Source organism: Polyodon spathula, chromosome 5 (assembly GCF_017654505.1).
Source record: "Polyodon spathula isolate WHYD16114869_AA chromosome 5, ASM1765450v1, whole genome shotgun sequence".
Classification (NCBI taxonomy): domain Eukaryota; kingdom Metazoa; phylum Chordata; class Actinopteri; order Acipenseriformes; family Polyodontidae; genus Polyodon; species Polyodon spathula.
Window position 1 is genome coordinate 44,970,855 of NC_054538.1, and position 288,358 is coordinate 45,259,212.

The window sequence follows — 288,358 nt, forward strand, 5'->3', positions numbered from 1 at the left end:
CTGCATTAAAATGCAGAAATTCTTTTGAAACATTTTTACTTGGGGTGGATTTTGTTTGTTTTCCATAGGGTTTTGGGAGTAAATACTCCTTTAAAAAAAAAAAAAAAACTTTTAAAATTAAACATTTCTAGATTAAAGTTTTTTTTTTTAAATCGCAATAGAAAATATTGAAATGTAAGCAATGGATTTTTGTGTAAAATGCCCTAAAATCTGATTAAAATAAAATGCTTGTGGTGAAACAAGACTCTGTGTGTGTAAGACCAGCTAAGCCAGTGATCCGCAAAACACTTTTGACCAGCGTTATACATTTAATAATCTGGAATACTGCAATACGAATGTATTGGTTGGGAAATTGCTGTAAAGTCATTAGTCTACTACTGTGTACTCTCAATCTCATCTTTTGTGCTATTTGTTTAATCTTTCATTTTTAAATTTTTTTTTCTTTTACATTTTGGAATAAGTAGTCGGTCCCAAGAAAAATGATCATACCCTCGACCTTACGGAAAGTACAAATGTGCCTGAGATACAAATGGCTAAACATTAGCATTTGACATGGTTTGTACTGTGCTTGGATCTTAATCGAAGTCCTAATAGCTAAAGATAACCTGATTTAAACAAATGACACAAAAACATGATACTTTTTCAACATTTATATATACACAAATGATTCAACATTCAATATCCATGTGAGAAAAAGTATGTGAACCTAGGTTGGCCAGGGTATCCTCGACTCACTGCGCACCAGCAATACCTGTAGACTGGCCGGGCGCCTGCGGGCTTGCCTGTAAGCTGCCCAGAGCTGCATTGTCCTCCAATGCTGTAGCTCTGGTTTGGCAGCATGGCGGGCCTGCAGAGTGAAAAGAAGCATTTGGCTGACGGCAGGCGTGTGTTCGTCTTGAGACTTAGTTGCGAATTTAAATGGGTTCTTGCATTGCTCCTTTTTTGCAGCGTTTCCCCAGGCACTCTGAACAATTTTGCAAGCTTGTCTTTATGACCCTTTTGTAATAGATTGAATGCATCATTCTGACTTTGTTCTGTTCTCCTCCATTGCTTCCTCAGCTGCCTCCTTTCTAGACGCGCTAGTCTCCTGCTGCTGTCGACCTTCACAGGAACAGTTTGTACTTTTTCATTTAACTCTAGCTTTGTGCCCGTTGAGGTTCTTTTCTCTTATGCTGGTTCATCTGACCAGGTTCACGAGGATCATTAGGTTCATCACTAGTTGTGTTTATGCAATGCTCCTCTCATCTATGACAGGGGTGCCAATATCCTGCAAACCTGTGGTTTGCTTGCTGTTGCTGGATTTCATTCGACTGACTTCTTAAAAGGAACCTATCAATGTGAAGCCCTTGTCCTTTCTCCCTTAAGCATTTCATTCTCCCTTGATGAATCTTCAAACCCCTGACCGTTGTCACTTTGCGCCAGCCACAGACACAAACCTGGAGTTCCAAGTCTTTGCTAACTGTAGATCTTGAGCTAGTCCGTTGCAAAGTACGCTTCGTTCTCATATCCGTTTCCTGTTCTTCACAGTGTTGTCAAACCTTGTAGTCTTCCGCCCCCGCTCTCGCAGACTCGGGGGGTATTTTTCTCTTGAATTTCTTAGAAGCCTTGGGCAGGTGTCTCCAGCATCCTGTTTTATTTGAAAACACAGAGCTGGATACTGCCAGCTAGGGTGGCTAACGCCTGCCAGCCCCAATGGGGTCTATTTCCTCCTGTCAGCTGTCTCTCCAGGATGTCACAAGGTATTTTCCTTGTCGCCAGCTGCAATATTCACAGCAGTCACTGGACGTATCCAGCCTATTTTGCCCCTCTAGTGCATCAACACACAATGGCTGCAATGTTGGCTCCAGGGGTCAACCACAGTGTGGCCGGTCCCTAGCACATCAGCATGACAACCATCTGGACTGAGCTGAGTAGGCTACTTCTCTTTTAATATAGCGGTTAAAAAGACTGCTCCGGTAGTTTACAGGTATGTATGTACATCCGGTAGTTCTACTGTTAAACAATAACAAGCCCACATGGAGGATGGCTTAGCCTTTAAAATGCAATTTCATTCTTGGTATTCGTTAACCTGTGACTATCGGTCTGCAAATCCCTGAATTGGAATTGACTTTCTTTTAAAAATGATCTTGAAAGGGTTAGCATCCTCCAATCATATACTCCTACCCACTCCCAGGAGCGAAACACATGCCCAACCAGATTGCCTAATATAGCCACCAAATATAGCCAGTTTTTTTTTTTTTTTTTAATCGATGTAGCTCTAGGGGATGGTATGGTAAGTTTTCTCAACAGCTAGCATTGTGAACCACCGATATTGGTCATCCATATGACTACTACTATAGAGAATAAGGTTATGAATTTAGCCAAGGTTCTCAATAGAGAAGTCCTCGACATTAACATTGATTTCTGTGGCTTTCTGGCACTGTTTATGGCTTCCATATTTCTTTGGAAAACATGTTTACTTTCTTCTCCTCTGGAGTTTCTTAATACAATTTATTTGTTAGTGGGTCAGAAGCAGAATTAGTTAAGTTTCCACTTCTGAGAAACAACAAGTCTACACCTCCTTTCCAAATTTTCACCCTTTGTTGCCTTTATAACCTAGAATTAAATTTTTTTTTTTTTTTTTTTTTTTCATTGACCTACACATCCTACCCCACAACTTCCAAGTGAAAAAAAATATTCTAGACATTTGTAGAAAATTTAAAATAAAAACTGAATTAGGTTGGTTAGTGAACTGCGCCCCCCCCCCCCCCTTGGAATAGCAATCCTAAATTAGCTCATGTTTAACCAATCGCCTTCAAAAATCACACACCAAGTGGCCTCTACCGGTGTTAAATTGTAATGTTTTACATGATTTCACGATAAATTCAGCAGTTCCTGTAGGTTCCCTCTGCTGGGTAGTGCATTTCAAATCAAAGACTCAACCATGAGCACCAAGGCGCTTTCAAAAGAACTCTGGGACAAAGTTGTTGAAAGGCACAGATCAGGGGAACTTTTTGTCCTAAATGTGAAGTGTTAGGTTTAGCGTAAACCCAACACCACGTATCACCCAAAGAATACCATCCCTACTATGATGCATGGTGGTGGCGGCATCATATTAGGGATGTTTCTCATCGGCAGGGACCGGGGCACTTGTCAGGCTAGAAGGGAAAATCAATGGAGCAAAGTACAGAGAAGTCCTTGAGGAAAACCTGCTGCCCTCTGCAAGAAAGCTGAAATTGGGACGAAAGTTCACCTTTCAGCATGACAACGACCCAAAGCTACAGTGGAGTTGCTAAGGAACAAAAAGGTAAATGTCCTTGAGTGGCGCAGTCAGAGCCCTGACCTAAATCCAATTGAAAATTTGTGGCATGACTTGACGATTGCTGTCCATCAACGCTCCCCAAGGAACTTGACAGAGCTTCAACAGTTTTGTGAAGAATGGTCAAATATTGCCAAATCTAGGTGTGCAAAGTTGGTAGAAACCTATCCCAACAGACTCACAGCTGTAATTACTGCCAAAGGTGCTTCCAAGAAGTATTAACTCAGGGGTGTGGAGACTTATCCAATTATGATCTTTCAGTTTTGTATTTTTAATATTTAATTTTTTTCCCCCCTTAAGTGTGGAGTATGGTGTGTAGCTAAGTGGCAAAAATCCTCATTTAAATGCATGAAACTCTGAGGCACTGACAACAAAATCGAAAAATGTTCAAGGGGGTGTAGACTTTCTGTAGGCACTGTATTAGAGTATCCTATGAGAAGGTAAACTGAAGATTTTTCAGACATTCCAGTAGTGGGCAGGTGAAGTTACTTTATATAAGATTTATTGTAATAAGAATGTTTTAAGTCTGGTGGTGGCTGTAACTTTGCATTCTGAACAGTGCTTTTTTAAAATCTATCAAACCCTCTCTATTTAATCAAAATACCTTTACATATCTTTCAATTCTATGAGTTTTTAAAGGGAAAACAGCAAGTCACTCCGGTTACCCTACTTTAATATTTTGTTTCTGAAGTTTAACACCTTGAGCTATAAATCAGTAAGTCACTGGTTGTCTGCATTTAAAGGCACATGTAAATTGAAACGTGTTCATGTCAGACCTTTGCAATAATGATTACAAAAAAGAACCACCATAACCAATCATGTAACAGTTCCCTGTTTTATTGAAATACATCAGTCAGGTTAATATTTTAATAATGTGTTATCAACACAAGAATGGCGATTAGTCTTAGTACATTTCTTGAATTACCCACCTTAAATATTTATGTGCAAAATAATCTACATAATTTGGTAGCAGGTTATTCACTGAAGTCCCCAACCTTTTATCAAGGTAAAAAAAAAAAGTTATTTTTTTCTTTTTTCACTTGTCAGCCTTTATAACACTAAAAACCAAAGTGATTGCATCTGACATGCAAAACTGTACAATATTACAAAAGAAAAAAAATCTAAAAAATAAACTCAATGATATGAAATGGCAAATAACATAAAAGGCAGGGAAAACCTCATACAACTGCAAATACTGATGCTATAGTATGACTGTAATCACCTCTCCCATACCAAACTTAATTCTGAACACAGCAATGCTTAAGCAACAATTCTATATTCTTATTTTGATACAATCAATAAAAAACGGTAGATTATTATACTGTGTGTTTATTTTATACCAACAACATTTTCCTCATTTTAATTTAACTAATTGGTTCTGACTTTCCTGAGGTTACATCCAACATTAGATGCTTCCTGTTCTAAAACAAAACACACATTGGTAAAATGAAAATTCTACTGGCCCCTTGGACCCTTCACCTTCAAAATAAAAATCTACCCCTACTTTCAGACTTTTTTTGTCTTTAAAAAAAGCACATTTGAGTCCTTTGGAACACAACTAAATAAATTAATAAACAATTTGGTTACTCATTTTATAAAGCTTTACTGAAATTAGGTTCTGACCTTTTAAAAATAGGGATTGATGGCAACTGTTACATGCAGGCTGCATTCCTTTGGAAGGATTTCTTTAAAATTTAAATCCTTCCCTACAATATAAACCAATGAAGGTCTATTTGTGCACATCCTCTCTAAGGCAAAGTTTGTGGTCTCTGGTTCAGACCTATGTTTCTCATTCATCAGTGATTTACAGTTTATTGTTGAATGTACTGTATTGTTTGGGGTCTCTCATATTTAACAAACTACATTTCTTTCCAGGCTGGTGGCTGGAGAAAATAAAGCTAAGACAGAGGTACATAGGTGATTAGTGTGTTTAGCTATTCTGCAAATATTAACTCAGTTACAGAAGATGCAAGGGTCTAAACACCCAGTGGTTAGATGAGTTAACCACACAAGACCTGAAAATCCTCATCTTAACCCTCTGACTCCCAGAATTGTTCCTGAACAGCTTTAAAATAATAATATTAAACAATTACATCTCTGTTTGCATTGCAACACTACTTACAAACCATAGTCATTTGTGAATCTAAAAGGAACAACATTGTTCCTGAACCATCATAAAAAGAATAACCCTAAATAAACATACACATTTTAGTTTTAATAGCAAAACTGAAGTACACACAAACCACCCATCACCCACTTAGGGTCACAACTGTTTTCGGTAGACAGAAAGATGACCATATGGGAACCGAGAGAGTAACTGTTTAGGTTTTTTTTTTTAATTTGCCATTTGTTACCCAGATTTTTTTCTGAAGGGCCTACTAAGTTGCCAAAACAATAGATTATACATTGGAATTCATTATGGCTAGATTTACAAGGACTAGTCAATACCCAATGTTTCTTTAATATTCTGAATGAGTCCTGTATATAAATTACAGACAAGAGTGAAACATTTTATAATTCATATTTATACATAGCACAAGTTTAAGTTAACATGATTTTCAAATAATTATGGAATTCAAAATCATTGGACCTGAATGAAAGAAAACATTCTTTGCAGCTAAATTTAAATAAAATAATTGCAGTGTCCCACAAGTAACTGATTTAATAAGAGCATACAGCTTGCATTCAAAAATACCATGCATGAAACACATAATTTGAAGTGACATTTAAGGCAGAACCTGGTTTATTTGCGACATCTTTATTGAAAAAAAAAACAAAAAACAAAGAAACCTCTTAATTGCTGGGGTTGAGTTTAAATGATGCTAACAGTGATGCAGGAACATAATGCACACCCAAAGATCACAAGATGCTCTTTTCTGTGTCCGTTGAGTTTCACGGATTCCAAAGCTTACCTATAGACTTCTCCCCCTCATCCCTGCTGAAAGGAGAGCCCAAATCAAGCACATTTATTTGTGTTGTGTTGCAAGTATGTAATTGCATTTGGCTACAAATATGATCTAACTGATGAATGCAAGTCTAAACATTCTTATAAGAAATGTATGGACAAAAGTCGGTTGAGTTATGAGAAGGAGCACCCAAATTTCAGTGGCCTTCAAGCTTTTTTTTTTTCTCTGAAAAATGAATATTGGAGTTCATTGGGTTTTAACCCCATCTATTCCCAGCTCTTCTACTACAATATCTGCACTTTTATGACTACTGTATTGCCCCACAGGTCATGCTTAAGGTAAATCATTTAAATAACACATTCTCTTCCCCCACAATGGTTACAGTATAGACTCTATATGTCAACCCCCTGTATCAAGTACTAAACAAAACAAAGTCTACCAGCTGGAACCGTGACGTCTGATACAAAGTACCACCCAGTGATTCTACAAGTCGCAACAGAAAATGAATTTTCTTTAGTAAAATAGCTCTTGGGGACTTGGTCTTCTAAACCACACATTCAACTTATGTACAAAAATGACAATGCGGCACTGAAAACAGAAGGTTGCTGGAAAATGGGTTCATGGCTTTGGGGTTATGTGGAGTGTTATTGCTGCAGCTACGCAAACCTGAACCAAAAACAGGGAAATAAAGGACAAACCCTACAGGTACGATGAGCTGTGAGTGATGTGGGATATGAGACCATCTGTGCAATTGGTGAAGTTACATAGCATAGCAGTAGTGGAAAATGGCACACAGTGCCATGTGGACTTCTATAACAGCTCCACCTATGGCTGTAGAGTAGAAATGCAATTAATAAAATACTGTTCCATCTTAGAGCCATAATACTTGATAAAATAATTTTTCCTATTGGCCATTACTTTTACAATGGGTTACAGTCTCCTGAATCTCCCAAAATGGAAGCTCTGTTTTCAACTGCAATGTCCAGCAATCTTAATTTAACAGCAGAAGATAAAGTTGGTACCTAATCACAGAAATCAAATACCATTGAATGCAACAACATAGTATAGGATTATCTCACTCACTTGAAACATCCCACAGAACGAACAGGAACAAATATACAAGCAGTCTTTTTTTATGCTCAATATACTCTACAGCAGGAGTGTCCAAAGTTGGTCCTTCCACTCCTGGTCTTTGTTCCAACCCTGTTCTATATAAATGGTTTAATTCAGTGGTTTTCAACCCTGGTCCTCGGGGACCCGTGTCTTCTGGATTTCATTCTAGCTGAGCTCTCAGTTACTTAACAAGACCCTTAATTGAACTAATAATTAGCTTTAGACCTTTTTAATTGTTCTCAGCTCCTACAAAGTTGCAGAATTCAAGTTATTTACAAACATTTTAGAGTTAAATTGAAATCTCAAACTGTTTAAGAGCTGAAAACAAGTAAAAAGGCCTAAATAAGCTAATTATTAGTTCAATTAAGGGCTTCGTTAAGTAACTGAGAGCTCAGTTGGAATGAAAACCAGATGACACAGAGGTACCCGAGGATTGGAGTTGAAAACCACTGGTTTAATTGAACCGATTAAACCTCCACCCAGACCACTGGTGCACAATTCAGGTTCTGGAGAGCCGGTGTCCCTCCTGGTTTTTGTTCTAACTATATCATAAATTGGTTAAGTGGACCAATTCAGCTTCTAATAAGGTCCAATAAAGTACTTTAGGATGCAGTTGGAATAAAAACCTTCGGGGACACTGAGTTGTGCACCACTGATCCAGACCCTGGAGGTAGGTCATTGCATCATTTTACCTGTTAAACCTGGCGTGGAATGTCCCTCCAGGACCGTGATTGGACACTCCTGCTCTACAGCAAACTGGCAATGTTTAGATACATTATTCTCTACGTGTATTTACAATATTAAAACAAAAACCTGTGATTGCTTATTGTGTTCAAGAGAACTTTAAACTGTTTCTATTTCAAACTGCTTTGATGGCTGTGGGCTACTGGAGTGTAGAGGTGTGCTACAAAATGGACAGCTGGTAAAGAACTTCCTTTACATTAACTATTTTACTAAATACATTATTTTCTGAATGAAGCTGCTAACCATTCATACCTTGAAGCACTGCTTGGTTTTTAACAAACATGTCAACACTTAACAGCAACCAAAACACTGAGAATGCCTTTGCCCCTGTGGCACGTTTACCTTATAGACACTGTGCCTCCTACCACCAATGTTAGTGTACACGATATAAAACCAAATCCACAAGACCATAAAGAGCAGCAAAAAAATAATAATAATCATCATCACCTCACCATAAACCACCAGCACAGCTAGCCCTCCATAAAGACTGCAGAGGTTTAGAGATTCCAGGACACTCCTCTTTTTTTTTTTTTTTTTTTTGAAGCTAAACATATTATACTATAAATATCAGAAGTTCTAGCTATAAACTTAATACACATGTTTATATACATTTGCAAATCACTCATGTTTCTTGTTTGTTTTTACACACACAAAATCCTGTCCAAATCTGGGACTGTGATAAATGGGAGTTGTTTGCAACAAATACATCCGCTCCAGTTCAGTAGTCTTTGCGTTTGCTCCCCACCCCCACCCCCATTAGAAACTTTGCATCAGCTGATTGACATCTTCAATCTTCAATGATGAAGTCTTGGTGATTTCAATTTTGCATCTCTTATGGCCAATGAGGTGAAAGGTGTGCCGCAGATGGGGGTTCCCAAGGAGTATGATTAGAATGAATGAGGTCTGAGGGACTGGAGAATGAGGGTGAGGAGAAACTTGATTGGATGTCAAGTTTAGACGACTTGTGAAGCTCATGTTTCCCACCCAACGTGGTCTGTGCTCCCTAAGGAGAGGCTCTTGGTTTTGTGAGGGGAAGCTGGGCTGGGCGGGCTGCTCAGGTTGGAGCTGTTGGAAGCTGTGGAGTGTCGAGGGGAATCGGAATCCTGTAACACACAAAACAAAAAAACAGATGGTTTAGACTACAAACATTAAGGGATCTATTTCAAACCAAGTACAAAGGCAAACTCCATGAGTAGAATCAGATAGTTCAAATGGTATAAATCTAAGAAACAAACTTACCCTAGGATTACATTTAAAATTGCACCGCACTCCTAGCAGCAACTTTTTTAAAGTAGCAGGTAAAAAAAAATGAAATGCTAACACTACACTAAATGTAAAAAAAAAAATTGTTGCTTTTTAAAAGCTGCTATAAGGATAGTGGCATCAAAATAAAACAAGTAAACCTAGGGTTAATTGTTGGAATAGTTTTTTGCTATAACGTACATTATTTCGTTCTCCTCTGTAAATTTGCTTTTTGCTTTGTACCTGGTTCAAAATAGAGCTCCTAAACGGGAAACTGCAAACATTTTCTTTCCGGCTCACATGCAAAGCATAATGCGAGCCTATGCTATTAATTATGCATGTCCTTTTGACTCTCCACTCATCTGTAAATCATTAATTAAATACAGGTATTTTGGGGTTAAGCTTGAACTTTATGGATACAGAGCATGCGGATGCTAGCTTGCCATTCCTTTTTCCTTATTTTTTTTTTTTAAATTGTGCCAGGGAAACAGGAATGCATCATTGCTGTGGACTTCAGAACTGATCATAACATTGCCTCCGTTTTGGGGGAGGGGGTTAACATTACCTTAACTTTACTAAGCAGGGTCCTTAATGCCCTTTTCAAATCAGGAGTCTTCTCTGCTGGGGAGACTGCCTGCCACTGGAGAGGAAAATAACTGAGTTTACACTCAGCTCCCACTCCCATCAGCTCCCATCAACACCTGATCAAATTTGGATGGGCCGTTGGAATAAGAGACAGTGGTACCACTGCAGTTAGGTTACGGATTTGAATCTCGCATTAGGATAACGGTAAAATCCACAAACGGAAAACAAGAGATGTTCCCATAGTAATGTATTATGGCTAAGCTCCTGCACTAGAAAGGCACTAATGAGATTAGATGTTTAAGCAAGGGATAGAAAAGGGATTGTTTGGTAACTCTGCGTCAGCTTTGTAGAATCATCCATCATCTAAAAACAGCTACTACTTATTTAAAGTCAGTTTATTATTTAGTTTAAATTTAACACAAGGGATAATCAATTTTCACCCCAAGCAAGGCAAACAGAACCACAGGAGTGAGCAAACATGCTCGGAGAGATCTGGGGAATACATATTTATTCAAACAAATAGACATAAACATATAAATATTAACCCTTTATTGCATGTGAGGACAGGTATGTCACATACTGGAAAGTTGAAGTTGGAATATGGTCTTGATATAGACACAGTTTCCATGACATCTTTGTAATTCATGCAGTATAGGATTAACATGCAAAGCAATAGGTTATTCTATAAAATGTGTGAATTCTATAAACTGTAAATTTTGGGAAAATATATCCATTTAAAATTATTCCCAATTGTTCCTAGAGTACCTTACCTCTCTTTCAAACTGCGATATTGGTGCATCAGCTCCACCATCCATCCCCCCAGAGGACAAAGAGCCATCAGAAGGCGATGCAATTGGTTGTCTCTTGGCCCCGTAGCTTCCTCCCGAGCACTCCCTCCTGACAGCATTTCCATTCTGTGCCGTGGATCCTGCAGCAGAAGTATAGTCAGCTTTAACATGGATGAACAGGACAACAAATCCTTCTAGCCCCTCCGTAAATTAGCGATTCCACCGTCGACCGCAGAAACTACAGTTACAGTTGAGAGTACAAGTGAAACGCTTTCCAGACTCGCACAAAGATCGTGACTTTTTAAAATTTTTTATACAGTGTTCTTTTGGTGGATTGCAATATTACTTTATTTTCTATTACTCTGCATCTAGTTGAAGTTAACACGCACATCCAATAAATTACGTTAGATTCTAAATATTAAGTTGAACAAAAGCTTATGAAAATCATATTCACATCTGCTAGTTTTAAATACAGTGAAACACTGATACAACGTACTGCCTTGGGACCGTAAAAACAGTATGTTATAAGGAGGTATGTAATAACCAGATACATTCACATACCCGCCAAATCAGCACAAAAACCAAAACCTAGTACAGTACTAATTGATTTATGTACATATACAATGTATGCAGTATAAAGGTTTATTACAGAAGAAACAATATAAAACAGTAACATGTAACTAGTACTGTTCATTACTATACAGTATGTAACATTCTGTGTTTTAATTATTTAATACAGTAATGCTATGGTGCCTTGGATAAAGATGGTCAGCTAAATGAACTATAAAAAATAAAAAGGATGTAATTAATGTACTGAACAATACTGTACAATACTTTAGTAAAATAAACAAATAAAAAATACAGTACAGTAATAAATAATAATAATATACATGTCAATAAACATTACCATACAGACTGTCAGTTCAGGCACAGTACAGTAATCATTGCCTTTACGCTATTTTAAGAAGTCTTTTAAGCTCTGGCCACATTAGCATTTTAGAACGAGTTAGGGGGTCAAAACCCATTTAAAAGTGCTTAAATCGATTTGCATCCACGCTAAACATGGGCCATAACTGAGTTCAGCAACCGAGTTTGAAACCTACTCGGGAGGTAGTCTCGAACTCGGTTGTCAGCATAACTAGGATAGATAAACTAGTTTAACTGTAATCTGGAAGTAAACCGTGTTCGAGTGTGGTTACACAGTATCCTCTGATATCCTCTAGTGCTTTATGGTAGTACGTTGCCATAATCCCCCTGGTTACATGAGACGAGAATAAAGAAGACAAGCCCAAATTAAAATACAGGAGGATTTATTCTTGTCATATTCCATTAGCAGTCAGTAGCAGACAGTAGTACACAAAACTTAAAATGTGTTCAAAACACTTTTTAAATGATCTTAGATCACATCACATATTAGCAAGTTAAAAGGTCTTTATTTCAACTTTTAATTAAATTAAAGAACGTCTTATTCGCCCAAGGTTCTCCATTTGTGCAAATGCCCATCTAATTCATTTACTACGGCATGGGCATTCCACCCCCCACCTTACAAATTATTGCCCTTGATTACTTTCTTGGAGCTCCTCCATTCTGCTCCTTTGTTCAATGAAAATAAACAATAACATTTATGAGGGGGAAAAAAAAGAAAGAACGTGTATACATTAAGTGGTTTCTGGGATACAGTCATCCAGAAGTGTTTTTTTCAACAGCTGGTTTAAACACGCTCTAACACTGTTGGGCTAGGGTACAGGTAAATCGGTTTTGAACTCTGTTGTCTATTTTTTTGCTCTGATGTGGACAAGGCCTTAGATGATGCTTCAGCGACTGCTGCTTTTTAAACTTGAGCTCTTAGACAACATCATTCTGACTGCTTTCGTCCCTTTAATTTTTCTCCAATAATGTAGTTTGTCCTTAAGTGAAATTGATGATCGTTAGCGCTGACAATGATAATACTGCATAAATTACAAAGAGCAAGGTCAAGTGCAAACAGCAAGAAGTAGGCCTACGAGTACGCAATATGCGCAGCACAGACCACTGCGTAATAACAGGAAGTGTGCACTATCACAGTACGTACTAAAAGGAGAATTTAAACAGGATTTAATATGATTTTATTCGATTCCATGATACTGGTTCTTCATATCAGTGTGTACGTTATATCCCAGGTACATTGTAAATGAGTCTGACTATGTATTTTGTTTATGTATAGAAAACATCCTCATCTCATACAGAATAAAATTAATGTATGCTTGTTCCCCGTATACACTAAATTCCACATTAGTAAGTGACTAATATTAATATTATACTAATATTGGAAATATCTGTAACCTCTTTCAGAAGTGGGAATCTGTCAGTAATCTTATAAAGAAGTATTTGTTTTTCAATCTGATAATTGCACTTCAACCTCTAGATCGCTTTCATTACAATTACTTCCGCTTTAGCTCTACAGGTTGGTTCTGAACTGAAACCAAGTAAATGGAGAACAAACACCAAGTAAGCTGGTCCTCTATTGAAAGTGGGAAGCATGTTTCCCCAGTTTGAAAATGGGTTATCACAATCCCTAATTAGGAAACACTCACTTGATCCCAGTCCGCTGCTTGCACTCATGGAGCGGCCTGGCTCTGCGCGGGACTTGGTGATGGAGGGGATGCTTACAGACCCGCTGAACACAGTGCGGCTCTCCTGGGGACGGAGGTTCTAGTGGTTACAACAAACAAAAAAAGGGCAAAAGAACAACCAATGTGTTAATTGTAATTCTCATACCAGAGCTTTGAAAGAAGAACCTATGGGCAGTCACAAAACCATTTGCATCAAAATCAATTATACAAGCTTTACTGTGCAAGTTGTATTTTCTACCAAGTAAAACTTTTATTCTAAACAGATGCAAAGAAAAATATATAAATGTTAAACTTTTGCTTCAGTAGATATGTTTTACTATAGTGACTAACAATTTCCAGTTAAGAGGTACCATAAGGTTTTGGGAAACGAGAGCATAAATACAATGTGCTAACATTAAGTGGAAATAAATGCAGTATTACATCAAACACCAAATCGCATACAAGAAAAAAAAAGATCCCCACTTTATCTGTGAAGCTCTGACAGAAGTTATTTCTGCAATTTGTAATTTTACATAATACTGTAGCCACAGCAGGTTTTATCTTTGTCTTTTCCTTTTGTACAGCGCTAGAACCTTTTCTAACAGCTCTTGTTAAGCAAAAACTGCAGTAGCTTAGTTATGGCCTTTTTTTCACAAGTGATAATCCTTGCCCATTCTGGGGTACAATTTAATCATACTTGTAACACACAAGGTTGTTGTAAAATGGACTGGGTACAGGAAAAAAAATGTACCCGCTAATCAACGAAGATATCTGAAATATGTAAATAACATTATCAGACATGACAGAACTGCAAACCATGGTAAAGAAGACAAAGTACAAACATGGTGCAAGCGGTATTGTAAGTGCAGTACAGTGCATGCCAAGCATTTGGGTTTTAATGGAACATTCCCCCCATTTCATCTATCAATAAAGATGGTAGTGAACACAGTCTTACATGCAGTCATGCAGTGTTCACCATAGTACAAATACAATTTAAAGTTGCTTCTTATACCTCATTTCCATGGACAGCCAATTCGAGTGTGCTCGAATTCCCCTGAATTCTCCCAGAACTTGAGTAGGTGAAAAAGGCGATTACATGCTTTTTTGAGTAACTTGAGTTAACTCGAGTTGGGCAGGAAATACTACCGACTTAAAAAGAGAGAGAGAAAATGGCTCTCTCTAACCTTACCTGTTTTTGGTGTTCACAAACCCGTGTGTATAATTACTGTATAACAAAACATTTTGGTGGAAAATTGCTTTTGACTTTATTAGTGTTTTTGATTGGATCGGCGATAATACTTCCAACAATCAGACGGTTGCTTACAGTGCTTGTATCGATCCAGCCCTCTGAGCTGATTTTACCAATGCTTGCTAGTCTATTAAGTCTTTTTAAATTATTTCAAAGCAAATTCAAGCATTTAGTTTTGGCTTTATACTGTTAATTTTCACATGTGGCAATACAATTACATGATACTGTGACCATTCCACTGTGTTACGTTGTGAACCATAGCTAAGTTTTAAAACAGAAATAGCAAATGCATATCATAAAAGTTTACTGGTACCTTAAAATTAAGGGCTATATAAGAACGATAAATACTGTAACTGATTAATTAGAAGGCCGCCTTTGTTGTTCTCTATTGCTGCAGTGACACTGTAGATGCTATAATGAGTTTCTGTAAATTAGATAATGTTTTAGCAGACAGATTTCAATAAGTTAACATTTATTTGAATGTTTTTGGAATTTAACGTATAAATGCAAAACTACATTACAATTTTTTTGTGACCGTACAAGTGAAAAACGCTAATTCAAAAACTGTCAAAATCACCCAAGTTAGCAGATCTGCAGAGTTTAATACAAGCGAAAATGTCCCATTATACACTATGTTCCCAACCCCTACAACATCACTGATTGACATTTAGCGATGTCATTTCCTCCCAGCCCGAATTCAGAATTCAGGCCAGTCCGAGGAGTGAAATTGGTCCACAAAATTCAGGCTCCCAACTTGAGTAATTTAAAAACATGGTGGTTCATGGAAACGTGGTACTGGTCAAATGGGCAAACATTTAGGTTTTCTGCTTTTGTTGTACATTGCATTAACTAAATAAGGCAGAAAGCTGAAATGTGTCAACTAGGCAGATGATTTAAAATAGTGTGTGTGTGTTATCTACACACCATACTCCGCACTGTTAAGGGGAAAAAAGTTTTTATTGATTTATATATATATATATATATATATATATATATATATATATATATATATATATATATATATATATATATATATACACACACACATATATATATACACACACATATACACACACACACACACACACATATATATATATATATATATATATATATATATACACACACACACACACATACATACATATATACACACAGTGCCTTGCAAAAGTATTCAGACCCCTGACTAATTCTCTCATATTACTGAATTACAAATGGTACATTGAAATTTGGTTCTGTTCGATATTTTATTTTAAAACACTGAAACTCAGAATCAATTATTGTAAGGTGACATTGGTTTTATGTTGGGAAATATTTTTAAGAAAAATAAAAAACTGAAATATCTTGCTTGAATAAGTATTCAACCCCCACACATTAATATTTGGTAGAGCCACCTTTCGCTGCAATAACAGCTTTAAGTCTTTTGGGGTAAGTATGTACCAGCTTTGCACACAGTGTTGGAGTGATTTTGGCCCATTCTTCTTGGCAGATTTGCTCCAGGTTGTTCAGGTTGGTTGGACGACGCTTGTGGACCGCAATTTTCAAATAGTGCCACAGATTCAGGACTTTGACTGGGCCACTGTAGGACATTCACCTTTTTGTTCTTGAGCCACTCCAATGTTGCTTTGGCCTTGTGCTTTGGATCATTGTCCTGCTGAAAGGTGAATTTCCTCCCAAGCTTCAGTTTTTTAGCGGACTGAAGCAGATTCTCTTGCAGTATTTTCCTGTATTTTGCTCCATCCATTCTTCCTTCAATTGTAACGAGATGCCCAGTCCCTGCTGATGAGAAGCATCCCCACGGCATGATGCTGCCACCACCATACTTCACTGTAGGGATGGTGTGTCTTGAGTGTTAGGTTTGCGCCACACATAGCGCTTTGAGTTTTGGCCAAAAAGCCCTCTTGGTCTCACCTGACCACAAAACCTTTTCCCACATCGCAGCTGGGTCACTCATGCTTTCTGGCAAACTCCAGACGTGCTTTCAGATGGTACTTTATGAGTAACGTCTTCTTTCTTGTCACCCTCCCATACAGGCCAATGTTATGCAGAGCTCTTGATATGGTTGACTGGTGCACCATTACTCCACTCCCAGCCACTGAACTCTGTAGCTCCTTCAAAGTGATTGTTGGCCTCTCAGTGGCTTCTCTCACAATCTCCTTCTTGTTTGAGCGCTGAGATTTGAGGGACAGCCTTTTCTTGGCAGTGCCTGGGTGGTGTGATGCAGCTTCCACTTCCTGATTATTGATCCAACTGTGCTCACTGGGATATCCAAACACTTATATATTATTTTGTACCCTTTTCCTAATCCATGCATTTGTATTACTAAAAAATACATAAAGATAATATCCATAATTGGATAAGTCTCCATCCCCCTGAGTTAATACTTGGTTCAAGCACCTTTGGCAGCAATTACAGCTGTGAGTCTGATGGTCTTTACCAACTTTGCACACCTAGATTTGGCAATATTTGACCATTCTTCTTTACAACAATGTTCAAGCTCTGTCAAGTTCCTTGGGGAGCGTTGATGGACAGCAATCTTCAAGTCATGCCACAAATGTTCGACTGGATTTGGGTCGGGGCTCTGACTGGGCCACTCAAGGACATTTACCTTTTTGTTCCTTAACCACTCCAGTGTAGCTTTGGCTGTGTGCTTTGGGTCGTTGTCATGCTGAAAGGTGAACTTCCATCCCAGTTTCAGCTTTCTTGCGAGGGCAGCAGGTTTTCCTCAAGGACTTCTCTGTACTTTGCTCCATTCATTTGCCCTTCTATCCTGACAAGTGCCCCAGTCCCTGCCGACGAGAAACATCCCAATAACATGATGCTACCACCACCATGCTTCTCAGCTTCATGGCTACAGAATCTCCTGAGTTTTATGTTGCATACTTCAAAATGGGATTCAAGGTCGGCTTTCTTGAGTAATGGCTTCCTTCTTACCACCCTACCATACAGGCCAGATTTATGGAGTGCTTGGGATATTGTTGTAACATGCACACTTTAACCAGTCTTGGCCATGCCTGTAGCTCTTGCAAAGTTGTCATTGGCCTCTTGGTAGCCTCTCTGGTCAGTCTCCTTCTTGATCGGTCATCCAGTTTGGCGGGACGGTCTGATCTAGGCAGGGTCTTTGTGCTGCCATACTCCTTCCACTTCTTAATAATCGTCTTGACTGTGCTCCAAGGGATGCTCAAGGCCTTTGATATTTTTTATACCCATCCCGTGACCTGTGCCTTTCAACTAATTTGTCCCAGAGTTTTTTTGAAAGTGCCTTGGTGCTCATGGTTAAGTCTTTGCTTTGAAATGCACTGCCCAGCAGAGGGAACCTACAGGAACTGCTGAATTTATCCTGAAATCATTGAATCAGTACAATTTAACACAGGTGGCAGCCACTTATCTTGGTGTGTGATTTTGAAGGTGATTGGTTCTGAGCTAATTTAGGATTGCTATTACAAAGGAGGTGGACACTTATCCAACCAAGCAATTTCAGTTTTTATTTCTAATTAATTTTCTGCAAATTTCTACAATATTTTTTTTCACTTGGAAGTGGTGGGGCAGGATGTGTAGATAAATGAAAAAAAAAAATTGAAAGGGGGTGTAGACTTTCAATACTATAAGTAAGGTAGATTAAAAGGACTCAAGTCCATTGAACAGATTTCTTATTAGTTTTGTAACACTACAAGTGTTTTCCCATCACACAAAATTGTGCAAACTGCAGCTGGAGTAAACAGCTTTGATGCATAGGGTACAAGTCTCCAATACACACACAAAAACATCACACATGGAGTCCGAAGCAGCAGTACCAGCAGGTCGTACCATTGGAGACATGGAATATGGAGTTCCAGGGAGAGAGCTCAGTGGAGGGGAGTATGAAGGGTTTATGGAATCAAAATAGAGGACATTTTCAGCAGAACGGACAGTCATGTGATAGACGTGTTCAAAGTTGGTCGGTGTGGAGATCAAGCGCAAGTGATGATTAAGGGATGGGTGAGGGGAACCTGGCTACCAGAGGAACCAAGAGAGGAAAAGTCAGCATGAAAATGGAAAACAGTGAAAGAAAGCCCTGTGCTGGACAACACAAAATGGAACTACAAATATGAACTATATTTGTTTGAAAAAAGTACAGCAAGAGAGTCTTAGCACATAACCTTGGTAGAATGTATTTTTTACTACTTTAGACTTCATGAACATGTTGAAGCTCAAGTGTTTTCCCATTGCAAGTAAACTATCATGCTGTTTAGCAAGAGATAGAGTTCAGCTACAGTATTATCAATTCAAACTGTTACGACACCTATTGCATTACTTTCTGCAGTCTATGAAAGTATACACATTCTGATCTTAACAAAGTGTGCTCCTTTCATTAACATGTTCTAACAAAAGGTACATTTGTTGATATGTATAAATGTTATGCCCAATGGAAACTTGCAAAAACACAAATACTCAGTAACAATTTTAAACAGAAAGTGACAAACATAAATTGTGTGGATGATGACAGATGGCAAGAGTTTGCTTCATTCTTATAAATGAAACAAGGGTTTGACTGATTCAGACTACCTTACCATGGGCAGATCTTTCAGTATCTGGATACCATCTCCAGGACCCATGTGAACTATGTGATTAAAATTTGTGGGGTTGGAAATGAGTTTATTTCTCATCTCTGGGTCCCTCAGCATTTCCCTACATGAGAAGACAAACAAAAAAGGAATGTTTAAAATCATTATTATATTAAGCAGTAAAATAAATACAGAATTCAGATTATTAAATGCCATATGCAGATCATTTCATCTTCATCTGAATGCTACTCAAAGACGATTTTCTGTGCCACTATATTTTCCTGTGGAGTAGCTCCATGTAGCTTCTCCTCCAGATGTTCTTTGATTACTGAACTACAAGTATAAGAGAAGTTAAACTCATACCTCCTCTGCTGCATTCTCTCCTCCTCTGGCACCCTGAAGGAATACCGTCTCTTATTGTTAATGTTTCGCACCATCTGCTTCCTGCTGTCATCAGATGTTTCGGGAACCACCAGCTCATCTCCCTCTGTACAGACGAGAGGTTTTCCGAAAAGCACAATTAGAGAAGGCTCAAGAAGCACAACATAAGTAATCAACTATAACGCCTTGTACATGTGTTTGGTTGTCAACACTGCAAATTGCTTGTTGAACTTTGAATTGGGTACTTTGTCTCAATAGTGAGTATGTTGAAGAAGCAAGTGAACCTTACCTGCCATCTTGTTCTTGAAATAAATTAACCTAATAGTTTCCAGGCCTAGAAGATTTAAAGATCCATCTGTATTTAAAGGACGCACCTTAAAATAAAATAAAACACAAGTTTTGAAACTTTGCTATTTATTACAAAAGATGATGTTTTCTGTATCCATACCGTAAATCCCTCTTTGCATACCTTCTTCAATGGAACTGTTTGGATCCACTCCATTGTGTTGATGTCAAACACATCTACAGCATTTTCACTGTACACTGACAGGTATGGAGCATTATAACCTAAAGAACATCATACCAAAACAATTACACATTTGTATGCATACTTCTAGTAATTATAACTTAAAGTAAGGAAAAGGGGCAGAGGAGTGGAATAAATCAACTTACAACAGGAAATTGGAAGTGCGGGCCACATGAGCTCCTGCTGCCTTGACCTCCGACCCTGACAGTCCACATACACTCCTATGCTGCTGAAACATAGTAAATACTCCTTGTTAGAGATCTCTACTGCGCAGATGGCATCCATGCCCTGGTGCGTGATGAAGGAAAGCGTGTGGTCGTCGTGGTGGAGTAAGCTAATGGGGTTCCCTTCCCCATGGAGACTGTACTTCATAAAGCCGGACTGGTAGCCCACGCAGAGCCGCTCACTGTACATAGCCATCCACTGGACATTGCCCGGCACCTGGATTTCTTTGATCCTTTTGTGGCGTGACTTGCTCTGGTTCAGTTCATAGCATATCACCTGCCTCTTCATGGCTACACACAGGCACGTTAGCGCCCCGTGTCGGACCTGCCCTGACACGATTGTCTGGCAACCCTTTGTTTCCACCAGTTTGTAGAAGTCTGTCTCTCGGCCATCCAGGGCTGACATAGGAAACAAGCGGACGTGTCGGTTCCTCCCAGAAATCACTGCCATCAGCTGCTCGCTAGGGATGAGCTCTATCTGGTGAACTTTCTTGTTATCACCAACACGGATAATCTCTGCAACAGACAAGGAGCCACAGTTTTAGTTACAAGGGGTAAGTCAGCAGAGCAGATAAGACTTTGACAGGAGAGCTAATTGTGATTTGGCAGGTGCTTTTGTATCCAATACTAAACATATTAGTGATGTTTCATGATAAATAATCTCAAAATAAGGGCCATTCAGGAGAACAAACTTTGATGCATACTTGCTCCCGACTATGAAATTAGATGAGCTAATCCCTGAGGACTGGTACTGTAACACTCAAAAAAAGAAACCCTAAACAGACACGTTGTTGAATCAGTCCTGAACATGGTGGCCTAAACCCTCCTGACAGTGTTACACCAGGTCCAAACACAGGGTAATTAGAATTTTATACATATAATATGTACTAAATGAATACAACGCTAAGGATTATATACCATAAATTGGTTGGTGTAGTATGTAATGTATGCATTGTGACTTAAACACCTAGTCATTTGATTATCATTTGTGATGTCATCTTTGTGTACTTTGTTTGTCTAGCTAACATATAGACTCACTATTTTTACCACAAATATTTGCAATGAACCATTTTTTGTATGCCCTTATATTTAGTGTTTGTTAAATGGCATAGAAATCAATCTTAATTTGAACACCAGGGAAGCTTGAGCTGAAGATTCAGATATAAATATGACAGATCAAAAGTGGACTGGGTCCTGGGTGGACTATATTAACACAGACTCTAATCTCTAATTGATACATTATGAACTGCTAAATGGGGACAATTACACAACAAGCAAGCTCCACAGGATCCTACTTCGTGTTTCTCCCACATGTGAAAAATGCCACATAGACGAAGACACACTGGTACATGCCTTCTGGTCCTGCAGAAACATAAATAAAATCTTCTGTGATACTTTTGATTATATCACAGGTTGACAGTCTCGTTTAAGCTCCTTTTAGGGAAATACTTCGCACAATAAACCTGTGTGGCAGTACCATTGCTCTGCACAGTGGTAAATAAGTGTTGGTGTGATTTATATGTGGGAATGGGTTTATTTTGTGTCATTTTGGGGACTTGATTTGTTTGATTGAATTATTGTTTACAGACGGGCACTCGATTGAGACTTGCTGCCTGCTATGCTTGGTTGAGGAAAGGGCAGCAAGTGATTGGCTGTGCTGGTTCAATCAGCAGGTGGGCGGGTCTCGACCGAGTGTCCGTCAGTTTAAAAACATCCGCGGGAGATAGCTCGGGGCTGCTGCAAGGCCTGCCATTTTCACGGCACCTTTTGATTTATAGTTTGTGGTAGTGTGTTTTATTTTGCACTTTTTGTACAGTTTGCTATATTAGTCCTCTATGCGTCACCATCGCTGGTAATGTCATATGACCACCTTTATTTTACTTTCGTTTTCTGTTTGTGTGTGTGAATAAAACCTGCGCGCCTGTGCCGGCGTTTCAGCACCATGTCTGTCTCTCTGTATGCTTGAACAGCGGCTACCCACACGCGTGACATGAGCAAGACCCTGTCACAACCTATAATTAGGGTACTTCTCAAATTTACACAGAAGCCCACATCACAGTTTTCATTGGTCCCTTTTGTGTTATGCAGCTGTATACAGCACTCATATTAAAATGGCCAGTCTGAGCAGTGCTGCCAGATACATACACAATGATGAAGCAGGCTTCAGGCTCTGACTCATTTTTTTAAATGCTTTTACTTACCATCTTTGGTGACATGCACTACAAATAATCCCTCCTCATTGCCCAGAGCTATTCGTTCATGATCTGTGACAGAAAAAAAAAATGCACATAAAAAATAGCAAAGCAAACTGAAAACATGTAGGGGTGCAACCAAATAAACAAGTAATAAATGTATAACATGTCTAAGTGTGATTTACAGACAGAGTTACTGTACATACATATATTTAATACGAATGTATGAGCAACGATTCAGGGAGTTTAGTAAAATTAGACAAGGATTTGGATTAATTTTCATTGTCAAGGTCTTCATAGTTATAATTAAGGCTACATTTTTGACATAGTGATTTTCTGTACATTTCATGGGCTAGTTGCGGAAAAAAAACAAACAAGAATTCATTGGAAAGGTCACAGAAAGGTCACCAAGTAATGTAGCTTTAGCTACATCAACAGACACAAGAGCTTTTAAATACTACACCAAAACCAATAATATAAAGACCACTGCTTTTGACTGCTGACAAGTTTGAATGTTACTTTAGAGTACAAAACTTAGTTTAAAGGTTTTTTTCACACTAGCCACATACAGAAACATAAGGTGCCCGAAATAAACAGTGTAAACAGTGTTCATATTTCTCTGTGCACGTCCGGCATAAATGTAAATATATATATACAAAATCAGCATGTCAAATAATAGTTTTTAATACCATGTTCCAAATGAAACTGTATATATTGTTTCTTCAATAATAAGAACGAGACATTTAAATTGGTTGTTTGTGTAGCCTACAGAGCTGCCCCATTAAAAATAAAAACAGACAAAAAAGAGAAAAGTCAAATCACACAGGCAGGCACCGTGTACAAGAAACAGGGAATCACAAAGATCAGAAAAAAAGACCAGAAAACAAATACATTGTTTTATTTAGTTTGCAGAGAATAAAAAAAAAAGATGTTTAACGGCAGTCTGAAGTATTTTGTTTAGCAATGTTCAGTTTTAAAGAAAGTGTATTTATTTTCAACAGAATACTTGTGTACACTACACTGGATTACTTACATGCAAGCCCATTTTTTCGTTTAAAAAAAAAAATGAACAAGCACTATATGTATGTGAAAATCAGAATCAACAGTAACATACTATCCGTGTTCATTTACATGCTCGCTCAGCTACAAAATACCTTCATAGCTACACGTAAATGCTGCATGCATATACAACCAAACAATTCAGACACTCTGAGATTTGTATTTTCAGTGCATGACATACTGCATTTTTAAAGGAAGTGCTGAACCAAATGTGTTTTCCATCCATTTCAAGATTGCACTGACTTTTGTTCAAATTCACAATTTTCACGATTTCCGTCACCTTCATAACAAAATTGTAGCCTTAGTTATAATATATAACCAATAACTCTTCTTGACAAGTTTGTATAATTTAAGTTTCTCAGTAATATACATTCACATTTTTTTGCACTGTTTATTGTAAAGTTCCATATGCTGTAGTCTTACCTATGATGGAAGCTGACTGTGTGGTTTTGATTAGTGGGAGGGTGCTGTCGTAAGCCTCTTTAGGAGCGTATACCGATCTGTCTTTGAGTTTATTTTTTTTTAAAATGCGGTGCAGTTCATTTAACACTCCAACCCACTTGTTCTTCTCATTCTCACTGTCAGCCAGGATTAGGACTGAACACTTGTTACTTGCCGTTGAGAGCTGGGAGGCTGTAATCTGGAATTATACATAACAAACAATGCACAATTCTGTTTTAAGCTTCAACCAAAGACTTTACGGTCGAAAGCGGTCATCTTGGTTGTCAAATGGCTTACAGAAGAACTAGGTAATAGGTATAGGAAATTCTTTCATCAGAGATGAGCAATCAGACACGACCACTTACCCTGAAGATACATGGAATGTCCTTCCTGTTGGCGTGAATGACATCTGAAGCTAAAACTGAACTGACTGAAAACTCTTCATCCCTGGAAGATACAGAGAATTAAAGTATTTTTACTGAAGAAACAAACACATTTTGAAGGCATGAATACCATTTTTTAAGAAATAAATTGAAACGTTCCCTGAAATAGAAATGCAACCAATACCTAATGGGACATAATCTCTTACAGCCTGAATTACCCGATCACTTATATCAAAGCTGCACCTTTAAGAGCCCTGTGTCAGACATTGTCTCCGACCCTAGGAGATAAATGCGAATGACGTGTAAGGCTCAGCGTCATTTTCTTTTCAGGCCTGCTGCACTGGAGTGAACTCAGCCATGGTTACATTTCTATTTCAGGGAAGCAGGGTTATGATAAAAACCTAACCTTCCCTTTCAACTACGAAATGTAACCATTACCTACCTAATGGGATACAATACCCAAGCAGTCGCAAGCGAAGGATTTGCAACACCGGCAGAGGACTGATAAGGGTCCATATAGTCCACAGTACAGTAAGGGAGAACCCTCATGCAATGTATATGCTGCAAGGTTACACAGAGTAACCTCAGCATTTAACACCAGAAGTCCAAAAATGGGTATATGGCTAACTACCCCAGGACTTAAAGTGTAACAATAATTTTAAAAATGTGTTAAGAAGCAGAATAACTGTCTGCTCTTAACACACTGGTCCCAAAATCAGGGTTCTGCTGATCTACGACATTCAGTCCGTAGAACCTGGTAAAAGTATGAAGCGTGGCCCATACTGCAGTGTTGCCAATGTCTGCGACAGATGCACCTTGGAATAATGCCCAGTAGGTTGCAAGGCCTTTTGTAGAGTGACCAGTGACCTTTTTTGGTGGGGGCAGATTGGCTAGATTGTATGCAATCATGACTATGTCTGCAATCCACATAGACATTCACTGTTTAGACAGGGCTTGTCCATGGAACCCAAAGCAAATAAACAATCGCTCAGATTGCCGCCAACATAATACGCCAGTGCCCTAAGTGGACAGAGCATATGGAACTTCCTCTCCCTGTCAGACTGGAAAGGAGGTGGTGGAAGGCCTCCAATTCCACTGGTTGATATGGAAAGCAGGATAATGCAGAGAGTAACCTTAGTTCTAGCTGCCACAAAAAACAAACAGGCTTTCGCTGTTGGGGATTCTGCATTTCACCAACCCGCTTAGTGGAGGTAATAGCAAAGCAGGAAAACTATCTTTACAGGAATTTCAGCTCTGCTGAATGCAGGGGCCCAGATGGTGGTTTTGTAAGTGCTTCCAGCACTACATTAAGTCACCAGCAAAAGAATAAGGTCCTTTCTAGTGAGTCTTAACCGCTGAGCACCCTTCAATAACTGGAATTGTGCTCCAAGGAAACAGAGTCAATTTTAACATGGCAAGTTGAGATAGCTGCCACGTAGACCTGAAGCGTTGAGGGAGATTTCCCTTCATCAAAAATGTCCAGCAAAAATTGCAGTATATCTGCCATGGGGCAAGTCACGGGGTCCAGTTTACGCGACTGACACCATGTCAGGAATATAATAATTATAATAACAATAATAATCTTTCCACTAAAAAATATGCTGCAAAGTGCTTCACATGAATAAAACTGAGTGGGCGTCTAGGAATATACGGTTTTAAAAGATCATTTTAATATGATGGCCATTTAATGCCTTATAAGTTAAAAGCAACACCTTAAAATCTATCCTGAATCACACCGAAAGCCAGTACGGAGATGCTATTACAGGAATAACATGATCTCATCTCTTAGTCCCAGTTAAAATTCTATCTGCAGCATTTCAAAATATAACATGGCTATGAATACCACAGACTAGGGCATTACAATAACCAATTCTAGAAGATAAAAAACATGCCTCAATCTCCCCATATCTGAGTGGGCCAGAATACTTCTCAATTTGGCAATATTTCTTAGATGACAAAAATAAATTTTAGTAATATTCCTGATGTGTGTCTCAAGAAATATTTGGGTCGAAGATCACACTCACATTTCTCAGTTCATATGTTCATAAGAAAAGCCAACAAGGATAAATCAGGCGTATTACTTTGTTGCTTCTGAGATCCCAGAATCATCACTTCTGTTTTATCTGAGTTTAGCATTAAAAAGTTTAAGCACCCATTTTTATTTATTTAATTTTTTTTGTCAGCAAGACAGGTGCTCAAAATATTTACAGTCAAGGTGTCGCCCTGTTTCTGGGAGAAATTAACCCCATAGCTGTGCATACTATTGCCCGTAGGCAGCACATACAAAGAAATCCAAGTTGAGCCAAGAACAAAGCCCCATGGGACCCCGCATGTAACCACTGACAGAAAAGAATTCTCCTCTTTTTTAACAAACTGCAACCTGTTCGAGACATATGATCGAAACCAAGACAAAACACAACCTGACAGTCCTACCAGATTTTCAAGGCAATCAGTTAAAACAGAATGATCAACAGTGTCAAACGTAGCACTTAAATCTAACAGTATAAGAACCGAAGGGGTGCCCGTGTCAGAGGATAACAGCACATCATTAACCTTTCTAATAAGTGCTGTCTTGTGCTGTGATAAGTCTGAAACCCAGACTGAAATTTCTCATATATGTTATGAAATGCAAGAAATTTGTTAAGTTGCTCGGTAAGAACACTGTGATCAAAGGTAGATTTCTTGAGCAGTGGTTTTACTATTGCAGTCTTAAAAGAGTTAGGAACAATACATGATACAAAGGGAGCTATTAATATTTAATGTCGTGGTACTTACTTTGGAGAATACTTATTTAAAAAGTGGAGTAGGGATAGGAGCTGACACACATGTATTGGATTTCATCTTAACTATATTAGCCAGATCCATTTGACTAATCAAAGAAAAAAGCACAAAAATGTGGATTGGTGTATTGCAAGTAGCATAGTTTGATGACACATCAAAATTTGATACGCTGCTGAATATCTGTTTCCTAATGTCAGTATCTGTTTTGTTAAAGTGATTCATGAAGTCATTACAACTTCCCAATCATAGGTGTTGTGTCGTTAAACCATGGGGAGAATCTTTTTATACCCACTTTCTTAATTTTATAAGATACAATAGTATCCAAGGTATTCTGTTAGAATACCATTATAATTCTCCTCCAGCTCTTCAACTGATCCTGACTGAGTAAAAGATGAAGCAGACAATGCTTCCAAGAACTTGTCAGTAGTTGATTAATTGATAGATCAAATTTTAATGCACAGAGCAGGGAGTTTTATAGAACTGGGTATTAATACTTAACACGTAAAAAAAAACGTAACATCAATGACGGCCAAGTTCTTGTTCAGGCCAAGAGAGATAACCAAAACTGTTGTGTTGTCTGTACATATCAACATATGTCTCCCTTGTATTTCTTGGAAAAATTGCTGCAGCGCCAGATGAACCTCCTGCAGCTCCAAAACATTTATGTGGAGACCCTCCTATGGGGATTCCCACACTCTGTTACCACCAAGCCGTTGCAGACAGAGCTCCAAACTAAGCTGGAAGCATCTGTAGTCACCACTAGCTTACATGAGCTTACTCGTGCAATGTTGTGATGTGTAGCTAGAAATCCAATAACACGTTTTACTATATATATATATATATATATATATATATATATATTATATATATATATACACACACACACACACACACACACACAGTACTGTGCTAAAGTTTTAGGCAGGTGTGAAAAAATGCTGTAAAGTAAGAATGCTTTCAAAAATAGACATGTTAATAGTTTATATTTATCAATTAACTAAATGCAAAGTGAGTGAACAGAAGAAAAATCTACATCAAACCCATATTTGGTGTGACCACCCTTTGCCATCAATTCTTCTAGGTACACTTGCACAAAGTCAGGGATTTTGTAGGCACATAGTCAGGTGTGTGATTAAACAATTATACCAAACAGGTTCTAATGATCATCAATTCAATATGTAGGTTGAAACAGAATCATTAACTGAAACAGAAACAGCTGTGTAGGAGGAATAAAACTGGGTGAGGAACAGCCAAACTCAGCTAACAAGGTGAGGTTGCTGAAGACAGTTTAATTTCAAGGTAGACAGGGGTTTCCAGATGTGCTGTCCAAGCTCTTTTGAAGAAGCACAAAGAAACGGGCAACGTTGAGGACCGTAGATGCAGTGGTTGGCCAAGGAAACTTACTGCAGCACATGAAAGACACATCATGCTTACTTCCCTTCGCAATCGGAAGATGTCCAGCAATGCCATCAGCTCAGAATTGGCAGAAAACAGTGGGACCCTGGTACACCCATCTACTGTCCGGAGAAGTCTGGTCAGAAGTGGCCTTCATGGAAGACTTGCGGCCAAAAAGCCATACCTCCGACGTGGAAACAAGGCCAAGCGACTCAACTATGCACGAAAACACAGGAACTGAGGTGCAGAAAAATGGCAGCAGGCGCTCTGGACTGATGAATCAAAATTTGAATATATTTGGCTGCAGCAGAAGGCAGTTTATTCGCCGAAGGGCTGGAGAGCGGTACACGAATGAGTGTCTTCAGGCAACAGTGAAGCATGGTGGAGGTTCCTTGCAAGTTTGAGGCTGCATTTCTGCAAATGGAGTTGGGGATTTGGTCAGAATTAATGGTCTCCTCAATGCTGAGAAGTACAGGCAGATACTTATCCATAATGCAATACCATCAGGGAGGCATCTGTTTGTCCCCAAATATATTCTGCAGCATGACAACGACCCCAAAAATACAGCGAAAGTCATTAAGAATTATCTTCAGCGTAAAGAAAAACAAGGAGTCCTGGAAGTGATGGTGTGGCCCCCACAGAGCCCTGATCTCAACATCATCGAGTCTGTCTGGGAGTACATGAAGAGAGAGAAGCAACTGAGGCTGCCTAAAACCACAGAAGAACTGTGGTTAGTTCTCCAAGATGTTTGGGCCAACCTACCTGCCGAGTTCCTTCAAAAACTGTATGCAAGTGTACCTAGAAGAATTGATGCTGTTTTGAAGGCAAAGGGTGGTCACACCAAATATTGATTTGATGAAGATTTTTCTTCTGTTCACTCACTTTGCATCGTGTTAATTGATAAATATAAACTATTAACATGTCTATTTTTGAAAGCATTCTTACTTTACAGCATTTTTTCACACCTGCCTAAAACTTTTGCACAGAACTGTAAATGTGTCCTTCATATATATATATATATATATATATATATATATATATATATATATATATATATATATATATATATATATATATTATATATTTTTTTTTTTATTTATCCAGTTGAAAAAATAAACAACTTATAATAATCTGTACGGGTACATGTTTGTGTTTTAAGCAAGACCGATCATTTCCCAATTCTATTTACCATCAGCTAAACAAAGTATTTATTTATTTATTTCATTTTGTACATTTAACGTTTTAAACTACAGCACCACGTCATTTTGATCAAATAATAGATCTTAATACTGTTGTAGTATAACATTGAGAGTGTACAACTTCAGTTTTTTTTTTTTTTTTTTTTTTAAATCCGTTTGTCTTTATAAAAAGAAACGCATAGTAAAACACTAAATACCACATGTTTAAATCATTCTATGAAAGGAAGTGTGATTTGTTGGTTTTATTTTTGTGAATTACAGAAATTTAAGTGATTTACATTAGTCTTTCTACTTAAGCCTTTATTTTATAACTTGCACGATTTACTGTATACCGTGATATTAAGGTTACCACTTTGCAAATTTTATACCGTCCAATCGCCTGACCTGACTGACTGCAACAGCTGCCGTGTTGTCAGCAGCTTGAACCTTCGCACTCTCAAGTTCAGATTGAGCTGTCTGAGGACAAGGATTGGCTGCCATCCCATTTTGGCACCAGGAAGCACCTGGAGTAAAACCCTTCTCTCTCGTGGAGAAGGTGAACAATTGAAATTGCCTGTTTCTGCACTAGGGCTGCCACCACCAGGTGTCTGTGGCGCAAGATCGCCAATAATCCAGGTGGGCCTGACAGAACGGGCCCTGTACCTGTGGCAGGAAATCCCTAGGGCTGTTGGTCTGACGCCTGGTCTGAGGTCTTCTGCTTGGGGAGGAGGCGTGACAACTCCTTGGAAGACACGTGCTTGAGTAAGAGCGTTTTAGCATCTCATCCACTGTCGGCCCAAACGCATGCCCTGGTATTACAGGTGCATCCAGTAATGACGCCTTGTCAGGTACTCGAGCCTGAGCAAGCCAGAGCTGCCTTCGTGCTGCCACCAATGCAGCCATGCTCCTGCTCAACACCTGACCATTGTACTTAGACAACTGGAGGGACGAGGGCCTAAGTCCAAGGTCAGTGATTGTAGCAGCATGAACTGGTAAATCACTAGTATGCTACTGTAGCTATCAAGACGTGTGCAAAATGCTGAGGCTGCATAAGCCTTTTTCAGCATAATTTCAGTGACACAGCATTGCTTATTAGGACATGAAACATCCTTTTGCAGTAATGCTAGATTAGGCATCTGCACCAGAGAGGAGATGGAAGACTCAACACGTGGAAACTGGGCAAGGCCCAGCTTATCTACATCATGTCAGAGATGCAGATCGGTCCCTGAAAGAGCAGGCCAGCCTACTTTCCAGTGTCCTCTTAGAAAAATTAGCACAAACCAAGCAAGAGCTCCGGTCTACAAAAAATGGTCTCGGTGTCAAACTGGACCAAACTGGTCACTGGTACCGAATATTTCATAAAAAAAAAATTATTTCAAAATATGAATGAAAGAGAAAAAAGTGAATTAATCAACTTATCTCCGTAGTTATGACAAAGTCAAAGCCCATCCCTTCCTCAGGCAAAGCTGAAACAGAAAATGCCGCAGAGCCTTATGCATCACTCGTATTTATCTCCTAGGGTAGGAGATGATGACTGAAGCATAAGAGGCTATTAAATGAGCAGCTTTGATATATGTGCTTTGGTAATATAGGACATAAAAGATTATATCCCATTAGGTAATGGTTACATTTTGTATTTAAAAAGGAACTTACATACGTTATTATATTTCATCAAAGCTTGAATCAAAGAGGTTCAAATATACATTTCTGATCCACAAACAGGAGAGTAAAAGAAGGATTTAAAAAAAAATCTCACAGCTTATCATTTAGTAAAAAATTAGTAGTCGCCAATTATTTTTTTATTATTTTCTCAGAATATCCAATTATTATTCAGGCTCAGCTCACCGCTGCGCTGATTCGCGAGCGGCGAAGACGAACACATGCTGTCCTCTGAAGTGTGTGTCGTCAGCCAACCAATTCTTTTCACACTGCACTCACCATGCAACCACCTCAGAGCTACAGCGTCGGAGGACAACACAGCTCTGGGCAGCTTACAGGCAAGCCCGCAGACGCCCAGCCAGACTACAGGGGGCACTGGTGTGCGGTGAACCAAGGACACCCTGGTTGACCTGAGCACCCCCCCCACCCCCTCACCGGCGCTCAGCCAATTACAGCAGGTAAATGTGAGCTTACCTCATGTCAATGACTTGGCTCACAACTACACTGGGCTGAGAGGCCTTCCCTTCTGCCAAGTCATACAGGAAGAGTTTGAAGTCACACACTATAGTGATGGCCCTCTGCCAGCCTTTCTTCACCCCAGCAGGTTTAGGCACCTAATGAAACACAGCAGAAGCAGCATCTTACACTAGCACAACAATCTGAACTTGCACTTTTTTATTGTCAGAGATACATTGTCTAAAGACAGATGCATATAAAACAGTGGGACTTATTCACAAGTCATAAAACCATATTAAAGATTAACAGCAGCAGACTAGAAAAGTTTAATTAATATCATACTGTATTTTACTCATATAAAAGGTTTTATGAGACATCTGCCTTGTTTCACTGAATTCCACAGAATAAAGGTTGAGTTTGTATTTCTTGCCATACCCTGACATGCCCCTCGTAGGCTGTCCCAATACCCTTCTGTGGATCTATTCCTAGTGGTCCCTTTGTTTGGTCAGGTGGAATAGGGCAAACAGCTGGTGCCTTATCTGCACATGTCACGTGACATGAGAATCCACAAACTAATTATACAAAAAACAGAAAAAAAAAAAAAGGTTTAGTATCAAACTTAAATGGCAACATAAAAAAAAGAACAGCAATGTCCTGCCATTGACAATAAAGGTAAACACATTTATAACTTTATTCAAAACATATTACATTATCAATATTTAAAGATTATAGTTAATGGCATGGCTATTAAAAGCACAAAACTGACAGAACAGTACTCTTAAAATGCATGAATGATTTATTGCCCTGACCTTGCAGTCTGTGCAGGATACTCTTGCAAATAAGACAATTCATCTCTATGAGCTTTTTTTTTTGGTACCACTCAGATAACAATTTAATAAAACACAAATAAAATAATTCAATCTGTCTGCTCCTATTACAGGCATTCTAGCAGAGCTATCAAAATACAATAGTTTAAAACAGTGCCCTAATACTCTTCTTGTGCTCCAGGATGGGATGAACTGTCAGTTATGGAATCAAACACTTTCAGCAACAGCATCTACTCTCCTCACCTTCACAGGTACAGCCCTGACGTATCAATCCAACCATGAGAGACGTGCACTGGTTGCATTTTGTGGGAGTACTGAAGGATTTCACTACAAACTGATGTGCTTTGGGCTGGTAAGCAAAAAAACATAACCACAATCAGACTATATTTCACTTAATGCAAAAACGGTGATGTTTAAAAGTTAGAAACAACATGTAGTACACAGGAAATCAACAGTCAGTAGTGAGAAAAAGTAACACTGAAGAATTTGTATTTTTATAAAATCAGGTCAGAAATTACCTTGGGCGTTAAAAGGCCTGATCCACTATATGCTGACCTCATTGATGGTGTTTGCACAGAGCGAGGTGGGTGATCCATTACCTAAAACAAGTAGAGGCAAGAAGTTATGAAACAGGAGCTGATGCACATAAGGCACCCAAAGTGTACCACACAACCCTTTTGATAACTAAAGTAATAACTAAAAAATAACTAAATAACTAAATAACTAAAAAGACAGACCTAACTGAGAATAAATTTGCTGAAGATTCTGAAATGTCTTCAAGCAAACCCCAATAATAAACATACAGAATAGCCAGGGTACCAGTGCATGTGATAATTAAAATTTGGATCATTTAATATATTACTGACGGTCTGCATATTGTGTATAATGTTCCAGGTCACTGTTTGATTGAATAATTTGGTGTGATTATGGAAATTACATAATATGACAAGGGCACTGATGCATGTGATTCTTGAAGTTCAGGTAATTTAATATATTATTAGCTGCCTGCATATTCCATATAATATTCCAAGTTGCTGGTTAGTTGAACGGTTTGGTTTGATCTCAAGGTAATAAAGTAATATTCCAGTAAACTGTTGAAATCTATTTAAAAGCCTCACCTCAATTGGTTCCACGTCGCTTGCAGTTGAGGGGGACCTGGATCTGGAATGAATTAGGGATTTGGCCTCTTCATCTCGTGATGGCGTATTGGACAAGTTAAAGTTCTCAATGGAGTCAATCTAGAGAGTTCAGAGAGGGTGTTACAAAAGGACAGGTAGTAGCATTCCTATCATCTAATGAATGTGTTTAGGGAAAAGGTTATTTGCACAAGCAACATCTGAACTATTTTATTTTAATTTTTTTAGCAGCCACTGTTAATTTCAAAATGCATGTTAATAAGAGGAAATGTATTGGATCTAAAATGTTAAATGTGTTTTATGTTTGACTATTTTAGTACATTAAGACATGTAATCTATTAAACTGACAAAAAACTACTGCTGTTCAATTAAAAATAAAAAGTATACTGTACTAAAAGCTTCAATCCTGTAAAAAGGTACATTTGTATGTACACTGTTGCATATAAATATCTAAACACTATCAACTTATTTAGAAAACTGTATTTAGACTAATTGAAACTGCACTCAATAACCTTTTACTAAATATAATTAATGGTTACGTCCTTGTATAACTCAAAAAGTTTTTCCAATCATTACCAATGGTAACATCAATAGGAGCAGTCGAGAATAAATATGATTTGAATGGCAAGTTTTTTTAAAATATTAACAATTTATACAAATGTTTTTGATGAGAAATCTTAATCAATGTCAATAAGCTTTATGTCAACATTCTCTTTGACATGCCTGTCTAATTGTTAGCACTGTTAAACGGTACATCAGCACAACATGAAAAATAAAACAAACTATCCCATCTTGCTGTTCCGAATGTATTTGGTCATTGTATAATATCCGTATGCGTCCAAAAATGTGCATAATGCTGCACTGCCAATGTCTTCCGTGTGTATTGTCAATGTACTGGCGCATGCCCAGTGAACCACTGTGTAAGCTATATTACCTGCACGCGGAAACACACTAGTCTTTGTGACAAACATGGTCCGTCTAATTTTCCATAAGGAATAAACCTGTACCTGCTTTTGTTTTGTGTAGTAGATATATTTCATACTGTACATGTTTCCTTTACATGTTGTATTTTGATGTATTATTATGAGTAATGTTGCATTCAATAAATTAAAAAAAAAAACCTCTGTGCTGTGTAAGTGGTTGCGGGGGGAATAAAACTAAGACGGAGTTGTTCTCATTTCCAACTAATGAAGGGACTTATCCACATTTATAGCAGCACTGTGTTATTACAATATACATCCCCAAAGTCTTATATATTGCTCCAGCTGATTCGGAATGTTTGCAGAATGGACTCGTATCAAATAAACTAGCAAATGAGATGCGGAAACTATGTATTTCCTTTCGGAATGAGGTGTTTGAGGATGATCCGACCTAAAAAAAAATAAATATTGCATTTTTTCATCCTTGGTATTTTGTTCTCATTTGCATTTCCTGACACAACACGTGTCACACAATCATCTACACACCGTTGAGTAGAAAAGTCTAATTCGGTCACAAATTCCATCTCCCTATCAGCTTCTCAACAATCTGATGAAATACTGTCTGGCATTATTTCGGATGTTCCCTATGCACATTCATACTGTGTTGCTGAGGGAAATTTGAACTGAAACTGTTAATGACACATGATGCATAATTTATTATACAGCGTAAGGTTCCACTATAATAACTTTCATGGTTCCAACTCAGCCTGTAAATCCCTCCACCTTTTGGCAGTGGAACGGTATGTTTTTCTTTCCGTTTGTAGATTTTTGCTTGCCATTGTAACTGTCTCTGTTTGCGTGTTTTTGTTATTTCTGTATAACCCAAGGTGTCTGATAACACAAACACCCAAACAGACACAGTTACAATGGCAAGCAAAAATCTACAAATGAAAAAGAAAAACATACCGTTCCACTGCCATATCGAAGTCGTGTTATTAACAGTTTAAATTCAAATTTTCCTCAGCAACACAGTGTGACTGTATGCAGGGAACGTCCAAAATAATGCCAGACAATATTTCAACATCAGATTGTTGATAAACTGATAGGGAGATGGAATTTGTGGCCAAATTCGACTTTCCTACTCAACGGTGTGAAGATGATTGTGCATGTGTTGTGTCAGGAAATGCAAATGAAAACCAAATATGAAAGCCTCAATATTTATTTTTTTAGGTTGGATCACCCTCAAAGACGTCATTCCGAAAGGAAATACATAGTTTCCGCATCTCATTTGCTAGTTTGTTGATAAGTGTCCATTCTGCAAACATTCTGAATCAGCTGGAGCTATATCTAAGACTTTGGGGATGTATATTGTAATAACACAGTGCTGCTATAAATGGAGGGTTTTTTTTTTTAATTTACTGAATGCAACATTAATCCTAATAATACATCAAAATACAACATGTGAAGGAAACATGTACAGTATGAAAGATGTCTACTACACAAAATGAAAGCAGGTACAAGTTTCTTCCTTATGGAAAATTAGACGGACCATGTTTGTCACACAGATTAATGTTTCCAGACGCAGGTAACATAGGTTATACAACGTTTCATTAGGCATGCGCTGGTACATTTCAGAGTACATATGAGGGTACATGCGGAAGTCATGTTTTCTGACTCAGAATAGATGATTGAGAATGATTTTGGACATTGTGGCATTATGCAGATGTTGGGGCACATATAGATTATTATACAATGACCAAATAGATTCAGAACAGCAAGGTGGGATAGTTTATGTTTTATTTTTCATGTAGTGCTGATGCGCCCTTTAAGTTTCCTTTTACTACTAAAATGTATCTTATGCTTGAGTGTTTAAGGTGTATGACAATTTAACACAGCAGCTGACTGAACCATGCTTTATAAAGCCTTTTCCTAAGCAATACAAAGAAAGCACTGCAGCCATTGCAGGTGACTGTTGTAAAGCCTGAGTGCTATATAAACACACAGCAAAAGCAACTAACTTATAGCGGCTACTTTATCTGTACATACCTGTACATTAGCAATTATTTTTAGGGGATTGGTTTACAACAACTATGTATGGGTAAAATACAGTACGTGCCATCTGTAAAAGTCCCACCAATCCTGGAAATTGTGGTAATTAAAAAAAACAATGCATATACAAAATATTAAATACTGCAGCCTCATTTGCAAGGAAGATATTTTACATGTCACTCAACTTTCACAACAAGCCACTAATGCAAAAAACAAGCATTGGCAACTAAACCTATTTTTAGAATCCAAGTGAACAAACAATATTGTGTCATATTAGTGATGAACAGTGTACTGGATTTGTTGAAATTGTAGAGATTATCTGACTATTAATATTATCCATTATACTTTGTAATTAGGAGCAATCCACAGTTTGATAAAAAGTGCTGATATGAAGTAGTCTTCATTTTTTCAGTGTATGTATGTATGTATGTATGTATGTATGTATGTATATATATATATATATATATATATATATATATATATATAATATATATATATATATATATATAGATAGCTAGCTAGAGAGAAATGCATTTTCCTGGTTCTTCAGCATCCAACAGGACTTTTGTACCATCTATAAGTATTACTGTACAGCAAACTTCACAGCCACACCAAGTAAAGCAGATAGCCACAGCAGGAAGAGCAACTTAGTTTTATTTCTCATATTAGCAAACTTGCAGTCCTATTATAAATATGAAACAAGGTCTGTCTTTGTTACTTGTTATACAAGTCAAATGACAAAGACACATTTGATGCCACTGCAATACTCTATATGGTACAGATGAGAGCAGGAAATTAAGCTGTTTTATACCGTATACATGCGCAAATACTGAACAAGCAACAATCTGGAAAGACAGTGAATAAGGAAAACAAGAGGCACAGATGAGACAAGCAAGAATGAAAAGAAACAGAAATACCAGAAGAAAAGAAATAAAGGAACACAAAAACAAAACAGCCTCTTACATGTCTGCCTTTGCTAGCTGGGATACAGGCAGGAGAACGCTTCAACAAAGAGAAAGAGAGGAGGGAAACATGTCAAAAACAAGACCGAAAACCTGAAAAAGGAACACCATGTTTACAACAGAAAAGGGGATAAATTCATCTAAAACATGAGGGTTGTAATAAACTGAATACATACACTAACAGCAGTAGGTGAGTGGGGGGGTTAGGAAAGGGGACAGGCTGCCGGTTTGTTTTTCCTAAGAATTATACTTTTCAGTCTCGTGGTAGATATTGATTTCATTAGGAGGCTGTCATGTAATGATGGCTATTTTATTTTGTCAATTAAATAGATACACAACCAAAAACTATGTGAAAGGGTAAAAACAATGCTGTGCACCTGTCAACACTTTTTTCACAATCACGTATCATTTTGCTAGATAGTTTAGTTTTCCAGCATATATTAACGTTGACTCTGAGCAAACCCATTTACAGTATCCCTCCAACACACACCATTGATAATATTCCTTTGCCTCAGCATTTGGACACTGTCCAAGCTATGCTTAGGGTGATACTCAATATCACCTACATTTCAATCTGTTACCTGTTTCAGACTTGTTTTGAATACAGTCAATTTCATTAAAATGGAGAAACTGAAGAAAGGATTGAATCTTTTTACATTACACGTACAATATCCTTAACTGATTAACATTTTAAAGAAAATGCTGCAGAAATCAAACCTCAACTGAATGAAACGTATTTGGTAATATTTAATTAAGTCCCTTCACCCTTACTCCTTACAAAAAGCTAGAACAAAAGGGTCTGCGTATAGTGCTAAAAACTGCCATAGATGCTGCATATTCAAGCTATTCTGTAAAACAGTCCAAAGGCACATTCAGGAGCATTGAGTAGTCTTGACAAAAGGCTCTATAATTAGACCTTATTTGTAAAATACAAATCTGTGATTGCAGAGGGGAAAACTGATTCGTCACCTATGCTCTGAAGCTGTGTAATTACAGTTGACAGTTTAATATATTATTTTGTTAAATGCATTCTTCACGTTACAAATTAAAGTCGTCACTGTAATACTGCTCTGATGACATTGGAAACTTGTTCTATACCTTTAGAAACTCAATGTCTTGCACTTATGAATCGTTTCTGCATCCACATTCTTTAATAAAATTCACCATACTGACTGTGGAATATTCAAGCCAATGCTTTTGTCCTGCTTACCAGTGATTTAAACACCAATTAAACTTACATCATCCCAAAACTCAATTAAAGAAGAAGATGAGGAGTAAAGAGAGTCCTGTTTGACTGACAAAAGCAGTGAAGACAAAACAGAATTGAGAAACCATAAACCTGAAAGCAGACATTGAGCCCACAGGAGAACATACTAATGAAAGAGACACTCAAGTCAAATGGAGGGAAAAAAAAAAGCACAAACAAACTGTTAAAGCAAATATTACATTTTCTTGTGCCTTTAGATCAGGGATGCCTTATTTTAAAAGGAAACAGATAAACATCACCATCACTTTATTTAATTTGTGTCATACTTTGATTTATGTAATAAATCCAACCTTAGAAATAGGTTTTAGATACTGGAGTTACTTATTAAATGTCAGACAGTGACTAATTTGTCCCTCTATCATTACTTTCAGATTTCCTCTTTTCTTAGGTCAATTATATATGTATATTTAGTTTTTATGACGTAAGAATAAAAATCACAAAATTCTAAGTATATAGAAGACATCAAACCTTATACTGTGAATTTGAATGTGAATGCTGCTTTGGTGTTTGAATACTTACATCAAATTGATCCAGAGCAGAGGTAGGCGCATTCAAAAATGCCAAGAAAGAATTCTGTGAGTCTTGGTTCTTTACACCTAAAAAAACAGCAGCAATTTTGAAATGATGAAATACTTTGTTCTAGTTGTAAGGGAGGACCTTTCTGCTTTAACTGGGCTAAACCCCATGATAAACATTCAATAGGTCCGATTTATACCCTGTTCTAAAGAGAAGGTAGTCCACCTCCTATCTCAATCCAATAAAAGGCTAGATTTTTTTTAGTACACACATAATATTAACAGTATCGGTAAATATACAAGTATATATTGTATGACAAAAGTAATACTAAATAAAGTCCATTTTAAAAATCAGAAATGAATTTTCCAAACAAAAAAGTAAAATCTAATCCTTTAGTTATGTAACTATTCAGAACAAATTGACCTCTTCATTTTTTAAATCAATTAGATACTAGAGAAAACAACTTCCATAAAGACCTCAAGAAAGAAAGATCTTATTCAGACCAGGGCTATGTAAGCATGCTTGTAAATTTACTAAGCTGAGAACAAAATACCTCAAATCTTCCACCTGAAAGATGCAACAAGTTAGTAATCTAAGCAGTCAACAGTCTGTCAATTACAAATTGAGACAGTAAGGCCAAGAAACAACTTTTTTTTTTTTTTTTTGCAACCGTTCAAACAATTAGTGCAGATTTCCCAAAGTTTCTCAAATCAAGACTGTTTTGATGTGGCTTTAACATTTATAAACACACCTACACTTAGCTGCTTTACAACCTGCTCTGTATTTCACAGCCATTTAGACATCTTCAGCTTTCAAGAAACATGCATCTGCTAAATGTCACTGAACTATATCACCACTCCTTTAATTAACACTATTTCAAACGGATAGCCTATTCATACCTAGTCATTCACAACCACATCAGTCAAAGGCAACTTCAGAACACAGAGGTCTAGCAAAGTGAGTTTGGGACCGAAGGAAAGTACTCTTGACAAGTAACCCAATACACATTATATGCATCTCTTCTCAATTCATACCCTTTTCCAATCTAAGTTCCTCCGTTTCCTTCTTCAGTTTTTCAATTTCTGACAAAAGTTCCATATTCTTCTTCTCTGACTCTTGCAGTTTGCTTGAAATATAATGGAACAAAAAAAGTGGAATTACAAACACAATATATTTATTACTCATTACTTGTGTTTTAAACCAGAAGACATCAAGTTCTCCTAGTGTAAGGCTCTCCTGTTTTAAACTCTATAATGCTGACTTTGAATACGGTAGAACCTTCAAAACGTATTTGTATTTCAACAAAATATTATACTTTCAGAAAAAACTTGTACAAGATTGTCAAGGAAACTTGTTAAATATGACATCACAAACTGCATATTGAGAAAATACAAGCTCATACTACCTCCATGTAAAGGCAGTGCCAAGCAATGGTCAAGGAAATGGGCATAAAAAAAGAAAATGCAATGAATTGTACTGACAAAGGGTTACTTCACTGTAGCTTATTTCGTAACTCTTACAAAGAAACAAAATGTTAAAGTTCCAATGCAGTTTGAAAGTGAAACCTGTTAATGACCCACAAATGCAAGCTCATGCAATATCCTTTTATCAAACACAATTAGCAAAGAAATCTGTATATGTTTTACACTCCTAAACATAATAACCAAAGTACTTGCATATGTTTTTTTTTTTTTTTTTTAAGAATAAAGGCTGCTGGCACAAAGTGATAAGGGGAAAGGAGAAGTACTGTACAATTTTTTTTTTCAAATAGCATGAAGTTAAACAGTGTTTCATATAAAATAAAGTTAAACACACCCCTTAAGACAAAGAAACAAACAAAAAATGCTTCTGAAAATGCAATAGCTATTTTCAGTTTAAAGGATATCAGATACCATATCGTGTGAACTTGAGGTCTCTGGGAATCGCAGTCTTTTTGAATCATGTTAATTTACTATGCAGGATTCCATACAATACTAATGAAACCCTAAATATTAAATGACCCATGCTGGCTAAAAGCAACACTTAGAATTAGGGTCACAAAATATACCAAGCCTTATTCATAATGTAATGTCCAATAGCAATGTGTTATATACAGTACGGGTGATACCACAGCCTCCAGCTGCCAATTAGTCTACTTGAAGAATTCACACATTTGTGGATTTAATAAAAATAGCACAAACTTCAAATTCTGATGGAAAACTACAACTCCACTACCAAAGACAAACGTTTTTGCCCATGCCTTCTGCATTACAGACCTGAGCTTTACAGCTTAACTTCAGAATAATGATTGAATGTTTGAAGTTATGGATCTCCAGGTCTAGTTACTTGTTGCTTTTTTTTTGTTTTGGATAGAATGGTGCAAGTCATCAGGGAACAAAGTAAATATAGGGTTTTATCTTTTTCCATGTATTGTAAATGGGCATTTCCATGCTAATGGAAACTTCACATGTGTAAATTTATGAGTAAATTTACAAGTTGCAGCTTGATTTCTTTGAGACTAAATATTAAAATGAGATAAAACACACACTGGAGATATAGTGTACATAACTTTGTCTGAAAAACTAAGTTTGCCATAACATGGCAAAACATGATGACTTACAGAATGTTGATAAAACGATATTGTCACATTTATGTCTGATTATTCTATTCTAGAAAACTTAAAACATTATCGTAAGTGTGTTTTTACAATTCTACATTCAGACACAATATCAGTGTCTGTCCACACTTATGAATGTGAAAGTTATTATTTCAGCTCTTAGGAAGGACTCATACTCAAAGTTTTCCTTTTTGGGAGCCAAAATACCTATACTTTTTATTAAAAGGTGTTTCTTGGAGATGCAGGATTTTGTTAATCACTAATAAAGGTTTTTTAATCTTGTGTCCTGAAGTCTGTCCATTCATTTCTGCATCCGTAACAACTACGAAGTCGGATGTAGTAAATCCAAAACAGTGGCATTCATTATCCGGGACTTTGACCCTGCCCTTTGACTTCTGACTCAAGAGAGTCGTCATTTTGCGTCAGTGTTATTGTTATTGAGCTGTTGGTGGTGTCGGTCTTTCATGTTGCGAACATGATTGTGGTTAGGAACTATCACTTACTTGCTGAAGTGTGCAATTATTTTATGGACTACATCTTCCATCTCTCTGGATTAATAAAGAAGGTAAATTTCATGATTTTACAGCAAATTTGACTGAGACTGATGAAGTGTGTGTTTCAGTATATCTTGCAAAAAAGCAGTGTGGACAGAAGCGTATGCCTTTCCATGTAACCATGGTAGTAATAATAATAATAATCCACTTGTAGGCAAAACTTATCTTCTGCCTTGATCTAGCCTATTTATTTATGTGATGCAGAGGTGTTTATATTACACATTTTATATCATTGTTTGATAAGCACTGTAAGTCTGTGATGGAGAGACATAATTCTCCAGCGGTGGCCAAACTTCCTGACTCTACGAGCCGCATACCAAGATTTCCATATGGCTGTGAGCTGCATGACACAGTAAAACATGAAATGTTTGCGAGCAAGACATTTTAGGTTGTTTGAGGTTGCTCGCCTTGTACAAACCACAGTGTGTACGATTTGTTGCAGATGAGTCACAGGTTTACCATTGTTTTCAGTGAAAGCAAACTCTTTCTCCCAGTCTGGTTTAAAGCCTCATATGTTAGTTAAGTATTCGTGGAGGGTTTGCTCAATGCCATTGTCTCCATGAAATGAACAAGCACTTCATTCAAAATTATGAAATTTACTTCGAACTGCACATCCGGCTTCGAAATAAGCATGCGCCAGCGAGCGGTGTCAAAAGTCAACAAGTGACGAAATATCCTTGAGTGAGCATGCAGGCTCAAAGAAACAGGCAAGAGAACGGGAGAGAAGAAAGAATAATTAGCACGAATAAATACAGAGCACACAAGTTCTCTCTTCGTTTATTATTCTTTCTTCAGTTCATTTCAGCTGCAAAGCATGCATCACCCAGCATTTCACCGGGAGCTGCACCTGAACTGCAAGAGAGCCGTGGTGTGGCCACCTCTGCTCTAGAGCATATGATAAGAGGGAGGTGAACATCCCATCATGAATTTTATTATTCAAACTGTGTAACACATGTGTACCCCATTAGCATGGAAATGCCCATATGAATTTTCTTATTAAAATGCTTGTGCAAAAAAAAAAAACAGCATAATTTGCAAAACATACTTGTTTTGGTGTTATTTTGAAGCTTAGCCCAACCTTTGAGTTGTGTAACTGGTTTCATTGGAAATTTCATCAGGGTGATCACAGTCAGAGGCACAAGACAGTGCCATTTCTTGTATACCTGGACGTAGGGTGGGCAGTAGTCAAGTTGCAGAGGCAAATCCTCATTAAAATCAGTATTTCTTGCAGGAAGTAATGGTAGACAATGGCCAAGGGAATACAGTACATATGCTGTAGAGATGTATGGGAAATATATTCTTACCATTCAGTGGACATGTTTGAAGCTTTGACTTTATTCAGCTCATCCTGTATAACCTGCTTGGCCCGAATCTCAGCATCCAGCGCTGACTGCAGCTCCAGCCGGGCCGACATGTCCAGCTTTGCAAAGCGCCGAATCTTCCAGGGCATGTCCTGGTAGGGAGCCAAGGAAGCATTAGTAGGTACTTAAACTAATAACTAATACTTTCAATAGCCTCTTGCTGTAAAACTGCTGTATAAAAGAGGGGCTAGGTGCACTGGCAATTCCTTGTGGATGCCTAATCCATCTTAATACAAATCTGCCGGCCTCAATTAAGCCCTATATAAACAGTACACAACAAAACCACCAAATAATCTGGTATTGGTCAATTTAAGAAGTATTACAAAGAAGAAATCAGGGACTCCCGAATAGCGCATCCGGTAAAGGCACTCCGCATGGATTGCAGGATGGGAGTTCCCAGGGGGGCACACAACTGGCCAAGCACCACCTGGGTGGGGGGGGCTTAGGTCGGCTAGGGTGTACTCGCCTCACTGCACACCAGAGACCCCTGTACACTGGCTGGGCTCCTGTGGGCCTGCCTCTAAGTTGCCCAGAGCTGCGTGGTCCTCCGACACTGTAGCTCTGAGATAGCTGCATGGCAGGGCTGCAGAACAAAAAGAAGCGGACAGCTGACGGCACACGTTTCAGAGGACACGTGTCTTCGTCTTCAGCTCTCCCGAGTCAGGCGGTGGTGGCAGTGGTGAGCCGGGTTGAAGTAAAAGTAATTGGGCTTTCCAAATTGGGGAGAACATGAGAAAACATATCTGGCGATTCCAAATTTAAAAAAATAAAAAACAAGAATAAAAAAGACTGGAAGGGCATGGTGAGTGAGCTGCACCCCAAGGAAGGTGGGATCACGTGCTTGTGGGGAAATGTGATTGTTCTGTTTTTTGCACTGGTTGACTGCTGATCAATCATCAAATACAAAAATCATCATTTTCCAATACAAACCAAAACAATAAATAAATAATGATCAACTTTTTTTTTTCTAGACCACCAAAGTAATAGATTCCAGTATGCAATCAGCTAAGTTTCCAAAATACATATTTTTTGCAAATCAGCTCTAATATAGCACTTTAAAACAGGATATCAATATGAAAAATAAACAATAAGCACATAGCAATATTACAAGACATCTTGCACAGAGATATTTGTGATTTTAAAAAGTAAACCGATTTTAAAATGTAATTTTAATTCAATTTTAAAAAGTAAATCATGTCTTACCGTAGCCCTTGCACCAAGACTGGAGTTTCTCAAGCCTTCCAATTCCTCTGTCATTTTTGTAGCTAAAGCCTGGAGATAGCCCCGTGCATCCTTCTCATCACTTACCCTGTGAAGAGAAAAATAATTTTATACCAATCATATGAGATTTTACACCAATAACATGACGTTCAACTGAAGTCTGATATTGGATTTCATGCCACATTTGATTTAATGACCTAGGGTACTTGAATATAGTAATAAATATCAAAGCAATCTTGACTATATTGAAAAATATTCAAGTACATACATACAGCACAGGAGACAGTTGTGTAGTGTGTTTGTTCTACATAGTATTCTGTAACGCTTTAACTGTGCTGGCATGAGATGAATGTCATGTGGTACATATTCCCTGAATATTATACAAATTACCTCAATATTATATTAATACATAAAAGTGTATTAATGTATTAAAGTGTATTAAAATTAGAAATGTAACTGGATTAATAAATGGAATCTCTGTTCTGTGTGTTGAAGCAAAAGGGCCCCTTTTCTGGCAGACATACTAAGCTGTATGATCACTGAACTAGGTAACCCGGGCTAGGTGGCATCTGCACTGGATTAGGCTGAAAGAACTGCTGAATTATGTCCAGATAATACACGACTGCAACAACAAGCTGTTTGACGCAAGCATCTATGTGCCAGGTGGAAAAGACATTAAACATCAAAGGACTGTGAGTCTTAAGGAGGCAAGATGCACAAATGATCTCATGCAGACATCTACTTGGCAGAGAGAAAGACTATAAATATTTAAGCAAAACTTAACATTTTGCGCCCCACATAGATTGCTAAACAAGGGGCTGTCACTTTGCCGATGAGGTAAATACACAATGGCAGGGTTGCAAAGGAAAGCTATATATTTTTTCTGAACAATTCTTTGCATTAATTTATCCAGTTTTTCTCCCAATTTTGGAATGCTCACCGCTCCAGCCCCCGAGAGAGAGACTCGCACTCGTGTCCTACGAAATGAGTGCCATCAGCCATCTGCTTTTTTTCGCTCAGCAAGCCCGCCGTGCAACCATATTAAGAACTTACAGCGTCTGATGACCACAGTTCTGAACTGCGTACAGGCTGACCTGCAGACACCCCGCCAGCCACAGGGGTTGCTGATGTGCAGTGAGCCAAGGACTCCCCAGCCGACCTAACCCCTACCTCACCCGGGCAGCGCTTGGCCAATTGTGGGTCACCCCCTGGGAACTCCTGTCCAAGGTTGGCAGTGGCATAGCTTGGATTCGAGCCGGAGATCTCCAAGCTATCCAAACGGAGTGCCTTTACCGGACGCACCACTCGGGGACCCAAGCATTTTTTTTTTTTTTTTTTTTTTTTTATTTAAACAAAAAAAAAAAAAAAAAAAAAAAAAATGATACAATTATTTAAATGGCTGGCCAAGACAAATCCATTCTATTCTGCAAATTTTCTGTAAATTTAAATCACAAAGAAAAAAAAAAGTTGCAGATCACTAATGCAGTAAACACTGTTGGGGAGGAGCAAAGAACAGTAGCAAAGTGAAATAAGAAAGAAATTGACAGAACTAGCGAGCAGAACAAAATTATAGAAGGAAAAAGAAGGAATATGAAAAAGCTTTAAAGTTGAATGAGGAAAACCAAAACAGCTCACTGTCGACAGAGATCTGGAGCTGTGTAGAAGTGACAGGCTGTATTTTGAAGTTATACATGCATACATGAGGAAAGACTTTCTTCAGCGGTGTAGTAAAAAAGTAAACGATGTGCAGCAAACACAGTTAAAGAAAGTGTACTGATCTGTGTTTACTTTTCTTTCTACACAACTGAAAACGTGCTTTTGGCCAAAACGTATGTAGCCAGCTAAGCACACTCGCTATCTTAACACTTTTATTAATCTTTACTAGGGGACATGCCTGATAATCAAGCTGCATTTTGCATCATTATTTAAATGTGTGAGGCAAGTAATAACATGGAGGTGGCTGCTGCAGCAAAGCTTTGTTATTACTGTGGTGAACTGTAGCTGAGAAGAACCGAGGAAAGTGCTTTTTGATTCTGTGATTTGGGGATCTGGCAGGTTTCTTTTAGATTTTATCTAGTGAGAAAGAGGTGCTTGTCACTATTTTTGTCACTTGAGTTTTTTCAATTTTATTTATTTTTATCACATTTGTGTGTTATAGAACTTATTTATTGTACTCATTTAATATTGTTTGTATTATTATTATTATTATTATTATTATTATTATTTAAAAGTCACATAATTGCTGCACGACATTGTCACCTGTTTAAAGCAAAGCAATCTGCCCAATAATACTTTTGGCATATGATTGTATTTAATAAATAAACCGTGTTTGTTTTTACAACTTGACCTCACCTCGGTTACTGATGTTTTTCACCCATATAACTTTGGGTTACACGTTATTAAATAAAATGTTTTCTAATTATTTCAACCTTTTTTACATACCAAAAAAAAATACAAAAAAAATGTTTGCATACTGCAGTTATATCTCCATTTCAGCTCTATATGTGCATGGGTGGTGTGGTTATAATATAAAGAGATAAGTTAATATTGTCAACAGAATGTTTTACCTAAGAAATCAGTTCAATAAAGTGAACAGTTCCACAGCGAGCCAGTAGTATGAGCGCCATGGCATGTCCTAAAAAAGGATCTGCGATAAAAATTGCTACTTACGGCTGCTGTCTGGCAGTCACAGGTTTCTGGTGAAAATTGGAGATGTCGCAGCCCTGTGCAAGTGTTATGCAACCCATTTTTTTTTTATATGCGAGGTGCTTGCGATTGAGAACATCGCAAATCACTTTTTGAAACGGGCCCCAGTACTGTAACTGTGCACTTAGCTATGGCCTTGTTTAAATCAGTGTGGCTTGTTGTGAAAAACAGCCCGTAGCTGCATGTACAGGGCATATACTTTAACTCTGCACGGGTTCCATCAGCTGATCCATTTACAAGTTAAACAGTGGCTATACCATCAAAATAATGCAGTGGCAGCAAGTGAAAAGCAAAGCGTTGTCTAAACAATCTAAAACTCATTTGTATATCACCAATAAGAAGTTTTTTTTTTTACAACGTTTTATTTAGTAACCATCTTGAAGAAAAAAGTATACAATTTATAAATGTTTAAATATATTGTATAGATTACATAAGGATTTAACCACAACTAAATGGAACCCTTCTCAAAAAATCAGATGCCTGAACACACTTCACTAATTATGAAATTAGAACTCCTATGCTAATGCATTTAACCTACCTACTTTTGTAACATTGAAATAAACAAAATATTATTCACAGTTCCATGTGTTCTCAACCACTTTTAGTGCTCCGTTTGATTGAAAAAAAAAGAATATATTTCTGTATTTGTACCTGTGATTATTGATCAGTTATTTAGAATTTAAAAAAAAACAAAAAAAAAAACGTTAATGTAGTTTGTTATTTTTTTGTATAATTCATTATAATTGTAATTACGGCAGCTTAATTGTAACTAAATATTATTGTAATTTCACCAAACAATCCTGCTGTAGTTGTAATTGTAATTCAGGTCTGGCTATAAAAAATGTGGGGACAAAACGTAAGTGGCAAACATTAGATGTATACTAATTAAGTGAGATCCTTGACGGCATTGCCAGGTTTATGCACAAAGGGTATTATTCAGTGGATGACTTGCTTAACAGCTTTTAAATTAGGTCAGCTGGTGAGATAAACTCACTCTATACTGTCACTGTCTGAATGCAAAAAAACAATGTAAATAGGAGGTACTTCGAATATGCTCTATATATATCAACAGTATTTTACATTTTTGTTTTAAAAAATAAATAAATAAAAATAAAGAGGCAGGCACTTAGGCAGAATGGGTTCAGGGCTAGCCAGCATGGGTTCAGAAGAGGGAGGTCATGCTTGAGTAACCTATTTGACTTTTCTGAGGATGTTACTGCTAATGTAGATGATGACAATGCTTATGATATAATTATATACACCTTTCACAAAGTCCCACATGAAAGACAATAAAATCTGCAGCAATATAGGGGAGGACATTTAATTGGATCCAGAACTGGTTAAAACTGAAAGCAGAGTGTAATTGTGAGAGGTGTAAAATTGGACTGCAGTCTTTAAAATCATAAATGGTATAAAGTTAACCCACGACACAACTTCAAATTTAGCACAGAGAGAACAACAAAAGGGCATAAGTGGAAGTAAGTTAGAACAGAAGGCAGGAAGCACTTTTTTACAGTTATAAATGCATGGAATAGCCTACCAAGTGAAGTAGTAGGATCTAAAGTACTGAAGACTAGATTCTGTGCTCTTAATTTAGTTGTCGTCTTCGCCCCCCCCCACACACACCTCACCCCTTGTGCTAACAAGAGTCGAGCCTTGATGGGTCGAATGGCCTTTTCTCGTTCTCAAACTTTTCTTATGCTCTTAAGAACGTTAGGCATGGATGTGCACATAAGGGTAAAAGGGTAAGAGAAAGAAAGTCTTGTGAAATACTTATTACTCACATACCTGTACTACACATACAATTCCCAATATTTTCAACACACTAAAACCCTCAGGATACCGTACAAAAAACATACAACAATTTAACAGATTACTTGTTTTATGTCAATTTAAACATCTAATCAAATGTTTATTCCATGCCAATGGGCTGGAAGCTTATCTGATTAGCAACCTGCAAAAAATAAAACAAATAAAATAAAAGACTACACAATGTCTATACCTGCCACTATTGAATTTTTCAGAAGTTTTAAATGCAATAAATGGTTTGAAACAGTCTCATTAGTAGTATCAACAGCAAAAACTAAGAGACAAAATATTGATTTAAAAGACCAAAACTGAGGTCTTAAATTTCACTTGGAGCACATTTTACACATGTATATTTTCCTACTAACTGGAACTCAAATCTTAGCTTTTAAAATTAAGTTTTGCATGGAGTAGAGAAATATTTGGCACAGTAACAAACGTCAAAATAATAAAATGTATCTGTATGCTCCAGGGTAGACTGTGCATGTTTTTTTTTTTCTTTTATTAAGAGAAAACATTTTTTAAAAGGTGGAGTGCCCCATATGTGGATCTCAAGCAGGTGCCAAATCCTACATATTGACATTTACAAGCTAAGCATGGCCACTATCCCTTGCAATCCTTTAAAGGGGAAGCGTTAAAGTGACTCCCCGTCTAAAAGTATTAAATAAAATCCTACAAAGATTATATGTTCATCAGAATAACATGTTTTGTCTTTATTGTTTTACTCCCAAGATCTACAGTGGAGCTTACAGATGCTACTGCAGGTAGTTGTAGAAACCTGTCTCTAGTTCAGAGTGTCAAAATGGCTTCAACAGAAGAAAGAAGCTTGTGTGCCTGCAAGTGAAAGTAGTGGCTATAAAGGTGATACGAACCATTGAATGATTTCAGTGATCTGAGCCTCCCAATGTGCTACTGACTCCTTCTTATCAGCTAGCTCCCTCATCTCCTCCTCCAGTTGTCTGTTACTGCAACTCAGCTTCTCAAACATGGCTGTTAGCTGTGAACAAAGGAAGAACATTCATATACACATCCAACTTCAGTTACACTGAAGCTTAGAATGATTGTCAGTGCAAGGCATACATCAAAATAACTAACAAGCATGTATGAGACATAGCCTTCTCAATTACGCAAAATATATTACTACTATGAGTGACTGTGATGCATTGAACATTAATAAAGGAAAGTGATGTCAAATCTGTAAGTATATTTATAATAAGTTAGCTCTGACTAACTTAAAAGGCAACAATGAAATCTGCAGCCACATACTTGAGCTATTACACCAATTACTGATGCAATGGGATTTTTTCAATTTATGTTGCCTTCCAAATATTTAAGCAAGTAGATTGATATGTACATGCTAATCTGTTCACTGAAATTTACAAGGTGCCTTGTTGCAATCCACTATAGGGAAAGCTCCAAAATTCAGTATTCAAAACTAAACCTTTGCCGCACTCATGCTGTAAACAAGCCTGCTTTGCAGACACTGCTTCAATCCACAGGAGGGGACGAACCAAACACAGGCACACTGTCGATGCACTTGCTATATATAGTGAATGTGGCAGGCTTGTTGTGTGGGGCCTAGTCAATATAGAAAGTAAACTGGGCAGTTCATGAAGTTTCCATTTAAGGCATGTGATAAAATACTGAAATAATGACTAAAACCCTGGAATGTATGCAATGCTCCCTGCAGTTATAATTGTTTTTAATTACTTTAACGAGAATTCAAAATATTTTTTTACTAATGGTGCAGATTAATAATTTCTATTTATTTTTGTATTCAACCCCCTGCCTCGTTCAAGCTGACTCTATTCTATCTTAAATAAACCAGAACTAATGTATGTGTGCAATGAATGAAGTGTTACCCATGACCCACAGATCTATTACATTCATTCAAACTACATACATTTCAGCTGAAGGGCAGCTTTCATTAAAAAGCTATAATTATGGAGATAAGAAATCAGAATGTGAATAAATCAGCATCTGAGGACTCATCTGTCATGGGGAAGACTAATGTACAATTGGTTTTCAACCCAAGGGATAATCTCAACTCGTAAATAGGGATGACTGTAGAGTATAATACGAGGATCAATTATTTGACTTTCTACGTGGGCAGATTTAAAATGGTCTGACCTTTCATTGGTTGAACAAAACATATTTTTGTAATGTTACAAATGGATGCCAAGTACACAGTTTCTTTCATAGTTTTCATTTACTAGGTGAGGACTTATAACATTCATACAGGCTCATTCCATGTCAAGTGGTACCATACAGCTGGCAGTCCCAGTTTGCTTAAAAGAATTAGGAGTAGTTGGGGTGAAAACCTTGGAATATGGCTGTTCTCCTCTTTAGTCTCTTGACTTTTTGGGACTATGGTTTACAATTAAAATGAATCCAGAATGCAAGAAGTAGTAAGCAGACTTATCCAAATCTAAAAATCGAAGCAGGATCCTATATCCAAGAGAGAAATATGCACCTCTACACATAAAACAGGACAACTAGTAAACAAATAATTAATTAACCATAACAAAAAAATGTATTGTACAGTATATACTTTAAATCATAAGATCAGTGGGTGCTTCGTTCAAAGCACTAGGGGCAGTGATCCCACATATACTGCACTTTACCAGCAAAATGATCAAAGTGTTTTATGAAGAGAGTATCTTTTGAAAGCATGTCACTTCACTGTATAAAGCACACTTTATTTGTAGTGCATGTTTTATTGTCTTTGATGTCAAACCTGTACTCTGCCTTGCAGACACCACACACTTGTTTCACTTTGATTTAGCACTGGAAGGCTATTGCTGTCTGAAGTGACTATTTCAATTTAACAATAACAACTTACAATCAGTACAAGGCTGGACTGAAATTAAGCAAAATGCTTCACAAATGAAAGCATACTGTATGTTTTAAATGACAAGTATCTTCTGTTATGTTTAGATGGCATCAAAATGAATGCAGAAAATAATTAACTTGTTCAGATAAAGACTGGCCCAGATTTCAATACACTGCGAAATACATACTGTAGTTACAATAACTGTTCATATGGAGGTATGGCAATGGCTTCTATTATTCAGCAGTATTCAGTGCACTTGCAGTCTGATTAAAGTGGAACACAAAAAGGGGATCTAAATACTGCCACTGTTTAGGGCCCTTTGTGTGTTAAGGTTATGACAATCAAACGCTAAACGCTAAATTAGGGTCTTAAGAACATAAGAACATAAGAACATAAGAAAGTTTACAAACGAGAGGAGGCCATTCGGCCCATCTTGCTCGTTTGGTTGTTAGTAGCTTATTGATCCCAAAATCTCATCAAGCAGTTTCTTGAAGGATCCCAGGGTGTCAGCTTCAACAACATTACTGGGGAGTTGATTCCAGACCCTCACAATTCTCTGTGTAAAAAAGTGTCTCCTATTTTCTGTTCTGAATGCCCCTTTTTCTAAACTCCATTTGTGACCCCTGGTCCTTGTTTCTTTTTTCAGGCTGAAAAAGTCCCTTGCGTCGACACTGTCAATACCTTTTAGAATTTTGAATGCTTGAATTAGGTCGCCACGTAGTCTTCTTTGTTCAAGACTGAACAGATTCAATTCTTTTAGCCTGTCTGCATATGACATGCCTTTTAAGCCCGGAATAATTCTGGTCGCTCTTCTTTGCACTCTTTCTAGAGCAGCAATATCTAGAATGAGATGCGGTCTCCCTTCTGTTTTTTTGTTCATTTCTCCCCCCTTCCTTTCTAGTTTAAATGCTTCCGAACCTGCTCGAGGATCTTTTCTCCAAGTAGACTAGTTCCCTTGTTATTTAAATGCAGTCCATCCCGTCTATACAGATAGTCCTCGTTGTAGAAAGTGGTCCAATGATCAAGATAGGTGAAGCCTTCCCGTGTGCACCACGTCTTCAACCATTCGTTTTGATTTATTATTTCCAGCTGTCCATATGGTCCTTTGCAAGGTGCGGGTAGTATACCAGAAAATACCACAGTTTTGGTTTTCTCTTTTAATTTCCTTCCTAGCTCTCTGAATTTGTTTTGCAGGGATTTTGGTCTGTCTCTTCCAATGTCTTACTTCATATCAACCAGTGTTTTCATCAATATAATAATTAGATTTACACATTTTCATCTGTATTGTGGGTTAATTAGATTTATACATTCTCATCAGTTTGTGTCTTATACTTTATACTTATTGTTCCACATTTCCAGTTTATTCCGAATTTCACATTAAAATTACAATTTTTTTTTTTTTTTAATTGAACGTCGATTTTTACTGATTTACACCCAATTTTTTTGTCTACTAATTCAATATTTTCCTGGTACTATTGTCTAGGAAATACACAATATGTTGATTAAAATTCTGTTTTATTTGGACTTTGACATTGTAATAAGCAGCCCTACATTGCATTCTAAAATTAGACGTCGACGTTCAAATGGCACACATTGGTTCTCTGATCACAAACACATTATTACCTGATTCTGTTGGCCAATCAAAATCTGATTATTGTGGCAATTGCTGGGTGTAGTAACTACTAGGTTGATCAAAAACTAAATATTTTTAGTGGATGAGAAATGGGGAGAAAATGTACATCAGTTTATGAATACTCAAAAGAAAACACAATACAAAAAGCAAAAACAGCAGAAGTGGGTCAGATGAAGCAGAGGATGCATCACATAGCACATACTGCTGCATTGAGCTACATGCTCGCGCTGACAAAAAAACATACTAAAAATAAGTGGCACATTAAACTAAAACAAGAAAGCGAACTGAGAGACAAGAAATTCACTTATGCGGCTTTTACACACGCTTTAAAAAGAAAGTGCAGAATGACTGTGTTAATGAGTTTGTCAGAGCGCTGTGCTCTTCTGGAAAGCCACTGTTTACTTTGTACGACAGTACTGTCCTTCAGTTAAAACACTGCCTACTGATTTCAAGACCAATAAACTTGGCTTCTATTGTGCGATGTTATGTTCGTTCATACCTTCTGCAGATACTATTTCTATCAGTGTCGGGTAAATAGTCTCCACTCTTTATTGGTGTTTAGAAAACTCCCCAACTTTACTGACTCACAACAATAACAGCATATATTAAGTCTAAGCTGTATGAATATATCTCTGCCAGTAGATGGCAGTACTAACACAAATTAACTCATTATCTTACTTAACTCCTTATCTCCCCCTTTTACTTAATAATGAAAGTCTCATTTGTTTAATTATCACTTGTCACTATAGGAGGTTTTTTTTTTAGTCTTTGAATCTAGCTGGCTTGCTGATAACACGTCCTTAGCATGTTGTAACCAATGGGGAGAAGGGAATTGTCTGAGGGTCTATCTCAACAGCTGGCTTTGCAGAAGTAGAATGGGACTGAAAGACTTCACTAGAACTTTCCACGGAATAAGCGGACGGTGTCTTCGATTCCGTCAGTAAATTTCCTCCCTGAAATTCCACAATGTACAATCGGGGAGTTGAATGATCCTCAGTTATGACTACTGGATTGCTCCACTCCTTGTGTATGTCCAGTTTCATCCTGACCATGTCTCCGGGCCGTAGCTAAGGCAGAGGTCTTGCTGAATGTTTTCTGTCAAAGATTTCTATAGGACATTTTAACACATTTATCTGCCTGCTTTACTCTTTGGAACCTTTGGAAGTGATGGAACAGCTACATGTACCTGTCACCCTATTAACAAATGAGCAGGGTTGTTCCCTGTCATAGCAGTCGGAGTTGCTCTATAGCTCAACAGTGCCAGGAACGGGTCGTCCTGTTTCAAAATCTTCTTAGCAGTCTGTCAAAGTGTTGTCTGTCAAAGCCTTTTGCACATGTTTGGGTCAGAGGCACACAACACACTCCATGTAATAAAGGAGTAATAAAGGTTCTCAGTTTTGTACTCGACTCAGTCAAAGGGATTTGCCAAAATCCACTTGAGGCATCTAAACTTGAAAAGACTGTAGCCCCAGCTAGTTTTGTAATAATTTCTACCACATCATTTTTTTTTTTTTTTTTTTTTTAAGATGTGCATTTTCCTTTTTCTCTTGCTGTATTATTTTTCCACCGTCCTCTCTGCTGACGCATTACGTGACGTGCCTCAAATTTCATCATTTTGTTTAACACCATGTCAGATAAACACAATCACCACTCTTTACTGGTGTTTCAAAAACTATCAAATCTATCAAATCTTATCTATTAAATCTAACCTGTATGAATGTATCTCTGCCAGTAGATGGCAGTATTAACACTAATTAACATCTTATCTTAGTCAGCACAACAAGTGCCCAAACATTCATAGTACCAACTAACTTGGGAAAATGTGGCCTCGACATGCATAGATTCTGCTTCATCGTACATGCCATGGACATTAAACTTAATCAGAAACCAGAGCTGCTATGCACTATGTTCCACATTCCACGTGTGTAAACTGAGATTTTTCAATTAAAAACCAATTTTGACTGATTTTATCCCTATTTTAATTTTTGTAAAATAAACTTTGAAAGATTCCCAGGGAATTTTTTTAAAGATAAAACTGAAAATGCGGAACACTATTTATACTGTAAAATTTTTCAGTATTCATAGCCTAAATAAATATTTACTTTGGAGTTGCATGAAAACCTCAATCCACTAGTAATGATTTTTGCTGAGGTTGGTAAAGCTTTAAGATGAAACTTCATTGAAACAGTTTGTGGTCTACCCTGGTTCATCTCATTTCCACCATGACCTAACCTCAGGATACAACAAGTGCTAAAGCAGTGAATCTCAGATTTAATAATCTCACCTTATCTACTTCACTGGAAAACTTCTTATTCTCTTCCATCAACAGAATCTTCTCCCTTTCATACTTCTGTTTGAATTCAACTTCAAACTCTTCTCGTTCGCTTTGGCTTTTGAAGAAGAATAAATAAACAAAAGAAATAAGCATTGAAATTAGAACAGGAACAAAAACATGACTTCAGAAGATCCTGAATACTTCTTTGAACTTAAAAAGAGCAAATATTATACTGGACTATAATGTCCCACTTCATTCCAAATTGAATGAAGATTTAAAAGATATTATATATACCTATTGTTGGAAATAACAATATTTCCATTTCTGAACTGATTAAAACGTAAACTAAAACAAAGTATTTTCTTCTCATATCAACTTGTGTTCATAGTACATTTTCTATCCTAATGTCTGTGGTCTGAAAAAGCTAAAAGCACTGTATGACAATCACTGCATCATTCAATATTGAATGTAGGTTCACGTAATCATTTACTAACAGTACACGCCTGGCACATATACAGGAACTAACCCATTTTCACAAAACAAAACAGAAGATTACTCAAGACTGCCTAAAGACATTATTGTATCTATAGAAGGCACATCTCTTTATAAATGTAATCTTTTTTTTGTTTTTTTCAAACAGCGTAGCAAATTAATAGGCAATGTTTGAAATAATTTCCACTCAATATTGAACAATACTGTATAATTGATGACAGTGCTAGAGGGGAGCCAAATAAATAAATAACTGTTAGCTCGTAATTGATTAACATTGTCCATTTAACTTCAATAAATCCTTTAACTCATTCATCATATGCTCTGGCTGACTTCAAACAATTTAAGAGAGATGAATTACAATTACAGCAATCTTACTGTTTAGTAATAAAACATAAGGTGTACGCATCAAATGTGTGTCCAAAAATCTCAAAACTTGTTGACAACACCCACAAACAAATCCTCTGAAATAATCTGATTCCTTCCCTTTTATGTTACTATGCCAAGAAAGAGAACATTTCTTACCAGACTTTCTATTGTTTGTTTTCATACTTGTTTCATACGTTTATTTACTGATCTGGGCTGAAGCAAATTAGTTTTATATATTGACATTACTTGTAATAGCCTCCCCCTTCTCACTAATGAAGAAAATAAAAACATTGCAAATTGGTCTGAGAGCAAGAAAACTGGAAACACTGCTTGTCTTAGCTTCAAATCCTTTGATTTCTCTTTTAGTTTACACTTGAGTTACAACAGTCAAGTTAGAATCAATCATTAGACCAAATCCTCCCTTCCTGTCTCTACCCTGTCTATTCCACACCCCCACAAACACTGTAAAAGGCCACTTAATAATTGGCCCGTAAGTTGAAAAAGCATTTTCCCAATCCCTACTTAAAAGAACAGGCTGCCAGCACCTTACCAGCCATGTACTTCAAATACAAAATTTAACTTTACACATGAGCCTATAATAATACTTTTACCATCTAAAAGACCATAACTAAATTATAAAGCATCCATGGAGGCTTTAAAAATCACAGGGATGCGTAACCAGACTTGGGTCTTGTCACCCTTCTTTCCTATTACCAGAATAACATTAATTTCATTAAACTTGCTCATACACATTTTTAGGGTCCTCATTAAAAGTAAAACTATGTCAAGTGGACGAAATGCTTTGATAAGTGACTTAGTCATTCAAAATGTGGACACCCCACTGATTGTGTCAATCTGTCTCCATTTTTTATTTCTAATAGCTACTGGCAAATGTGCTTTACCTGCTGGAGTGCATTAAGATATTATCACTTAGTAGTCCATGATTATCAAAATCTTGATTATTTTTAATTAAAATGACTGGCTGCCGATGCTGGTTGACTTCTTACGTAGTTAATGCAGACACCTCCGAGTTGCTTTCATAACTTGAATGCAAGGCCTGTGTATTTTGCTCAGGCACACCTAATATAATCTCAACATTTTTTCAGCTCATATCCATTCAGCCAATTTAATAAGTAATAATTGAATAATTCTAGTTAAACAGATTGCAATATGCCAGTAATATCGTACTCTAATCCTCTCTGGCAGTTTATTATATTTGGCTTATTTGAAACAAAGGAAACAAAGTAGCAGGGTTCCGAAAAATAGTGTTACACATCCCCACATGCTGCTACAACTGTGTAAATAGTTTACCTGTATTTTTTCTTTTCATTGTTAACATCCTGACAACTTTTTACACTTCTAACTTTAAAGGCTGTTTCAAAGCTCTTTTCAAAATGGCCACTCCAGTGCACTGATAGTCAGATCTCAAACCCCAGGGCACTAGAGCGGCCATTTTGAAAATAACTTTGAAACAGACTTTAAAGTTAGAAGTGTAAAAAGTTGTCAGGAGGTTAACAATGAAAAGAAAAATTACAGGCACGTTACTTAAACAGTTGTAGCAACACATGGGGACGTATACGCTTTTTAAAATGTACTGTCTGAGGAATGTCTAAAGCTGTCATTTTAATATTTACACTATGTCTGCATTGCTCTAGTATTATTTAGGATCTGCTTTCTAAAATCATTTCTGACTGCATGGCAGGGGTAGGTAAAGATGTTAGGACTGCCACACATGTTTTGGTTTTGGCAAGGTCTGCTTGCTTTTAAGGTTCTTGAATGATGAATAAATGGTAGCAATACATGGACCCTCTATTCTCATTAAAGTTGGGACTTTTAACAAATCATAAATGATCAATTCATCTAATTATACACAATATAAAGTAGCACATCAGGACCACCACGTGCATAAGTAAAATATAATATCTAGAGCTTCTGATTTTCTGTGTTTTACTCTAACTTTTACTCTAACTTTTATACCCTCCTTTAAGAATTCAATTAATACCTGTTAAATCTATCTATCTCATCAGGACTTTGCATTTCTGTCAGGTCAGAGTGCTCATAGTTTGTAAAACCACAATATTTGAATCATTTATTGTCCCTCACCTCTCTCTCCTGGTCTTCTCTAGCTTATCCTTGAGGATCATGATCTCCTTGTTAAGGGTGAGGTGGTGGCTCTCTGCGTCACGCAGCTCCTTCTTGAGGTTCTTGATCTCGCTAGTGTGCAGCAGCTCCCTCTTGGACAGCTCCTCCTCATAGAACACACACTTCTTCTCCAGTTCACATTTCAGCTTGGTGATCTCCTGCTGGTGCTCCATGCTGCTGATCCCTGGTGACCGGCCCATCTGCTTTTGCTGTTCAAAGTAAATCAACAAATAATCAAATTATTCAGATCGTTAGCCTAAACTCCAATATACAGTTACAAAATTCCCTCTAAATATGCAGCCATCTTTATTAAAGGGATGCTATATATCACTGTGGAAGGGGTGTGGGTAATTCACTGACCTGGAGATAGACAGGTGTAATTGAAAACTCCACACAGGTGCCCAGTTTTATTTCAGGGGCGCGTTGGGTTTCTTTAGCCCGTAGAGGGCGCTGTTGGTCCGTGGTCTGCTTACCAACTATGGTAAACAGAACCACGGGAATACCAAGCAAGTGTAAGCAGTTCAGGCGCACTCGCAGGTGCTTCAAAACAATACTGCAAAAATCAAAGGCACAAAGAAACAGGAAAAATAAAACAGTAACAAAACTACAAAGAAAAGGTGCTGCACTCTGCAGCAATATCCCGGTCGCCGCTGCCCGTGCAACCCGGATCACCGTCCTACGCTGCCGGCTACCTAGCCTGCTCAGCTATCCTTATTCAGGGATCTGCCCAAGGGTTCCCCTCCCTCACTGTCTGCTCTGAACCTCCGTTCCGTTCCGTTCAGTCGTGGACCAGCGTTTCCGCGCACTCTGCGCTTTTAAAAGGGCAGATCTGAGGAAACTACAGAGCGTTAATTTATAGGGCTAACAATCTCCCAAGACGCGCCTCTCAGCCATTCAGAGAGGGGGAAAGTCCACACACCCACTTTCCCACCTCCCCGTGTCACTGCCATGACTCGAGGCGGTTGTTGGAAGACTGCCGCCCTCTTCCTGCAGCCCGTGAACACGCCAGCAGAGTCAGCACAGATCTCTCCCTGTTACAATCACCTACAGTTTCCTACTATAGTAGACTCTCGCTAATCCGAATGTCGGTAGTCCAAACTGATCTATAATCCAAACCATGCTAGCATAATGAAATGCATGCTTATAGCAGCTGTAAAAACAAACTATTATCATAATTCTATGAACTGTGCATGAGCATACACAACCGTCTTCAATTAAACAGTGATTACTGATTTTTGATAGAATATAATTAAAAACAAACTTTAGATGAGTCAGTTTTAGCATGGTTAATAATTATGATTATTAAATGGGTAGGAACAATTGGCAAAAATACTAGATTCTGATTGGCTGAGACCTTGTCCTTAGCTATTAGCTATCTGGTGATAACACAACAGTGCAAAAGCAGCTTCATCACAGTAAACAATCAATACGCCCACTAACTGTATGACTGGGTCAACAAAATCACTCGAGTCAGTCAATATAATAGCAATCCCTGAGATTAACTACAAAAGTTCAAAAGCTGAAAACATTGAAAAAGATAATGTCAACATCTCGCCATACTGAGGTAAATGAAGCAGATTTAGACAACCTAGAAATGAATACAGCTGAGGAAAACACCAAGCACTAGACAAAGCTCCGTCTACTGGACAAAATCCACACACATGTTGAAAATGAATGGCAACATCCAGTTCAAGATCTACAAAGCCTAAACAAGGAACTATTATCAAAGCCCCCAAAAAAGAAAATATTATAGAAAATGGTTCAACATCAAATGTTTTATTGTTAAGCTAACAACGTTAGTTACTGTGGAACTACTTTTCTCTCAGTGGAAGGTTACACAAATAATTATTTAAAAAAAAACGTAGTCCTCTATTTACCAACAACACCTCATTAGACCCATTTATTGATAGCAATATTACACTACAGGGTCTGTGTGTTATCATGAGATATCACCACTGCTTGGGTGGTTGAAGGCACTCAACTTCATCTCATGCCTCACAACGCACCCAAGGCGTGGTGATACCTCATGATAACACACAGCCTGACGTGTATTAGTGCTTAATTAAGGCTACGGTTTTGTCATGAAGGTCACAGAAATCATGAAAATCGGAAATTTGAAAAAAAGTAAATTAAATAAATGGAAAAACGCTTTTGATTAGGCGCTTCCTTTATTTCCTGTATCCTATACTTCCTATATCTGTAAATTGTTTGGTTGTGAATGCACGCAGCATTTACATGTAGCTATGTAGGTCAGAGAATTAGATAGCTGAATGAGCAAGCATGTGAATCGCTGACAGCTAAAATTTAAAAAAAATGTCAGTGAGTCGAACAAATACATCGGAGAGCAGAAGTTTACCAACTTAGAGGCAATATGCTGTTTGGTTCAGAATCGTGGAAAACTGTATTCAAGCCTGGTTCATACAGTACCTCTTTTGCAGATGAATGTGATATGCCAGACGCAGACAGCTAGCTGTGCAGCTTCAATATTTGCTGTATGGGACGCATCGCGTCGCAGCCCTTGTGACTGCATGTTGTTCATACTTTAAATATAAACTGCATTTGTGAAATTGGATACATTTACATTTAAATAGATGTTGTGAGTTTTTTTAACACTATGCAAGGGGATTAAAAAAAATCTAAAGCAACGTCATTGATACATCCGCCCTCTCAATCAACAGAGAACCCAAAAGAGAGAATTTCAAACATTATTTAGAGATGCAAGTAGTGACAGTGAGACATTTGAGCTATTTTAGAATGACAAGTGAAAGGTTTGACGATCTGTTAAGGTTGTTCACCTTCCCAGAAAAAACACATGTCGCAAGATTGAAGATGACGTAATTCGGACTTTTCACACAGGATCGAGACCTTTGACTCCGAATGTCTGAAGTATTTACTGTAAAGCAACATTTAAACATGTCAGCACTCAAAATAAACAGTCTACATATTGCTGGTTTTGGTGTACTAATTAAAATCGCTTATTTATGTTGATGTAGCTAAAACTACATTTGGTGAACTTTCCATGAAATGTACAAAAAATTACAGAGACAAAATCGTAGCCTTAAGATCCGTACTCTGAACCAATCAATAAACAGGGTCATGTCCTACCTGGTTTGGATTAAGTTGAGTCTACTGTTTTTTTTTGTTTTTTTTTTAATTTCTTATTATATTCTATTTGATTCTCTACTCTAAAAAGTACCTCACTTATGGGATTCAGTGCACAGTGCAATGCTAATACGCTTCCCCACCTTCAGTATCTAATCCATACTACTATGACTTGGTAGATCTCGCAAGTCGTAGAAAAACCTTATTAAGGCAGAGATTAAGTGGTTTCTGGGAGTTCTTGTTAAATAAATAAATAAATAAATAAATAAAAATGGCAGAAATTCAAAAATTAGAATGCAACATCGAAATAATACAAAAATAAAAAAAATACAAATAAAATGTGTCTTTCATAGAACCTATGGAGTGAGTGGTAATAGATATAACAAGTTAGTTTGTTTGCTCTATAGCCTTTCATTAAACGTATACATTTTACTTTACAATTTAGGATGTAGATCATTAGGCTATCAAAACACCTGAAATAATAATGTAATCATTACTGTATGAGCATTTACATTCGAAAGACCTGAAACCTATATCAAAGCTGCTCATAGAGCTTGTGACGCAGTCATGGCCCGCCCCCGATGGCACAAAAGCACTGCGAACAACGTCATTTTTCCTTCAAGACTGCTGCAATCATAGATGCAGCGACCTTGAAGATTAATAGTTACATTTATATTTTAGGAAACCAGGGTTATACTAACCCTTATCAAGTACAAAATGTATCCATTACCTAATGGGTATGAATACCAAAGCCGTAGCAAGGCAATACTGCAGAACGACTGGAATGCTACAAGGCTAAGCCGAGAGGCTGCCCTGTGCGTTACCATTTGGAACTCCAGTATCAGTAGTAAAATAGGTAAAACGAATACAGAACAGAATGCATTGTATTGATGACGTTTACATTTAACAAAAACAATGTTATTTTGATTCTTGCACCCTTGCATGTATAGACCTTATCCTTCGGGCACTGCAGCAAACCACAACTCAAATCCTGCTATTTATTTGAAAAATGTCGCATGACTCTCGCAATGTATGCTAGAGATCTCGCTATGAAGACACAACAAATATTTAAATTAGTATATTGCGGCTGTTTTCGTCAACATATTTTCTCTTAGTACATATACACGACAAAATGTATATTTTGTGAATTGTCGCAGCGAAAATAAAATTGCGGTATTTTTGCGCAGCGACTGGTCCATCTTAGTGCATCTACCCCTAAGTCTGTAGAACCTAGTAACTGGATAGAGCGTATGGAGCTGTCTCTCTCTGTCAGACTGGAAAGGAGGCGATGGAAAGCCTTAAAGTCCACAGACTGGTTGATATGGAATGCCGAGATAGTCTTCGGCAAAAAGACTGGATTGGTACGGAGCATAACCTTTGTCCTGTTCTCCATAAAAAAAATTAAGCAGGCTTTTGCAATGTAGAATGCCTGCATCTCACTCAGATGCTTTGTGGAGGTAATAGCAAGCAAGAAAGCCACTTTGAGCTTATAATACATATAATTTGTATAAAAACACAATAAATGCAAAATATCTTATCTGAACCAGCTCTCCTGTCAAGTCAGTTCTTGAAAGCAAAAATGGCATTGAGGTCTGTGACCGCAGTCCTTTTGTTCCAGCGGGGGTGGGCCATGACTGTGTCACAGGCTCTACGAGCAGCTTTGATATATCTTATTCAGGTTCTGGGGTCTTTGAAGGTAAATACATATACAGTAAATGTTTAGCCTAAATTTCAAGGGAACAATGCTAACACATGTGCATTTAATGTATGCTAAAACATACACTATTAAATTCTTATGTTAACTAAATTAGTATGGTCAACTGGTTAAAGCAAAGGACAAGAAAACAGGAGATCGATCTAATGTGTTATAATGTGACCTTAGGTGTGTGTTAATGTACAGTGGAGAAACTAAAGTAATTCCAGTCGGGTCAATGTGCCACACCTTAAGTCCCTCCAGTTCCCCCTCAAGCTGTTTGGAGTACTGTTCACTTCTTTCTCGCAGCTTCTTCTCTTTCATGGCCTCAGCTGTAGCTTCTTCTGCCTCAGCTTCCAGCTAAGGAAAGAATAAAGGGCCTTGTTAAGTTAGGATGAAAATAAAATGGCACCCTCCAGCCCCCTGCCATCTCCATACCTCATAACAAGTCACCAATCAAAATTTTAAGAACTGGGCCAGTGCAGTATCACAGTACTGTGCTATTTTTGTCTAACTTTTTAGCCTGAGGGGTTTCTTTCCTTGTGAAGAGAATGATTGTTGTTCCCTAAGGAGAAAAATTACAAAATCTTAGTTTGAGACTCACTATAGTAATACAGAGAAGGCACCAAAAAAAAGTGTCTGTAGGTGGCTCACAGCTTCCTGCCTCTTTTTGACTATTCTATATGAACTTCAAAATAATTCAGTACAACATTATACTAGTTATGGCAACTGCCTTATGATTCAGCAATAAACCACTTCCAGACATAATTGCCTACAATTGTCATAATTCACCACCCCACTGGAACCTATTAGCCTCAAGTATTTATCATTTTGCTGAGTGTGTAGATCTTGCACACAGAATGCCAGACAAAGCACTTGAAATGTTTAAACCACATCAGGTCCAATATAAACTGATTGAGTACATTAATAAATCAGGTTTTCATCATTTATTTAGATTTACTAATTTATAATTTGTTTATAAAAGTGTTTGGTGGCTACCTCTAATCAAGTTGAGAGAGTACTTTCTCTTACTGTTTGTATGACGAACCTAACAAAGCAAAGCATGTGTGAGAAATACATTTGATTAGAGATAGCCACCCAACACTAATCAATATTTCTATTCAAAATAAGTCCAATATTCTGGACTTGATTCTCCCATTGTTAATTTGTTCTAGAATGCATCATAAACATTCTACAATTGTAAAGCTCTTAGTAACCAGCACAAACATAAAAACATACTTCAACTGAGAATAGGAAAATCTGAAAATATCTATAAACAATTAAATGTCCTTCCTTGTTTATAGTAGTTCATTAGTATAATTATATTTAAAGTTTCAAATAATTTAAGGTTTCAAATATGATCAGACCTAAAAAAAAAAAAAAAAAAAACATTGGCAGAAAAAGTATGAAATGCACTTATTCATAAAATCAAATTTATTAAATCAAGTAGGATCATATTTATTATATATATATATATATATATATATATATATATATATATATATATATATATATATATATATATATATATATATATATATATATATAAATATATAATTTTATGTTAAAATACAACAGATTGTCATAGATTTTAATATTTTTTGCTTTAAAAATCTGAACTGCATCGTGCTGGAGGACACTACAGTTTGCGCAGGTAAATTTCACCTAACAAACAATTCCAGGATTACTTTGAGGGGAGTTTGCACCAGACAAATGAAAGCAATGATTCAAGATGGAAAGAAAACTTTCTGGGAAACTATCAACCAGCTCAGTGAGCCCAACAACTCCAACTCAATGAAACTGCTCCTGAAGATGACATAGCCTAGAGCAGCCTCCCCTCTAGCCTCTAGTGTCTGGGGGATCCCTATCCAGCAGCAGGGACCCACAGATTCAATTGACAGTCTGTATTTTGTGCTCTAGTTTGGCTTTGTTATCTTAGGAGAGGCCTACCTCCTTCTTTGCTCTTTCAGCCTTCCGGACATCCTGCCGCAAGCTCTCCACCTTCTGCATCACCACCTCCATCTCCTCCTCTTTGTCCCGCAGCTGCCGGGAAAGCTTCTGTTTGTGGGAGCGCATGTCTGTGACTCGATCGTTCATCTCTGAGAACTCCTGCATGGCCAACTTCCTCTGGATGTGGGCATCCTTCAGCTCTTTGGTTTGGGATTTTAGCTTTTCGCTTGTATCAGTCAGTTCCTAAGACAAAACAAATGGAATGCTAAATTCCATTCTGTATGGCTTTTGTAGCTTGTCAGTAAGTTTTCTACACCATACTCTGCCTAACAGTGGAAGCTAAATGTGTTGCTAATGGTGGTCAAAAAAAATTACATGTACAGGACAAGATGTATACAAATCACAATATTACATATATGGTACTTTAAAGTGTGGGGTACACCTGAAATATACAGTACTGAAAGAAACTGAAAACCAGCGTCTCCCTTCCAGTCCTTAGCTGTAACTTTGATTACCTCAATACCTGGCCCCATAACAATGGAACCAAACACTCTTCTGACCTCATTTCTGTATTACTTTAAAAACAAATTACGTGTAATTATTTAACATTATCACTACTGTAGCTGAGATGTTTTTATTTCAAAACAGTATGTAACGTATTTATTTGTTTTAAAATACAGAACAAGAACATGAGCGCTTTAAATACACCAAAGCATAGACTATAAAATACATATTTTTTGTAACAAAGGATATAATTAATGTTTGTATTTGACATTGGAAATAATTAAGTGAAGGGAGGTAAACAAATTAATGAAAAACCATCATGAATCTCCAGTTACCTTATACAGATCATCCTTGTCCTGCTTCAGCATTTTTATTTGCTTTTCAAATGCCTTCATATGCCTGGAGGCTTCTTCCAGATCTCTTCTTGCATGGCTTGCTTCTTCAAGCTGCTGTTCTAACTGGCCTGACTCTAAAACAGGCAAGAATGAAAATGAAAAAAGGTAAAAACTTAATTTTATTGCATGACTTACTTTGTTGTTCAACTATAAGCAACTAAAAGATTTTGACTATTTCACTCAGACAACATTTATTTCAGAATCTGTATTATAAAAACAAAACAAAAAAATCAAAGTTATCTTTTGAGTTTTACATTTTAAAGGATTTTTAACGTAATTCAGACTTGGTAGGGTTCCTGGGCTCCTAAAAAAGCTTAAAAAAAACACAACTGGAGTTAGTACCCCGTACTAAGCTTAAAAAATTAGGACTAAAAGGATGTGCATTTAGAAAAAGTGAAAGTGCATTCTGCAACTACTGTCTATCCTAGGTTTGTTCAAACTCTGACAGGAGTGCTACATTTAAGATACGCAGTTATATACATGGATAATACTTGTTTACATGTACAGTATCCATAAATTAACATTAACTATATTTTACATAGAGTCCCATATAGTCAACACATAATTAGCTTGAAATTAGTAACATGTAATAGTAATAAGGTTAATGATCAGCTTACTAGTAACATACTGGCAAAATATGAGGCAATGCTAAAACACAGCATGACAAAGAAACAAAAGTAATCGTTCTACATGGCATGCTATACGATACGATTTGTTTTTGTGTTAGGGCTCCTGTATATGTTTCTAACTCAACACGTATACTCTTTTACATAATGTAATAGGAACAACATTCTCCACAGCTCCAAGTAAACAGGATGAACTGATGAAAAAAGAAAGCTTACGATTTGTTAATCCTAATTTTAGAACCAACATAGCATGACACAAACCTGACCAGTCTTACAATGTTCTTGCTTGAAATAAATTACAGAAAATTAGTCTGTCCTTGCCAGTTAGAATGGAAAGTGTATTGTGAAGGTATTGTGTTGCTTGTGAAATCTGCAATATTGAGTAACAAACTGAATTAGATACTTCAATGCAGCTAGAAGTTACTTGTGACTCCTACAGTGATTAATGTCTATTTATTTATTAGAATTCTGCAAGCACTGGAACTTTCAAAACACAGACAAACTAATGAAAAATATGATTAAAAAAATAAACAAGGCAAAGATCTTAGCTCACTCAATAAAAAGATAAAGATTTAAAAGAGAAGCTTCAAAACACTAAAAATAAGTCGGGGGGAATTACAATGCCCTTTAATCCAAAAATGTGTATTGTAAAAGTGAAAAACACTGTAAATGTTACAAACCTAGAAATAAAAAAAACTTAATACTTAAGTATTGTAACTTCAATGGGCACTGTTCTCCTCTGAAAAAATATTGTGTCCATAGCAACATTAAATGGTTTTGTTAATTTCCCTCATAGTATTTAAAGCCTTTATTTATTTTTGCTGCTATTTTCTATATGTTTGTACTCCATTTGATCTCAAGTGATATTATAGACTGATATCTGGTACTATTTTATATTGCAGTGTTTGTTGTGCTGCTGGTTTTTCCTTTATAAAAAGGTGCATTCTATTTAAGCTGGGTACAGTAATAGAACCATTTACTGTATATGTCTGAACCATGACACAAAGAGAAGGAATATTGCAACTGCTTAAAATTCAGGTGTGCTCACATAAAAATGCATTGGGTTTGCTATCAGGATACAGCTATCACTATGGTATGCCTTGTTTGCCACAAACGACGAATAAAAGTTATGCCTAAAATATACTGATGATTCCAGCGAGTGATTTTACAATTACCCAAGAGCAAAGCTTGTGATTTGTACTTTAGCTTGTTTTAGGATAAACTGAAATGAACAAATCCTAGCTGTTCTTATCACATCAGGTACCTTTCAAACAAGGGTGTTAAACCAATTCACCTCTTCATTAAGGTCAGCAGGGGGAGTTGGTACCTTCTGTTTATCAAATTTCAGCTAGAATACTATCGATATTTGAAGAAAAACATGGAGCAGTTTTGGACTGAAATGTCTGACGACTTCTTGGAAATACGACAAAATAAGGTAATAAATCAGGAATATGTTTGCAAAGAAATCTTTCAGACTAGAAGAGTACTTAGCGCCTGATACAGTTTTCTTTAAAAAAACAAATAAATAAATCTGCACAGTTATTTTTCTTTCTTTTTATTGGCAAAGTATAAAGTTTCCTTCTTGTTTTCTACAAAAAAAAGTTATAACCTTGACCTGAGAAATCTAAACCACATGCTACAATGTCATTAGCACGCTGACTGGGTATATAAGATGTCCTGATTTATGGAGGTCCCTGACGGGTTGTAGGATGAGGAATTTGATAAAACAGCTCCAGATGTCATTTTTCTCTAAAGGTGGATTTTAACAAGGTTCACCACTAGCTATGCAGACACAGCATGCACAATATATAACCTGACAAATGATGGTTTCATTTAGGGTTGATCTTCCTGCAAGACCACATGCTTTCAAATAGTAAAGGTTTGCTTGGATTTTTTATTTTTTTTTAAACATTTACAACAAATGTTTTAAAACATATTTTTAAATAAAATGTGGTGTTGTGAAGATACAATTTGAAAACAAGAACACAACACGAGACTGAGCAGAAATTGCGGAAGGTTTTTGGTAATTGGCCTTTACCACAGGAAGTGATACAGCAGACTATGAAGTTAGTGTTGTGCCTATAAAATCTACAGAACCCTTATGTAAAAGTAGGCAGTGTTAATAAGACTTTAAAGCCTTACTGCACCGTAACTTAAAATGACACACCCACAAACAAGCATGAGCATGTAACTGCAAAGATATTTGTCAAGCAAAACTGTTAAGAGATGGCTCTGTTTTTTGCCCTTCAGTCAATCTGGTAGAAATCCCAATCAATCACAAAAAACAGGGACAAGGACAATGAAGTTAACATGTCTACCTGAACACTCAGAAGCCATATCATAACATTAACACCATAATGTAAGTGACTTTTTTTTTCTTGACATACAAAGCAGTTGCAGATCTTATTACTCCCTTTAACTCTATAAAAACAGATTTACAAGTTTAAGGGTGGTGGTATTGTATGTTTGGATCATTACAATAGCTTGGTAGTATTCATTTCATCTTACCTTCAATCTGTTTTTTAAACTTTTCTATTTCTTCTTTCAAGCTTCTGATTTCTATTTCTTTGCTTGCAGCTACTGGTCCATCTACACTGGAATACTGCAAAGCCTGAACCGTCTGTGTTGATTCTAAAAGAGACATTTAATTTAAAGTTATAAGCTTTCCTTTACCTTTATTTTGTGTGAAAGAAAAATATGTACTGAAAAGTACTGTTTGAGATCACTTAAAAATAGATTTTACTGTGGTTGTCCCAAAGAGATAGCCACAAACAGGTACTATAATTTTAAAGGAATCATAGCCTAGTAGGCATCACTAATCTCTATGCAGAGTTAAGGTCTCTACACACCAGCCACGATGCAACAAGCGAATGTGTCGTATGACGCACCGCACCACGACAAAAAATAAATTGAACGTGTATTTTTGATACAAGCTGTTCATACTGCTTGCGATGCGACGGTCAACATGAGAAAAAATAGGACTGGTGTCTATTTTTGCGAATTTGTTGCGCGGCAGCAAGGGAACTGACCAATTAGGAACAGCTTCCCATGCGCGCCTTCAGTAAACAATGGTGAAAGAAAAGATCATTCTTGCAGTATCAAAATGCCTGAAGGTAAACGATAGTTCCAATCTCAAGTTAACTCTCTTGCAGCATAAACTTGTATTGGCAGGTATCATGGCTGCTAAAAAAAAACTATATTACAGTCATGGTGGTCTTCTGGACTTCTGTTGACAAGCTCTGCTAGAATAGATGGTGCTCAACCAACAACAATCAAGGCTTGGCACTTAACAAAAATTATAAAGACACGGTGATGATTGAGAACACCTGTTAGTCCATTTCCTGGGAACTGGATATAGCTGGTGTGTATGACTTGATTACCTTTACTGAAATAAGTATTCTGAAAAGCTACTACGTATTCTTCATGTTTATTAGCTGTATAACAGGACTATCATATGTATTTTTTTTTTTTTTTTTTTTTACATCTGATGATACAAATCAATGGAGAGTCGCCTGTCACACTGTGTTTGCTTGTCACCACTGGTGTGAAAGATAGTGTCGCAACGAATGTACCATTTTACCGCAGGACAAATCGCATTGTGTCCAGTGTGTGCACACCTTTATTCTTACATTATTTCAAGAACAGAGAATTCTGGCCTTCTGGAGAGAAGAAACAATGCAAGGGTGAATTTAGCTGAACTCCAGCTAGTGGAATTCATGACAACTCAATATTGGAACAAACATTCCACATTTCATGTAAAGCTACTGAAAATAAACATTTTACTTGCAAAATAAACTAATTTAACAATAAAAGTGTTGCACCTTGAAGCTTCCTGCTTAGCTCAAGCTTCTCTTGCTCTAGACGTCGTATTCTCCTCTCATAAGCTTCAGTTGCTAAGCTATCCTCTAGACTTCTCTGGACTCTGCTGTCAATTTCTGTTGAAGTGGGTCCGGAGACCTCCCTTAAGCATCCTCGGTCAGAGAGAGTACTAAATAAAAAAAGGAAACACATATTATTCGAATCCCAGGTAGAGGCTGGGCAAACAGATGAATACAGTACAGATATATTGCATTTCAGTTGTATTGCCGCTTGAAGGAGCAATTGCATTGATGCGAATGCTGTATGTTTATGACTTTTCATTCTTGCTTGAGTGTAAAAATCTACTATCTACCTCTAATTGCAACTTGATAGTAATTATGCAATGCAATCAGACGTGTGTCTGAAATACTGTAGATATCCATGTATTAGTTTTCAAATATTTTTTGTATGATACTTTGTCATCTGTGAAAAGGGGAGTGATACTGTACAGGCAGACAAAGTAGTGTAGCGTAGTGTGTTCAACATTTCACTGCAATAATTACACTATGTAACACAATTTTTGTTCCTGGGTAGTAAGTGTTATTTAGAAGATTTAGAAGCGAGTAGTTTTTCAAGATTTACGATTATACTGTAAATACAGTATAATTGTAAATCTCGAAAAACTATTCACTTCCAAATCTTTTGTAGTAATTTTTGTATTACTTTAGTATAAATACATGTTAATTTGGATTCTTATGTTGTTTTTTTCTGACTTTATGTGAACGAAAAAACACACATTTGCCTGTTTTCCAATTGGAAATAGTGATATTTTGAAATATCACTGTCCTGGTCACAAAAGCAAAGTTTGTGGGGAATAATAGCCATTTTCTATACTTTTGAGGCATAAGCAATTAGGAAATAACACTTACTACCCAGGAACAAAAAAAAAAAAAAAATTGTTACACGGTGTTATCATTGGACTAGAACCCTTTTAGAAAGTAAATACAAATGCACGTATACTATATAAAGGCTTGCTACTTTTTGATTTTAAAATCGCTAAACCTTGTTAAACGTTCAACTGAAATAAATGTACATAGGATTAATGTTGGTAAAACCACTCGCTGTTTTTTATTTTCTTACCAAAAATAAGAATTTAAAAATCATCCCTAGTTTGTGATATTTTTATACTTCTTGTCTGTCCCGTCTCTGTTCCACTCCGAATGGCTAGTGGTCGCTGTCAGTCAACTCAGTGGTCCCTTAATAGATTAATGTAGTTTCACTGTCAGTCACGTCATCCTGTTCTGACATATCTTCTTGACTGAAGCAGCGCTAGAATGCTCTCATTCGTTTAAATGACTGTCAGTCACCAAGACCTGCAAAGACTGTGCACTTTCACTTGCAAGCTATAGCACCTGTCATTCAAAGCACCTACATTTTTGCTATAGGTATATATGGTGACAGTTTCTAAATTGATTTGAAAATGGGGTGCAAGAGGAAAACACTTAATGACTATTGTGCACAGTCTCCGTGGCAGGATAGAGCAGGCTTGTCTGCTTTACCTTCCAGTGACTCAGTCCAGCTGTGCTGAAGCAGGAGAGGGGTGGAGCTCACCCGTAATAGAAGTGCAAGTTAGTTCTGTTCACCTATCTAATGTTTTGTTCTGTGCATAATATTTTTACTTGTAAATTTATGCTGTCTGCGTAATACACTTATATTCTGCATTTTCTATGGTTTATTTTGTTTTAATTTGTGTAAGATCTTTATCTATACAAGGTATAGCTTCGCTGTGACCAAACATCATTTCAATTAGAATGTTGGTAACAGTGGTTTTGCTGCACGTTACAGTTTTTTTTTTTTTAAAGAACAAAGGTTGGTTTCACCCATTCTCTGCTCAATAAAAAATAGATTGAAAAAACATTAAATTGTTTAAAAATAAATGTCGACATTATTTCGATTTGGCAAAAAAAAAAAAAAAATCAAATAGTAGCAAGCATAACTATATATAATTCCAAGGTCCAAAATACTGTATCTAGGTATGTCACATACTTCTGAGAAGTCATTTGTTGCAGGGATACACCAGACAAGGCAGACGTCAGATTCCACTAATTTTATACAACTGGCTACACATTACCCACATGTATTCCAGCTTTACTGGTAAAATAAGATATACAGGGGTGTTAAAATCCTATCTGTAAAACACTGTTACGTAAATCTTTTTTTCTCTTTAAAATCGGAGCTCACTTTGTGAACTGTGTAACAGGGGCGCTGAGGGTGTGGCAGCAAATGAAAATTGACCATGCATGACTTGAGGATTGAGCAGGTTTCCACTGATATAGGCACATTTTATTAAAAACAATAGTGACTGGTTGAGTTGTTTTCAGTGTTTGATAGGGTATATCCAGATTATCCTGTGTTTGGTTTCTCAAATAAAAAATGTATATATTTCTTACAAGAGAGTCTACGGAGAGTGCAAAGCACCAGAAAGCTATACTAGGCCCTTTGCATAATTATTATGTTGGCTTTAATAAAAGGTTTCTCATTGTTAGTTACAGTGCCGTAAAAAAAATATTTGCCCCATGTCTGATTTGTTTCGGATCATTGTCTTGCTGCATGACCCAAATGCGCTTCAGCTCACGGACGGAAGGCCTGACATTCTCCTGTAGAATTTTCAGAAACAGAGCAAGATTCATGGTTCCTTCAATGATGGCAAGTTGTCCAGGTCCTGATACAGCAAAGCATCACCAAATCATGACACTACCACCATCATGCTTGACCACTGGTATGAGGTTCTTACTGTGGAATGCAGTGTTTGGTTTTCGCCAGACATAACGAGGCCCATGTTGGCCAAAAAGTTCCACTTTTGACTCATCTCTCCATAGAACATTGTTCCAGAACTCTTCAGGATCATCCAGGTGCTTTTTGGCAAACTTGAGATGAGCATTAATGTTCTTAGTGAGCAGTGGTTTCTGCCTTGCTACTCTGCCATGAATCCCATTTTTGTCCCAGTGTCTTTCTGATGGTGGAGTCATGAACACTGACCTTAGCCAAAGCGAGAGAGGCTTGCTTGATCCTTGGATGTTGTTCTAGGTTTCTTTGTGACTTCTTGGATGATTTTACGCCTTGCTCTTGGAGAAATTTGGGCAGGACGGCCACTCCTGAGAAGATTCACTACTGTCCCAAATTTTCTCCATTTGGACAATATGGCTCTGACTGTGGTTTGGTGGAGCCCCAGAGCCTTAGAAATTGCTCTGTAACCCTTTCCAGACTGATAGGCATCAACAACTTTTTTTTCTGGAGGTCTTCAGGAATTTCTTTTGATTGTGGCATGATGTGCCTCTAGAACCTATGTGTTGACAACTTCACTCTGATGGTAAGGGCCAAAGTTAGTCAGATCTATATTGGGCAGGGCTGGCCCAAATCAGGCCTGATTGTTAACCAGAGTATTCAAACAGCTGACCTTAACTATCCCTTTAATTAGGTTGAGTTAACTAGGGGGGCAATATCTTTTCACACCTGAAGACTGCATGTTTGATTACCTTGCACAACAAACAATGAAAGAAGCACCAAACTTTGTCATTTTTTCTCTCAGACTCCCTCTATATACTACTACAACCCACAAAAAGATCTGACCAAATTCAATGTGAAATGTTCAAAAATGCAGAAAATCAGACAGAGGGCAAATGCTTTTTCACGGCACTGTACTATAGTTTTTTGTTCAGGTTAATGTTTTTAATGTTGTAAACATTTTAAATGGTACATAATTAAACGGTAATGTACTAAACATTTACAGTACATACTTTTTTTAAATTTTTATAATAACTGCCAAATAAAAAGCAAATAGAAAGGAAATACATGCATTTCCAAAGAGATTTTGTGCATCACTTGTAATGAAAATGTTTAAGATTTACTGTTTGGTATTCTGTCCTAAACTAGCAGTTTGTCATTCATAAACTATTGTAACAAATTATATTTTGAATAAATGGGGGTGGGGGGTGAATCTGATTATTGCCTTTTATTGCAACCATAGTACCATTCAGTAGAATGAAAACTGTAAAGGGGTGCTTGAGCTGAAACCTTCAGACAGAAGGGGTACAGTTTAAAAAATACAAATAAAAAAAAGGCTGAAAACCACTGTTCTAGATAGGTTATAATAAACTAACAGAAGGTCTACACATTTAAACTGAGTACATTCATTTACTGTTAAATGTTTGGCTAATTGCAAACTGTTCACATTACATTAAATCATAACACACTATACTTACCAGTTACTAGTATATGTAAACCCAACAAAAGGTAAATGATGGCCAGAAAAGGCAGTGTGTGACGGTGGGGGCATCGTTTCCTAAAGAATAAAATACAATCAAATACTGTAACATTTTCATAGATTTCCCTTTTAACACCGTCCTATTTAAATGAGTATTGGGAAACAAAAGGAGTTATACAGAAATAGCTCTAAGATAAACAAATACAAAACATTGTTATTGCCTTCTACGGCACTGACAAACATTTTATTTTGTGTGTGTGTGTGTGTGTGTGTGTGTGTGTATATATATATAGGGGTACTCAAGATTATTAGTGTAATAATAACACTATAACATTAAAGACTATCTGCATGAAGGTAAGCAATCTGTTCTTTACAACACTTCCAGTACAAACAACTAACCACTATTATAAAATAACCCAAGCTGCACGATGTGCATAATCATCATAATACTGTACCTGTTTGCATGTTAGGTATTTAAAATCATGACCACTTACTCTAGGTGGTCAGGCTGTTGTGGTTTTGTGAATTAAAAAATGCCAACTCAGCCTTCCATTCCTTTGATACCTACATCCCCACCACACACACAGCTCTAGGATGAACTTAAATGTTACGTTCTATTTTTCACAAAAATAAGTTGTAGATAAAAGAGAACAGTTCACATACAGAATTCTTTAAACAATCATCATCTACGTCAAAGTTGGACGTATCGGTAGGACTGCTGACTTCAGGGATATAAGGTGCCTCACAGTTTCGGATGTTGTCCCAGTCAATGCCAACAAAAAATTGGTGCTTCTTAAAGTCCTCAATGCCATTCTGGCCAAGCCGGTGTTCCCTGCTGCAAATAAGCCTTCGAATCAAGTCCTTGGCATTTTCAGATACGTCCATTAGTTGTGCAGGAAACTGAAATCTCTCCTAAAACAGAAGTAGCAATATCAATAGCAGTACTAGTAGTCTTATTAACTGAAGAATGACTATGACTGTAGTTATGCAATTTAACTCCTAATAACCCTATTTTTTATTTTTTATTAAATGGTATGTCAAAGTTGGTCAATAAAATGTAGAAATATGTGATACTTGGTGTCTAAATTCAGGAAAATATTTTGTGATGTTGCTAGGTAGGTCAAATCCTTGAAAAAAAGCATGAGCAGTGATGGCTCTTGAAAAATTATTGAACGGAAAGCAAACTATTTGTAGCTTTTGTATCTTAATATTATATTCCTTAATACAAGTCACCTTTTGTAAACATAAGAAATACAGTACCTATGAAAGTGTGCTTGTAAGCAGAATACATAAAACGCCAGTGCCATTTCTTGTTTAGACGATTGTATATTGTGAGTATCAAACCTAACAGAGACACGTGAATTGAAGGGTAAACCGTTTATTAGTAACTGGGAAAGAATCTGCTGGCTCTCAGTTACCATCACTGTGCAACAACTAAACCACACCATTATCTTTTCAATCCAATTCATAAGTACAAACAACCAAGTAAATGCAATATTCTTGATAACTGTCTGACTAACAGCAAATTAACATCCAATTTACCACCTTTTTTTTTTTTTTTTTTTTTTTTTTGGAATAGAATATAAATGTTCTACTTCTTTGGCTGAAAAAACATCCCAAAGGCTTTCATTATCCAGTGAGCAAAATTTGCTAATCAGTTGCACGCAGAGAACACTGCTGAGTGCTCCCTCACTAAGTAATTTATGATTTAAGATACTGTTGCATTTAAAAAGGGAGTGATTTGATTTATGTTGCAGAAGAAAAACAACTCCACACGTGTGAAGAATACTTTGATTTGTTTCACAAGGGACCAGCCTCGTTAGTATCTGGAAGTTACAGTTAGCATATATCACTTACTTTGTGGTTCATTATTTTTCCATATGTCTCCACTAAAGATTCTGCATAAAATGGAGTTTCTCCATAAAGCATTTCATACATGCAGACGCCCAGGGACCACCAGTCACACTCGGGACCGTACTTCCCCTTGCCATCCTCCATTGCTTGCAAGATTTCAGGGGAGATGTAGTCTGGCGTTCCCACAGCAACTGAAGACTGAACCTGCATTGTGGAAAAGAATATCAATTTAAGGTGTTGGATTTTAACTTTAGAATATGTGTGTAAGGACAGTAACTACTGTATCCTAGGCATTTGTTACCTATTTTACCTCACTCTTACCCCTAGATCACGACATCAAAAAGGTTTCAACAAGCAGCATGTCCAACTAGTGCAAAGGTTTTAATTTTTTACTGCAGTACAAATAGACTGGGTGGAGCATTTGTTATTTATTTTTGTTTGTTCGCTTAGGACTGGCAAGACTGGTATAAAAGTAGATTTGTTTTCTATTGGCCGTCAACAGTGTAGAAATTCTGAATTTATTATTTCTGTCTCAATTCTTGTTTGAAGGTGTATGCACTGTTAATTGGTCTACCACCAGAAATAAACATTACTGGTAAGTATTAAATCATGAAAAACAGTAAGTTTTCTAAAGTTAGAAAACATTTGTCTGTTTTCTCCCACACTTACTGTTCCATCTTCCATGAGTTTAAGGCAGGAACCAAAGTCTGCAAGCCGAATGTGTCCATTCATATCCATGAGAATGTTATCTGGTTTGATGTCCCTAAAAACAAAATGATTAAGTACTTATTACTCTAACTTTACTTCTCAGCAGGGATGCTCAAAATCTAGTGGCTGCAGGAGGATTTTCTATCTTGCCGGATATTTCTTGTTTATATTTTGTGGGGAAAGTCCATTGTAGAAGTGAACGTCGCTTTCTGCATTCTCTTACTACCAAATTGCTGTTTCAGCCACGCACATTATGACTGATTGGGGATGCTACCAATCAAACTGCTATTTCGGCCACATGCATTATGAATGATTGAATAACCTACCAATCAAACTGCTGTTTTAGCTGGACACATTATGAATGATTGAAGATGCTAACTTTTGTACATTTAACATGTTTTGGTCAGATGACAATAGAAATAAAGGAATGGATTACGATCTTCAATAAATACACCCAATGTTTGTTACAAAAAAAATACATCATAGAAGAGAGGTGGTATTCTTACTTCATTTTAACAAATAGAGTACCACAAGCAGTCCAAACAAAAAGTTTCCATCATTGATATTATACAACATTAATCGGAAAATAATACTAATTTGAGATAAACGTTTGGCAGAATTTTCCGAAGACTCCACCCTTTATCAAAGCTAAGCTCAGTCATTCTAACAACGTCCTATGGAGGCTTGACAAAACTTGAAAATAGCGTTCCAATAACTGTTACCTTTATAAGATGCCACACCAGTTTGTCTCAGTGATAATAACTTGCTTGAAATCATGATTTGGATGCGATATGATCAAGACAAAGATCAGTAATACAAGCAAGAAAATCCATACATTAAATTAAGTCAATGGTAATTGGAAATATAGTATTTACTGTAAGAATAGAACAGTCTATCAATGTTCATTTGTTATGAAAGGTAAGCTTAAAGTACACACAGCATCCAACATACTGAAGTCATAATACCATGTTTCCAAACAACGTTCTTATACTTTCAATCTTCAGTTGCAATTGTTTCTCTTTTTGACACTTCTTTTGTGAGGGTGGTTGGTTCTCATTCATGCATTTTTATAAGTTTGTTGCACTTTTGCCAACCTTAGACCTACATTTTTTAGTACTGAAAAGACATTTAATGAAGTTATTTAACAACTTAACAGAAAAATACATGACGTTTAACGTGTATCAGTTTTTCTTCAATTTAATAAACCTAAATATTTTACATCACCTATGTGTGGACTATTTCCTTATAAATAATTAAAAAATAAAAATTATTAAAAATAAATAAAATAATAGCAATCATAAATAAATTAAAACAAACGACAAATATGTTAATTTTCTATTAAAAGCCTTTGTGTGTGTCCTGGAATACTGTGATTTACATTGCGAGTTTGTAAATGCTTGTGAAGTCTGAGTGGAAAACATTGATTGGCTGTGCTAGCAGTCACTTCACGGTCACATTTCAGTCTCGAGAGAAAGGGAAGCCATACTACCGGACACTACAAACAGCCATGTTTAGTAAATGTACATGATGTGAAAGTGCAGTTGCTTATAACCACAAAGTTACACAAAATGTCAGTAGTTTTGGGGTAGGCTAGGCCCCAATCTTTGGACTTGGGATTAGGTTTGGCAACTGGTGATGGCAAATCTGGATACTTAGTAGGATATAACAAGTGGAGTTAACACTATATATTTTAAATAAAAACAGTTTTTATTAGGGCTGCAACGAAAGGTACATTTTGACCTTCGAAGGTTCGGAACACATTACTGAAGGAAGGTTCGAACCTTCGATGGTACTCATTTGCATCATTTATTGGTGACGTTACGATTGCTACTTGTTTATATTTGACTGAAAATCCTATTATTTTACAGGTAATCCACATTAATGGAATAAAACATTTACATGCAATTAAAAAATACACTATATAGAACAATAATCATCTTTTTAAAATTTAAATAAAAACACATTGTTTATTTACGCGTAATTGAGCCTGCTTGAGATATATACAGTAATCACTGCACAAGCACTGCACCCGAACTGAGCATAGTGTGTTGTCTACGGTCCTCCTCGGACTCGTGCAGGGGAGGTTTCCAAAACCACCGATTGGTTAATATAGCACCTTTGGCAAAAAGGATAGATATGTTCTTAATGTTACCCATGAGTCAATCCCAGTGAAAGCCACACGTGTCATCGATAGACAGCACATGAAGCTCACTTACTCGTCTGGCAGACGTAATGGCTATTAAAAACGCCACCTTCAATGAAACAGGCACAGTTCTGCTGACGCCATGGGCTCAAATGGGGGACCCATAAGGGCCCGAGGTACCAGTTCTAGATCCCACTTGGGGACCATAGTTTTCATGGGAGGATAAAGCCTCCGAGCCCCTTTAAGAAATTGCACTGTCAAGAAATGTGCCCCAGGGGACACACAGTCAGTTTTGTCACAGCACACTGATATTGCTGCCAGCTACACCTTCAAAGTGGACGCTCGTTTTCCTAGTGCTTGGCGTCCTAGCAGACTGTAGTATCTCTACTACTGCATCTGGCAAACCGGCCAGACCCAGAGTTGGAGCTGGGCTGGGTTCGGGCGCCATAATAGCCCTCAGGCTTGGCTCAGGAGGTCCTTGCGCAGAGGGAGCTGCCACCGCTGATCCGACAACATGTCAGAGAGGAGAGCAAACCAGGGGCGTCTCGGCCATCTGGGTGCAATCAGCAAAACCTGTGCTCTCTCCACCCTGATCCTCTCTAGTGTCAGGGGTAATAATGGTAGCGGAGGAAATGCATACAATAGCCCCTGTGGCCAGGGGTGAGCTAGTGCGTCTACTCCCAGGGTGCCCCCTGTCTCTCTCCATGGAGAACCATAGGGGGGGGCAATGAGTGGACTCGGCTTTGGCAAAGAGGTCGACTCATGCCGGTCAAAACCTCTCCCAAATCTGCTTCAACACTTGAGGATGCAGCCTCCACTCCAAGCTGTCTGGAGCTCTTCTGAACAGGAGGTCTGCTGCCTTGTTGTCCAAATTGGGGAGGTGAACTGCTCTGATGGAACGCAAGTTTCTGTGCGTCCAGGACAGGAGTCTGTGCACTGCGTGGTGAAGGCCTGGTGAGCGCAGGCCGCCTTGGTGGTTTAGGTAGGCTATGGTATTGTCCATCCGGACCAGCACATGTTTGTGCACTAACTGCTGGCGAAAATGAGATAATGCCAGGTTCACTACTTGCAGCTCTTGCGCATTTATGTGTGCTTGTTGCCAATGTCCCTTCATTGACCTCTTATTCCTCTCCCATTCCAGACCACTCCCCAGCCCAAGCTGGAGGCATCTGTAGTGATCATTTCCCTTTTGTGAGGGGATCCGAGGGGAGACCCGAATCGTAGATTGCCGGGATGGAGCCACCACTCCAGTGTCTTCTGGCATTGTCTGGACACTTGCACCAGACGGTATCGTCCAGATAGTCCTTGAGGATTTCTGATTGAAGGCGGGCGATTCTCATCACCTTAGCCACCACCTGGCGCTCCCCCATGCCTGCTTGTGTAGCTACTCCTGCAGCCTCTCTGCCAACTGATTCTGGTAGAGCACCAGTATGGTCATGGCATTTGCTGCTCAGGCCGACAGCGCTGCCGATGTTTAAACTTTTTCGAGCATCACATATGTCGTTCTGCAAGGCTTGGACGGACAGGTTGGGTCCTTATGCCCCTTGGTGAAGGTGGAACCTTGCACCAAAACCGTGACCGTGTCCCTGATAGTGGGGAATATGCCTAGGCCCGCTTCTTGGGCTCATGCAGAAAGAAGCAGAGACTCTGAGACCCTGGTGCAGGATCGGTGCTCGTCCTGCCTGGGCAGCTTAGCTGAGCACCGGTCACATTGGTGGAAGCCATCTGAAGACCCAGTCGACTGCACTGACATGTTTGCAGTTGCCCTACACACACACACACACAATAAATAATACACTCCACGAAATCGAAATTTGATCATTTTAGTTGGGTGATGGTGATATTCTCTCTCTCTCTCTCTTAAATGTGAACACCTTGGCTTGTGTCAGCCACAAATGCCAGTGGGCAGCCACCATCGCCGCCAGCGACCTCCCTGATGCCTGACCTAACTCCCCTATTAGGTCATCATCGCCTTAGCCACCACCTATATATATATATATATATATTGCTGCTCATATAGCGCTATATATAAGCTTTTTTGAGCATCACATATGTCGTTCTGCAAGGCTTGGACGGACAGGTTGGGTCCTTATGCCCCTTGGTGAAGGTATATATGCACCAAAATATATGGGGAATATGCCTATATTAGTCACCATCTGAAGACCCAGTCGACTGCACTGACATGTTTGCAGTTGCCCTACACACACACACACACAATAAATAATACACTCCACGAAATCGAAATTTGATCATTTTAGTTGGGTGATGGTGATATTCTCTCTCTCTATTTAAATTTGTGGCACACACACACATAACTATATATATATATATATATATATATATATATTATATATATTATATATATATATATATACATTTTGCTCGCCACACAGGCTCTCACAGGTTCTTCTCCCTTCTGAATCACCACCCAACACACAGGATTCTACTGAAACAGCGCTCACGTGCACTTTTAATAAACACAAAATGAAATAAACACAAAACAAACACCTAGCTCCTATTTGGAGCACTCACTAAACATAAACAGGAACCTAACTATCACGCAGGACGGCTAAACCGTTTACCTGCCACAAACATTCAAAAACACACCCTCACACAATACCTCAATACGACTGCTCACTCACACAGTCGGGCTCTTCTCTCAGCAGCAGCCTGGAACAGACTGGCTGCCTCTCTTAAATACCCTGCACCTGGCTCTAATTTACAATTACCACCAGGTGCAGGGGATTACTAAACAATAAAACAATTACCCAATTAAACCCCATAACACCCAAATGTGCATTCTCACAAGGTTTTTAGCAGGGAAGGATTTTAACCCCCTCCCTGCTATCTCACAATATATATATATATATATATATATATATATATATATATATATATATATATATATATATATATATATATATATTCACACACACACAGGGCTAGAAGCTAACTTTTTAAGACAGCAGTGAGGATTTGCTACCTGATAAGACTGACTATCCCAAACTATCACATAGTAGACCTATACTGTATTTAAATATAAAGTATTTATTGAAACCACCTTGTAAATGAAACGAATGTAATTCCTTGTCGAAATGTTTGTTTTATCCTTAAGTTCTGCAATAATGCAACCATATCTATGCATATCTAACCATATCTCAGTACAGTTAACCAGGTTATGTTTCATCGGTGCAAATTAAGTGATACGAAATTATCCGCTTGACTGGGATTTCGGTAACTATAACAAATCATACACACCTATAAAGACAGTGATTTAAACAAACAAAAAGTACAATGCATTGTATGACCTTACAAATTACAACCGAGCTGTTCTGAAAATGAAAGCTAATTCCAGCACGGAACCACTACATTTCAAAGATTCATGCAACATGTTATACTAACTGGTTTGCTAATAAATATGTATGCTCACACCCTGCCTTTTCACTGCATTATTAAATCCTGTACAGTGTAGTAATAACAGAATAAGGGATATCCACAAAGGAAAAAAAACACACGTGCTGGGTTTGTTTTATTAAGCAGCGACATTAATTAGCTGTGTGTTTAAGTTATAGTTTGTATAGCATTGTTTGTTAAAGCACACGTTTCACTAGTTAAACAGGAGAAGTACGCAAGGTAGTGATACGCTAATATAAAAAGAAACACCTTGAAAACGACCATTGCCAAAAATCCACATTGCTCTTTACTGTAGGTATATGTACTCCACTGTCCATACAATATGATTTGCATTGTGGGCCTAATGGGCAACTATATGGGGCGGTACAAACCTCAGTCATCTACAAATAGGGAAGCTCTATTAGCAATGGTTTCCCGCTTTTTGAAAGATACTAATTATGTACGTGTTAAAAAATAGTAATACCGGTAATTGTGTTCACTCAGGGTCAGTCATAAAACTGTTGCGTAAGGCATCAGAAAAATGCTGCTGCAGAAAAAAAAAAAGGCAACTAAATATACATTAACTTCGATCCCTGATAGAGAGATATACACATATATTGCTCCCTCGCTATAAGGCAGGGTTCTCGCCAGTGCTGTTGAGCGTAACAGTTCGTTACATTGTTACCTGGAAAACTGATGCTGTTAATCAGGGAACTTGGTTTGCTTACAATACTTGTTTCAGCTCTCAATACTCTTCAATGGGTTGGTTGTGACAGCATGCTCTTTAGTTTGGTGCGTGTAATGTATGCGACAAGGAGACGAGATTGAACTTCACTGAACTTTATTAGCACATTCCCACCTGTTGACAGATGAGACTAGATCCTGGGTGCGCCCCTGACACAGCTCTGTAACAACCAACACCATTGCAGGTCTTTATTATTATACCATAACTACGTTCCCTCTAAGACTTTCATTTAGTTAGCCACTGTGTCTAAAGTAACTTAACATTTTTTTTGAAGCTGCATGTTTCTGGCTTGCCATCTGTGAAAATGTTCTTTCGGGACCAAAGGGTATGTCTGAAGCCATGACTGCTTCACCTCCCTGTGACTAGTAGTAGTAGTATCACGGTCATATTTTAGTTGCGTGCATGGGTGACTGGTATTCCTTGGGCTGCATCTTTTGGAACATGATTCTGGTACTTGGTCTGTTCAATTTGTTTTATTTTTTTGTTTGATTTTTTTTTACAAGCAGCGCGGTCCGCTAATTGTTTCTATTAGAGCCTCTGTCCTCCTGCCAAACACAACGTTTGCGGCATGCATATGTTACGTGATCAAGCTAAACAGCTTTCATTGGGCAAAATAAAATCAAACTAAACAGTCTGTATTGACTCACACAAGTACATTTTTCAAAGCCTTCGCCACCGTGGCGAACTTCGGGAAAAATAGTTGAGCCACAAAGGAAAACTTTTCGCTTGTGGCGATGTGGCGAGCGGCTAGAGGGACCATAGCATAACAAGCTGGGTTAAATAAATAAATCATTCGGACGAAGAATTGTAATGTGAATTCCAAACAGTTTTGAGATATTCAGTCTTTTATTTCAAGGTCTTTAGAAGAAAATCCAAAGTTCCACAATTTTACAATAATCCTTTTGTATGACTTCAGTTTCCTATAAATAGATTTTCATATAGTATGTAGGTTTTAAAATATAAAATTTGGAACACAGTACATGTCCAGTTTTACTTGCGATAAGTGGAAAAAATGTTTGTTGTCTATTCCTTCATTATGGAACAACAGTGACAAACAGATTTTCCACTTATTCTTGCAAGCACACGTGTGATCAAGTATAAGTTATGTCTTAATGGTGCAACAATCATATATAATCGGAACAACGACCACAAAAGCAAAACTCCACAATCACATGATCACTGTAAAGAATATTAGAATGTTTAAAATGTGAGATGATGCACCTTATTAGTATAGCTTTTTTTAGTAATCAATAAGTAGCCTATGTTATTTTAAAATTACAAATAATACAATACAACTCACATGCAATACAATACAGCTAACAGAAACTACTACTATGCAGTAGTATTAAGTAGTATGCAGTAAATTTAAAAAGTTCAGAAAACCTAATATTTATTCTATTTTTGAAAGAAGAATAAAAACAGCCTTAATTACATCCACATAATCGTAGGCCATTTTAATGTTTTGAAAGGTAAAAACAGGTTTCTCAGTTGGACAGAAATGATAACACTATGGCAAAAATCTAGTTTCCCCTCCATGGAATGTCATCCTTGTGTTGCTAGGGATTACATCATCCTGTGATGCAGACTCTGCATCTACCTACTGACAACCATAGATATAGAATATTGTATACGCTGACAACTACTTCCACAAAGCGTAAGCTTGTGCATGACTTGTCCTGCCTCGCCTGCAGGGAGTTGCAAGGTTCTCCGTTTATCTCTCCGCCCCACTCCCACCACCACGCTGTGAAACATTCCTGGTGAGAACCCTATAAGGCTGTCGAGTATAACATGCCTCAGATATAACACTCCTACAGCATGTCCCCCAATTCCCTATGCTAGTAATTCATGCAATATTTCTACAGTAAATACAGTACCGGTGTTGTGCAAACTGTAAACAACTTCTCAGTCTAACTTCATTTTCTCCCTTTTGATCTAGTATCTGAACTGAAGAAAAGCTGCGCTGGCACTTTATAACACAGACATCTTATTCAGCATTCATTTTATAACTAAATAAATATTAGGCCTATTATGTGGTTATCTTTCCTAATGTATTTACTTTTTTTCTGCGAGACGAGCTGCAGCTTTCTCCGGTAGATGAGACGCTTCAGTTTCACTTCAGCCCCACTCCAGCAGCCGAACCTGGGGAGAGCCCATTCCCTCTTCCCCTCTCCTTCTCGCACTTGTTTTGCTTGTTTGTTGCTTCAAACTGAACTCCCAACCACCGTTTAGCAGTTTTTAAATTATAAATAGTGTGGCTAATTAGAATGATCCATGAGTGGGAATGTTACCTTTTTTGTAAGAAATATAGGGTTTATTACATGGTGCTTTATGTATGATTAATTCACAGAAAGTTACATTTTTGCTATATGAATAATAGAGGTCATGCAATATAATGCAGTAATCTGATGGAGACATAAAAACCTCTTCACATAGTGTCATTACAGTAGTACAGCTATTTGCAAAACTAACCAACAGTTTATGAGATCATATATTATTGCAATCCAGGAGTCATACAAGATTGTTTTTATAGGCAATTATCGTGTTCACCATGTACAGTATGATAAATGGACACAATCAGTGCATAAGGGCCCTCATTTTAAGTGAGAATCCTATAAACTCATGCTGTTAAATAATGTGCAGTGTTCCAGTCACATTCCAAAAATGTACAATCAGCACTCGGATATCCACTACCCAGATACACGTCAGTCGTGTTTTACCGCCCTTGTATTAAGAATAAAATCAATCCCCAATATAGACGTAACAAATTAATGCACTTACCCGTCATATGCGATTTCTGACTCTCTCACCAGTTTTCTGATACAAAACCCATCTCTTCAATGTTACAATTGATCTGAATATCCGTCACAGCCCGTATTTTATAAACAAATAAACAAATAAAAAAAAATGTCTCTAATGCCAAATCAGACTGTCTTGTATAGTGCAGTTACACAGCGCTTCCTCCAGTTTCACCTGACAAAAATGCAGCCAAAACAAAGCAAACAAGACAAGCTAGGGTAATGTAACAGTTAATCATCAAACAGTTTTAAATACTGTGATGTATTCTTTAGTTATCTGTTTTTGTGCTTTTTCATTTGCAAATGAACTGTGACATTAGCGCACATCGAGCACTATAGTCTGCAATTTTGAATACTGACTTTGGACACTGTTTTAATTCTTGTAATCTTTTGCTAAATTGCATTACCGTTTACATTTCACAAAGTTATGTGCATGGGTAACATTTAGATTTCATTTTGCTGTTGGGACGTTAATGGGGAATTTTTCATAGTGCTACAGTACCTACCAGATTTAACAGTATGTACTGTATTACAGTCCATGTGTCCAGTCGTCTCTTTTGGCAAGTTATATTTTCAGAATCACATTGTTCTGAATTAAACTACTTCTGTTATATAGTACTGTACCAACAAAACCAATACAGTACCTCTAAATGGAAGACTACTTTTAAAACAGTCATGTCAGATATGTATTTTTGATATTGTCCATTTTTTAGGGAACACAAAAAAGATACAAGGGTTGGAACAGGCCAAAAACAAATAATCAGGTATGCGTCACACTCGTTAACCGCTACTCAAGTCAAAATTTTATAGGGTTGGATATGCGAGTGCCGACTGTAATCACAGCACTAAAAATGCCCTACCAATTATTATTTTATATAACCGCACTATTTATGTAAATTGAAGTGGGAAATATTTATTTTCTGTCTGCTAAAGTCTCACTGTGACATAGAATACAGGGGGAAAATTATGCAAAATGTTGCTATCATTTAACACGCATGCACAGGTTTTATAGGAATTTTTTATGACACTGTAGTGACAAGCAAATTTATAGGAATACAATAAAGTCAAATCTACTAAACAGTGTGTGTGTGTGTGTGTGTGTGTGTGTATATATATATATATGTGGTATCCAATTGCAATTATATATTATTTTGCATTCACTGAGAATAAATCAATCTATGTATCTAAATGTGTTTGTATAAAATGATAAAATGTAATCTAAAAACAGGGATACCAGTTTTAAACACCAGTGGGAGCTGTGCATTACAAGAGCTTATCAAAGACTGCAAGAGGCAGAACCATCAAGAGAAATGAGGATGGGTAAACCAGTTACACACAATAAAGAAAACTGATTATTCTGGCGGGTGAAACGTGTTTCTTTTTTTCCCATCCAGTTTGACAGTACTGTATGCTAGACTGCCTATGAATGTTTGTGATGATCTCATCAGTAATATCATCAACAACAATGTATGATTGCTTTAAGGCACATACATATCACTGAATAGAATTTAAACATAACAGGTGCCAGTATTATAAAAAGGTTGGTCAGTAGACTGGAAATCAGAATCACATACATGCACAAGTTCATCAAAAACAAGCGACTCCCCAGATATTGCCTTCAAGAGCTTTAACTGTGACAACCTGAAGAACCTGTGCTACACAATGCCAATACCATGTTTTATCACAATTAGATGAACAACACATAGCTAAAATGTAACCAAGTAAGCTTGAAGTCCATTGTCAGAGTAATAGAACTTATTTTGCATGGTTTATTGTAACTTAAAACACCACAGATTTTGTATCATCTGCCTCTTCATGTAGAAAGACGAGCAATCTATTATTAAGGATTAGCACAACTAAGTAAAAACAGAAATCTCTTCAGATTTTCTAAAAATTGAAAGCAACCAACTGGTAATTACTGTAATGGTGAACGGGCCTTTATATAGAGCTGATCAATAGAAGGGGGTATTTAGAATAAATTATTTTTTCTTTTAAATAGAATAAAAAACGAGAATTAAGAGATCCTTGCCTTGTTAAACCACTGACAGAAAACATTTCAAAATCCTGACATTGACACTTTATGGTGTTTAAAGTTATTAGATCTTTTTCAAGTGGCACAAAGAAAAAAAAAGGAATGTAATATCTAAGCAGACTTGATTAAAATATGTAATTGTTTTAAAAAATGGAAATTTAAAAAGTTGTGAAAATGGAACAGTTCATTATATACAGTAATAATAATGGTTATCCCATCTAAACACTAAGACGATCCTCTTATGGAAGTTATTGGTCCATAATGCAATATATTAACCCATTTGCCCAGAGTGGGCAATAAGGGCTATAATAATCTGAAAAAATGTTAAAAGGAAAATAACTACTTAATCTATGTACTGGCTGTAACTTTCCATTATAAGTCCATAGAATTAGTTAATACTGTTACTGTATTCAGTGTTTTTGCATTTAGAAGTTGGTACAGTAGAGGAGCTCTTCTGCAGTTTTGACGGTATTGAACTGCAAGACTATAGAAATAAATTCAATACGTTTTCTGGTTAAAAGCCTTTAAATAAATACACATATCAGGACAAGTTATGTTTGTGCTTACTAAGCTATTTTACTTCCTCTAGTTCAAATATTACTTTACTTAAATACCCTTATTAGGCACAGCTGCACACACAATAGCCACCAACAGGGCAAAATAACAAATGTATGGCCTTTTGACAGTAATATAATACTCTTAAGCATTCCTATTTAAAAGCCATAATTGAATCAATAAATATGAATCAGCTGTTCCAACCCAGAGGTGGGTAACTTTAGCAGAGTTCAGGGCTGACTCTTGGCAACTTCTTTTTGCAACCTGGGATAGCAAACTTAAAGCATTAAATCAAATTTTCCTTAAAAACATCATTAGAAATGTGGGGTATGCTGAACTGCCTATCGACAGTTTAAAATGATGACATGTGAAAGGGGAGCAGCCATTTAGCTTGTGTTAGTGTCAATCTCAAAAAAAAAAAAAAATGCCCACACTTCAGTGAATATGGGTGTGAGAAATGTTTCAGCGCCACAGAGAATGCATTCGGAATGAGTGTGGATGACTTAGCTGTCCAGTGGAAACATAATGACATTTTGTAGTCTTCAAGATAGTCGATACCTTAAAAGGTGTCTGAAACCAGTCCACACTTTGGGGATATGATGGAGACTCATTTTTAATAATTTATTGATTTATAATACAATATAAGTGTTGTGAATGGAAACACAATTGAGGGAGGGGAGTGAAGTGTATTAACCCTTTATCCAAGTTTCTTAACTGCAATTTTTGAGAGCTTGTAACAGTTTGTCACGCACAGTATGTACTGGAAAGAAAATGCAGAATTAAAAAACAAACAAAAAAAAACAAAACCAAGACAGGTTGCAGGTGTATTGCTGCCGCTTTTTGCTCTTGCCAAGTACCTGAAGGCTTGGATTTGAATTAAGTCACAAATGAAATGGGGTTTGCAGTCTTAACTGTCAGTGTATAAAACCACCACACAATACAGCACGGCACAATTTTTGGTGCAGGGCACCTTTACAGAAAAGACTCAATGGTGTGGCCAAGGATCACAAGGGTACTGTTCTGCTCCTTCATCCACCAAAGGGGTGCTCACTCCAGAACAGACTCTTGGTTGACATCATTTATATCACTAAACTTACAGAACCAAACAAAATAAGGTTTTCTTTCAATAAGGTAGAGCACAGCAGGGTTTGATTTAAAGGCTTGTCTGTCTGGCCTGGACAGTCAAAAACACAGTGTTGTATAATGAAAGCTGACACTTTCTGTTGTGGTGTGGGCCAGCTAGATACAGTGGTACAGTAGCTAAAGATCATGGAGATGCTGGGAACCAGTGAATGCCACTTCTGCAATTTACACAAAAGTCAGTTGTGTACAGTATTATTAAGAGATGGGCGTACATCTAAGCATTGTGGGATGAATGGTAATAGTTAAGCATGTTTTACATTTATTTGGCTTTCCTGAAATTCAAGTCACATAAATAAAAATATTTACTGTACATGTTTTGTAACTTTTTCTTCAAGTGGATGATGTGCAAACCCACAGTTGAAACTAGGGATGCACCAATTATTAATAAAATACTAAAATCTGTAATTTGCATTTCACTGTCATTATCACAGAATATTATTGTTATGATTATTATAATGATTACTATCATCATTATCTGCCCTTAAAAGCTCCATCTCAAATCTGTGATGTTACACTTCAGTTGATCATGGGGTCAGCGTTTTCATCTCCAATCCGCACTCTACAAATTGCCATCCACATGCTCCTGGAACTGCAATCGTATTTGTACATTTTTTGTGTTGTGTTTTTTGTCAAGCTATGTTTAATGCACATTACTGTTTCTTTGTAGCATATCTGTGTACTAAATTATTTAAAAATAAAACAATTTTCCGATGCTTGTCTTTCCTTTTATTATTTGTAGTAGTCCACTAGTTTGTCAGGGTAAACGCTGTATTTCATGTTTGAAATGTTAAACACAAATGCAATAGGAGTAATGTAAAAGTTTGTAAAAGTGTAAAGCTTGAAAATGCAGATTTACAAAATGCCTCCGATACCACTATTTAGCAATTCCACCCATCAGTGAATGTTTCAGTAAACAAGTCACTTGCTATTGGTTTACCAGTGTTTTGCAAAATTCACTTCAGACACCACATATAATCTATCAAAACACATACCATAAGTAAAATATGTGATGTGTTCAGTTTAAAGCTGAAATAAATTGTCAAGTGTCAAATTATAATTTCAAGTGTATGGTTTAATGAGTTATTAAATAATGGAAATATCTGCATCAGAATCTGACATTTATTTACAATCGGTGCATGCCTAATTAAAAGTGCCTCTCACCTTGAACTATGCGGTTTGCAGTGCTGTTCTTTAGAAACTAACTAAGCGCTACATGTACTGTAGTATACTACTGTTCTTTTGCATATTAATTCTGTTTATATGTACCGTCCATAATGTGTATATATATATTTATGTTGTGCTGCGGACAATCAGTTTTGTTGAGGACAACCAGTGATTTGTCTTGTCCAAGGGGCAATCAGAACAAAACCCTTAATTGTAATACAAAAAGCAGTGACATCTGAAATCACCATTTTATCTTATTGCTGGCACTATTAACTACAGATTCATCCTTAGTAGAGCATCAGCGTAATTCTTCAAAGCATCAATCCTCTGAATGAGATCTCAGTCCTCTGGACAATGAAGAGCATGGATCGATAAAGGAATATATAACTTAGATTAAAGGGTACATAAGGAACTTTTTTTTATTTTATTGTGTTGTATGTTTCCATGTGTTGCTACAACTGTTTGTGTAGGGTGTGTGTATTGTTTTGTAATTTAAAAGTTTAAAAAAGTAGTCAAAATGTAAAAAAAATAAAATAATTAAAACCACACACCTTATGTAAACAGTTGTAGCAACACATGGGAACATGTAACACAATAAAATAAGAAGGTCCTTATGTACCCTTTAAATATTGCCATCTATTTTTCTTACAGCCTCGACTGAAAGTATGAAAACACCCAGATAGAACATTCACTCCAAACAGGGACTACTCTTCAAACCCATCTCAAAAGTTAATGAAAATATTAATATCCAATCAGTATACACCTTTATAAAAACAAGAATCAAATAGCTGGTTCCAAAAGGTTTTTACTCAAACATCTGCAAAACTAACACTGTACCTAAGGAGTTAAAGCAATAAACTACTTGATTTACATAATTGTGTGTGGCAGCCAAAGGCAGAAGAACCAGTTTTTTCTGCTTTTAAATGTAGGACACTGGAATGAGCAATCCAACAGAGCATTGCACAGCAAATTTAGAACAAGTAGCTTAATGTGTTTCTCTTAATTTGAAAGAAACAATGGCAGCCATGAATAATGCATCACCTTTTGCACCGATACAGCCATTCCTAATTAGTTTGTAATAGGCACAGGTGGGGTGACCACATGGCACCAGGTTCACTGGGACACAAAACCCAACAATTCACAAAATTCCTCTTTATTAGGTAACATGTAAAGCTCTATCCCACCAGTCTGATAATGTGTCACAAACCTATAACTTCCCAATTAGATTTTGTTAATTCTGCATGGTGCCCATTATGAGTTTCTTCATTGCAATAAAAAAACGTTTCACAAAGATGTACAGAACTGCTGTTTTTTTAAATCAGATGATGTTCTTATTCTCTGAAGATAAAACTAAGCATGTGTTTATACTGGGGGAATGGGTCCTTGGCTGTGTCCTTGGCCGCATGCTCTCTCCCCTGAGCTCCCCTCTATCCCTCTACATTTGTTACTTAAGCAGGTTCAGCAGCGTTAAACATAGACCACCCCCACCATTTTCTTGGCAGGGTCCAAGATTAGCAGTACAAAACAATAAAGACTTTTTATATATAAAAAGTCAGACATTTCCTTTTGTTTCCTTTTGACCGTGTTCTAGACTGTTGATCTTATTAAAGCCATATTTAAAGCTGCAAAGCTTTTGAACTGGGCTGAGCAGTAATATGTTTGCAGCCAACCAGAAAGCAACCTGGAATACTGTACCCCCAGACAATATATTGATCGACATTATGACAATATATTGATCTAAATGTCATAGTGCGCTGATCTTAATGACAACAGTCAAAGCTTAGAGTTACATGAATATAAAAGGTGTTATTGTATTTCATGCAAACATGTAATTTCAGGTTTTCAATCTATTGCTCAAGACACGTTTAATTCACTAATAGTTGGTCAAGTGTGTAACAGGCATATTTTATTGGTTAAATAAAGGTCTACCTTAGGAAAACAATTCCACCTCAGCTTTTTAAATTCCCCAATCAGAAAATAAATTTTATATTGGGCTAGATATACTCATTTTTGCCAGCCACAATTATTTGAAAAAACAGTATTTAAATTACCTCCCATCAGACCATTCATAAAGAAATTGCTTAGTGAAATTGAATAGAAGTTTCATTACTAAATTTACATTTCTGGTCTCCATTAAACAGTGAAGAAAAATCTGATAAGCCATGTAAAATAAACCAACAATGAATGCAACCCTTCTGGAACACTTTTCTAAACAGGGTATCAGTAGTGTGTCTATCAGTTTGGCCTCTGATAGACCTGTGGTCTGACCCACTGTGACTGAACCCGCCTTCAGGGATAAGCAGCTTTTAATAGGTTTTAGGGATCAATTTTGCATACCAGTTATGTGAGGAAAAGTCAATTTGCACAAAAATATGAGCTACATAGAAAAATGTTTATAAAATTCCTCTTCTGTTTCAGTCAATCAACTTAAATTGTTAAAATATCAATCCAGTATTGAGAGCTGCTTTGTAGTTTAACAGCTGATATGGCCATTAACCTCATGTCCCCACAACCAGTGATAGGGAACAGTTTTGTTAAGTAACAATGTTAACTTGTCACCACCATACAAGCCATGTTGAACTTTCACTTATAACTTAAAAATACAAAAATATGTTATGTCAGTATTTCATGGAAACCACTGTAAGAAACTATTTACCCTTGTAGCTATTTCTCAAGTTATTCACCCACTCATGTGGTGATCTGTTACACAGCTATTTACATTTCAGTCTGTGTTAAATGTTTGTTTATTCAGCCAATGTTATGCTCCCCCCCCCCCCAAACTACTTCCTGTGAAAAACAGAAGCCTTATCAGAATGAATAATTATTTAACCCTAGATTAGTGAACAGGATATTATTTAGTCCCTCCACAAAAACACTATCCTGCGATTGTAGAAAAAAATTGCAGAATTAGCCCCTATTTGCATAATTTTCAATGCATAGCAAAATTCAATGCATAGCAAAAAAAAAAAAAAAAAAAAGCACTTAAAAGTTCTGAGTTTTTTATTCAGTAGAACCTACTACTGTTGGATCAAATCTTATCTTTCTGCAATGTTTCAGTTTCTTCTCTAGTGGAGAGATAAAATTGGCATTATTGGAAGTTCCAAAGTTCTAATGTTGTTGAAGCTGACACCCTGGGATCCTTCAAGAAGTTGCTTGATGAGATTCTGGGATCAATAAGCTACTAACAACCAAACGAGCAAGATGGGCCGAATGGCCTCCTCTCGTTTGTAAACTTTATGTTAAGTTGTCTGGTGTTCCACAGAGCTCCATTCTAGGTTCCTTCTTGTTATTATTATATATGCTACTGTGGGAATTTCTTCTGCCTGGGTGTTACAAGCTACTTGCCTTACAGACATCAAACATTGGATGTCACAGAATTTTCTAAAGTTGAATTAAGATAAAACTGAGGTTATTATTATACTAGTGGGCTCACAAAACCAACTAAAAGGAAATGTGGGACTACATGAGCCCAACCCTTGCAGTCTCTCATCAAAACTTGGGGTCATCTTTGATCCTGATCATTTGAGAACCATATTAGGGAAGTTACTAAAGTATATTTTTACCATTTGAGAAATACAGCCAGACTTAGACCAATTATTTCTGCATCTGATGCAGACAGGCTAATGCATGTCTTTGTTTCAACTAGAATTGATTATTATAATACATTTTTTTCTGGTGACCCTGTGCAGTACAGAATTGATTTTAAGATTTTGTTGTTAACTTACATGACCCTGAATGGATTAGCACCTAGTTATTTGCAGGAGTTACTGACCCTGTATCTTCCAAGATCACAGAATGCAGGGCTGCTGGTTATTCCTAGGGTCAACAAGAGCAACATATGAGGTAGGGCTTTTTCTTGTAGATATCCTACATTATGGAATGCTCTGCTTTCGTTTGTCAGGGAAGCTGGGACCGTTACAGTTACCAAGACAAGACTAAAACCACACTTTTATAAAATGGCTTTCTTATCTTAGTGGGTTTTAATGTAACTTTAACATTGCTGCTTTTGTATTATGTATATACTGTTTAACTCTGTATTTAAATAGGTGGAGTGCAGCAGTCGTACAAGTGACATGCTATACAAATGTATTGTGGTTTGTTCTTTTACTCCGCTGTGTACTGTATAGTGTGTTGCGTTACTTTTGTATAAAAAGTGCTAAATACAATAAATAAATAAAATAGGAGTACCGCATAGACACTATCTATAGCGTAGTGAGAAGTATGGCAGGATTCAGTCCACACATCAGCGTGAAGTAATTTAGTATACGTGTGGCATTCTTGCGTGTTGTTCCCGTTGCTCCTGAAGCAGGCAGACAGGCAGGTGAGAGCCGGAATGGAGGCACGGTGACACACAAGTGCAGTTAAACACGCCAGCATGGTGCTCAGTATTTATCCCTATGTTTTTATACTGACGCTCCGCTGAGACACGCCCACCTGCCTGCTGGAACACTGATTGCTTTCAGCTGCTGCTCCACGCAGACAGGTAATCGTCCCTGGCGGAGCGCCACAGCAGCTAAACAATTAATTAAATCAATCTATTACAACAACTAACCCAAAAATATACAATAAACTACATATTTCCCATGAGCAGGGCATCCGCACTGCCAAAATGTTACAGTGAAAGTGTGAAATCCAGTGCTTGTATTATATCCTTAGTGATTGTACACATTCACTGGCCAGTTTAGTGAATGTATGAAAATGAACTCTGTTGTACACAATCACTAGTAACTGTAAACATTCACTGTCACATGTTGAAAATATGAGGAATGTATAATTGTACAAAATAACACAATAAAAAAATGAAAATAGATTTGTATTTATAAAGGAGCTGCTGTACTTTATTTCTTACAATACTAACACTCATAATTTGATATTGGTGTTTTGAAAATCTCAAAATCTCAGTCTCTTTGGCCACTGCGATACAGCCTATAAAGCCGCAGGCTGCAGAATCTAAAAAATCGGACCTGATTTCTGTAGCATTGGATCTTAACAAAGGGACAGCGTATGACAAAAAAATATATACATTACGGTAATACAGACATCGGTGTGTATTATAATTAGAGCTTTTGATTTTTGGTTTTAACTGATAACCGATAAAACATCCCCGATATAGCCAATAAACAATGGTTCACTTCACGTTAACCACCCCTTTCCCATTAAAAAACTAAAATTTACTACAAAAAAAAAAAAAATACGTTTCCCAGTGCCGCTGGGGAATATCCCTCCTTTCTGACTTGTATCTATTATTGACTCGTAGGGAAAACATTGTGCCAAGACAAAGAGGTACAGGCATTTGTGCTGTTCCGAGTTTTGTAAACCAGCTCCTGTTGCATCTGTATCTCACCACAATGCCATGCGTACAACATTATTATTATTATTATTATTATTATTATTATTATTATTATTATTATTATTAAATAGTTACATTGCAGTTGGCTGAATGTACAATATGTAAAACTTGTTCATAATCATGATTGACTCTGGTAGAAAGCACCCTGGTCAATAAGGCATGAAACGTTTTGTAAACACCAGATTCCACTCATGCATGTTTCGTTTCTCCGGAAATTATCCGAATAAACCAAAAGAACAAGGACAACAGCACAGCTACATCACGTAAAGTAGTCTCCATGTTGGGCATGATAGAAAATGTTTTTCCAGAGAGAACCTCCACTCTAGTAACTGACAAGAGCCGAGTGCATTTGGAAAAGTGCAATGTGAAACCAATAACTCTAGTCTGGATGAAGCTGCAACTGAAACAAACAAATGAATCTGACTGCACTTTAAAAGAAATTGAAGTGAGCTTTAATTTTTCTGGTGTGAAATGAACCAAAACACACCCGAAAAAAATGTGTTTGTTTGCAAATTAACCATGATTCAAATCACTTGCAAAATTAACGAGGTGTGAAAATGCCCTAATTGTGACTCGGTAACCCTTTAGTGGGCAGACAACCCAAAAGTAGAGGGGGGCTTCCAAGGTTAGGTTCAGTAACTTGGTAATATCCGATGCGTTTGTCAGGTAAAGAGAGTCTCTTGGCAGCGGTAATGGATAATACCGGTTGATCTTCACGTCGGTAAGTGTGTCACAGAGGTGAGGTGACACGAGTCTACATTGGGCATTTCAAATCAGGGTATAAAAGTGATTTCAGGTTATGCTTCAACATGTCATCCCTAAACACTGCTGCAAAGTCCCAGGGGGGTGGGGGTATATGTGACTGACGAGTTTCATCTGTGTGCTGGTTTAAGAGTGGGGGAATGATCGCTAAAACAAGAGACCCCATACTGCTTTCGATGCACCTTCCACAAAATTCAGATCAGTGCAGCCGTTAGCAGTAGTTTATTCTTTCTCTGGATGCCAAGCCATGACTCAAAATTGAAGTCTGGTCTACTAAACCACAGTGGAGGTTTTATGACCAATTCATTCTAATGTCTTCCAACTCATCTGAGGAAACCTGACGCAACTCCTGCTATTAAGAGAATTGGGTTAGCCTATATCAGAGCTGGCCAAACCGCGGCTCCCGGGCAGTTCAAGTGCGGCTCCCGGTGAAATGGTGGGTTACACACACTTTGCGGCTCGAATGAACTGAAGAAAAGTGAGTAAGTAAAAATAAACAGTTTATTATTTTTGATCTCTGTATTCATTCATGTATATTATTCTTTCTTCGCTCCCCTTCTCTCTCTTCAGTCTCTTTGTGCCTGCATGTTCACTGCAAGGACATTTTGTCACTTGATGAAATACGACACCACATGCTGGCGCATTTGTATTTCGATCACCTCAAGTGAAAGTCGGCTTAATAAAAAAAAAAAAAAAAAAAAGGGATATCATGCGATCAAAAATAAAACTGGAAAATGAAGAGCTCTTGGCATGGGATATTGTTCGTGCCAAACGTCCTTATTCATATGCATTCATATTTTTTTGTCTAAGTAAGGTTTTGGTAGTCCCAAGTCCCATATGCAAGTTCATATCCCCTCAGTTCCAATCTAGTGCCATTGGAAGCAATCAATCCTCGGAGAATGCACAATTAAAGAAATAGCCAGTTTGGATAGTACTATGTGGTACTTTAACCTCACCAGTGACCATAAGCAATGCTCAAATGCATGACAAATGCAACTTTAAAAATCTGCCAAAAATCCAAAATCCCCAGGTACCAACATATTTTGCTTGATGTTTGTAGACCTCATTAACATCTATCCAACACATCTTTGGGTGATTTTTTGGAGTCCCCCCACGCAAGTTATTACGGCCTAAATTTGGTACAAACAGCAAAAATTAAAATTTCAGGGTTTAATGGCCAGTGGTGGGACTTCACATAATTTGGAAGGCTAAGGTTCTTACAGCAATACTTACATTTTAGGACCCACATCCCCTACAGGGTAAAGGGTTACGCTGAAGTTCAAATAAAACTCGTCAGTTACCCATCATCTGGCAATTTACCAGAAGTGAGTAAGGTGCTACTGGTATTTTGTTTTGAAAAGCCCTGTTCAATATGAGTAGAACGAGATTCTACACATGATGGTAGCGTCTAAATTGCACCCAGGGTGATTTTTTTTGGTCAAGGTCCCGTTCTCACTTTAGGTTGACCTTTTAAAAAAAATAATAAAATAATGGCTGAACTCAGCGTGTCTGAAAACCCCCAGGTGAACTTTTCTAGGAGACGGACGGGCAACGGCACTGGTTGAGTTGGAATGAAATGACCCATATTTATTATACCATAATTTAAACATTATAATATCATTGTTGTACAGTCTAACTTACAGTTTGATATAATACAGATTTCTGAGAATTATGTTTAGCCATAAAGCACAGATGCACATATGGCAAGCAATCTTATGATATCACAAGCACAGCAACAGACCTCACCATCACCACATATAGTAAGAACTACAGTCCCTACATCTCTTCAAATGATAATTCCTTAAAACATTTAAGAATACATACGGACAAAAAATTCAGCATTACAAACAGATCTGCAAACACCTGCTGAATGCATTAACAGAAAAGGAGACCCGACAGCTGACTAACACATACTTCATGATCTTTTGCAAAAAATTATGACTTCCCTCAAAACCTCAGCACATTTGGCCCACACTTGTTGACCTGACCCAGACGTACAGTCCTGTGCTATTCATTCTCCAGGAAGACACCTGATTATCAATCCACTGTACTCTGCACCCCCAAGTTGCATGAGAGAAAGCCACACCCACCAGTAATATTTTTATGAGCAATTTTGAAAACTATAAAAATGCACTTCAGAAGACTGCCTTTTCTACTTCTGGCAACCAACGCAGGATATTTCAGGATGAAAACTTGACTTAATACCACCTGCTGATTGCAGACAAAACTAAATGTGAATGCTGCGATGACACATTTATAGTAAAATCAGGAGTTAAATGAGGTGCTTAGGCCTAATTAATTTATTTATTAGGCAGGATGCCTTTATCCAGAAGTAAAATATCTGTCTATGGATATTAGTCTGCTGACCCGCTGAACTTCGTACATCAACTGTGTCTCTCTAAAAACCCCATGCATGGCCCCATGTCTAAGCATTAGTAAAATACGAATTTAAAAAAGGTCAATGTTGTTCATATCTTTACTAATGAAAGAGGAGTGTGATTTTTTGTTTTGTTTTAATGGCATATATTAAATGGCAATAAAAAAGAGCAATTTACTACTTGGGGGGGACAAGGATGTATGGAATTTATGCAATTAACCCAATTAAACCAGCACAGACAAATGACCTTAAAACTGACAGTTATGCAACGCTTTCTCAGTATGTTTGAATGAAATGAACAATAGTATGCTGGACTTTATGCCAGGCATAACAGATTTTCAGGTGTTCATTCCTTAACTACCCTTTCAATATGATCTTTTTTTAATATTATATTTTGTAGTGAATTTAGGCTAAAACTACAAGCTCTTTTGCATATGAAAACCTGTTAAAACAATTACGCAGTCAATTCCCTGTGTAGTATTAAAAAGTCCTTATTCTGAAGGGGAAAATGATATTAATGGAGGCTACATAACTCTCCTAATGATAATGAAATGTCTATGCATATCTTCCAACCAGTTCCCAAGTGGAGGAGATGGATAGCTCATAAAAAACCTCTGCAGAGGATGACAGCTCTAGAGTTAACCAGAACCATAGTCCTGAGCATCTGTGAAACATCTGATTAACTCCCTTGGCAGCATGCTAATCTAAATATCACCTTGCTATTCTACTGCTGAGCCTTACAGTACTACTTTTCACCTCTCTGTCTCACACTTAGGGTGTGTTGCATAGCATGCTGCTGAAAGTAAAGTATGCAGTCATGACCTTGTTAACTTCAATAGAAATCTGATGCCTCGTAAAAAAAACTTTGATAAAGTTAAACATACAAAGCTACATTCGTGTGTTTAAAAATACTGTGCTAAGGAGCAAGGTATTAAGTAAAATGCTATCTTGTAAAAGTTGTATCTTACAAGTCATGTAAGGGCATTAACCAAGTTTAATGTAACTAATTGTAAAAGGTCTTCAATTGTTACAGAATATCATGCTTGTTTAACTATGATAACATCGCCTACTGTTGCTCCTCCAGCAGTTTGCTTATTGATGTCATTTTGTTTTCAAATAAAAGCACTATTGTTATGATATTCTGTTCATGTTTTGTAGCATTACTGAGCATTGGCACAGACCTCAAATAAATCATTGTATTTATTTAATCTGACAAATGTCATGGCAGATTCCTTGACAATTCCCTATATTAAATAAATGCATGTCAGTTTCCATCATGCATTTCAATGTGAGTTTCACTTGGACTTGAAGACACAGACGTGACATAAAAACATACAAAAGTACAAAGCTTCCCAGCCTGCATTCAGCCACATTCACTCCCATAAACCAGGGCAGTGCCAGAGCTTAGCAATGTAAAAGAACATTAAGAAATATCAAACCACTTATGGTTTCACTGTTTTCACATAGAGTACCAAATATCTTATCAGATTTAAAAGCACACCTGAATCATGTCTAACTGCCAAGTACATATGGTACACCAGAGTGCACATATGTACCCATCTCCCCTCGAAACTGCCTAGTGGATGTATAAGATACATCAATACGAAATACCACATAAAACACGTGGCATTTTTTTTTTACTGTTGCAGTGGCACCGGTTACACAATGGTGTACCAGACATACTGATGGGTTTAGACAGGATTGTGGAATGCCACAGGGGGCTTTAAACTTGGGAGTTTTATAAAGATACCAGTATGTGATAACAAGATGTTAGAGTTTCAATTGGTAAGGCCACATACTGTGAACTGTTACAAAAAAGTGCCCTTTGGATGAGACGTAAAAACAAGGCCCTATTAAAAAGTCACTGCCGAGCAGTAGTTGATGCAAAGTTCACTCCCTAGTCTGTGCAAGTTGCTTTAGATAAGTGACTAATTAATAATAACAGTATCTTAACCATTCAATAAATATTTTCTTTCTACTAAGTTTGCAAAAAACATATACTTGGAATTCAACAGAAACATTATTTTGGCCTTCACGTGACATTTATATTCTGTGTTTTGGTGTGTTAACTAATGCTTAAAAGTATATACAAAATATCTCACTAAATAATGATCCTTGGCGTTTTAAAAGATCCAAGATCGAATTTTCCTCCATTTGCAACCCTGGCATGTTGATGCCTACAGACTACTTCACTGCAATGCTGCCTGAGCTTCCCCATTGGAAAAATAGACAGGCGAGTTCTGAATGCTTGAGACTACCATTGAGTTTTGTTATGTTGTCTCTTTTTATGTAAACAATCCCAATAACATACAGCAGGATACAAAACTGTTTCCAAAGCTTTCAAAGTTGTCCTGCTAATTTACAACAGTAATTTACCACAATTGAATTCTGCTTTGTTTCATAGATATGCAAGTAGGGGCTGGAATGTCAGAACTGCACAGAAACTGACGCGATACTTCACATTCCATGGCTCTCTTAGCTCTCTCTCTTTCACAACACACTTACTCCCAAAGATATTTCTAACCAATACCCCAATCAGTCCTAAAAGCAATTTTTACTGTTTGTTCCTGTCTGTAGATCTGTTCTTGAATTCCATTTGATTTACAACACTGACAATTGAAGAGATGGTTAGAGTCAATACTGTTTAGTGCTGATATATCCTCTGTGCCAACACAAACTTAATTGATCAATTGTAATCTATTTGTTGCAAATCAAGGCTGTACATTTATTTATTAATATGCACAGGAATCTGGGTCATTCCAGTGCAAGGTTTTGGTTGAATAATGCTTTGAGGGTTGTACAACATGACATGGCAGCTGAACTAAACCCCCCCATTTCACACGTGTCCTGCATATTTGTCAGCAGTCATGCAGCTGCTGTTCCTGATGAAGAGGTTCTATTAATACCTTAAGCCTCTTTTTTTCTACTGAAAGGGTGGTTGCCTGGGCGGGTCCCACAGGAAATGATCGTACTGGCACACAGAAACACTTTTCCTATCTCTTTCTCCAACAGCTGCAAATGTCCAAGCACAGCAAACCAAAAAATGGGATATGGGTCAGGTTTCCAGGGTTGTGCACTAAGTGGATATTCCATAATGGCACACTGAACACATTCCTTATGAAACACCAACTTTAAAGTATAGTTTGTGCAAATTAAACTAGTGTTGCTCAGACTTAAATATATTGCTATTCAAAGTGAAGCTTTACTGGTCAAAAAAGTTAAACTATTTCAAAGCAAATGTGGTTCACCTTTATTAATGCATTAATCAGCAAAGCCAAATTAATGAGCCTTTAAAAAAGGCTTTTAGAATGAGTCAGAAAATCATGTTGAAAACATCTGATGAAGATTCATTGCGGTTTTGAATGCAGTGGATAAGATGCAGGAAGCTACAGTAGCTGTTTACGACAGTAAAAAAAAAATAAATAAATAAATAATACAAATTGCCATGGTAAAAGCACTGCAATAAGAATACTAAAAACATGGTAAAGAAAAGGTAAGTATCATAAATCACAATTGGTAAAGCCAGTTAAACATGGTAAACGTTACATTTGTTAAATGCATAGTGTAACCATGAGAAAAACATGAAATTACTATGCAAATTCAGAAAGTTGAACAAATCCTTGTTTGCCTGGTATGATTCCATAAGCAACAAGCGTTGGCATAAAACAGAAAGAGGAGACATACATGGCACTGCTATATCAGAAAATCATTCCTGTATCAATGTCAGATAAAAAAAAAAAAAAACACCATGCTTTTATCACATTGTGTTAATAACATGTGTCTTTCTTACCTATGTACGTAATGCAGCTGATGAACAGAGTCAATTGCTAGCACCATTTCTGCCAGGTAAAAACGTGCCATGTCCTCAGGCAACCGGTCCTCAAACTTACTGAGCAGTGTAAGGAGGTCACCACCCACGTAGTAGTCCATAACAAGGTACTGGAAGAGCAAGGAAAACGTTTTAAACACCACAAACAATAATGGTCACAAAGGGATATAAAAAGTCCTTCTTAGGTTACCATTTTCCTAAGTATCTAATTTCTCAGATGTTTAAAATCTGTGTGTTCTGTGATTCTCTATTTTCAGTTTATGCTTTGATTGTTTTTCCCTATTACAGCAAAAATAATTTTTTTTTTGAGAAGACTCAAAGCTGCTTTTAATAGTTGTTGTTTGCCTAATACCCCTTTCACACAGATGAGTTATGATGACTGAGAACTGGCACTGAAGCAGCATTTTGGTCTGTGTGAATTACCTGTACCGTCACAGGAGTCATATTTTATGCTGTCTCAGGGTGGTTCAGAGACAGCAGTAAACCATCTTAACTCCTGTGTGAAAGGCTATGCTGGCACTGAAGCGCTATAGTCAACATCCCATGTGACTGTATACTGGATGTGTTGGGTATTTTTTTTTTTTTTTTTTTTTTTTTTTTTTTTTTTTTTTTTTTTTTTTTTTTTTTTTTTTTTTTTTTTTTTTTTTTTTTTTTTTTTTTTTTTTTTTTTTTTTTTTTTTTTTTTTTTTTTTTTTTTTTTTTTTTTTTTTTTTTTTTTTTTTTTTTTTTTTTTTTTTTTTTTTTTTTTTTTTTTTTTTTTTTTTTTTTTTTTTTTTTTTTTTTTTTTTTTTTTTTTTTTTTCTTTTTTTTTTTTTTTTTTTTTTGTTTTTTTTTTTTTTTTTTTTTTTTTTTTTTTTTTTTTTTTTTTTTTTTTTTTTTTTTTGTTTTTTTTTTTTTTTTTTTTTTTTTTTTTTTTTTTTTTTTTTTTTTTTTTTTTTTTTTTTTTTTTTTTTTTTTTTTTTTTTTTTTTTTTTTTTTTTTTTTTTTTTTTTTTTTTTTTTTTTTTTTTTTTTTTTTTTTTTTTTTTTTTTTTTTTTTTTTTTTTTTTTTTTTTTTTTTTTTTGTTTTTTTTTTTTTTTTTTTTTTTTTTTTTTTTTTTTTTTTTTTTTTTTTTTTTTTTTTTTTTTTTTTTTTTTTTTTTTTTTTTTTTTTTTTTTTTTTTTTTTTTTTTTTTTTTTTTTTTTTTTTTTTTTTTTTTTTTTTTTTTTTTTTTTTTTTTTTTTTTTTTTTTTTTTTTTTTTTTTTTTTTTTTTTTTTTTTTTTTTTTTTTTTTTTTTTTTTTTTTTTTTTTTTTTGTTTTTTTTTTTTTTTTTTTTTTTTTTTTTTTTTTTTTTTTTTTTTTTTTTTTTTTTTTTTTTTTTTTTTTTTTTTTTTTTTTTTTTTTTTTTTTTTTTTTTTTTTTTTTTTTTTTTTTTTTTTTTTTTTTTTTTTTTTTTTTTTTTTTTTTTTTTTTTTTTTTTTTTTTTTTTTTTTTTTTTTTTTTTTTTTTTTTTTTTTTTTTTTTTTTTTTTTTTTTTTTTTTTTTTTTTTTTTTTTTTTTTTTTTTTTTTTTTTTTTTTTTTTTTTTTTTTTTTTTTTTTTTTTTTTTTTTTTTTTTTTTTTTTTTTTTTTTTTTTTTTTTTTTTTTTTTTTTTTTTTTTTTTTTTTTTTTTTTTTTTTTTTTTTTTTTTTTTTTTTTTTTTTTTTTTTTTTTTTTTTTTTTTTTTTTTTTTTTTTTTTTTTTTTTTTTTTTTTTTTTTTTTTTTTTTTTTTTTTTTTTTTTTGTTTTTTTTTTTTTTTTTTTTTTTTTTTTTTTTTTTTTTTTTTTTTTTTTTTTTTTTTTTTTTTTTTTTTTTTTTTTTTTTTTTTTTTTTTTTTTTTTTTTTTTTTTTTTTTTTTTTTTTTTTTTTTTTTTTTTTTTTTTTTTTTTTTTTTTTTTTTTTTTTTTTTTTTTTTTTTTTTTTTTTTTTTTTTTTTTTTTTTTTTTTTTTTTTTTTTTTTTTTTTTTTTTTTTTTTTTTTTTTTTTTTTTTTTTTTTTTTTTTTTTTTTTTTTTTTTTTTTTTTTTTTTTTTTTTTTTTTTTTTTTTTTTTTTTTTTTTTTTTTTTTTTTTTTTTTTTTTTTTTTTTTTTTTTTTTTTTTTTTTTTTTTTTTTTTTTTTTTTTTTTTTTTTTTTTTTTTTTTTTTTTTTTTTTTTTTTTTTTTTTTTTTTTTTTTTTTTTTTTTTTTTTTTTTTTTTTTTTTTTTTTTTTTTTTTTTTTTTTTTTTTTTTTTTTTTTTTTTTTTTTTTTTTTTTTTTTTTTTTTTTTTTTTTTTTTTTTTTTTTTTTTTTTTTTTTTTTTTTTTTTTTTTTTTTTTTTTTTTTTTTTTTTTTTTTTTTTTTTTTTTTTTTTTTTTTTTTTTTTTTTTTTTTTTTTTTTTTTTTTTTTTTTTTTTTTTTTTTTTTTTTTTTTTTTTTTTTTTTTTTTTTTTTTTTTTTTTTTTTTTTTTTTTTTTTTTTTTTTTTTTTTTTTTTTTTTTTTTTTTTTTTTTTTTTTTTTTTTTTTTTTTTTTTTTTTTTTTTTTTTTTTTTTTTTTTTTTTTTTTTTTTTTTTTTTTTTTTTTTTTTTTTTTTTTTTTTTTTTTTTTTTTTTTTTTTTTTTTTTTTTTTTTTTTTTTTTTTTTTTTTTTTTTTTTTTTTTTTTTTTTTTTTTTTTTTTTTTTTTTTTTTTTTTTTTTTTTTTTTTTTTTTTTTTTTTTTTTTTTTTTTTTTTTTTTTTTTTTTTTTTTTTTTTTTTTTTTTTTTTTTTTTTTTTTTTTTTTTTTTTTTTTTTTTTTTTTTTTTTTTTTTTTTTTTTTTTTTTTTTTTTTTTTTTTTTTTTTTTTTTTTTTTTTTTTTTTTTTTTTTTTTTTTTTTTTTTTTTTTTTTTTTTTTTTTTTTTTTTTTTTTTTTTTTTTTTTTTTTTTTTTTTTTTTTTTTTTTTTTTTTTTTTTTTTTTTTTTTTTTTTTTTTTTTTTTTTTTTTTTTTTTTTTTTTTTTTTTTTTTTTTTTTTTTTTTTTTTTTTTTTTTTTTTTTTTTTTTTTTTTTTTTTTTTTTTTTTTTTTTTTTTTTTTTTTTTTTTTTTTTTTTTTTTTTTTTTTTTTTTTTTTTTTTTTTTTTTTTTTTTTTTTTTTTTTTTTTTTTTTTTTTTTTTTTTTTTTTTTTTTTTTTTTTTTTTTTTTTTTTTTTTTTTTTTTTTTTTTTTTTTTTTTTTTTTTTTTTTTTTTTTTTTTTTTTTTTTTTTTTTTTTTTTTTTTTTTTTTTTTTTTTTTTTTTTTTTTTTTTTTTTTTTTTTTTTTTTTTTTTTTTTTTTTTTTTTTTTTTTTTTTTTTTTTTTTTTTTTTTTTTTTTTTTTTTTTTTTTTTTTTTTTTTTTTTTTTTTTTTTTTTTTTTTTTTTTTTTTTTTTTTTTTTTTTTTTTTTTTTTTTTTTTTTTTTTTTTTTTTTTTTTTTTTTTTTTTTTTTTTTTTTTTTTTTTTTTTTTTTTTTTTTTTTTTTTTTTTTTTTTTTTTTTTTTTTTTTTTTTTTTTTTTTTTTTTTTTTTTTTTTTTTTTTTTTTTTTTTTTTTTTTTTTTTTTTTTTTTTTTTTTTTTTTTTTTTTTTTTTTTTTTTTTTTTTTTTTTTTTTTTTTTTTTTTTTTTTTTTTTTTTTTTTTTTTTTTTTTTTTTTTTTTTTTTTTTTTTTTTTTTTTTTTTTTTTTTTTTTTTTTTTTTTTTTTTTTTTTTTTTTTTTTTTTTTTTTTTTTTTTTTTTTTTTTTTTTTTTTTTTTTTTTTTTTTTTTTTTTTTTTTTTTTTTTTTTTTTTTTTTTTTTTTTTTTTTTTTTTTTTTTTTTTTTTTTTTTTTTTTTTTTTTTTTTTTTTTTTTTTTTTTTTTTTTTTTTTTTTTTTTTTTTTTTTTTTTTTTTTTTTTTTTTTTTTTTTTTTTTTTTTTTTTTTTTTTTTTTTTTTTTTTTTTTTTTTTTTTTTTTTTTTTTTTTTTTTTTTTTTTTTTTTTTTTTTTTTTTTTTTTTTTTTTTTTTTTTTTTTTTTTTTTTTTTTTTTTTTTTTTTTTTTTTTTTTTTTTTTTTTTTTTTTTTTTTTTTTTTTTTTTTTTTTTTTTTTTTTTTTTTTTTTTTTTTTTTTTTTTTTTTTTTTTTTTTTTTTTTTTTTTTTTTTTTTTTTTTTTTTTTTTTTTTTTTTTTTTTTTTTTTTTTTTTTTTTTTTTTTTTTTTTTTTTTTTTTTTTTTTTTTTTTTTTTTTTTTTTTTTTTTTTTTTTTTTTTTTTTTTTTTTTTTTTTTTTTTTTTTTTTTTTTTTTTTTTTTTTTTTTTTTTTTTTTTTTTTTTTTTTTTTTTTTTTTTTTTTTTTTTTTTTTTTTTTTTTTTTTTTTTTTTTTTTTTTTTTTTTTTTTTTTTTTTTTTTTTTTTTTTTTTTTTTTTTTTTTTTTTTTTTTTTTTTTTTTTTTTTTTTTTTTTTTTTTTTTTTTTTTTTTTTTTTTTTTTTTTTTTTTTTTTTTTTTTTTTTTTTTTTTTTTTTTTTTTTTTTTTTTTTTTTTTTTTTTTTTTTTTTTTTTTTTTTTTTTTTTTTTTTTTTTTTTTTTTTTTTTTTTTTTTTTTTTTTTTTTTTTTTTTTTTTTTTTTTTTTTTTTTTTTTTTTTTTTTTTTTTTTTTTTTTTTTTTTTTTTTTTTTTTTTTTTTTTTTTTTTTTTTTTTTTTTTTTTTTTTTTTTTTTTTTTTTTTTTTTTTTTTTTTTTTTTTTTTTTTTTTTTTTTTTTTTTTTTTTTTTTTTTTTTTTTTTTTTTTTTTTTTTTTTTTTTTTTTTTTTTTTTTTTTTTTTTTTTTTTTTTTTTTTTTTTTTTTTTTTTTTTTTTTTTTTTTTTTTTTTTTTTTTTTTTTTTTTTTTTTTTTTTTTTTTTTTTTTTTTTTTTTTTTTTTTTTTTTTTTTTTTTTTTTTTTTTTTTTTTTTTTTTTTTTTTTTTTTTTTTTTTTTTTTTTTTTTTTTTTTTTTTTTTTTTTTTTTTTTTTTTTTTTTTTTTTTTTTTTTTTTTTTTTTTTTTTTTTTTTTTTTTTTTTTTTTTTTTTTTTTTTTTTTTTTTTTTTTTTTTTTTTTTTTTTTTTTTTTTTTTTTTTTTTTTTTTTTTTTTTTTTTTTTTTTTTTTTTTTTTTTTTTTTTTTTTTTTTTTTTTTTTTTTTTTTTTTTTTTTTTTTTTTTTTTTTTTTTTTTTTTTTTTTTTTTTTTTTTTTTTTTTTTTTTTTTTTTTTTTTTTTTTTTTTTTTTTTTTTTTTTTTTTTTTTTTTTTTTTTTTTTTTTTTTTTTTTTTTTTTTTTTTTTTTTTTTTTTTTTTTTTTTTTTTTTTTTTTTTTTTTTTTTTTTTTTTTTTTTTTTTTTTTTTTTTTTTTTTTTTTTTTTTTTTTTTTTTTTTTTTTTTTTTTTTTTTTTTTTTTTTTTTTTTTTTTTTTTTTTTTTTTTTTTTTTTTTTTTTTTTTTTTTTTTTTTTTTTTTTTTTTTTTTTTTTTTTTTTTTTTTTTTTTTTTTTTTTTTTTTTTTTTTTTTTTTTTTTTTTTTTTTTTTTTTTTTTTTTTTTTTTTTTTTTTTTTTTTTTTTTTTTTTTTTTTTTTTTTTTTTTTTTTTTTTTTTTTTTTTTTTTTTTTTTTTTTTTTTTTTTTTTTTTTTTTTTTTTTTTTTTTTTTTTTTTTTTTTTTTTTTTTTTTTTTTTTTTTTTTTTTTTTTTTTTTTTTTTTTTTTTTTTTTTTTTTTTTTTTTTTTTTTTTTTTTTTTTTTTTTTTTTTTTTTTTTTTTTTTTTTTTTTTTTTTTTTTTTTTTTTTTTTTTTTTTTTTTTTTTTTTTTTTTTTTTTTTTTTTTTTTTTTTTTTTTTTTTTTTTTTTTTTTTTTTTTTTTTTTTTTTTTTTTTTTTTTTTTTTTTTTTTTTTTTTTTTTTTTTTTTTTTTTTTTTTTTTTTTTTTTTTTTTTTTTTTTTTTTTTTTTTTTTTTTTTTTTTTTTTTTTTTTTTTTTTTTTTTTTTTTTTTTTTTTTTTTTTTTTTTTTTTTTTTTTTTTTTTTTTTTTTTTTTTTTTTTTTTTTTTTTTTTTTTTTTTTTTTTTTTTTTTTTTTTTTTTTTTTTTTTTTTTTTTTTTTTTTTTTTTTTTTTTTTTTTTTTTTTTTTTTTTTTTTTTTTTTTTTTTTTTTTTTTTTTTTTTTTTTTTTTTTTGTTTTTTTTTTTTTTTTTTTTTTTTTTTTTTTTTTTTTTTTTTTTTTTTTTTTTTTTTTTTTTTTTTTTTTTTTTTTTTTTTTTTTTTTTTTTTTTTTTTTTTTTTTTTTTTTTTTTTTTTTTTTTTTTTTTTTTTTTTTTTTTTTTTTTTTTTTTTTTTTTTTTTTTTTTTTTTTTTTTTTTTTTTTTTTTTTTTTTTTTTTTTTTTTTTTTTTTTTTTTTTTTTTTTTTTTTTTTTTTTTTTTTTTTTTTTTTTTTTTTTTTTTTTTTTTTTTTTTTTTTTTTTTTTTTTTTTTTTTTTTTTTTTTTTTTTTTTTTTTTTTTTTTTTTTTTTTTTTTTTTTTTTTTTTTTTTTTTTTTTTTTTTTTTTTTTTTTTTTTTTTTTTTTTTTTTTTTTTTTTTTTTTTTTTTTTTTTTTTTTTTTTTTTTTTTTTTTTTTTTTTTTTTTTTTTTTTTTTTTTTTTTTTTTTTTTTTTTTTTTTTTTTTTTTTTTTTTTTTTTTTTTTTTTTTTTTTTTTGTTTTTTTTTTTTTTTTTTTTTTTTTTTTTTTTTTTTTTTTTTTTTTTTTTTTTTTTTTTTTTTTTTTTTTTTTTTTTTTTTTTTTTTTTTTTTTTTTTTTTTTTTTTTTTTTTTTTTTTTTTTTTTTTTTTTTTTTTTTTTTTTTTTTTTTTTTTTTTTTTTTTTTTTTTTTTTTTTTTTTTTTTTTTTTTTTTTTTTTTTTTTTTTTTTTTTTTTTTTTTTTTTTTTTTTTTTTTTTTTTTTTTTTTTTTTTTTTTTTTTTTTTTTTTTTTTTTTTTTTTTTTTTTTTTTTTTTTTTTTTTTTTTTTTTTTTTTTTTTTTTTTTTTTTTTTTTTTTTTTTTTTTTTTTTTTTTTTTTTTTTTTTTTTTTTTTTTTTTTTTTTTTTTTTTTTTTTTTTTTTTTTTTTTTTTTTTTTTTTTTTTTTTTTTTTTTTTTTTTTTTTTTTTTTTTTTTTTTTTTTTTGTTTTTTTTTTTTTTTTTTTTTTTTTTTTTTTTTTTTTTTTTTTTTTTTTTTTTTTTTTTTTTTTTTTTTTTTTTTTTTTTTTTTTTTTTTTTTTTTTTTTTTTTTTTTTTTTTTTTTTTTTTTTTTTTTTTTTTTTTTTTTTTTTTTTTTTTTTTTTTTTTTTTTTTTTTTTTTTTTTTTTATTTTTTTTTTTTTTTTTTTTTTTTTTTTTTTTTTTTTTTTTTTTTTTTTTTTTTTTTTTTTTTTTTTTTTTTTTTTTTTTTTTTTTTTTTTTTTTTTTTTTTTTTTTTTTTTTTTTTTTTTTTTTTTTTTTTTTTTTTTTTTTTTTTTTTTTTTTTTTTTTTTTTTTTTTTTTTTTTTTTTTTTTTTTTTTTTTTTTTTTTTTTTTTTTTTTTTTTTTTTTTTGAATTCACAAACAGAAGAGACATTGCATGATGCTGTAGTTTATGGGTGAATTGCCGTTGTCATGAAAACAACCTGTTGACTGACAGGTTTGAAAGTTTTACTCACATGACCCCTTTGGCTGTATTATACCAGCACAGATTGTGCAGCTTCGTGCTATGTGAACAGGTACTTTATAGAAGTTTTTTGACGTCTCTGAGACAGCTCAGTAGCGACATTGGTGTGTGAAAGGGGCTTTAGATTAGCGCTGTGCACTGAAGACTGCACAACACTAATATGCTTCTCTACCCTGCTTATCAGAAAATCTTTAAGGACTAAAGTGCCTTGCATCTAAAACAATGTGTCAAACTAGCCTTTAATGACCAATCAAAAGGACCATCTAGAAGTGTACTTCATAGACCAGTGATATAAAGATACTTTGGATATATATGAACTCTTGAGAGTGGGCCATAGAGAGATGGGGTCTTTACAAACATACTTGACTATACTTCTATTATTTAGCCAATTGGTTGGCATCACAGACCAATGGACTATTGGACTATGTAATGTTACCTTAAAGGTAGTCCAAGATTTCTGTGAGTATATCTTGTGCCTGTAACTGCTGGCGCCATGATATAATATTTAGATTTATTTCGCCTGGTAAACATTCCCGTCTAGCTTTGCCCCATTGTATTTACACACCCACATTAAAAAGCCTTTATGTTTGCAAATTAAGATGGTAAGGAAAGCTCTGCCCTTTGCAAACAATCCAAGCTTCCAGATACAGATGCACAATTTTGTTAAATTACATGCTTCCGAATTTAGTAGCAGTTTAACTGCACAGGAAGCAAATCTAAACAATCAAATTATTTTCCCAGCCATTTTCTCCTTACAAACAATTATAAGCTGGGCTCCTGCAAAACACTTGGCTTGGTAAGAATTTGCAAAGACCAAAACCAATATGTGTAGTTGGACATGGATTTAATATGACAGGACTGGTGTAAGTTTCTGTGTGTTGTTATGTGTTTAACAAAAAAGTGAAACATGATTCATTTGTATTTCCCAGATTCATGTTTCAAACATCAAAATAGGAAACACAGTGTATGTCATGCATTGTATCAAATTATGTCTTTTTGGTGTTTTGTGAAATAATATTTTAGCTCAGCTTCCAACAACAATCTGACATAAACGGCTCTTTGTGAAGGAACGTTATCGTTCTGTAATAAAATGCTGATCTAAAGCAGCCAGTCTGATTATTTGTGAAACAAGCTTTTTTTTTTTTTTTTTTTTTTTTTTAATTTAATATTTTTTTGCAGATTTGCCATTCAAGTTCAATAAAACTAAAATTCTGCTAATATGTAAGTAAATGAATGGTCAGATACTGTGCACCAATAGTGCAGTATAGTAAGCTTCATTTTTATAACATTTTACTGCATAATGTTGCATGCACTGTAAAAGCATTATTATACACAATAGTTGCTTTGATATTACCAGTATGAAACTGAAATTTAATGATTGACCCCATTGTTAATTATTCAACATAACGTGCACCCTGTGTATAACATATGCGTTAAAAACATATAGCCCTGTTCACACTTGCATCTTTATACTGTTATCGTTGCGGAACAGTATCACATCTGTTTACGCTGGGGTTGTTATCGGTGTCGTACCAATATAATTGCATCGACACGAAACCCAGACAACAGCAACTTCCATACTGGTACAGCTGCGATATAACTCGGAAGAGTACAAGTGTGAACAGGTAGATCGGTACAAAGTCAGAGGTGTCACAGGTGTTTGCTCGCAGCTTTAGTATACTCTATTGAGGTTTGGAGTTTTTAGGAAGTAAACACCCATACGGCAATGGTTACATTTCTAATTCAGGGAACCAGGGTTATGATAACAACCCAACGTTACATTTTGTAGTTGAAAGTGAATGTTAGGTTATGATCATTAACTTTTAAGGTCACTGCATCCATGAATGCAACAGGCTTCAATGAAAAATGAAAGTTGAAATGAATGAAAATAAAAATTCCAGGTATGTTATTTAAACAGTTGTAGCAACAGGCGGGGACGTGAAACACTATTTTTCGGAACCCCACTACTTACTCTTTAACTGCGCATGCACAGTTGAAGGTGTTCAGAAAAGTAACATTTTCTTATCAATTACTTGTTTTTATTCATCAGTCTTTTCTTTAGTGGACACTGGGCAACAGTGTAACAGACTTTATAAGTTTACTTTTTTTTTTTTTTTTTTTTTTTTTAATTTGAAAGACTCTTTAGAACACTCAACAGAAAAATGACCCTTTGCGCCCCACTTGACAGAAGTCCCCATAGAGAATCAGCAAAGTTGGTATAATATTTTGATGGCATGTTTTGAAATACTATTTCTGGTAAGAGCAATTGTGTAAGTGCGCATGCCTCTGACTTTGTACCGATCCGCCTGTCCACACTTGTACTGTTCTGAGTTATATATACACAGGGTGCACGTTATACTGAATACTTAACAGTAGGGTCAATCATTAAATTTCAGTTTCACACTGGTAATATCAAAGCAATTATTGTGTAGAATAATAATTTTACAGTGCACACATTATGTAGTAGAATGTTATGCTTACTATACTGCACTATTGGTGCACAGTATCTGACCATTCATTTACTTATCATGTATTAGTAGAATTTTAGTTTTACTGAACTTGAATGGCAAATCTGCAAAAAAATATCAAATTAAAAAAAAAAAAAAAAAAAAAAAGCTTGTTTCACAAATAACACCTTGTAACAATTATTTATTTATTTTTTTTTGGTTCCTGGGTAGTAAGTGTTTTTTCCTAATTGCTTATGCCTCAAAAGTATAGAAAATGGCTATTATTCCCCACAAACTTTGCTTTTGTGACCAGGACAGTAATATTTTGAAATGTACCTATTTTCCAGAACATTCCAGATAGATTCAGTGCTGAGTAAACTTGGAGTAACTTCTAGAACTTTCCAGTAATATAAATAGTTGTATAAATACAGGGGCCTTAAGCCAACCAGTTCAGTTTAGTTCCAGCTGCCTAAGTGGATACATATCTGCATTTTTCTGAGACGGCATCAAGAGGCTGCAATGGTGGCATTCCTGATGGGTCTCCAAGGCGGTTTTACCAAGTTTCCCTGCTATCTTTGCCTTTGGGACAGCAGGGACATCAAGGCGCACTACCACAGGCGGAACTGGCCACAGCGGATCGAGTTCTCGGGAGGAACAACGTCAAGTGGGATCCACTGGTGGACCCCCGGAAGGTGCTGATGCCACCACTGCACATCAAATTGGGCCTTATGAAACAATTCGTCAGAGCTCTAGATAAGGAGTCGGCAGCCTTCAGTACCTTCAGGACTTCTTCCCTAAGCTGTCTGAGGCAAAGGTCAAAGCCGGTGTCTTCATCGGACCACAGATAAAGAAGATTATGGAGTGCAATGAATTCCCCAAGAAGCTCACTAGTAAGGAGAAAGCGGCTTGGAACAGCTTTGTCGCAGTGGTTCTGGGCTTCCTGGGCAATCACAAGGCCGAAAACTATGTGGAGCTGGTTGAGACTCTGGTGAAGAACTACGGCACAATGGGTTGTAGGATGTCCCTCAAAGTCCATATCCTTGATGCTCATCTTGATAAATTCAAGGAGAACATGGGAGCATACTCGGAGGACCAAGGCGAGCGCTTCCACCAGGATGTACTGGACTTTGAACGCCGCTACCAAGGACAGTAATACGAGAACATGATGGGAGACTACATTTGGGGGCTGATTCGTGAAAGTGATTTACAGTATAATCGTAAATCTCGAAAAACTACTCGCTTCTAAATCTTTTGCAGTCATTTTTGTATTACTTTAGTATAAATACATGTTAATTTGAATTCATATGTTGTTTTTTTCTGACTATGTGAACGAAAAGACACAAATTTGCCCGTTTTCTCATTGGAAATAGGTACATTTCAAAATATCACTGTCCTGGTCACAAAAGCAAAGTTTGTGGGGAATAATAGCCATTTTCTATACTTTTGAGGCATAAGCAATTAGGAAATAACACTTACTACCCAGGAACAAAAATTGTGTTACATAGTGTAATCAGACTGATTGCTTTTGATCAGCATTTTATTACAGAACGATAACATTCCTTCTAAAGAGTCGTTTATGCCAGTAAGATATTGGAAGCAGAGCTGAAGTATTATTTTACAAAACACAAGAAAGACATAATTTGATACAATCAGGTACATATACTTTTTTTCCTATTTTGATGTTTGCATGACTCTATGAATTACAAATGAATCATGTTTCACTTTTTCGATAAACACATATAACACCACACAGAAACTTACACCAGTCCTGTCATGTTAAATCCATGTCCAACTACACATATTGGTTCTGATCTTTGCAAATTCTTACGAAGCCAAGCTTTTTTGCAGAAGCCCATCTTATAACTGTTTGTAAGGAGAAATGTATGGGTGAGTGTACCAAAGGGCAATATTGCATAACGACTGGAATGCTATAAGGATAAGCAGAAGGCTACCTTGAGCAATACCATATGGAACCCTACTAACAAGTAACTAGGAACTCGCCTCTATGCCTGTGTTGTAAGGGTCAAATGAGAAGCAGCCTTTAACAGTCCAGTTCCAAAACTGGGGTTTTAAGGATCCATGAGATTAGGTCTGTAGAACTTAGTGAAAGTATGAGGACTAGCCAACACCACTGCATTGCAAATGCCTTTGATAGATGGACCCTGAAATAAAGCCCACAATGTTGCCATGCCTCTGGTGGAATGGGCAGTGAGCTTTTCTGGAGGGGGCAAGTTGGCCAGCTCATAGGCAGTCCTGACTGTGTCTGCTATCCATTTGGCTAGCCTCTGCTTAGACAGGGCTTGACCATGGGACTTCACCCCAGAGCAGACAAAAAATTGTACGGGCTGCCTCCAACCTTTCGTCACGTCAATGTAGCACGCCAGGGCCCGCACTCGGCAGAGCGTATGAAGCTGTCGCTCTCTGTCAGAATGGAAATGAGGTGGATGAAAAGCCTCCGATTCCACAGACCAGTTGACATGGAATGCTGAGATTGTCTTCGGCAAAAAGGCAAAATTGGTACGGAGCATAACCTTTGTCCTAGCCTCTGTAAAACTTTTTTTTAGCAACAGTTTTAGCTAAGGAAAATGGCTGCATCTCACTCACCTACTTTGCGGAGGTGATAGCAAGCAACAAAGCCGCTCTGAGCGATACAAATTTCAGCACAGCTGAATTCATGAGTGCATTAATCACCACAATCAGACTCCAGCAAAGAACAATGTGGAACATTACTACTGCGAACACTCTGTTCAGTTCCAAACAGGTAGCTATTCTCTGCACTCTACTGTACTGTGCCATATAAATAATAATAATAATAATAATAATAATAATAATAATAATAATAATAATAATAATAATAATAATAATAAATAAATCTTGTGTTGAAAAGAATGTGAAAAGTTTAAAAAAACACATTTACTTCAGTCCACAATTACATTTAAAAATAGATATCCTATTTATTGTGTTTTCTGATCTCTGTATGTTGCTGACCTAGCTTGAACCGCACGTTTTATTGTGGAGGACTGTGCACCTAAGTGGAAAGATGTAGAGCAAGCTGTGAAAAAAACGGCATCATCATCTCCGGGGCCTAATGAAGTTCCGTACAGAGTGTACAAGAGTGCTTCAAATGAATCCTGTGGACATTGATGAGTGGCATGGGAAAAACAGGTTGTACCAAGAGTATGGTGCTTTTATAGTAAAAGAAAAAGATTCTACAATTCGGGCATTCTAGTTTCCCAGGATGTTTAGAACACATCAGCGTAATCTGGCAACAAATTCAATCAGCTAAAAAGGAGAGGAAGGCGCTCCCCATGTGACATTGCTGGATGTGTATAATGCATATGGTTCGGTGCCACAAGAACTTTTTTGCGCAGAATGAGATTTTTACTGCGTAACAATGACAATAAAAAATTTAGTGAAAGCCTACTTTGGTGATTTGTAATTTAGTTTTTCAACTTCAGAACTCTCTGATCAGGGTGCTAATTATTAGGGCTGTTCTGATTAACAGATTAATCATGCATTAAAAGTGCATTCTGGGTAGAGAGAAATGTGTGCTGCTATTTAGGGAAGTGCTAATTTGAAGCGCAAGCTCTCTCCGTGGAAGAGGCAGGACACTGAGGTTTTATTGACATATATAGAGGGGTTAAAGTTGTGTAAATATCATAACTGTTGTCTTGTTTTGTGCAAGGATTGCTGATCGTGTGCTACAGATGTATATATGTGTTTGGAACTGGAATATTTGTGTCTGTTGATTTAAAACATGTGTCTGCAAAGTTACTTGTGTGCATTGTAACCAGAGCTGTGGTAAAATCCAGCATGGCGCATTTATCCTGACCATGCGTGGCCCATTTATCCTAATCAACTGTCGATTTAGTTATAAACCTCAGTGTTGCTTGTTTCTGCGTCATAATGTTGCTGTTTAGGGGTTACCCCAGAGTGGTTAAACGGTACAAGTAACTGTGCTGCTCTGGCCCTTGAGACTTGTGTGACTGAGGTCCCTAAAACTGTTTTACTAGAGTAATAGGACAGAAAGCTAATATTTGTTACATTTATAAAAATACAAATAAATAAAAATTGTTTTAAAAAGACCAAATTAAAATTCCCATTGGGCTTATTTTTGTTTTTAGCTTCTGGTATTGATTTTTTAAGTATTACTATGCACGACAGCCACTACAAGATCACTGCCTTTATTAAAAATGTGCACAGATTAATCTACCCATTAATCAACTAATGCCCATAAATTAACCGATCAACATTTTTAATCGAGTGACAGCCCTTGTAATCATACATGTAGATTAATATAATAATGTCAGTGCTGTTGCGTGTTGGAAGCTTACTGGTTCTTGCCTTGACAAATAACCTTAAAACTATTTAAGGGTTTGAAATCCCAACATACAGAACTTCAAAGTGGGGTGGCTATGTAGCAGGAAACCTAAGAATTGTGCATTTTACGGTACAAAGCTGAAACTTGGTAGAAATGTTCTTTGCAATAGTAGGGACGATATTAGGTGCAGAGGCAGTGCCACAGCTAGCACTTCCTTGATAAGCTCTTCCTTCAAAGATGAATGCAAATGAGGTTGTTCTTCTAAAATCACCATTGTTGCTGAAAACAAATGCAAATTGCTATTTCTATACTGTTAAAATGTTTTAGTTTGATTTAGATTGTTGTTTTCTTTATTACTAAAAGTAGGTCTAATTGCAGAGAAGTATGTTACAAATCCTTTGTGTAATTTACAGATTTTTTTTTAATGTTCATTTTTGCAGCTTAATTCCTAATTTTTATTAGGTTAATTAGTAAGTTAACTCAGAGATAAAGTTCATGTTGAGTGTTTTGTGTGTATTTTATTACGTTTTGTTATTTTGAACAGAAGGTTGCAGTAGTTTACAAATCCTGTGTGTGTATAAAAAGGGATTTTGTGTTAAAATAAAACAGGATATTTCCCAGCTAACGCACAACATTCTTGCTGGAATGTTGTTTGAATGAACCAGGAACCATTGTCAACCATTATTTTGTGGACATTTATCCAGCACAAAGCAAGTTGGCACAAATTGTGTGTGGATTAAAATTTAACAACATGATACTACAAAGAGCAAAAAAATGTCACAGGGTTGTAGATGAATCAGACTAGCCTAAAAGCTGTAATAAATACACTCAACAAAGTAGAAGAGTTAACCCTGGGACTTTAAAAGTGATTAATGTTTCTTTTGCAAGAATGAAGAACTGAACATGTCTCTTCGTAATGCATCAACGTTCATCATAAACAGCCATGTACACAAGTCCACTGTGCAGCTACAGGGCTCCAGACTGCTCACAAAGATCTGCTTAGGTGATTTGGTTGCCCAGGAAGCAAAGTATCGTACAATAAAGTCATAAGGTCACAGGGTATGTCATCGCCTTCGAACAGTGATGCTCGCCCAGGACTAGCACTTGCTGAGTTAATTGGCTACATCAGTGAAACTCGCGTAACTGAAAATATTGCATCCACGTTCAAGCTGTCAGATGTTCGTAAGCTATATGCAGCTTGACTAGCAGAGATTGGGTATGACCTGTTTGATCCTGTACGCACCACAGGACTAAAGGAACGAATTCTCAGCAATCTTCCACATCTACTGACTCACACAGAATGTTGTGAAGTGCTATTTGCATTCAATGGTGGCACTGGTTTAGTGTAGAAGAAAGCATGTGATGAAGATCTTGATGACGCAATGATATTGGCTAAGGCTGCAACTATTGTCAGATAGGCTGTGTTAAAAAAAAGATGTCATTCACAGGATCGTTTGAAGAAAAATGCCAAGGGTCAGTGCCAGTTTCGCTATTAGCATTAGTGCATAAAACTAGATGGCCCTAAAATTAAGTCACAATCGAATGTGCTTTCCTCCCAATAAGCACTCACTAATCGCCCAGTTAACACAGTACAACACTTATGTGCATCAACATGAAGAATCCACTGGTCAGCATCACTGCATAAATCTTGAGACCACTCTTCCATCGGAAGACTTCTTCAAGTGAAAACCCGTCAAAGACAATCAGGAGAAATAAGCTGCCACTCTTTAGCTGCTCCCCTGTAAAGAATCGGTCAAACTCCAAGTTGCAGGTTGAAAGGCTGAAGAGCAACTATACATTGTTTAGCAGTCTCTACGTTACCCTTCAGCCCTGAAAAGGAGAGCCTGCTGAATTTTTCAAGCTGTCTAAAAAATCTGAGACCAAGTACACGTTTGCAGACTGCGTTCTTGGTTGTTGTTCCCTACTTAAGAAGGAAGCTGGAAAATGTGCAGAGTCAACGTTGTTTGGGACACCTACAAGATGGGCAGTTTAAAAGGGGTCAGCTAGAGCAAAAAGAGGCAAAGGAATTCAAAGAAGAGTTGAATAATCTGTCAGTCTTCCCAGAAACTGACAGGACTTCATGCGTGTCGCCGAAAACAAAAACAAGGCTATAAGCAACGAATGTTTAGTTGGAAAACAAATAGTCACTACGCACGGTGTGGGAGTTACCAATAGTCCACCCTGAGATGATACGTCCACCATGTCACCCTGCAATCACAAAGAGGCCGACACAAGAATCTTTGTGCATGTTGCAGATGCAATGTGTGAAGGACACAGAAAGATAATGGTGCGCACTGTCGACACAGTCGTTTTGACAATAACAGTGTTGGTGGTTCTGCAGTTAGACCTTGAAGAATTTTGGATAGAGTATGGTGTATTAAGTAACCTGAGATACATCCTGGCTCACGAGCTCACAAAGTCCCTCGTGCCAGAAAAGTGAGTGTGATACCGTTTCTTGTTTCAATGGAAAAGGCAAGAAAACAGCATGGAGTACCTGGAAGAGCTTTCCTGCTGTGATTACAGGATTTCTTCACTTGGGTGAGCCAATGCAGCGAGTGACGAATGCCTTTATCCAGTGCTCGAAAAAATACACAGTACTAATGTTTGGCTGCCGTAACAAAGCACAGTGTTAATATTGCCAGAAAGGAGCTGTTTACGAACAAGGGAAAAGGTATTCATGGCCTACCTCCTACAGATCAGCACTGCTTCAACACTGCAAAAGAGCAGCCTATCAAGCCGGCATGATTTGGGCTCAAACCCTTCATCCAACTCCTCAACTACGCTGCCCAGCTGAATGGGGATGGTGCAAAACTGACAGCTGTGGCTGGCAGCTCTTCCAGAGGCGATGGTCAGTTGCGTTGAAGCAAGTCCAGTCACAGCGACAAGGAAGATGACGATGGGACAAAAAAATGACTGTTCCAGAAATAGACTCAAGTGTACTGGTCTATGTCAATGCAATGAAGAATGCAATAACAATAATTGTTAACTGTATTAAACAAATATGGGACAGCATTTGGGAATAGTACATAGTTTCATATTAATTTTCTTAAGTGGTTGTACTGCATTATTCTGTTCTGGTCACTATTCCATATTAAATACATGTAAAACAGAAACGATTTGGCGGGCATCTTGAATTGACACAAACCTGTAGGCTTCCTTGGTGCCTCTGGTACTGAGATTGTTTGTAACATTATGAAGTGCATTTACACCAAGTTTCATACTTGTACCATAAAAAACCCAATTATTACACATCCATTATTACACTATCAATTATATGTGTATTAGCCACATTCTTCTGATTGCTTCGAATGTGACAGCATGTACAGGTGCACAAGTGAAGCAGAAATAGAAAGAATTATGTCAAAGTCTGGGGGGGGGCTTGCTAAAATTTTAGGTTAACCTTAGATTTACAATTCAGAAGTATAAACTATGTACAACTACGTAATTGCAAACAAAAAATATTTATTGGCTTGACATTACCTTCATCAGTTGTCACCACTTGTAAGAAAAACTGGAGCAATGGCAATTTTGTTTTTTTAATACACAATGAAATAAAATAGCAATTACTTACTAAGTAGTTTTCATCCTGGAAAGCATAGTGCAAAGTCGTGATCCACTGGCTGTCTCCGTTTACCAGCACATCTCTTTCTTCTCGGAAGCAGGCCGTCTGGAAAATTGCAAACCACAATTAATTTTACTTACATGAGTGAGTTTATATGAACATAAGAATTCTGATGAGTGAGTTTTTTTAATATTCCAATAGTATTCTGAAAACTAACAATGTATGTTAAGTAAACACTTCAGAAAGCTTATTCTGATAGTGTACTGAACAATGGGATTTGGGAGAATGGATTTAGTTTTGTTATATTTCTATTTCAGTGTCCGTAGATCAAAATGTTGGGAGTACTTTTTGTAAATATTACAGCCCAACATCATTATTTTTTTTTTATCAGTTTTGCTTGGCAAGTTTAGAACGGTGTCTCGTGTAAGGGTGGAAATAAAAAGCAGGCAAGTGACATGTAATGGGAACTGCTTAATGATTTTGGATTATATAATATGTAGTCCCAGGGATGCTTTTCTATTTTGTGTTGTACTTATTTGTCCGAAATCTATATTATTCATTTAAATGAAGTAAAAGTATTTGATCAAAAGAAAACTATATTACAACTATAGTTGTTCACACAGCAACTGCCTATACTGCTAGCACAGCAAATTAATTCTAGCTAGGTAAATGCATTGAGAATGTACAGTACAATATGCAAGGTACAGTAGCTTACATGAAGAAATGGATGACCTGTTGCAAGGAGTGGACAGTTTGCACATGCTGGGGAATTAGAATAAGAGAAATGTACAGGACAATAATCTATTAAATATAGCATAAGAATTTGCAACTTCACTAAGTCAAAAATAGCTGATTATTCATGCCTCAGTCTTACTGCAGACTAAACCGAGCCCTGTCTGTTCCCATCCTAGTCGCCACTGCGTATGTGCAATGCTCTATGTTCTCCGAAAAATAAATCCATGTACACAGTTGAATTTATCGGTAGTGTAATCTGATTATCTATTTCAAGTCAAACAAACAAAAAAGTGTTGTTTTCAGAAATATTCATAGGAATCTGAAGTATTCTTCAACAAAATTCTCTGGTCCAATGAGTCTAAAATGTAACTTTTCCCCAAAAATGGACCACAGTATGTTTGGAGAAAAAAGGGGAAAGCCTCCAATCTGGAAAACCTTGTACCTGCAGGATATGGAGGTAGTCTGATCACAATAGGGAGGTGTTTTAGCAGTTGAGGGACTGGATACATTGATGTGATTGAAGATCAAATAAATGCAGCCATGTATCAAAACATTCTACAAAGTACAATGATACCATCTGCTCGTAGACTGATTGGCATCCAATCTGTCTGAGCTGGAGGAAGTATGTAAGTAAATATGAATGGACCCAGATTTCATCAACAAAATGTAAATACTGGTTATGAATTATCATAAACGTCTGAAACTCATAATAAAAGTAAGAGGAAGACACACAATACTAAAAGCAGGGGTTCCAATATGTTTGTCATGAAAAAATACTTTAAATGGAATAATTGTTTTTTCACAAATATTATTTGTTAAATTACTAGAAATTGTGTATTTTGCTTTTTAGTATATAAAAAATTGGCATTACAGTGTAATAAGAGTAGGGTGCCAATACTTTTGTCTGCGACTATATATTGTTTTCTGAGGGAAAATCAGGTGCTATAGGAATCTGAGTTGATGGTAGAGTCCTGCATCAGGTTGGGTACCCGTGGGTGACCGGCAAAAGCAGGTCGGGTTCAGGTCAGAATGTTAAGTTTTTCGCAGTTCGGGTGCGGGCCAAAAAAAATGTAATCCAGGGTCACAGGACTCTGATTGATGGCCCACTCCTCTCTTTGTGCCCTCTCCATCAATGCCCTAGCAGAGTTTGGAGAGCACATGCTACAAATGTAATTTGAACAGTTCCTTGTCTTGATAAATATGTGATATTGTGCCCTTTCAACTCTGTTGACACGCCCTTCTTCATGGTAAAGTATAGACGTAGGTGGAGTCAACACATTTGACAAAATAACAACATTTCTCAAAACCAGGAATAAAATAAAGATTACATAAAAAATGAATGTGCACAGGACAGACTGCTGCAGCTGCTGTTTTACACACATTCTCCAGTAATGCCATCATCCAGTGTGGGCAGCATAGCTGAGAAGAATAAATTACACAACCTAATGATTATATATAAATCATTAAGGGTGAGACCATACAGTAACTTCACAATATGTGTTTTTTTTTTTTTTTTTAATTTTATTAAGCAATTTATGACATTCTACAATCAAGTATTTTTTTATAGAAATGTATGGGTTTTTGTAAGTACTGTATCTAAATGACTGTTAATTATTAAAATATTTAATCCTGAAGAAAATTAGTGAGTACATTTTATTAACAGGCTTCCAATTTCAAAGGATTGGGCTATATGTTTTACTCCCACAAGCCAAATACAGGATAACATACTCCAATAACCCCAAACACAAGACTCCTAAATGAGACTGCCTGGAAAAAAAAAGTTTAAATCTGTCTTGAAACGACTGTTGGCAGAAAAGGTTTCACTTTGTGTATTTACACTTTAGGACCAGGCATTTCAGTGGGATGCTCCCCAGGGCTGTTTTTTGTTTTGGCTGTTGACTTCCTATAAAAATCACTAACAATATATTTTTTACAGCAGCATCTTGGAATTGTTGTGTTTTTTTTTTCAGAACATTCTAAAGTACTTTACACAACATACAAACTTTTTGCATTTTTTTTTCAATACGATAGATTTTATTTATTCATTTATTTATTTTAAACACTAAATATTTAGTATTATGTATTCTGCTTGGAGATTGTAGGGGAATAATTGCATAGAACCATTCCTGTACCTGTTTGTTGCTACTCTGTACTACAATTATTCACCGAGTTATATGCTTTAAAGCATTTTGAGTTTATGATCTATTAAGTTTATAGAAATAAAGTAAATGTATTAAACTGCAGGTACGTGTAGCTGAAAACCAAACTGTGGGTGGTGTGACAAAAGGAACATGGCTCCAGCTTATCGGTTGATCAGGGCGAACCCGCCTTTCCACCTAACCTTTATTGTACTACCTTGTAAATGCCTGTCCCCCCTTTCTTTGTTAGCTTATTGGTTGAAAGGGAAACAACCCTGTCTCTCTGTAAAGGTATAATAACTGTATGCTAACTCTGTATGGCAGAACACTGCTTGAGCTGTTCTCATTTGCGCAAACTAATAAAGCTTTATATCTCTGAATACCTGGTGCAGTTGGCTCTTAGTTGCAGACCTGAAAAGTTTCACGACAAGATACGTGTATAAAAACATGTTATTCTATGACCCGAGGGACCTTGATACTTCCTGAAAGTTTTGTTGAAAAAATATTGATGTTTGGGCAATAAGACGTCGTTTCACCCGAGTGATTGTAATGACATGTTTATTCTCAGGGTCTTTATAAGCAACTATGGACACTTGCTTATTTTCTCAAAATAAATATTTATAAATAATAGTTATTTATTCCATTATTATCAGTACTGTATTAAGGAAAATAAAATGTATCACACATTAAGTTCATGAAATAGTATCTCCTTATAGCCACACATTTCTTGATATTTATAAATGTTGCAAAAACATACATTAAAACATGAGACATAATAAATGTTCTAATATAACTACACTTATATAACTATAAGACAAATACATCGGATTTACAGTGTATCCCCGTTTTTATTTCTAAGCTGTAAACAAGTTATTGTGTCACATGTTTTGTTTCTGCGTACTTACTGAAAATGTCTCTGTCCTCAGAAACAAGCAGGCAGTGAAGTTCAATCCCTCCCCTTACAATGTACATTCAACTATTGGATAATGGAACTAACCACTTTCTTTTTATTTGCTGATCAATACATGTGCTGGTTCACAAATGGAAACATAATTTGCCGTATTTACTGCTATATCGCGATACATAATCCATGGATTGTGGATCGGATCATTTTATAAAAAATTGCGATGCATCGATATTTAATGAATCGTTACACCCCTAATAATCCTGTTTATCCAAAATGTAATTGTCTGACAGCAGACTATCAATTTTTTTTTTCTGCAGAAAAACCACAGTCACATTTGGGAAAGTATATTATTCTTATTAAGCTCCAAATCCTTCAGTAAAGACAGTTCTCCTGAAAGGTCAGTAAGTCATCACCTATGACTGTTCTTTGTGTAATTTTTGGTGTCTGGAAAGAAAAATCACCTGCCTAATGAGCACTTATTAGCCAAAGTATGCAAGATATTCTGTCTTGCCCATTGTAACAAACTGGCTAGCAATAGATAGATGCAGCTTGTATACAGTATATTACTGAATAAACATCAGGGATACCAAAAGGACAATGAACCTGTTACTTAAGGGACCATACATTTCAGCTACTATACTTAACACAAAAGCAACAGTGGAGGAAAATACTTTGTTTTTCTGAGTCAAACAATACAATGTTGTTACAGAATCATTGTGACACATACAACAAAAATCAAAAAGGAAACTAAAGTATTTACAGTAGACGAAAAGAAGATTTCAGTGATTATTTTAAAAGCCATATGCCTGAGGTTAGCGGGATAAGCATTTTAATAAGCACCCATATTAGGGATAATGTTCAATCCCATAAACTCCTGTTTAAAATGAATAATTATTTTCATTACTGAGCAAAGCACTAACAACCTATTCCCTTGGCTTTAACGTGTGCCATTTCCCCAAATGCTAGAAGTGGCGGCCAGTATTAAATTAAACAGATTTAATATAAATATTTTTCAATTTTTGGAGTAACTTATAGCCAAAGCAATGCAGTTCACCTCTGACCTTACCCTTTACTGTAAAACAATCATCATGCTGATGGTATGTCTTTGAAGATGGTGCTGAGTGAAATAAATGAATTAACAAGAGAGACTAGAGTGAAAAAAAAACATCACCAGTTCATTAGATTATAAGGCCTATTTCAAATCTTTAGTATCTGTCAAAAGTTATAGAAAGAGTAGTTGTCGAGGAACTTAAATTTCTTGCAGATCATAACATATGAGATATTTCAGTCTGGGTTTCTATCTTATCAAGGCACCGAGACAGCACTCATTACAGTGGTTAATGATGAGTTGTTACCCTCTGACATGGGCACACCGTCTCTCATTGCCTTCCGCTGCCTCCTCAAGACTCACCTGTTTACACTGTATGTGTAGATCTCCTGATCTACCCCTCCTACTATGCACTGTATTTGTCTGACCTACACACCACACTACTGGATCCCCAGCTGATGCACTATCCTTGCACTGTGACACTACTATGTCATCAACACAGATATAAATTGTTATACAGTCAGCGTCACTATTGGGACACCTTAGGAGAAGTAAAAAAATATCCAGAATAAGCGTCTTTCCCAATTAAAACAAGAAGCATTTAAGACGACATTAGTCCTGCTTACTGTCTAGAATATCAACAACAGAGGTTACAGTTTCTGTGACTATTTATTATTATTATTATTATTATTATTATTATTATTATTATTACTACACATATAATATAGATCTCATGGTTGAAAACCATCTACTCAATCAGTTAAATAAAATAGAAATAACAATTTGGAACAGTAATTCAACATAATTTGAAAGATAATATTCAAGGTTGTTTACCGGAGATTGGTCAATACAAGGGCCTTAAATCAGATAAGATGAATTTTCGAATACTGTAGAAGGTACACAGGGTCATATTGTGAAATGTAACTTTGAACCTAGAACTGCTCTTTCCATTTTTTACCCATGGGTCACTTACTTTTTACAATTGAACCCCAATCAAGTGGAAAAAATCTGGCCGAAATTCCTCTTTGGTCTGGCAAATGCAAAGCCTTTCAGTGATTCAAATTAGACCCAAGTTATTTTAACTGCTTTAGAAAGAGAAGCCCATTCAGAGCTTATTAAAATAGCACAGCAAAATAATTTAGCTTCAAATAACTGCAGTAAACAAAAATGGAGGAAGAAGTTTTTTTGGATGTACACAAAAGGTTTGAATAAGGAAAAAAACAGTTAAAGTCTGCTTCCTCGCTGTCCTATACGCGCAATTTAATTATTTACTAGAGGTGCACCGATAATCGGTAGCCTATCGGCACGGCACCAATAGAAGGGAAAAAAAACACGATCGTCTATCGTCAGTTTTTGTTATTTTAGCCGATATCGTACACCGATAGTCATGCTTGAATTTCTTCCAGCACAGAATTTAATGTTGGGTCAGGCACGATTACCAATGACAAAAAAACACTGAAACACTGTCATTTTCCCAGTGCTGTGTAACATGCGACCAAAATGCAGTAAATATGTCTCAAAATAGAGGTATTTGGATTTTTTTTAAATATCTGAAGACAATAGGATAACAAGTTGTGTGCAGAACAGACTTGATGCTGCATTAAATCCAACGATTAACTGCGAGTAGAGATTATTCTGATGCTTAAAAAATATAAAATAGGTTGAATCCTAAATAACACTGATAGTTATTAGTAGTAGTAGTCATAGCAGTAGTTTAGAGTACATGTAGCCTATGCAGTTACCAGACTAACATTCACCCTAAGTAATGCTTTGTAGTTGGTTTCAGGCTGACAAAACTGTAATAGGGGTATTTATTATTCGTAAGACAACAGTATTAACCAGGCTAATCATTGTTCAAATGCAGCATCGATATGTGGTTAGTTAGAAAGCTGCCTCTGTGATGTGTCTGTTCCGTCTCTCTCTCTTTGGCAACTTGGCATCACTTCAGGTCCTCCTCCGTAGCTCACTTGATCAAATCCTTGAACGTAAACAGTTTCATTCAGAAAGGTTGGTTCTGTGCGTTTTTTCAATAGTGTTATAATGTCCTCGCTTAGTTGTATTATGTGTATCATTTTCATACTTCAAAACCCAGTGTTCCAGGTGGGTTTATTTATACAGCTGTTTACTGCATGGATGGTTTTCTTCAGCAGTGTTACGTTGTTCCCACTTAGTTGTACCATGTGTATAACTTTTGTCGACTGTTCCAGGAGCTTTTTGGTGATAAAGAGAGGGTTCTGGGCCAGAACAGGTTGATGACAGTGCGTTATTAATCGGTTCCGATTGCTAAAATATTCTCCTCATGTCTGTGTCACTTTCTATGCTGCTTTTTAACATAACTGAATTAATTATAGTGCGTTCCGGGTCGTTCCATCTCGTTATGGCTTTTACCCCATCTCCAAATTCAAGCTTGACAATTTTGTAACCGGACATTTCCATGAAATCTGTTTGTTTTTGATTAAATGAACAATTTAAGTTGGGCTGCATTTTTAAGCAGAGTATTCTTAAAATAAGAACGTAACATTAACAAACGTTGTTGTAGTTAATGTTGTTGTAGGACCTAAAGGTAGCTTAGATGCTGAAATTTACACAAATCTACACTGTAATCCTAATAATAATAATAAAAAAGTTTCCACTGGTTTTTTTTTTTTTTTTTTTTTTACAAACAGTTCACAAACCCTGATCGCTTTTGTGTACAAGGTACCTGAAATGAAGAACAGCTCCATGAAAGTAGAAGATATATATTTTTTTGTTAGTAACGAGGTATTGTTTAGGCTATTAGAAATACCCAGGACATGACATAGTCTACTGCTGGGATAATGAAGCCTAAAGTCTACCAGACCACAGATGGAATTCTGAGCAAACCGCATGACTCATGGAATATTGAGGAAAACTTTGTATTCGGTAGCAACAAAAACTAGTGCTGGATAAAATCACGAAAAAAACAAACACTTTAAAATGTTATTTAACAGCACGAGACGGACCTTACCACACAATGAAGCTCAGGTTCTATTGCTTAAATAATCTACCACATAATCATCCTTGTAAATTTGCCATGGGCGTGTCCTACAGCTGTGTTGTATACTTTTACTAAAATAAGTTTTTATTTTTGATTTATTTCACTCTTCGTTCTGCTACTTCTAGTAGGATAAAGTCACTATATAAGTCTACATCCCCTTTCAAAATGTTCACCTTTTGTTGCCTTATAGCCTGGAATTAAAATGCACTAAAATAGTTTTTTTTTTTTGTTTGTTTTTTATTCTCTACACATCCTACCCCACAACTTCCAAGTGAAAAAAATATTCTAGAAATTTGTAGAAAATTAATTAAAAATAAAAAGTGAAATAGCTTGGTTGGATAAGTGTCCACCACCTTATAATACCAATCCTAAATTAGCTCAGGTGTAACTAATCACCTTCAAAAATCACACACCAAGATAAGTGGCTGTCACCTGTGTTAAACTGCAGTGCTTCACGTAATTTCAGGATAAATTCAGCAGCTCCTGTAGGTTCCCTCTGCTGAGTAGTGCATTTCAAAGCAAAGACTCAACCATGAGCACCAAGGTGCTTTCAAAAGAACTTCGGGACAAAGTTGTTGAAAGGCACAAATCACTGGATGGGTATAAAAAAAATATCAAAGGCCTCGAATATCTCTTGGAGAACGGTCAAGACGATTATTAAGAAGTGGAAGGAGTATGGCACCACCAAGACCCTGCCTAGATCAGGCCGTCTCACCAAACTGGATGACCGAGCAAGAAGGAGACTGATCAGACAGGCTACTAAGAGGCCAAATGCAACTTTGCAAGAGTTACAGGCTTATGGCCAAGACTGGTCAAAGTGTGCATGTGACAACAATATCTCAAACACTCCACAAATTTGGCCTCTATGGTAGGGTGGCAAAAAGGAAGCCATTACTCAAGAAAGCTCACCTTGAATCCCGTTTCAAGTATGCAAAAAAAAAAAAACACACACATTCTGTAGCAAATATGGCAATAAATTAGTTTATCTTTGTTTTGTATTTTTAATAATTTTTTTTCTCAATAATACTTTTTCCCCTTAACAGTGTGGAGTATGGTGTGTAGATAAGTGGAAAAAAAAAAAATCATCATTTAAGTGCATGAAACTGAGGCACTGACACAACAAAATGTGAAAAAGTTCAAGGGGGTGTAGATTTTCTATAGACACTGTATTAACAACTTGAAGGTCTGTTTTTCAGTAATTCAGGAAACAAAACAGAGATTAAAAAGAAAATACAGGAACATAACAGTACCTCAGCTCTTTTTAGCATCTCCCATTTGTTCAGAATCTTCATGGCAAAAACCTTCTCTGCATTTTTCACTTTCACTACAGCAACCTGAAAAACATACAAAAAACACATTAAAAAAAGTACCCAAAAAACACTATGAACAATTAACACAACTACAGTTCCAAATAGCTGTGCTTCAATTTAATGTAAAATATTAATTAGACTACTAGACCTTCCCTTCACTTTCTTGAAGTACTAACCAAAATGCAAGGTATTAAAATGATATATTATCCACTATGTTTAAAAGCAGTCAAATAAAGAATAATTCACCACTCTTCGGAATTTATAACAAGGCCAAAATCTATATAAACATACAACTACCAGCACAAACACCCCTGAACAGGCTGAGGTGGATTGTCTTCTCAAGGCCACAACTACAGTGATACATCTATAAAATGAAAATAACAAAAGGTTTACTTTTGTTAAAGCTGGGCGCTCTACGGTTGTCTGAGATGTAGGATTTGCAAGACTGTAATCTGAATATTGCTCGACAAGTCTTAAACGGAGGTCATGAAATGCCAAAAAATGTAGAACCTTGATTTCAAAACAAAATTCAATCCAAGAGTTGTAATACACTGGTATCAGGTGTATAGGTACAGTATTTGTGTTAGAATCAGTGCTAAGATAAAACCCACATGACTGGTACATGTCTGAAGTGTTACCCGGTACATTAATTAGATTTCAATGAGACTAAATAAATATTAGATGTGTAATGTAAACGGAAAACCACAACATGTGGGGTACAGTACAGCTCTAAGGACAATTATTGGAAAAAAAAAAACATTAACTAAATTTAAAATGGACACAAGCATTTCCGGTCAGACCATGGAAAGTTGCACTGTATTTTAAACAGAATACACTTCTTTCAGTGTTCACAGAGACAACGTGAAAGTCACAGATTAAAAACGTAATTTTAACAGTATAAAAACAGCAGGAAACTTTTTTCTTTGAATGTGTGTATTTGCTTTAAAAAAAGTGTTAAGGATAACACTTTAAAAAGTGTAACATGGACACAATTTTAAACCAATACTTTTTACTGTTCAATAGGAGCTCAGACGAGTACAACGTGTTCTTCAATGTACAGGAACTTCAAAGTTTAGACAGCTAGTGCAACGGAATTCTTTCTGTATTTGAGACCCTGTCAGCTGTAGGAATTTTAAAGGAAATGATCTGGAAACGTCAAAAAGGTAAATATCTGATGTCTGAGCCTAAACTTGGGTTTCCAAATATTCAGCTTAGCAAATTTTCCGCTTAGCAATGTATTATGTATCAAATAAGACTAATGTGAAAAGTATAACGTGCAGATTTAAACATGTGTGCTTTTCACTTGGAATAAAGAGTTTATGTGGAGTAGTGTGCCAATTTAATAGTCTTTTCATTGAACTTCACCAGCAAATTCTAGAGAACATTTTACCTATCACTGAGTAGAAGGAGATGTTCATGAGAGGCCTGTGGTGTGTTCACTGTAAGGGGAAGTCCTCTTGGCTCCTGCCAACACATTGCCCCTTAGCTTCATGAACACTAACTTCACCCAAATTCAGTTTCTTTTATGGGGAAAACAACATAATAACATCGGAACCCAATTGGCTGAATTTACACTGGGTGTAAATAAATTGAGAGCATGATATGCAGGTATTTTTTTTAAAAGTATTTATACAAAGCTGTATAAATATGGTTGTACTATCGCCATTTTTAAGTTACAATATTATTTAAAATTGGTCAAGAAAATATCCTTGATTTATATAGAGTACATAGCTTTACAAAAGGCCTGTCAAGTTAATACAACAATCATTTTAGTATGAAACCGAGTTTGGCTCTAATTAAATTCCATTTGGAGTGTAGATGTCTGTCTATATTTGGAAAAAAAACATTAAAATCGTACTGCATTTGAGCTTTGACCATGACTTCCAGCAAATATTATTGAACTCTATTTAACTTTCTGGCATACTTTGCTATGATGTGTTCATCTAATTATTTCCATTACAATATTCAGAGTCCCTGGTGGTTACAGCTGGTTTTAATGAAAAAAATGAAGAAAGAAATGCCAGTCACAAACTCAAAAAGCTTTCTTCCAAACAACCCTACTATTCACTGAACAAGAAGCAATAAACTCTTATAATGTCCAGTTAGGTTACTGGATTAAAATCACACAGTTAATATTAAGAAGCCACACTATTGCAAGTCATGTTCTAGAAACACAAATCAATGATGTCATGATAATCAGGGGTGAAATTCTCAACAAACAAGTGCAGGTATTTGTATGCACAGCTGGGTGTAAACATTTGAGTGCCATTGAATAAATACTTTTAAAATATACACATCGCAGGGGCTCCCGAGTGACGCATCCGGTAAAGGCGCTTCATGTGGAGTGCAGGATGCTCCCTATAGGCTGGACATCACCGGTTCGAGTCCCAGTTATACCACTGCCGACCGTGGACGGAGAACATAACTGGCAGCAAGTATTTGTCTTCGCTGTGCAGGGGTGGTAGAGGTGAGCTGAGTATAAAAATAATTGACTATTCCAAATTAGGAGAAATAATTATAAAAACAATTGGCGACTAATACATTAAAAATAAATTAATAATAACAACACCATATATCGGTACACTTATGAATTCTAACCAATTCACCATAAACAAGGAAGCTGAAAAGGTGAAAACAACTTGGCTTTGACAAAATGATACAAAAAGGTCTAAGTCAAACAATACACAATAAGGGCTAAAATACCGCTCAATTTTTTTTTTTTTTTTTTATGTAACAGACCACTACTACTACTACTAATGATGTACTTGGCCATTTTAACCACCATAGTATTCTCAGCTATTTTCCATACTTCCCAGACCCTGGTTACTCACCTACAACAGGACCTGGCTGTGCTACAATAATTCATAGCCTTGGATTAGAACACATATGTCTGTTTCTGTTATATATTTTTTACTTATTACTTATCCTACAATAATAGATTGTGTTTTTCTCTGCTGTATTTCTGCATAGATTAATTACCAAGATCGATTCCAGAAAAAGATTTTCCAGTCAGAAACTGTAGTTTTATTTATTTATTTATTTTTAGATGTACACACAGTTGAAAACTCGTGTTTAACTTAAACTAGAAAAGGGGGCACTGTACAAACAAAAACACCACACCTTTCTGGTTTTCTTTTATTACAGTCCTCATAAAAAGAAAATACTAGGATCACAACAAAACATTGATCAGTATACTCAACATGTATCTTGAAAGATGGCCAGTGTTTGAAAAGCGTGAAGCACGCCTACATCTGTATCCTGATTGTGACTAGCTTACCAAAGCCTGAAGCAGCACTTCCTTGATCCTGAATTTTTAATGGTAATTCCTACTGTCCCACACATTGCTTGCCATTTTAAAAAATGTCATGCAAATTCTGGCAATGTGGTAAATCTGTGCAAGGAAAAACACGTTGTAATAATAATTTCAAATGTATGTAATGTTAGAACACGTGTGGCTTTTTGCCTTCAAATTCATGTGCAGCAATGTTCATTTCGAATATTTCATTGCTTCTCCGCCGCACTAAAAGAAAAAATGTATTACTTCATAATATCCATACCTCTGTTTCCATGTTGCTCTGCTAAGGTCTTCTCTCAATGATCAACGAATGACCACTGACACAAAGCGAAATGGGCTGAGATTTGTGACTCATGCCAAAATGAAATCTGATAAGAATGAAAGCTCGGCCAATCCACATGCAGTAATTATACTGACGTTAATGGTTGCCAGCTAACTTAAGAACATAAGAACATAAGAACATAAGAAAGTTTTCAAACGAGAGGAGGCCATTCGGCCCATCTTGCTCGTTTGGTTGTTAGTAGCTTATTGATCCCAAAATCTCATCAAGCAGCTTCTTGAAGGATCCCAGGGTGTCAGCTTCAACAACATTACTGGGGAGTTGATTCCAGACCCTCACAATTCTCTGTGTAAAAAAGTGTCTCCTATTTTCTGTTCTGAATGCCCCTTTTTCTAAACTCCATTTGTGACCCCTGGTCCTTGTTTCTTTTTTCAGGCTGAAAAAGTCCCTTGCGTCGACACTGTCAATACCTTTTAGAATTTTGAATGCTTGAATTAGGTCGCCACGTAGTCTTCTTTGTTCAAGACTGAACAGATTCAATTTTTTTAGCCTGTCTGCATATGACATGCCTTTTAAGCCCGGAATAATTCTGGTCGCTCTTCTTTGCACTCTTTCTAGAGCAGCAATATCTTTTTTATAGCGAGGTGACCAGAACTGCACACAATATTCAAGATGAGGTCTTACAAGTGCATTGTACAGTTTTAACATTACTTCCCTTGATTTAAATTCAACACTTTTCACAATGTATCCGAGTATCTTGTTAGCCTTTTTTATAGCTTCCCCACATTGCCTAGATGAAGACATTTCTGAGTCAACAAAAACTCCTAGGTCTTTTTCATAGATTCCTTCTCCAATTTCAATATCTCCCATATGATATTTATAATGTACATTTTTATTTCCTGCGTGCAGTACCTTACACTTTTCTCTATTAAATCCCATTTGCCATGTATCTGCCCAGTTCTGAATCTTGTCTAGATCATTTTGAATGACCTTTGCTGCTGCAACAGTGTTTGCCACTCCTCCTACTTTTGTGTCGTCTGCAAATTTAACAAGTTTGCTTACTATACCAGAATCTAAATCATTAATGTAGATTAGGAATAGCAGAGGACCTAATACTGATCCCTGTGGTACACCACTGGTTACCACACTCCATTCTGAGGTTTTTCCTCTAATCAGTACTTTCTGTTTTCTACTTGAAACAGTATGGGGAAACAGAATTCAAGCAGCATGAACTGTGCTGAATCAAAGCACATTTGAGAAACGTTGCACTAGTGGACTGTGTGAGTGGATGGAATGCGTCCGCATTGAATAAACAGATTAAATAAGTCCCGGTATCCAGTACCGGCAACAGAATAAGTCCCGGTACATGGTACCGGTGAGTACCAGCACAATTTCACCCCTGATGGTAATGATTAATGAGTAGCTGACATCCTTATATAAAGTTTGCCAACTACGTAGAAATTTGTTTTAAGGTCAATGTCCTATACAAGCATGTGGATGTGATTTCAAAAAATGTAAAATACTTTGTTGGAAAAAAAAAAAAAATTCAATTTTACTTAAACTACTTCTTAACTGGTTATTTAAACTTTCAGACTCACACAAGTGTATGACTTTATACACTACCCCCCGTGTTTGGACTGCTGGATTGCAACTTGGTACTCCAGTTTAGTGTACATTGTATGAAATACTAACATTTACATTTTTATAATCTTTACATTTGGAAAAATGTATCCTTTATACCTTGACCCAATCAGGCTATAAATGTTCATTCACACCATGAGTTTGGTGTAAATCGGAGATGGCAGGGTGTTAAATCCAATATTTTTTGGGTGATTTGGCATGGAATGAACGCAAAGGGTTAATACAGCAAGACACATGCAGTACTGTTCAAAAGTTTTAGGCAGGTGTGAAAAAATGCTGTAAAGTAAGAATGCTTTCAAATAGACATGTTAATAGATTATATTTATCAATTAACTAAATGCAAAGTGAGTGAACAGAAGAAAAAATCTACATCAAATCAATATTTGGTGTGACCACCCTTTGCCTTCAAAACAGCATCAATTCTTCTAGGTACACTTGCACACAGTTTTTGAAGGAACTCGGCAGGTAGGTTGGCCCAAACATCTTGGAGAACTAACCACAGTTCTTCTGTGGATTTAGGCAGCCTCAGTTGCTTCTCTCTCTTCATGTAATCCCAGACACTCAATGATGTTGAGATCAGGGCTCTGTGGGAGCCATACCATCCTTGTTCTTCTTTACGCTGAAGATAGTTCTTAATGACTTTCGCTGTATGTTTGGGGTCGTTGTCATGCTGCAGAATAAATTTGGGGCCAATCAGATGCCTCCCTGATGGTACTGCATGATGGATAAGTATCTGCCTGTACTTCTCAGCATGAGGAGACCATTAATTCTGACCAAATCCCCAACTCCATTTGCAGAAATGCAGCCCCAAACTTGCAAGGAACCTCCACCATGCTTCACTGTTGCCTGCAGACACTCATTCGTGTACCACTCTCCAGCCCTTCAGTGAACAAACTGCTACAGCCAAAGATTTCAAATTTTGACTCATCAGTCCAGAGCACCTGCTGCCATTTTTCTGCACCCCAGTTCCTGTGTTTTCGTGCATAGTTGAGTCGCTTGGCCTTGTTTCAACGTTGGAGGTATGGCTTTTTGGCCGCAAGTCTTCCATGAAGGCCACTTCTGACCAGACTTCTCCGGACAGTAGATGGTTGTACCAGGGTCCCACTGTTTTCTGCCAATTCTGAGCTGATGGCATTGCTGGACATCTTCTGATTGCGAAGGGAAGTAAGCATGATGTGTCTTTCATGTGCTGCAGTAAGTTTCCTTGGCCGACCACTGCGTCTACGATCCTCAACATGCCCGTTTCTTTGTGCTTGTTCAAAAGAGCTTGCCCATCTGGAAACCCCTGACAGCCTTGAAATTTCTGCCTGGGAGAGACCTTGCTGATGCAGTATAACTATCTTGTGTCTTGTTGCTGTGCTCAGTGTTACCATGGTGCATGACTTTTGACAGTAAACTGTCTTCAGCAACCTCACCTTGTTAGCTGAGTTTGGCTGTTCCTCACCCAGTTTTATTCCTCCTACACAGCTGTTTCTGTTTCAGTTAATGATTGTGTTTCAACCTACATATTGAATTGATGATCATTAGAACCTGTTTGGTAGAATTGTTTAATCATACACCTGACTATATGCCTACAAAATCCTTGACTTTGTGCAAGTGTATCTAGAAGAACTGATGCTGTTTTGAAGGCAAAGGGTGGTCACACCAAATATGGATTTGATTTAGATTTTTCTTCTGTTCACTCACTTTGCATTTAGTTAATTGATAAATATAATCATTAACATGTCTATTTTTGAAAGCATTCTTACTTTACAGCATTTTTTCACACCTGCCTAAAACTTTTGCACAGTACTGTATTTTTTTTTTATTACTAGGCATAAATTATACATTCATAATATATAACTTTTTATGTAAAAAAAAAAAAAAAAAAAAAAAAATTTATCAGTGTCTGTTAACCAGATGCAACTTCAGTATTTCCTTTCAGACTGGGTGCTGATGTTTTATAGTACTGGGCAATATAACAGAGCTTCCTGAAAGCTTATGGATAAAAATAAAAAAAAACCCACAAAGGATTCTCGCAGTCCAGAAATGTCAGTCGTACGGCTCCAATAACAACAAGTTGTCAGAAATATAGAGCTGCTGTCAAACTGCACTGCAATTTCTGTAAGTAATAATATTAAGTTCAATCTGAATAACATACCAACCTTGCCGTAATTCAATGTTTAAGGCTTCCTGTGGGATACATTTTTGGAAACGTAATCACAATTTTGACTTTAATGCAAAAATAAATTAAGAGTTGCATAACCGTTTTCAGTTTTTGGCTGCATTAATGACCTTATAGCCCATTTTGTTATGCACACCCCTTCCAAGCAATACTTCCCTCTGTCTAAAGTTGTCAGCTGCTGTTGCAGGTGGCAAAGGTGACTTTCTTTTTCTTCAGTAAACACACACGTCACACTTTTTAGTAATAAAGTAAATTATCAACCTGTTTATCCCCCTCCTATCAGTTGGCAACAGTTAACCTTGGATGAGAACTGATGTTGTAGACTAAAAATCCCTTTCCTGACAGTTGCCTTTCAAGATCCCATTGCCAAGGTAACACCTTTTTTCATTCTGTGTTGATGTTTCAGATGTGCTTATAAGTCCGACTGATCTTTAGAAACAGAATCCTTGAAATTACTCATGCAAAGATCATTCAAAATGCCTTTAAACAGAGCCATGACCTACTGTACATTCACAGCACTGAATGTAATAAGCAGACAGCATTCTAGGAAGACATTTTCTCCATTCACCTAATTGAGAAAATAGTAGCAGGACAGGTATCCGAACATGCAATTGGTATTGACCAAAGAATTTAATTAATTGTACTAAAGAATATGCTCACCATGTTCATCACAACAATTATGCACATCCACTACCCTTTACGACTGGGTTATGAGGTGAAGGTGGCGCAGCAGCATGCTATTTTATGCAGTACAACTCTACCCACCCTTCACCCATTGGCCCATTCGTAGTATGGTACCCAAACAGACACGCACTCACTTGCACGTCCTAGTACATAACAAATACTAATTATACAAGACTGTAAATAGTCTCACTCCCTTCCCCAGTCCATAACACAGACCAATTTGATAAGAATCTTTTAACATTATGTATAGTAATCCCACAGGGGTTATTAATTAATGACATTATCAACTGGGTTTTATTGATTCCAAGCAACCATGCCAATTATTCCTCACTCAGACCCCACTTACTAAATATCTTGGTATCCCAGAATAGATACCTTTAAAAATGTGCTAAATATTTTTATGAACAAGGCTGCTCACAAGTAGAATGTTACCCCGAAAAATGTTCTCCTTTTTATAGGAAAGGCAGTACAACTGGAGGGCAAAATGTACATCACATACAGATGCAAGTAAACTTCCACTCTCGTCAGGGAGGTCCTCTCACCCAACCTAAACAACGTTATATTTCCTATACAATGAGTGTTGTGTGGAGATACTTCAAAAACTACAAATTCCATTTAATCTCAGATTTAAAAGCTCTAGGTCTGGTCTGCTATGTTTTAATTTTTAATTTGCTTTTACAATTCATATTTTATTGTTTTTTAATATACAATCTAATAATACATACTTTAGTTTAACTGTCTGCATGCAATCAATACATATTAAAAGTATATCACAATGTTTCACAGATGTCACAGTCAATAGACTCTGATGCTGGTATTAAATAAATTAGAACAAGGGGAAAGTGGTCGCAGTAAAATTATACAATAGCTTCTAGTGACTCGTATATAAGTACGTATAGGTACAGTATATTTATATAATATAGTTAATCCATATCCATAAAAATAGAGTATGCTCTATTCCATATTTCAGAAAATTCTGATTCTTTATCTAAAATAGCATAGCTTAGTCATTCCAAGTTAGTAACATCCAGTACAGAGTTCTTCCAATGTGCTAAAACTGGGGGTTCAGTATCCTTCCAGGAAGTTAGTGTCTGTATGTGTGTGTGTGTATATATATATATATATATATATATATATATATATATATATATATATATATATATATATATATATATATATATATAGACACACACACACACACACACACACACACACAGTGCCTTGCAAAAGTATTCAGGCCCCTGACTAATTCTCTCATATTACCGAATTACAAATGGTACATTGAAATTTCGTTCTGTTTAATATTTTAATTTTAAACACTGAAACTCAGAATCAATTAGTGTAAGGTGACATTGGTTTTATGTTGGGAAATAATTTTAGGAAAAATAAAAAACTAATATTTCTTGCTTGCATAAGTATTCAACCCCTGTGCTGTGGAAGCTCCCAGTTCGCAACGATGAAAGAAATTGCCCTAACGAGGACACAATTACCTTACCATTGGCCTCCACTTGTGAACCATTAAATTTGCTGGATAAAAAACCCACTGTTGAAGGATCATTGATAAGGCTGTGTATCTGAAGGAAAATGAAGACCAAACATCATTCTACAGAAGTTAGAGATAAAGTAATACAAATGCATAGATTAGGGAAAGGGTACAAAATAATATCCAAGTGTTTGGATAGCCTAGTGAGAACAGTTGGATCAATAATCAGGAAGTGGAAGCTGCATCACACCACCCAGGCACTGCCAAGAAAAGGCCGTCCCTCAAAACTCAGAGCTCAAACAAGAAGGAGACTTGTGAGAGAAGCCAAGAAGACGCCAACAATCACTTTGAAGGAGCTACAGAGTTCAGTGGCTGGGAGTGGTGTAATGGTGCACCAGTCAACCATATCAACAGCTCTGCATAACACTGGCCTGTGTGGGAGGGTGGCAAGAAAGAAGCCGTTACGAGAAAAGTACCATCTGAAAGCACGTTATGCTGTGGGGATGCTTCTCATCAGCAGGGACTGAGCATCTTGTTACAATTGAAGGAAGAATGGATGGAGCAAAATACAGGAAAATACTGCAAGAGAATCTGCTTCAGTCCGCTAAAAAACTGAAGCTTGGGAGGAAATTCACCTTTCAGCAGGACAAGGATTCCAAGCACAAGGCCAAAGCAACATTGGAGTGGCTCAAGAACAAAAAGGTGAATGTCCTACAGTGGCCCAGTCAAAGTTCTGATCTCAATCCCATTGAGAATCTGTGGCACTATTTGAAAATTGCGGTCCACAAGCGTCGTCCAACCAACCTGAACAACCTGGAGCAAATCTGCCAAGAAGAATTGGCCAAAATCACTTCGACACTGTGTGCAAAGCTGGTACATACTTACCCCAAAAGACTTAAAGCTGTTAAACCAGCGAAAGGTGGCTCTACCAAATATTAATGTGTCGGGGTTGAATACTTATGCAAGCAAGATATTTCAGTGTTTTATTTTTCTTAAAAATATTTCCCAACATTAAACCAATGTCACCTTACAATAATTGATTCTGAGTTTCAGTGTTTTAAAATAAAATATCAAACAGAACGAAATTTCAATGTACCATTTGTAATTCAGTAATATGAGAGAATTGGTCAGGGGTCTGAATACTTTTGCAAGCCAATGTGTGTGCGTGTGTACACACACACACCCCTCCAAAATTACTGTCACCCTTGATCAAGATGAGCAAAAAAGGCTGTATAAAAAAAACTATACAGGTAATGAGATATATTGTAATTTTCCAGCATGTGGAATATATTATACTTTATTAAAGATTCAAGGGAATCAACCAAAATTACACATTTCCCAAATTATAAATTTATTTCCAAATTATTGGCACCCTTGTTTTCAGTACTTTGTGCACCCTCCCCTTGAAAGGATAACGGCACTTCTATAATTTAAGGTCTTTTTCTATAATCTTTTATGAGATTGGAGAACACATTGGAAGGGATCTTAAACCACTCCTCCATACAGAATTTTTCCAGAGCCTTGATATAATTCGGGCTGCGCTTATGGGCTGCCCTTCTTCAATTCAAACCTCAGGTTTTCAATAGGATTCAAGCCCACATCAAAGATCCACCACAATATTTTCAAGTAGGTATGAGGTTCTTTTCTGCATACGCATCCATCTTTCAACGCCAAACCCACCATTGGTGTGCGTGGACAAAGAGCTCTATTTTCATCTCATCTGATCATAGCATCCGGTTCCAATCCAAGTGTCAATGCAGTTATGCAGTATATTAAAAATACAAAACTGAAAGATCATAACTCTTAACCTATGTTTAGAGTGGGGGGACATCAATATGAACCACCTTCTTCGGGAAAAACCGTCGTACAGGATGTCGACTACTCAGAACAACCCTCTCCAGCAGGTAGTTGGAAACGTGTGGACTAAAACGGTTATAAACCTGGTAAGAAGAAATATCTTTTGCAAGTTCGAGACAGTTCAAGAGGAACCCCTCGCAACGCACTGTTGTTAGAAAGTTCAGTTACGGTGTTTACAAAGCTCTACCCTAAATCCAGCCCCGGCTCTGACTGGCCCGGTGAGGACCCTGTAAATTTCAAAGTCACTTTGGTCGTTGTCATGCTGAAAGACTTTAACAAATATATATATATATATATATATATATATATATATATATATATATATATATATATATATATATATATATATATATATATATATATAAAGTTATGAGGAGTGCAGCAAGTATAAAACTGTGGTTTACTAACTTGGGGAGCAGATATGTCTCTGTAGCAGGGGCGATCTGTGCTGACTCTGCTGGCATGTTCACAGTACTGCAGGAAGAGGGCGGCAGTTGTCCAACAACCGCCTGTGAGTCATGGCAGTGACACGGGGAGGTGGGCACGTGGGTGTGTAGACTTTCCCCCTCTCTGAATGGCTGAGAGGTGAGTCTTGGGAGATTGCTAGCCCTATAAAAAAAATGCTCTGCTGTTTCCTCAGGTCTGCCCTTTTAAACGCGCCGAGAGTGCGGAAGCGCTGGTCCACAACCGAGAACCAGTCGGAGAGAACGGAACGGAGGTTCAGAGCGAGACAGTGAGGGCGGGGAACCCTTGGGCAGACCCCTTATAAGTTTGGCTGAGCAGGCTAGTTAGCCGGCAGCGTAGGACAGTGATCCGGGTCGCACGGGCAGCGGCGACCGGGATATTGCTGCAGAGTGCTGCACCTTTTCTTTATAGTTTTGTTACAGTTATATTTTCCCTGTTTCTTTGTGCCTTCTGTTTTGAATTACTGTTTCGAAGCACCTGCAAGGGCGCCGGTATTGTGTGCCATCGCTTGGTATGCCCGTGGTTCTGTTTACCATCGTTGGTAAATCAGACCACGGACCCACAGCGCCATCTGCGGGCTAAAAAAAAATAAGGCACCCTGCAAAATAAAACTGGGCACCTGTGTGGTGTTTTCAAGTACACCTGTCTGTCTCCTGGTCAGTGAATTACCCACAACCCTTCCACAGTCTCCTACGATTGCAACTAAAGGGTTGCAGGGGATATGTATTTGTGAACTATTAGAAATATGTCTAAATATTGTGGTCCAATATTTCATAATTTTAATAATCTAATGGAAGTATAACGAATTCTATTTACAATTTTATACTGAATGGAACTTAATTTGGTATTGGGGGAATAAAATATAATATTGCCATTGATATTATTCCAGGATGATGAAATTGTTCTCCCACTTTGACTTTAACCTAATATTACTGTATGACAAATTCTCTTTAAAATAACTTGTATAATTTGTATACAAAACCATGGGAATTCCACAGATTTAATAACTAAAAAAAACATCTCCAGTATAGTAAGACTAGGACAGCGAAGCGGCGGGATTAGGTTGGCTTGATTTTTTGATATGGTTCTAAATTAAATCTATCCTTTAGAGATCTCAAAGAAGGGAATACACTTTCTTTAAACACATCGCCCACGTTATTGATTTGTGCATTAATCCAAATGAGGTTAAATGAAGGATTCTAACTATACAAAATGGTTTGGATTATTCCAGAGTCCTGAACTGAAATAAATTATTTTAAAGTCCTTTAAAAGAAGTGCTGATCTCTTGAAAATGTTGTGTGCAAATGTAAAAATAAAGTTAAAGTTATTCTTCAGAGCGAGTGGAAGGCCGTGTAACAATAAGTCTTTTAAACTATAGGGGGAGACAATATTTTCAGCAATTTTAACCCAAGTTGGGGGATTGCTTAATTTTACAAACCAATCTCCAAGAGGCCTAAATTTGTAAGATAAATAATACCAGTAGGGATTGGGAATATTCACATTCTCTATTATGACTGTTATATAGTTTACTGAGTTTTAAGCCTTGCTTTCTTATATCCCCATATAAACGTACTGAAAAGGACATCAATATGTTTAAATATGGAATATGAAGTGGAATCATGATCAATGTGTATGCCACCACTGGCATAACTGCCATTTTAATGGTTCATATTCGCCCCATAAGGATAGTGGTAATTTATTCCAGGACTGCAGTTTAACTGAAATCCTATCAATTTGTGGTGTCATATTAAATTTGACAGTATCTTTAATATTTTTTTAAATTGTCATCCCCAAGTATTTAGTATGTGCAGGCCACCTGAAGGGACAGTTTTGATACTCAGTACTAAAACGATTTTTAGACAGGGGGATAGCTTCTGATTTTAACCAATTTATTTTCTATCCTGAAACATCACTGTATTGGTTTATTATATCCATGAGGCATGGAAGGGAGGAACTGGGGTTCTTACAAGTATCTAAAATGTCAACTGCCTACAGCATTACCTTTTACATCTGTATGACCAATTCCCTGGATACATTCAGTTTGCCAAATTAATTCTGTTAAAGGTGCTAAAAGAGGCGAAATGAGACAACCCTGTCTAGTTCCTCTGTATAGATTAAATGGACTGGAGAGAAAACTTCCAGTATGAACAACTGTAGATGAGCATGAACATAGTGTATTTATCCAGCTCACAAACTTCTCTAAAACTCATCCTTACTAAAGTATTATACAGAAATTTCCATTCTATTCAATCAAATGCTTTTTCAATCGATAGATACAGCCATAGCAGGATCAGGGTGATCCCAGTTCAGTATTTGTAAGGTCATTAATTGTCTAATGTTATCTGATGAAAACCTACCTTTGATAAAGCCCTTCTTGTCATGATGAATAATTTAAATCAATGACCTTTTGCTGTTAATTTTTGATAGAATTTTGCAATCCGTTTAGTTAAGTGAGACTGGACGATAGCTGCTACATTGTGAAGGGTCTTTATCTTGTTTTAGAATAAGACTTATATATGCTAGTTGCACAGACATTTAGAATAAACAGGGTTAATACATTCTTATGAGATTAAAGTCAGAATTAAAACCATCTTCTCCTGGCACTTTATTACTGGCTAAAGAGTTAACGGCTTCTTTTATTTCTGTAGATGTAATCTGAGAATCTAGTATTTATTTATTTTTTATCATCTTCTGGCTCGTTTGTGTCTTGATTTTTTTTCCAAGAAACTATTGTTCATCATCAATAGATTTGTTGGAGGAATAAGAGGCAAAGGCATGGTTAATAATTTAATAAATAATAGTATCCGTTACTCCGTTAAGTTTATTAGATTAAATGTAAAACAAAGAGTCTAGGAGTGAGCCCTTCTGACTTCCGTCCTTCCCTCAGCAAGCACCACATGACTTGCAATGTTTTATTTAACATGGGGGTCAGAACCAAAGATTTTCTCCAATCCACAGAGTGTTCAAATAGTTGTCCCGTGATGACTGTGGGAGTTCCCATCAATCAAACACCCTTCAACCTGAACCAGCGACTCAGTATTTTGTTTCAGGCTGACTCAGTCAAAGCACACTGTCATAGGAGTGGCAATTCACGGTAGGAAATGCAATACTGTTTATAACTTTTTTTGTTGCTGCAAACATTTAGTAATCATGTCAAAGCTGTAAGGATATGTTCAATATTTAAGCAACCAGTAGTTTGTCTGCTTGGGGCTTTCGCAGCTGTTTCCTGGACCTTCGTGTCAGGTGCTGGCAGTACAGTAAATAAATAGGTTTGAATACATGTGGTACAGCATAGCCTTTTACAATATGAACAGCAGTTTTAACAACAATCTACATAAGGATCTTGGAAAGAGATTATTCAGAATATTTAACAAAGTGTGTTTTTGTTATCAGTAAGGCTCTGTACGGTGTCCATTTTAGGGCATCCTCAGTCGTCACCCCTCCTCACTTCAAATCTCACCCCTCTCCTCGAGTTAGTTGGTGACGACTGAGGAGGTCCTAAAATGGACACCATATGTGTCTGAAACAAGTATGTTTAATACACATTACTATGTACAGTTTCTTTTAACAGGTCTCATAGTATATTTCTGTACTTAAATACGTAAGATTGTCTTTACTTGTATTATTTCAAGTAGTACACTACTTTTTTTCATGTTAACCATGTTGTATTTTATGTTTGCAATGTTAAATAAAATGCTGTTTTATTTTGACTCCGACATTGTAATAAGCAGCCCTACACTGTACCCTACGATACAGCAGACGTTTAGACAACAGAGGATCAAATAACATTCAAACGTGGTTCTCTGTCACTTTACAAACATATTATCACCTGGTTATGTTGGCCAATTGTCTGATAATTGTGGCAGTTGCTGGGCTTAGTAACTACTAGCTTGATCAAAAACTAAATTGAAATACTTATACAAATATATAATATGTTTAGTGGATGAGGAATTGGGGGAGAAAACGTAAATAAGTTTATGAATATTCAAAAGAAAACTGATGTTTTGAAATATACAAAAAGCAAAAATAGCAGAAGCGGGTCAGATGAGGCATAGCATTGCAAATACTGATGCATTCACATTGAGGTACATGTTCGCACTGACAATAAAAGAACATACTGAAAAATAAGCGAGACATTAATCTAAAACAACAACGTGAACCGAGAGACAAGCAATCCATTTATCCGGTTTTTACAAGCGCTTTAATAAAGAGACCACAGAATGACTGTTAATGAGTTTGTCAGAGTGCTCTGCTTTGCTGGACCGCTAAGGGTTAAACTTAATTTAATAGCTATTAAGAGGCAGTGTGGTCCAGTGGTTAAAATCCAGGGGCTTGTAACCAGATGGTCACTGGTTCAAAACCCACTTCTGCCACTGGCTGACTCACTGTGTTACCCTGAGCAAGTCACAACCTTCTTGTGCTCCATCCTGTGGATGAGATGTTAAATCAATGTCCTATTGTGAGTGACTCTGCATATAATGCACAGTTCACAGCCTACCTCTGTAAAGCGCTTTGTGATGGTGGTGTGAAAAGGCGCTATATATAAATAGACATTACTATTTTTATTAAACTGACAAATCACACATATTCCTGTCAATGGTTTGTACAGATCTGGGGTCTATGTAATTGATTAAAAACTAAAATGAAGAACATTATTCTGATTGTTTTTCTCCCACCTGACCAGAAAATTACAAAAAAACAAAACAAAAAAAACCTGGTATGTGCTAATAAACAAGCTTGGTTGTTCTAGGGTTTCCCAACACCATTTTCCAGTTTTCATCAAGGAGAACGTTAGGTCATTATCATAACCCTGGTTCCCTGAAATAGAAATGTAGCCATTACAGTATGGGTATTTACCTCCTAAAGACCTGAAACCGGATCAAGATATATCAAAGCTGCTCGTAGAGCCTGTGACACAGTCATGGCCCGCCCCCAAGGGGAAAAAAGCACTGCTGGCACAAACCTCAACGTCACTTATCCTTCAAGCTTGCTGCAATTATGGGCACAGAGACCTTGACGATTAATGGTTACATTTCTATTTCAGGGAAGCATGGTTATGATAATAACTTAACATTTCCTTTCAAGTACCATATGTTATCATTACTGTATGGGTAAGTGTACCAAAGCCATCGCAAGGGCAATATTGCAGAATGACTGGAATGCTACAAGTATAAGCCGAGAAGGTGCACTGTGCGTTACCATTTGGAACCGCAGTAACTAAAGCAACCAAGGCTAAAAATTTGAGGGAGAAACTCTCCTCTATGCTTATAACGATTGACAAAGAAGCCATCCTTAACATCCTAGTTCCAAAGCCAGAGTTTTGAGAATCCACAACATCAAATCTGTAGAACCTAGTATCCCACACTGTTGCATTGCAAATGTCCTTGACAGATGCACCCTGGAATAAAGCCCACGAAGTTGCCATGCCCCTGGTGGAAAGGACTGGTACGGAGCCTGCGAATGCCTGCATCTTACTCACCTGCTTTGCGGAGGTGAAAGCAAGCCGCTTTGAGTGATAAATATTTCAGTTCAACTGATTTCATGTGCTCAAGAGATGACATGAGCGCATTAAGCACCACGTTTAACCTCCTGCGAGGAACAGTGTCTTTCATAGGCAGCCGAAGCCGCCGATCCCCTTTCAAAGATGGCCCCGCCAGGAAAAGAGCTCCTTGTCAAAAAGTTCCTGCAATAGGGCAGACACCACGTCTGAAAAACACCCCACTTGTACATGTACTGGGAAAACGTGATGGTGCTAAGTCATTCTGAAGAGTGTTTTTGACCCTATTGGACAGACCCAGACGGCTCAAATGCAGCTGTTCAGGGGCCAGACCCAGAGCTGCATGCTCAAGGTTCGGGATGCCATAAAGTCCTCTGTGCCTGACTGAGCAGGTTGCGGCACTTGGGAAGTCTCCATGGCTGGCCGCTCAGGAGCTGCATCCAGCTTGAAAATCCTTGGCCCAGTCTTGCCTGATTTTCTCCAGCCACAGCAGGAGCAGGGCGAGCTGTGGGAAGGCATATAAAACAGTTGCCTCAGCCATTGGTGTGCCATGGCATCTACTGCCAGTGGGTCCCCTTCTCCAATTATGGAGAACCAAAGGGGACAGAGGGTTGATTCTTGCCGATAACAGAAGGTCCGCCACACAGTTTGTCACCCCGGGCAGATGTACTGGCTGCAGTGAGAGGAGGTTCTCATGTGCCTAGAGCAAAAGGTTGCGGACCACAAGATGGAGACTGGGAGACCTGAGTCTTGGTGGTTGATGTAAGCCACCACTGTTGTGTTGTCTGTACGGAGCAGCACATGTCTCCCTCGAATCTCCTGTAAAAAACTACCTGCAGCTTTACAACATTGATGTGGAGACAGTGCCAAGGGGGCTTCAACACACCTTGCGCCCCCCTGCCATTCCACACAGAGCCCCAGCCCAGGCTGGACGCGTCGATGGAGATGACCTCCCTTCTGGCGAGGTATAGATGGGCAGATTGTTTCCACCAAAAGGGGCCATTCTACTCCAGGTTTTACAGGTATAAAGGAATAATTAGCTGCTTTAGACAGGTCTACAAAAAAGATCTGCCCACTCCTGCTCTAGATGCAAAGTGTGACACACATACAGGCAGGGCAGATACCACCACATTATACTCTCAAGCTTGTGCAACAGAATGTCCTTAACAACTACAGTACAGCAGGCACCAGACCCAAATGTGAGATCAATGGCAGCATTAACGCAGTGTTAAATGAGGAGTGCTGATAAAAATGCCATTTAGTTAGCACCTCTTCACTATTCTGGAAATCAGAACTGTGGAAATATTGAATACAATTGTTGTTTTAGCAGCATACTATAGTGGGTTATAAAAACATGTAAGAGAATTCCATCATTATCCAAAAACCATGCCTAAGTAGGTCAACATACTGTAAGATAGACAGAGATACCTTGAAGATTTTATGATGGTGAAAAGGTCATTTTCATATGAACACCTTTCTATTTAACATCCTGTACAAAACAAGTCTCAGTACTCCTCAGCTTTCTCACAGAGCCAAAATCTTAGAATGAAGTGTTTAAAGTTACGGAACATACTTTTAAGCTTCTATTTACAGATGGCCACAGACAACAATGATTTCCAAGAATAGCTCCCCTCGGGGTTAAATAAAACTCAACTTAACTGAAAGCACAATGAACTGCTTTGTTGTCAAGTCAAAATGAATGGCTACACTTTCCAGAAGTGAGGCGGTCATTAACCTATAATACCATTGTACAGCTTTTAAGACTTTGTTATATAATATATACTAGGAAAGGATGCTGTATGAAAATTGATTTGGACTGAAGTTTGCAGCAATGATCTGTAGTGAGACAAATAAGTGAACGCATGAAAACGCAAGATTGGGTAGTTCACCTATTTCACTGTCAGATGCAGAATATTACCACCCTGACTTCAAATGAATGAATAACAGTCAATACAGTATTAATGAGCTACAGAAGGAACCCATTTTACATGATGCTAAGGTAAATAGTTAAATGCAGTTTATAGCTAGTACAATTAAACAGGACTGACAAATTATGCTTAATGCCGTCAACTGTGTATGGTTTCAAATAAATACTTATTTTACAGTAAACATGATAGTCTCCCCTGGGATTCCCAAAAATATTACATATCTGTTAGAAAAATACAATTATGCAGGTTAATTATACGACTCAAACAAATCACTGTTAAATTAGGAATCAGGTCAGATTTTTATAACCATAACATGCTCAAAGCCATGGTCCTGTGAATAATAAACTAGGCTTCTGCAACCCTGGCACGATCAGAAGGACACAGCAATTTAAAAAGATGAAGATGACGACTAGTACTGAGGTTTTGTTTCGCTTTGGCGAGTTTATTATTTTATAGTTTTTTTCTTTAATGCTCAGCATTTTGTTATTTTTCTTTTCATGTAAACAGTTTGAAGTTAAGTTAGGTTCTTTTGTTTTTTTTTCGCTAGCCAGAGTGTTTATTTGTGCTCTGGAAAGTACTGGCTTATTTTTTCAAATGTGCTGTTTTATGCGTTGTATCTTCTGCTTACATGTTCGGATTTATCACTCTTCAAAGCTGAATCAACTTTCGATTATCTGGTCGGACAACTTTTTCCTTTCCTGGACTGGGGTGACATCTTCCTTTTTCTTACAACCTTGCTGGGAGAATAACAATTATTTTTAGTTTTTTTGATGTATGTATATATTTTTTTGTTTTTGCTTTTCCTTGGTTAAACTAATGAGCGATTGATTTGGGACTTTTGCTTTTTGCAAAGAGGATTTTTTTTAATTTTACTTTGTGACTTTATATTCTTATGTTTCTTGGACTTTTGATTAATTGATTTGTTTGTTGTATGGAGTTTTTACTCTGCTATCTCTGATTTTTTTTTTTTTTAAAAATTTTTATTTTACACTATATATATATATATATATATATATATATATATATATAAATATATATATATATATATTATATATATATATATATACTATATGATATACTAAGTGGCTTGCGAAAGTATTGACCCCCCCCTTGGCATTTTTCCTATTTTGTTGCCTTACAACCTGGAATTTAAATGGATTTTTTGGGGGTTTGTATCATTTGATTTACACAACATGCCTACCACTTTGAAGATGCAAATTATTTTTTATTGTGAAACAAAGAAGAAATAAGACAAAAGAACAGAAAACTTGAGCGTGCATAAGTATTCACCCCCCCCAAACTCAATACTTTGTAGAGCCACCTTTTGCAGCAATTACAGCTTCTCTTGGGTGTATGTATCTATATGCTTGGCACACCTAGCCACTGGGATTTTTGCCCATTCTTCAAGGCAAAACTGCTCCAGCTCCTTCAAGTTGGATGGGTTCCGCTGGCGTACAGCAATCTTTAAGTCATACCACAGATTCTCAATTGGATTGAGGTCTGGGCTTTGACTAGGCCATTCCAAGACCTGTAAATGTTTCCCCTTAAACCACTCGAGTGTTGCTTTAGCAGTATGCTTAGGGTCACTGTCCTGCTGGAAGGTGAACCTCCGTCCCAGTCTCAAACCTCTGGAAGACTGAAACAGGTTTCCCTCAAGAATTTCCCTGTATTTAGCTCCATCCATCATTCATTCAATTCTGACCAGTTTCCCAGTCCCTGCAGATGAAAAACATCCCCACAGCATGATGCTGCCACCACCATGATTCATTGTGGGGATGGTGTTCTCAGGGTGATAAGAGGTGTTGGGTTTGCGCCAGACATAGCGTTTTCCTTGATGGCCAAAAAGCTCAATTTTAGTCTCATCTGACCAGAGTACCTTCTTCCATATGTTTGGGGAGTCTCCCACATGCCTTTTGGCGAACACCAAACATGTTTGCTTATTTTTTTCTTTAAGCAATGGCTTTTTTCTGGCCACTCTTCCGTAAAGCCCAGCCCTGTGGAGTGTACGGCTTAAAGTGGTCCTATGGACAGATACTCCAATCTCCACTGTGGAGCTTTGCAGCCCCTTCAGGGTTATCTTTGGTCTCTTTGTTGCCTCTCTGATTAATGCCCTCCTTGCCTGGTCCGTGAGTTTTGGTGGGCGGCCCTCTCTTGCCAGGTTTGTTGTGGTGCCATATTCTTTCCATTTTTTAATAACGGCTTTAATGGTGCTCCGTGGGATGTTCAAAATTTCGGATATTTTTTTATAACCCAACCCTGATCTGTACTTCTCCACAACTTTGTCCTTGGAGAGCTCCTTGGTCTTCATGGTGCCGTTTGCTTGGTGGTGCCCCTTGCTTCGTGGTGTTGCAGACTCTGGGGCCTTTCAGAACAGGTGTATATATACCGAGATCATGTGACAGATCATGTGACACTTAGATTGCACACAGGTGGACTTTAACTAATTATGTGACTTCTGAAGGTAACTGGTTGCACCAGATCTTATTTAGAGGCTTAATAGCAAAGGGGGTGAATACATATGCACGCACCAATTTTCCGTTATTTATTTTTTAGAATTTTTTGAAACAAGCTATTTTTTTCATTTCACTTCACCAATTTGGACTATTTTGTGTATGTCCATTACATGAAATCCAAATAAAAATCAATTTTAATGCCAGGTTGTAAGGCAACAAAATAGGAAAAATGCCAAGGGGGGTCAATACTTTCGCAAGCCACTGTGTGTGTCTATATATATATATATATATATATATATATATATATATATATATATATATATATATATATATATATATATATATATATATATATGTGTGTGTGTGTTATACTGAGCTAAATGTGTGCTGAGGATATTAAGCGTTCTAGAAGAAGTAACGTTGAGTATTAATAAATATTTCCTACCATTTTTTTTTTGCATGGCAATGTGAACCCTGAATTCATTTTTTCGCTGTCATACAGACCTCCTGTATTGAATAATTTTATTATTTTTGTGCAGTAACCTATTCTTATTCAGGGAACTCTAAATGGTTGGCTGAGGGCTTAGGTCTGTTTGTTACATCCGAAACCTTAATATAATATACCAAAGCTGCTCGGACGAGCCTGTGATGCAGTTATGCCTGCCCCTGAGGGTATAAAGGAACCGTGTGCACAGATCTCAGTGTCATTTTTCCATCAAGCCTGCCACAATCATGGTCGCAGCAACCTCGAAGGTTAATTCATTAAAAAAAAATATTTTATTTCAGGGACCCAGGGTTATGATAACCAGTGTTCCTTTTCAAGTCCACACCGCTGCATTGAAAATGTCCTTGACAGATACACCCTAGAATAAAGCCCATGGAGTTGCCATGCCATGGTGGAATGGTCAGTGAGCTTTTCTGTAGGGGGCAAGATGGCCTGCTCATAGGCAGTCCTGACTGTCTGCTACCCATTTGGACAGCCTCCATTTAGACAGGGCTTGACTTAGCCACATAACAGAAAAAAAAACTGGTCGGACTGCCTCTAACTTTTCGTCCTGTAAGCATAATACGCTGGACGCATCTGTGGTGATGACCTCCCTTCTGGTGACGAGAGTGGACAGCATGGACCTGGCGTCCAAGCACACTACCAGACAGGAGGCTATCTACATGATTCACCTACAGGCCCAACTGATGAAAGTGAAGATAAAGGCTCCATGTGGGCCTCTGCCTGTGCTGGAGACTGGGCACAAATGAGCCAGTCGTCCAGGTAATTATGCACTCTGATGCAGCCGGCTGTGCGGGTCTATGAGGCTGTTGGGGCCTTGGGCACCAGTTTGCCCCTGGCTTGCGCACTGGTGGTGGTAATTTGGGAAGCAGACGCGAAGGCACCGGGTGAGTAATCACACTTTAGAATTATTTCGGAGACCCAACACTGTTTGTTAGGGCAGCTAGCGTCCTTGGTCAGGACAGCTAGTTTAGGCATCTGTAACAGCGTCTCCATCACCCAGGAAACAGCCAGAACTGTAGCTAGGTGACCCCAGGAGGATTGTACTTCCAAAAGAAAATCCAGGTGCATGGGGGATATGCGGACAGGGGGTGGACACGGAAGAGGCAGCAGGCTCAATCATCAGAGAAGAACTACCTCGCCTCATCTACAGGCCAATGAAAGGTGCAATACTGTCCTACTGTAACTGAGACGCACTCCTGCAGCTGCTAAGGAAGCATTCTGAGCAGTTAAATAAAGAACTGTGAGAACTGTATACACAGAATTAGGAGAATGTTTCCTAAATTAAAAGAATAAAATAACTGCTGCAACAATTGCATGGACTGCAAATTGTTGACGAGTATATCAAAGTGGTGTTTATTACAGTGTTTTTGTCAGATTTGAATTTCTTCCATACACACCATGCAGAGCATCTGAGGATTTCACAGCAGAGCCCTGAATGCTCTTCACAAGGAAGCAGACAACAAGAATAGAGCCAAGATGCTTACCTCACCAAAGGCTCCTCGTCCAATCACTTTAAGGATTTCAAAGTCTTCTTTGTGCAGGCGCATTTGCTTCACTTTTGAAGTAAAGGGCTTTGCTGTAAAGAAAAGAAAAACAAAGGTATTCTTTAATAAGCAGGGCTAGACTGTTTCAATAAACACAGAATTGCAAATCCTTGCAAAACTATCATGTCAATCTGCAATTCAAATAAAACAGCAATGCCCATATTTGAAGATGGCAGTGGTCCAAGTACTATATAAAGATTACAATTGTTGAAGCTCATAACGTTTTGAACGGGGTTTCTTATTTGCCATTGTTGCTCTGACAAACATACACTAGCACATAGCCTTAAACCAAATGTATTATCCTTAAATGATGAGTTGTGAAAGAGTCGGAGTAGATTACACACACAGTAATTTTGGTTTACCGGTACAAAACTAATAAAACAAGCATGACAGGGATATTCATTCCAGTTTATACTGGTATGTATGATAAAAACCGAACTGCAACCCCTTGAAAGAATATGTATAACAAGTCTCAGAAGTTAATAGTACTAACTTTGACATATTTTACAATTGCTTTCAGTTTACCAAAACAGTTGAATGAACACAACCATGAATAAAATAAAAGTTCAATTGTTATGATGTAATCACAGGGATAAAAAAATCGGTCCCCTACAAAAAATAGCAGAACTGATAGAAAAGGTAACATGGGTCTACGTACTACATCGACGGTACAGGAAGTTACATAAGTGTGTATTCTGCACAACTTCCAGTTACCCTCTTTCAGGAGCACATACTATCCAGACATAATCTAAACCCCTGAGACCCATTAGCAAGTATTTATTGAATCTGACAAGAGCCCTGATTAAGCACCTGCCTCCCCTGGTACCAAATTAGCAGTACAACACTGACTCACTGGGGATGCTTTTAATCTTTTTTGTGGAATAATTATTTATTAAAGGAGCACTATAGCAGTTCCTTCATTCCAGGTAAGTTATCTTTGATGTGACTTTTTTCATAAGTAATATGCACTGGCATTCACTTATTTAAACTAAAAGAACAGAAGAAACTATAGAAACTATAGTCGGGTTGTGATCTGAAATACAAGCTGTTGTCATCTAGCTGAAATACAAAATAGTTGCACACCAAGCTTCTCTCCAGCATTCACCATGACTGCTGCAGTAATAAAATTGTCTCAAAATTCGCAGGGTAGTTAGTCACTTCCGCTAAGTACAAATGAGTAAGCTTAGTTTATTTTGTTTTAAAAGCACACAATCACACCCCCCCCCCCCCCCCCCGCTGGGTTATAAATATAATGCGCGACATACACACAAACGGGTGTACAGTAAGCTTACCAATTCACAGAATACTGCTAATAAAAAAACAAAACATTCAAATACAATAAAAAAATTATTTCAAAAAATAAAAACATATTTTTTGATAAAGCTGATATTTTTTGCTGTTTTTGTTAAATTTTAAAAGCATGTTTTGATTTTTTTTTTTTTTTATTGCGCTATGAGCCATCGTAATAAACGCTTGTGTGCTGATATTTACAGGGTTCTTCTTCTTCTTCCAGTGGTAGATGCAATTGAGTTTTTCAATACAGATTTGTTGTTCTGCGTGTTCATTTTCCAACGTTTTGCTTGTCCTTGTTTACCGATGTACAAAAAAAAAAACTTTCACTTTAAAGTTGGAGATGTACAATACAATGGAATTTTGTTCTAAAATAAAACTTAAATATCAATTGACGCACAACCCTTTATTAATTTTGGTGGAATGTTGTAATCTAGTTATGCCTTTGTTATACGGGTGCGTGTTCGCGGATTCTTCATGATTGCATCTGAAGTATCTTAAGATGCTAGTGATCTTACATGATAAATGTCAGGTCTCAAATAGTCGCCGGTCTCCAATAGGCGGCAGGTCTACTGGCAAGTATTGTAAATAAACGCTGGGGCTGTCTTGATTCTGTGCATCCAAAGACTTGAAATTAGAAGTTTTAAGATTTAATGTTTGTTATTCTGTTGTAAACCAACAGATTGTCAGTCCTAAACTGTTGACATAAATTATATATTAAATAAACTTGAAAAAAGTATTTGTTAAATCAGATTATTCTTTTAACTGTGGCACCATTCAATAAAGCAATAATCGTAAAAGGGTGAGCTGAAACGTCCAGGCAGAAGGGATATAGTTGTTTTTTAAAAAAAAAAAAAAAAAAAAAAACAAACTTTTGGGACTGGATTCGTCGATAATTAACGACAAACAAAATAAGAACTTGTTGCGGGGGTGGGTTGGCCAGGTGTGGGTCCCCCCCCATATGAGGACTGTGTATGCGGTGGGGAATTGTTCCTCCGTGGGGTGACCTGCCAGGTTTGGCAAGTCTCTACTGCTCTAGTCATGCTGATGGAGCACTGCAGCAAGATCGAAAATAAAAAGCACCATTTACAAGAATCGGTCTGCACAATCTGTTTTTTTTTTTTTTGCAAACTCATACATTTTGTAAATGCATGTAAAGCAACAATTGCATTTAGAAAATCTATCAGATGGGCGGTACAGATCATTAACCCATGTAGAGATGGAAGCTACCACTTTAAGGGTTTGTTGTACGGTTAAGTACAGTATTTTGCACGCATACAGCCTCTGTCTTTTATATATACCAAAGTATGAATGTGAAAATTAAACCAGTTTCAGTGGTTTTGTCCCGTCTCCATGTACTGCACTCCATCCCTGAATGTGCACGAAACAAACCTGCCAGGTAATCATAGTACACAGCACTATGTACACAGCACTTTTTGAATTTCTGTATCAGACATCGATAGTTTCAGAAATGTTGAGTTACATAGATGAAAACCTTGGACATAAACAATCCTGATGTAAATAATAGTCCCCGATTTTCAGATATTAAAATCCAGATGTCTCAGCGATCACTACATTTTTTCTTTTTCTGGATCATAAGCCACTTCAACAATCAATGTCTCCATATTTTCTCTGCTCTGCTGCCTGCCAGAAGGTGGGGAGATGAGCTGAGGCCGCTTGCTTCAGGAGCTAAAATAAATTTCTACGCCGCTACCAGCCCACGTCCTGTGAACTTCACTGTGAACAACCCTGAAGACTGCTACCCATCAGATGCGATGCAGCAAGTGGAACTGTGCAGCGATGTGACAAAATTAATAAAACCTATACTTCTGATAAATATCTTTCCCCACCACAGCCGACGCAGGAGCAGCACTGGAACAATGCAAAAAATGTTTTTGTGTTTTGTCGCGTGTCAATTAATGCAGTGAACAATCAAAGAACAGCTTTAATGCACGTGGTCAAGCAGGGTGAAGCACTATCCAAAATAAAGGAGGAAACAACACTTAGATACACGTTTGAAAGACAATATACGGGAGTCCATGTCAAAGGAACTGGATAAGCCTGGTATGTATGGTTTACTGCCATATGTGTTACCATCAGAGAAGACACTTCATTTCCACATCATGGTGACGAATATGTACCAGTCTTGATCACAGTTTGTCAATAGCAATTTTTAACAGATGTATAGTTCTGGCAATTTTCAAGCCTGGTGTATTGCCTCTGTGTCGCTTCTGGTGTGTATGGTCATATCGCATGTCGATTTTTTTTGTTAAATCGCATCACGTCTGGTGTGTGGCAGCCTTTAAAAGTCTGGGACAGTGGTGAGGGGCAATACCGTAAAATTGTCAAACACCCAAAACAGTGTATGCGGTAGCGGTGGTTTTCAAAGTAAATCACAGCCTTACCAATTCAGCCAAACTGGCCACAAATTATGGATTGGAGTTCCAGTGATGATGTGACAGAAAAGCAAGAATTTCAAACTAATTTATATGCTGTTTAGCACTATAAGTCCAGTATATGCAGTTCATTTATTGAAGGAAATACTGTTATTTACAGACCAGGAAAGAGGGAGAAATTGTACTGTGCATCAGTACGTCTCCTATCATCTCAAGACTACTTTAAAGGTTACAAAATTGAAATGCACATATATGGCTTCACACTGTTTGAGATTTCTTAAGTTACATTAAAAAAAAAAAATAAACAATTGCCTTATGTTTCTGAAAGCTTTATTTTCCCCCCTTAACTTTCTGTTGTTACAAATTAAATATCAAGAACTGTATCACCCCTAACATGCACAAATTAAAACCAATCTGGGTCTGTTTAATTGTTTAAAAAACATACCCATAATTTTATTTTTATGTTTCTGGTACTAAAATACCCAAACTAATGTCTTATCCAGCTGTTCAAACTCAAGTGTCACTCTTACAGTAGCTACACAGGACTTAATACCCTTGAAAAATGTACATTTTCACTTACAATTTGAACACTTAAAAAGACATTTAAAGTTCCAACATTAAAAAAACAAGCTCTTAAAATATTTATTAAACCCCCACAAATTAACAAAACAGTTATGATATCCAGACTCCTAGAGCAATGCTCAGCTGTGCATTAACTGATCATTGTGCACCTGAATATCTAGTATACTGTATTATACAAGCCTAATCTTTTGTAGTAATAGCTATCTGACAGGTTGCTTTGCAAAGCCACAGAAGGCTTTAAAATATAAAAAAAACAAAACAAAAACATCTTAGCAGACTTTCACTTCCATTGGAAGATGCAGTTCCCACTGTCTCTCTGTAGAGTGTGCGATGATGATCACAGAGGTGGACAAACTGTTGGATGCATTTCCATTTTTTGCAGCAATTTGTTTCTTGCAGGTTTGCATACTGGAAAGCAGCCCTTGATTATCATGCAGTCTGCATTCTTTGTAAAGCCAAAAACATCCACACTGATGACTTACTATTTTTTTTGCTGGTGTAAATAACTGAGTCTCATATATACACACAGTGGCTTGCAAAAGTATTCAGACCCCTGACCAATTCTCTCATATTACCGAATTACACGTAACCTTCACTATCTGAAATCCCTGCCTAAAACAACATCATTACCATAATAATAACAATAATAATAATAATTGATTTACTTACCACAACATCCACACCCGCTATAGGTCAAGCTAATCATTACCCCAAAATTGCATTTAACATCACTGATCATTTAATTATATATTGTGTTTTAACGTTATTGAATATTGTTAAATATTCATTATAGAACAGTATATTTTGAAACTCCAAAGAAGCGCAAACTATATACAGTAAGTTTTCTTCAATGTGCACAATTTATTTACATCAAATACACAGAGGGGAGTACTTAAAGCATTTTCAAAACCAAATCACTCCTAGGATGGGACCAGCAGTGCAGATGCTAGTTAACACAAGCAGGAAAAGAAGAAGAGCACACCCACCGCTTGATGGAGAAATACTGTAAATACCAAGGCAGGGTGTTCAGTGAATTTTCGTTGATAAACTTGAATAACGTTATTAACTATGCGCATTACAAAAATGTAATTATGAATAGCTTATCCGGTATTTATGGTTTATATAATGAGGAATGGAATCGATCGAAAAGTAGAGTTTCGATTTAAATCGTAGCAGCCCTACAATACCATGATCCCAATGTAATCACAATATTTTTTGCTACAGTATTAATACCGTGGTGAGTTAATATCGCGATATACCGTCATACAGCGACAGCCCTAGTTCAGTCTCATAAAAATAAATTGTGAGCGATATGCACTGCTTGTTCCTCGCGATACTGCATCGCTCATGTGCCTCAGGCTTAATAGTCCAACTACGCCATCTCTATAAAGAGCAACTACAATTGAGTTTTCCCATTTTGCCCTGTTAAAAAAGGTTATTTTACTAGGAAAGAGCCATGAAACCACAAGAAAGGGGAGGGACAAAAATTAGTTCTGTAACACCTGTCTTAGAAGAAAGAGTGGGCGAGGTGAAATTGCTTAATTTTAGCTGCCGCAGGGTGAGGTGTGGCATGACATGCTTACATATAAAATTAATATTAAGTGAGGGTAACTTTGCTTCTGAACCAATGCCATATGATTTGAGAATGTTTTTTTGTATTTTTAGAACACAATTCTCTTTTTATTTATTTATTTATTTATTTATTTTTATATAGAGATTCCTGGACCGTTAATGGGAAATGGTTTTGGAGAGTCTTGGGTCAAACACACTAATTAAAACTGCTGGCACAGTAAGAAATATTTGAGAGAGTGTATCTGTGCATGCTGCATTTATATATTCATGAATACAGTAATGCTGGGACTAACTAATAATGTTAGACTAGTCTCTCAAAATGAAGATGAATAAAAGTTGTTTGCTTTTGGATACTGTGATAGAAAGAGAAAGAATTGATGTTGCAAATCTCCCTCCCAACCAGAAAGGGCGCCAGGTAAGGACAGTGGTATGCTGCCTCCTAGATGGACCGCCTTGGTAGGTGGAAACCGGAACGTAACTATATTAGGAGGGGCGCATAGTTGCAAATACCCTGAACGACTCCATTGCAAGCAGCTGCGGGACGGCCCTCTATTGGAGAAACCATGGCAACAGGTTGTTTGCAGGGAGGAGTGTATGGGTACAAAGGGGAAGCAGCTACGTTGGTACGCTGCCTTGCGCTGAGAATGTAAAACTATCAGACGGAGGATTGCGTTTTGTTACGATACATGTTTGTTTTGTTACGTTTGTTTTTTTGTTGCAGAGGAGGAATACGGAGCAAGCCCGCATCACTAGAGCACTACCCTCACCACACGACACCAGCACCACCCGGCGCATTAGAGCACACTTTCATGCACGGGATTATTGTGGGGTGTTGTGTTTATTATTTGGGACTGCAAACCAGCAGTGTTCACCGTGATACCATTGGTGGTAGAGGGATGGTTCTTTTTGTTCTTTGATTAAAAACTTGGACATTTGGGGGGAAAAGAACTGCTTGGACATTGTTTTATCACCACACCACTTGCACAGTTCACAGATAAATTTCGAAAAAACATTTCCTTGAGGCTGATGCAATGCATCATATCGTTTGACTATGATAGTCAAGCCTGTGCATCGCTTTTGTGTAAAGGGTTTAAGCAAAGAAAAGCTTTTACTTTTTATTACATTTGGAATCTGCAATTAATTCTTACATTAAGCACTCCCCTCAGGTCTGATTCACTGAATCTGCATGTGATTGAGCTCACCTTCTCCCCACTGCCCAGCCCCCTGTGAGTGTTTACTGATGGGATTGCCAGTCATCGCTTAAAATAAAATAACACTATCATGTTCCTTAAAACAATTCAAAAATAAGTCATGGACAACACTCTTGTTACCAAACTGCAGTGGACAGTGATAACTTTTTAATTTTTTTTTTTTTTTTTTTCCTCTTAATTGGTTGTTACTCTGACTTGTTATGGATTTACAACCTTTTTTTGGGGAGATTTTTTTGACCCCAACTGGTACAAATCAACATGAATAAGGAAATAATAATTGAATATATTTAATTACTACTCTATATGCATAAACTGATGTAATCAATGTAATATGCATACTAGTTTTTAAAGCATTACCTGCAATGTTACACAGTAATGCACAGCTCCACAGGTATTACCGCATTTTCTTTTTTTTTTTTTTTTTTTTACCCTTTCAAAATGTCGATGGATCAGCTTTTTTGGAGAACGATATATCGACTGTGAAAAATAAGGCATCATCCCAGCCTTATATTTCCTTGAATATTTGTTCCAGAAATTACAAACACACACACACACACACACAAACACACTCTCTGCAAGGAGTATGTACCAGCACGGAGGCCTGCTCTCTAAAACTGGCCAACTGTATAATTAACCCCAACAGCTACTTTACCCATAAACATTTATATTTCCACTGAAAACTATGGAAAAGCTATAAATGAACCACACACATTAAATGCAGTGTTGATATGGGAATTCCATTCTGCATGGTTGAATAGTTTATTTCTCTTAGCAATGATTTAATGGATATATATTTAACTTATGATGGTATGGAAATGAATGACCTCAGCTGGACATGCTGCATGAAGGCACACTGCAAACTTCACATTCAAAGCAGCTAATAAAGCAGATATTAGCATAAACAGGGTGGTACAGTAAACCATCAAACATGTATATCTAAACTTCATACATCACTAAATTGATACTTTAACAAAGGCAGGCCATTCAAAAGTTATCTGCTGGGTGTGAAAAACTGCATTCACAAATCAACAACTGTGGTTTCACATGGTCAGCATAGAGTACATGCATTTGGAATATACAAGGAACGTTACATCTCTAAAAATTGCTGCATTAACTTAACTTTCCAGACATTTTTTTTTTCCTTTTTCCAATGGACGCTATTACAGTTCTGTACACACACTAGTGGGGGATATTAATACCCCTTTTCCACCTGCACACCCGAGCCATGAGGACGGTTCGGATGGTTTTCCATTAGAAAGAGACCCGACCCGAGCCAACCCGTACCGTGAAACCAGCCTCGCAGCATATCTGAATCTGGCTCGGGTCCGAAGCAGGCTGTGGGGTGGGGTTACTGCATTTCGTCATCACGCTCAAGCGTCATTTCAAGAAAAAGTGAAAAACACTCAACATTCACATTTCCGTGAATTAACCATGCACAAAGCACCATGTAATCAACGCTATATTTTTTACAAAAAAAAAAAAAGAAAAGAAAAAAAGGGTAACATTCCCACTTGTGGATCATTTTAATTAGCAGTTTTTAAACTACTAGTCTGGCTAAAGGCCGGTTGGGAGTTTAGTTCAAAGCGACAGACAACCAAACCAGGTGCGAGAAGGACAGCGGGTCAGGAAAGAGGAAGAGGGAATGGGTTCAGCTACCAGAGCGGGACTGAAGCGTCTCGTCTCCTGGAAACAGCAGCAGCTCCTTTCACAGCAGAAAAGTAAATACATTAGGAAAGATAACCAAGTAACAGGCATAATATTTATTTAGTTGTAAAACGAATGCTGAATAAGATGTCTGTGTTATAAAGTGCCAGTGCAGATTTATCTCAGTTCAGATAATATATCAAAAGGGAAAGACAGAAACGGAAGTTAGACTGAAGTTTTTTATCATTCGAACACCTGTACCTTATTTAGTGTAGAAATATTGTATGAATCCCTAGAATAGGGATTTTGAGGACATGCTGTAGGAGCGTTATAACTGAAAGCCTTATAGCAAGGGAGCATTGTATAGATATTAGGGCTGACGCTATTGATCAAAAAAAATATATAAAATGAAATGACATGTAGTTTAGTGTTTCTAAGGACATAATTCAATTATGTATACCTGTAATACTGTACCCCATCTTTGCTTAGGTATGTAATTCAACACCCCCCCTACACATACACAATTTCAGTACTTTTCCACAATAAAAAAAAAAAAAATCCATGATAAAAAAAAAAATACTGTATTAAATTAATGCTTAGTTCTCTGTGACATTTTATTTAAATCGACTCGGCTCATTCGTCTTTCTCTAGTGGAAAAGCAACTCAAACTACCCGAGCCGTACCAGGCTGGCTCGGCTCGGGGCTGCAGGTGGAAAAGAGGTATTAAGGCATCTGATTTTCGGGTGAATGCTTTTTAAAGATCGGGTAGAATTATTTAATGAAAAAATAGGGGGAAATTGGGTGGAGATAAATCCCCAAAGTATGCATATTTCCACACATTTTGGTATGCAAATTTCTGATGACATCAATCAAGTTTTATTTTATAGTGGAGTTACAAGTATAATTTCACACATAATTGTATTCATTAAATTAGCTAAGTGCTCCAGCAGTGCTTTTTTCCACAGCAAAATGTAAGAATCTAAACATGCTATATTAAAAACTGGAAAACTGCTTTTCAGTCACATATGTGAATGCGCAAAGGCAGCTTAAACCACAAATGCGAACGGGGTTGCAGACTAAATCTGAGGCGGCCCTGACGTGGCCTAGTAGTCTGAAAGTAGTAGTCTGGGTCTAAGAGACAAGATGATAGCACTCCTGTGCTGACATCTCTACACTGGCTTCCTGTTCAATTTAGGATAGATTTTAAGGTGTTATTAGCCTACAAGATCTTTTAACACCATACATCCCCAGGTTACTTTCTATACCCATTATTCAGAAAAAAAGCCTCTGCTGGTAGCTGCTTCTGCTATATTGCAACGAAATTCTGTAATGACCTGCCCAGTAAGGGAAGCTCCCTCAGCTGATGTATGTCGATTAAAAACACAAGGCATATCCAGTTACCTAAAATAAGACTCATCTCTACATGGCATACTTTACTATTATTACTTTTTAGCATTATTTGACGGTTTTATTTATTTTAAATATTATTTCATGGGTATTCTTATTATTACAATTACTGTTATTTATTTGTTTCTTTTATTTTTCTTTTATATCTCTGTGGCAGCCCACATTAAAGGCACTACACAAAAATAAAGATTGATCTCTAAAGCACTAGACCATGCTGATGTGTCCAACATCGCAACATAGGAAATAAAATATCAAATGGCGTAGCACATTTTAAAACAGGTAAAGTTGCAAAACATTTATTTCAAGTTCCGCTGCTATCTTTTCCTTCATTAATCAAACGTTGTCACTTTACAGTATGCATGCCCTGTAGGAAAGGAAGTATTTTGACAAGGAAGATTCATTTTCAAAATTAAGTCTTGTAATCAGAGATTTCCACTGACACCAAGTTTCACTTTCTTGATGTACTTTGTGAAATATAGTACTTTGATTAGTGTTTATTGTTACTGCTAGATGAGATCGTCATGACTGACACCCATTCTTACAGCTGGTCCTGTAGAGCAAGAATATGTTTCAATGAGGACTCAGTCTTTCAGATTTATTTAAAAACGTACATAAAAGGTTTCTCCTATTATACACAGCAAAAATTGTAGCGTTAAATACAGTGTAGAATTATAGTGTTAAATACTGGTGTTACGTCAACACTGCTGGTGTTAATTTAACAATAAGTGTGTTAAACAGATTATAGTGGAAGTATTAATACCTGGTGTTAAAAGAGTGTTATTTTTACACTGACAGATTTCTTTCCAAATCGTACCATCTTTGATTGCCTTTTATTTTTAAAACAAGGCTGATGCCATCTTGTGTCTTCGTTTCTTGTAAAGGTGGGAGACTGCTGCTCGGCAAGAAGGCAAGAAATACGACTATACATAATTCTTTCTATTTTAATGTAAAATTGTTCTCTGAAAGTCATATGTCATATGCTTTTTTATATCGGTAATTCATTATTTATGATTTTGTCCACTCAGAAGACACATTAACTGAACAACCAACATAAAAAAACAGAATTGAAACATCCATTCTGTGGTGATAATTAATCTAATGGTGCAAAAACAGGGAGGGGTATGCTTCAATTATATTAGTGCGTACTGAAGAAAAGGATACGTGTGATGTTTTTAAATAAATAACCTTGTCGCACTTACTTTGGGTTTTGTGAAAGTTTTGTAATAAACCATGGAATTGAGAATATCAATTTTAGCCTACCTCTTCATTCATAAAGTTTCGCCCAACTTTTAGTTAATGCTACAGAATGTCTTCAAAATGGTAAGTATACAGTGTTTTTCAAATACATTATTTTGTATTATTGTTTATTCAAGAACTGAATGTATATGGCAAATATAAGCACGGAATTGATGGAATGCAAGTCTATATAGCATTGTTTTACCACTAAAATCTTCTCTACTGTCTAATGATGTTTGCACTAGTTGAAGTTGCAGACTCAAAGTCAATTGCAACTTCATGTTATATATGATTAAATGCAATATAAAATTGTCTTTTGAAAGTACAGAATTCCTGCTGGAATGTAAATAATTTTATATGATGGACTCTGGGACTGAAGTTGATGAGATTTTTAGTGAGCTGTTGAACTCAAACCAGGTGTTCTAAAAACATGTAATGATTTAAGTTCACTACATATAGTGAAAGTAGTCTCTACGGCAATGCAAAAGTTCAAAACACTTTCAGCCAAACATTCAGTTTAGATGGCTTACCAAAAGAGTTTCCGTAGAGACATTTATGGTCGCACTCTCGTTATTTTGCATAAAAAGGATCAATTGTATAATATCTATTAGTTTAAAACATGACTATAAAAACAAAGTTTTTATACAGGCTGTTTGTTGACCTTTCTTCTTATATAGAATTAATTAATCTTTACATATAGCGCCTTTCACAGTGGGCCAGCTTAACAAAGTGCTTTACAAAATACGAGAGTAGGGTGTGTGAACTATGCATCAGTTGCAGAGTCACTTACAACAACGCCTCACCCAAAAGACGGAGCACAAGGAGGTTAAGTGACTTTCTGGGATTGAGCTGGGATTTGAACAGGGGGACCTCCTGGTTACAAGCCAGTTTCTTTAACCACTGGACCGCACAGCCTCCTATACAGTGCCGAGAATGTATGCGAACCTCTTAGGATTTTCACATATTTCAAACCTAAAATGTTATTAGATCTTAATCTAAGTCCAAATAATAGATTAAGATAACCTCATTAAGCAAATGACACAAACAGGATACTTTTTCAACATTTATTAATCCACAAGTGATTCAACATTCAATATCCATGTGTGAACAAAGTATGTGAACCTTTAGATTCAGTAACTGGTGGCACCCCCTTGAGCACCAATGACTTCAACTAAGCATTTCCTGTACCTGTTGGTCAGTCTCTCACATTGGTTTTGAGGAATTTTGGCACATTCCTCCTTACAGAACTGCTTCAAATCGGTGACATCTGAAGGCTTCCTTGCATGGACAGCTCGCTTTAGGTCCTGCCACAACATTTCGATGGGGTTTAGGTCCGGACTTTGACTAGGCCATTCTAAAATGTGGAATTTCTTCTTCCGCTGTATACAGTGGCTCTCAAAACTTTTCCACATTTTATTGTGTTAACATGGAATCAAAATAGATTTAAATTAGGAGTTTTTGCCACTGATCAACACAAAAAAAAGTCCATAATGTCAAAGTGAAAAATAAAATCTGCAAATTGATAGGCTAGTCTCTTTTTTCTTTGCAAAACTGCTCAAGCTCCGACAAGTTGGATGGGGACCTTTGTTGAACAGCAATTTTCAACTCTTTGCTCATATTCTCAATTGGATTGAGGTCTGGGTTTTGAGTGGGCCACTCCAGGACATTGACCTTTTTGTTTTTAAGCCACTCCAGTGTGGCTTTGGCTGTATATTTGGGGTACCTGTCCTACTGGAAGATTAATCTTCTCCCAAGTCCAAGGTCTCTTGCAGACTTCAGCAGGTTTTCCTCCAGGATTCTCTGTACTTTGCTGCATCCATTTTACCCTCTATCTTCACAAGATTTCCAGGCCCTGATGCAGAAAAGCATCCCCATAGCATTATGCTGCCACCACCATGCTTCACGGTAGGGATGGTGTTCTCAGAATGATGTGCGGTGTTAGGCTTGCGTCAAACATAGAGCTTAGCATTGAGACCAAAAAGCTCTATTTTGGTCTCATCAGACCATAGAATCATCTTCTACTTGGTCTGAGAGTCTCCTACATGCCTTCTGGCAAACTCTAGCCGAGATTTGATGCAAGTTTTTATACACTTGAATTTGTTTATTGTCTTACTTTTAGATGCAGCTTAATCTATGAATGTCTCCTGTAGCTCTCTTTTGAACAAATCACTCATCTTTTATTTATGTTACTGACTTCGATGACACTTATTTTGGAAACAGATGAACACATGCCTTTCCCATAAAAAAACAAACCATGTGGTGCTGAAGAGACAAAGGCAGTACATCTCTGTTATAACTAAGGATACCTGCGAAAATTGCAGTATTACTGACAAGGATGAGGCATAACCCCACCTAACAATTAATATATCAAACCAAGTATAAAGCTGTACATTCACAGTAAATGTGTTAAATATAAATGTGTATAGAAACAAATAAAAAAAACTGATCCTAAATATCTAGTTTAAATTGCACACTTAGCTGGATGACTGTTTGATAAAGCAACACACAGCTGTCTGTTTAAAAATAAGTTAAAAAATAATAATTTAAAAATGTAATGTAAATGTTACTTTATTTGCAGATAGTTGGGCAATGACTGAGGTTCACAGGTAAAAGATAGGAATAGAGCTTGCATATGTAAGGTCATATTTTTAAAGCTTTAACTGGTAAATACATAAATGTTTTAGGCATTTAATGGGTCTCTAATTTTTTATTTGTGTCACCAAAGAAGTCTTAAATCTGACAAAAATATTAATCGTTAAACATCTTTTTTTTTTTTTTTCCCTAACAGAAGGATTCCACCTCAAGATGTGCAAACAATGTATGTACATAGGCTAGTCTATTTTTTCCCCCCATATTTAAGGGACCTTTATTTCAAAAGTGGGAATATGAGAAATAAGTAAAAATAAATAATGGAGTAGATTGCAAAAGTAAGCTTAAGTTTATCAAAGACAGAATTAGCTATATCAGATTTGTTTCTAGTGTAAACATAAGCATTGAAAAGCTTCTGCAATGTTATACAGCACGATCTTTGCAGTATTGGTAGAATTTTTTTTTTAAAAAGTTATTACAATTGCTGTTCCTTACATTTTATTTAAGTAGTTGGCATACAGAACTAGCTTTTAATTTCTTTCCTCAAGAACATTACTATGAAAGTGGTTCTGGATATTTAGCTTGGATACTCTAGACAATTCAGCGGAAATTCACAAATGCAGAAGGAAGTAAAGCTTGTAGGGAATACAAAGGCAGGCCTATTGTTGAGATAGAGACATGTCATACTCTAAAGCAGTGGTCCTCAAAGTGGTGTCCGCGAAGCCAGGCCATTGTGCGTGGCAGCTGTTCTTAAATTATGGGTCGGGAACACATTTCTGGCGGGTCGTAGTGTAGGAAAATAAATAAAGCTTTAAACAAGTTTTCCAACAAAAGTGTCACAGCAGTCTGTTGACAGCATTGCTCGCTGTGCTTGTACATACTCTACATATTTATTTATTTTTTCCCCCAGAAGGGCCTCTGCGATACGATTAACCAATTGAATATCTGCATTTTCTCTGCGCTAGCGCAATCATAGGTTAGCTGGGTGGGCATAAACTGTGTCTGTTTCAGTTGCAGGCACTGACAGTAAGTTTAACCAATAGGAGAGTCAAATATCTGCCAAGTTTTGTGCAGCTGTCCAATCATAAGCAAGCAGAGGCCGTTCACGGAATCCTGCATGCAAATTGAAGGCGAGTGAGTAGCCAGAGGGAAAGTGAAAGATCCAACAGCTGTCCAATCATTTGTGAGCAGAGGCAGGGTGTTAATATGCTGGGTAAACACTGAATTTTGTGACTTATAGAAAAATAATGCATTTCAGTATTTTGAATTTTATATATATATATATATATATATATATATATATATATATATATATATATTTTATTTTTCACCAGGACAAGGGAAACACCATAGTAGATTCTGCTATGAATCCACTTTCTCTGAATAATTGTACTGGAGATGAGCGATCTTTAAAAGCACAGTAGTGCAGACAAATTTGCCAAATTGAAACAAAGCGAGACACTATCTATCCTATTATTTTAGTTTTATTCATGGTTATCTGTGTAAGCATGCTATTTAAAAATATTTGCATTGAATATTTTATATAAAATTATTTAAAGAATAAGCACAGCAGGCACAATTACTGCCTGAGACTTGGCCTTATCAGTGAGCCAAGAATAACTCCCACTAAAACTCTTAATACATACACTGCACATGCTGCGGGAAGGCAATTTTTAAGATAAGAACCTATGCAATAGACAGCGTGCCCACAAACAGACAAACAAGATCAATTTTTGCCAGTGTCCAAATTACTTTGAGGACCACTGGTCAAAAACAACTAAGTTGAGATCAATGTAGAGAGGCAATTTCTTTGATGAAACATTCACCTGATGCAGTAAACAGAAGGCAAAAAATGAAAGCAACTTTTGATTTTCGCCAGAAATTAATTCACAATCTTGAAATGTCTCCTGATCTACTCACTGTTTTCTCACGGTTTCTTAACATACAAGTCCTGGTATGTATATACATAGCTTAATTACATTTTGTAAAATCCACTTTTAATTGGTCAATATTTGTAGCTGTATAGAAAATAATGAGTAAAGGTGAATACTGCAGCCTTGGATGACAGGTATAGTTAGTGGGTTAAACAATATATGTGTCAATGAGTTTGACCACCAGTTGGGTAGAAATGATGCAGAAAGCTATGAATAGTATGTATATTAACTACTATAAATGTGTGAATGTTTTACTCTGCGCAGCAATTGAAAAGGCTTTATTTTTTTAAGGCTGGTACAAAAAGGTGGATGGACTATTAAACTGTAACATCATCAATAAAGTTTATGGATCAGTCACAAGTTTTAAGAAAAAACAATTGCATTTACATTTCAACACATTTTTAGATATAGCTAACTGGATTTGCATTAAATATAACTGAAGGTACTAGAGTAAAATAATGAGCAAATTAAATGAATATTTTATTCATGGTAAGAAAACAATACCCTTCTCAATATTCTGTGAATCATAAGACTAATTGTAGGAAATAAACTGTCAAGAGTGTTCTGACATTTGGCTTTGAGTGTGTATTACTTTGAATTCCACATGTTGCTAATAGTATACAGAAAAACAAAGTCCTTTGTGTGTAAAAATGTTTCAGCCACAACACTACTAAGAACCCATCTTATGTAAAATACAGATTGAACATAACTTTGTGATGTTTGGAGAAACCACTTAAAATCTAAACATATAGATATCTTGAAAGTGGGCAGCAGAAAAAAAAAACAAGGCACAACACTCGCAGAAAGTGGGAAGCATGGCATCAGGATAGTTTGTGTATATGCATAGGGCCTATTATTTATATATGCAAGAGAATGTATAGCGTGCACTTTAATGTGCTCCATAAGGAGGTTGCGGGGGCATGGGGTGAGGAAAACTTGGCATGTTGATAAATCATACATTTTCATGTCTCTACCTTTAGGATGGGTCAGCGACATGTCATCTATTCTGCTTTTGCTGTGTCTCCTTTCTCCATCAGCCAAAGGAAGGAAAAAGTTTGCAATAATGTGTGCTGTCCAAGCTGCTGAACATCTCATGACATTTAAAAAAGTACTAGAAATTCTTACAACACTACAGAGCCCTGCCATATTAAACTGAATACATAAAAAAGTGCAATTGCCCATTTCTCCCACAATACCACTGCACTAACATTATAAACATCACCCTTCTACATTATACCCCCACATCAGGCCCAACATGGTGCACAAGGCCAAGCTACCAGTTACTGGTGTGTTTGTTTTTAGCTTTGTGTTGAGTCGCAGTTGGTGTGTTACATATCTCTTTGGCAAGGCTGACCATTTTTGCTCATTTTATTCTGATAATGATCTTTAAATTATGTGATTAATAAAAATAAAGTCTAGCACTTTACACTGACAAAGAGGCTATGGATGTCTTTCCAAAAAAGCATGGCTTTGTAATGCTGTACTATAAATAAGGCTGCCTGCTTTTGATTCATAAAATCTTATTTCATGGAGCCCGTATCAGAGTACTATTATTTTTTATTTTACATTTATCCTGGCAAATGAACAGAAAGTGTATCATATGAGATGAAACAACTGATTTACTGTTAAACTTTCCACCTGCCTTGTTTCATGCTATAGGCAGGTAGCTCTAAGGAGTGAAACCACTGGGACTAAAATATAGCAACATCATTACTGCGGCACTTGACTGTCATTAAATTATTTTCTACACTGAATTTTTTGCCATTAAACATCTGCTGTAAATAAAGTAGTTTTTGTAGTAGAGGGGGAAAAAAGAAGAAGGGTGGACACATCTACAATAATTTGAATCTTGATGGAATGCAGAAAATAACTTAAAACAGATGTGGCAATGAATTAAAGTTAAGTGAAATAAATCAGTTTTAAAACTCCTGCATAAGTCAAGGTTTTTTGTGCATTTTCAAATGTTAACATATTAAACTGCATGAATTTCACTTTGCATGTCAAGCTTAACATCAGTACCAGTTTGCTGTTATTAACCCAATTATTAATATTATTATGGTACTTGTGTTTAACTCTAAACAGCTTTTGTTTAAAGACTGCATCCTTGTTTATCTTATATAAACATGTTTTACAATGAGGTATTTGCAAGTAACATTAATATCTCAAATCTGTTATTTAAATTTTGAATTTACTGGGTCAAAGACCTAGTGTTCATAGACAGTAAAACATCGCAATCTCAATATCAATAAGTTGCTGCCCCTGTGATTTCCCAGCACAGTACTGAGTGCTGCAGAACACTGCCTGCCGAGTTGAATTAAAGCATTCTGCAAAACACGTCCATTCAGGCAGAACTAACTTTGTTGGTGGTATTTAATAAATTGTTCCTGCTCTCAAAGACACTACTCCCCTAGGCGATGGATTGCGATGTTTTACCGTGTTCTATATTTAAGAAATACCTTTGTAAATAGCACCAACATTTAATCTCAACCTTATGGGATAAGCCATTACAAAGAAACATTTTCAAGAATAATGTCTACATAGAGGCGTGCTAGCGATATGAGCGAGTTTCTGAAAATTTGCTCACAGTGATTTAATTTCCTGCTAACGGTGAACGGGCTACTGTAATGACATGTCTAAGTTTCAGTAGTTGGACGTGTACTAAAGTAGCTAACAACAGATACATGGACATTAAACTCATGATAGAATAATTGGAATGTTAAGGAACTTGCAAATAAATTACCTACTTGTTTGAAAAATCAGTGTTAGTTGGATGGGAAAATATTTATTTGCATATAATTCATTATATTATGTGAAGACTGGAACTAAGTTTTATGTTACCAATAATCAGTATAATAATTAGAATTCATAGCAGAAGATGTTGAACTGAAAAATTAAGACTCTCACTCTCTAAACTAGGAGGGCTATCCTTGCCTGTTCTTGAGAAATATTTGGCTGCAAGGCTGGGTTGAGAAGCTCTGCTTTATAGCATTGTCATATTTTAAATATCCACATACGATAGGGTGACCATATGGCTCTACAATCCTGGGGACAGTTTGAGGCAGTACAGAGTTTTAAAGTTCCCCTTAAACTGCAATAAATGAATGTGTAAATTAAGCATTAAAACCTTTAGTAAGACTGATATTGGTGGTTTTATTGGTACATACTGGTGGAATATTGGAACAAGGTCACCCTATCATAGAACTAAATGTAAGTAGGTCTGGGTTGTACAGTGGGTGAGTGGAGATGGTCTATCCAAACTGCAGTTTCACATTTCATAGGTTGGATGGACTTTTTTATTAAATTTTAAAAAATAAATACTGGCGCTCTATTCACACTGAGTGTATTCACACAAGTGCATAAAAATGAAGGATATTCAGTCAAAAATAACTTAATGTCCACAAAAGCTGAATGTACAAAGATGACAAAAGATTTTGAGAAGACATGTTACTTTTGAGGCATTCCTCAAATTTGTCATTGCTGCGGTCCAAAACATTTATTTGTGCTTGTATATTTTTTTCTTTACAAAATGGTGGAAACTGTTAAGATAATACAACACCTGATCTTATTTTGCTCAGTTATGTGCTTAATTTGATGTGCATCATTGTACATTTTCAAGAAAAAGAACACAGTGATTTGTTTGATCTTCCTTTTGAAGTGTTTTGATTTGAGCTTTAATGGTGCTGAATTTGTCAAATTTGCAATGGAGGCGGGTATTCTCAAAGGCTGGTATAAATGATGTATCTAATCATTTCTGCACATGGATATTATCTAATTGATAAAACAAACCAAAATTAATAACATTTTGAAATTTAAAAAAATTAGTAAAGCAAAACAGTCTTTAGACTAACACTAGTGGAGTTGGTTTTATAACCACTATTCTTTAACACCACTGACCAGTGTACAGTTTTACTGATCACTGTTAATTTCTAACATCAACTAGTGTTTGAACAACATGTACCATGGTGTAAAATACCTAACACTTTGCAAAGTGTTAATTTAACACTGTACAGATTGGGACCATATGTTCATTGCCTCAGTGTTACTTCACTCTCTCCGATTTGACTTAACACTGGAGGATTTGCTCTGTAGGCCCATATTGAAAAGATCATCTATGGGTTGGCCATTTGTGGTTTCCTTTCCCGATAAATAGTGAATCTCCCCGACCCATTAGTAATAACAGTGCCAAGGTGATAATTCTCCAACTGTGCTCTTTTGCTAAGCAAAAAGTGCCCCAGTACTGTAAATACAAAATTAGATCAAAATTAATTTCTGCAGGAAACAGTCAGACTGCATTACATGTACAGTAGCTGTGTGAGAATGTGGTACAAGGTGATGCAGCTTGTTGGCATTCAAATACGATGCCCTTGCCAATCTGAAGAGAAATGATCTATACATAGTGCTGGGACAGAAAGGAAATGCATTGGGGGTGGGGGGGGGCAATGTGTTATAACATTGTTGCTGGGAAATACTGGCAGCACAGTACCCAACATGAACTGGCAGCCTTAGCTTACAGAAGCTAAAAATGCTTAATACACTGTTGCAGTGACAAATATTAAAACAAACACTGCTTAAAATATATTTTGTGGCAAAAATTACCTTATTTGTACTCATTCATTGACAAAGTTTATTAATGACTATCAAAAAAAAAAATCACACAAAAGGAAAGCAATGAATAAATAACATCTATGTCAAGAGGATATGTGGTCCAGTGGTTTAAAAAAAAAAAATAAGGGGGGGGGGGGCATGTAACCAGGAGGTTCAAATCCTGGCTCAGCCACTGATTCATTATGCGACCCTGAACAAGTCGCTCAATCTCCCTGACTCCATCTTTCGGGTGAGGCACAGTTGGAAGTGACTCGGCTGCTGATGCATAGTTGACACACCCTAGTCTTGGATAATGGTGTCTGCTAAATAATAATAATAATAATAAATAATAATAATAATAATAATAATAATAATAATAATAATAATAAATACTTTAAAAAACACATTCTATTGAACAGAAGTGTGTTTCTCTCCTTTCTTTAAAAAACAATTTGATGGGGTGCCAGGTTTAATTTACTCCAGAGATGTGCTTTTTTTAATTGATTTTACAGTAACACTGTATAAAATGATACTTGGCTGTTTTCCATCCAATTAAAAAAAAAAATATTCTAAACATGAAAAAATGTGTTCATCCCAGCACTCTAACACTCATAAATGCGTTGTTTCAGTGCCAACTTGATACAAAGAGATCTATCTAGCCACAGCTGGCACGGGTACAGAATCCAGAACCGGGTTCCCACCATGAAAAAATTTTCTGGGAATTATTAAAAAAAAAAAAAAGAAGAAAAAAAAAACATTAATATTAATGTTTTAAGTGCATTTATTCCCTTCAGATTTGTAGACTTGTGTAACCTTTTTCAACTCTGGAAACATTGAAATAAGAAGAAGAAGAATACTATGTTTGAACAGTTATTAATGTTATATGTGCATCATGCTGCAGGATTGTCGTGACATATTGGCCATATTCCGCTGTTGTTGTTAACATGGCTGTTATGTTCAGTGCTATTATGTTATGGACTGTCACAATAGCTACCTAAATTCTGTCTTGTGAATATATAACAATGGAAATAACATGGTTATTAATGGATCACCGAGTTATCACTGACATAAACCAACAGGATGTTATGCTGTTTTGTTTTCCGATTTAGTTCCTGAGACTAGTCGCCACAGTTATTATTGAGGTGTACTTGCCGCTCGCTGTTGTTATTGTTTTCTGTAAAACACTGACATCCTGTCAGTTAACCAACCAGTTGCTTATCCTGCGATTTCCAAATGGAGTGCAAGTCCAAATGTGTTACTCCCATTAGAATAGCGTGCATGGGGTTACATGTGCATCTGGAAAGTTTAACACATCTTTTTGACGTGCTTCAGTAAATAATAAGTAGAGTCTAGTAGACTATATGGTAAAATTGTCTGCAGTTTTGTTTTTCACTGGCAGGTGGCAGCAGTCCCTAAGAAATGTGCTTGACAGACCACTCTATCCATACATAGCACAGCTGGGAATAAAAAATGGACAGCAGCTAGCTACAGAGAATGAGATAAGGGTACAATATGTATTTCTTTGTTGACGTAAGAAGGGCTTGTAAGGAACCGATTTATTCTGCTGATGAAGTACACTTCACAGATAATAATGCTATATAAACAAAAAAAATGAAAAATAACAGCGATACAAACCAGTACCCGAAACAGATAGAAAGTAAGTTTACCACATCAATCACCCTGTATGACGTGACTGAATTTAAGTTTTTTGATGTATATGTACTAGATAGACGTCTGCTTTGAAATCTATAGCATAAAAGATAATTTCTAAAAAGTGATATGACTGTTGCACTGTTATAATGCTGCAATTTTTTTTTTTTTTTTTTAAACAGTGCTATTTGTACTTGTATAATGCTGCCATTTGGAAAAAGTATGTCATTTTATTATTTACATTATAACGCTACAATTGTAAACAAATTGTTATTTTGTTATTTAAGTTCTATTGAAATAATACATTTCCGTTTCTCATAACAATGAAAGTGTGCTAAACTGTTACATATAAAATAGTTAAGGTTTTTGTAATTTTTATTTTACTAAATATTCTTCCTGTATATATGTGCTTTGATGTTTAGAGTTACAAATTTATGTATTTATTATTCTTTTTTTACATGCGAGACTTCCACAGTTTAGAGTTTTCAGGACCTACTGTGACTCCCTAAAAATCTGCGGGAGTTTTTCTAGCAACAGAATGTAGAAAAAAAGTATGCCTCCGACAGGGAAAGTATAATAGTAAAACTTTTTCTCCTTGTTGTCCCGGGCATCAAGGCGATATGAATTCCTAGCCAGTAGATGCCTGCTTGAACGTCACTGCATGATCTGTGAATCAAATCTAGGGCTGTAACGATTTGTAATTTTGACCTTCGAATGTTTGGAACACATTACCATATGATGTTTCAAACCTTCGCTAGTAGTAATTTGCACAATTTACTGGCGACATCACCATAGCTACTAGTATATATTTGATTGAAAATCTGATCTTACAGGTAATCCATATAAATAGAATAAAACATTAACATATAGATTAAAATATGTTATATAGAACAGTAATCATGTTTATATACATGTAACTAATGCTGCTTGCGATACATATACGGTAGTTTTGGCTAATAATGCAATTTTCTATTAATATTATCTAAATTATCACGGTTCTCTGTTCCTCCAAATGAACTATTATCCACCAAAACCTGCAAATACTTTGCACTGACTAAAAGCAACCAGTCCTGTACCAGCAACTGCCGAATCAGCCAATCACAGCCTGTTAGCACGACCGGGGCTCAGACAGAATCTTTCACCTACAACAATCTTTTCTGAAATACATTTTAATCTCCCCTATTACAGAAGGTAATGGAGAACTGAGCCATTTATGAGCTCTATAATTAATCCAGCAAGAATGTCTGTCAAGCAAATGACAGCAGAAATGAAACAGGTCAGTCACAAGTACAGTCAATATATGGCATTGTCAAACAGTTAAAGTGATTTCCAGTCTGAATGGGATCACAGCAAACTGCCTACAGCACACTGAAGCAACAACAGCTTAGAAAACTGTCTAAGTGGGGGATGCACAAGATATTCTTGCACCTTACTGAGAATGAATTCCAAAGTTTGCATCCAGATGTCACACACACCACAAGGTTCAGTACCACATTAATCTGCCACCAAGGAAAATACTATATAGTACTCTACATCCATCAATGACTGGTATAGATCTGTAATTAGGTAAGGGTTGGTGATAAGACTGGGAACAAGCTGGGGCAAAAAAAAAAAAAAAAGAAAAAGTTATCCTCCCCCAAGACTTGCACAGTAAAAACTTTCTGTGCAAGAGCAAAACATTAAGCACTTAACATTCTGCCCTGGGGGAAATGACATGCTAGCAACAAACCTAAACATGATTAACACCTTTACATGTATAGTTAGTATGTTCCCCACATATACGGGATTATACAATTAAATAAAAAAACTGGGCAACAAAAAAGACAAAAATACTGTATCATTTATTATATTTTATTATTATATTTTTATATATTTTATTGTATATTTTCCAGTCCTTGTAAGTTAGCTTTCTGAACTTTCCAAAGACCTAGAACTATTAGGAGAATGATGTTTTCCTTATTCTCTGCCAGTGCCAACATCTGTATTGTTCTTGAAGTAACTTTCAAATGTATCTAGCATTTTCAGAGATTATGAATTCCACCAGTAGGTTGATTGAAAAAGCAGGTTTTCTCCAACAGAGAAATTAATTCAAATTAGATACTTTTAGGGTATGAGATAGTTACTTAGAAATACAATAAAACAAACAATCAACAGTTTAAAAAAAAATGGACATACAATAAGCACAATATTTAGAAATAGTACAAGCCCTTCAACTCAACCTCCCAGTATGTCATGTCTTCAGGAAACATTGTGTTTATTGTATTGTGTTTTTAAGGCATTACGAATCTGTGCGGACATAAAACCCAGGGGAATGCAGGGTTTTTTTGGGGGGGAGGGGCAGTTTATAGACAATGGCTAAAATGGCTATACTGAAACGCCACTAAGCATAATCTGCCAATTCTAAGTTATATCAGCATGCCAACACAAATCCATTCTTAAATGATACAAATCATATTTGGTAAGTAAAGGATAATGCTTTAAAAATGAGAACACAATACCTACACTTACAAGACTACTTAAAAAATAAATAGAAAAAAATATGAGACAGACAGGAGACAGTACCAGTCAGTACACTTGCTGGAAACTAGGTTTTTTTCATAATTGACAATGTTTTACGTTGTATACGTTTCTGTAAATACTTGAAAATGAAAACACGTTACAATATACAAAACAAAACATAAGGAGTATCAAAGCAATGTTCAAGAAAATTTAAAATTGTCTCTAAATCTTGGAATCCTCAAAATAGCCACCCTTTGCCTTAATAACAGCCTCACAAACACAAGGCATTTGGTTAACAAGTTTGATGCAATGCAAGAACCTGAGAGTGCCTGCTAACAGCTATCTCCCGCTGACAAGCCTTCACAAAGCAGTGCCGAAGCTGCCTGCTATTGTTGCATGGGCATAAGAGCAAAGCTCTCTAACTGTTGAGCAACAGCCCACAAGATAGTCTGTGCAGCCCAAGGGCTAAACACAGTGCCCATCCAGGAGCTCTGGCTTGCAAGCAAGTCTGAGCCCAGACTGCTGCGACTGCTTAAGCAGTGAGCTGGGCACACAGCACCTGGAATAAAAAATGGCAGAAACACAGATAGCACAGTATATATTTAAATGTAGTTTAAATTCACAATACACTTGTAAAAAACAAGACTAATAAAATTCCAGCCAGAGTTAAGGTAGAAAAGAGAGAATAAATAATATTAATAACACTGTCACCGATCAGCAGACTGCAGGAGCAATTTTTTGCTTCAGTGGTTTATCCCAAGAGGAAAAAACAGCAAGCTTATTTGACTGCTTCTGGTCAAAGATAATTAATTTTCACTCTCTCAAAATGCTGAGTCACTCTCTGTATAGCTGAAAAGGCTGAACAAAAAACGGCACGAGCGCCATCCTGCACGCAGTTTTGTCTCCTGTGGGGGTGGAGACAGACGTGCTGACGTCACGGGCGCTAAATGCAGCTTTGGTAGAAGTTTTCAGTTGAATCAGGTATAATAGTTTAACACATTGTGTAATGGAATACATTTCGTACTTGAAAGGGAACTCTTATAAAAGTAAAACAAGCTACTGCAACACTATAGTGGTAGACAGGAAAACATGGCAATAGTCCATCTGTTTTAGATAGATCATTACTACATGCAAAACAGAGACGGTCAAGGGTCCTTTAACAATATCCTCTTGGCATGGGTGTATGTTACTGTATACCTTCCATGTTTAAACTTTGTGATACAACTATGCCAAGAGATATAAGAAACATGTGTGGCAAACTGAGAAACAGAACCAATCCACAAGCACACCCTCCCAGGGAATGCTTAATCGTTATTTAAATATCCCTATACTATAGTATTTCCACTCAGAGAAGGGATGGTAGATTCAGTTTCATTTATTAAAAGTTTAAACTTTAAAAATGTAAAAGTTTAAACGTTAATTTAAAAACAACCATCATGGAACCACTCAGAATGATGTGAAGCAATAAATAGCATGATATTTGAAGCTTACACTCTTTAAAAATTACATTTATGACCTAATAAATAAAAGTCCATAATGCTAAAATATGATTAGGATGTCATTAATTTGTTAATTCCCACTTACTTATTCTGAATACAAAAATCATACTGAATGATGGGATGACTGGATGAGTGCACTGCTGCCGCCCATAGTTTATGAGGTCATTACTGGTATGTATGCAGACCCTTTCACTGAAAAAACAAATAGGCAACAATGTGCTACGCTGACTTCAGCTGTACATACAGGCAGTTTGAGCTTTGTTTTTTACACATAAAATTACTTTGCAGGGTTGAAAACAATATTCCCATTTCAAACCAGCCTGAGCCATTCCAGGTATGAATGTGACAGAATCTTAAACTGCTACTTAACCTGTTCCATAAGAACATCAGAAAGTTTACACACGAGAGGAGGCCATGGGCCCCATCTTGCTCGTTTGGTTGTTAGTAGCATATTGAACCCAAAATCTCATCAAGCATCTTCTTAAAAGGGTCCCAGGGTGTCGGCTTCAACAAACATAACTGGGGAGTTGATTCCAGACCCTCACAATTCTCTGTGTAAAAAAGTGTCTCCTATTTTCTGTTCTGAATGCCCCTTTTTCTAAACTCCATTTGTGACCCCTGGTTTTTTTTTTTTTTTTTTGTGGCTGTGATGAATTAAAACAGATTAATTCTTTTCGTGAATTATGCCTTTTGCCAGCTGTCGCTCTTTAGTTAGAGGCCATCTTTTTAATATTAATAACATATTTCAAGGTCTTATTGAGTGGTCTTCTGATTAAAGAACACTGACCCAGAAATGTATTAAATTAAAATAGCTGTGCACCTCTTTACCAGACAACGTGAGTTTATAAAGATTTTTCCAAGATGACTCTACACATTAACAAAAACTAGAATATCCATGTCATTTTTAACTGCTTACAGTACCATAAAATTACTTTGCAGGGTTGAAAACAATATTCCCATTTCAAACCAGCCTCATTTTGAATTCCAGGCTGCTGCAACAGTGTTTATGAATGTTTCTCCCTTTCCTCCAGAATTTTCTAAACCACTCCCTAATGCATGGCTTACTATACCAGATTCTAGCAGAGGACCACCAGAATGCGGGACTTTGTCAAAAACTTTCTGGAAATCTAAATAAACCATATCATATGCTTTGCAATTATCCATTATCGATGTTGCATCCTCAAAAAAATCAAGCAAGTTAGTTAGACACGATCTCCCTTTCCTAAAACCATGTTGACTGTCTCCCAGTACCCTGTTACCATATAGGTAATTTTCCATTTTGGATCTTACTTTAGTTTCCATAGTTTGCATATAGAAGTCAGGCTTATTGGTCTGTAGTTACCTGGTTCAGTTTTGTTTCCCTTTTTGTGGATCGGTATTACGTTTGCAATTTTCCAGTCTGTCGGTACCACCCCTGTGTCAAGAGACTGCTGCATGATCTTGGTTAGCGGTTTGTAAATTACTTCTTTCATTTCTTTGAGTACTACTGGGAGGATCTCATCCGGCCCAGGGGATTTGTTTATTTTAAGAGCTCCTAGTCCCTTTAACACTTCTGCCTCAGTTATGCTAAAGTTATACAACCTAGCAAACCTGCAGAAACTCAAACTGCAGGAAATGAAAGTGTTCTCATTGACACTGAATGCTGCAGGAAGCTTGGCTGAGCAACGTGATACAAAGGAGCAACTGCACGAAGAAAAAAGAAATATTGTACTGTTAGTTTTATTGTTTGTTTGAAATAAAGGACAGTCCCAGCTTTTAGTAACAAAAAAATCAGTCTGTTGTATTAAATCCATCTTTCAGCATTGGAAAGATCATACCTGAGGTAGCTAATGAAATAGCTTTAATAAATAAAAATGGGCATATCCTGTACTGTAGCAATAGCAGTCTGCAGTTTTGATTGGAGTTTTCCAGACTTGCAGTTGTATACAATTCTTAAACATTGTTTGTACAGCCTGGTAAGGACTAATCATTCCATTTCTAGCATCCCATATCTATCTGGACTGCCTTTTTTCACCCAACCTTTGTTGTGAAGGGACTGTAGTCTGTATTTAGTAAGGACCTACTACAGATATGCATTATTTTAGCTAACATAGCTACGTGTAAAGGGAGGCGCTGGGTGTAGTGATCGCTATCACTGAAAGGTAATTAGAAGATGCAAATTAAACAAAAGGTATTTGTCAGACTGAGATGGCAATCTACATCAAAGCAAGGTGATGCAAGGCTTGGTGGCCAGACTCAATACACAAAATCCGATCCTAACGTTGCTTTGTCCAAATAACTAGAATGAATAGTGCTCATATTAAATACAAACTACAAAATAGGAATATTTTTTGCATCACCTCGATTTAAAATCACTACTAAAATTACTCTCATCACCCCTCCCTTTCGACAAACGAAATACATCAATTTGCTTGCTGTTCACACTTATCTGTGAACAAAGGGACAGTGTTTGTTTGGATGTAAGCTGAAGTAAATTTTTTTGGTCCTTTTCCAACTTTTAGAGTTTGTGTTCACAGTTCGTAAATGCACTCAGTTTAACTGAGCTAAACAGTAATACTGTACTATATAGGTCTTATTATGAAACAAGATTAGAGTAGCGCGGTCACTGTGAGTTGAATAGATTAATAAATAAACTTAGTGTTAACCCAGTCTCTTGCTTTCTAAACAAAACAAAAAAAAATTAACTGTGAAAACGGACATACGTTTTTCAAACCTTATAAATAGGTTTGGAAGCCGAAAAGAAATGCGTTTAAGAATGTTTTTAACTAACATGGTCAGCACTTAAGTTGCCAAAACAAACTACAGAAACACATGTAATATTGGTTTTAATCCAAATGATTTAAATTGAACTTGGTACAAAAAAATGGCAACCTTTTGAATGGCCAGAGTATAGCCTTGATGTTAAGTTTTGAGATTTAAGAAGCTAGGCAAGCCCCCTTGTGAGGTGGAATGACTCAATAGATCACTCCTACATGGCCCCTACATAATTTGGTGTAATTTTGTGCTTCCGTTGTTATCATTGGTATTGTAGCCATTCGGTCAGGGTTGTGTCTGGTGTATGACTCAGCCCTAACCTCCAGTTGTTAGTACCTAAGGAGAACTGCAATTGTGAAACAATACATTGTACTGCATGAGCAGATCTGCATCACAGACATAACACTAGCTATAGTAGCAGCTACAGCCAGAGCTCTCCAAAACGCTTTCCCAGAGGAAATTTTCTAGGTCTCACTGAAAATGTTGAAGTTGAAGTTTTATTTAATTAAGAAACAAAAAACAAACACTAAAAGCCACAAAAAAAAAAAAAATGTTTGTCTAAAAGAATGAAGACCAAAAAAAGCAAAGCAATAGAACCCACAAAAGCAAAATGTCAACTTGCTATTCAATATCGCAAACTAGAGGTGCTAGATTCCGTTTAATTTAATAATCGTTTAAAAACTTGACAAAGTTTAAACGACTAAGCAAAATTAAAAACATTTGACTGTTTACTAACGATTAAACGTTTAACCTCTAAACACTTTACACCCCTATTGCAAACTATGTGTGCTCTACTCTCAGTTCAAGAAGACATTAAACTAGAAAAACAGGAAGTGAAATCCTGCTTTCATTACATTTCTTGAAACTACATCAACAATTAATAGCAAACTTAAAACTGAATTCATATTTAATATGGTTGGCTAATAGTAGGGAGATTTGAATGACCGCATTTCATTATTTCTCTCTATATATCTAGCTACGGTAATTTGGAAAATAAACTACCGGTACTATTAATTCTGCCAAGGACAAGGGATATTGTTTATCTACGGCAGACGGACACCGTTCTCCCACATGTGAAATCCATGGAGAGTCATCCAATGTTATTGCAGTACTGTAGTTCAGTGGCCCCTCCAGCTGTGGTCTTGCTCATTTTACAATTTTTTTTGATTTCCAGCCTCTGAAAAACAAGGTCAGGTGTCACACACCAACATCTGCCGTGAAAGGAAGCATTCATCAATACAGCTGCAACACTTACAGTACACCAGGCTTCTACTTTGATCTAATACTATCCTGAAGTGTAAAAATAAATAAATAAATCAACCATGTTCTGCCACTTCAAGTTTTGTGCTGTCAATGCATTAAAGCACCTCCCCTCAAGAAATAATACGTTTCATATGAGTATTTGGCTGAAAACAATAATCACCAACATCCCCATATGTACCATGAGGACCATTAGCAGATTCATTGTATTCAGTATTCACAGATCAATTAAAATACTGTCCTGTTATAAGCCAGTTTAAACTAAATCTTAAAATGATCTTGTGTATTGTAGAAATCAATGTGTTTTGTCTTGAATGAATGTGTTTACTATTCTTTTTCTAGACAAAACTATCATTTTAAAAAAACTTAACGACTTAATTTAAAGATGTTACGCCGTTAGCAACAGCTGAAGACACACATACAGTACATTCTAAGGTGCAGTTTATCTGCACAAAATGGCCCTCACCAAATCATTTACAGTATGGAACTCATCCTTCTACTGTTAAGCAAAATGTTTTTTCATTCAATATGTAATTGTACATGAACCAAGAGTGTTCCTCCAAATAACCCTGCGAGACTGAAGAGTTGCTTTTGATTGAAAGAAAAAAATATTTAATTTTAATGTATCTGTGCTTTATAATGGAAGACTGTTTAACATTACACTACAGCCCTTATCAAAAATGTATGCTGGTCTCTCCCACCATTTTAATTAAAACCACACAGATGCTGCTCAGAGATAAATGATGACAACATTCATTAGTGAGGGACTCATTTTTGACCTTGACACAGAGGCAGTGCTGACTCCATTGCAACTGCCATCTCATTAAATACACTCACAACCAAGCCTTACACTTGTAATTTAGAAAGATAGTTAAAGATAGTTGTTCCTGCTATTTTTCACCATCTAAATGAGGTGGTTCTTAACAAAATTACTATCTATTCTATTACATGTGGTATAGTGTTCTGCTGTATATCGATACCTAAGGTGTGTGTGTGTGTGTGTGTGTGTGTGTATATATATATATATATATATATATATATAATATATAGATATATTATATATAGATATATATATATATATATATCGCATGGCACCAAAATGTTCGCACTTTTAAAACAAAACTAATTGTGCGCTTTAAAAACAATATGAACTAAGCCTACTCTAGTGGAAGTGACCAACTACCCTGTGTGTTCTGGTAAAATGTTATTACTGCAGCACTAATGGCAAATGCCGGAGAGAAAAGCTTGATGTGGAACTATTTTTGATTTCAGCCAGATGAAAACAGCAATCTGTTTAAAGGGGGGCTGGCAAAAAGTCAAAAGTAAAAAAACAAAAAAGGAGGAATTTATTGAAACATCTTTCAGATCACCACTCTAATCTCTTTGCTGAAGTTTACTTTTATTGTTTCTTCTGTTTTTAGTTTTAGTGAAGCTGATCAAAAGGGAGTTCATTGATGCTTGTTTATTTCGTCATTACAGTGCATTTGCTGACGTGTCATTAAAACTCTACCGCATGTCAAATGTTAGCAATGTTTTTATATTCTTTGGTTTTTGTGTTAGTCTGTATATTATGTGCATGTTATGTGATAGCTGTGAAAATCCTGTGTTTTGAATAACATGCATGAGTGGTAGAATGACCAGAATTAATACAGACTTCATTGCCAGCATATCAGTTTCCCTAACAGGATCAATGTGATGCCTCATCTGCAGAGGAAAGCACAGGAACGATAAAGCTTCCGAGTCACACTGCAAAAGTCCGCCAATGCAGACGACTACAGGTTCAGCATGAAAGCAGTAAAAAGTCCTTCCAGTTTATTAATAGCCAGAGTGGTTGTGTCTCGTCTAATTTACTTTCTTTGCAAGATTTTTAACAACCAAATGAGCATGAAGGGCCGAATGGCCTCTCACTCGTAAAATGTCTTGTTCTTATTTATTAATGTGCACTGGGGCGTTGTTTTGAGAGACATTTGGCTTGAATACGTTTACAGAATTTTGTTCTAACAGCACACAAGAGGAAGGCATCTACATTAGTAGCCTGTTTGTTTTAGAAATGTAGCATTAAATATAATTTTTCACTATCGAATTGCGCGTTAGCAAAATTTTTAGTAAAGCAGTTCTTTGCCAGAAATACGTTCGGCAAATTCTTTATTAAATTATTTGGATGTGGTGATTTTCAAACTATCTAACACTATAAAATTGTAAAATGCACACACAGTGTTTCAAATTAAGAAATACAATGTTTCTGTGTATTCCCTAATCAATGTAACACATTACCGTGTTAGTTTAAAAATAAATGTTTTATAGTGTATATGAATCAAACAGACTAATCTAGTTTAGCATTATACTCTGGATTTACTTGTTTTACTTTCTAAAAGATTTTAACAGTAGATTCATGGAGGTGTTATGCTATATGTGACTAAGAACATAAGAAATGTACAAACAAGAGGAGGTCCATTTGACCCATCTTGCTCATTTGGTTGTTTATTGATCCAAGCAAGAACCTCATCAAGCCATTTCTTGAAGAAACTGTGTAAATCAGCTTCCACAACAGTGCTTCATGTTTTTGTTCCATGTTCACATTTTTAGGGCACTACTAAGATACCCTGTATGTAAAACATCTGGCCTAGTTATAAAAAGTCTGCTTCAAGGAAAGTATTTGTGTTATTTTGTTATATATAAGAATTAAGAGATTCCTTGTAACTGCAGTATTTGAAGCTGACCAAAACACCACAGTTATCTTTTTATATGCAAGAAACAAAGAAAACCGTGTGTTGAGCTTTCTTACCAGTCTTATTTGAATTTTATAGTTCGGTGGCAATGACCTTTGAATACAGTGGAACTTGTTTTCAGCAGCAGGGTTCGACATTAACCATGGCCCGGCGGCCCAGTAGTTATGAAGCACCATTGGCCCGACTGGACCGGTTACATTTAACTAGTATATATATATATATATATATATATATGTGCACATGGCTTCCGTTTTATGAATCCAGAAAAATCAGCCAGTGTGCCAAAAAGCTGAAAAATTAATTTACAAAACATTTTTTAAAAACATAACTACAAACGAATCCTAACTTTCCTGCAGCACATCATATTTGTTGTACAATCAGAATCTGAGACTGCGTACCGAAGTGCTGTGTTGGTACTCGTTCCCGTGACACGGCAAATCTTTTACAAATTGGGTTTTCTACAACTAAGCAACCAATAAGCCAAAAGGAAAGCGCTGAAATCAACAAATTATGGAAAAAACAATGAAGACGAACACTTAGAGTGGCGGCTTCATTATGACAGTGAAAAAAAAAGTAACGGTCTCCCTTTGGTGTCAGTTTCTGAGACTTGCAGATAAAACAGCAGCTTTATTTGTTGTGAATTCAACATTTCCTTTACATCATATCCAGTCTCACAGCAAGATGTCCCGAAGGATACCCAGATACACGATCGAATTGTCAAACTTCTTTGGGATCAGATATGTTCAGGTCTAAAATGCCAATCACAATCTTTCCAGGACTTACTGGTATCACTCAGCAAGATTGGCGCTGACTTGGGAGAGGCTACACAAGCGACAACACTCTGAGTAGGATTGCTATTATTTTGTATTATGAATATTGTTTAATAGTGTTTATTATTAGGATTAGGGATGTGAATTTCGAATAGTTTCCAGTGCAACATGTTTGTGTATTCGATTACCCGAACTCCAGTCCCTTACACTACCAAAAGAGTAAAAGGCAAATGCGTGTGTACAAGCAGACAGCAAAACAGTGTAAGCCGGTAAAGTTTAGCCAGGTTCACAAAGTGTTCAAACAATGTCCAAGACAAGATTTCTTCATTCAATACCATAATCCCTTAGGCACAAGTTTTTCCTTTTGTTTACTGAATTAAAATACAGAACTCAATGAGCAGCCATGTCACAGCGTGTATCTCTTCGAATTAATGCAAAAGTAGCATAATATTGCGCAAACCACTAAATAATAATTTTTGCTGTAGTGTCTTTAGAATAAAATAACACCTATCACATTGCAACCTAAATATGTTTTATTCTAACAAATAATATTTATAAAATACTCTTCATAGTACAATACTGTAACCTGGCCAAAATAACAGAAAATACATTCCAACATTACATTAGTTTAACATTACTAATTACAACTAGCCATCAAGTACTGAATCTAAGTCAAGTAACTTTGTTTATTCAATAACCTCTAAATAATTCAAAACAAGCATATCTGGTCCTACTTTTAATGGTCAGTGCAAATGTTGCCATTACTCCATCCATTCACAGAAAGTCAGCAGTAAATGTTTTACATTGAACTGCAATCCAGACTTAAAAAATAACTCCAAGTATCTTGCCTTTTCTTACAGTCACTGTGTTGTTCTGCTTAACATTTAGTATGTCTTTATAGTTGTTAAATTACCTATTTTAATTTCAATGTTACCCAAGTTTGGATTACTTTTTATAGCACTTGCTATATACATGTTAAACAGCAGAAGTAACATACATATATTGAAAGGCTTCGTTTAGCCACTTTCTTTTGAGACATGGGCGCTCTTTGGTTACCATACAGTTAGAAACATACTGAAAAAAAAAAAAAATCATGAACATATAAATATATTGGGCCAGGTAAAATTGCATCTGGGCCAGTAAAAACACTAGCTCAGCGGCCTGAGGGGCCAATAGTTAAAAATCTAAACGTAGAGCGCTGAGTAGTGTATACATTTAAATAGCAAGCATTCCATCATGCTGTAGCATTACTAACTGTGTGTTAACCTCTTATGCACTTTGCAGTTGCAAAAATTTGGAGTGTGATAGAATGAATTCTAGTCAACAATCTCCCTTCCGACCTGTGAGGGCGCTGTGTAACAGGAACTGCGTACCCTGGACTGGATGATTTGGCAGCTCATTCCAGGGTCAGTCGGAAGCCAGCCATCCAAGAAGGAGGCAGAGTCACAATACCTGAAGTCATCACCTTAATGCAGTAAGCGATGTGTCAATCATGGATTGGAGGATATGTGATTGCACTCACTACCGAAGGGGGCGTGACTGAAGGTATATCAGGGGATGTGGCTGAGCGATCTGTTCCTTGTGTTATGGTTATGCAAAGACCTACGAGGGAAAACCCTGTGTACTAACCGTGAGTGTTTTGTTTGTTTGTCCTGTCAGTAACCGGTTATTTGTCATTGTTAAACTATCCTGGAGCTGTTGCTAAGTTCCAAACCCAGACTTCACATCCCTCCTGTACACAGTATTTCTATTTCACCACCTGCACTAAGAGCACTCACTGTGGACTTGTGATCGCGTTGTGTTTGTTATAAACAGAGTCGTATTATTTCGGGACTGAACACGCTGTTTTGCACAATACACATTGCTGTGTAGAGCCCGTGCTTATTATTTAAGTGTTGTCAGCACACAACCCAGTCAAATAAAGAGCTGTTTTACCATGAACTGTCTTGTGTATATTATTCCTACGCACTGCAAACCACTTTGCCACAGGCAGCCATTTAACATGTAATGGACAAAATATCATGATACTGTGCATGGTATCATATCGATACTACCTACCTAAATAAGGTATCGCACAACACCACTATGATATTCATGTATTTCTGTGTATACATGATACTCATTGTTTTTTATTACCCCCCCCCCCCCCCCCCCCTTACATAACCAAATATTTTAATATTTAAAAACAGTACCAGTGGGTGTTACACACTTTTAAGTAATCACAGATAAACCTTGATCTTATTGGAAGAATTCAGGGAAGAAAAAAAAAAAACTTAAATCAATGGCTTATGAGGTAAGAAGTTACACTTAGCAACTTTGGTATCTCGATTGTCAGTAGTAATCACTGAACCACAGGATTTCCTGGTGTTGTGTCAATTTATAATACACTTCTTTACTCACTGGATCTGCAACTTCCTTCAGCATAGTGAAGGGAAGCAGTGAGGAACCCACTGGCATAACAGGAAGAGACTGCAATGAAACAGGTGGGAGGGGGATGGGGGACCCTGAAATTACTTTCTACTTCCACAAGCCACAAATATCAGTACAGTAAAATAACCTTTTTGGAAAACTGAAATTCCAGATTTGTCAAGTTGGTTCTGGCACTCATGTAGTGCAGTAATGAAAATGAATAGTTTCATTAAAATTGGATAAGCAGTCCTAGATGATGTCTTTAGGCAAGCAAATTTCAGTGGGATGCTCCCCCAAGACCAGTTGCTTTTTGGCTGTAAGTGACTCTTCCTATAAAAATTCACTAAAAATATATATTTTTTATAGTAGCAAATATATACTATATTTTATACTTGCAAATGGTGTCCTTTTTTTCGGAACACCCTGGGGAACATTGTAAAGTACTTCAGAAACAATACAAACTTTTCACTTTTATTTATTTATTTATTTAAGTAATTTTTATTATGCATTCTGCTTAGAGATATCTGTATTAAAACACATTATTCTGTGACCAGAGGGACCTTACAATACTTCCTGAACGTTCTGTTGAAATATTGAAGTTTGGGCAAATTACAAGAAATTGTTTTACCTGAGTGTTTTCAATTACATAATACATGTTTATTCTCAGATTCTTTATAAGCAATAATGGACACTATTTGATTTATTTTCTCAAAATAAACATATATAAATAAAGTTGCTCATTTCATTATTATCAGTAATAAGGAAAAAAGAAACTACCTGATTCATTTAGTATATGCTTATATCCACTAATTTCTTGATATTTATAAAATGTTGTAAAAACATATATTAAACATGAGACAGAATACACATTCTAATATAATTATAAGTCAAATACATCAGATTTACATTGTTTCCCCCTTTTTTTCGCTCTAAACAAGCTCCTGTGATGTTTTGTTTCTACAGGCAGCTGTAAACAATCTCCGCCCTTTAGACACCAAATACCCCCCTCAGCGACGTCACTCAGAAAAAAAAAAAAAAAAATTAAAATCAGGAAGAGAACGTCAGTCCCTCCCCTATTCTTTGATGTGTGTTTCAAGCCTGTACTGCAAAGTAAAGTGACCCTGTGCGTCTAAAAAACGAAGTACTTTATCGTGTTTACATGATCGCAGTCCTAGAAGCCCACTTCGGTATGATCATGTTAACACAATCCCGGTCCTTAAAGGGTTAATAATGTTGGTGTCCCATGCAGATGCACACATGCACATATAGACAGAGGGGAACCTCATATATTCCCAGAATCTAATACTGTGTGAAGGTTGGTGGCTGCTTAGAACATGGCTTTTGTTTTACTGTGTATGTAATATTATACATTAAATAAGGAAATATGCTCAAGAGAACTAGCACATGCCAGACAAATAAAATGTGTGCAGTACATAATGATATTTGGGATAGAGCATACTGGCATCCTTTGATCAAAAATAGAGATTAGAAGATTGGAAGGGCTCAACAACAACATTTTATTACATAGTGCCTTTCATAGCAGGTATCTCAAGGCACTTCACAAGATTTAAACAAACAAAAAGTACAAGCACAGATAGTTAAAAGCCAGTTAAAAGTACAGTTAGATACAACTAAAAACCAATTTAAAATAAGAAGTTTTAAAAAACTCCAGAGTTTGAACTTCTAATGTAATTTGGCAAGGAGTTCCAAAGTCTGGGTGCATAAACAGAAAAAGCCCCATCACCTTGAGTGCTCAGCCTGGAGTTGGGGACAACCAACAGACCAGCCTCAGAAGAACGCAGGCTGCGGCCAGGGACATAGGGAGTAAGCAATGAAGGAGCAGTGCCATTTAGAGCTTTATAGGTTAGCATTGCAATTTGATCTTGTTAGGATATGAGCAGCAGCATTCTGAAGCCTTGTAAGAGTATTATTAGGAAGGCCACAGAACAAAGCGTTCTCGTAATCCACTCTCAAGCTGATGAGTGCATGAACTGATCATTTTAAAATTACCATACAACTTTTAATATTCAAAATGAGTCAATTTAGCAGTCGCTGTAATAATTTAAGGTTTATACTAGTTAAACCACAGCTGTAAATGAGCCAGCATTAGAAATCATTACTAATGTGATATGGAGCCTGTAGTTAATCCCAATAGACTGTGCTGTGTCAATGAAAGGTGTACAGTGGCTCTCAAAAGTATTCACCCCCCCTTGGACTTTTCCACATTTTATTGTGTTACAACATGGAATCAAAATGGATTTAATTAGGAGTTTTTGCCACTGGTCAACAGAAAAAAAAGTCTATAATGTCAAAGTGAAAAATAAAATCTACAAATTGTTCTAAATTAATTACAAATATAAAACAGAAAATAACTGATTGCATAAGTATTCACCCCCTTTGCTATGACACACCTAAATAAGCTCTGGTGCAACCGACTGTCTGTAGAAGTCACATAAATTAGTTGAATAGAGTTCACCTGTGTGCAATTAAGGTGTTTCACATGATTTCAGGTTAAATACACCTGTCTCTGGGAGGTCCCACAGTTGGTTAGTACATTTCCTAACAAAAACTACATCATGAAGACAAAGGAACATTCAAAGCAAATCTGGAATAAGGTTCTTCAAAAGCACCAACTAGGGGTAGGATAAGATTTCCAAGGCATTGAATAACCCCCGGAGCACAAAAGTCCATTATTAAGAAATGGAGAGAATATGGCACAACTGTGAATGTGTTTAGAACAGGCCATCCTCAAAAACTGAGTATCCGGGCAAGAAGGGCACTAGTCAGGGAGACCACCAAGAGAACTACGGCAACTTTAAAGGAGTTACAGTCTTCCACTGCTGAGCTGGGAGACACTAAGCATATGGCAATAATAGCCCGGGTGCTTCACAAAACTGGCCTTTATGGGAGAGTGGCAAAAAGAAAGCCATTGTTGAAAAAAACTCACATTCAATTTCGGATAGGGTTTGCCAGAAGGCATGTGGGAGACTCTGAGACCAAGTGGAAGAAGATCCTATGGTCTGATGAGACCAAAATAGAGCTTTTTGGCCTCAACGCTACGCTATGTTTGGCACAAGCATCACCCTGAGAACACCATCTCTACCGTGAAGCATGGTGGTGGCAGCACCATGCTATTGGGATGCTTCTCTAAGTCAGGGCCTGGAAAGCTTGTGAAGATGGAGGGCAAAATGGATGCAGCAAAGTACAGAGAAACCCTGGAGGAAAACCTGCTGAAGTCTGCAAGAGACCTGGGACCTGGGAGAAGATTCATCTTCCAGCAGGACAATGACCCCAAATATACAGCCAAAGCCACACTGGAGTGGCTATAAAACAAAAAGGCCAATGTTCTGATGTGGCACAGTCAAAGCCCAATTGAGAATATGAGGAAAGAGTTGAAAATTGCTGTTCACCAAAGGTCCCCATCCAACTTGATGGAGCTTGAGCAATTTTGCAAAGAAGAATGGGCAAAAATTGCAGTGTCCAGATGTGCAAAGCTGGTAGAGACTTATCCAAATAGACTCATGGCTGTAATTGCTGCCAAAGGTGCCTCTACCAAATATTGACTCAAGGGGGGGAATACTTATGCAATCAATTATTTTCTGTTTTATATTTGTAATTAATTTAGAACAATTTGTTGATTTTATTTTTCACTTTGACATTATGGACTTTTTTTGTGTCGATCAGTGGCAAAAACTCTTAATTAAATCAATTTTGATTCCATGTTGTAACACAATAAAATGTGGAAAAGTCCAAGGGGGGTGAATACTTTTGAGAGCCACTGTATCTCTGATACTGTGATAAATATTGTCTGTCAAAGTAATTTTAGTCATTGTCTAATTTTACAGGAAATGTGTAAACTACAAGGCCGGATAACTTAAGAGGACACCATTTAATTAACTAGGAAGATCATATGCAGACTGTATAGAATTAATTCTTGAAGAGCACACAGGCTAATTTTACATGTGTGAATACATAAAATTATTGTAAGATGGGTAATAAATAGCAAAGATCACACTGAAAATAATTTTGGTAACGTCAGTGTATTAACCTGCAACATTTAAATAAAAATGAACAGTAAAAATTAAGTCAATTTTATGCAACATCACACTAACTTAAAACAGAAATAGAAATATAGTATTTAAATATGTTGTCGATACATTAAACATTTTAATGGGCCAGACAGGGTCAAAACTGTTAATGAACTTTTAGGCATTTCACCTCCACCACATAAAATCACATGAGAAGAGACACTTCAATATTTAGTCTAACAGAGCAATGCATCAACTGCATTAATTTAGATAAAGGAGTGCGTGATGAACACAAGACACTTACTCAAAGTTAACGATGACTAGACAACATTCACGTGAATTATCACTGCTGTGGATATTTAACTCTAGGCACTAAAAGCTAAATCCCACCTCAAATTATTGAAGTCAGCCAAAAGACACTAGTACAGTTGTAAATACAAAATTGAAGCTATCCATATAATGAAAAAAGCACAGTTTGTATACAGTTTGTCACACATATATTTACACTAGAAAAATCCTTTCCAAATGTCACAAGTAAGCAGATTGGACTGAAAGCAGGTAATTCAAACGGAAGCAACAAGCAAAGAAAGATAACCACCACTCTGGGACTGGAGTTTATTTTTGTGTAATCCACAGTTTTCAAATCCATCATGTTTTAGAAATAAACTTGTTACTGAAAAGATGCAGCATTTTCTCTGCTACAGTATAGTAGTGTATGCGGATATGACAAGTCATTACCATAAACAATTTCAAAAGGCTTAAAATCATCTTTGATTGAAAACAAGAGCAGGTCAAGTTTTAAAGCCACCTAAATTGTGCTCAGGGAACACGTGCAGACAGGACTGTAATGTACCATCAATATTAACTGCCAAAAGAAACTGCTTTTCAAAGAATTCAGATTTTAAACAGAGCTGTAGTAGGCCTAGTTAGCAGTGTATTGTTAAACAACTGATTTGTTAATATGGGCATGAGCTGGAATTTATTTATTTATTTATTTTTTTTAATGTGCAGTACTAACACTGTTTTAATAGAATACACAAATACATCATGTAAAGATATGCACCTTAGGAACATAATTCTTCAACAGCCTAGTACAGTAAAAGGATCACAGAGTATAAGCCTCAAACATCTTAACTGTGAATCCGGAAGCACAGGAATCCCCTTTTGGTATCTTCAAGGTTTACACAAGGTCTTTAGCTATATTGAAAAATAAATAAATAAATAAATAAATAAATACACAACAAAATCATGGTTGTGTTAGGCATATTGATATAAAACTGGTTTAAATACTGTGGTTTTGGATTTAAAAAATGACGAACCCCTAACGTCATAAAGCCCATACGAAAATTAACCAATATAAAAAGGAAACACTGACTAGACCAGTGGTACTCAACTCTGGCCCTCGAGATCAATTCCAGTCCTGGTCTTTATTCCAACCAGGTCCTAAATTAGTTAATTGCCTCTTCAACTAACTACAATAGAACCTGCTTGGAGTAAAAACCTGGCCTAGATTTGATCCCAAGGGCTAGAGATGAGTACCACTGGACTAGTAAGCATATGTAAGCATTGTACAGTTAAATAGTAGGTAGAGTTACAAATGACCTATGGCTACGCATGTCTCCTCCTGTGTCAAAGAAAAAGGAAAGGATAAAATTAACCAGCAATCTGCTTAAATCAGACTACAAACATTTCTACCCAGTTCCCTGCTTTAAAATCTTTGAAGCCCTTGGTTTATGCTTTGACGTTCTTTGTTTAGCGCGCACAATCTATTTTATTTTATTTACACATTTTATTAGTCAGTTCAAATATAACCAGTTTGTTAAATAATTCTTGTAAATCAAATGTAGGTTTTTATTTTTAACCTTTTTTTTTTTAAATTTGAACTTCCAGTTTATACAAGCGTTCAATTATTGTATGTGATGCTATACTACACAGTGTTACAACTTGAAACCACTGGGCTACTCAAAACAAAAGAAAACACTGGATTATAAAACCTTTTAAATTAATTAGGAAAACTAAGTTGGGAATAGCACATCCACAGTCTGTTAAAAGTAAATCAACTTTCCTAATAATAATTTGATTTATTTTATGTACTGTAACTGTTGAATCTCCGGACAATAAAAAAAAGAACAAAAAAAAACCTAAACTAAAGCGTTTAATATTTCACATTCTGTACAGTTCATATACTCTACACCAAAAATAAACCATTGATTGTTTACAAGGGAATGAAAACTACCACTTGAATTAGATGCATCTAACTGAACACTGTCTACTAACAGATACTAAATCACTATGATCATCAGACACTGGGAATGTCCTTTCTCATAACATAAGGCTTGGAGATACTCGATGTTTACAAAATGGCTGAACTCCATCATCACTCTTCCAAGCTACATAAATTAACAAGAAAATGTTGCTGAAATTAAAAAGGTAGTATCAATCTTTGTACACTTGCACTCAGCTTCAATTAACTTGCTACAGTAATATTCTTCCCTGTTTCAGGGTAACAAACATTTGTGCAACCTTTTAGCCACACACATTATTAGAAGACTGCTCAAATATTCCAAGATGTACCTTAAAGACACTGTAAGCAAGAATTTGTCAATTCAAAGTCTCCCTCTCTTTGATAATATACTGACAGAAATACTCGAAAGAGATGGGTTCAGATATATAGATAGAGATCGATAGATAGACAGACAGATAGATATTAGTCTGCAATATGTCTGCTTCTTTAAAGAGATGCTTTATAAAAAAACATTTTTGAATATTTTGACTAGTAGACAATAAACTGAAAGTCACACAATTCCCTCGGAAAGATCAGAAGCGCATAAGTAAAATGCTTATTAAAAAATTAAAATAGGAGCACAAAGACAGTTTGAAAAGGTACTGGGCTTACAATTAACTGCCATTATCCCCCATGCACAGGCTGTTATAATCCCATATTACAGAGATAGAAGGGGCTTAAACCAGGCTATCATTTATCAGCGGTCAAATCTCCTTGCACTTTTCCACAGCTGCATTTCTTAATAAGGCAACATTAAAAGGGAGTAGCAATAAATCAATCCTGAGCAGAAAGGAGGCATTAGTTCAGAGCACTTGAAATAAAATTCCTAACAGCTGTAGCAGATTTGCGATTTGCTCACATAACAGTGCTTCTAGAGACACCATAAACCAGCGATCAGTAGCCCTGGTCTGAGTCAGTAGAGTATTTTACACACAGTGTAGCCTGAACAATGTAACGAAGCTTGTGGTCATCACCCAAGTAAGAGGAAAAAAAAGAGTTACATGGATATGTTTAAGAAAAAAAAAATCTAACACACGTTGGTGTAGGCCATGAGCTTGGCAACAACACTCGCCTTAGAAACTAAATACACGAAAGAGACAATTTACAACATCCATAAACTGTATAGCTGCAGGCAGGTAAAAGTCCCCATTATTTAGCACTAACCTAATCACAAACAGTAAGCCTTTTGGGACTAAGACAAGTAAATGGTATTGTGTATTTTTAAATACTACTGGGCTTGTAAAATACCCATTACAGATTGCCCGGGGCCATTCATTTTTCAGTTTATACAACTTAATTTTTGCTATTCAAAGCCTATTTCAAAAAGGAAAAATCCAAGGCCTAAGTTATCATTTATTGCTGATACAAATCAGTAAGTTTAGGGGAGCTTGAGAAAAAAAGACACCACAAAAATTAAAAGATGACATGATTATTTTTCTCCTGCATATTGTAGGACACATGAATTAATATCCAGAGGGAATTACATGCAAGCCCAGTGGTTCATAAACTGGGGTGCAGCAACACAGAAATATTTTCTTCCAAACAACCTATACCCCTGACAAAACAAAGTTTCCCAGGCTGGGAGACCAACATATTAAAGCTGCTTTTAGGGGCTTGGTGTTAATCCTTGAGGTATTTATGATTTACCATAAAACAAAAGGGTATGATTGTACAGAGAAAATATTTTTGATTAATTGGGTCCTCAGTCAGGATGTCTAACGTCAAGCATTCAAGAATGACAAATAGGCTAGTCTACAGTTTTCCAGTCTCCACTAGTTTTATAGTTCTATAATACTATTATAAATTTAAGTAAGACATACATCCATAAGTAAAACATGCACAAACAATGGATAGTGTTTGAAAAAGCAATGGTCTACTTCTATATAAAAAAAAAAAAAAAAAAAAAAAAAAAATGTGACTCTTAAAAAACAAACAAAAACATCCTAGGGAGTTTCCATGCAAGTCTTTCTTACAGAGCAATTGGTTACAAAATTATAGCAGACCTGGGGTCAGTTTCACGTGTAAATGTGTCATTTGTAATTGCAATTTGCAAAAAATGTAACTGTAGTTGAACATTGGCACACATGCATAATTGTACTTGTGATTGCAATTATTACCATATAATTGATCAATTACACACTTTTCCAAGCTTAGTCATTCAGTTCCATGTTGTGTTTTACACTGTGCTAACATTATTGTATTTTCAACCACTTTTAGTGACCCCATTTGTCTGAAAAACATAGTATGTTTCTGTATTTATACCTGTGATTGCTGCTTGGTAGAATAAACAGAGTAAACATGTTAGTGTGTGCAGCTATGTGTTACTTTTTAGTGTAATTGTATTTACTGCAGCATAATTGTAACTAATTGAACAAAATGGCACTGTAATCGCAATTTCAGCAATTATGCTGTAATTGTAATTATAAAATTGATGACAAGTCAGAATGATAGATCTGGTTTGACCTTCTAACTGCCATTTAAAAACCGAGAACATCTGAGAAGTCTACACTGCTACACAAAACACGAAAGGCAATTCATTTAATGTGCTTCCCTGTACATATAATGGAGTGTTTCTGTTGTCTCCAGGGGATAAGGGCACATCTGGGAGAAATCCCCAGAGTGGATAATGAACCAATATATGCTATAATAAGAAGTGATATGTTTAAAAAAAATTATGGCAGCTTTACTCAATAGGATCGCTTTATACAATAAACTTAACTTAGGAAATTAAATCAAATGATACCACTTTCACACACAAATGCTGCTACTGAGCCGTCGCAGAGACATTTAAAAAAATTATTAAAAATACCTATTCACACAGCACGAAACTGTGCAATCTATGCCAGTATAACACCATCACAACTCTTTCACACAGCCCAAGGGATCATGTGAGTACACCTTTCAAACCTGTCAGTCCACAGATCGTTTTCATGGCAACGGAAGCAAAACAAATAAATAAAGCAGAACATGGGTAAGCTACATTTAAAAAAGAATGTGTTTTTATATATATATATATATATATATATATATATATATATATAATATATATATAATATAAAAAAAAAATCAATCAATTTCCAATCTTTTAATGGATGGCGCCAGAGAACTGTAGTGTACTGTAAACTTCCCTGTGCTTGCTTTGTCTGCTTTATTAATAATATATATGTATGTGGAAAATTAAGAAATATTTAAGTGGGGACAAATTAATATTATTTTCATTCTTGAATCAATATACGTACAACATTAAAGTAACAACAACCACAGCGCAATATGGCCAACAGATGTTGCAAAAAATCAATATATCTCATGCACTTAAAACATTAATATACATGGATTCCTTTGTTGTTTTTTTAATTACCTGAAAAAGACTTTGTTTAGCAGCTCAAAGTGAACTACAGATGAAAAAGCACACATAATCCATCACGTCCACATCTTCCACCTGTATGCATGCAGGATTTCCACTCCGATATGAAGCAGGCATCTGGCCTATGGAGAGTAGAGAGGTCTATGCTGCTCATGATCTTTGCTGTTTTCAACTTGTCCTATCAGTAAAGTACAGTGTTTCTGCATTTTTTCTTTCTTTTTTTTTTTTTTAATGTATAAATGCTCCGGTAAACATAAACAGTATAGTAATCACAAAACTCATACTTTGACAGTTTTTGTGGTATTTATTACTGAAGCTGCATACAAGTAACAGTAATAGCGGTGGGTTGAATGTTTTCGTACTTGCAAAATAAAAACAAAGAAAGAAAACAGTCCCTTTGGATAATTTTTATGATTGCTTTTATAAAAGAAAGAAATGGAGATCCTCACAACCCCCTGCAGATGAGCCAGGACAAGTCATGCACATGTTTACACTTTGTGGAAGTAGCTGTCAGGATAATATTCTGTATCTATGGTCAGCAAGTAGATGCAGAGGCTGCGTCACAGGTCGACGTACTCCCAAGCATGTACGCTATTCCACGGAGGGAAAACTAGATTTTTGCCATAGTGTTATCGTTTCTGTCCGACTGAGAAACTTGTTTTTACCTTTCAAAACATTGAAATGGCCTACGATTATGTGGATATAATTAGTGCTGCTTTTATTCTTCTTTCAAAAATAGCATAAATATTAGGTTTTCTAAACTTTTTTTTTTTTTAATTCACAACTTTCTTTCAGTCGTAACCTACTGCATAGTAGTAGTTTTTGCATGTGAGCTGTATTGTATTATTTGTAGTTAAAATATAGGTTTCTTATTGATTACTAAAAAAAGCTACACTAATAAGGTGCATCATCACATTTTAAATATTCTAATAAACTTTACTGTGATCATGTGATTGTGGAGTTTTGCTTTTGTTGTTCCGATATATATGGTTGTTGCACCATTAAAAAAGACTTACACTTGATCACATGTGTGCTTGCAAGAATAAGTGGAAAATCTGTTTGTCACTGTTGTTCCATAATGAAGGAATAGACAACAAACACTTTTTCCACTTATCGCAAGTAAAACTGGACATGTACTGTGTTCCACATTTTATATTTTAAAACCTACATACTATATGAAAATCTATTTATAGGAAACTGAAGTCATACAAAAGGATTATTGTAAAATTGTGGAACTTTGGATTTTCTTCTAAAGACCTTGAAATAAAAGACTGAATATCTCAAAACTGTTTGGAATTCACATTACAATTCTTCGTCCGAATGATTTATTTATTTAACCCAGCTTGTTATGCTATGGTCCCGTTAGCCGCTCGTCACATCGCCACAAGCAAAACGTTTTCCCTTGTGGCTCAGCTATTTTTCCCCGAAGTTCGCCAAGGAGGTGAAGCCTTTGAAAAATGTACTTGTGTAAGACTGCCAGCACATTCCTGTGTGCTGGTAGGTGAGTCAATACAGACTGTTTAGTTTGATTTCATTTTGCCAAATGAAAGCTCTTTAGCTTGATCATGTAACATATGCATGCCACAAACGGACATCGCTTGTAAAAAACAAACAAACAAAAAACCCAGATGGCATCCAATTGGAAAAAAAAATGTTATAAAACAAATTGTACAGACCATTTACCAGAATCATGTTCCAAAAGATGCAGCCCAAGGAATACCAGCACCCATGCACACAAGTAAAATATGACTGTGATACTAGTCACAGGGAGGTGGAGCAGTCATGGTTTCCAACATATCCTCTGGTCACAAAAGAACATTTTCACAGACAGCAAGCCAGAAACACGCAGCTTCAAGATCACAGCAAGGTTCCCCCCCTACCCCGTTGTTTGCTATCTCTTTAAAATATGTTGTAATATATTTTGGAAATAGTACCAAAGTGGATTTGAAGGAGGAATAATTTAATAAAATAAAAAACATTTATTATTTTAAAAAGAAGGATTTGTCTCACTATGATTTATTGAGTTCTAATGTCAGAATCTGTGCAATATTTTACTGTCAGTAGTCACAGGTGAAAGAACACAGTAAATAAAAACAATATTTTTTTTAAACACAGTAGTGGCTGTACAATCCCACTAATATTATTAATCACACTAGTACAACCTTGTGTAACTAGAGCTGCGGTTGGACAGGTAGGCATTAATATTTAGATAGACTAACAGCACTGTCTACTGGCATAATTTTGCTTTACCATTCTTTAGTGGAAAGAAAACCGCATCACAGTCAAAATAATGTAAAGGATTAAGCAGCACATGAGTATCTCTGCAAACCTACTCAAAATTTAGGAAATCTGTAACATTTCACGTGGGGCTAAGTAAAATGGGAATCAGAGTTATAGTGTAAATTAAATATAATATTTATGTGTATTGTAAATGGTAGGATCTGGCATTATATTGCAAATATCTGCGTGCTTTCAGATAAAATACACGTCTTTTTGCCTTGCTGAAACAGTATGTTTATAGCTTGTTTGTAGTATTGTTAAGTGGCTAAAGTTTTTCCAATGTGGCTAAAAAATGTTAAGTTACTTTAGCCACAGTAGCTAACTAAATGAAAGTCTTAGCGGGAACGTAGTTATGGCATAATAATAAAGACCTGCAATGGTGTTGGTTGTTACAGAGCTGTGTATCAGGGGCGCACCCAGGATCTAGTCTCATCTGTCAACAGGGGGGAATGTGCTAATAAAGTTCAGTGAAGTTGAATCTCGTCTCTGTGTCGCATACATTACATGCACCAAATTAATGAACATGCTGTCACAACCAACCCATTGAAGAGTACTGAGAGCTGAAACAAGTTTAAGCAAATCCATTTCTCGCATGAAGGAATAATCAACAATGTTTCACAGGATTTATTATTATTTTATGGCTATTTTGCAAACTAAAAGCAGTGTAATGGCCGGAATACAGCGTCACTTTTCCAGGTAGCAATGTAACAGCCCGTTACACTCAACAGCGCTGGCGAGAACCCTGGTGATTGATACCAATATCGATATTTTTATATGATATTGATAATTACCATATAGCGATATAGTGAAAATGCATAATCAAGTTTATTTTACATTAAGATACAATAAACTCTGTACTTACCAATCACTGTCAGTCTCTTACGCAAAGAAACACTACACACAATTATTATTCAGCCAGTTTATTCCACTGACTGGCATTTCGGTACTAGGAAATGCTATTTGCATGCTCCACTAAGTTTGAGCTGTTTGGCTGTCCACAACGTGTTGCATGTGTTCTGCCGAATTTTGCACACTGCCAAATTTTGCATTATAATGTGACGTGCGCATGTGTCAGCGTTTCTTTGAATTTTGTCTGTGTGAATACTTACTCTATTAATGTATTCATCCCCATGGCTTAAATGTGGACTTTCAGTATTATAAACAAGATGTACTTTTTAGACATAAAAACAGTACAAAAAAAACTAAACGGCTCAAAATAATGCAAAACATACTGACACCATACTTAACTTTTAGGAGGTGCCGTGAGTCAGCATTTATATGCAGAGCAGTTTACGATTCAATTACTTCCAGAATGGCTAGAAAATGAACAACCTTGAAATCTGTGCGCAGTGAAGCATGGCAATATTTTGGTTTTAAGGTGGATGATTGAACAGTACACCAGTACACCCTCCTACACAGCTGCAGTACAGAGGAAAACATTTCACAGGATTACAAAAATGCAAGTTATGAAAGTTTGCAGCAAGCACTACCAATTGGGTTCAGACAGGATTTCCTCCATTTGATTTTGGCTTCTATACAACATACTGTATTGCCTGTGAACGACAGACCTTTGCTGGCCCCTGATTTTATTAAGAGCACTACTTCATAGAACACAAAGCTTCCTGTACAATATGTTATACGTGAAGGCTGGTTAGGGAGGGGAGCTGAAAGTCAAGCACACATGAACTCTTCCCCACAGACTGCACTTTCTCAACAAAAATACAAGCAAAGTCAGCCATGTGAAAACATCCCTTGTCTATTTCATGTTTATGCACAAGGTCTAGACATTGATAATATAAAAGGTACATGTCAGAAGATCACAACTGCTGCAAACTCAACAGCACACAGATTTTAGTATGTTGGCATCGATATTTTGGCAGTATATATAGCATGCAGAAAGCAACTTTATTCAATAATATAAAGCTTTGGTTGGTAATACAGTATACAGCACACTGCAAAAGCTAATTTTATTTTTCTTTTATAAATAGTTCAGGATGCGTCCTATACATTAATTTCACACATTTAAATTTAGGTATAGCAAATAAAATACATAACACGAGAATAGTGTTTTAATAACTTGTAGAAATCCGACAACTATTTCACTGCATAACAACAAAACAGCCACTGTGCCCTCTTCTCTAACAAAGCCAGGAGGCTTTGCATAAAGGTTTTGAACACATTATGAAGAAGTTACTGAACAAACAGCACAAACAGCATTAACATGTAGGCTACTAGATACACTTTTGCTAATAAAATCTGTCAAAACAGTAACAAAACAGAAACGTAAAAAAATATTACAGATCCTCTGAGGCTCATTCAGACTGCAGTCCCTTACATTATCAGTGAGTGCTCATGAGAGTCACTGTCAGCAACAAAACTTTGGATTTTACATTTTATATCCTTCACATATATTTTATTACTTAATACGTACAGCCAAAGGCACTGATAATTGGCAGGGTCCATTGAGTTCTGGGAGTTTCATAAGTTCTAATTTTGAGGCTGTTGATTCGAACGAGCTACGCATGCCCAGATTACATTTTTAAAAACCCAAATTTCTCTTAATTTAACATTATTTCCACTTTGGATTGCCAAAAGGCTTGATTCTTGGTTTATGAGCATCTGTGCCGAACGGCATGTTTACACACCTCGCAGTGTTTGAGCTATAGGTGGCCAAAAGAAACAGTCTGAAATATAGGAATGTAACTACATTAAAACGGAGTTATTCATATCTCAAATTCTGTGTTTATAATGGGAGCTTTGATGCAACTTAACTGCACCTCTGCTTAAAGCATGGCACAGAAAATAAGAAAAAAATACTACGAATTTTGATGTTGATGCATTTGTTGAGATAATTGGGAGGATGTGAGTCTTAAGAGAAAAATGTTATTTTTTTAATGACATTATTACAGTTAAGCCAAATTTAGTTTCATAAACAGCCAAAACCAGGGGTGATTAAGTCTGTTAAAGGCACAGAAAACAGACATCCTATTTCTGGTGAATGGTTACATTATACACTCATTACATAAGGAAATGAGGAATAAAAGTATGACTTAAGAAACAAAGTTGCACTGCTTTTTCAAACTCATGACTAGAATAAATCTGCTAGTCACAAGATTCATTAAGAAAAAGGCATGAACGGGCATTTAACAAGTGTTTATGGCTCACAAAATGTTCAGAATTTCTGGGCAATGGGTGATGGAAGCATTTGTTTACAATTATAAGGCTTAATTCACTCATCTATGCTGTGGCTGAACTGATTCAGTCTTACAGTAAGTAGTTCAGCAGACCCAGCTATAAAACTCTGATTCCTCCACTGGCTATAAAAATGAAGTCTGGAAAAACTCTGCAAACGTCATCCTGCTTAAAACTAAAATTAGCCCTCTGCTATAAGTAGCTACAGTCTGTCCTTCCACCCCTAGGCAATACATATTTTTAAAAAATATGTACAGCAATGTATAGAAAAGAGGCCCTGTCTGCAGTAAGTCTACACCTTAGAAAATAAGATTTACTGCAAGGTTTGTGTCTAGTATGACAAAAGCCAGAATGGCAAATTTGTGATGGGTTGTCTACCTCTAAGACAGTCGATTTTAAAGTGCATGAAAATCAAGTAATCATTATAACTGTGTGAAACGGATGAAGACAGAAACTGCTAAACAAGGCACATCAAAAGCATAACAATTACTACACTCCACAAACACCTCTGTGATTTTAAAGCTAAAAGTGCTTTTTAGAACAGCCCTTGCAAAGCATGCATGACCATATTCTGATTTTGAATGGATGTTTGACCTGGATGGGGCAAAAGGATTAAATGTGTGGAAAACCTACAGAAACTGTAAACAGGCACAGGTGTATACACGCTATGGCGAGGACCCAGCGTCCAGCCCAGTTAACCAGAATGGCAACTGCTGAATGTTTGTTGGTTATTTCAGACGGTTCTACAGATAGCTCCATTACTGAAGCAGTGATGTGCTACGTGAAGTACGTTGTCAACGGTGTTGCAGAAACCCAATGTATCTGGGAATGAGCATTAATGTCATTGTATTTTTTTGTTTGTTTTTAATACAATAAAAAATCTAAATTTAAGTGTTATTTTTTTCAGAAAATAAAATTAAGCCTAATATTGCCAAATGTTGTTGATTCCGACTCACATAAGGACTAGCAAGTTTCAAAAGGTACTAGTCCTTAGGACTAGTACCACAATTTTGTTCGTTTCTAACCCTGGAGTGGCACACACAGTAGATATATTCTAGGGGTGCAACAATAATCGGTAGTCAGGGTTCTGCTCAGGCCTTTTCAGCAGAAAGGACCGCCTGGCAAAGTGGCTGTCGCCGCCTGGCTGAAAAAACCTGATCTGCCAGTCTTGCAGAGGCTACTGTGCCTTTAACAATAAGGATTGATTGTGCTTCAAGCAGACTAGATCAGTTGCGCGCTGCAACATTTAGCTAATCAGAGAGTTGAAGGGGCAGGTTTTCTGTGTTATGCACTTTGAGAGGCTAAAACATTAATAACAACCGCAAAAAAATTACAAATGATTTCCAAAGCAAAAATAGTGACAATGGGAGTTAAAATAAGCCGGAGATCAGCGCAACCCACCGCCTAACCCTATATAATTATTGTAATTTCATGCTGAGGTATTACTTCAAGGATTTAACACATGTGACAAATAGAAAAAAAGAAACTGAGGCAAAATTTTAAATAATTCAGAGGTAACATATTATCTGTACACATATCTCTCCCTCTTTGTGTAAGCCGAGCTACAGAGTATCTTTTTCCATTAAATGTCAACTAGACATTTAAGTAACAGATACTGTTTCACAAAAGCACAAAACATAATAAAAAGGTGTCTGTTGGAGTCCTAATGGCACAACAAAACAACACTGTACTGAAAAAGTACAGAAACAAATTAATATTTTAAACTTTCTCTCCGGTCACTTCTGATAGTTTAATAGACATATACATAAAACTTGAACTATAAAGTTTGATATATATTAAAGTATAAGACATGACCGGAAAGAAAGAGAAAAAAAAACTTTAAGCCTTAAAGTCTCTAACAGACTTTAAAACATAAACCTCTGGTTTCACAGAACCTACCTAATATTAGTTTAGGTAACATGTTGTTTAATTTGCCCTGGCATTATTTAATTTTATTTTTTTAAATATCAAATATCAACTACTTACTAATTTTGGAAAAATACCACAGCTGCATTGCGCAGGAGTTTTTAATTAATTCAGATTCTCATTTTAGCCGGCAGTTACCGGTGCTATGTTTTAATGCAGTTTACTCATATTGTCGCGTCAAGTCGAATGACAGAATGACTGGCCATTCATCCATCCTCATTCGTGGAATAACTACTGCACAGTGCTCAATTACCATCACTGGAGTAAGGTTTAGTGTAGTTAAACTAAAATCGCAGGAATATAGATATTTTCCCGGCAAAATATTTTAATATCATACTTTTCTTTAAAAACACATGTGCTGGTGGTCACTTGAAAACAAATATCATGAAAACATATCTACTGCAAGTTATATTCTGTTAGTAAAATCTACATCCCATGGGGTGTGGGCTCACAGAATAAAAACTATACCTACTTCTGCAATAATTCAAATAAAGTTGTTCTACCTGTATTTCACATCTAATAATCTATCCCAAATTGCAGCACAAGCTTGGCTGGCAATGGATAAAAATGATTGTTTCCTGATGTCACTCACTATTGTTTTGCTTTTGTATCAGCTGTACGGGTGAGGTCATGTTGTTACTTTTACGGAACTCAACTTTTTATCTGCTCACACAATCCACTTTATCTCAACAGCGCCTAAAACTGAAGGCTGTGAAGTTAAAAACGTCAACATGTTTGAGGGCCACAAGTCGACACAGTCATACACAAAGAGAGATGTTCATTTTCCATTACTCTAATTACAGTGTATGTCCAAAAAAAGAAACCTATATGACACTGAAAGGTTAAAAACATTCCATGAAAGAAATTACTTCATATTGTATCTAAGATATTAAAAGATTAATTTTGTTCCAATACAGTGAACAGACCTTCTACCACAGGGGTGGGCAATTCCAGTCCTGGAGGGCTGGTGTCCTTCCTGGCGTTTGTTTCAAATGTTCTCTAAATTATTTAGACCAGTAATTGGTAATAACTGGTCCAATTAAGTAATTTAGGGCAAAATTGGAACAAAAGCCAGGAGGGACACCGGCCCTCCAGGACTGGAATTGCCCACCCCTGTTCTACCACCTTGCTTATATTAGAGTCTCCTGTATAGAGTTAAGCAGTAAGAACATGACTAGAAGTATTAGGCATTAGTCAAACACACGTGCAGGACCCACCTTCCTGTACAGTAATTTCACAACATAATACTACATCTTACTGCTTTTATAAAACTATTCCAGAAGAAAAACCTGTAGTGTAAAAAACAACTTAGTGACGCAAAGCTCTCGGGACACGGATACCCACTTTCTTTACACGCGCATGGGTAGTCAGGACTGTCAGGTTTGCAGTTGTCTCCATCCCCGTAACACTGATTATTCTTTTTGTATTTTTTTGGTTTTTTTAATCATGCAGGTAATACAGCTGTGTTGTGTAGGGTGGAAGCTTCAGGATGTTGGCAGGCTCATAATTAGCATTGTCATTCCCACTGTGGAGAACTGGAAAACATGTACTCGGTACATCTTGGATCAGAGCAGACTGAAGACTACACTGAGTTGTGTCTCTTTTACATTACCTCCTGTGTACCATTGCATGTTTTGCAGAAATCCATTTCAGGCTTTCTTGCCGACTGCTTCACAAGCAACTGTTTGAAAGACATCAGCGGCTGATGGCAGAAAGGTTTAATGGATTTTTTTTGCCCCCTAAAGAACTAAACCGGCACAAGATCAGATAGAACAGGATAACTTATTTTTCTGCCAATTTGTTACGTCTTTTTAAGTGCAGGGTTCAAAAGCCTGTACTGTAGTAATATTGCTAAGTTTTAGGGTCAGCTGGTTGCTTGTTAATTCTATATATATATATATATATATATATATATATATATATATATATATATATATATATATATATATATATACTTATATCATTTAAATACACATATATCAGTTTTCATATAGAACAGTGTTAAAAGTACACATTTCACTAGTTAAATAGGAGAAGTACACAAGGTAATGATAATCTACTATAAAAAGAAAACAGATAAATAAAAGCATCTCAAGACTTTCATCATTCGTACTGATAAAACAAGGAAGAAGTTACTTGGATCATGGTAATGTTATAACTATTTGCTCTAGTTTGGGGTTTGGGTTTTTTTTTTTTTTCATAGTCAGAATTTTGATAAAGTAATAATTATCTAACTATTTTTAGGGTGGGTGAAACCAGGGTTAACATTACAACAAAATAATCTCCATGACAGATTAAACTATCATTTTACAGACACTGAATAATCCTGTTAAGTCAATGCCTGTTATCTTATAAAACTAATGTTTTGAACAGTTATTAATTGTGCTTTTGGTAGACAAAATAAACTTCATACCTTTCAAATGTATCCACGCTGTTCTGTACTGTAGGTATTTGTATTCCACTGTCCAAACAATACAATCTCCATGGGCCGGTATCGGGGAGTTCAGTATAAGCAATTGTTCCCAGCTTTATGAAAGATACTAATAATGTATGTGTTAAAAAAAATAATACCGGTAATTATGTACATGCTCATATACTGCGGCGTAAGGTGTACAGCGGTATTGGCGCTATGCTTTAGTGCGAAAGGCCCCAAATTCGTGCCCGCCCTCAGTCTGTGTGTGGATTGCCTCGTGCTGTGTGTTGTGCCTGCCTGCATTAACAGACAACACTACAGTACATTAACTTCGAGCCTTATTAATTTATACAATCTATATAAAAATCACTACATAACATTTTCAGGAAGTTGGGTACTGTTTAAACGAGGCATTTCAGAATGGCATGCTTGCCTTTTTTCTGTCCTATGAGAGTCTGACTCAGCAGCACAATGCATTTTTGTCCCGGATGGCTTTCCACAGTGATCATTAGGAGTGCGCATGCATAATCTAGTTTATTTACTTTTTGCTGCCTAAAACTTTTAAATAGAGCCTCAAGAGCTGCTGTGTCGATCCTGTATTTTTATATTTAAGCGATAGAGCCCGTCGATGCGGGCTCTACCGTGTGGTAAATGACCGCGACTGGAGTTATGCATCCCGAGCTGAAGGCGAGGACGGTAACGAAAGTCAAGGTCATCTACCACACGGTAAAGCCTGCATCAAGAGGACTCTATCAATATTAGAAAATGATTTAGTTCTTTACTTTCTCTTTAAAAAAAACTTTAAAACCTTACATGTCCCTAACATAATTAGAATAGAAAAACGACACACATAGAGAAAACGTTATTATTAATATTTAAATTATTATTACTGCTAACATATTTATTTATTGGGATCTTACTCTTTCTTATTATAATTAATCTGGTCATGTACAATTGTGGAACAGTCCGTATAGTATTGAGTCTGTCTTGAAACTTGTTGTTGGAGGCGGGACGTCATTCAAGCAGGCAGGGAGTGGATTGGCTGGTGCTGAAAGAACTGAAACAGGGTTGGCAGTTTGACTGGCTATTTTTGAGGGAGGGTGTTGTTTGGATCCAGCTGATGACAGAATTGTGGACCAGACATTTCTTCCCTGTTGATTTGCTGTCCAGTAGCTGCAAATTGAGCCTTCATTACAGTGTCATGTGACAGACATGATTTCCCTTGCCTCTAGACCAGCATCAGAAAGTATGTTTAAGTAGTATTTTATGTTATCAGATTAGAATGTTAAGGGGAAAAGCCAGTATTTGTGCGCAGATTGGTTTTAAAATATAATTAAGCACTTCAACGTTCCAGCGGTCATCTATGCAAAATAAGCCCACTAGATCTGGAAGCTGATTGGCTGTTTGCACGCAATAAAAAATATATATTATATTTTTTTTTAATCTAACACATCACGCAGAGCTCTTTTCATTTGTCCTTTTTTAAACTGTCACACAAATTCTGGTGAGGCAGTAAATAAACGCAAGGTATTTTTGTCATTTGTAGCGAATACCAACATCTGATTTTTGTATCCGAATACATGTAAAAAAAATATATATATTTGTTTGAGATTTGTCCCGGCATTGATATATATGGCCTAGTGGAAACAGTTATTTTGTGTTTTGTTTTTAAAATCTGCCATTGATTTTCTGTGTGTGTGTGTGTATTTAACACTATTGAGTGTTAATAGTTATGGATGCTTAAGCAGCACAAAGCTTCAAATACAAGGTACTTCCGTTTAAAAAAAACATGTTTTATGTAAGCCCATGTTTAATTTTTTTGGACTACAACACCCCACAATCACAAAAATAAATGAAATGATTTGAAAAACAGTACAGAAAGGGCAGAGTATATTTTTACAAGAGCACTGCCCCAGAACTAAGGACCATATCATATTATTCATTCAATTTATTCTGTTGTATGTCAAGAGGTAGCTTTACAACTTGTTTTTTCAATCATTACTCTCTGGCTTATTAACTTTAAAAGCTTAATTAGATCATAGTCAGGAAGCCATCTGCTCAACCACACAGCAGGCTATTCAGAATGCTGACCTGCTTACCAATATAAAATTCACAGCGAGCATCTTAATTGTAAAGCAACAGTCTAGCTTAAAAACAAAACGTCTTTGTGAATCATTCATTTAACGGATGATGATTGGGTGATTTTGTGGTCTATGGTTTACAGCAAATTAGCCATATTCCAAATAACCATGTGTTTGAATCAGTTTGAATGCCAGTATGGATCATTTTACCAATGCACGTATAACCCCACACAAACGTAGTGAAAAGTCCAACGAGGAATACACTGGACGACCTTGTGTCCTTGTGCTTCATTTCCATCTAGAAAGGCTGGGAGTAGGTCACCTCAGTTGGCGTTTAGGTGTTTTAAACAATTCTTAAACCCAAAACAACCTTTACTCACGATACTAGATCCAGAAAATCAACTGAGACATAATTAACACAGTCTAAATTATAACGCCTTTCAATAGGTGATACGCGTGCTGATCGCCTGGTTCAACTGACAAGAAGAATCTTAGCAACTCCGAATGGTTCTCAGGAGGTCCTGTCAGGTTACTTGCCTGAATAAAGCATAAAAAGTAACATTAAACCAACTGCTTAATTTAGATACTATGCAATATATTCCTGTAACATTTAATTTAGAATACTAATAACCCCATACAGATACATTAAAGCGTGTTAACAATTTCAGTATTGACATGGATAAATAAATCGTTATCAGTAATGTCAAGGCTGCCACCTGTCACTTGTAAGGGGTAACAGGCTATACCTGAAATGTCATGGTGATGTCATTTTTCAATAACCTTGTCTTCCCAATACTGCAAGTTATGTAACGTAAAAAAACAGGCCACAAAAACCGCATGTCCTCAGCGGATCTTTGATTTATAACCGCCACGGTAGTAACAGAAAACCGCAAAATACTTAAACGCATTGTATAATACGGACACCTTTTACACAGTCTAAGCGGTACAGTATACAGTAGGTGATCAACAGCTGTTGGTTACCTGGCGATTGCCCAATAATAAGCAGCACCACAAAAAAGCAACACATAATGGCATGCCCTGATTGAGCCAGTCCGTTGTAATGTTTCAATAAAAAAAGTGTCCTCGTGTCATGCTGCATTTTATAAAAAAAAATAAAAACATTACAGTCCAATATTGTACAGGTTAGATAGTGTATTTAAAAACATATTTTAAAACAATAATAATAACAACAACAACAACAATAATAATAATAATAATAATAATAATAATAATAATAATAATAATAATAATAATAATAAAACACGGTCTGCAAAATCCGGTCAACAGTGGGGGAAGAGTTAATACAAATATAGAGTAAGAGGTATAAAATATCGGTCTTGGAGAAATGCAAGAGACTTACCCCAGTCCAGAAACTCCAACACATTTTTCTCTCTCCTCAGAGGGGAATTGTTACATTCATCATACAGACAAATTAGGATATCCAGCAATGTCTCCACACTGAAGCACTGACCATTCGACCGAGATGGTCCATCCAAAATCAATTTTTCGAGTTTCTTCAAACGAACCTCCCCAGACATTGTTTAAAACTGTGACTGGGTGCGTTTTATAAATCAAAAAGGTTATTTAAAAAAAAAAAATCAAGACGCAAATGTCAACAAACGGTGCAGGTCTCTCGTTATTGTTACAGTGTTCTTAACCTATTCCTATAATCTTCTGTTTTACAGTTCGAAATGAATAATAATGCGTTTTAAACGTGCAATTTAAAAGTAAAAATGGTATATAACTTCAGCATTTTACAGTAAAACAAGTAAAACTCTCAAACCCAACACTATTTCCCTTCGCTTTAAAATTATCTTCCCTAATTCTAAATGGGCTACAAATCCCATTAAATTCAACCCCGACCCATGCCAAAAACACTTAAAATGGTCCTCCCATGATCTTACTCTGATTTAAGATTGCAGCACCAAAAAAAAATGCATACATTTCAAATCTGCAATATAAAAAAAACATAACCGCTCCTCTCTAAAAGTGAAAAACCTAGTATTCCATCTTTATTTTCTCTCATTCCAAGAACGCTCCCATTTGAAACGACGATTAATAAGGACTTCTCATGTTGTAAATGGTGCATCCGTAATGCTTCTGCGTCGGATTCTATGATGTTTGTGTTGTATTTTGGATGTTTTTGTGCATCTCTCTCATTCTGGTTCCCTGCGTCTCTCTGCTGTTCCTGGCTGCGACTGCTGTCTCACGGGCTGCGGGCAAAACCGAGACCAACATGGCGGCCGAGATCAACAGCTGCTGTACCAGGGAATGCAGGGATACTGGGGGACTAGAGGGATCAGCAATGGGATTGTAAATGGGAACACTATGGAGAAACTGGCATACTTCTAGGTTCTCACTCCTTTTAATGTCAACAGAACTGTTTTAGTGATACTAGTGATAAGGATTCACATTTTTGGGATTGGTAATGTTTAACTGGCACATCTATTGGGGAACTGCAATTAATTGTTTGGTAAAAAATATTCTGTGTACACACATCATTCCCTGAGCAATATATTAAACTAATATGGCATTCAAAACAGCCATCATATTCCTGTTAAAAATCCAGTATTCCCATGTCACATCCTCATTTAACGGATGATGATTGGGTGATTTTGTGGTCTATGGTTTACAGCAAATTAGCCATATTCCAAATAACCATGTGTTTGAATCAGTTTGAATGCCAGTATGGATCATTTTACCAATGCACGTATAATCCTCATGTCATGCTGCATTTTATAAAATAAAATTCCCATGTCACATCCTTGGCTACTGATATTGTTATATACTGATTGGAGGCCTAAATAAAATATAATTGAGGAGAGACTATATAATATAATGTTTCATGTCACTCACATTGGAGTTTTTAATTCTATTATTATATTTATACTTTTTAATTTAGTCATTGAAAAAACTTAATGTGTGTGTAATGGTGATGTGATAAAGTGAATGTACACAGTCTTATATTTGCATAGAAATTGGATTTTCTGAACATGACAACAGTATTTACTGTCAGTACAATACTATGTTTGAAATTAGATTTATGGTTAACAAGGGAGTTTATTGATAAATAGTAGAACTTTAATGTAGGCTATATTGTTGGACACAAATTGATATGATTTCCAATTGAGTTGCCGCTTCTGTACAGTTCATTTAACATTCAATATGAAACGGTTGTCATTTTAATGTGATCAGTATGGCTTGGAGATTTCATAACGATGTGTACATTACTCCCACAATATCACATTTCAACATGAATGACTTCTCAGCAGTTTTTATAAACCATACATTCAAAGGTAGCATGTCCCCTACAGATTTTAAATAAATAAAAGTACATGTAAGTAAATTGTAACCCAATGAGTCCATATTGAAAATGCCATGTTTCCTGTAAAATTGTATCAGTTCCCACTACAGAAAAATATCTTGAAAAATGCCAGTTATAATCACCTTCTGCTGCAAGCAGAATAGGAACACAGTGTTGATGTTATTTTAGCACAACACACATCACTTATATTGCTATTAGAAATCACATTGTTTGAATCCCCAGCACCCATACGAAAAGCCTTTGAAGGGTAAATAAGATAATTTGTGTATTTTCTATAGTTTCTTAGTATCTACATTTTTGCATGGGAGTAAAAGTTATAGCAGTACATGGACACTATGAGTTTACATGATATTTAAAACATTTTAGTGGTGGATTGGGGTGTCGGATGAACCAAGACATTTGTGTGGAAAAACAATTATACATAACCATCCATCTTTTTATAACAAATATTTAATAAATTGCCATTTCTATGCATTATTTGCATTTTGTCTGAGCATTGACTGTGAAGGTTTGTGTTCAATTATTGTATTTACGCTGACTCATGGTTGTGTAATAGCACATTGCAGTCAAGCCAGAGAGTGTACTGAGACAACACTTAAATTAAAACTGTATAACGCAGTGTGGCAAAGTGGTTTGCAGTGCACAGGTGTAGAGGTGATGCGTTGCTCAAGTAATGACAAATAACAGCATTCACGGTGCAGTGGTGTTTTATTTATAATACAAATTCACTTGACAGTTATAAATAATAATAACTGGCAATATACAGCCATGTGTACTGCTTAGTAAAACCCACAGGGTCAGTCCTGAAATAATAATTACAATAAACACACACACAGAACACAAACATGAGTCCAGAGTGAGTGCTTTTTCAGTGTGAGTGGTGAAATGCATTTATTAGTGAACAGTAGTGCAGTGTTGTTCAGGTTGGTGCTGGTCTTGTCACAGCTCCTGGTATGTGTTAGCTGTTTAACAAAAGAAACATTTACAATTAGTACGAAAAAAACAAACACAAAACACTCAGGGTCATAGTCGTTCACCCGTAACCATAACAAAGGAGCCAGTTCGCTCAGCCATGTCCCCTTCTGTACCTTCAGCCATGCCCACTTGGTTAGCGAGTGCAATTGTTTTTCTTCCAATCCCCGATTGCCACATCACTTCCCGTTTGGGGCAATGGCTTTGTGTATTAACAGCTAATATATGTAAAATTATGGAAAGGATGGTATGTGAGAGAATGTGGTATTTTTTGGAAACTAAAAAATTAATGAGTGATTATCAAAGAGGCTTTCATAGGAATAGATCGACAACAGATCAGTTGGTAAGATTGTCTACAGAAGTGAAGGTAGCATTAAGTGAGAATGAGGTGGTTGGGGCAGTTTTTATTGACATAGAGACAGCGCATGATATGGTCTGGAAAGAAGGTTTAATATATAAAATAGCATCATTGAGGATAAAAGGGAGGACTGTGTCTTGGATCAGAGAGTTTCTGAAGGAAAGAGGATTTAAAGTAAAAATTAAGTTAAAATTAAGGGGAAGTTCCCTGAAAGATTGGAGATGCAAATGGAACTCCTCAAGGAAGTGTTATCAGCCCGCTGCTATTTAATATTATGATAAATGATTTAGCTGAGAATATTTTAATAGGTTTCGGTGGGTTTGTTTGCTGATGATGGGGTTAACTATAAAATAAATAAACATATTGAAATAGTTAGGAGGGAATTGCAGGAGGCATTGAATAATCTGGAAAAATGGTCAAATAAATGGGGCTTTAAATTATCAGTAACAAAAACAGAGGTGTTGTTATTTTCACAAAGGAGAAGAGAGCAGTAGAAGTTAAATTTATTATACCAAGATAAGGTTCTTAAACAGGTGGAGGAATTGAGGTACTTGGGAGTGTGGTTTGATAAGCAATTAACTTGGGGTAAACAAATAAATACTATAATAGATTAATGTAAAGGAAGGATAAATAGGATAAAGAAGTATTTCAGGAACGAGTTAGGGAGCAAATAAAACTAGCATGTTGATGATTTACAGAGGGTTAATTAGGAGTGTAATAGATTATGGAAGTCAGATTCTAGTGGGACCGTGTAAAAGTAAAATGGAAAAGCTGGATAATTAATTTGCAAGCTAAAGCAATAAGGCTATGTATAGGAGGTATGAAATCTGCGCCAATAAATGCTGTGCAGGTTTTGATAAATGAGATGCCGTTGGAATTAAAGAGAAAATGGCTAAGTATAAAATATTGGATAAAGGGTAACTCTCTGCATACAGAATTTCCTCTGCGGAAAAGCATGGAAGATAGATGGATAAACCATTATAAAAAGGAGAGGTGGGAAACAAATGGGGGTACGTTGGGGTATTGGATGCAAAAATGGATAAAGGAACTGGGAACTGAAAAGCTGAAGTTGGTAGAAAATGTTAATATAAATGTGTTACCGGGATGGTTGGTGGAAAAACCAAATTGTTGTACAGAATTGAGTGAGCAAGTGAAGGAGGGGAAAAAATGGAATTGAAAAGAAAGTCAAGCTTTTGTAGAGGAGAAGAGTGTGGAAGCACTATGTATATATACAGATTGATCCAAGGATCCAAAAACAGAAAGTGTGGCAATGGCGTATTATATCCCAGAATTGGATATTTGTAAAATAGCAAGGATATCAGACCATGTATCAGTGTATGCTTGTGGCAAAGTGCCCGCCCCTGTGTATATTATCTGTTATGTGTTGCGTGTGGTGTGTTTAAATGTTGGTGTATAGACGTTGGTACACGGGATATAAACGGGTCTGTGTAAAATGTATATATATGTATTTAGGCACGAGGATTGCACAGCACTTCACGTGCAAGTAAAATGTAGCGACAGCGAGTGGAAGCGACAGCGAGTGGGAGAAGTACAGGCGTGGAAAAGTACAGAGCAGTTTCGAAGCAGAAAGGAGAAATTGCATCTTGAATTGCTTTAATCAGAAAACAGAGGACATTGGGGAAACACAGCAGCAGCTCAAAGTCAAACAGAGCAGGTTCGGAAGCATTTAAACTAGAAAGGAAGGGGGGAGAAATCAACAAAAAAACAGAAGGGAGACCGCATCAAAACAAGAACAACAACTCAGGTAAGACAACCATTAAATGTATTTATCTAAATGCTAGAAGTATCAGAAACAAAATTCTAGAACTTGAAGCTACTGCACTAACAGGTAACTATGATGTGATAGGTGTTACAGAAACGTGGTTATCTGAGAGTGATGGGGACGAATATAATATTTGTGGGTATACACTGTATAGGAAAGACAGGCAGGACAGAAGAGGAGGAGGGGTAACGCTGTACATAAGAAACAGTCTTGAAGCCCAGGTGTTAAACCTGGACAAAGAAAATAAAACCGAATCAATATGGGTCAGAATAACAGACAAAAATTCAAAAGGCATAATAATAGGAGCATGCTATAGACCGCCAGATTCAGACGGTGAGCACAATAATCTGTTATACAATGACATTAGAAATGTGTGTAGCAAAGGAGAAGCCATACTAATGGGGGATTTCAACTTCCCCCAAATAAAATGGGAAAACCTGGTGGGTAGCGCGAAGGATGAAATAGAAATGGTGGAAATGACAAATGACTGCTTCCTAACACAATTTGTGAAGGCACCCACTAGAGGGGAGGCATGCCTTGATTTAGTCTTTTCAAATAACGAAGATAGAATAACTAAAACAGAGGTCAGAGAACCACTGGCAAACTCAGACCATAACATGGTCTCATTTGAAGTGTTTTTTAAATCCCCAAAAGTAAAGACTAAAGCTAAGGTTTACAATTTTAGAAAAGCAAACTATGAAGGCATGAAACAGAGACTAACAGAAGTAGATTGGAGTAAAATAGAGAAAACACCCACAGAAGAAGGATGGTTGTTCTTCAAAAATGTAGTACTAGAGGCGCAAAACAATTACATCCCTAAAGTAGACAAATCTAAATGTAAAACTAAATTGCCAAAATGGTTTAATAGATCAATTAAAAAAAATATTCAGCGAAAAAAGGCACTTTACAGAGCATTAAAAAAGGACCAAAAAGAAAGTACGCAGAAAGAGTACACGGAACTGCAAACGCAAGTCAAAAAGGAAGTTAGAAAGGCCAAGAGAGAAATAGAAATGAACATTGCTAAGGGAGCTAAAACCAATTCCAAAATGTTTTTCCAATATTACAACAGCAAGAGAACATTCAAAGAGGAGATTAAATGTTTAAGAGATACAAATGGCAAAATCGTAGAGGAAGAAAAAAAAATAGCAAATATATTAAATGATTACTTTTCACAAGTTTTTACAAAGGAAGATACTGACAACATGCCCCACATGTCATCCAGTTCCTATCCAGTTTTAAATAACTTTAGCATAACTGAGGCAGAAGTGTTAAAGGGACTAGGAGCTCTTAAAATAAACAAATCCCCTGGGCCGGATGAGATCCTCCCAGTAGTACTCAAAGAAATGAAAGAAGTAATTTACAAACCGCTAACCAAGATCATGCAGCAGTCTCTTGACACAGGGGTGGTACCGACAGACTGGAAAATTGCAAACGTAATACCGATCCACAAAAAGGGAAACAAAACTGAACCAGGTAACTACAGACCAGTAAGCCTGACTTCTATTATATGCAAACTTATGGAAACTATAATAAGATCCAAAATGGAAAATTACCTATATGGTAACAGGGTACTGGGAGACAGTCAACATGGTTTTAGGAAAGGGAGATCGTGCCTAACTAACTTGCTTGATTTTTTTGAGGATGCAACATCGATAATGGATAATTGCAAAGCATATGACATGGTTTATTTAGATTTCCAGAAAGCTTTTGACAAAGTCCCGCACAAAAGATTAATTCTCAAACTGAACGCAGTTGGGATTCAAGGAAACACATGTACATGGATTAGGGAGTGGTTAACATGTAGAAAACAGAAAGTACTGATTAGAGGAAAAACCTCAGAATGGAGTGTGGTAACCAGCGGTGTACCACAGGGATCAGTATTAGGTCCTCTGCTATTCCTAATCTACATTAATGATTTAGATTCTGGTATAGTAAGCAAACTTGTTAAATTTGCAGACGACACAAAAGTAGGAGGAGTGGCAAACACTGTTGCAGCAGCAAAGGTCATTCAAAATGATCTAGACAAGATTCAGAACTGGGCAGACACATGGCAAATGACATTTAATAGAGAAAAGTGTAAGGTACTGCACGCAGGAAATAAAAATGTACATTATAAATATCATATGGGAGATATTGAAATTGGAGAAGGAATCTATGAAAAAGACCTAGGAGTTTTTGTTGACTCAGAAATGTCTTCATCTAGGCAATGTGGGGAAGCTATAAAAAAGGCTAACAAGATGCTCGGATACATTGTGAAAAGTGTTGAATTTAAATCAAGGGAAGTAATGTTAAAACTGTACAATGCACTTGTAAGACCTCATCTTGAATATTGTGTGCAGTTCTGGTCACCTCGCTATAAAAAAGATATTGCTGCTCTAGAAAGAGTGCAAAGAAGAGCAACCAGAATTATTCCGGGCTTAAAAGGCATGTCATATGCAGACAGGCTAAAAGAATTGAATCTGTTCAGTCTTGAACAAAGAAGACTACGTGGCGACCTAATTCAAGCATTCAAAATTCTAAAAGGTATTGACAGTGTCGACCCAAGGGACTTTTTCAGCCTGAAAAAAGAAACAAGGACCAGGGGTCACAAATGGAGTTTAGAAAAAGGGGCATTCAGAACAGAAAATAGGAGACACTTTTTTACACAGAGAATTGTGAGGGTCTGGAATCAACTCCCCAGTAATGTTGTTGAAGCTGACACCCTGGGATCCTTCAAGAAGCTGCTTGATGAGATTTTGGGATCAATAAGCTACTAACAACCAAACGAGCAAGATGGGCCGAATGGCCTCCTCTCGTTTGTAAACTTTCTTATGTTCTTATGTTCTTATGTAATATGTGAGCACGGGGAATTGCACTTTTTAATTCACGTGCTGGGATTCAAGTGAATAATTAACTGGTAATTGAATCCCAGCACAACAGTATATATAGATGCACGTTGTCACATATTGGTTGTTGTGTGTTCGGGAGTGGAGAACGGGAGCGAGAGAAGGAGTAACTTAAATATATCAATTGCTATTGCGTGTGTGCTGGTGGGACCAGCACGATACTTGTTTATTTAAAACTCACCGTGTTTGTCAGTGTGTCTGTCCGTGCACCGTTTTGTTAAGTTTAGTCTGTTTTTGTTTGTCTATTTATTTTGGCGTAGAGTGCCGTGTCCTGTGTTTTCGTGTTTGTTTAAACCTTTTATTTTGTAATAAACCGGCGCCAATAGGCGTCTTCATCATTTCATTTCACATCATCGTCTTTGTATATTTCATTCCTTCCTGGTTCTGATGCCGCCCACTTGGCCGTCTTTGTGACAATGCTGCAGAAATGGTAGCTAGACTATTTGCAATAGTTAAAATAACTGAAATAAAGCCTAAAAAAGCGGTCATATTTTCTGATTCTTTAAGTGTGCTTATTGCATTAAAAGGGGAATTTATTAATAGAAAAGAGATATCATGTTTGAAGTAATGCAACCATATAAGGAATGTACAGTAATGGGGATTGAAGTTATTTTAGTTTGGATTCCTGGTCACACTCTGGCATTCTGGGCAATGAGATGGTAGATCTTGCAGCAAAAAATGGGTTAAAAAGAGGAGATTGATTTGGTGATTCCGCTGGGGTGGCAGGAAATAGGAGTCTGTGAAAAAAATGATAGTAAAAGAATGGCAGGAGAGATGGGATGAAAGCATAAAAGGGAGGTTTTATTATAATATCCAGAAAGAGGCGAATAATAGTTGGGTGAATAAAGGATTGGGAAGGAATGAGAAAAGAGCGTTGGATAGGTTAAGGATTGGGCCTAGTTCTTTAAATGAACACCTATTAAGACTGGGGAAGCATGAAGATGGAAAGTGTGAAAAATGTAATGTTGCAGAAACAGAACATTGTTTATTAAAATGTGAGAAATATGAGGAGCAGAGAATGAGAATGGAGAGGAGGCTGAGAGAAATGGAGGTGTATGAGGTCAACATAAAGAACTTGCTGGGAAAGGGAAAGAGGAAGGGAGACTGAAAAGAGAAAATACACTGATGAAATATATAAAGGAAACAGGAAAGGAAGGGAAGTTATAAGTAATAAATAAAGATGACAGAAAAATAAAGTACATAAGAACATAAGAAAGTTTACAAACGAGAGGAGGCCATTCGGCCCATCTTGCTCGTTTGGTTGTTAGTAGCTTATTGATCCCAAAATCTCATCAAGTAGCTTCTTGAAGGATCCCAGGGTGTCAGCTTCAATAACATTACTGGGGAGTTGATTCCAGAAATAAAGACAGACAAAGGATTACAGATAGATGGTGCTAGTCATCTAAAATAATAGATGGAATGCACCCTATAGATTAACCAGAAGAAGAAGAAGAAGAAGACTTGGTGTACTGTGGTCGGGAGGGAGATTTATAACCAAGATTCATTCTTTCTCTGTCACATGCAGATAACAAAAGAAGCAGTTACATAATAAAAACACCAGCTAGAACTGTATTTGGAAGCTTGTTGAATGTACATTGTATCTCCAATTTACTTTTCATTTTTGATTAAAATATGTAATGCTTCCACTGGATAAAGTAATTCCTTAATAATAAACATTTTCAAGCCAAGTGATGATTAGGAAAGCCAATTTATGATTATACTCAATTAATTGAGTAGACCAAGTATATTTCTAGTTCTTTTTCATTTGCAATATTAAATATTATGGGCTCTATGTACTAATATTGGTAACTGCAAATTCGTAGCCTCTGTCCTTCGTAGAATTTTTGCGTGAGATGTACTAAGCAGCTCTGATAATATCACTGCAAGGTTATGAACAGCATAAATTACAGCTCATTATAAAGGAGAGATCAGAATTTGTATATCATTATAAATGGATTCGCAACGCGAAAGTCATGATTTAGAACTTCCTTCCAGCAAGTGAATATAGGATTGAGCGACGGCACCTTCAGACTCCAACATTGATACAACTATGCCACCGGGCAAAAAAAAAAATTTAAAAAAGGAAAACAAATTTCCACAAAGAAGAAATTGACCTGTTAGTTAGTGAAATACCAAAAAATCAGGAAATATTATTTAACACATTATTATTTAGCAGAAAATAAAAAAAACACACAGAATTGGAGGTGGCCCATCACCCAAAGGCCAACTACCACCGGCAGAAAGTTGTTTTATCCACAATGGACATTCATACTGTGGAAGGTGTCGTGGGAGGTGTCGATTCCTTCAAGAAGGCAGATTTGCCCCATAAGTAAAGGCTATATTTCCCTAGCGTATAGTACATCATATGTAGTTTTCTGATGATGACACTGTATAAGAGACAGATTTATCAACGTTTTCACAGCAAAATTGACGAGACACTTTGGAGTGTTTAAAGCAAATAGAAAACAGTAGCGCTACATTTGAACATATTGTTACAACTCAAGCTCTTAACAGGATGGATGACACTGGAGACAAGGTGTGTAGGGCTAAATGACAGCAATTTATTGTCTGAACAGAACTCAATACCGTCCCAAGTCCCTCTTTGGGCCAGGACCATGCCACCAAAATAACAAATTCCACTGTCACTCACTAAATTGTAGTCCCGTGTCGTCATCCCCCCCATTTCTTATGTGCTCCTGTCTTTAACACGCCCTCAGCCTCTCCCTCTCTGATTTGCCACATCACAGGTTAGGTAACCTCAGACTCACTCTGTGCTCTGTCAGGCAATCTCGTTATCTGTCTCTCATTGCCTCTCACACTATCTCGTCCCCTCTCTCCCGGTTTTGCGCTTCCCAGGTCTTTATACCCCTGCTGTTCCCGTGTCCTTGCCCGGTCCGGATCGCATTTCCCCCTTGCATGCACACACACACACACACACCATATCTAGGTGGCGTGGTCTGAACCCTAAAAATACACAAAACACCAAAACACAGGACACACAAACAGGACAAACAACCAGGACAACACAAAAGTCCAACAAGGTCCAACAAGAGGTAGTGCATATGCTTCAGACCACTTCATGAAGTAGTCGAAGGCCACCAGGACAAATCAGGTTTCCCTTCGCCGACTGTCTCCATAGGCGCCCCGATCTGGTACTGCTGGAGCGGCATGTGGGACATAACCTGTGGGCCTTTCCAGGTGGTGCAGGCTTCACAACGGCTGCAGAAGTCGGCAACGTCACTGCCCCCAAAAGAAAGCCTGGACCCCCATGACAGGCCAACATTTCCTGGTGCAGAGTCTTCGGGACAACCACCTGCCACCGTGCTTCCCCTGTGGCTGGCTCTAGTCATCAGCAATGCAGGATTCCGTCTCTGAGGGCCAGTCCACACCACTGGAACCAGAGCCCCTCGATGGCCTGTGACAGTGGGGCTACCTCCTCCCGCGGTGGCTGCCTCTGTGACTCCAGCCACTGCAGGACTGGGTGGAGGTCCGGGTCTTCTGCCTGGTGGTCCCTCCAGTCCACCTGAACTACCGGCACCACCACCCAGCACGGAACCTCCTCCGAGGGCCCCTGCAGCTTTATCTCCTCTCTCCACCCGCAGTGTGAACTGCCATCAGTGGCGCATGGTTGGCGGGACGATACATCAGCATTCTGGTACTTCTCCCCGGAGCGATGTTCAATGGTGCAGTGAAAAGCTTGGAGCTGTTCTATCCACCTGGCGACCTGCCCCTCGGGTTCCCGGAATGCCATCAGCCACCTCAAGGCCGCATGATCAGTATGGATGGTGAAAGGGAGCTCCCTGAAGTGGTGCACCGCTTCTACAACGGCCAGTAGCTCCCTCTGGGTGACGCAATACCGCCACTCTGCTTTGCTTAAGGTTCAGCTGTAGTAAGCCACTACCCTCTCCCATCAGGTCCCAATTGCGCCAGCACGGCACCAATCCCCTCGTTGCTGGCATTGGTGTCAAGGATGAAAGGTAGCTGCACGACAGGGGGTGGTCAGCATGGGGGACTGGCAGAGCCTGTTCTTCAGCTTGAAGAACGCACCTTGCCTCTCAGGGGTCCACTCAAAGGGTTCGTCCTTCTTCAGCAGGCCGTGCAAAGGGGCAACAACAGTGGCAAAATCCTACACTAACCTCAGTTAGTAGGACGCAAGCCCCAGGAACCATCTCATCTGGGCGGGGTTGATGTGGGTAGGCCAGTCATGGACGGCAGCAACCTTGTCTTCCGCCGTCTTGATCCCTTTCTGTGGCAGAGTGTTTGTGTGCAGGTGTGGTGACGTCACGGACCAGGAAGAAGCAATACAAAACAAAGAAGGGTGGGGCCAAACTGAAGCACAGCGGCACTCAGCACGGTTATTAAATAATAAAACAAAAGATTTAAACAAAACAAAAGATATAAAACAAAAGGGCACGTTGGCCAAACAAACAAATCAAACAATAAATAGTAACAAGCATCATGGTGGTTAATAAACCAGCACGTTTAGCAATTGTTATTTTCTGTTTAGACTCACGTCTCGCTTCTGACACCCTCTTTTTCCCCCCAGTGCAGCCAAACGGCAGATCTTTTATAATTTGTGAACGAGGGACTAACCAACTATCAATTATTATATTATCCCTCAGTCACATTCTGCAGGGGTCTACCAAGTCTGCGTGACTGTTTAACTAGCTGATAACACTATGTAACACAATTTTTGTTCCTGGGTAGTAAGTGTTATTTCCTAATTGCTTATGCCTCAAAAGTATAGAAAATGGCTATTATTCCCCACAAACTTTGCTTTTGTGACCAGGACAGGTAAATTTCAAAATATCACTATTTCCAATGAGAAAACGGGCACTTTTGTGTCTTTTCATTCACATAAAGTCAGAAAAAAACAACATATGAATCCAAATTAACATGTATTATACTAAAGTAATACAAAAATGACTACAAAAGATTTAGAAGTGAGTAGTTTTTCGAGATTTATGATTATGCTGTATTTCCGGCGGCAAAAGTGCTGCTGGGGAGGGTGGTCCTACCCCTTTTCACAACCAGCGGCTTCCTAGCTGACAGCGGAAAGGATTTCAACTTACCGACTGGCAGCAGAGCCATTAAAGGCTTCAGGGCTGGCTCCTCCAGCCCCAGCACATCCCTTGGTGACTCCAGGCGAAGAAGTTCTGGCGACCCCAGTTGAAGCAGTTTTGGCGACCCCAGGCGAAGCAGAGCAGCAGGCTATGGCAACAGCGGACCTCCTGGAGGCGATGGCAGTAGTGGACCCCCGGGAAGTGACAGCAGCAGCGGACCCTCGGGAGGTGGTGGTGGGAGGGGAGCCCCTGGCCATGAAAGTGGGACCGGGAGCTCCACTTCTCCCCCTGGTGAAGGAATCAGGACTAGCTGGGGTGCTGGGGTTGACCCTCTTTGTGGCCACTGCGGCCGAGAGGTTTTCCCCCATGCTCCCCTCAGCAGCATATGCAGGGGCTGCTGAGAACTACCAGCATCCTGTTCTGGTCCTTCTAGTGGTGAAGGGAGAGGCAGATCCTGCTTCTCTCCCTCTGGCAGTGGTGGAGACAGAGGCAGCTCCTGCTGCTCTGCTTCTGGCTGTGGATGTGGTGGAGGCAGAGGCAGCTCCTGCTTCCCCCCTTGGTCATTAGCTCCCCCTCTTCATATTGCCTCGGGCACATGGCCAACATGTGCCCATATGTCCTACAGCCAGGGCACAACTCCACCGTAAGGTTCTTTAAAAAAACCTCCCAACTGTCAACCCAGACCTCCTGCTGTTGCTGCGGTTGCTGGTTGGGCTGTTGCAGCTTTCCTCTCCCCCTTCTCTTCCTGCTCCTTCTCCCCACCTTCCTTTCTCAGGCTGGTTCCTTCTCTTCTTCTTGGAAGGGGCAGAGAACCACCATGTGCCCGTATACCCCACAATCAAGGCACCAGCCTTGGTCCTTATGGCAAAGTGCCCCACCCCTGGGCTATTTATTTATGTTGTATGTTATGTGTAGTGTGTTAATGTTGGTGTATAGTCATTGGTACACGGGATATAAATCGGTCTGTGTAACACAAGTGTTTAAAATGTATATTTGTATTTAGGTACTTGGATTGCACAGCACTTCACGTGCAGTTAAAAATGTAATAATATGTGAGCACGGGGAATTGCACTTTTATTAATTCACCTGCAGTTGTACTGAGACTCCAGTTGAATGATTGATTAGCAATTGAGTCTCGGTACAGCCGCATAAAAGCAGCATGTTTTCACTCACTCGCGGTTGAGTCTCGGTGAGTGGAGAATGTGTGTGGAGAGGAGAAAGTTAAACGTAAAGTAAATCATAATATCAGCTCACCGTGTTTGTCTATGTAGTCCGTTTTGTTTGTATATTTATTTTGGCTAAAGTGCCATGTCCTGTGTTTTATTTGTATTACAACCTTTTATTTTCTGCTCTGTTTAATTATTAAATGCAGAGTGAAAACAATTGCTCAGCTTCACCAAACTCCACCTCTCTGTTTATTCTGTGTTAGTTCCTGGTTCTGATCTGACGTCACCCACTACAGCTGTCTTTGTGACAGTCCTCCAGACCACCAAGGAGATCCTCCAGTTCCCATAGCCGTCTCTACGGCTCCAGCCTTCCATTTTTTAATTTTTAAAATCACCTTTCAAAAAAAATATATAAAAAAACGCACTCCACTCCTTTCTGGTCTGGCTCCTGGAGGCGATTTTTATCCCATGCAGGACAGCATATGTGGCAGAGTGGTTGCAGTATGCAGGTGTGGTTAACCAGGAAGAAGCAACACAAAACAAAGAAGGGCGGGGCAAAACTGAAGCACAATGGTGCTCAGCGCATTTATTAAATAATAAAACAAAAAATTTAAGTAAAGCTAAAGACACAAAGCAAAAGGGCACATTGGACAAACAAACAAAACAAACATTAACTAGTAACAGGTATCGTGCTGGTTAATAAACTCGTGCTGGTTAATAAACTGGCATGTTTATCAATTGTTATTTTCTGTTTAGACTCCCCCCCCCCCCTCCCCTCCCCCCCACCCCCCCCCCCCCCCCCCCCCCACCCCCCCCCCCCCCCCCCCCTCTGACCCCCCCCCCCCCCCCCCCCCCCCCCCCCCCCCCCCCCCCCCCCCCCCCCCCCCCCAGATGTTTTTATAATTTATGACCGAGGGACTAACCAAAAACCAATTATTATATTATCCCTCGGTCACATTGTGCATGGGTATACAAAGTCTGCTTGACTGTTTAACTAGCTGACAATCAGTAGCTGACAGTCATGCATTCTCATGAGGTATTTTAAAATAATAACAACAAAACAATACCACAGCGGACGGTGTGTTGCTCATCCGGCCAAACAATACATAAAATATAAAATAATAATAAACAAAGGGGCGGGACACTGCCACATTTCCGCACTCCCCTGAGCACAGTCAAGGCGGCTGGGAAGGTCCATCCGTGAACTAGCAGGTTATCCAGTTACACCAAGCACTGAGTGGGGGGCACCCCGAACAGGACCTTCTCCGTGAGGCGCTCGAAAGTGGCAGGGGAGTTGCAGAGGCCAAAGTTGAACTGCCACAACCCTTGGCCGGTGGAGAAGGTGGTCTTGGGGTGAGCTGGCAGGGAGAGAGCCACCTGCCAATATCCGCTGTGGCGATCCAGCGAAGAAAATCACCTCGACCCTGCGACAGGTCCAGCGACTCGTTGATGCGGGGAAGAGGGTAGGAGTCCTTAGCAGTGCTGGTGTTCACAATGTATTGTGAAAAATGAATGTGCAGTGCAAGACCATGGGCACAGCGATAACAAAACAAAAACAGATCAACACTGCACTACAGTCACGGAAAATAACCTGTAATCACACTCCAATAGCACTACAGCACTCACCCGGATTTGGTGACCGTGTATTGTATATTGTGGAGTGCTAACTGTGTTTATTATTTGGGACTGCAACCCGTTATTATTAAACAGTGTAATACACATTGCTGTGTATTGACTGGGATTATTGTTTGAGGTCAGCAGCCCTGGATTATAAATAAAGACCCCTTTTCTAAACTGGAATACAATTGTCTGCCTGTGATTATTCCTGCACTGCATCTCCTCTACACCTGTTCACTATCAGCAGCCACTTTGCCACAGTGCCTATAGAGAAGTGGGACAATTGGCTGTTATTTTCGTAAGGGTAAGGCTGCTGTAACTTAATGTAAAGACTGTGACGTAGTGCTCTGATGTATTCCTATTAAATCAAAAGTCGTTCTGGTACCTGGTTGCATAAAATGATAATGCAGCTAATAGTTTAATTTCGGTTGTTAATGCTGAACTTCGTTTAGTATGGTTGGTCACATCAAGTTGTATTAAGGCACACAGTGTGTGTACTGATTGTTTATCTAAACAGAATCTTAATTTAAACTCTGCATCTGACAGATGTTCAAAAACATTTCTGGCTCTGAATAATCTTGGTTGCCATACTCTCTCTCTATCAGTATTGCCAGTGCCATGTTGTAATAATATCATAGCATTTACAAGTTCAATTTGAGCTGCAATAACACCATTCTTTATTGCTTTTAAATAAAGCACCTTAAAAATAGAAAAGAACCTAAAGCAAAATGTATGTATTGTCATTGTTATTTAATATAAACTGTTAATACATATTTATTTTATTTTATTAAAATTAAGGTGCTTAAAGTAACTAAATACCCAGAAACAGTTAACCAGGGCCTATGCAGGACCTCTCGCTCAAACCATAAACCATAAGTCAGGAGATAATGATAGTACATCACGGGTTAGTGCAAACCTTCGATAGCATAATGAGATTCGCACATTTGCATACGAAAGTAGTTTGAAACGAACAGTCGTAGCTAAACTACCATAGCAGTGATGAAACAAAGTTACAGGAGTCAAAATGGCTTTAATACATCACAGGTATGTCTACGAATTCACAAAAACCTACGAAGCATCAAAGATGCCTAAGTGTTGTTTTTGGATGCTTCGTAGAGCCCTATATATTTTAGTAATAGTTATTGTATCAATGGGATGGGTCTTAAACGGGTCGTCATTGGGTCCGCCAGTGGTAACAAAGTCGTGCCCAGTTATGGAAGGGTGGGGGAAATTGTGATTGCAGGGGACAATACTTATTGCCCCTTTCGCAATGTCCCCTACCCAAATAACGGGTCAAGCTCACGGAATGGGTAGTTATAGGTATCTATCCATAGAAGTAACATTTTTAGAAGTTATATTTGTGGTATAACACCAGAATCTCAATTATATAATCAATATATATATATATATATATATATATATATATATATATATATATATATATATATATATATATATATATACACACACATACACACACACTGAACAAAAATATAAACGCAACCTGTAAAGTGTTGGTCCCATGTCTCATGAGCATGCATTTACGTTTACATTCCTGTTAGTAAGCATTTCTCCTTTGCCAAGTTAATCCATCCACCTGACAGGTGTGGCATATCAAGAAGCTGATTAAACAGCATGATCATTACACAGGTGCACCTTGTGCTGGGGACAATAAATGGCCACTCTAAAATGTGCAGTTTTGTCACACAACACAATGCCAATGATGTCTCAAGTTCTGAGGCAGCGTGCAATTGGCATGCTGACTGCAGGCATGTCCACCAGAGCTGTTACCAGAGAATTTCTCTACCATAAGCCGCCTCTAACATCGTTTTAGAGAATTTGGCAGTACGTCCAACTGGCCTCACAACTGTGTAACCACATGTAAACATGCCAGCCCAGGACTTCCACATTCAGCTTCTTCACCTGAAGGATCGTCTGAGACCAGCCACTTGGACAGCTGATGAAACTGTGGGTTTGCACAACCAAAGAATTTCTGCACAAACTGTCAGAAACCATCTCAGGGAAGCTCATCTGTGTGCTCGTCGTCCACACCAGGGTCTTGACCTGACTGCAGTTCGACGTCATAACCGTCTTCAGTGGGCAAATGCTCACCTTCGATGGCCACTGGCATGCGGGAGAAGTGTGCTCTTCACGGATGAATCCTGGTTTCCACTGTACCGGGCAGATGGCAGACAGCGTGTATCGTCGTGTGGGTGAGTGGTTTGCTGATGTCAATGTTGTGAACAGAGTGCCTGTGACGGTGCAGTGGGTGTGGGTGTGGAACAGACCTCACAGAGTCACTTTTGAATTTGCCAATACCCTACCACAATGGTAGGGTGAACTTTATTAACAAAAAAAACACAGTTCAAAGCAACAAAAATATAAATCATAAGTTCCAACAGAGCGAGTCCCTCTCAGCTCCTTGGGTGCACTTCTGGGGTGGTGAAAAGTGCAGGTGCTCAGGTGCTTAAGTGTCCAGTTCTGTTGTCCGGGGTGTGTGGTGTCCAAGGTGAAAAGCGCTGGCAGTGGTGCGGCAGCTCCTTGGTGTCAGGGATCACTCTGACAATAAACACAAACACGTAGCACAAAAAATACCCAAATAAACAAGCACACAGCTCAGGAACCTAGCTCCAGTATTACCTCAACATGCCTCGCACTTACAGAATGACAGCCCTTCTATACCAGGGGACTCCACCCCATGATCAGCGTGACTCAGCACACCTGCCAGTTGTCTAATGCAACACAGCTGATCACAGTGATTTTGTCCCCTAATATGGTCATTCCGCCCTGCACCAAGATGGCCGACTTCCTTTTCTGCCCCTCTCTCCAAGCCGGCCCATCTCTGAACAGGCATACAAGTACCTCTGCTTAGTGCCTTCTTGGGTCGGGAGGAAGATTTGCATCTCAGATCCTCTAGCTCCCTGTCACAGTGCCCCATGATGGTGGTGGGGTTATGGTATGGGCAGGCATAAGCTACGGACAACAACACAATTGCATTTTATTGATGGCTATCTGAATGCACAGAGATACCGTGACAAGATCCTGAGGCCCATTGTCGTGCCATTCATCCACCACCATCACCTCATGTTTCAGCATGATAATGCACGGCCCCATGTCGCAAAGATCTGTACACAATTCCTGGAAGCTGAAAATGTCCCAGTTCTTCCATGGCCTGCATACTCACCAGCCATGTCACCCATTGAGCATGTTTGGGATGCTCTGGATCGACGTGTACAACAGCGTATTCCAATTCCCGCCAATATCCAGCAACTTCGCACAGCCATTGAAGAGGAGTGGAACAACATTCCACAGGTCACAATCAACAGCCTGATCAACTCTATGCAAAGGAGATGTGTCGCGCTGCATGAGGCAAATGGTGGTCACACCAGATACTGACTGGTTTTCTGATCCACACCCCTACCTTTTTTTTTTTTTTTTAAGGTATCTGTGACCAACAGATGCATATCTGTATTCCCAGTCATGTGAAATCCATAGAGGCCTAATGAATTTATTTCAATTGACTGGTTTCCTTATGAATTGTAACTCAGTAAAATCTTTGCAATTGTTGCATGTTGCATTTATATTTTTGTTCAGTGTATATACACCAACCCTTCATTATATTGCCCCTCACTATACTGCGGATTCCCATTTTAATTGTGCATGCCTTTGTTGCAATGTACATAGGCAATTTCACTTAGAATTATTGTTAGTTTTATTTCATACTGCAAACAAAAATATACAAAACAGTTAAAAACAAAGTATTAATATCATACTGTTATATACATACGTATTGCACAATAACACAAAGCAAATTTATTTTAGCCAATGAGGTGTTCACTTGTGGCAGCAATGCACTAGCAAAAGTCACAGGGCAGTGATGTCAGCTCCCTAGCAACAAAACACCTATGTTGGGAATGGATTCTTTCAGTGCAGCGGGTTTGTGCATTTCAGAAAGGAGAGGAAGACTCATGAAATGAATTGGAGACTGAAGTTGATGAGAAGCAATTACCCTCCGCAGTACGAATTAAAATAGTGTACTGCTTTTTTATGAAAAATGAGAAAAAGCAGGTTGCGTAGAAGATTTATACTGGACCTTGACTCCCCCAATAAAACGAGGGAGTGGTTGTACAGTATTTGTTAGACTATTTGTTTTTCTGTGGGTCTCTCGCTATATCGCGGATATATCACGACTGACTTATTTATTTTTTCTGTTTGAGGTAAAAGCTACAAGTTATTTTGGGTGTCCTGTCAAAAGGACCAACAGCAGACAGTAATTTCACATCACTCCAACAAAATCCCACCCAAAAAAACATTATCATACAATAAAAGATTTACACTTGAAATGGATTCATTAAAGTATTGAGATTAATCACTATCCTGCATTTAACTGGGACATCTGTATTATTTATAGGAAGTCATAGTCCTCCATTACTATACATATTTAGACAGAAAAAAACGCCCAAGAATTTTGGAAAGTAACCAAAAACAATCATTTCATACAGTATATAAAAAACAAAAGCCCCCGTGACAGCGAGCAAATGAATCCTAGTCAACAATCTTCCTCCTGACCTGTGAGGGCACTGTATAACAGGAACAGTGTGCCCCGGACTGGATAGTTTGGCAGTTCATTGCAGGGTCAGTTGGAAATCGGCTATCTAGGAAGCGGGTGGAGTCACAATACCAGAAGTCATCAACTAAATGCGGTAGGTGATGTTTCAGTCATGGATGGGAGGATACGTGATTGCACTTGCTACCGAAGGGGAAGTGACTGAAGGTATATCAGGGGAGGTGGCCAAGCAATCTGTTCCTTTGTTATGGTTAAAGACCTGTGAAGGACATACTGTTGTAAAAAGAAACTGTGGGTTGTTTATGTTTTGTTTTGTCTCTCTATTAAACTGTCACTTTTGTCATTTGTAGAAGGCTAAACTCTGAGAGCTGTAGCTAAACAGCCAGCAAACAAACCCGGACTACACTTCACCATTGTGCACGTTTACTGTATTTCACCACTTACACTAATAGCACTCACTCTGCACTTGTGACCATGTTTGTGTTTGTGTGTGTCTTGTTCGTGTGATTACTGTTATTATTTCGGGACTGAACCCCGTGTATTGACTGGCTTTACACATCGCTATTTATAGACAGTGTTATTATTTAAGAAAATAATAAAGCTTCACTTTTCATCATTGAACTAAAAATGAACAAAATAACCCTGGCTGTTTATAAACCTAAATGCAGAATGGTACAAAGGATCCAGTCTTCTTAAGACCATGGTAATATATAATCTATCAATAATGTTACCATAGTCAATCAGAGGCAAACATGTACTCAAGATCAGTTGTTTTCTAGCTTGTTCTGAAAAATAGGATTTATGTCTATAAAAATAACACAATTTCAATTTTAGTTATTTTGAGAGTGTATTGATATGTGTTATGAAATTTTAATTCCTTTTTTTTAGACAAGTTTCAAATATTAATGAATAATATTGAAAGCTTCCTGCAAGGTAATATTCATTAGATACAATACAGTGTCATCTACATCAAAATGTAATTTATAATTTCCAATACTAATGCCCAGGTTGCTAATGTAAAGTGCAAACAAGACTTGTTGGATCACCGAGGAACTCCTTTTTTTAAATTTAGTACTCTCTCTGGGTTTGATTCATAAAATAATTATTAAACCTTTTCACCTATACTGATTTCCACAAGTCTTTGAGACAGTCAGTGAACACAAATGCTCATACTTCACGTTAATCCAGGGCTGTCACTAAAACCAGACTGCATTTCACAAAGAATGTTATTAGAATTTAACTAGTGATTCAGGACCTTAGTCAGGACAGACCAATTAGAAACAGGTCTATAGTTATTCAAATCAGAATAATCTCCACTCTTCAGTAATGGTGTAACAAATGCAGATTTCCATATTTGAGGCAAAGTAGTTTGTAGTGCACAGGTGCAGTGGTGAGGAATGTTCAGGAATGATAGACACAAGATAATTCATGGTGAAAAAGCAGCTCTTTATTTGCTGACAAATAATAATACCTGGCTCTACACAACAATGTGTATCACTCAGGAAAACCACAGGGTTTAGTCCTGAAATAATAATACACTAAACAAGACACAACACGGTGTAGCATCAGAGTGGGTCATAATATCATTCTGTGTATGAAATTATCAGAAATTGAGTATATACAGAGGGGACCTAAGCCATTCTCTGTGTCTGCTTGGTTTCTGGTCACAAACTCCCCACTGGCAAAGAATGCTTTTAAAATATAAGAGTCATTAACTGCTGGACAAATATTTGATCTTACCCCATCACTGAATGAATCATTTGGCACCAGTAGTACCTTACAGAAGGCAAGCCTGACAGTTTTGGGTGCTTTGAAACAGCTCATAAATCCATCCGACAGGGGGCGAAACCATAGACCAGTTGAGAACAATGGGCAGTCTCTGAACAAGAAACAACCAATGAGAAATACCCCACGTGTACTCTGGCACAGCCCAAAATAAAAAAAAACTAACCAATCACAGGGTTGAAGAGAGAACAACAAAAGCAGCCGCACGACTATCAAAGGACGTGCTTTCCACAATAAGCAAGCTCCCCACAGGAGAAACGGGGCTCCAGGCAAGAGAAAGAAAGTCATGCTGAGAGGAAGTGGCTTGGAGTTCAGAGGAACGGAATGAAAGCTAAACTGCTCTGAAGAAAATTTCTTTTGTCAATTCACAGAAGGCAAGGAAGAACTGATGTTCTGAAGAATGACTAAAATTATGTTCAGAGAAGGCTGAAATCAGCTTTGAAAAGAGCCCTAGCTCTTTGCCCTACGAGAGACTAAAACAGCAAATGGGATGCTGCCTTGATCTGAAAGCGGGTCTTGGTTTCCATGTCACTCCACGAAACGGATGAAAGCATAGCCAACAGCTGGGCCTAAGGTCATGTACTAGCCATACAGAAGAACTGCCACGAGAACACTTCTACGAACTACATAACTTTCCAATTGCAACGCATTATCTGAACTGATCAACAGAACTATTTCAAGTTTAAAACTGCTGATAGTGCTGATAATGCTGCCAGACTATTGGAAATCAACAAGCTGATCTCCATTTGTGATGGTGGTCCACTATGAAAGGCTCTATATAAAAATAAAGATTATTAATTATTATTCAGAAAATTAAATACTTTATTACTCAGGAAATTAACTGAACCTAATGCTATCTATCAAGTTAGTGGATAAATTGTTCTAGGAATAGAATATAACTTCCTGTTTTAGTGTAAGAAATGTATTTTGTTTGTTGAAATGTGCAACTCAAAAGAGTTTCCTCGTAAAAGCAGATAATTTGATCATTGCCCCATTTCTGAGTTAATTTGAATATATGATCAATTGAGGTTGATAACATATTAGTTATCATATTAAGTAGATCATGTCTAAACTAAATAAATTAACATGGTAAAACTAATTTGGTAAATTAGGCATTGGAATGTTGGAGTCCGCTCTGAAAGGGAAGTTAAATCAATTCTTATGTATTTTGATATGAAACATGATCAATTACAACGAGAAAGGAGTATTTAAAATACTAATGCAAAGTAGACACTTTGTGTGATCAACCATAATTAATATTAGCATATTAACCATGTATGCTAATAATGTCGTTGTAATCGTTTGACTACGCAATCAATGAATTGTATACTATTCATACATATCTCTAACCAATAGCCTTTCTTTCTGTAATATTATATTAGTTGTGCAGCTCTTTTTATTCTTAAATAAATTATTGTTTTATATTTCTGACACTTTGTGTGAATGTTGGTTATTGTCAAGGGAATCCGAGTTCTACATGATCCAGAACTTAAATATGATATGTCTCATTTCCTTCATTTTGATGTCCCTTCGTGGGGGACTACAGACTAATTTATAATTAAATAAATTGTATACCTAATTCACTATAACAGTCACAAGTCCGGAGTGAGTACTCTTAGTGAAAGTAGTGATTTACAGGTTTATTCATGTACAATGGTGAAGTGCAGTCCGGGTTTAATTGCTGGCAGTTTAGCTACAGCTCCCGGAGGTTAGCCTTCTGTAATGGCAAGCTGTGGCAAAGTGCCTGCCCCTGTGCGTATTTGTGGGGTATGTGTTCGGTGAATGGAGAATGGGAGTGGAGAGGAGAATAAACAGCAAGAGAAAATAGAAGTAATAACAACTGCTACGAGTACTGGAAGCACCAGCACCGTACTTGTTTGTGTTTAGTTTTCATGCCCTGTTTGTTAGTGTCTTTTCGTTTTGTTTGTCTATTTTTATTTTGGCCTCAAGTGCCATGTGCTGTTTTTGTTAAACCTTTTATTTTGTTAATTTATTAAACTGCGTTACAGCGCAATTTACATTGCACTTCTCAGTACTGTGTGTTTCTTCCGGATCTGACGTCACCACTACAGCCTGCTTGTCACACAAGCACAGACAGGTAGAAACAAACAAAACAGTTAACACTCACGATTCACAAATTGATCGCTTCCTATCTTGGTCCTAGTGGTAACCACATCAAAAGGAATGATTGCTGGGGCCACTTCCCCTTAATACCCTCAGTCATGCTCTCTTTCGGTGGCGCTGCCAATCACATCTCCTCCAATCCATGACTGACACATCGCCTACAGCAATAAGACAATGACTTCTGGTATCATGGCCCCGCCCCCTTCCTGGATGGCCGGCTTCCGACAAATTAAAGTTTCATTTTTCTCTTGTTTTCAAACGTGAATCCTGCCTTTGCAAAATGATGATTAAACAAATTAAATATGTGGACTGTCAGTAGTTATGTTTTCTTCAAACTAAATTTGTTTTGGCAAAGCTGATAATTTGCCATTTCCTTTTAGCATTTAGTTTTCCAAAATTTAGTTGGATTCCTAAAATGTTCTGTGGTTAATTTAAGAAAATAGTTGGATTTAGATTTTCTAATTAAAGAAGTGCTTTTATTTATTTAAATTCTGAACACTGGACACTTCTGTTGACATTGTGTTGCTCTGGCCTGAGACCATATTGTAAAATCCACTCAGCCAATTCATTAATTATATGCTTCTTCACAGGAGCATGTTTATCAACAACAGACAAAAAAGACTGTTGAAAAAAAGACCAAGACTCTTCGATAGTTGGAATTAATGAGATCTTATCCCAGTCTGCCTGTGGAAGTGTGGTGGGCAATTCACAGACACACAGGAGACAAAACTTGACGTGTAACGCCAATCAGGCGCACTGATTTATTTTTACCCACAGAGGGCACTGTTGTCCGTGGCCTGAATACTGACAACAGTAAACAGGACCATAGGTTTACCAATACTGGTATACAGTCCAGTGCACACACAAGTTCTCAAAATAATAATGAAAACAAATGGCATAAAGAAAATTAGAAAACAATACTTTACTAATAAAATTACAAAATAAAGATGCTGCACTCTTCAGCATTTCCCCCGACCATAGCTACCCACACGGCCTGGGTCTCCGTCCTACACTCCACCTTTCCCTCAGACTACGGTCTATACTTTTGGGGCCTGCCCACGGTTTCTCCCCTACCCCTAAATTTATTGTTTTGTTTTGTTTTCGTTCTCCGGCTGTTCTTGGTCTGAAAATAGAGCTTCTGCTTGCTCGTTTGTCGTCCTATAGGGGCCGACCTGAAGGAACAACAGAGCGTTATTTTATAGGCCCAGCAATCCCCCAAGGCCCGACTCCCAACCATTCAGAGAGAGGAAGAGACCACACACCTTCGTCCCACTTCCTCTCTGTGTCATTGTCATGACTGACAGGCGGATCTTACGGGCTGCTGCCCTCTTCCTGCAGAACCATGCATGCGCCAGACAGTCAGCACAGACCACAAAGTGCTTAAATTCCTAACACAAGCTAAAGCACAACAGTCAGTACTATCATATGGAAAGAGTCCAGATGAATGACATAAATTGGGGGTGTATTGGTTAGCATTCCAACAAGAATTTGTGGGATTTAAAATATAATCTTGTAGCAATGTTAATCAATTGTTAAATCTATTGATTCACAAACCTCTTTAAATTGAAATATTTATATGAAATATTTAAGCAATAAAGCCCGTCGATGCGGGCTCTACCATCTGGTAGATGACAATGGCTGGAGTTATGCGTCCCGAGCTGAAGGTGAGGACGGTAATGAAAGTCAAGGTCATCTACCACACGGTAGAGCCCGCATCAAGAGGACTCTATCGCTATTAGAAAACAATTTATTTCTTTATTTTCTTTTTTAAAAAAACTTTAAAACCTATATTTACCTTGAACTTCTGATATTTCACGAAGTAACATTCCTCTGAGGAATATAGTCCCTAACATAATTAGAAGAGAAAAAACGGCATACATGTAGAGAAAACGTTATTATTAATATTTAAATTATTATTATTGCTAACATATTTATTTATTGGGGTCTTACTCTTTCTTATTATAATGTATCTGGACATGTACAATTGTTGAATAGTCTGTGTAGTATTGTTGGGCTCGAAACTTGTTGTTGGAGGCGGGGCGTCATTCAATTAGGCAGGGAGTGGATTTGCTGGTGCTGAAAGAACTGAAACAGGGTTGGCAGTTTGAATGGCTGAATTTGAGGGGGGGGGGGGGGGGGGTGTTGTTTTGGATCCAGCCAATGACAGAAGTGTGGACCAATCGTGTCTTCCCTGTTGATTTGCTGTCCAGTAGCTGCGAATTGAGCCTTCATTACGATGTCCTGTCACAGACATTATTTTGCTTGTCTCTAGACCATCGTCAGAAAGTATGTTTAAGTAGCTTTTTATGTTATCAGATTAGTTGTAGATTAGAATGTTAAGGAAAAAAAAGGTATGTAGGCGCGGATTGGTTTAAAATTTAATTCACAGTTAAGCACTTCAACGCTCCAGTGGGCATTTATGCAAAATAGAAGACCGCTAGATCTGGAAGCTGATTGGCTGTTTCGCTCTCAATCATTTTCTAATTAAGCATAACACCAATTGTGTAAATTGAACAGTGCAAAAATAACAAATTCACTCGTGCAATATATAATTATGAAATCTGAAAAAATTATGTTCTTTAGGATTTAAGCTAACACAGACCATCGTCTGCTTTTTGTTATAGCAACTATTAATTCAGCAGATGAGAAATAACCAATTATTATGAGTTTATATTATAGGCTACCGTCAGAAAAGGAAATGTAGCAGAAACATATTTGGCAGTGCACCATTACCTTAAAAAAAAAAAGTTAAAATAAACCACAGTTTTCATTACGCCACCATCTTGAAGACACAACACAAGAACAGCCACAAACAGCCAAGTCCTTTTAGTTGCCATCCTTCACACTACTACTGCTGCCAGGTGCAAGATGTTATAATCAAGCAGAGACGGGTGGGGAACAGATATCAGAGAAAAGTATAGTCCAACGATTAAGGAATTGTAGATCAGTAAACAGGTCCAAGCCAACATTTGCAATACTGAGTATAAATACTTTTATTTGTAACTTCAAAAACAACAAAAAAAATACTTTTTAGTTTTAAGTTTGCCTGCTGCAGCCAGGTCATTTTCATTGCAGTCCTTCAGGAAGCTACCACTGAATGTTTATTATTATAACAACATACTGTATATCATATACAGTCATTGGGGTTTTGCCCTTCAGTATTGATACTGAACCTTGTCTTCAAGAGAACATGTCCTTTCATATAACCATTGTGTTTACTTTAAGGAACCCCCCCATTACACTTAAAAAAAAAAAAAACATGCCTTCATATATTAGCAGTCAAACCAGTTTGCCACTTTAAGGAAATTCCTGATAAGTAAGACAGTACTTAGGCTTATAGCTACTCACTTGCTCATATGACATAATGAACCAAATGCGTCATGGTCTGTGGCAGGGCAGAAGCCCTGCCTGTGTAAATAGCTCTAAGATTGGCAGGGATGGGGTTAAATCTATCTCTGCTAGCAATCACCACCACAGGTGTGGCCATTCCCCAATTAGGTAACTGAGTACTAAATCGGGGAATGTCCACATGTGTAAAAAGGGGAGAAATTGTTTGTTTGGAGATGGAGACGAAGACAAAGACGAGTTTGTAAACTGTGTGTTTGGTGAACTTTATGGTGAAAGTGAATGCTCATCTTTTATTGTTTTGTTTAAGCCTTTCATTTTTGCCTTTGTTTATTTGTGTGTGTTCTTTTTGTTTATTAAATGTGCACAACAGCGCTTAAACCTTCTGTCTTTGAGTCTCTCATTCCTGCCACAACAACTTGGGCCGTGATGCTATCCTTACTCCAAATTGCATTTAAAACCATTTTTGTAAAATAGCCTGCAATATCTGAAAACCACTGAAGATAAACCTACAAAATCTAAACAACATCAAAATCTAAACAGCAACAGATACAGCATGTATCTGTACATTTTGACAGTACAAGACAGTACTAGTGTGCAATCATTTCAGGACCACTGTTTAAAACTGCTCCAAATCTACTGTTATGTAACAATTCCTCTGTAGGATATATTTTGTGGATTTCATGATGGAGAGAGAAAGCTGCTTATCAAATGTTGCTTTTAAAACACTTTAATGACAAGCTGAATTGATTTTGCACTGCTTGTTTTGAGTGGGTCAGTATATTGTGTTACATAAAATAATGTATATTAAATGCTGCCCTCCCAAACAGCCCTATTATAGTCTTCTGTACTTAATTTTGCCACCAAATGTTATTCACTTAACCCCACTGATTATTCTATTAGCAGACCATATCACAATTATGTAAGTGCAGTGTCAAACCCTTGTTTTATGGCCCTGATATTCTCATGTTTTTACTGCCTGCTTCAGTTATTTTACAGCATCTTCAATAGCCAAGGTGTTACAACTATAAAAATGACAAACAGAGCTTAACAAATGATGTGCAAAATCTAGCGAATTTTATCTTTTTACCTGGTAAACTTGAGAATACAATACACCATTTCTGAGCAAGCCACACTGAATTAGAAACCATTAGAATCCATCAGTTAACACTGGTAACTTTTACACAATCTGAGGAATAACTTACGGTATTTTGTACAATTTACATTAAATAACATAATGTATTTCCTGCAAGTGTAAATGCACATTTGGGAAACTTATTGATGCAGTCATTTCCTTTTGATATCAAAAAGACTGTTTGAAAAAAGAAACACCTTATGATCATCTTCTGTCAAAACAATTAAAAAAAACACTAACAGACATTTGAATTTTCAATTTTTCAGCTCAGCTGAAAGCAAAGGCTCATGCATAGGCTTCATGAGTGCATCAAGCACCACGTTAAGCCTCCAGTGAGGAACAATATCCTACATAGGTGTCCAAAGCAGGCCAGCTCCTTTTACAAATTGTCCCAATAGGAAGTGAGCTCCTGGGGAGGCCAATGACTGCCAGATAAAACTTTAATGAATTTCCCCTCATCAACAGGTCCTGCAAAAATTGCAGTATAACTGCCATAGGGCAGGTCGTGGGGTCGAACACATGAGGCAGACACCACATCTGTAAGAAGCTCCAATTGAGCCGGAATGGTTGGGAACTGCGTTCCACCTCTTTAGGATTCTTTTTAGTTTCCAACCTGCTCGCATGCAAATTAACATACTGTCAGTCCACTGTATTCGGTTGATGAGACCTGGTGCGTGCAATGTCAGAGGACAGGGAAAAAACAACAACAAAAAAAAAAACAAGATTAGTGATTTCATTATATATGTACAGATTTAGTTAAGTTTAATGGTATATACTGTCAAATAAATTTATGGTTAAATTAATTTTAATAAAAGCATTTCCCAGATATTTAAGTCAGACTATTGTCTGTGTGACATGCTGTGGTGATTGGGTTGTTAACACCAATTCCAGAACATTCTTAATCAGATTAGACCTTGATTAGACCAAGGCACAGGCCAAACATAGCGTTAAATCTTTGAAGCTCGCCTCCCAAAATGCTATCTGATTGTCTGGCCTCCTAAGGTGTCATAAAACTTACCAAGCCAAGCTACAGCTTGTACCATTATTGTGTTAAAAGTTAGTTAAATGCTTTAAGAATCATTTTTAATTACATAACTTATAGACACAAGTTTAATAGCTATTTTAAGTAAGTTTCCCAATAAACCTGAAGGGTTTGTTGTGTTTTAAATGAATATTATAAACTAATAACTATTTTTGAATATTATCCTTTGCTTGTATTATGATGTGTTTTATATGCTTGTAATTGTAATTTTTGTATACATAATGAAACTGAAATTTATATGCTTCTCTAATGAATGTAACTAAAGTTATATTGACTAGAAGGTTTAAATGATAAATGTAAAATCCTTTGATAACAAAACATTCCATTTCTAACACACCCTTTTTGTGTGACATGCAACTGTCTATCAAATACTGTGCAACCAATGAAAGGACCAACAAGGACATGTTTACAGTATAAGGGAATGCCTATACATCGAGTTGTGTTATTTAAACTCAAAACAAGGATTTTCATAGTTCTGGATTCACTCTTTCTCTCTTCAATCTCATCCCTCTCAACTCATCAAACTCCAAAGATCTTCAACGAAGATGCAATGATGTAATCTTCAAAGCTGTCCCGGAGAAGATGGGCTCCTCCGGAACGATGAAAGCTTTTGCCTACAGACTTCACAGAGATAGTGCACTGCGCTGCTGCACAACTAACTTCTACAGAGAGTACGACTGTGTTAAGAAGACTTTGTTTTAAACATTGCGCCAACAGAATGAGTATCAAACTTATATTGTGTGTTTACAACTAACTGAACTGAAGCCATGTTATTGAAATTGTCACTATATGTAATGTGCATCTACTCAAAGAGATGCTGGAACATTGTACATGTGTACTTAGCCACATTGAAGCTGGCACATGTATACGTAATGCGTGACTGAACCAAACAATGCCTGATGAGACTGCTTCACTAATGCAGAACTGTATGACCAGAGAGCACATCAAGGATTTATTATGAACATTTAACAATGCATTACGTTTCCTTGAATGTTTTACTTTGTTTCTTCTTTATACATATGTTTTTAACTATGAAGCTTTATTCTTCTTTATTCTTATGAATAAATGTAATAATAATTTGGATTGTTAGGTTTCCTTTATTTATATTATAGATAGATATATATATAGTATAGATATTATAATAATTATGTTGTGACTTTTTTATTTGTATCCCACCCAGGTTGAGATTTATGATTGATATGAATAAATGTAATAATAATTTGGATTGTTAGGTTTCTTTTTGTCTTATAAGAGGCATATATTTTTTAAATTGTAAAAAGACAGACCCCACGCACACAAGTCTAGGTTTAAGTGTAAAAACATATTTTAAATTGATGAAAATGAGGTGAATCACATTTAGAACTTGAAGCTACTGCACTAACAGGTAACTATGATGTGATAGGTGTTACAGAAACGTGGTTATCTGAGAGTGATGGGGACGAATATAATATTTGTGAGGACAGAAGAGGAGGAGGGGTAGCGCTATGATTTGAAGCCCAGGTGTTAAAACAAAGAAAATAAAACGAATCAATATGGGTCAGAATAACAGACAAAAATTCAAAAGCCATAATAATAATGCTATAGACCGCCAGATTCAGACGGTGAGCACAATAATCTGTTATACAATTGTTTAGAAATGTTGTAGCAAAGGAGAAGCCATATAATGGGGATTTCAACTTCCCCCAAATAAAATGGGAAAACCCGGTGGGTACGAAGGATGAAATAGAAATGTGGTAATGACAAATGACTGCTTCCTAACACAATTTGTGAAGGCACCCACTAGAGGGGAGGCATGCCTTGATTTAGTCTTTTCAAATAACGAAGATAGAATAACTAAAACAGAGGTCAGAGAACCACTGGCAAACTCAGACCACAACATGGTCTCATTTGAAGTGTTTTTTAAATCCTCAAAAGTAAAGACTAAAGCTAAGGTTTACAATTTAGCAAACTATGAAGGAATGAAACAGAGACTAACAGAAGTAGATTGGAGTAAAATAGAGAAAACACCCACAGAAGAAGGATGGTTGTTCTTCAAAAATGTAGTACTAGAGGCGCAAAACAATTATATCCATAAAGTAGACAAATCTGAATGTAAAACTAAATTGCCAAAATGGTTTAATAGATCAATTAAAAAAAAAATATTCAGCGAAAAAAGGCACTTTACAGAGCATTAAAAAAGGACCAAAAAGAAAGTACACAGAAAGAGTACACAGAACTGCAAATGCAAGTCAAAAAGGAAGTTAGAAAGGCCAAGAGAGAAATAGAAATGAACATTGCTAAGGGAGCTAAAACCAATTCCAAAATGTTTTTCCAATATTATAAATGTTTAAGAGATACAAATGGCAAAATCGTAGAGGAAGAAAAAAAAAATAGCAAATATATTAAATGATTACTTTTCACAAGTTTTTACAAAGGAAGATACTGACAACATGCCCCACATGTCATCCAGTTCCTATCCAGTTTTAAATAACTTTAGCATAACTGAGGCAGAAGTGTTAAAGGGACTAGGAGCTCTTAAAATAAACAAATCCCCTGGGCCGGATGAGATCCTCCCAGTAGTACTCAAAGAAATGAAAGAAGTGTTACAAACCGCTAACCAAATATGCAGCAGTTTTTAACACAGGGTTCATTACCGACAGACTTAGAGGCATATATTTTTTAAATTGTAAAAAGACAGACCCCACGCACACAAGTCTAGGTTTAAGTGTAAAAACATATTTTAAATTGATGAACAATAAATGCATTTTGAGGTGAATCATTCAATTTTTTTATTTTTAAAAATAGGCCCACTCGTCGCACTACAAGACGAGGCAAGTCCCTTGGGAGTGGTTAACATGTAGAAAACAGAAAGTACTGATTAGAGGAAAAACCTCAGAATGGAGTGTGGTAACCAGCGGTGTACCACAGGGATCAGTATTAGGTCCTCTGCTATTCCTATCTACATTAATGATTTAGATTCATAGTAAGCAAACTTGTTAAATTTGCATGACACAAAAGTAGGAGGAGTGGCAAACACTGTTGAATAATTGACAGTAGAACATAACTTTTTTTTGTGATAACAAATATATTCATTTTGGTCTGTTTTAACAGTAGCAACCACAAGATTATTTGATAATTTTAAATGATTTAAAAGCAGAAAGTCGATTTACAACATCGCGTCTTGATATATTAGACTAGCTAAATGTTTTTAAATCAGTTCAACTGGCATGAGCATGTTTTTACCTATTTAAACGAATAAATTTTGGGATCAATAAGCTACTAACAACCAAAACGTAAAGGTGTCCTTGTTAATGATATAGAATGTTTTTTTTTTTTTTTTTTTTAAATCTTAAACATCATGCTGTTGAGATGACAAAAAAAAATTAATTTTTTTTACCATGGTGTGTAAGCCACATTAGTCTGGTGGTGGTATAGTGGTTTGTTTTCCAGTGGCCAGGTTAATTATACAACCAAACTCATTTTAAAGCCTAATTAATGTAAATAAATCACTTTATTTCTATATTTTTCGAGGTTATAAAAGTGAAATCACATTGTATTTTATATAAATAAAATTATATGAAAGCTGCTTTTTCAGTAACCCAAATCAGGTTTTAGAAATCACATACTGTACAGTAAGCATAGTCATTATTTTGCCCATTTGGAAAATCAGGCTGTAAATTTTTTGTTAGTGAAAAAGTAAATAAAAAAGTGTATTACATTCAGACTTTACATTGCAGGTGTAAACAGGACAATCCTCATACCTACTTCATAGTGAACTTGTCAGTATATCAATAGTTTGTAAATGCATTTTAAATTACTGTATTGCATATTTAAAATATATGGAGCTGCTCTTTACTATCTGGATTTTTTTTTTTTTTTTTTTGGAAGTTGCACATTTTTTTGTTCTGTTTTATTGCAGAAGAACTGATGATGCACAAATACTGGCATTGCCAGCACAGCAGAGTGCAACAGTATAAAGCCATTTGGATGTTTCTGAACTGCAACCTGCTGCAGCAACCATTAATGATGATTCTTCCTCAGCATCTATTTCCAGCAATCTGCTTGATTGCTGAAGTGAAAAACAGTACAGGTATTTTAAATCAACATACACATTTCTGATTGTTGCCAATAAGAAGCTGGGATGCTCAGTATGCATAGTAGTATCTCTTGGTGTTGAGAGAAAGAGCATGAAGTGCACTCTATCAAAGGAATGGCTTGAATGTGAAATCAGTGCATATAAGGAAAGTAAAGACAAACTACAAACTTCCTTAAAAATATAAATATATATATATATATATATATATGAACACAAATAACCCAGTGGTCACAAAGAGGCAGTTAAAGTCTTTGAAAAGAAGACTGAAGGTGCATTACAGGCAGGTGTACTGAAGGCACAGGAAGAGTCTGTTTTGTACAGCATACTATATTACAAAAAAATACCCAGGCCTTTCACAGATCATCTAAATCTGTTGATCTTGCAATGGTGTGAACACAGGAAGAATTCTGCAGTCAAAAGTCAGTTGTTCTGACATTACCGATTTCCTTGCAAAGAAAATGAAGGATGCTTTAAAATGTAATATAAAATAAACTCAACTTCAAATTTCCAGATTTATTAATGAGAGTACATCATTGAGCAAGAAATCTTGTCTCGCTGTTTATCTGAGATGTTCAATTGAAAATTCAGAGCCTATCACATTTCTTAGACCTTCTTGAACTTAGTTTTACAAATTCTGATGCCATCACCTCGGTATTGCTTGATTGCTTACAAAAGCATGGTCTTAACGACAACCTACTAAAAGAATATCTTGTAGGATTTTGCTCAGAAGGAACAACAGTGATGTTAGGTAAAACGTCTGGTGTTTTTGTAAAGCTCAAAGGCAAATCTCCATGTTTAATTGGATGGCATTGCCTGAACCACAGACTGGAACTAACTTTTGGGGATGCTGTGAAATCGTGTACTGAGGTCAACCATTTTTCAAGTTTCATGGACAAACTTTACACTCTTTTAGCCAGTCTCCTAAAAACCAAAGACAACTAGAGCCACCAACTATGGAAATGAGAATCCATTTAAGAAAAATGTGGAGAGTTCTTGGTGTACGATGAGTAGCTTCATCTTTCAGGACAGTAGAGGCAGTCTGGAATAATTACTCAGCACTGCACTCTCATTTCTGTAGTTCTAGTGAAGATCATTCAAGAGAGTCACGAAAAAGATCAATGTTTGGTGTACTTGCCAAAAAGCTCTCTTCATCACAATTCCTTTTAAATTTGGGTTTAATGCTTGATGCATTAGAAGAACGTAAAGATCTGTCTGAAGCTCTTCAGTCACAATATACTGTCCTGCCACATGCTATACATCTCATCAGGAGGCAAATTGATAAATTCCAGGCTAGAAAAGATGGTGATGGACAACAATTGAAACAATTAATGAATGCTGCAACAGTTGGAGTTTTTAGAGGTGTCTCCTTGCAGAAAGAACACAAACAAAAAATAATAGAGCCACAGCAGTTCTATCAAGCTCTCACTGGTGCTCAAGAATGGTGAATGAAAAAGTTTAATTGTTCAATAAAATCAAAGTTCTAATTCCCAGTGTATGGACAAGACCGTTGCCAGATTTATATGGAGATGAGCATATAAGAGATTTTTGTAAATGTTTCAATGTTTGCTTTTTTGATGTAAAATTGAAATACAGAAATTTCAAAGAACAGACAGATCTGCCTGTACAGGGAAGACTTCAATAGCTGTAAGTAACGCTGAATGTGAGAGGGGTTTTTCAGAAATGAATGACATTGTCACACCATTGCGGACAAGGTTAACCACAGAACATGATATTTATTTCTTCGGTTGGCCCTCCTGTTAATAACAGGAATCCAACAAAGTATGTAAAGAAGTGGATACTGCACAGGTGCTCTGCTGATCATGTGGCATGCAGAAAAAGAAGCCGCAAAGAACAGATTTCATCATATGAATCAATATGGAAACTTTTCTGAATAATTAAAAAAAAAAAAAATCACACAAAATCACCTCTAAAGAAAGCATTGAACAGAAGATTTCAGCTGACACATTTCCACATAATGGAGAAGGACAAACTGCACTGAGAAGAGGGTGGGGTGATGTCTAAACATTGCACTGGAAGCTTATACATCTGATCTGCCTCTTTCAGCAGCTGTGAACTACGGTATTCAGATATCACTTTTGGTTTTATTCTACTTAATAAAGAAACTGCTATTAAGTTCAGGTTTGTAATTTCTGATTACTTTGAGTCAAAGTTTTGATTTATTCCCAGCCTAAGTTATTTAGCTTTTTGTTGTAATTCAAAAGTATTTGGAGAAATGTGTGAAAATGAATAATGTACAAGGCGGCACCAATTAACAAACTGACATTTGAATATGTTCTCAGAGAGCATGTGTCCTCTGTGTTGTACCACACTGTGATCCACACTGCTACTGCAAAGGGGATCACAAAAGGGAGTTCCACCTCTTTTAAAATCCCAATTTAACCACTGCTTGTACCCCTACTGGGAATGTGTGGACGCTGCTCTGGAATTCTGTAAGGCATCAATAACCCTATTGCATAGACCCAGACAGCTCAAATGTAGCCATTCAGGGGCCAGACCCGGAGACAGGGTTGGGATACCATAAGGTCCACCGTGCCTGACTGAGCAGGTTGTGCTTGGGCAGTCTCCATGGCTGGCTGATCAGGAGCTGTATCAAGGCTGAAAACCAGTTTCCTGGGCCAATAAGGGGCTACAAATAGGAGCACCTTGGCACGATCATGCCTGATTTTCTACAGACACAGAGGGAACAAGGTAAGCCGTGGGAAGGCATATAACAGTTGCCTTGGCCACTAATGTGCCAAGGCATCTACTGCTAGCAGGTCCCCATCTCCTATCATGGAAAGCCAGAGGGAACAGTGGGTTGATTCCTGGGACCCTCTTTGAAAGGAGGTCTGCTGCCCAGTTTTCTTCACCCTGGGCAGATGTACTGCCTGCAGTGAGAGTAGGTTCTTGAGTGCCCACAGCAAAGCTTGTAGGCCATGTGATAGAGATTGGGTCCAAGGAGCAGGTGGGCATGCTGTTTAAACCAAAAAAGAGCTTTTATACAGTGATGAGACACTGTCAATAGGTGGTTACGGTTCAATTCAGGCTGAAAAAGCTCTGCTGTTGACCCAAGCTTGCGGAGGGTGCATGCGCAGGAGACCCAAAAGTAGGGTCTGAGAAGCTGCTGCCAACAAGCCAAGAGGTTTCTGGAACGTCACTACAGTGAGCGCTCTGTTGAGCTGAAATAGCCCTAAACAGGCTAGCCTCCGCACTCTGCCATCCGACAGAGCAGACAGCATGGACACAGAGTCCAAGCACACTCCTAGATAGGAGGCTGGCGTGATTCACCGTAAGACCCAACCACTGAAGGTGGTCAGTGACCAATTTCATGTGAGCGTCTGCCTGAATTGGAGACTGGGCACAAATGAACCAGTCATCCAAATAATTGAGTACTCTGATACCTTTGAGTCTCAATGGGGCCAGTATACCTTTGCTGCACTGTGAAAAGGCATGGGGAGCTAGAGAGAGGCCAAACAGCAAGACCCAGAACTTGTATGCTGTTCCCTAAAAGGCAAACCACAGGTACTTCATGTGCACCGGTTTCATGGGGATATGTCGCCTGGCTTGAATGACTGCAACAACGACTGCTTCTTCGGCTCAGATACAGGCTGACCTGCCTGAGGTCAAGCACCAGGAAGTAGATGGAGTAGAAGCCTTCCTCCAACTGAAGGGGGTGTACCATACAAATAAATACAAATAAACCAGCCAAACCAAGTTTTTGCAGCAGAGCTGCTACCTGAGACACCAAAAGGGAGGGGGACCGTGCTTGAACTGCAGTGAGTAGACTGAACAGTAGTAAGCACCCAGATGTTTGTGGTGCACTGACATCAATACTCCAGCTGGCTCTCTTAGAAGGGGCCCTGGGCCTGTTATCAGCAAACCTCTAGGGCCACTGCTAACCTTGTGGCTTGGCCTGATGCTTTTGCCTCTGCGCCGGGCAGTGGAACTTATTATAGCCTCCGCAGTGAAAAGCCTCGAGCCGGTTCTGTGAGGCTGCTGGCACAGGGATAAAACCCAGGTATTATGCAAATAGCAAGCAATGTACAGGAAGAATGTACAGCTGCTGCCTCAGCTTTGCTAAAGACAGCAAATGGGCTGTCAACAAGGCCTGCTTGGTACCAGACTGGGGATGTCAGTAGCGGGTTGGAACTGGGATGCTACCGGAACAGAGCAAGCGCACCAGCTCCTTCATGAATTCCCACACAGTAAGAGCACTGCAGAATCTCATCCACTGCAGGATCAAAGGTTCTGTAATAGGGGCATCCAACAGCGGCACTTTGTCCCCATCAGGCATGCGTGCCTGTGAAAGCCAAAGCTGCCTATGTGCGGCTACGAATGCAACCATGCTCACCACCTGCCTATTCAGTTTAGACACATGGAGCAGGTTTTTGTTAACCAGGCTCAGCTCATCCAGCTGTAGTGGTGATGGCCTGTGGTTGTCAGAGAAGGACTGCAGAAAATGTGACTGGTAGGCTACCAGAATACTGTTAAAGTTGCCAAGCCATGTGGTAAACGCGCTGGCTTGTTGGGGCAAATAGCGTCCTTGGACAGGAGCGCTAATTTAGGTGTCTGTACTAACGCAGCAATAGAAGCCACTGGCGGAACTGGGACTTGTTGGAGGGTGTGGGGAATTTACAGACACACGAAACAGAAGTTGCAATTGAAAACACACTGCTGTGGTGCACTTTATTAATATCGCCACAAGATGGCAATGTGCTGCCGGTTTACTCCAATACCACAGATGGTAAAGGAGGAGAATACTTCATACACACACACACAGGTGCTTCAAATAATAATACAAACAAAAGGAAAAAAGAAAAAGAGAAAACACTTCAACAAAACTACAAAATAAAGTGTCTGCGTCCTGCAGCATCCCCCACTGCTGTTACACTGGTCGGCTCGGTGTTCAGCCTATGCCTTTGCTACTCCCTCTGTATACATTTACAGGGGTTGCCCAGGTTTCCCCATCTAACTCCAGGTCCCTGCTAGGGCACGTAAATTAATAACTGTGTTTTCCCTTGCTTGGTTCGTTCTTTCTCTCCAGCCGCTGGCACTGATCATTCTGAAGATTGACTGCCTTGCCTCACCTTCTGTAGATCAGGGCACCTGGAAGACTGCAGTGGTCCTCTTGATCAGTAGCGTAAGCTCTGCCAGCAGGGAGAGCTTAACCGCAGGGGATGCGCTGTCTGACTCCACGTCCTCAGATGGGATCTGCACTCCTAGCCCCCTGGACTCCAAAGGGGACAGGCGCAGGAACTCTGCAAGGATAGTTCCTTGGTCGGAAACTGCTGTCCAGCTTCTCCATTTGCTCAGAGTCTGGCAATCGCTTGGACTGGTGGCTCTTCTTCCTCTTCCTTGGAGGAGGAAAAGAAGAGGAATAGGAGGATGAGGAAGACCCTAAAAACAACTTCTTGTGTGGGCTACTTCATGGGTGTGTCATCCGCTCTCCCTTGGCACCAATGCAGCCACCTCTGTATCAGAAGGTGATGAGGGAGAGCAATGTGCAAGGAGAGACATATGCTTGGAGAAATGCGTACAAAACTCACAGAAACTACAGGCAGGAAGAAGAGCATTTGCTGCACAGGCACGCTGACCTTGCATGTGTCACAGGGATAAACCCCAGGCATTATGCAAACAACAAGTAATGTACAGGAAGAATGTACAGTTGCTGCCCCAGCTGCTAAAGACAGCAACAGGACTGTCAACAAGGCCTGTTTGGTACCAGACTGGGGATGTAAACACAGATCGGTTCAGTGCCTTAGCACCGGGTCAGTACAGTATGGTACTGTCGGTACGGCTTGGTACCAAGTTTTGAACTGAAGAGGTACGGAACGGTACTGGTTGGTTCTGTACTGGTATGATGCTTGCACCAGATTGGTACAGGAACTAGAGTGGTACCGGGACAGTAGCCGGTCAGTTTGGTAACCTGTCGGTTCGGTGCTTGCACCGGGTCGGTACAGTCCGGTACCCTCAGTACGGTACGGGAATCGGATTGGTACTGGGACGGTAACCGGTTTGGTGTTTGATCCAGGTCGGTATGGTGCATTAACGATGCGGGTACCGGGTCAGGAATGGAGTGGGTCGGTGATCTACAGGTCTACTCGGTTTGGTTACCGCAAGAAGCAAAATACAGGGATGCCCACCTGCATACTCTTCTGGCAAAACCACACATAGACAGTACAAATTTGATGCCTGCTTGTTAGAGCCCTAACAGACTTCGGAATGGTGCTGCAAGCAGTCACCAAGATGGCAACGAAATACGAAGAACTTATCTCAGTCAACACAGAGCTGCTGAGCCCAGCAGCTGCTCGTGTTTCTGTAAAAAAAAAAAAAAAAAAGAGAAATAAATTTTAAAGAAAACAGTAATAACACAATTACAGTTCACAAAATAAAATGTCCAGCTAGAGTTAATTTTTGACCATTCACTGAAAACACCTTTATATGCGTTGCGGCGTGTTTGATATATTCAATAATGGAACAAAAAATGGTTTAAAAAGCTACATTTATTAGAACAATGTCAGTAATCTGTGCAAAGAACAAGCTTTGTGAACTTGTAAAATGTTACAGTTCACAAAATCAAAAAGAACAAACTATTGGGTGCACCAAAAACTTGAAGCTTAATTAGTTAATGATGTTTACATTATAGTCATTGACTAGGTCATTCAGAAGAAGTTTAATAACTAAAAACTAACAAAATAAATATTAAATAAAAGTAGAAACAATCACTCATAATAAACTAAATAAAATAATACACCACGTTTCCACTGTAGGACTAATATCTAATGCCCCCTAAACTGTAATATTGCCATTTGCTACATTAAATCACGCAATCTCCTTTTCAGACTCATCTCCAAGGCACATAATCTCCTCTTGTTCGTCTTGTGTTTCCATGCTGATTTCATCAGTACACTTTCTGCCATCCATAAATTCTGGTCTCCTGCACCTAAGGCTAGCATCATGCCACAACTGAATTACTGGGTTTGGGTCAAACTCTTATCTGTGGAGTTACAAGTTGAACCATGAGCAAGTCTGAGAGAGACACTTCAGACTCGATTGCCAATCACTTTCCACTTGCTTCATTATATTGAAGCCTCGTTCGCATTCAGCTGTGGAAGTTGGCAGGCACAGGACGAGATCCACCAGGTCCAGGAGGGAGGAGTACTGATCCCTGTGCATCCTATGCACCTCAGGCCAGGAGAGCTTCTCCAGAGCCTCTGGTGTGAATGTTGCTTGCTGGTAGATCCTGGACTTCAGAACAGTTCATTTATCGGAGATCTCATCTACATTGACCCCAGAGGAGGTCAATATTGGCCTGAAGTGCTCCACAAGGCTTTCCATCTCTGAATCACCAAAATCTGCTGGATTTGGCCAAGTTCTGAAGTCTACCACTTTTGTGGCACACAAGACTCCTGTGTCAACATCCTGGAACTGGTTATCCATGCTGCTTGTCAGCCCATCTAACAATTTGTCCTTTGATGATGCAAAGGAGCTTTCAGTGTCACAGTTTGACACTGAAACCCTCAACGCAAGTGTTGGCCATGACAACTTTCAACATGGGGCCAGGCCTGGATTTGTATTTTTGAATCACGGCCTGGGTGGATGACAGTGCACTGTGAACCTCTGCCACAGTAATTGTTGTCTTTTGCAGCATCTGAGACAAATTTCTCAGGTGAGTTAGAGCATCTTGCAGGAAACAGCTAAATTTTTCACATTGTAAAACTTTCGAGCTTTGCTCTGCTGCAAACCCTGGAAGCCTTCAGCATCTGGTGATGAATCTAAAATGTAAAACAAGAAATCCATATAAAATCATTCATTAAACTGTCAATAAAAGAGAAAGTTTAAATATGATGGTTAAACTGAATATCTACCTGCTCTTGGTGCTGTATGATGCCCTTGTACTCCCTCAGGAAATGGTCAAGGGCTCTCAGGAAGTGGGAACCCACCTTGTGCCTCCCAGTTGAGTGGATATGTGCGGTTTCTGTCCAAAGACTCGGTAGCTGTTGATCAGGTTTGCCCTGTTCAGTGGGCTGTTATGATAGAAGTAATATAAGCCCATCGAGCCCTTCCACTCTCTGGTACAGGGTGTTGGTTTTAATGGCATCAGCAAAAGCAAATTCAAGACGGTGAGCCATGCAGTGAATTTGAAACATAGGATTTGTCGCCATGAAGCCTGCTGACAACACCACTCTTTGCCCCCGTCATGACAGCGGCACCATCAGTACCACAAGCGACCAGCTTTTCTTTCCATAGCTCTTCAGAGTCACTACTGCCATCAACCTTTCTCATGACGGAACATAGTGATTCCGATATATGTTTAGCATCTGCCTTTTCCAGATTGAATGCCTACAAAGTGCACATGCACCTTCCCTGGTTGACTGAGTCGCACATACACCAGCTCCTCTTCCATGACTGCACTGTCTGTGGAAATATATATTAGCTCAAAGAGCCAGCTGCCCAACGTTTCGATATGTTGTACGTATCTTTCTCAAGGGAGCCTGTGTTTGAATCAAAACATTGGAGGTATTTATAGGTGTTTGACAGCATGACAACTAATTGTTATTGTTTATATTCAAATCCATGAATTACTCTTACATGATGTAATGGCATTCTATATATTGTGACATCATTTTTACTTATATATTTAAATCTATATTAATTCTAATTAACATTGTGTTATATAAACTTATATTTATATTATCATGCAATGCCGGCTCTGAAGATCAGCCTTAATTTGGTCTCCCCAGCGCATCATCATGCACAACTGTTGAATTAATTTTATTTAATTATTTTTAACTTTTATATATTTGTTAGAATGAATTAGTTCATTCTTTTCTGATGAATCCCGCTGGCATAATTGTGTTCAGTCTATTTATCCATTTACTTTCTTTTATTCTTCTGTATGTCACATTGTCTAATTTTAGCTGTTCTAATACTACAAACTTCACATCATTTATGTCATGTCCTTGACTGGTGAAGTGCTGTACTATTGGTTCGTTCATTTTTTTTGTATTTCTAATTAATGAAAGGTGGTTAAATTATTTTATATAAAGGTGTTCCAGTCTCTCCAACATATTTTATTTCATCACATTTTTCACAGGCTATTCCATAAACAACATTGCTATTTTTACAGAAGGTATTAGTTTTTAGTGGATATGTGGTGTTCTTATGTTTAATTATATTTTTACTTTTGTCCATGTATTTACAAACTTTACATGTACTAGTGCAAGTATTTGTAGAACCTATTTTGTTAATTATTCTTTTATGTTTACTGTGAACCAAAATATCACCTAAATTAGCTTCTCTTTTGAATGCTACAACTGGGGCCTTAAGAAATACTTTTTTAAATTGTTCTGAATTATGTAGAATCCACAAGTGTTTCCAAACTATCTTAGAAATATTGGGCAAAAGTTTAGAGTAAGTAATTACTAATGGGACTCTTATGACCTTTTTATCTTTATTTTTCTAATCTAGTAGATAATAATAATATTGTAGCGGAGGCACTCTCTTTGCGTCTGCACACTAATTGTACTAGCGGGTGCTGAGAGTCCAGCAGCACACAGACACAGACAGAAAGCAAAGAAAGCAAGAGACAAGAGACAGCGAGAAAAGGGAGAGAGGGACAGGCTTGCACGCAGCCGCTACCACCAGTCAATCTTATCTGAGTGTTACTGAAATGTCATTACAGACTGACCGCACCGCTTTGGATAATGAGTAGCGATGACGTCGGCCCTGCTGACAGACACACAGACAGGGAAATGCGTTTAATTAAAACACAAATATAAAAGAAAAGGCAGCAAACAAAATAAAAGTACAGGTGATAATTACTGGCTTTCTGGGTCTCAATCTCTCTCCGTCTCACTCGCTCAAACTCCTAATCTCCCTCCTTACTTAATTGCAACTCGACCGCATACGCACCAGAATAGTTAACAACAAATCAAAAGATGACTCAAATAATAATGCAGATGTGGTTTCTGTAGTTCAGTTACGTACAGTAGACTCCCGTCAATCCATGTTTCAATAATTTGTGTTTCGATAATCTGTGCGGTTTAATACAGTACATTCTGAAAATGTATTAGTGTATTATCTGTGCGGAAGCGGGTATTCGTGCGCTTTTTAGTGCGGAAGCTGACGGCCATCATTTTTAAATTTTTTAATTAAAAATTAATTCAATTAAATTGAGTACAGTATAGTGCAAGCCAAGAGACAGTACTGTACTGTAGTTACTGAAACCAGTGACAAGTAAGCAGAAAGCAGACTTAAGACTCGCTTAGCCTGGCAGTCTGAATGTTAAGAGCAGTTATGACAATTAAAGACTCAGAGCAAGATCAGTGACTTTTTTAAACCAGCTCTCTCTGTCTGTGAACAACGCTGGTTATGTACAATATATACTTGGGCCATTGTTGGGACTTTATATTTTATTTGTGTTATTGCATTTTTCGAGTTTTCAATTAATAGCACAGGGAATTCCCAAACAGTAAACTCAATTTTGGCTAATCCGTGTTTTTAACTAATTCAGGTTCAAATCGGTCCTAATCTGCACAAATTAATATGGTTCTACTGTAGCTCAATTGTAAGCATACTAGAAAGGAAGGAGTTAAGTTCTTTCCGTTACCTGACACTGATAATACTGGGCAAGTGCACAAGTTAATTGCTGTAATGGTTTTGGGTCAATAGCATTAGTAAAAGAACTGTAGCGGTGCTTTGGTCTCATATGTCTTTATTTTGTTGTATAACAAAAACAAAAAACACAACATCAGGACTTTAGAATAGTTTTATTAGTTTATCCAAGTATGCCACAACATCCCGCAATAGTGGTCATGATGTCCTGAAATTGGACCCTTATCAGTTGGTCACCCTAGTCAGAATTGCAAGAACAGGTTGTGAAGGAACAATTGATAGATGGTTTAGACTATGGCGAGTTGAACTAAAATCGCTGAACACAAGGAGAAGCCCTGTGCTTGTAAGCGGTTGCCAAAATCTCAAAAACGGCCTAGAAATTGCACTTTTTAAATAAATCAGGTTCACACTTTTGTTACTGGTTTTTTTTTTTTTTTTTTTTTTTCTGTTGAGGTACCTAAAATAATTTTTTTACCTATTTTGGTTTTTACAAAACTTTAATTAGATTAAGCACATTAATTAGATACAAGAGATCAGATTTGGACACTTTTCAGGCTGATTTTCAAAAGGCGCAAAATAAGAACCTGGTCACAGAGTAATTTTTAAAACCAGATTTGTGTCACAGAGTGTATAGGTTTCAATGAGCCTATATAAAATTAGTCACATATCAACTTGTTCAACCTTTAAATGTATAAATATAGTGATTTGATTACAGAACTCTTGCTTTAAAATTCACTCTGCGACTCAGTTCTTATTTTACCTGCTTTGAAAATTACCCTGTTTGTTGTGATCATTTACAATAGTTTTCGATTTGCAAACTTATATTAAAACAATATTTTCTGTATTGTTACTGTGGCGGTTGCAGTGGTGAACTGTGTTGAAGCATAATTGCAATAATGATTCCAAATTGGGTATAAAAATGGGGAAAAAAAGAATTGATTTAATATTAGTAGTAGTAGTATTACTACAGCTAACGTCAAAAAGTTATGATGGATAACCTTTTGACCTTATGATTATGATTATTTATGAATATATAATTAGGGGGCGTGAATATATGAATATATAATGATGGGGACGTGGATTTTATATAGGAGTAGGTAATATATATAACAAGTGCTTATAAAACATTGAATATTTATATATGCTTATGTTAACGTATGCATGGTGTAAACATATTTTTACCAGGCCCTATATATATATATATATATATATATATATATATATATATACACACACACACACACACACACACACACACACACACACACACACACACATATATACACACACACACACACATAAATAAATAAATAAATAAATAAATAAATCAGGGGATATGGTAACCAAGTTTTAAAAATGCTTATGTAAACTCAGATGTATACATTTTTACATACAGAATCCATTAGTTAAAACAGAGCAATCACAAAAGCAACATGAGACATATTTATATTAAAAAAAAAAACAAGAATAAAGCTCGCACCGTATCACTTACAAAACAAAATGTAACAGAACCGCCTTTATTTTACATACAGAATCCTATAGTTGAAACAGGAAAAAAGTTAAATTAGCGTATCACAAAAGCAACATGACATTTATAAAAAAGTTGTAAACAGTACAATTTCTGAAAAGCTCGCACCGTTTTTCATTAACAAAACAAAATGTAACAGAGCACATTTTATTTTACATACAGAATCCTATAGTTGAAACAGGAAAAAGTTAAAACAGAGCATGACATATTTATAAAAAAAGAAAAGCTCGCACCGTTTTTCATTAACAAAACAAAATGTAACAGAGCACATTTTATTTTACATAGAGTCCTATAGTTGAAACAGGAAAAAGGTTTAAATTAGCGTATCATAAAAGAAAACACATGACAAATTTATAAACAAGCAAGACACCTAACAGAGTACATTTTTCTGAAAAAGTGGAAAAAGCTTTTGGAGCGAGCCCTATGGCCGGGGAAATTTCTCTATACACACACACACACACACACACACACACACATATATATATATATATATATAAACTTTCAAAAAGATTAGAAGAACGTACACCGGCGTTATATTTTTAATTCGATTAACATAATGTATGCACACCACGATGTAATAACCTCCTTTATAAGTTATATTTTTAGATATTTCCAAAAAACGTGGGAGAAATAATTTTCATGACGGTTTACACGTAGGATTCGAGTTCTGAAAACAAAACCTTATTTAATTAGAATGATGCCTCTGAAATGGCAAATCTCACGTATTCTAAACATAGTTTAATACCCTGTATTCTACAGGGAGTGTTGATATTTTAATAAGTGTACAACAATTAAACACGGAATCACCTTATAGCTTAACTACGCGGGCTTCATAGCCAACCTAGCAAGGCACAAATTACTTTTAAACGTACGTGTAAATCTTTTTTTTATCACCAACAGAATTGAATAACGACTCGCTAATTCTCTTCTTGTTTTACCCATATGCTTCATGCTAAGTGCTACAGTTTAAAGTTAATACTGTGATAGAAGGAATACTTAATTTCCTAGTATTGGCATTCAGGGTTTGCCTGGTTCATATCCAGCAGGGGGCGCTAGGCCTCTACGGACAGGGGAAATTTCTCTACTTAAATATACAGCATGCTTCAAAAAAAGATCTACAACTTATGTACACCCACCCTGTGATTGCGTTATTTCGGGATCTAGAGTCAAGATTGTGCAACGTTTTGGAAAACGTGGTTATCTCAGATTGATTTTTTTTTTTTTTTTTTTTTTAACTGACCGTGTCCCTCGGGTTACAATAACCATGCTCTCAGCCTTACAGAATATATAATGAAAAGAGGTATACATTAAACACGTAGTCATCTTATAGCATACCAATGCAAACTATTACTTATGCTTTTAAAGTCTCCCATGATGATTAGGGTATATATATATATATATATATATATATATATATATATATATATATATGTATATGTATATATGTGTGTGTGTGTGTGTGTGTGTGTGTGTGTGTGTGTGTGTGTGTGTGTGTGTGTGTTGCATGCAGTCAGGGTCATTTTCCACCGTAGTCAGGCCCAAATTACTTGTAAACGTACTTGTAAGTCTTTTTATCATCATCAGAATTGAATAACGACTCGCTAATTCTCCTCTTGCATTACCAATATGATTCATGCTAAATGCTCCAGTTTAAAGTTAATACCGTGATAGAAGGAATGTGTACTTTCACTGGTAATTGTATTCAGTGTTGTTTGGTTCATGTCCAACAGGGGGCGCTATGCCTCTACGGACAAGGGAAATTTCTCCACAGGAATAAACAGCGAACTTCAATAAGATTTATGACTTATGTACATCACACCCTATGACTATGCGTTATTTCGTAGACCCGAGTTGCAATGTTGCTACGTTTTGGAAAACATGTGGTTATCTCCAGCTGATTACGTTTTGAGGACCCTGCCCTTAGCCTTACAGAATATATAATGACTATTTTGGGACTGAGGGAAGACAGGTCTTGGCCCATCAGGAAAGAAATATACACACGCACTTTCGCTATAAAATGGACACCGAAACAAACAGCGAACTATTGCAAGGTACGTACCTCTATGTTTAGAATTGTAATGTCTGAAATGCGTTTTAACTCTGTGCCTAAACCCTATGTTTAGAAATGTTTGCATGGAAACGTATTTTGCGACGTTTAGGGTAATGGGTGATTTAACGTTTGAAATGAAGTCCGTACTGGTTTTACGACACGTCGGGTCTGTAGCTCTGAGATATAAATACATACTTAACATTGGGAATTTTAGTTAATTATTATTATTATTATATATTTGTTTCATATTTTATAGATATCGAGGAGCTTATAGAAGAACATTTAATTTCGCATAACGAAGAAGTGGTTGAGCAGGGCAACATCCCGCACCCCCCTATGAGTCCTTTGACGTCATCATGGGTTCTTGAAGCTCGAAGCGGCGCGGGACGTCACACACCAGCGTCATACCTGAATAGCGCGATTTTATTTTTCCCTCGATATATTCACGCAGAGTTTAAATTACAGCTGGACCCTCCGGAGATCAGATACATGCTGAATTCCCAACACAGCAGTCTGAACGTGAGTATAATTATTATAGTTGTTTACATTATTTAAAGTTATTACTTATTTTTATTTATTTTTGTTTTTATTATTAACCCATATAATAGGATATTAAGTTTATTTATAATTATTTAAAGTTTTGTTTTTTATTATATATTTATATATATAATATATATATTATATATATATATATATATATATATATAGTTTATTTATTATTAACAAATATAGATATGTAATTACATATAATTATTACGTTTATTTTTTTTTTTATTTATTATTATTATTATTATTAATATTATTATTATTATTATTATTATTATTATTATTATTTCATTTTTTAAAATATACCTGTTTCATTCTGTTTTAGATTCCGATTTTTTTTGAGGACCCTGAACAGCTGGAAGAGTATTTTAAGATACCTTTGGAGGACCTGCCTTTGGCCTTTGAAGTGTCAAAAAGTATGAACAGTATTTGTTTTATAGTTTAATAAAATATGTTTGATCATGTATAATTAAATATTTTAGGTTAATAAAACAGTCACATTCACCCCTTTATATAATTATTATTATTTTAGAAAGCCCTGAAGAAACCAAAAGGAACTACGCAGCAACGACATCTGAGGGCTTCCATGTAAAGGAAAACAACCACAAACCGTCAATATCTGAAAAAAGACCACTCAAAAGTAAGTAACTATTTAAAATGACGCATTTTTTTAAAAAACAAAAGAATGTTACATATTTCATTATGCATATGTTAATGTATGTTGTTCTGACAGCGTATTCTGGTATATTTTCATTTTAGAACGACCCGCAAGAACTCCTGTTATAGTGGTCAGTGATTCGTTTTCTGAGGACGACACAGCCGCTATCGGGGATTCAAAGTCTAAAAGGCCACATAGAATTTCCAGAAGTTTACGCAATTCCACGAGTCCAAGAGTCAACCCTCCAGTCTCTGAAGCACCTCCTATTCTGAAAACAATGCCTGTCTCACCTTTGAAAATTAGGTATCACAGTGTGGATCTCTTGAAACATGTACATGTGACTATAGATCAGATCATTAACTGCCATCCTGCTATAAGGGCCCTGGTTACTGACACTGAGGTGCATTGAAATATACAAACCTTAATTACTCTGCTGCGAACTCTGGTTTTTTTTAAGTCGGTAACATTGTAATTGTAAAGCAATAATGGCGCCCTTTCGGAAAAAAAAACTTGTAAGAGGAAGCATTTGGAAATTAATACCGATGATGATTCTGTGAATGATGATACTGTGGCAGTTGTTCAAAAAAATAAAAAAAAGGTTGATCTGAGTCAAACTGTGTCAAATTCTGTAATCGCCCCCAAATGTTCAATAAATACAAAATCCCTTACACCTTGTAAGTCTCCAGCCACTGATGTAAATCCATGCACTAATCACCCCCTAAATTTAGGAGATTTTTAGAATTTAGACGATCTAGACAAACTATTAAATTATTTAAATTATAATTCGTATAATTTACCACAAATCAAAGCTCTGATTGATGAACTTTCTATAGACGGGCCCCCTATAAATCCCTATAGCCAAAATATAAACGACATTAACTCATGGGCTAATAATGATGCTCAATTGACTCATATCAATTTTGACTCTATGGATAAACTATTGCAAGAAATGACTAGAGAAAATCATGTTACTACAGAGAATGTATATGATATGGAAAGCCATATAGGCGGTGGCTTAAACAGAAGGGCTTGTCAGGGTGACTCTTCTAGCACAAAAGTCCCAGGGGCTGATTTAATACGTAATGATGATCAAGTGGCAGTTCCTTCTGGTTTACAGAACCCCTTGGGGGTTACGAAGGGGATAGAATTAATGGGGAAGCTGTGCAGATTAGACAGAGACCAGTGTTTAACAATATCGAATTAAAGCACTCTCTTAACTTTACACACTTGTATGATTTGGATTCCTACGCAGAAGTTTTTACAGTGCTGCATGAAACGTTGGAGAATATGTTGAGTGAGGTTTCTAGAACGTTAAGACCCAAAGCACACAGAGCTATGGAGTGTGCAAAAAGGTAAAGCTTGAATTAAGAGCCGCGTCCCTAGATATACCAGTGTATGTAGTCAATAGCGAGGTGACCAGAACTGAACACAATATTCAAGATGAGGTCTTACTAGTGCATTGTACAGTTTTAACATTACTTCCCTTGATTTAAATTCAACACTTTTCACAATGTATCCGAGCATCTTGTTAGCCTTTTTTATAGCTTCCCCACATTGTCTAGATGAAGACATTTCTGAGTCAACAAAAACTCCTAGGTCTTTTTCATAGATTCCTTCTCCAATTTCAATATCTCCCATATGATATTTATAATGTACATTTTTATTTCCTGCGTGCAGTACCTTACACTTTTCTCTATTAAATGTCATTTGCCATGTGTCTGCCCAGTTCTGAATCTTGTCTAGATCATTTTGAATGACCTTTGCTGCTGCAACAGTGTTTGCCACTCCTCCTACTTTTGTGTCGTCTGCAAATTTAACAAGTTTGCTTACTATACCAGAATCTAAATCATTAATGTAGATTAGGAATAGCAGAGGACCTAATACTGATCCCTGTGGTACACCGCTGGTTACCACACTCCATTCTGAGGTTTTTCCTCTAATCAGTACTTTCTGTTTTCTACATGTTAACCACTCCCTAATCCATGTACATGTGTTTCCTTGAATCCCAACTGCGTTCAGTTTGAGAATTAATCTTTTGTGCGGGACTTTGTCAAAAGCTTTCTGGAAATCTAAATAAACCATGTCATATGCTTTGCAATTATCCATTATCGATGTTGCATCCTCAAAAAAATCAAGCAAGTTAGTTAGACACGATCTCCCTTTCCTAAAACCATGTTGACTGTCTCCCAGTACCCTGTTACCATATAGGTAATTTTCCATTTTGGATCTTATTATAGTTTCCATAAGTTTGCATATAATAGAAGTCAGGCTTACTGGTCTGTAGTTACCTGGTTCAGTTTTGTTTCCCTTTTTGTGGATCGGTATTACGTTTGCAATTTTCCAGTCTGTCGGTACCACCCCTGTGTCAAGAGACTGCTGCATGATCTTGGTTAGCGGTTTGTAAATTACTTCTTTCATTTCTTTGAGTACTACTGGGAGGATCTCATCCGGCCCAGGGGATTTGTTTATTTTAAGAGCTCCTAGTCCCTTTAACACTTCTGCCTCAGTTATGCTAAAGTTATTTAAAACTGGATAGGAACTGGATGACGCTCCCTTAGCAATGTTCATTTCTATTTCTCTCTTGGCCTTTCTAACTTCCTTTTTGACTTGCGTTTGCAGTTCTGTGTACTCTTTCTGTGTACTTTCTTTTTGGTCCTTTTTTAATGCTCCGTAAAGTGCCTTTTTTCGCTGAATATTTTTTTTAATTGATCTATTAAACCATTTTGGCAATTTAGTTTTACATTTAGATTTGTCTACTTTAGGGATATAATTGTTTTGCGCCTCTAGTACTACATTTTTGAAGAACAACCATCCTTCTTCTGTGGGTGTTTTCTCTATTTTACTCCAATCTACTTTAGCATAGTCTCCCTCTTGTTAGTGCAGTAGCTTCTTGTTAGTTCTAGAATTTTGTTTCTGATACTGTAGCATTTAGATAAACACATTTAATGGTTGTCTTACCTGAGTTGTTGTTTTTGTTTTGATGCGGTCTCCCTTCTGTTTTTTTTGTTGATTTCTGGTTTAAATGCTTCCGAACCTGCTCGAGGGCATGGCTTGGTCCTTTGCTACACCCAGTAGACTAGTTCCCTTGTTATTTAAATGCATTTTCTCTTTTAGTTTCCTTCCTAGATCTCTGAATTTGTTTTGCAGGGATTTTGGTCCCCCCCCCCCCCCCATGATTACTACCGGGTCGTCTCCTCTATACAGATAGATATGCTTGTTGTAGAACACTGTGTTCCAATGATCAAGATAGGTGAAGCCTTCTTTTTTGCTTCTGTCACCACGTCTTCAACCATTGTTGGTTCTGCTCATCACAATTCTGAAGTGACTCAATCTGTTGGTTGTTTTGATTTCTGCTGGTTGTGTTTGACAATACCTGAACCCAGCTGTTTGACCTTCTATCTCCGTGGTTGCTTTCAGTCTGTTAGGGGTGTTGCTCAGAATCTTGTTTCTGTAACACTTCTTCCAATCTAGCATGCATCATAGTTGTGGCATTATTTGAAAATTGCGGTCCACAAGCATTGTCCAACCAACCTGAACAACCTGGAGCAAATCTGCCAAGAAGAATGGGCCAAAATAATGTTTTCAGAAAACTGATTTTCTTAAAACGTCACTTTTGAGTGTTTACATGATTAACGATAGAAAATCTAACTAGAATTCAACTGTATACATGGATTGAAGTTTTCAGAAAAGGCAGGATATTTTTGCATGCAAAGTACTGTAGTAGCCTAAGTACTATTTGAAGGCCGAACATTTGTGAGATAGAATGGAGACCCATCCAATAACTCAAGTGCTTTATCAAAGTGCCAGGTCTTAAATTCAAAGATTACTATCCTATACCTCTACCTCTATCTTCAGATTCCCTTTCTAATAGCTCATCCTCTTCTATGTTACCAGTCTCTTTTGTATACATTATTTTAAATTCTCAAATCATTTAAAAGCTAGAAAACATTTGCTGCTTCACTATGGGCTATTAACAAACACATACGGACTTTAACAAATGTATTACTTTATCCCTAACTAGACAAATGGATGCATGCAGACTGACTACAGATTATTATTTTCTCTGTTTTCTAAAACCATGTGCAGGAGTAAAGGGTTAAAGTGTGCAAATGCTATTTCAAGTTTTCCGAAAAGTGTGTTTACATGATATACATTTTGTTAGTTTTCAGAATTTATTCGAAAATTTCTAGGTGCTGTTTCCCGAAAACTAACTTTCGGAATATTCCGATACATTTTCCAAAAACTGTGTTCACATGACTTTTCATATTGTAATTAGTTTTCTGAAAAATATCGGAATTGTTATGCTCATGTAAACGCACTGAGTGATTGAGTTTCTGAACTCTTTCGATGACGGTTTTATTGGTAAATCTGTAGTAACACTGCTGATGACACCCCGCATTAGCAAGTGGCTCCGGAGTTTCAGACTGGGTCCGCTCCTTTGCAATATCTGCCTCACCCCATCTAACTCCTGCCATAAACCGACAGCTTGTTTGATACTTGCTAAAGATTTTTTTTTGTAAGATGGTTAACCTCATCTATTGCGGAAACAACATGAATTGAACAATACAAAGGCTGCAGTAAGGAATCTCTTGTGACATATACCATGTTTGTTTAATATTTTGATGTGCGGACAGCGCAGTCGAATTAACAAAGTGGTCTGTGATTGGTTCATTTGATTTAATCACCTAAACAAAGAACCTGTTCATTGTGCTACGCATAGAACATAAGGCATTTTACTAGCGAGAGGAGGTCATTCGGCCCATCATGTTCGTTTGGTTGTTAAAAATCTTGCAAAGAAAGTAAATCAGACAAAAGACTACCACTATATTTACTATAGTAAACTGCAAGTACTTTTTATTGCTTTCATGCTGAACCTTTAGCCGTCTGCATTGGCGGACTTTTGTTGTGTGACTTGGAACCTCTGCAGGTGAGGCGTCACGTTGATCCTGTTAGGGAAATTGCTATGCTAGAATGTGAAGTCTATTCATTCTGGTCTTTCAATCACTCATGCATGTAATTCAAAGCACCAGATTTTCACAGCTATCACATTACATGCACATAATATAGAGACTACACAAAATCCAAAGAACATAAAAACCAAAACTCCCTTTTGAACAGCTTCTAGCACATTCCTGTTTTATGTATTATCTTTGCTGTGACTTTTTTATAAGTGATATGCACTGGAATTCCCTTAAACAAGAACGGAAGAAACTACAGTCAAAGTAACCTTCCGCATTTAGATCGGGGTTGCGATCTGAAAGATATTTCAATAAGTTGATGGCATTTTCTCATTTGTTTTTCACTTTAAAACACGTTCAATATTTTGACTGTCTGCCTTCAACCTGATTGCTGTTGTCATCTGGCTGAAATCCAAAATAGTTCCACATCAAGCGCCTCTCTGGCATTCGCCATGACTGCTGCAGTAATTACGTTTTCCTGTAGTTGGTCACTTCCGCTAAGCGGAAATGAGTTAGCTTAGTACGTATGTTTTTTAAAGCACACAATTTGAGTTAAAAAAAAGCTCCAAAAAAAAAAAAGGTATAAAAAACCTGTGATACTTTGATATTTTTGTTTTACCCCGATTATTAGGTATCGTAAGATTTTGGTATCATGATATACCGCAGGGATCGATATACCGTGGAACACTAGTAGACACCAATGTAAGCAATTTTATTGTGATATAGTATATAGCGTGATATGTCTGTACACATATTTAGGATAAATCTACTTAAAAATAAAAACATTATTGAAAAACAGGAAACACCAGTAATATATTGGTTTACTTAATTAATTAAACCTCCCAAAATGGACCAATTACACCTTACAAAATATTTCAGATCACTTATTAAAGAAAAAATATCGAAGTAATATTAGGTATTGTAATGACAGTTACAATACCTAACAGTTCGGTGCAACAGTTCAATGTTCAGGGACGTCAGAGACGGGACAATTGCCAGCAGTCAGGCCTTGGCTTGACACACCAGTGTCTCCAGTTGCAACATTGCTGGCAGAAGCAAGGGACGAGATGTTGCAACCTCAGGAGATCGAGAGCAGGAAGCCGTGTCTGCTTGGGATTGATGGCTGGTGCACTGGCAGCGTGCCCTGGATTCAGAAATAAGTAGCAGACTGCTGCTGCTGAGCTGAGGAGAGAGGGACACAAACTGGAGAGCGAGAGAAAGAGAGCAGAAGAAACCACGGGAAAGAGCAAAGCGGGACTAGAAAGGACAGAGACCTGTAGCACACAGCCACAGCAGTGTGTTTGGGGATGTTTTTTTATTTGTATTATTTTGTCACAGTAGCACTACGCTGCTCAGCTGTATTTGTACCACTGGCTGGTAAAGCAGCACATTTTACCTGTTCAAGGTAGAGCTTTAAGAAACAGTCAATCAAGAACCTGCAAATACTGTGTGAGCCTGTGATTAAGACAGAAAGAATTGATGCTCTAAATCTCCCTCCTGATCAGAAAGAGCGCTGGGTAAGATTGGTTGTACATTTCCTCATAGGCGGGTCAACTCGACAGTGGGTGGAAACCGGTAGTCTGACATCTTGGGGAAGTGCGTAACTGCAAGTACTCTAAACAACTACTGCAATCAGATACAGGTCAGGCAGCGATTAGATAAACCATGGCAACAGGCTGATTGCAGGGAGGAGTTTGGTGGTACAAAGGGGATGCAGTTGCATGAGTATAGCCCCTTGTGCTGAAATGTAACATACGGCCAGAGCCTTGCTTATTTGTTTTATTTGTTACCTGCCATTTTTTTGTATTGTAGAGGAGAACGGAGACAGGGGCTGCAGAAACGGAACCAGCCGAACTCACTGAGCACTGCCCTCACCTCACAACACCAGCACTCACCACAGCCACGCTGTTTTGGAATGCACACTTTCATGCACAGGACTGTGGATTGGGGATTATTTGTGCATTGTTATTATTTTTGTTTTGGCCAGCCTTGTACCCCCAATACCATCGCTGGTATGGGGGCGGCTCTATTTGTTATTGTTTAAACTAAACACAGACATTTTTGGGAAAAATACTGTTTGGACATTTGTTTCCACACCACACAGACTTGATGACAGAGCCTCATTAGTTTTTTTTTCATTTTTTTTTATTGCTGCATTTGTTGGGAGTTTAGCATTTGTATGGTTGGGTTCAAAAAATGTTGTCAATTATGAGTTACAATTGTCAATTATAAGCAATCTCATATAAATACTAAAATACAGTAAACCAGGTTATATATTTAAGTATTCATTATATATTTAAGGCTTCATTCGGGCATAGGAATGAAAACCTTAGACAAATTAAAATGAAACTTAAAATGGCAGTAGTTGTATCATTTTTTTTTTACATCACAGTTGTTTAATAACACTCATCCTTTCCAGAGAGAGAATGTATTTTCTGCTCATTTGTTATGGTTACCGAAGTGTTGATTGCTTATTTGGTTTGTATCTCATATATAACAAATCAAACTTAACTTGACTGTTTTGAATACACAGCCAGATTACTATTTCTTTTTTTAACAATGGGCTGTATTCCTGTTCCTACGGAAGAGCTCTAGGGCCAAAAAACCCCCTCAAAATGCCAACTTTGAAACTCGAATTTTCGCTTTTGAAACTTGAAATTGACTTTGAAACTCGCAAGCAGGGTTTGAGGGAAAAAGCCAGAACAGGCGAAACTCAGAACTGTTGCCGACAGCTCTGCTGTCTGAAGCCTCAAATTCACTACTGTCACGTAGTAAAATCTTTTTTCCCCACATATATTATAGAATCATATCTGTTTGAAAAAGCAGCTAAAAGTCTGAAGTATGCATGTTTTACATGGGATTGATCTTAACGAATCCACGATCCAATCTTAGTTAAAGCTGTTTTATCAATGAAGAGTGTCTTGCCCCAGTATAATTGATCATTTTTATGCTGCATAGAAAAAATGTCTCTTCGAAAATATAAGTTTGGAGCAAATCTTTGACTATTCTTTCTAATAATGTCACTAAATGTGTCATTCCTATATGAAGAACATATTGCCCCAAGGTAATTTCTATTTTTTTTTATATAATGGGGGCACTTATGTCTTTAAAAAAATAAAGACTGTTTTGGGGCAATGTGTTTCACATACCTGCATCCAACATGAAATTTCCCTCATCAACTGTATACATTAGTTAAGGCAGATGCTGATCTCACCATTGTGTCAGCAGACAAAAATGCTATAGACACCCATGTGGCAATAGATAAGAATGTTATTGACCGGGTCCCCGAATGGCTCACCTGGTAAAAGCACTGCTGCACGGCGTGCGGGGCATGGTACAACCAGAGATTGCAAGTTCGAATCCTGGTTGTGCGAGGCAGCCAGTCCATGCTGGGAATTCCATGGGGATGCCACATTGGCATTGATACTCCCAGGGTTGGCAAGGTGGGATCCAGATTAGACTGTTTCTCTCTGCTCTGTGGTGACCCCTACAGGCCAGATGCCAAGTGAGCTTGGGGGCGGAGATTTGCTGACCTGGTCTTTGTCTTCCAAAAGCTGGTAGCCTGCGGACATCTGCTCTTTAGTTCCTGGGTGTAAAAAAAGACACCGACTGGCCCGTGGGATCAGAGGATGCCCACTGAGCCTCGGGTTCCTGAGCTGTGTGAGGAATCGCCGTGGTAATTGGGAGAAAACCGTGAGTAAAATAATTGGAGATTCTAAATTTAAAAAAAAAAAAAATGCTTTGGACACCCATTTCAAAAGGCAAGACTGCAAAACAATCTTGTTAATAGCATCTTTTATTTGTATAGCCATTTCTAGAAAAGGGCTGGTATCTTTGGTGGCTTTTAGAGATGCATGCCATGCACCTCTGGCACATAAGCAGGTGAACGGCTTCTACTGTCCTGTGTTATGCAAATCCTGAGTTAAAGACATGATATTTTAGCATTGAGCGTCTGTGTTGTGACACTGACAGCTGAGAGCTCTCAGTAAGAATTGTGGTGCTAGTGTTCTGTTTGTGTGAGTGTTGTGATTGGTTTGTATGTGCTGTTTAGGGCTGTCAATTAATCACAGTTAACTTTTTTTTTTTAGATACATTTTTTAGCGCATGTTAATTGCCCTCTGTCTTGACCCTCGCAACATACCGTAATTAATTCCCAGCGGCACTATTTCAATATAGGGTACAGTGCTCAAGTGCACATACAGCTGTCTTTGAGTAGAAAGCTATAGGTCTCCACACACCAGACGTGATGCATTTTTTTAATATTAGAATATTCTACATTAATTTAACATTTGAATGCTTTGATATAGGTTTGAATACTCGAAAAAGTGTTTATACATGTTTTTCAATGAATACATTATTTTTTAAACAACAATGCGCCAACTACACCCGGTGAACATTTTTTTGATGAGGGAGTAACGAGTGGTGATCAGCCAGTAAAACTCTCATTTCACTGGCCACTGCAGATATAATTGACAGGTAGGCATGCACACTTCATTAGGTAGCTCTGCTATTGGCAGGCCAGTGAAGCAATTGTTGCTGGTACTCTTGCTTCTAATGTTGCGAGTTTAACAGCTACAATGGTAGCTTCGAAGAAATTATTTTGATAAATTAAATGAGACCACTGTGAAATGCAATCTCTGCAGCACAAGTTTGTCATATCACAAGATCAACAACTTCAATGCTTATGTCAAATCCAAGCATCATTCTGTTACTTTAGAAGAAAACACAGTATGCGAGACACAAACAAGCATTGAATCTTTTGCTGCATTTCGTAGCAGTCGACATTGATGCATCTTGTGCTGAAAAGTCTTGATTACAAAAATGATAGGTAAGAATATGCTTCCTATCAGTTTTGTGGAAGGTGATGGGTTTCAAGAATTCATGCAATTTGTAGAGCCAGAGTATACAGTCCTGCTACGATAAACCATCATGGCTAGACTCAGAATGTACTGACATGTAATGACATTCAAAATGTACTGCTGCCGTTGGCAATAATTTAGCAATTGCAGAAAAAGTTGCAATTACGACCGATTAATGGACCGCATTGAATGCAGACTCTTATATTACTATCACATGCCATTTTATTAGAGAGTGGAAGATGGAGAGTTTTATTTTGCAAAGACGGGCTAAACACAACTGCTGAGGCCTGGAATACAAAAGGAAAAATCACTGCCTGCGTTCACGACAACGCTGCTAATATTGTTTTAGCAAACAATTCTCTTCTTGAGTGAGAATACTTTGTACATACCGTCCAAATGGCTATTAATGACGGCTTTAAAGTTTGCAGATTGAGTCGGGTGGTTGGGGTGGCTAGTCGACTTGCATCACATTTCCACCATAGTATGGTTGCAACTAAAGCTTTAAAGCCAAACAAACGGGTTTATAGTCCCAAACAATAAACTTAACAATAAACCTCCCCACAATACTAAAACACGGTCACCAGTAAGGTGCGTGTAGTAGTGCTCGTGGTGGGTGATAACAGGTTATTTGGTGACAGTTCGTGCAATGCAGTTCCCGCTTGTGCTGGCTCAAAAGCGACAGCTCCGGTGTTTAGCCGTCTAGTGATACAATAAACAAGACAATTACTAACACTCAAAACAAACAAACACTCACGAATATTCCTCGGCAGTTTCTACTGCAGCTGTCAGTCCTTCCAGCTTTAAAGCGCAAACCCCAAGCAAAGGAAAAGATTAGCATTTCTCTGGCCCCTTTTACGCTACCCCGCATGATCCCTTGGTAAATGATTTCAGCTGCATCTGTTGTTTGCAGCTGCTACCTCGTTTACCTTCAGGTTCAATACGTTCCTGCAACAGAGTCTCGCTTCCATCCAGGCTGACCGACTTCCCGACCTTGGAAACGAACTGTCAGGCCAGCCAGTCCAGATACTTTTCCTTTTGCTATTTAGCACCCTCACAGGTCGAGAGGGAGATTTATAACCAGAACTCATTGTATTTCTGTCACAATCATGTACCCAGTTTGTGTCACCCTACTGTCAAAACATCTTAAACTGGTGTGACAAAGTGCCCGCCCTTGTGTGTATTTTCTGTTATATGTTGCGTGTGGTGTGTTAAATGTTGGTGTATAGTCATTGGTACACGGGATATAAACGGGTCTGTGTAACACGAGTGTTTAAAATGTATATTTGTATTTAGGCACGAGGATTGCACAGCACTTCACGTGTAAGTAAAATGTAATATGTGAGCACGGGGAATTGCACTTTATTAATTCACGTGCAGTTGTACCACGACTCCAATTGAATGATTGATTAGCAGTCGAGTCTCCGTACAGCTGCAGAAAAGCAGCATGTTTTCACCCACTCGGGGTTGTGTGTTCGGTTGTGGAGAACAGGATTGGAGACGGAGGTAATAATAACATTAAGAAGAATAATAATAATTGTTAGTTAAAATATCTGCTCACCGTGTTTTGTCCGTATAGTCCGTTTTGTTTGTCTCTTTTGTTTTGGCGAATGTGCCTGTATTTTTGTTTGTTACAACCTTTTTATTTTCTGTTTATTAAATGCTGAGCGAAAGCATTCACTCAGCTCCACCAAACTCCACCTCTCTTGTTGTTTATTTCCTGGCTCTGGTCTGACGCCACCCTCTCCGGCCGTCTTTGTGACATGTGATGTCAGAACCGGGACAACAGTGCCTCCAAGCATCAGACCAGAGCAGGAACCGGAGTTTGTGAGAAAAAAAAAAAAAATTGGATTACAAAAAATAAATAAATAAAATGGGATGGAAGGAGGATAAAGAGGTGAAGGACAGGGAGGAGGAGTGTCGCCTAATGGCCAGACATCCACGGCGATTTAACAAGCCATCGTCGGGGTGCCTCCTCTGTGACCAGGACCATCTGTTCGCCAATTGTCCCTTCCTCCGCTATGAGGAGGAGGAGGAGGAACCGGCCCAAGAGAGGAAGGTAGGGAGAAGGAGAAGGGGGAGAGGAAAGCCGCAACAGCAAGAGGAGGTCGGGGACGACGGCTTGAAGGCCTTTTTCCAGTGCCTCGCAGCAAAATTGTGCCCCGGCTGTGGGGTATATGGGCACATGTTGGCCCTATGCCCCATGCAATATCCAGAAGGGGAACTAATGCCCAAGTGGGAGGAGCCCGTGCGTCCAGCGCCCAGACGGAGGGACCGTGAGTGTCCAGCGCCCAGATGGGGGGACCATGAGTGTCCAGTGCCCAGACGGGGGGACCGTGAGAGACCAGCGCCCACACGGGGGGACCACGGAAATCCAAAGCCCAAGGGACAGCTGCTTCCACCTCCACCAGCAGAGGAAAGATGCCTGCTGTTTCCCCCACCACCAGCAGGGGAAGAATGCCTGCTGGTTTCACCCCGAGAGGGAGAGCCACACCAGTCCCCTACAAGAGAGGGAGAGCCGCACCAGTCCCCTGCAAGTGAGAGAGAGCCGCACTAGTCCCCTGAAACAAGGGTAGACTACACGCCGCTCCCACCTCCGTCGCCAGGAGACTACATGCCGCTCCCACCTCCGTTGCCAGGAGGCTACACGCTGTCTCCACCACCTCCACCGGTAGGAGACTACACACCTGCAACACCTCCATCGGCAGGAGCAGAGTAGCAGGAGCTGCTTCTGCTTCCGCCACCTCCACCAGCAGAGGGTGAATGCCTGTTGGGTCCCTGTCCACCAGCAGAGGGTGAATGCCTGCTGGGTCCCTGTCCACCAGCAGAGGGTGAATGCCTGTTGGGTCCGTCCACCAACAGAGGATGAATACCTGCTGGTATCACTTCCCCCACCAGCAGAGGATGAATGCCTGCTAGTATCACTTCCCCCACTAGCAGAGGATGAATGCCTGCTGGTATCACTTCCCCCAGCATCATGAAGAGAGGAGCTGGAGCTGCCTCTGCCTCCATCACCATCAGGGGGAGAGGAGCAGGATCTGCCTCTCCCTTCACCAGAAGGACCAGGACTAGATGCTGGTGGCCCTCAGCAGCCTTTGCATAGGCTGCTGAGGGAAGCACAGGGAAGTACCGCCCAGCCGCAGTGGCCAAGAAGAGGGCCAACACCCGCACCCCAGCTTGTCCTGACTCCTTGCCTCGCTTCACCAAGGATGCCTGCCACGCTTTGCCCAAGGATGCCTGCTCCTGTTCGCCCAAGGATGCCTGCCTGGCATCGCCTGGGGTTGCCTGTCGCTCCGCATCGCCTGGGGCTGCCTGTTGCTCCGCATCGCCTTGGGTTGCCAGCCACTCCGCATCGCCTGGGGTTGCCAGCTGCTCCGCATCGCCTGGGGTCGCTGGAACTGCTTCGCCAGGGGTTGCAGTCAGCTCTGCTTGGCCGCAGGGGTCAGTGTGGCCTGAGCCCCACCAGAGGGAGCTGCCGGCTATGAAAAAGGGGGGACAGGTCAGGAGGCCACCTTCCCCTGCAGCAGTTTCACTGCAGGAGTTCTGGGGGCTGGAGTACCCCCAGAGGGAGCTGCCGGCTACAAAGGGGGGAGAGGTCAGGAGACCACCTTCCCCCGCAGCAGTTTGTCTGCCGGAGATCTTGGGGGGGGTCTGGAGACCACCAACCCCAGCAGCCTTTCCCCGGCTGAAGTCTGGGAGCTGTCAACACGTCTGCTGCATTTTCGCTGCCAGTTGTACAGCGGGAGAAGAGATTCGCCCCACTGTCAGCACGTCTGCTGACAGCATGGCCAGTAGCAGCCTGGCTACTAACAACATTGCTGCCCATCAACACCTTAAAGTCCCTGTTCTTGGCCCAGGATTTTAAGGGAGGAGGTGGCCATTGAGGCCATGTGTGCTTTGCACGGGGGGGGGGGGGGGGGGGGGTATATTTGTATTTAGGCACGAGGATTGTACAGCACTTCACGTGCAAGTAAAATGTAACATGTGAGCACGGGAATTGCACTTTATTAATTCACATGCAGTTGTACCGTGACTCCAATTGAATGACTGATTAGCAATCGAGTCTCGGTACAGCTGCATAAAAGCAGCATATTTTCACTCACTCGGGGTTGTGTGTTCAGTGAGTAGAGAACGGGATTGGAGACAGAGGTAATAATAACAATAAGAAGAATAATTGTTGGTTAAAATATCTGCTCACCGTGTTTTGTCTGTATAGTCCGTTTTTTTTTGTCTCTTGTTTTGCCGAATGTGCCGTGTCCTGTATTTTTGTTTGTTACAACCTTTTTATTTTCTGTTGTTTATTTATTAAATGCTGAGTGAGAGCATTCGCTCAGCTCCACCAAACTCCACCTCTCTTGTTTATTTCCTGGCTCTAGTCTGATGCCATCCACTCCGGCCGTCTTTGTGACAATCGATGAATCAAATAAAGTGACAGAGTTCAAAACAGCAGTCTCAGAATCTTTAAGACAGTGTATGGAACCTGCCAATTCACATACAGCAGGAAAGGCACCACTTATCACGTCATTATTGGACCCTAGACACAAACACCTCATGTTTGTTGATTTTCCAATTCAAATGGCCGTAAGGGAGAAACTGGACCAACTTGTTTCAAGTCTGCCAGACAGCAGTGATGACATTTAGGGAGGGGGATCACAGACATCTGTGGAAGAATCCAACACTGGTAAGAAGACTTTGTATGGAGTCTGACAAGCAGTTTGCTATGTCTACACTTTTTGGGGATGATTATTACACAGAGAAAGCATTGGTGCAAACTGAACTCAAACTACATAGAAAATTAGCACGGTTAGCAAAAGCCTATCTTTGCATCCTAGCTACATCTGTACCAGCAGAGAGAATTTTCTCAGCAGCAGGACTTATTGTTAATAGATCGCGTTCTCGTCTTTCCCATGAACGTGTGGACATTGTGATTTTTTTAAACTTGTAAAGTGAAAATTTGAGCCAATATCAGTCTTTTTTGTTACCATTTTTTTTGTAAAAAGTTAACTTTAGTTTGGATTTGACTGTTCAAAAAGTTTGACAAGTGTAAGCTTTTGTTATTTTGTTCTACTCTATGGGCTATACTCTGAAATCAGCAAGCAAGGTAAGTCTCTGTTTTTATTTTATCCCACTTAGCAAACACAGCAGGCACAGCATGAGCATAGGTTATAAAATCTGGTTGTAAATGATCATTGATAACTGCAGCCCCAAAACTTCCCTCCACTATAGCATCAATGTGGGTCTCTTGGTGCACTGAAGACTTGCTTAAAGGGTAGCTATTGCACGTTGTGATCTTCGCACTTCCACAGGTGCCTTGTCTCTAACACTATCTGGCAATATCTCTGGGGAACACGGATCAGGCTCCAATGTCGAGGAGGTCCCACCTACAGCCTGAGCTGTGGTTGACAGATCTTCCAATGATGAATCACTATCCTCTACAAGGAGGGACTGTCCTACTGGCGGTTCATTTCAAACACAGACCCAACCACCTTCTTCATCGCTCTCACTGTGTGATGAAATAATGTGGCTCCCTGGGCAGTTTCCTGGTCCCTCTGAATCAATCTCCATGGGTAACTCATATTGCACCTGCAGACCCTCAATTCTGTTTGATGTGCATTTCTCGGCGGTACAGAGCCATCTACCGGAACTACCCTGTAAACTGCTTTCTCAGGATCCAGGCATTCTAAAACTCAGTGTCGCATTGGATCCCATACATCCTGGATCTTATTTTGTCCTTTTATTTTGTGGTCCTTCACATAAACCAGCTGTCCAAGATTAACACACTCTCCTTCATCGGCTCGCCTCAATATTTCTCCCACAGTTCTGCTCCTCGTTCCAGCTGTTTCCTAGCTGCAAAAGAAACCGTTTGAAGCAATTTCTGATGTCCAGTTATACCAGTCTTCAGTCATCCTGGCAGACTCATGGCAATCTTATGCACTCTCCCTCCCAGGAGAAGATCTACTGGTAACTGTAGTACTCTTCCAAACATCAGGAAATAGGGTGAATATCCTGTCGACTGGTGATCTGTAGTATTATACAAAGTGCATTTCAAGTGGAGCGATAAAGTGAAGTGAAGCAATCAAAAAAAGGTGCCAAGTTAGAAGCAAAAATGGTGTGAATCTTGGACCCCAGCACCTTTCCAATTGTGCATATTTGATTGATGTTTGACAAGATTGGCCTAATTGCTTCACCTAAATTGACTTTTGTGTTTGATATCACCCCTTTAAATGGCTGTTATGTTTTTCTAACTTGTTTTTTTACATTGACAATGTTTTTGTTTTATATATATATATATATATATATATATATATATATATATATATATATATATATATATATACACACACACACACACACACACACACACACACACACACTCACACACAGTGCCTGTAGAAAGTCTAGACCCCCTTGAACTTTTTTCACATTTTGTTGTGTCAGTGCCTCAAGAGTTTCATACATTTAAATGAGGATTTTTTTTCCACTTATCTACACACCATACTCCACACTGTTAAGGGGAAAAAATTATATATTAAAAATAGAAAACCAAAAGATTATGATTGTCTTTGTCCTGCTGGAAGATGAATCTTCTCCCAAGTCCCAGGTCTCTTGCAGACTTCAACAGGTTTTGCTTCAGGATTTCTCTGTACTTTGCTGCATCCATTTTGCCCTCTATCTTCACGAGCTTTCCAGGCCCTGACACAGAGAAGCATCGCCATAGCATGATGCTGCCACCACCATGTTTCAAGGTAGGGATGGTGTTCTCAGGATGATGTGCGGTGTTAGGCTTGCGCCAAACACAATGCTTAGCGTTGAGGCCAAAAAGATCTATTTTGGTCTCATCAGACCACAGAATCTTCTTCCACTTGGTCTCAGAGTCTCCCACATGCCTTCTGGCAAACCCTATCCGAAATTTAATGTGAGTTTTTTTCAACAATGGCTTTCTTTTTGCTACTCTCCCATAAAGGCCAGTTTTGTGAAGCACCCGGGCTATTGTTGCCATATGCACAGTATCTCCCAGCTCAGCTGTGGAAGACTGTAACTCCTTTAGAGTTGCCACAGGCCTCTTGGTGGCCTCCCTGACTAGTGCCCTCAGATTTTGAGGTCGGCCTGCTCTAGACAGATTCACAGTTGTGCCATATTCTCTCCATTTCTTAATAATGGACTGTCACAGAGACGGCCGAAGTGGGCGGCGTCAGAACCAGGAAAGGTAAGGCAATACACAAAACACAGGACGGATGAAATGAAGTGATGAAGACGCCTGTTGGCGCCGGTTTAATACAAAATAAAAGGTTTATACAAACACGAAAAACACAGGACACGGCACTCTACGCCAAAATAAAGACAAACGAAAACAGAATAAACTTAACAAAACGGTGCACGGACAGACACTGACAAACACGGTGAGCGGATACTTTCTCCTCTTATCATTACTACTACTCCTGCTTATTTCCTCCGTCTCCAATCCCGTTCTCCGCTCACCGAACACCCAACCCCAGTATGTGACAACGTGCATCTATATATACTATTGTGCTGGGATTCAATTACCAATTAATTATTCACTTGAATCCCAGCACGTGAATTAATAAAGTGCAATTCCCCGTGCTCACATATTACTACATTTTACTTGCACGTGAAGTGCTGTGCAATCCTCGTGCCTAAATACACATATACATTTTTAAACACTCGTGTTACACAGACCCGTTTATATCCCGTGTACCAATGTCTATACACCAACATTTAAACACACCACACGCAACACATAACAGATAATATACACAGGGGCGGGCACTTTGTTACATGGACACTAATGTGCTCTGGGGAATATTCAATGCCTTGGAAATGTTCTTATATCCTACCCCTGATTGGTGCTTTTGAAGAACCTTATTCCGGATTTGCTTTGAATGTTCCTTCGTCTTCATGATGTAGTTTTTGTTAGAAAATGTACTAACCAACTGTGGGACCTCCCAGAGACAGGTGTATTTAACCTGAAATCATGTGAAACACCTTATTTGCACACAGGTGGACTCCATTCAACTAATTTTGTGACTTCTAAAGACAATTGGTTGCACCAGAGCTTATTTAGGTGTGTCATAGCAAAGGGGGTGAATACTTATGCAATCAATTATTTTCTGTTTTATATTTGTAATTAATTTAGATCTATTTGTAGATTTTATTTTTCACTTTGACATTATGGACTTTTTTTGTGTTGATCAGTGACAAAAACTCCTAATTAAATCCATTTTGATTCCATGTTGTAACACAATAAAATGTGGAAAAGTCCAAGGGGGGTGAATACTTTTGAGAGCCACTATATATATATATATATATATATATATATATATATATATATATATATATATATTATAAACCACTGTCAATGTAAAAAAATGAATAAACAAACAAACAAATAAATAAATAAAAATAGATAACTAGCCAGAAACAGTTTTCCAACTAACAGTTCCATAGCTTAGGATAACAAATGCAATTGCAGTCATTGGCTTATTATCCAACAATACTACTCGTGTAAAACCTTGACTTTTGTGAAACACTAATATTGAATCATGAACCATAAACCTGAGTTGAGATTCTTCAAGTTGTGGCAGAAGGTGATCATACTTCAATCCCATCTACAAATTCTCGAGTTCTGACAAAGTATGCACGTTTTCCTTCATTGCGTGCCTTCTCAATGGTAGGCCAGAGCTGACATCAAATTTCTCTGTCTGCCACTGACAAATCTTCTGCAAATCGGTATCCTAGTTCTTTAAGAAACAATGACTTTTTGGCAGCTTTCCAGACTGCATCCTTGTAGTGCTGCAATGAGAATTGTAAAATAATCCCCCTGGGTCTGATATTTCTCAATTGTCTTTTCCCAAGTCTATGAGCAGCGTCAATGACATCAGGTATTTTCAGTTTAGCATGCGGAATGAGAGTTTGACAGATCTGAATAACTTCCAATCGTCTTTTTGTATCTTTCTACTTTGGATATTTTGCTTTCGCATGCATCCAGCCTAACTTCTGTTTTGTTTATGCAACATTCAACTTGTTTTACTTTGTCTTGCATTTCCTTGACTTCGGCACACACAAATTCCACAGTTTTTTTAAGGCCTTCAATTTTTAATGCATTTTCTCCGATCAGTTTTTCAAGGTCATCTGCTCTATCATTGATAACTTGTTTCAAGCAATTTTAATTTTACCTGGTTTAGGAGCAGGAGTTTTGAAAGGGTTACCAGGTAGAATATCAAACCCAGAAAGTTCCTCGGCTTCATCCATCTCACTATTAAAACCTCCAGAAGAACACTTGTAATCATGAGCAGTTACAGCAACGGTAACATTAGCGCCTTCTATCAGTATCGGATTTTCAGAATCCGAATTTTGGTTATGTGCCTTCTCTAGGCATATATACATTTAATAGTCAGGAATTTAAGTTTGAGAAAAAAGTCAGCAGCTGTTTGTTTTCCTTCAGTCAGTGAATTTGACTTTCTAATTTAGTTTTCCATTTGTTTTAAATGTTTAAAAATGACTTTACCTTTCCCACTGAAGACTGCAAAATACACATTTCAGTTCTGGTGCCGTTTTACAGCGTGTATTAAATTATTAAAATTCTGATCAAACAGAGCTCAGCAGATTGATATCATTCTAAGACGCCATCTTGGACCGCTCCTCGGGTCTGGAAACAGCACAACGAGGGAGGACCAGGCACAGATGACATCACAGGGAGCAGCTCCTACAAAGCAGCTAGAGACCGGTCTCCAACACGCGAACGCCACACAAAAGCTGCCACAACCATGAGGCAAAATCAAAGCAGAGCCCCACTGGAGGCGGGACACCGCAGAGCCGCGCTGGACAATATTATATTGCAGCCTAGCACAGACTGGAGGCCAGTGACCGGACTGGACTTAGATACGTAAAGAAAGGACATTCATCATGGACAATATATATCGTTGTATCAATAGTATGTTAATCACTTGCTATACCTAATTGTGTTGAATCAAGGCTTATGGTGCCTAATTTGTATTTTGTTTTTCATTTAACTTACAATGGAACAATTAGCACCTCCCCCTCCTTTAGACATTAGGGGAAATCTAACAGAAAATTGGAAATGATGGCAACAGTGATTCAAAGTATACTCAGTGGCTTCAGGTCTGAACAAGAAACCTGACGAAATTCAAGTCGCCACCATTGTACACATGCTAGGGCAAGATGGTCTTGACTTTTACAGTGGGCTCACATTGACTTTGCAGACCTGGTTAAACAGATTGCGGGTGAGGTGCTCAGTGCTCTGAAAGCTTACTGTGAACTGCAAACCAATGAAATTTGAAATATACCAATTCTGAGCACATGTGTGATTAGAATCACATACTGTAGACAAAATGTGTAACTGAACTCAGAGTAAAAGCAAAAAACTGGTTTTGGCACTACTGAAGAAACAATGTTGAGACAAAATTGTTTTTAACGTAAAGGAATCCCATGTCAAACAGAAACTTTTAACTCGAGCTAACCTTGTAGAAAGTGATAGAACCAAAGGACCAAAGAAATCTCACATGCACAATCAAAAATAATGCGATAGCCCCGCTTCTCAGACCGTAATTACACTTGTGTCCCAAACACCAGACAGTATTGATCCTCCAGCCATAGACCACATTGCTAGACAGAAACATACATGACAACTACTGCAAAAAGCCTGTGGTAACTGCGGGCAAACCCACAGTCCCAGAGCTTGCCCTGCATACAGTTTAACAGGTAGGTCTTGTAACAAAGGAAATCATTTTACTAGTTTGTGTAGGGCGACATCTAGCGGTAGAATTCTAACACGACAGGTCAATGAGGTTTTTATTGGAACCCTGGCCAGATTTAGAAGCGGGTACGAACATACACACAAACAGGATCAATGGAAAGTCCAACTCACAGTCCAAAATAAAGACATTGAGTTCAAAATTGATACAGGAGCTGATTCCAGTGTTCTCCCCTTGACACTATATGATGCATGGTTTACAAACAAAACACACAACCACAATGTTAACAGCCTATGGAGGTCTGAAAATAAAACCATGCACTCAAATTACTATTTTTTGTTCCCAATGTGTCAAACACCCCAATTCTTGGCAGAGATGCGTGCACAGCTCTAGATCTTTTGCGCAAAGCTTTCAGCATCCAATTCCTGACATTGCATGGTTAAAGGTTGGTGCAGACATATTTGATTTTGACACACACAGCTGCCTGATAATTGTTGATTACTATTCAAAATTCCCTGAGATCCAGCAGCTGCCAGAAAAAAACTGTGGTATCACGCAAACTGAGGCTGTGTGTGGCACGCCAGGCCACACAACAATTGGCCAAGCAGCAACATAAGCAAAAAGCTTACTATGACAGAGAGGCTTCACCTCTGAAACCATTTAAAGCGAGTGATCCTGTAAGCCTTGAAACTACGCAGGGCTGGTTCCTGGCCACGGTTCAAACAGTTCGCAGGGAGCCCAGGTCCTATGATGTTGTAACTGCCTCAGGCAGGGTGTACAGACGTAACAGGAGGCATCTGAGAGCTGACCACAGTAAACGGCCGGTGTCTATTTCTAATGCCTCATCTGTGGTTTTGATTCCTGACATGATGGTGATTTTGTTGATGGTTCACAAAATGATTTGGCTGTTCCAAGTCTAGTAGACAGGTGGTCTTGCTGAGTTGTATATGCAACTATTCCATTTAAAAAGTCCTTTGTGAAAGAACTCTGCAACTCTCATGGTTCGTTGCCCCTTTAAACCAGGACCCAGGAGACTCAAATGGCAGTTTGCAGCGCTGGCGCGCACTTTTAATAAACACAAACAAATAAACAAAACAAACACCTAGCTCTTTTTCCAGCACTACCTGAACAGACAGGAACATAACTATAATACAGGACAGCTAGGTTGTTTACCTGTAACACCAACACAAAACACAAGAAAGGCTTACACACAATACCTTCTGACGGTTGCACACACTCACAACCGGGCTCTTCACACTACAGCCCTGAACAGACTGGCAGCTCTCTTTAAATACCCTGCACCTGGCTATAATTTACAATACACACCAGGTGCAGGGGATAACTTGTCTTTTCAAGACACCGGCCATTTAACGGCCACCTCCCTCCACCCTTAAAAGACCACCCACCCTCAAGTCCACAAATGTCAATTTTCGCCCTCTTCCACGGGCGGGCTTGAGGGTGGGCTGGTCCGGCGCTTCCCGGGAGGGACCGTGAACTGGCAGTTCATTCTAGGGTCAGTCGGAAGCCAGCCATCCAGGAGGGGGGCGGGGCCATGATACCAGAAGTCAGCACCTTAATACGCTAGGCGATGTGTCAGTCACCAGGCCACCGAAAAAGGGCGTAATGGAGGGTAATTAGGGAAAGTGGCCCAGTGATTTGTTCCTTTGCTATAGTTATGGAAAGGACCCGTTGAGAGAACAGACATAATTAATAAATAGAGTGTTTTTTTTGTTTTGCTAACTGTCTGTGTTTGTCTTTGTAAATATCCAGGAGCTGTCGCTATTCAGCCAGTATCAAACCCGGACTGCACTGCACTGTTACTGCTCACTGTTCAAAACACCAATTGCACCCGGAGCACTCACTGTTGGACTGGTGAACATGTAGGTGTTTGAAAGTGTGTGTATTATTATTTTGGTACTGAACCCTGTGGTTTTGACTGGCTGTACACATAGTTGTGTATAGTAAGTCCTATTATTTAAAAGCAACAATAAAGCTTTGTTTTGTGTTTTGACCATTGAACTGTTGTTGTTGGACTATTTATAATCACTGCCTCACCTCTACACCTGTGCACTACTAACCACACCTTCACAAGGGCCTTTAAAAAAAACAAGAGGGAATACATTGAGTGGGCAGCTTCTTGTAAATTAAAATATATTTCTGACAGTTTTTTTTTTATGGAAAGCAACTATAGATTAATATCTACGATAAACATTTCCTGTTACATTGAATAGGAATATAGAATATGACATTTTTACTGCATGACAAGAAATTTGGTTAAATAATAATTAGCTTGAAAAAAGCACATACAGCTAAATGAATATGTTAAAATCAATTATAAACAAAGATAAACAAATACCAACTGTGGGACTCAGAGGAAGGGAAACAAATTTATTATTTCAGGAGTTGTTTTGTCCATCATTGGTACTCTAGCCCTGGACAACAGTTGTGCATTTCTGTTTGCATTGCATGGATGTGTTCCATTGTGCTGTGCTCGTCCTCCCCAGTCTTCTAAAACTACCTGGAATAGCAAAAATAATACTGCTGGTGTGTCACAAAGACGGCTGCAGTGGGTGACGTCAGACCAGAAACAGGAACCGACACAAAATAAACAGAGAGATGGAGTTTGGTGAAGCTGAGCGCTTGGTTGCGCTCAGCATTTAATAAATGAACAAACAGAAAATAAAAGGTTGTAAGACAAACACGGCACTTTAGCTAAAACAAAGAAACAAACACGATGAGCTGAAATTATTATATATATTACTATTACCTCCGTCTCCAATCAATCATTCAATTGGAGTCTCGGTACAACTGCACGTGAATTAGTAAATACAATTCCCCGTGCTCACATATTATCACATTTTACCTGCACATGAAGTGCTGTGCAATCCTCATGCCTAAAAACAGATATACATTTTGCTTGTAACCCATATTACATCCCATGTACCAATGACTATACACCAACATTAACACACTACACGCAACAAACAACACAGAAATACACTCGGGGCAACATTGCTACATGGTATCATAACAAAAAAACAAAACAACATGTACAGGCTCATATTAAAACAATCATATCATAACCCTTTGCGGAATTAAGAGAAACATAAATACTGTAAACAATGAATTGCAACTATTTAGTTTATTGTTGCATTTATTCATTTGAATTTGAACTTTTGCATTTAAGTCACCTGTTGTCTTCTTTGTTGCTGTATCTAGTCCAATTTCAAGACTTCTTTTTCCTCCTTTTATACAATAATTGTTTCTCATTTCCTTGATTAGATATACAGAAATCAGTGGCTGTCTCCTTTTTAAATTTATTTCTCAAGCATTCAAGCAATGTGTCCTTGAAAATAAATAAGCACAAAAAAATGAAAAGCAGAAATGAGCAAAATAGCTCTTATTACTGATAGGGAATGTTTTATATGCCTATGTAACAGGGCGAGCAGCCCTGTACAGTGTTCAGGTTTATTTTTAGAATGGGGTCTTCCCCTCCGCCCCTGCGTTATTTTGTATTTGTTTATTTGTTTATTGTATTGTGTTTTATTTTGTATATAGATGACGGCGAACCGCCGTGTGTTTTATTTATTGTTTTATATTTGTAAATATGACGGGATAGCCGTTCGGTTTTGTTTTTGTGTCTGTTTTGTGTTTTTATTTAAAACCTCGTGCAGAAGGTGCCCATCTCCCGAATTAAGTGATTAATTTGTTTCTAATCGGGAGATGGGCACCTGTATAAAAAACCTGTAGCTCTCCATGTTTGGGGTGGGTGTTAAGATGATGATGAAGAAGAAGAAGAAGAAGAAGAAGAAGAAGAAGAAGAAGAAGAAGAAGAAGATGTTATACTTGTTATACTGGATTTAAAAACGAAACTAAAACTTAAAAGATCTGTGAAGGCCTCTGCCCAGCCAGACCTTAACTGTTATTATCTGTGTTCGTGATTATTTTTTCTTTATTTATTTTCTGTGCTCTGTGAAGTGTTTATTTTTGTTTAAACATGTTTTTTATTTTTTGTATTCTTTAATAAACAGCGCATGCCG

At 36.9% G+C, this 288,358-nt stretch overlaps 2 protein-coding genes across 7 annotated transcripts; one reads left to right on the forward strand and one right to left on the reverse strand.

Annotated features, from left to right (window-relative positions):
* Window positions 1-7,676: 7,676 nt before the first annotated feature.
* Window positions 7,677-215,351, reverse strand: LOC121315989 (serine/threonine-protein kinase MRCK alpha-like). Of its 5 annotated transcripts, XM_041250646.1 has the most exons (40): window positions 214,491-215,351; window positions 155,488-155,579; window positions 131,689-131,772; window positions 122,604-122,699; window positions 104,541-104,689; window positions 78,253-78,346; window positions 77,587-77,787; window positions 76,393-76,641; window positions 75,728-75,807; window positions 71,489-71,655; window positions 70,176-70,298; window positions 66,982-67,115; window positions 66,143-66,385; window positions 64,442-64,552; window positions 59,359-59,606; window positions 56,407-56,512; window positions 50,529-50,653; window positions 45,127-45,232; window positions 43,867-44,015; window positions 40,447-40,538; window positions 39,416-39,492; window positions 37,631-37,669; window positions 33,681-33,800; window positions 33,081-33,161; window positions 32,806-32,911; window positions 32,171-32,307; window positions 31,754-31,893; window positions 24,249-24,330; window positions 23,866-24,082; window positions 22,393-22,455; window positions 20,114-20,707; window positions 19,911-20,008; window positions 19,731-19,815; window positions 19,424-19,547; window positions 19,067-19,184; window positions 18,324-18,509; window positions 13,250-13,367; window positions 10,659-10,816; window positions 9,869-9,943; window positions 7,677-9,164 (listed from the first exon to the last, which is right to left on the reverse strand). In XM_041250646.1, exons 1-40 carry the CDS (start codon window positions 214,666-214,668, stop codon window positions 9,033-9,035), a joined length of 5,577 nt encoding a protein of 1,858 aa, XP_041106580.1. In that variant the 5' UTR covers window positions 214,669-215,351; the 3' UTR covers window positions 7,677-9,032. The 5 variants fall into 5 exon arrangements, with proteins under 5 accessions (XP_041106580.1, XP_041106581.1, XP_041106583.1 ...); XM_041250647.1 differs by lacking the exon at window positions 37,631-37,669 and having other exon boundaries at window positions 214,491-215,350; XM_041250649.1 differs by lacking the exon at window positions 18,324-18,509 and having other exon boundaries at window positions 7,678-9,164; window positions 214,491-215,350.
* A 46,940-nt stretch (window positions 215,352-262,291) lies between these two features.
* Window positions 262,292-270,909, forward strand: LOC121315295. Of its 2 annotated transcripts, XM_041249336.1 has the most exons (6): window positions 262,292-262,568; window positions 262,824-263,086; window positions 263,439-263,529; window positions 263,646-263,753; window positions 263,873-264,074; window positions 270,542-270,909. In XM_041249336.1, exons 1-6 carry the CDS (start codon window positions 262,535-262,537, stop codon window positions 270,771-270,773), a joined length of 930 nt encoding a protein of 309 aa, XP_041105270.1. In that variant the 5' UTR covers window positions 262,292-262,534; the 3' UTR covers window positions 270,774-270,909. The 2 variants fall into 2 exon arrangements, with proteins under 2 accessions (XP_041105270.1, XP_041105271.1); XM_041249337.1 differs by lacking the exon at window positions 270,542-270,909 and having other exon boundaries at window positions 263,873-265,018.
* Window positions 270,910-288,358: the final 17,449 nt, after the last annotated feature.

Excerpts from the sequence above, each read along its gene's own strand:
- LOC121315295 (XM_041249336.1), top strand. The coding sequence starts at position 262,535 with ATGGACACCGAAACAAACAGCGAACTATTGCAAG. Across the intron at positions 263,087-263,438 it reads CCCAACACAGCAGTCTGAAC|ATTCCGATTTTTTTTGAGGA; the intron begins GTGAGTATAATT and ends ATTCTGTTTTAG. Across the intron at positions 263,530-263,645 it reads GGCCTTTGAAGTGTCAAAAA|AAAGCCCTGAAGAAACCAAA; the intron begins GTATGAACAGTA and ends TTATTATTTTAG.
- LOC121315989 (XM_041250646.1), bottom strand. The coding sequence starts at position 214,668 with ATGTCTGGGGAGGTTCGTTTGAAGAAACTCGAAAAATTGATTTTGGAT. Across the intron at positions 78,347-104,540 it reads CAGCTGCATTACGTACATAG|GGACATCAAACCAGATAACA; the intron begins GTAAGAAAGACA and ends TTTTGTTTTTAG. Across the intron at positions 45,233-50,528 it reads ATCACTGAAATCATTCAATG|GGTAAGTGATGAGAAGGATG; the intron begins GTTCGTATCACC and ends TTCTCTTCACAG.